Source organism: Atractosteus spatula, chromosome 15 (assembly GCF_055471065.1).
Source record: "Atractosteus spatula isolate fAtrSpa1 chromosome 15, fAtrSpa1.hap1, whole genome shotgun sequence".
In the NCBI taxonomy this organism is placed as follows: domain Eukaryota; kingdom Metazoa; phylum Chordata; class Actinopteri; order Semionotiformes; family Lepisosteidae; genus Atractosteus; species Atractosteus spatula.
In genome coordinates this window covers 6,757,816-7,001,608 of record NC_142720.1, presented here as the reverse complement: position 1 = coordinate 7,001,608, position 243,793 = coordinate 6,757,816, and the positions used below count along the sequence as shown (strand labels likewise).

General features: G+C 39.1%; 1 protein-coding gene and 1 non-coding gene across 4 annotated transcripts; one reads left to right on the top strand and one right to left on the bottom strand.

Moving 5' to 3' along the window:
• Positions 1-632: 632 nt before the first annotated feature.
• LOC148819939 (sodium/calcium exchanger 1-like) lies at positions 633-171,060 on the bottom strand. Of its 3 annotated transcripts, none has more exons than XM_088934379.1 (11): positions 170,948-171,060; positions 155,774-157,621; positions 38,399-38,505; positions 35,013-35,033; positions 33,912-33,929; positions 33,795-33,809; positions 31,805-31,873; positions 26,401-26,531; positions 23,835-23,934; positions 9,753-10,028; positions 633-5,084 (listed from the first exon to the last, which is right to left on the bottom strand). In XM_088934379.1, the coding sequence occupies exons 2-11, from the start codon at positions 157,579-157,581 to the stop codon at positions 4,708-4,710; spliced, it is 2,922 nt and encodes a 973-aa protein (XP_088790505.1). In that variant the 5' UTR covers positions 157,582-157,621; positions 170,948-171,060; the 3' UTR covers positions 633-4,707. The 3 variants fall into 3 exon arrangements, with proteins under 3 accessions (XP_088790505.1, XP_088790504.1, XP_088790507.1); XM_088934378.1 differs by lacking the exon at positions 170,948-171,060 and adding an exon at positions 159,249-159,708; XM_088934381.1 differs by lacking the exons at positions 31,805-31,873; positions 33,795-33,809; positions 33,912-33,929; ... (1 more) ...; positions 38,399-38,505; positions 170,948-171,060 and adding exons at positions 37,779-37,882; positions 159,249-159,708.
• LOC148819940 (small nucleolar RNA SNORD36) lies at positions 103,658-103,721 on the top strand. Its single transcript, XR_016094225.1, has one exon. It is a non-coding gene; the product is annotated as a small nucleolar RNA SNORD36 (small nucleolar RNA).
• Positions 171,061-243,793: the final 72,733 nt, after the last annotated feature.

The following is a 243,793-nucleotide window of genomic DNA, read 5'->3' as shown; positions in this document are numbered from 1 at the left end:
AACAAAAAAATGCAGTTGCTAGCATAGGTACTGATACCCTATGTCATGAATTAACTTACTTAACCTTCCCTGATGAGGAGTCATAGATTCACTTAGAAAAAACCTTTTGTGACATCTGAACTGGGACTTATCAGTTCAGTGAATAATTATTTAATAATCTTGTTTTAGAAATAAATAAACAGGCTTAGCTAGGAAAACCCTTTGAGGTAGATATTCCCTACCTTTAAATTTTCCAAAATGTATACAGTATATGAGGTGAAACAAGAACGATGTGGAACAGAAAAGCTGAGCCCTGAAGGTGTGCTGTTAGGGGGTTTCTAAATGTGGATTTATTTCCAATCTGTCCCCATTTGAAGGTGGTTTCGAAACAGGATTCATCTGATTATTACCTTGTTAGAACAAGAACATTTTTTTTTCTTCACATTTTAAAATGGTATTTCAAAATCAAAATACATATTGTAGGCCAATGGAAATGCTTTCTTACTACAAGGTACCTGCCTATTTAGTGATGTGGAAAATTAACACTTTTTGCTGAATGAAAGCAAAGCTCCTTAGTCAGAAACAAATAAGTATTAAAAACACAGGTAGCCTCAGCCCTTATCACATTGGTGTAAATATTAATATTCTACTCATTGGTCTTTGAAACAGGGTATCCCAAACTTTATTTTCTGTGTCAAGAAGTGTACCATGTATAGCAATCACAGTTAGTGTACTTTCTTCCTATTTTCTGTGTGCAACACAAAGTAAAAATAGTCTTCAAAGACAGAACAAAATAAAAGAACTCAAGATATTCATATTTTAAAAATAAAAGAAAGAGAAAAACAGCCCCAACCAAACCCTGAAAGGATAAAAAAAACACACACATTGTAGCCCTGAACAACTTAAAAAAATCAATACATCTGAGCAGCTGTAAATAGTGCTGATAAAAAAAACCAAGGATATGTCTTCACATGAACCTAGATCTTTCAAATAAATCTACCAGAGAAGATGGCACGCTATACAGCTACCTTTTCACCTGATTGACAGCAGAATATATATTATTTATGTGTATTATAGCCCACATAAGGCTGAATAAAAGAAGAAGAAAATGTAAATACCCAAGAAAATGTAAGAAATCTGAACAATTCTAGTTTTAAATTACAGACATAAATGAAGCAAAAAAAAGCTTCATTTAGATCTCTATTTTATTCCACATGTGTAATAATTTACTTTTCATTCTAACCCCCTTTGATTTTATAATCGTTCTACTCTAATACAGTGGGGTGTGTGTGTGTGTATTAAAGATTAATGGAAGGGGTTCTGTTAAACACATTGCGAAATTAATCGATCTGTATCGACGGGCATCTCCAATTTTTCCGTTGCCCTGATATCTCCAGAGAGCGTACACTTGAAACAATTCTTAAACAAACAAAAAAAACAAATGCACAAAAATTGACATTTAAATATTGAAGATGTACACTGCTCAGCACAAAGGAAAAGAAAGCTAAACAAGCTTTGAGCAACCCGGTTGTCTAAAAGGCAATATTTGTGGTCTTGCATTTCTGGCAGATCTCAAAATAAATATGGTGATTCTGTATTTGTAATATCGAGGCTTAAAACCACACTCTGTCAGCACTGTACACTATATACAGAAGAATTGTTCAATGATAAAATATCCTTTGTTGTACTCAGTTCACTTTTAACCCGTCAAATATTACATTTAATTCCTCAAGCAGGCAATTTTTCATGTACAAATTTATCCATGCAACCCCTCCCTCCCCTTAAATACACTCACTGAATCTGCCCCCAATATACAAGAGCAGCAGATATTGCCTTTTCAAAAATTCAATGTGCAAGTTACCAAAGAGAGACTACCTCTTCAAAATAATAAAAAAAACAAACAGGTGCAATATAAACACAAAACCCAACTCTTTACAGTATCATCTGACCCTCCCTGGACATTAATGAATGGGATACTGCTTACTATATACAGACATGTTTTTTTTCCATGCACAGTGTTAACAAGTACCACATTAACATTCCCAAATATGGGCATGGCAGATGAGGAACGTGGGTAATACACAGAGGAGCTGCACAGATGCCACACAGGCACACAACACCATTTTAAAATGAGACTGAGCAGAAAAAGTCCTTTAAATACCTTCACTGCACAGGACACAGAACGTATGGCTGTACTTCATGTTGGTCTTTTGTCGATTAAACGGATAAAAAGGTGGAGGTCGAGTCCTTTTTGTCTGCTATGGTCGAAAAGCTAACAGTCAAAATATGTGGGAAACATTACACCTTCTCGGTCTTCCTTCAATTTGCTGGAGACGTCACCAGTGGAATTTCTATAAGCAGTTACTAGTGCAATGTTTTCCTTCGTTTACGCCAAAAAATCTGGCTTGAATGTGCACTCCAGAGAAAGTACGTCTGTCCAGGCCAGGGCATAGACTTGCCCTGATCAGAAAAAAACTTGAACGCAGAAAAACAAATAAAAATGAAATCTAAATGGCGAAACCAGAAATCCTGCTGCAAAAGTCTTTCAGACTGAAGCTACTACTACAAACCCTCAGACACCATTAATCACCCTAAAAATCCTAAACAGCTGTTTAAAGACATTCTGTTAAGAAGTCTGAATTCATAACTGAAAGGGAATGACCTCCAATTCATTTTCAATAGTTTTGAGTATATACAGAATATAATTAAAGACACTTACGTGGGTTATTTATTTATTTTTTACCAGTAGATTAATCGGAAACTGTTTCATGTAAAGGAAAAAAGTCATTTGGCATCATTAAAAATAAAATTTACTTCTAAAAATGTTATTCAGGTTGGGCACCTAGACTTTTAACTTTTCGAATGACTGCGTGTGTGAGCGAGTGCAGAGCATCTCTTTGGCAAAATGTCACAAACGCATGGAAATGTCCTGTTCAGAATCTACAGTGTAGGTCCTGCCACTCCTTCACTAAAGGTCTGTCACTCAAAAGGAGATCACAGAGTAATAGGACAAGTGTAAAAAAGTAGACCCTGAAGTTACTCCAGGATGTATTTTATACATATTGTGTACTGGTCAGATGACAAATGCTGGAAATCTCTTCCAATGAGAAATGCAATTGTACATAACACCTCGAACTGTATATAGTTAGTGTCTAAAAAGAGTTCAATTCATATGCAAATATGATGTGGCCTTCCAAGTTAGTGCTGTGGTAAACCACTATTCAATTATTTAGCCCTACAATTAATTCCCACCATCCTGTTCATAATTTTGTTCCATGAACATTCAGTTTAGAACAGAAAGCTTCAGAATTCTGAGCAGAAGTTATCCTACAGTAATTCACTCTGTACCAGTTCTGATTTGGACACACATTCTTCTGCAAGTGAAAACCTGTTGACGTCAATGAGCCCAAACTAATTCATTTCACCGGAGGCTCATCGTGTGGTCTTGTTTTTGATCTTGCAGCATGGGGCTCGTGTAGCCAGAGGAACTGACCGGTAACCTGGATTTCCGTACAGCAGGCAATGAGGACCTCCTTTATTGGCCATGCAGTGTGTTTATTGTCACATGCCACTCTATGGATTGCGAGGAAAAAACAAACAAACTTTTTAATCACAGTTTTGCCATTTGTCTATTAATATTAAGCATCAAACACCCCTCTACCACCGGAGTGTTCACAACTTAGGTCCCCATCTCTTTTGAATTGATTTACAGCTCGAAAAGTCCTTGACTGCACAGTGGGAGCTGAGAAGTAGGATGTGTTTTTGCCTGGAGTGAAGAGGACAGAGGCAAACACTGAAACACAGTCCTCACAGTTCTCCCAAACATCACTAGTGACTGTGACACTCTGGGGGGATGGGTTGTAGTTTTCCAGAACATTTTTAAAGCATTCTGTGCATTGTATGCGCAGTTCTGGACACATTTAGTTGTATTTAGCGATTATTACATTTTTTTCCTGTGACTATTTCTTTGGACTGTGGTATGCGTGTTCCAAACTTTTTAAATGTGCTTTCCCAAGAAATAAAGGGGGATATTTCACTTTTGTACCGAAATTATAATAATTCATGTCCCTGTTAATGTTCTAAATACATGTACAGTATGTATTTAAATAAACACATACAGTATGTGTGTATAATAGTTTAGTCTAATGTGAAGTCTGTGTGTTTGGGACAGTCACATCCAAAGAACTAATAGCAAACATTACGTCTAAGGGTTATTAGCAGCAACTTTAGTCCTAAATTATTTCCCTCCCAGTTAATACATTAAGCACCAACATTCACCTTTGCAGGAACCCTAAAGTGCCAAAGCCCATAGAAAGGTAGTGCTTAACTTAGCAACTCCGAATTTAAATAACGGCTGCCTGCCATTCATTCTTTTGTACGTCACACTCTGGGCAGGGAATCAAACAACTGTCGAGGCCTTTTCTTCATTCTGACTGGACTTGGGAAGCGGGCTGCGCGTTTCCCCTGGAACTAGAGGAAGGGACAAGAACCATCTCCGTTCTTGGCAGCGCAGCCGTCTCTCTCCAGCGCTACGTTTCTCGTTTGATCCTCTGCCCAGGAGGCCCCCCCCCAGCCCGGTCCAGAGAACGCTCCACTGATGTTAAAAAAAAAAAAGTTGCGTCCCCCTCAGCAGGTGAAATTGGGTGAATGAACAAAGACAAAAAAGAAAAAAAGAAACGGAAGGAAAACAAAAAACCATTTTGCTGCGGCTGCTGTTCAAGATACTCCTTAGAAGCCTTTCACGTGGCAGTAAGCCTCCAAAGACGAGAAGAGAATGTACAACAGCCACAGGCTGACGAACAACATGGTGGTCAGGATCTTCGGAGTCCGGGGTCCCCCCAGTTCCCCCCCAATCTCCGGTCTCCTCCGGTACAGCAGCACCCCGACGCAAATGAAGGCGAAGATGGTGAAGAGCGTGACGGAGAAGGCCAGCGTGCCGGGGTCGACCCTGAACGCCCTGCCCTGGGCCTGGTGGTAGACGGCCGCGATGGACCAGGCCACGCCGATGCCCAGGAACACGTTGACCGCGTTGCTGCCCGTCACGTTCCCGATGGAGGCGTCGGCGTACTGGTCTTGGATGGCGGCCACTTTGCTGGCGAACGTGTCTAGGGAGAAAAAAAATGGCGTGGTGAAAGAAAAAGGAGAACTGTGCCCTTACGTCCCCTTCGAAATACCACGCGCTTTGACGAAATCATCACAAGATAATTTTTCATTGGACATTTTCACTTTCATGTTGAACCAGATCGTCAGAACCGCCACTTTTATAACCTGTTCAAGTACCTCATTGTGAGTCTGATATTTACCTAGAAAGGAACTCGCAAGTTGAAGTGTATTTTTAGTAGGTTCAGACAAACCCCTTTGTTAACTCAGTGGAACTGGAAGCCCTGATTTGAAGCCACTGGGCTGAAGAAGTGACACCAGACCATATGAATCAGATGCCACTCCAGTAAGCGCCGAGCAGGAGTAAATAACTATTTATAGTGATGTGATGACCGGTATCGACAGAAAAGAGGGGTCTTGTCTTCCTTCTGAACTTTAGTTGTGCACAATTATTAAAAATAATTAAAAAATAGAATAGTTTAATTTAGAATCATTCAAATTATTCTAAAGGCGATCAAAAAATGCAACCAAATGACAGTAAATTTATTTGGGTAGAACCGATGCATTTGTCATGATGGAAAACGGCACACGATGGTGAAAAACGCATACAAGAAAACAAACTTGTCTTATTGTAAAACAATATTGGTTAAACTGTGGTTCAGTGGTCTTCTATAGGTTCTAAGGTACATCATCTGCGTCCCATGTACAGTATCAGCAGCACCAGCCTCATATTCAGAAGGTCAATGTGATGTCCCCAAAGCCCTGGAGTGTCTATAAGAGCTTAAATCCTTCATTTTGGATGAGAGTCACTGCATCCTTCTTCTCCAGTTCCTTCTTATAAAGCTATAGGGCAGCATTGTTAAGGCTCAGGCTGACAGTGCTAGCCTGTGCCAGCACTAAGCACCCTACAGTACCACTTGTAGTTCTTTGATAGCAGTGTAGTTCTGTTCCTTAAAAAGCTGCTCATTCATGTCTCCAGTGACTCTCATGGGCGATGACGGATTCATAAAGCCTGTGGCCTCTGCAGCAAGCTAACAAATAACATGTTTCATTAAAACAAACCTAGGAACCTCTCATTGCTTGTGATACAGTTGTTAGTTGTTAATGTTTTTTGTTAGCAGAATTTTTACAGGCTCTATATTGCTTGATAAGGAAGTTTTACAAACAAAATAATTTGGTTATTTGAAATGACCAAAAAAAAAAGAATATTTAAATTCCCCAAACAGCTCTCACAGAATTCACGCCTACACATCTTTAACCAATCAGTCAGCGGCATACAAAAATGAATTTGGAGAAGGAGAGGATCAAACTGGTCGCCAACCAATATAAAAATTAGCAGCTGCGAGAACAGAAAATGTCTTGAACTGGAATAAAGATTTAAAATAAGACTAATATTCATAATTAGACACTATCAGCCTGTGGCAGATAATGCTGTATCTGCCTCTTAACAAAATCACTTCTCCCAAAACACCTTCAACCAATCAGATGTGTGCCAGATAGTTTCAAACCACTTTAAAGAAAACACTCTACAAAATAAGATCTGCATTTCCATTTAATCTGTGCTCCTGTGTTTCACTTCTGTTCTGTGGCACCAAGACTGTGGTGAAGCCGAAGTGGGAAACCCAGTTAAGTACTTTTTAATTTTGAATTTGTGATTTTAGATTCATACAGTAACCTCAGCACAGGAGGAGTTTCCTGAAGAACTGCGTATTTTGCTCTAACTAGTATCTATATTAATACATTTATATGAGAATTACTTAATTCATTTCTGTTCAATTACCTCAGATGACAAATGTTTGTTTCACAGTGATATAAAAGGGCAATAACTTATACTATAGCACTTATATTTGTTCAGCCTTTTCTTCTCATGTTTGTGCAGATTACTTTCTATTTATAATTACTTGTATTTACTTTCAGACTGACTTCATCTAGCACTGAAGTGCAGTGATTATCATCCAGTAGCCTCACTAACATAGCAGCTCAGGTGGAGGTGTAGGAATGGTCTTCTTAATTGAATTAAGGGGAGGGGGGGGGGCGGGACTGTGGATTAGATTGCACAAGCCGAGAAGAGAATTTATCCAAGACACCAGACAACAGATAACTGTTAAATTACAAAACCTTAATCTAAAACGAAGAATCATACCAACAACAATATCTCCTACAGCAAAGTGTGCCTGGACCCCTCACTAAGTTTGGAAATTCTGCTCCAGATGAAGAATGCCACCTACTGGTCCACCAATATCACTTACAACAGCAGCCTGGTTCCCAGTACTGACCAGGCCCAGCTCTTGAACAAGGGCTGTCTAACAAAAGCAATACCGTACTGCTATGCCTTTCAAGCAGTGTTGAAACGTCCCACTTTCATTAACAAAGCTGCTACAGCTTTATGCATTCCATTTATCCAATATAATACCAGTATAAATTTAGTGCAACAGAAAAGAAAAAGTAACAATTAAAAATCAACAATTATCCAATCATCATCTTAGCGAGATTCACTAATGCAGGAGGAACATCCTACTGTACGTCACACCAGAAAAATCTTCTTGATTTAGGAATGAAAGCTTGTTTGTGTGCTTGGAGAATCACTTCTTCACACAGGAAGAACACTGTTCACACTGTTAATTATGCTGGCTGTACCTTTTAAACATCTGACCATTTCCAGTGCTCAGGTCTGAAAAGCCCTAGAGACTCTGAGCTTTGAAAGCTTTGAGAACGGAGCCCTAATTTGTTTAACACAGGCTGATGAGACACAGGGGCTCAATGAAGAGAAGCGAAGAAAGAAACCACAGAACGAAATGTGCTGCACTTTGCAACAAGCATTAACCCCCTTCCAACGATGTTTCATTTACCTCAAGTACAAATGATGTAGAAACATTTTTTGAAAGTCAATATTTTTAATCCAAACTTGAATGCTCAAACAGAACACTTTCATCAGTGAAATAAATTAAATGCCAGGAAAATGTGTGAAGAAAAATATAACGCCAAAATAAGTTGATTGCCTTAGTATTCACTCCCCCGAGTCAGTACTTAGGAGAAGCAATTACAGCTGTGAGCTTGTCTGGAATATCTACCAAGTCCGCACACTTCCATGGTGCAATCTTCTCCCATTATTGTCTTGCGGATCTGCTCAAGAACTAGCCCATGTGTTGGAACATGCAGTTGAGACCCCATTGCTTCCACTCATGCAACAAATCATTCTCTGCAGAAGAAAATCCTCTTTCAATCCCAGGAGAGCCGGCAGTAAAATGATCACACACAGCCTAGGTCTGTATTTAAAGGTGGTTGCTAATGAGGTAAAAAGGGTGAAACCTTGTTTGAAGGATTTCAAGGAATTGTATTTCTACATTCATCTCTTTACTTTTTATATCTATCGCTGAGATGTAAATATAGATTTTGCAAGGCAATGGCATTGCTGAGTATGTTTGCTTCTTATTTAAAGAAAAATAAAATGGAAGGATTTTTATCCATTAAGGATTATTTTACACACATACTGTTGACTGTTGATGAGACTCTGCAAGTGCTAAATGGAACCAACAAAAGTGCTGAATTTATCCTATATTTAGCATTCCTGTTCTACACCACTAACACCACATGCACATTTTATACTGTCACTTCAACTACTGTATGTATATTTCATACATACATAGAGAGATGTATGAAAAATATGACAGCAATTCTCTGTTTGAAAATGGAAACTTTATCATTATGATGTATTACTGTATGTGCATTCAGCTGCAGTTTTTTAGAAAAAAGTCTGAATGTGATAAGTGGACAAATCCAAGCCTTTTAACTGAACGAGTTAAATAAGAACTGGTCATGGATAGCTGTGTGTCCTTCTCTTGCAACAAAATGGGGGTTTACTATCACTTCTAGAGAACAGAGTTCTATACTGTGTATCTTCCTACAGGATTCCACAGGATTTATGAAAAAGATTATTAGCTGAATATTTACACATAACACAAAGTGTAAAAAGAAACTTAGTTCACTTTCATTACCGACTCAAAAGAACAACAAATTAGTCTAATCTGAGCCTGCCTGATGCACCAGAGAGACAGGACTGACATGTTTGGAATTATTAGCCCATGAGGTGTGAGCAAAAGGGATACAATCCATCAAGCAAATGTACTGTCTGTCATCTAACTATAAAAATCAATGCCACGCTTCTGTGCCACAGAAAGGATCATTATCATAAAACTGTAATCTGAAAATGAAAAAATGAAAATGAAATTACACCTGATCTAAATAAAATCTGGAAATGAGCTTAAGTGCTCTCAAAGTAGAAGGGTAGTACTGTGTAGCAGCAGAAAAACAAGAACATATATCTCAGGTTATGTGGAACTGGGCCACTTGCACGGAATTGAAATACCTAATTCAGCAACTTGTTGTTATTTAAGAACAAACTGAGACATATTCAGGTTGACCTCTCTTGGGACAAACCCAGCATTCACAGGTATTAGTTTTTGCTAATTTCTTACCAGTACTCTTCGAAAGTCTCGAAATCACTCAGCCCGACGTGCAAAGTAAATGGTTAGAACGTCTGCCAAGTTTCAAGATTTCAAATACTGAACGGCAGCAGTTCACGACCCACACTGCTCGCTGTAAGCAGCCTGGCTCGACACGCCTGGGAAAAGGTACGGCTGCCCGTCCGCGAGGAAGGAGGGAAAGCGCTGTACCTGGGACGGATGTGCCCAACGCCACAAAAACGACGGCCGTCACGGAGTCCTTCAGGCCGATGGTGCAGCCGAAGTGGGATGCCAGGTCGCCGATGAAGGCGGTCAGGAGCCCGATCATGCAGATGGACACGATGAAGCAGGCCCAGCCGTTCCAGTACTCCGTCGGCGGGACGAAGGCGAACAGCACCTTCCAGAACACGGTGAGGAAGTGCATGACGTAATCGAAGCAGGAGGGCAGCTTCTCTTCGCCACATTCGTCGTCATCGTCATCCTCGCCTGCACACCCATCGAAGGACAGGACAGAACGGGGGGGGGGGGCATCAGTTAAGCACAATATAACTTACATGTTTTTTATTACATGAAAAACATACATATGTTTCATATGTATATTTAAACAACATACTGTGTATCATATATTTTACTATTTTCATACACTATATGAAATATAACATATAAACGACTATATATAAAATAAAGTATATTTTTAGTATAGTATATATACAACATATACTAACATATATTTGCATATACAATGTACTGTATATATTATTTTCAGGACTTAGCCTTCAGTTTCTGAACCGTGAAGATACTTCTGTCAGGTGCAGGGGATAAAGTGTCCTAGCAATCAATTAAGAAGCGTAAAACTGAAATATTCTAGGAAATGAAGAATTTAATTTAAAATGGGTTCTGCTGCAACTTTCATTTTGCCCTCAGGTGAATTTATCAGGCCATTGGTGGTTTTTGCCTGCATGCAATCAAGGAGCAATATTTGCATTTAAAAACCCCTCATTTCTACTCGATTCAGGCGTTCTTCTCTCATACTTTTCCTTTCCTCTTTGGGAAACTGGACACTGTAACCTTATAATTAATTGGAATGGAAAAGGAACGGCATTCAGTTAATTGGATGTGCTGAGTCGTATGTTGTATCAGAGCTCTGCTCTAAGACTCCTGATGAAAGTAAGGCAATAGGGAACTTTAAGATTGTGATGGTCAAGATTTGATCCAGAACTGCATGCCAGAAACAATTACTGCAAGCTGGCGGAAAAGTATTCTGAAACTCGCTGTTTGATTAAATTTGTATTGTAGTAATGATGGGCAGATAACTTTTCACAGTGGCAGAGGGGTATATGGAGAACGTCACTGAACACATTACTGAATACATCTGGTATTATAATAATGTTACCTATTTAACATATACTGTACATCTCATCTAGCATTTGATAATATGGGTTGAACTACAGACCTTATATTTCCTGGTGCAACTTCAAAAAACAAACAAATACCAAACCAGTTCAAGCTTAGAAGCCAGGGTTGTAGCTGAATAAACAACAAAAATCAATTTACACAGCATTCTATATCAACAAGTGTAAAAAGATCTGTAGAGAGTTGCATGGTCACCTTTATCCAGCTTCCCCATTTACTGGCTAGCGACACGTAACACATGTCAGCATCAATGAAGAAGAAAGTCTATAAACCTACACCTATTATTTATTACCCGCAAGGTTATAAGTTGTGTGAGAACAGCAGATCACACCTCATGTTTACAATTGAAAGCAACAAGAATGCACATTAAAGCTTAAGAATGAATAACTTCACACATATCAGCTATGCAAAAGAATCTTACAGCATAAAAGTGGCATCTATTATTTGAACTATCTCATGCATGCAATGAAGGTGAAAAAATGTACCATAATGCACTAGGAATAAATTTACAGGCTTTACATATACTGGCTGCCAAGAAGTTGACAAATAATCCAATTTTCACAGTAATCACTACTGCCATATGAAAGCAGTCATTCCCATTTTTTGTTTTATGGTTTAATATCAAACAAATTATTCACAATTGCTGTAGGAAACCACAAAACCTGACAGCAAAAAAACAAGGAGATTAGGTCCACTCCTGTATTGCAGTTTCCTCTTTTTTCTCTAAACAGTTTTTTGAACTAGGCTGCTTTAGAAATGCTCCATTTAGGCACAGCAGAACTTATTTCGAAGACAGCAACTATTATTTTTAGAAAATTGTGTGGTGGGAGACTGTTAAAGCTGTTTATCAAGGATTAGCAAAATTATTAAAAAAAAGTGAAAGATACAGTACTTTTCAGAAAGAAATGAATTTGAATATATTTATCACTGGAGTTTTATGCTAATAAGACTCTAATTTGTTCACTGCACTTCTATTTTGAAATGAATGGAATGTTTGGATGTCACGTCACAGCATGTTACTGCTGACCAGGGTGTGATGCAAAGAATACATTACTATCTTTACATTGTATGTCACTGCAGTTCTTATTAAGGAATTTATGCTTAAAACATGTATAAACGATATTTTGAGATGCTTTGCATAACAGCAAAGGAAAATGAAGACTAATAATTATCCAGTAGCACTGAAGAAGAGAGGACTGAAAAGAGGAGTGCTGCTGGCTTGTATTTTCTGTGTGGCTCTGATGGTTGAAAGCAAACCCACAACCTCTTTCCAGATTGTGGATTCCATCAGGAAACAACTGGCAGCAATTAGATCAGTATATTGGACAAAAACGGCAGGAGCTATACCTCTCAGTCACTAGCTGAACACCAGAAAAATTTCTTAATAAAAAATAAAAATAGTTGCAATTTTTTAATTCTTTTTTTTTTATGAAGAATTAGAAAATGCTGTTGGATACTCACACCCAGCACAAACTGCAAGATCCCCAAAAGCAATCTATTGTTAGGCCTGTTTAACCCAATGCCTTTCACAAAGGCATCTCATGCAGTACATTACTCTGTGTGTTTTGTTTCAAGCTCAGTTTAATGTACAGCGTTTTTCCAAAACATCTGCAACAGCCATTGTGACATGGGAGGTTTTGATGACATTTGGCTCCTTTAATTAAGGGGGTCGGTGTTGGAGTTATTGATTATGTTTGACTTGCCAGGCAGGGGCGGGTAAATTTCATTCATTCTTTCCACTACAGGACCTGGTTCATTCTGGACTCTCCCGGCTGTTCCTAGGATATTCTCAAGCTCTGGTATAAGAATTTTCCTTCTTGGAAGGCTGTGGAACAGATCTGCTAACATATCTCAAGCTACTGTATGCCAGACTTTGTGAGATTGACTTGATCCAGCCCCTTATGTAATAAAATTACTACAGATGAAAGCAATAAAAATGAAGAAATTACTGAAAGGTGGAAAAGGTCTCGGTTGATTTGGTAGCGCCTTTCTTTAGCGCATTGGCCTTACAGCTCATTTTTGAGCATGTGTCACATCCAGCCTACAGCTGCAGGTAATAATGAAGCAGACTGCAGTCCATCTAGAGTTTGAAGTCAAAGTTGCCCCATTAAGATCTGGAGTGTACAAGGAAGGCTCAAAGTCTCAAAATAGTTCACAAATAGTTGCTAAACTTTCAAAAAAAACTTAATGGTGGACCCATCATTTTCTCCAAGATAAACTGCATCATATGTCTGACCCATTGAACAAATATGGGGGGCAGTCTACCTCCAATTCAAGAGGATCAGGTGACCTATGGTCAGTTTTAACTAAAAGCACGTTCTTGGCTGAGTGGGCAACTGCTCCCTTTCTCCAGCCAGGAGGAAGTGGTGTGGAGACACAGCCTGGCTGTGTATCATTTCCAAGACAGAATCCAATACAGAACCGTAGCTGATAGAGCTGTTTCTGGTAATCAGCCTCTTTTGGAGGTTTTCTTATCTCAAGTTTCTTTTCCCCGCCAGCCAGGAGCATCTCTTTCAGAATTCACGAAAGAGTGCCGTACTTAATGAAGCACAATAAAATACTGATAATTAGCCTGGAAACCACTCCCCCCCTCGCTGTTAAATGGCCAGTGGTAGCCCAAGACCAGCAAAATTCACTTGGCAGCCAGAGAAGAGCTCGTTACAAAATCTTTGATTAATTAAGTTTAAAGGCCGACAGTGGCCTCATGTTCAGTGTTTCAAGAGAAGACCTGCTCACTCTCTCTGACTCCTCCTGGTTTTGAATTTTGTTTTAGAACACACATGCTAGTCAAATTGTCAAATTGCACCTTGCTCACCTGTACATTGAGTGTGTGTGGTCAGGGAATGAAGACTAATAAAGACTGTTAGTATTTTGTGCAGGATAATGATGCTACTAGGTGTCTTCCAGTACCCATATCTCAAAACAATGTTCACATTTAGAGTCATTCTAAGAAGATTGGGCAGGATGTATCCATTGATTAAGTACTGCAAAGTCTACCTATTGCAGATGTGAAATAGAGCTACACAGAAAGGCTTTAGTCACAAAGCTGTGCAAAACGACTCACACAGCACTGCACAACAAAGGAGATCCCTGAGCAATTTTATTATTAAAGCCCGTAACCACAGAAACACAACAGGCAAAATTTATAAGGCCACTTATTTCCAAAATGTGACAAGAGTAATATTTCATTTTTCCCCCCAACAGGTGAAGAGCATTTCAGAACTTTCAGAATTGTAATGAAAAAATTGCAGACTTGAACTGAAGGACTATTGTATTTCCACATGGATGTCGCTTGGATTCATCATCATCATACAGATCATTTGTTCATTTGTTGTTTTTCTGGAATTGTGATGGTAAGGGTTTGTGAATTTCTTATACTGATTCACTCAGTCTGTTTTGTTTTTAAATAGTTTCCTAGGGACCATGTGGAGGTGAAAAGGAGATTTGATGTTTAAAAGCCAACATATGAGAAGCTGTGAAGTCATCATTTCAGACACCTCCAACCGGATTTAAGCAAGACCCTAAGTCATGAAAGAAGATACTGTACTTCTTCATAAAGAAGTTTTCTTATGATCTGATGTGATTTTACCATTGCCTAAAATGTATATAGTCTCAATGAAAAATATATTAAATGCCAAATGGACACATGGACTTGGTGACTTAATATTTGTGGTTTTTGCTAAATTTGGTTTTAATGCACAATGTATGATTAGACTCCCCACATTAAGCTGAAGGCTGAAACACATCTCAAAGAATACACAGAAAATTCACACTGAACAAAAATAAAATGAACTGGCTTCCCTGTTGATAATTCATGCACAGGCCAGTAGATTCGTATTGCACAATGAATTATATATGCAATAAACAGAAGGAAATTCCATTTCAGGGTGGTGATGGCTTGTAACAGAATGGGCTTTAAGAGTTCAAACTCAATGATCTCGTCATACAGATTGAACATTGGCTTAGCAGACATTTTTCCTTTTTCTGACACTGTAAATAAAAGTCAAGCTTAATGCATTAACAATGTAAAAAAGGGTATTTAAAAGCGTGCCTTTGCAAACGGGCTGTGGTTTCCACTTTAGGTAGAAAATATTTTGTGTTTTAAACATTTATTCATGTTTTGTCATATTTAAGTATAAATTGTTATGATTTGGCAATTTATTCTGACACATGCATTAACATGCGATGTCTTGAATATAAAAGCTACCAAAAACAACATTCTTTCCTCTTGTGTAATTGTAGATTTTCTTAAACACAGAAAATCCCCTTCTGGCACTAAAGCACTTGTCATAGGAATGCTAATATGTTCTATGTCCTCATACCTATCTTAATTATCAGAGAGAGATGAGAGAAGAGTAGAAAAAGCTGTATAAAAGAATTCATACTGTGAATCTCCCCCTTATTGGAAGGATATGTAACTCTACAGGAAGCATTTAGAATGATTTAACAGGAACTCCACTCAGTCTCAAACCAATATTCAACCTGGTAAGCCAACTGACAACAAGTTGGAATGAAATATCTTGCTCAAGGACACAACAGCAGTGTCATGCTTGGGATTTGAACTCACAACCTTCCCATTATGTGTCTAGGACCCCAACCACTGCACCACACGCCTTTGATTAAAACAGGTTTTAAAATAATCAGGTAACAACCAAATATGTTTCCAAGGGACATGATGAGACCAAAAACGCATACAACAACCTGAACCTCATTGAGCAGTACTCCAGGGCCTTAGTGCGCTAAAGTCTGTGTTCTGCACGATAGATGACCTGTTCAAAGGAAGGCCAAGTTTTCTGGCAAGCAGAGGGATTCTGAACATTCCGAGGGACTGAGCCAGTGAATAAATAACATGATGGCTGGAAAGTCAAATGGGCCAATTTGAATTTTTTTTTCTTAAGGCAGCTCTTTCACTGAAACGTAGAACTGCTCTAAACAGTGGGCAACCTGGGATTCCGCAATTTTAGGTCACAGCAGGAGAATGCATGCGAACGGGCCTTTCAGCATGCCCCATCTATTGTGTCCACGCTGAAGGTATCACATTGCTCACTGTGGGTTATTCATTAAACAAACAGGCTGGCTGGACTTGATTCCTGGGGGGATTAATCATGCTGTCCTTAATAAACAAGTACTTTCTGAAAACGTTCACTCTGAAGATTGCCTTATAAATCTAGTATCTAAAGTGGCTGCTTCTTTTTCACCCACAGACAGAACATGTTGGTCTAGAAGAGAATGAGGACGGTAAATCAAGTGGTGTGGAAAGGAAGTAGGATTGTAAATCAGGTGGTCTAGAAGAAAATGAGCATTGTTAGCGAGGTGGTCTAGAAGAGTATTGGAAGCATCAAGGTGGAGCGTGCCACACTGATTAGACCAGGAACGCTGATACAAGTTATCACCACAGGTAGGAAAAGTAAGGGAGTTCCTTCTTATTTATCACTTTATTTTTTAGCTTCCTTTATCTATTGCCTTCCCCCACTTTGTTCCCAGATGACTTGTGTAATATGAATTTCCTCATCAGACAAAAAGAATCGCTTATCAGATCAAGTCCCGGCAGAGAGTGATGTTCCTGCTAATTGGTGCCTCTGTAAAATTAATTAACAAATCTAATGTGCAGGCTGAAAATAGCTAGCGCATGAATACATTTTCATGAGACTTGTGGTAGAGGCAGGGGTTGATTCGTGGATGGTTTGGTGCTAGTGTATTTGGAAATCCCAGTAAGCATTCCTTCCACATGCCGTAGAGGCATGAAACAGTGCTGAGACAACTGAAGTCAGCATGCAGAAGGAAAACAGCGTGGGAATTCAACAGGCAGCTTGAGTCATGTTCTGAGTCTTGCAAGCGACGTTTCTTTCCGGTAACGTAAAAGCCAATAAGAAAAATATCAACCCATCTGCATAAGTGATCCCTGTAATTTCTGACAAACCTGTATACAATTGCTCAGCTTTATTAATGTAATTTATTTGCTTTGCAGATGCTCTTAACCAGGGCGACTCACAGAAACCGAAAGCTGTGAATGTAGGTTGTAAATTTGTCACACAGGCCCTTAACTACTTTCCATTCAGCGCTGAAGAATGGCTGCTTGAGTTTACGTGACGTGCTCTGTGACTGCTCTGAGCTAGCCTGAGCCATCAACGCCTGGATCCGTCCACTGAGCTTCAGAGAAAGACTCTTGAGAGCCACTGGCGCGACGCAAGGACAAACGGGCTCTTTTGTCGTTTTAGACTTTCAACTCTCGATGGTTAAGACAAATTAACTGGCATTACTCCGCACACAGTAAAAAAGTGCCACTTAAACTTGCTATGGAAAATGCACAAGAAAGTTTGGTGTCATTTATTAAAAATACATTTGCTTTTATTTTAAAATGCAGAACAGTTACCACTTGTTTTATAAAGTAACCAGAGTGCCTTTAATATTGTCACAGAAAAAGCATAAACCATTGATTGTTAGTATTATTAGCACTATTATTGGTGATAGGGATTGTAATAAGGTTGGTTATAATTAATATTCATGTCACAAATTCACATCAACCAGAAGTGAAAGTCTCTTCCTCTGTCAATATTTTCTAATACTGTATAAGTTCTAAATGAATCAGATTAGAATATAACAGTGCCTGAATATTACAGCCTCATTCCCTTCTGAGTCCTAAAATAGAACAAACAAGATTATTCTAGGGGCAGGGGATCTACCATAACCATTTCGGGAGAAACGAACCATCAGCACACGAACAGAATGGGAGGGAGGGAGGTTTAACCTAATTCCCTTCTGTCTTGAGAATCTGAAAAAACCACCAGGAGACACAGCATGAATACACATTAAAGTGGAAAGTCATCAAGTTATCTGTGTTACTATAGCAAAACATTATTCCCCTGGGTAATGTTTATTACCCTACCATATTAAAAGCAAAAGAGATTCAGATCTCAGCTTTAGGAACCATACACGGCCTGACACAGACGCCCATGCAAAAAAAAAGAGAAGAAGTTGAGACTTGTTTTGTTATACTACTACTTCTAATTACCACTGGTAAGCACCTTGTGCTTACCCAAGGTTTATTGACCATTATTGCCACCACCCTGTTACTTTTTTATTGCTTGACCTGAGAGGAGAGCTTCTTAAGCTGCCTGGCTATGGGTAGCTGACTGTACAGCAGGACTAGGGTGTAACACCACAGCAGCCTGTGTAACAGGCTTGAGCTGTTACAATCCCAGGCTCAATTTCTCCTTAACCTCTGCAGGTCACACCTTAGATATTGTTTTGAACAGCCACCTACAGGAGGAAATTATGACCTGTGAATATATTTTATTTTTACTTATTAAATTGAATTGCATAGTATTTTCTACTTGCACAGTTTGAAAGTGCCAGTCACCAATCCACTGGTCTTACCAACACGACCCACGTGTCAATGCAGGAGGGAGGAAGACCATGTATTTCTCAACCACTGGGCTTCTTGTTCTCTTTGAGTCCACACTGGGGTAACAGATAAAGACACAGACAAGCGAAAATGCAGAACTTTGGGGTCGAGTTTTCAGTCACAAGCACGAATGCACTAGATCACCTTAAATCTCAAATGAATGTGGGTGAGGGGGGATATTAGAAAAAATGCATAATGACATTGTTAACGACACAGACAAGGCTCTGAATGGCAGGACTGGATCCCTTAAAGCACATAACAAGGACCACCACTTTTCTGGCTTAGCCACTCAGAAACGAAGATTTTAACTGCCAGACTGTACGTAACACAATTAATTTTAGATGAATGAATTATTTTTTTCTTCTTTTAAATCAAGAGATTGACTTGTTGCTATAATAATGGGGCAAGGCAGCAAAGAGCACCAGAGTTTTCATTTGTTTTGTTTTGGGTACATCTACAAGGGCCCACATAGCTGCCTATCGCTTTGTGCTGCACGATTGAGGACATGACTCAGAAAAACCCTGCAGGACAAAGAAATCCATTAATTCTCACGTTTGCTTAGCACATGTACCACCAACCAATACAACTTTATTTTATAAAGCTGCTTTCAAAAAAAGCCTCCATAAAGCACTCTACATTAAAAAAAGACAATTTCAATAAATTATCAGCATGGGGAGAGTGGACCAGAATCACACTCTTATTTACCTCCTGCAGGAATTCACACCGACATTAAGGCAACTCTTCCTCCCCACTGACACACACCTCTACCACAAACGAAAAGAGCAAAAAGGTGCCGACAAGCACGAGGAATCTGTGACCCTTAAATTTTCTCATTATTTTACCGAGGAACAACGCAGACTGAAAAAAAGGCTGACTCCTTATAGGGCCTATTTGTCAAAATGACAAGAAATAATTTCTATGGGAAGTTGGAAAGAAAAGAAACTCACAATGCAGACACACCCCAGCCAGTCACTGCACATACTGAAGCTCAATTTAATAAAAACAAATACATAGAAGTAGAACAAAGTATCATTTGGAAGCATAAAATGTGTTACACATCCACACAACTTCTCTTAAGGTAATGTCAGCCTTTGCAAAGCTAAGATAATTAGATGTTGGAAATTTACAGCCATCCGTACCGCATATCCTGCCTGAGCCGAAGGCAGTAAAAACCCAACATAAATCTCACTGAAGCCAATTCCCTGGAGGCATTAGGTTAGCCAGCAACACGTTTAACTCATCCATGTTTTATAGGACACAGCTCCAGAATAATAATTTCAAAATATGCTTTCAAAGGAATATTAAGTTGAAAAACAAGAGCTCTTTACACTAGATATTACTGGTATTATACTACTTATTACTCCAGTATGACATCTATTACAGATTTTACACTAGATACTACACCAGTATTACAGGTATTACACCGGTATTACAATTATTATAGCACTCGTCCTTGTTAGCTTCTGGTAAAGATCAAACTGAACCTCAGGCTCAGAATTGTATAGATATAAGTCTCAGCTAAGCAACCAAATCCTTTTAAACAAAGTTAAAAGCACCCAAAGGATGCTGTGAGTGCCTTGGAATCCTGAGACTAGATAACGAAAGACCAGGAAAGAACCATGCAGACCAAAGAGAAAGACAAACGATGTTGCTGATCACCGATGTGCTGGAATGGTGCAACACTCTGAGCAGAAGGTCACAGTGGCTGTAAGGTAATAAGTGGGTGGAGCACTGCTTTCAAATTTTACTATTAAGTCCCACTGTGCTGGCGTTTCATTTGAGTGTTAGAGTATCCCTCAGGCTGCATGACCTGAGGCAAAGAAAAACAGGTGGGTAGTTTAAGCTCCAGCAACGTGGTCACACTGACCTCCTGCTTCAGTTTATCCTGCTACATAACGCCTCCAGGAGTACCAAAGGATTTTTACTTAAGTCACTGCAATAACTTTAAAAACAAATAACAGGAAAGCTCAGCTTGTCCAATCGCTCAATTCCTATCCCTCCCGCCATCACAGTTCGCTTCTGAGCAAGGACGATTAACGACTGAACTGATACCTCACCTCTAAAGGCATCATCCTACCAGATCCTCTTTTCTCTCCCAACAGACAACCTAATCAGTCGGTGTTACTGAGCCTCTGAGTCAAAACAGGTCGAAGCAGAGCAGCTGGCGAACTTGCTGCCTCACCTCACAGAGAGCTTGATCAGTATGGCAAAACGACGACCGGTCCAACAGCAAATGAGGATCACAATAAGACTGTCATGTGACTCCCAGCCCACCCCTAACATTAGCGTTTTTTTAAACTTTAGTTCACTCTACAGCGGAGTATCTTTGAGGTTTTCTTTACATACAAAGACAATTCAGAACTATACTGCTGTCTGAACATGCAGAGGGTAATTCCAAGCTGAGGGGCAGAAAGAAAGAAAAAACACGTATTTTGGCTAAAGACACCTCTTTACATCCTCACACCTAAGAGGAACTTTTTTGGCCCTTTGTAAGAAGAGTCAGCCTCTGTTTGTTTCTGTGCAGCCTGCAGCCGACACAAGCCTGTGTATTGCACTATTGGGAATTTCTGCTAGTTGGTCCATCTGGTCTTTGTTCATTTACAAATCCAAGATGTGGCAGAAAATACTGTTTATGGGTTTGACCTGCTAAAGGTTGTGCTGTCGAAACCAAAGCATTCTCACTCACCCAGGTCTGCAGCACCATTTAAAGACTACTTGTGTTTGGAGAAGCAAATGCTTATTTTGTCTCTTTACAGAACAGAACAAAAAAATAAAACAGTGTGTGAGTGTGAGTGCTTTCACAGTACAACACTTTATTGATGTCACCTAATATAACTAATAAGGAATTTATTAGCAATTGCTATTGGTCCTTTAAATCAATGACTTTTTGTACATGACACAGAGAAGATTAATTAAGAAAAACAGGCTTAAGTGAACAAGCATGTCGAAATGTCTTTGATGTTTTGCTACTTTTAAGTAACTCCACTATATATTGCACATCATAATTCTTAATTATTCAGAATGACTTCCAATGTCTTAAGGACTTTTAATTGAATCACTGGAGTGCATTATCCATGGTAATTATTTTTAAAATCAAGTATGTATGGTGCCTGTTAGAAAACAAAGACATTTTTACTTCCATTATCTGAACTGCTGTCTGAAAAGAATGTGACCAATTATTCATGACTTAATATTCCGTTTGCATCTGAAGTAAGCACGCATCCAGTCATGGAGTTAAGAGGTCTCCGGTAAAACAGCTTAGCTCTTTGGATGTGCCAAAAAACCAATAGGAGAATAAGTTCGACAGCAGAAGGCTTAACACTCCGCTACAGTCTAAAAACAACTCGCTCTCGCTCTGATGTACAGTAAGAGACAAAACCACGATCACCGAACTTTCACAGCCTCTACATGTGACACCTGCTTCCTTCCTACAGGAGAAGGAAACGTAGCTATCAGGAATCACATATTATATCAAGGAGGATGTTAATCTCAGTCACAGCAGGTGTTTCACTTGCTTATTTCTGGTTTCATAGCACCAGCAGTTGGCTTTTCCTTTTGCTAAAAAGGGGAATAAAATTAGCCTGCTGATGAAATGCTTCATAAATAAGATCCCCGGGGAGAACACAAGATTTCACACCTGGCTACATGAGTAAGCAGTTTTTGTGGGTCACTCTGAACATCCTGCCTGTCGGATTCACACTTTCAGAAGAGCGTCGTGAGATCTGGGAAGTCAAAGCTCTCTGAGGCTTCCTCATCGGAAGAGGGATGATTCTTCGAAAACCCTTTCCTCGCCTCTAGCCCAGGAAGGAAGATTAGAAGCTGCTTCTCTGCAGTTTTCCAAGAGAATGGGTTACTCCTCCAGCAGAACACAGTCACTCTTGGCAGTTTTAATATGATTTTAAGTGTCAGCGGAGTTATCAACTGGAGTAACTGCTTCATTCTAGGCAAGGTTTTTTTTCCCTCGTTGACAATAAAACGGTAACGAGAGATGTGTCCCTTTTCTCAGGCTCAAGTGTGGGGGCTGTTTTTCTCCCTGCAATCGGCACTGGAAGGCACTGCAGCATTTTATTCATGCTTCCGAGTGGGGGACAGAAGGCTAAATGATGCAGAGACGCCTTCATTAACAAGGCCCGATGATGGGAAATGGATGATTTTAATCACCAGAAATGAAACCGAAGCACTCTGGGCCTCATCTGCGGTGTGGAGAAAATTTGAATCAAATTCAAAACGCTGCACTGCGTGTCATAAACAAAGCAGGGATATTCCCTCTGTAGATAAGGCTTAAAGCCTAGCTAAAATTCTATTATAGTGATTTATTTTTTGTTCAAGAACAAGATCGCAGTTGTGTCTCTCCTGCTTTTTAGATATATCACATTTTAGATATAACCACATCTTGAGAAAGTTGAATATAGTAAGTACATTGGTACATTCATTTGCAGATTTTCCAATTGCCTAACAAGGTACAAAGTATTCGTTATGGTTTCACAGATTTTGTCCTGCATGAACAATCAATCTACAATTTTTATGTTGCTTTGCTGCATGCTACTGTGTTTTTACCACAGCAACTATTTTATAAGGGAAAGCAGTACAAGTCACTCTCCTTTGGTGTCTGCTTTGCTTCAGTGCTTCCTCGGTCATTAGAGCATACAGACTAAACTGCTGGAAATGTCCGATATTCAATCTAACTGACCGGAAATTGTTTTTAAAAAAAATATTTTTACATGCTGTCATGAAATCAAGAGATTGTTACTTATTGCTAACTCCAGGGCAGGCAACTAGGGCTGCCGGACAACATGAACGGGTGGCATTAAGGTCTATCAAGGATTCGATTGTTTAATTTTGTCTAACAAAAACCAGCAGGCAAAGGATTGGAAAAGCTTCGTTTAACTGAACACCATGGCAAATGGAAGTACATACACAAAATCACCTCTGCCATGAAACCAGGGCATGAAAACTAACAGCACTTTTAACAGAAGCCAGACTACCACCTCTAAGCAGCACAGACCACATCGTGTGTCTGAATTCTGTGTCCTTCGTGTTCAGTTCAAACACTACCTTCTATGGCAACTTGAAGACAAGCACACCTGAAGCTTTTTCTAAAAAAAGGTTAGGATTCAATTATTATTGTACAGAGTAGTCCTGCTCACATTCTAATATGATAAAAGTTGTTATACACAACCATCCAGAGACATAACTACAGTATGTGGAGAACAAAGCATTTGGGAGGATTTAACCTGAAGTAATACAGGCTGTGGCCACTGGAGGGAGATAAAATGACTTGGAGTCCAACGCTATTACATACTGTGACATACCTGAAGTTAAGAAGTTAAGTTTAGAGCAACAATGCACATTTACAAACTCCCAATTCTTGTAGTTAGCAAATGTCCAGGAACAGCGTAATCTGCTGTGATGCCTTTAGACCTGCTACCACCAAACAGACACCACTGCGGTGATCTCGGGCCGCCTGTACTTACCAGCACTGACTGTGATGGCTTCGATAAACTGGTCTCTCCAGCTGTTTGTTCCAACCAGCAGGGCAAGGTTCGTCTTTTTGATGAGTTTATCCACTGTGCTCTGTGGAGAGACAAACCAGCAACACTGAGTTCCTGGGAGCCAACCTGCACTACACTATAGCACGCTAACTACACTTCCCAGCAGAAAAGGAGGAAAAGCAAAGGTTGTTTTTTTATTTTTTGAAGGAGCTGCTTTATCATAAAGTCACTGAATTACATTCGCTCTGAAGTAATACATAAAAGTCATACAAGGCAGCTGTTCACTGGAGCTTAAAGACTCCACAGCAACACAGGATCTTGAAGAACATGTGGTGCATGCTAATCCACATGGCTGGAGAGCGCTGCAATCTTTTTAGTTCAAAGGCACATTTTTATTAAGGCAATTTCTAAACTTGGTAACATCAGACAGAAGTACTATGGCCCACAGTGAGGTAAAATAAGGAATTCCACCTGGGAATTGCTGGTTTTCACAATGGTATGATAAGCTATGCATTACAATAAAAACTGGATATTTATTCTCTGATTTGAACCAATAATGTCTAGGATTGGTGTTCTCTAAAGCAATCATAAAGCATTGCTCTTTAAGGTTACCGGCACAAAGTACGAAATTTACAGTTAAAGAACAGTGTTTGTCTAATAATGATATCTTTACAACACACTAGTCATCGGAGACACAACGCTCCAATCACGATCATTAGACTGTCATGAACAAACATTACGAAGGGCAGACCAGTGGTAGTTTTGCACTGGTATTATGATGTTAATATATATTCATGAAACAGTGTTACGCCACCAATCGCTGTGAAAAAGCTGACTTTATATTCTTCTAGGAAAGCTAAGGCAAGAGATGAAGAGCCAGTGTCCAGCACAAGCACAGCCTATCTTTTTTTGTGCTGAAAATAAAATCAACTTTCCTCCTGCTTGAATACTTGACAGCAGAATTACCATAGAGCAAGGGGCATATGGTTATGCTTAGTTTTTTTCTAAATGAATTTTCATCCACATGTAGATGCACGCTATAATACATTTCGATTAAAATACAAAAAATTAGTTGGGAATGACCAATTGTTTCTCCGGTGGCAACTGTGGTTTTCCAAGTAACTTTGGAATATTAGCTAATCTCTTTAAGCCTAGAATTCTCCTGGTTTTGAGTATATGGATGCACCATTATTAACATGTGCACATGTTAATGGGTTATTTTGGGTTCATTGTCATAGTTTCAAGATAAAATGCCAAAATGCCTAAAACTTGTTTTTCTAAAGATACACAATCCATGAAGTACATCTGTACTGAAGATCCATGAAGATCCCCAATGAAAACTGAAAGATCTCTGGCAATGCAGTTCACAGTTACTTCATTGTGTGTAATGCTCAGTTTTGTCAAATAATCTTTTAATGGTACCAAAGAACAAAGAACGTACACTAATAATTGCATGATGTTTTTCAGCCTTAGATCTTTTCTATCAGTTAGGAACCCCAATTTTAATATAAAATCAAAACTGAAGACCATATTGAATACTATCAATACTTCCATTAATTATAAAAACCTAAAATTACAACTGCAAGTTCACAGCTCCACTGTGCTTAGTGTAAGTACTGATTTCACACACCACTAGACTTGGTATGTTGATCTCTGGACCCTAGGTTGAAAGTTGACCTGTTGCAGATATGGGTTAAGACCGCACTCCCTTCTAAGAGCTACTCATCCTAACAAGAGGAATAAAAATATTGCAGAAATTCTCATTTACAAATTGCTTGCTTGACATAGCCAGCACTATGCAGAGATCAGAAATACTAGAGCTACGTGTAGGCAGAAATTCATGATGCAAATTGATCTGCCCTGTGAAAAGTATGGATTCTCAGGAAGGAAACTGAAAACCCTCTAGTGACTCTGACATGCAATATCGATGAAGAATCTATTAACTACCCACGGGATGCTCAAGACTCAATTCTCTATCCCACCACCATTCCCCTTCCCTCCCCATCTCCCCAATAAACAAGTAAGCAAAAAAAAAAGCAAAACGAGAAAGACTCTTCCCTGCTATTTCACACTTCTGGAGGCACTGGATTATAAACACATCATTATCAGGTTACGCTCTTCATAGTAGACTGATCCAATTCAAAAGCCTCATCTCTTTTGTTCTTAATAGGATTTGCCCACATAACCGAGTCCCAGGACATCATCTCAAAAGTGATAAGATGGCTAGAGATCTGACAGCTACCAGCAAAGCTGCTGGGGTTTTGGGTCTGCAAGCCTCTCTGCATAGTAGCTCTGACAGGCTCTGCTTTTCTCTCTGCAAGTTAGGTTGGTTGAGGCCTGTAATGAGGTTGCCTCTGTTGTCAGCTTTGAAAGGTCAGATTCGTTTGAAGGTGGAACCCCTGTAGAGGCTTCTGCCGCACAAAACTAGATGCCGCCCTTCCGGCACAATCACTTGGTCAAGAACAGCGAAGGAGACCTGTCCACCTACAGCACGTGAAGCTCAAGGAGGAAGGACATGTATAAAATGCAGCCATCCCTGATCCAGTACCTTGAATTCGTATGACTCCTCAATGGTCACTTCAAGTTTCATGTGTTCTCCAAGCATGGGCCTGCCCATCTCGGCGATGCGGCGCTCCTCCTCATCTTTGCCAGTCAGAGGCTCCGTTTCATCCCCTTCCTCTGCAAAAGAGAACAGCTTGGAAGTTTAGCCAGATTAGTGAAGCTTTTCCCGCCTGTTCCTGAAAAGCTTATCTGGAGGATCAAGAAGCTGGAATGTTGTGTCTTACTAGGAGCTACGCTGTCCACTGCAGAGTCTTGCTGAATGTAAGCCATTCCACATCAAAACTAAGCTTAGTCAGACATGCTTCAGGCAGGGCAATCTTTCAGGAATTTTGTCAATAAATGGCATAGAATTCATCAGTTCCTCCAACGAATTTTTCCATGTTTCAGTGTAATCCAATTTCAGTTTCCTCTCGCAGTGTGTAAGAAAATAATGAAAGGCATGTGCTTTTCTACCAATACATTATTTAAGTAACCTTACATTTTAATTACAAGCAATGGAATGGTCCTGTAAATGCCGTATTGTGAGATTAAATGGTCTAACTGAAGAAAATGACAAATCTTAAACGGTGTTTGTTTCTAAACAGTAATTAAATGTAACACAAAATGAGATTGTATTACAAAAGCCCATGTTTTGGCTGGACTGGAAAATGTATACAGTAGGTGGACCCATGAAATTCCATCTAACAAGACCAGAAAGCTTCTGCACACACAAATAAAAAAGCCCTACAGAGGAAAAGGGAAAGTAAATGCATACATGTCTAATGTGACTCACGTGGCAGCAACGGGTCACCAGAAATTTATTCATGACTCATACCAGGTTTGCTACTCTATGTTTTCTGAAAAAAAGAAATGGCTTTGCAGTGGAAAAGCAGGCTGGAATCCAGCTATTTTGTTAACAAAAAAACAAGATTAACGGGCCTTAGACGTATAAAATGCACTGTAGGTCTATAACAAGAATAACTGTATAGGTGATGATGGTCTTGCAGAGGAAGACAGAACCTGCCAACATATCAGGCTGTAACTGCAACAGCTATCTGATCCACTGCAAGACTTCTGCAGTCTTTAGCCACAAGGGCTCATAGCCAATAGAGTTTTCATATAATATGATGTTTTTCACGTGTCTATGTAAGGGGTGTGGTTCAAATTAATTATATAAGAAGAAGTAAAAACATTCTTGTGTTCTCCTTTAAAGGGGGACATGGGTGACTAACACAGTGTAATAGGGGTCTTTACAACCCAAACCCATTCTGTCTATGCTGTTTAAACTGGGCATCTACCCAATATATTCCTCTAATGTGGCCCTGGTTGTACTGCTGGCATTTACCAATCTACTGCAAGGGGAATTAGTTTTAAAAGTATTGTGGATGTGTACCATTTCTCTTCATGCTTCCTGAGTTCCTTACTTTCTAGATTGTTTCTCCCTTTTGTTTCTGATAGAATTCTGACACTCTTGTATAGTAGTTGTATAGTACCCTGGTCTGGTCATTGTCTCGGGTTTACTGTCACAAAAATAAACTGGCAGTAGATCTGCTCAGCGGTGAAATCTTCACCACAATATATAGTGCCCTCCGAGATGGTTGGACCACAGTAGGTGCAGTGAAATGAATTACTGGGCAGTATACCATCAAAAAGAACTGTGTGTTTTCATGAAATAATTCTTCTGCTGGATTTATGATGGGTATTTGCTCTTAAGGTTATTTATTAGGAACATTTAAGTTCACATACCATCTAGTTTGTCTTTAATCCACATGTCAGATCACAAAGGAATGTTGAAAATGTTATCTGGAGACTCTCGGATACAAAAGAGTATCTTTGAGTTCATTAAAAACTCAGGGCCTAACTGCGTTCAAATGTAATTTAAATAAATATGATCCTAGCCAGCATTTAAAATAAAGGCGGTCCTATTTACAAAGCTGCGACCCATGACTTATTAAAACATTTTTTATTTAGATTTTAATGAATAAATTACAATTTAAAATCCTGTGACTTATTTTAAGAGTTAATTATTCATGTATTCCTTCAGATGTGGCCTTGACTAACCCTGTCTTACCAGTACAATTTGCCTGGGCAATACATGGTATGCAGAAAACTGAAATCCAGACTAAACACTTCTCTTTAGAACTACAGTTTAAAACACAAGCCAAATCTCTATGTAGCACTGGAATATGATTATTAATGACCAGAAATGCTTGTACTATATCAATTTTTTTATTTTGTGGCGAGAGCCCACATTTATTTAAGTTATGCATGTGATTTAAATAATGGAGCGCATAATGTAAAAGTACAGTACCAGTTGACCTTGGAGGAATTTATCCAATTGCCATAATACTTGAAATGGCAAAAACATCAAGGTTTTTTGCATTACTAAACAGCTTTTCTATCTTCTGGATTGCTTTAAATACCAAACAGACTGCCAATAAATGGGTAATAAATGTATTAGGTTGAAACTTCTACTGTATACGTAAAACTTCTGAAGTGGCAGACATGACCAAAAACAGAAGTTAATGTTTTTCAAAGATTCAGAAGTATCTGGGAAAGCTGCACAGAAATTCGGATATGGAGAAGCCTGTCAATCGGTCAATTAAATGCACCGGTCAATGGGACAAGATGGTGAGATTTTATTCTCCCAATCTGTGCTGGTTTCTGGAAACTGACAAAAACACTCCACTTTTAAATTCTTGGACTATATATAGCTGTGGCTTTTCTGAGTACCATGCCAAATTAGCTGGGAAAATATTTTCTGAGTATGGGGCTGAAAAAAAAAAATCTTCTTTAAAAAAAAAAGAAAAAAAGGGCAACTTCCAGGTTGTCTGCAGCAGCCTGTTTTGATAGAACGTGACGGAGTAAGGGACTTATACAGAAAGCCCCTGTCACTGCCAGTACAAGGAGCTTAATTTCAGAGTTACCTTTGATTAACGCAATCTTTTTAAGGTGCTCAATTTGGCATGAGGGGACTGCTGTGAACCCCAGTTCACCCACTAGCATGTAACATAGCGTAAAGGGGTCACACACTGGGGCTTTCACGCCAGCTGCGAGGACACTAGTGCTTTTATAGAGCCAAGCAGAATGAGAAAGAAGGTTGTACAATATATTCACGAAAAGGGTGTTTGCTTTTTAAAACTCCTAAAACAGGTATTTAGTAAAGTACCCTGCGCTCAACATTTGTGATCATTTTGCAAAGAGGACAATGAAGAAGGGCGAAATCTCGCTTGATCTTGATTTTCAGAATGAACACAGACTGTGAAGGCAACACCTTCTCTTCTTTTGGGATTTTAAACAGTAGATGTGAGAAAAGTGAATGTGGGGATCACTGGCTTGTGGCTTGAATGGCGGCTCTTCCTGTCATTGCAAGGCAGAATTCACCAAGCGCTGTGTTGCTTATTCACTAACCAGGAACGTGAGCTGGGTTGAGAAAGCTGTGGGCTGGTTGGTCTGCCCTGCCGATGATGTGTTGTTGCACCAGTGATCCTGCTCAGTATGAGATTAACCGCAGGTTTGGATATTGGGTGTCTGTGCGTGGCTGAGGAGTCGATGGTGCGAAGCAGAATTTGTGGAGTAATTACTGAACGCCTCTTAAGTTACGCCCTGAAAGGTCACGCTCAGTAAATCATCTCGAGCTGCGGCAGAACCAATTCTCTGATTCTGTATTTGTTTAAAGCCATGGCATAGAGGGGACGTTCAGTGCTTTATTTTAAGAGAACTACATTCATTCTATATAATTAATTCTGAAGGATGTGAAAGAGGTCTCATACCCTTAGTGGTCAACATTGTAAGTCCTCCCATAACGGATTGTGAAAATAAAACATAGTGGACTTCTCCCAAGATTTGCCACATTTTTGCTTGATAGCGAAAAGCAGACGTTACTACACAGAGGTATGAGGTCTCCAAAGTCTCCTTCTACTCATTTACAAAATTGCTAAGCTTTCAAGAAGCATCTCTCTAACCCTTTCTGACAGTATAAATCTATACAATATTTCAAGCAGAATAACTTGAAGAACAATTCTTACCGGACAGAGGGTACGATACGGTCAGTGATGTTAAAGTGATGTTTGATTTGTGCCTCACTGGTCAATTTTGAATTTGTCGTGTAATTAATCCAATTAAGTAACAGTCAACTCGTGTGAGATGAAACCCAGAAAGCCCTGCTGTCAGAGGAGGACCCTCCTGCTGGAGGGAAGAATCTGTACCATGAAGAATATTGATGTTTGTCAGAACGCCGAGGCTCAAAGCAACAGGACTGCGGCCCTAATTTCACCGAGCTCGCTCTGTGTACTGTGGCCTCTGCCTCCCAATCCCCCAGGGAAACTGCAGGGCAGCACGGAGTCTGTCTATTTCTGTTCCTTCTAAACAACCAATTAGATATGCCTGACTAGAAAACTGTTTTAAGCTCCCTATTCTATAAGAATTTAGAGCACTTTAAGTATTCTGCCGCTCTTTCAATAATACTACTTCGGGCATACTTCCGCCATTTATAGGAACAGTATTTAAGAAAACAATTATTTGCCAATGAGTACAAACATATCCATTTCCCTCTTAAAAGTTTTCCTTTTTAGCTTCCTTTTGAGCTCCTTTTATCTCCCGGCAGAACGCCATCTGCCTTTTGCTTAAGAAATGCAGATGGCTTATGGTTGTCATGTGATTGGATTTGTTTTTATTTCAATAAACTGTAGTGCTTCTTTTAAATGTAAACGTCTAAGTGCTACAGTCTGTACTGCACTGTAGTAATCTTTGCGGTACTACATTTCCTTCAGAATTCTCCTCTTATACATTCATTTCACAGCCTCATAGAGGTTGAATGAATGAAGTTAAATGCTTCAAACACTGATGGTAGCACCACTACTTTACCTCCTAAATGACACATGGCTATGACTTGGGGATCCCGAGAGAGAACGATGGAGACCCCAAAATTCTGAAGCTCCTAGAATTTTGTAACTGGAATTTCTCAGATGCTATTAGCCAATGCTGTGACTGAGGTAGAGGCTGGACTTTCCAAATCAAAGCAAAAGCAGAACGATCAATAGCTCGAAACAGAATCTCAGGGGTGGAACGCCGGCGATCATACTGCTGGTGTGACATGCTTTGGGACAGCGTGTTACACAGCATGCCAGACAATTCAACACTGAACGTTTCAAAACACTGGAAGAGGCAGCCAAGCCTGGTCGAGATCAAGGGGCTGACTTGAAAGGAAGACAGCTTCATTCAGGCTGGTAATGTTAGAATCGTGGGTTCTCCTTTTTTATCTTTAAGGTGAATAAAACCTCGACTCGAAACAACTGAGTGCAAAATATTAGTGGGCACAGAGGTGTCAAAGAAAAGCAGACGCTGTGAAATTATTTGTTGAACGGCAATTAAAATGCAGTCAAAGGAGTGACACAAAGAAGAAAAAGTACCTGCGAAGCAGACGACAGAAGAAGGAACTGGATTGTCCCTACTTTGAACTTTTCTGTAGACATTCTGGCCTAATGGAGTGATGATCAGAAGACAAATTTATTTACACAGTTCCAAAAGGGGAAGGGGAAAGAGAGGAATGGATTATTTTGTTTTAGTAGTGGTGTTTGTGTTTAATGCGTGGTCACAGATGCACAACAGTTCTTTAAAGGTAAGCAAGCTGTGTAGAAAGCTCATTTACACCAGGCCTTTCAGAATAAGAAAGGGGAGGAATTACCCCTTGGACCAACCTAGTCCAAGACTTATTTTGCTGAAAGTGATGCATGCTCATGTGGACTAGACAGTAGAGCTGAATTCTTGAGGCTGGCCTTGTTTAGGTGCCCCAAGATCTAGCTTGAGACAATCTACTGTTTCTACATCCCAGGTCTGAACAGAAGTGTTTTCCAAAACCAATAAACAACAGCAGTATTCAAAAATGAATAAACGACAGCAGTGTCGGTGTCTAAATTTCTTTAAGTGCTAGGTTCAGGATTTTAATTTCAAAACTGGCCGAAACAAAAAAAAAATCATGTTTACAGTAAATTCCGTTTTACACAAGAAAATGACCTGGAAAGTAAATTATTGTGTTTTAAAAGCCTGTGCTATGCGGCAAACACTACCTGAGGTTTGAACACGTACAGTATCAGTGAGTCAGATCTGCAAAACGTGTTGAAGCTAATGGTGTTAGGGTTAGTTCTGTCATATCATTCTCTCATTTATGCAGAGGTTACAAGCAAAAACAAATTAAAAAAAGACCACCAGATCAGTGTTTAATTCCAGGGTTTGCTTGAAAATTTCAAAATATTATCCATAATTTGTAGCAGACATTACCAGGATACATCACTGTTTAGCTGATAAAGATTAAAAGGTTCACAATTCACAGAAAAGGTAATTAAATATCATCATAAGCGTTATCATCTCTAATGGCCACATGACAATCTGTAAGAGATGTCACAAAAAATACTGCAAATTGCTCATTGTGCATTAAGTCCATGCTTCTTGAAACTTAATAGGATAAAGTTTAACTTTGTGCATGGCTTTGACGACTCATCTAAAAAGCTGGTCCAAAATTTGTGGTTTTACCATTGCAGAAATCAGGTGCCATTCACAATCAAGGTTCAATTCCTTATTTAAATGTTTAAAGATCATTAATTCCAATTATCTTCATAAGTGAGAATCTTCAGCAGTGTTCTTTAAGGACAAGTCTTGACTGAAAAAGCTGTGAGCTGCTTGGCTTTGAATTCATTAGCTTCAGCACCCTTCCCGCTACGTGACTGTAATATCTAAACGAAACAAGGGAGAGCATCAATGATATAAAAAGGCTAAGGGTATCTTAAATTGATATGAAACAGACTGGCCACTGACCGAGACAGTGGATGTCAGAACTGAACACAATGGCTACAAAAACCCAGGAGATGCTGATCCATGCGTTCTTGGGAGAGGAAAGTATGTTAACGGACTGCAACCAGAACCTGAAAAGTCCTTTTGGCTTCACTTCTGAAAAATTTTGAAACAAGCACTGTACAATGAAATAGTGAAAAATCTAATTATTTTGTCAGATAATCGAGATGTGTTCCAATAATCCACCTCACAGGATTACCATCAAAAATAAACCCTTCAGTTTGCGAAATATGAAGGGGACTGCTTGGCCTTCAGAACACTAGAAATACTGAATTTTCTCAGAAATGTAACAGCAACATTTCTTATTTTTTAGTAGAGAGTAGGAAGATGTTGGTGATGTAGAACACATGCAAATTTAGATTATTCCTATTTTATGCCAAACTATTGTACGATAAGATGCACAAATGAATGACATTTTATTAAAAAAACGATGGAAGGTGACAACATGCCAAATTTCACATTGCGAAATGGATGCCAAAAGGACTTCAGTTTATTTTTTCTTGTCGGAAATTTAGCATCTGTTGTGATGAAGTTATGAAAATAGGCTCTTACCATACAGAACCCGCCCTTTTAAACAAAAATGAAGTCACTTATTAATAAAAAAAACATCTGACAATTGGTTAAATTAAAATTTTATGATTTGAGAGATTTTGTAACAGAAATCCGTACCTGTCTTCACGAATCCACCTAAAATGTAACACACAAAGGAACACTTTGAAAACAATCCTTTTCAGAGTTTCATTGAATGAAAATGTACCTAGTTTGTTTGTGGCTAGTAAGCACAAGCCAGCAAAAAGTGTTTCAGTCATTAAGAAATAAATTATCATTCTGTTCTTTTATGAATAAAATAATCATCAATAATCAATCATAAGCACTCAAAAATAGCACAGTTTTATTTTAAGAGAATTGACTGTTTCTGTGTCTACATTAATCACTTGTCTAAAATCTGAATTTAAGACCAGCCTGAGAATATAATTAAAAAGGGTTTAGTCATCTTTCAAAGCAATTTGAAAACAAAACTTAACATTCTTATAGAATCTTTTTGTGAATTAGATTTTCTAAAGCTGTTTTTTCAATAATGAAGCCTTGCACAGCTCTATCATGAGCTTTTTCCTTCGGAGAACAGAAAAGTCCTTAAATTAAAAATCCAGTACCAGATGGATATAAGTTACGAGTTAAACTGAGATTGAATGTTGCATTTATGTACAGGATTATGAATGATAACCCTGATCGTTTGAACCACTCAGGGATTATATGGGATAATTCTCACTAAAAATCCTGCATTTTCCTTCCTTAAAACAAGTTATCCTTGAATACAAGGACAAAGATTTTTTAAATGTAGAACCTTTTAAAATACAGTCTCTAAAACACTTTATTCTATAAACAGATTGGGAGAAAATATTTTTTTTATTTCAATATGAACGTTTTTTAAGGAACAATTAAAAACTGAAAAAGCTGTGGCACATTGCTGTAAAATGTCACTTATCCCTTTTGACTCTATCTGTACTTATATATTTCTATGAAATCATCTATCATCATTCCAAGTCTGTGAGTGAAACTGAGCGCTTTAATGTGGTTCTATAAGCATTGGACTTATGTAGTAGCACAAAACATGCAGTGACAATGTATTTTCAAACACTTGCACTTCTAATTAAGGAATTAAAAAAAGAGGAAAAAGGAGGTGGAAGGAAGGTATGAAAATGAAACACTAAACAGCATTTCCTGTATGAAAGAGACAAAAGGTAAAATAAAAGATAAAGGACAGCTTACCATACTCATGCAGCAACAGGGCTGACAAGATGCCAAACGCGCACACAGAAAAAAAAGAGCAAGACAATGAAAACATAAGGAAAAAAAAAGAACATAGTTAGAACAAACAGCACACAAGCCACTGTCGAAATACATAACTCATATGCCAGATGATGCAGACATGAAGAGGACTCTGTTTGAAGAACAGTGCTTTCTGGAGGAACGACTGCTGGAGCCTACTGTATTTGTCCTTCAGACATGTGAACATGACATTCTGTGTCAAACACTTAGCACAGTGGGGAAACCTTTTTCCTATGCAGCATTAGGCCAGTAATATATTTATGCTGTAATAATAATTAAATTATTACATTTATCCATCGCATACAAGTGTCAAAAAAAAACTAGAACCGAAGGCTTGCAGACAAAGGACTGCAAATGCCAGGGCCAGTATTTCTAGATCGACATAAAACGTGAAAGTTAAAATAAATTGGGAATGAAGTGTGTTTAAAAAAAGCGTGTATCTGCATCTGTTACAATTTGTTTGGAAATAAAGGTGCATGGAGTGTAAGAAAAGCTTGAGATAAAAATATAAAATTGACATTATGGCATTACCAGAAAGTTTTCATATTTTTAGTATTCCTTTATTTTGGGCAAAGTAGCTTCAGCTTAAATTAGAGTACATAGTTTCAATTCAGAATGTATTGAAGTGATTATTGCCGTTTACATTTTTTTTTTGCTGCTGGTTTTTCAAACATAAAAATCTAACACATTGTCATAATAATCGGGCAGAGCGGTGGCTCTGTGGCTCAGGATCTGCGCCTGTGGCTGGAAGGTTGCCGGTTCAAATCACGCAGCTGGCAGAGGAATCCTACTCCGTTGGGCTCCTGAGCAAGGCCCTTAACCCCCAACTGCTCCAGGGGCGCTGTACAATGGCAGACCCTGCACACTGACCCCAAGCTTCTCTCCCTGTCTGTGTCTCATGGAGAGCAAGCTGGGGTATGTGAAAAGACAATTCCTAATGCAAGAAATTGTAAAGGGTTAATAAAGTGATGTTATTATGTTATTATTATTAATAGACCGTTCTTGGACTTATCCAGACAGACATGAAATAACTGGGATTGTGTTTGGGGGGTTAATTAGTGTGTGCTTGTTCTATTCAGTCATTCATTGCAGACTGTTTGTGATCTTTTCCTCTAGAGTCCTTTAGTAATTTATCAAGTCCATCTGTGGCCCTGCAAGCAGATATAAATCCAGTGTGTTGCATCTTAGGGAGCAGGAACAGTTTGTTTTTGCTCTCTCTTTCCCCAGTGAAGTATATTTTAAACTTGCTGACTGCAGAATTAGGATTGCTCCAACTCAGCCCAGTGATTCCACATGCATCAAACAAAAGACTACATAGAAATTCTCTTGTAAAATGTTATAACAGAATAATTAGTCTAGAGAATACACTGCAATTATGTTCTGCAAGGCCATTTATTTTCTATCCAGCCCTCAGTAACTGTTGAGACTAAACACAAAAAAATATTGAATGCCACAGTATTTGCAATCATTTGAAATACTGATGCTCTTGGATGGAGGCCATGTTCATTCACAGACTGAGTTCTGCTAAGAGACAAGCCAGTACAGGGTACCGAAAAAAGAAGCAAACTTGTAGTTAGATTTGAACTCAGGTGGCTTACAGTACTTCACTAATAAAGCTATTGCTGTCTTAGGGCTGTACCTAGACAAGAGGCCAGGCCTCTCTTACAGAATGGGAATTTATATTTGGACTTGGAATCACAAAATAATACACAGGGATCAAATTTAAATCGCTGCACTAAATGTCAGAACTAACAGATGAACACTGCTTCTAAAGCCAATGGCTTGTGAGGCTTGGAGCCAGACAAATATTTGCTGTAGAACGGTGTCTTCTTGAAGACTGACATTAATGTATGTGGGAGGTTAGATTATAAAGACATGAACTTATTTCTTCAAACAAACCTCACTGCAGTGTAAACACAACTGGCGGTACGGTGGTTTTTTTTTCCCCCCGGAAAAAAAGGTTTGTGGTGATTAACTGCTGCACGGCAAAGCTGAATTCGTTGGAGTGTGGATTTCAGTTCCCAAAAAAAAACGGAGCTGAGTTTTTGCATTCCATCTTTTTTGTTCTTTAGCCTTTTTTTCCCCGACAAAACCGATCTGTAGCTCTCACCTGAGAACCTAGCCACCCAAAGAACTCCAACCGTTAAGTGTGATTCATTTATTTAAAACAATTAGGATAATATCTTAAATCTACTGTAACTGTAAGGGGGTGGATTAAGAGAGTTTAACCAAGTATGGTACATTTACACTAAGAAATTACAATGTTATAAATTGGGATGAACTACTGTCTTACCATACCTGCTACTGTGTTGTCATTGGAGTGACACAGGATTATACCAAAAATGATGGATGCTTAGCAGATGTCAGGAGAAGGGGCAAAAGCGGTTTGTGTGTGTAAGCATGCTCTCATTGTTCTCAGTGAACCATAAGAAAATAATTATTCTAAGCAGAGCTCAGCGGAATCAATTAGGGTGTGCCGATATGAGCAAAAGCTAATTTTGGGAATACTAGCCGCATTGTAATAATGCACTGTTCAATTAAGTCTTATGTTTTTTTACTTTTTCTTTGGAAACTGAGCAAAAGCTTGGGCGCAACAAGCCACAGGAGACAGAAAAAGTGTGAGAGTAGAGAGACAGACAAATGGCAGAAGACAGAGGAAAAAGGCTTTGGAGGTTCTGATTTATCTGCTCTGTTGTACTCTCACACCTGCCCATCCTCGCCTTTTCCATATTGGCTCCTGCAGCTCTACGTAGAAATAGGACTGTTTATCATACTCCTCGCGGTCAAGAATTTTAATGGTAATGGTCTTCCTGTGGGGACACAAGACAGATTCAAACAATGGGGGGAGGCTGGAATGACACACACACACACACACATTTCCAAACTCCTTGGCATCGCACTCAACCCTGTGGTCAGGTGGTTAGTGAGATGTCATGACAGGAGACAGTCTGCGCACATTCACGTCATTTTAGAGTGCAAACAAGGCGGGACAAAGGGCAGCCTCAGAAGGTTGTGATTGTAAAAGGACTGTGGTTCTTTTTGATTGCATGCTATTAAAGCTTCATGTAATACCCCTTCGCTGCTTTACTTAATTTAACTATGTGTAGTACAGTATATAACTATGCCTTATGCCAAAACTGTAGAACCAGCTTTGCCCAGATTGTGAGGTTCCGCCTCCTTTTGCGCTGCCCCCTAGTGGTGTGAATGTGCGCAGTGCTACAGTGAACCAGCCTGGCTGCAGAGGAGGCCCCGCAGTCCCAGACCGGAGAGGGGTGGGGGAGACAGGTCAGGCAGGGAAGCCCTGGCCCACAGAGCAGGTCCCCCACCTTTCTTCTCACTCATCTCCACCAGGCGGGGCTCTCCAATCTCAACGAAGAAGTTCTTGTTTTTCTCATACTCCTCGTCATCAATTACTTTGACCTTTATAGTTTTGCTGAAACAGAGAAAGAATACAGAATTGCAGGAAAAAGGAAGTAAGGAAACAAGACAGGAAGTAAAGACAAGAAAGGCTGCAGCCAAGCTTATAAGGACACACACACAAAAAAAAGATGGAGGTGATCGGGGAAGAAGAGAACTTGGATAAAATCATGCTTTGTAATGAACAGAGTTTTTGAAATCGAGCAAAAACAACAGAAAACAAACTGGTGACATATTTCAAACAACTTGTAGTGGAATACATTCTGCAGACAGATCTTTCCACAGTAATTCTTATTAATTTAAATTCTTCTTCTTCAGCACACTAACAGCTTTAATGTTCCACATTATTGCATAAGGCAGAGGTGAACAATACTGTAAAAATTAGCTATCCAAGGTATGTACTCAGTAGCAATTTAAATTTCTTTCGCCCATGGCTGCCTTTTACAATGCACTTCACAATCTTAGCGATTCCTTTTTGAAACACAACCATAGAACATTGCCTTTAATGCTCCTATTTGCAAGGCTAACAAATCGATTCCGAATAATTGACCATCAACTAAAGTTTGGGAAAGTGGATCAATAACGTCCTCTGTCAAGCCCATTAGAATCACAAGCTGATTTCTCCACATAACAAAAAGACTATTTTTAGAAGCTTTAATTTCTCCAGGCAGACAGAATAAATTAACATGAATTATTATCATGACTTTTTTAACTACTAGCTTAGAGGGCAAAACAACATTAGAATAAAAAAGTGTCAACATGACTTAAATTAAGCCTGTCGTTTTCTTTCCACAGGTTGTGAGGAAACAGAAGATGAGCTCACATGTGAGGGCTACGATTTGAAAGGCAAAAAGTGCTTTTATTACCCTGTGCTCCTCTTTTTTACTGGGATACAGTTGCTTTTTTTCCCCTCTGGTGACCGTTTTTTGACCTGATAAAATTCAGAATAGGCATTTATTTTCAATCTTCTATGCCTTGCTTCCAAATGTCTATAGCACAGCAATTTGAGACAGTCCTGATAGTCCTAATCTTGCTGCTTACTGAAACATGGTATAGGACAGTCCCTCAAACTATTTGGAGGAGGAGGTCCCACAGGTGCTGTGCAGTCCCGCAGGAGCCCACCCAATTCGACCGGCTGCAGTCTGAATGGTTCTGGACCAAATGTGCACTGCCACTGTGGATTCCTGACCAGAGCAGGCAAGTGACATCATCTGGCTTCCTAGCACAGGCAGGGCAAATTGTGAACTTCAGAGAGAGAGGCTGCTTCCAGTCTAGCTGCTCAGGACTGCGTCTGTCCTTCTTGCATTTGAAGCCTCCTAGATCTAGTTAGGTCAACGGAGAAATGTCTATAAAGTGGGTGTAGTTTAAAGAAGTGTGGAACATTTTTAATGTCCTCCAAAAAATGTGACTGGGTTAACACTGCGTTAATGATTGCCAACCCCAGTCCTGCAGTAACACGGTCTATTCTAGTTTTTGCTCCAGCTGAGTTGTTAATCACAGGCTAATTGATTTTGAGTTTTTTGATTGTGGTCTTAAAAGGTCAAATTAAATGATGTCAATTGATGTATATTTATCTTTGATGACTTAATAGTTAGATTGAGTTGACTCAGTCTAGGAGGGCTCCTCTGGTCTGTGACTCAATCTATGAAGGGCTTCTATTGCATTGAGATTAGCATTGAAGATGTTTCATCAAAGTTCTTGCACACGGATGTAAAAAGCTTGAAACATCCTAATCAATGAAGCATTTATCTCCCTCCCAAATCAAAATGGAAAAAAATCATATCTAAACACACCAAAATTCAGAATTTCCCTCCTTCATGTAGTGGTTTCATATCTTCTGAAGAGAATAAGAACACCTTGAGAAAGCCATACAGTAGCTTGTTTCAGATCTGAGATTTGATTTGCTAAAAATCTATCATTTAATTATCATTAAATCAATAACAGACATACATCAAAGAAATACAAAATTAAAACTTTTATTTCGTGATTCTCCCATTTATCATACTTTATCCCTGAACTTGCATGGGTATTTTTTAAAATAAAAAAAACGAGTGTACAATTTCCTCAATCCTGCTCTTACTGAAGTCCGGAGCTCTTCTGTAGTCGAGGCACGAAATGGAAGAGCTCCCAGCACAAATGTCGGGGACAGCACTTTTGTGCTGTTATTTCAGATCCAGAAGAAAGGAGGAGAGACGAAATAGATTATTCACACTCTGACCTACAGTATGAATCCCCCTGGAGCTCTCACACATTTCAGAAATGTGTTTATTGAGCCCTTTCCCTTTGGACACAGACCAATAGGATTTCTGTTAACCTGCTGAGTAAGTCCATATCTCAAACTCACACTTTGGCCCGTTAATTATTTTAAAATCTCCAATAGAGGCTCCATTGATTACAGAATGACAACCCAGAGCCCAGCTTTTCCAGTGCAGCCAAGTGTACCACAAGACAATATTGTACAATTCACTCAGAGAAATGAACTTAAATCTGAACAGACTGGATAGGAAGAAGTTTCAGTCCTTTCCTGCTTCTTTCCATTGTCATAGTTTAACATTGGAACGAAACATGTTTTGATTACATAGGGGAAACTTTTCTTCACATGTCACAGCTGATTTCATACTCTGGTGCTTGAATTAATCATTCCTTCTCTCCTGGTAGCAATGCCCAGAATTTCACTGGCAGGCCAAGTTCTGATAAAAGCTGAAAAGTGCATTTGACAGCAGGGAAGCCTTTAACCACATTCGGATCAACACAACAAGCATTCATTGCATTTTGACTGGACAGAACATACAAAGTTAAAAATATATCTTCTATTGTGTCAGGAAAAAAAAAACATCATTTTGTTAATGCACACTGGTTCCCTGCTACAATATTATAGAATTTGTATTGTATCTCACACTATGTATTCATGTCATGAGACTAAAAGGAAGTTACTGTAGGAGACTCTGGTTGTTCATTATGATGAAGTAGGTGATGCACATTCGACAGAATTATTCACCCCCAGGCACAATGAAAAGGCCTTCCCTCCAACTCTGCAGTTAATATTCAGCTTGCTGGCTTCTTTCTTGACCTTCTTTTTTCCCATTATAAAACAGCATTAACACCTAAACCCCTCAGTGCCCAACTCTCAGCTAGAGCGATAACTCAGAAAATGACACTTGCCATTGCCTGCATCTACTGCACTGTCTGCCAATACGACAAATTAGTCATTCTGGGTTCTGGTCTCTCAGGCATTAGGCTTCTCCCTGAATTGGATTATTGTCTATAATGGTACCAGTTCACTCAATGTTACACACTGTGCTCTGGCTGGGAAGAAATAAAAAAGGCTACTGCTTCTCTGTGTTGCCTACAGGGTTAAAGGTCAGTGTTTGCAGATGGCTGCTGTGATAAAGGGTGATGTGCCGACAAGGGGCTGGTTCTCCAGGGGAGAGAGAATCATGCTTGAAGACGGCCTGCAGTCATGTGCAATTTAGTTTCAATGTGCTGCCTAGACATGTTGCCGTCACGCCCACCTAAACGGTCCCCTCTTGTCACACAAGCCCCTGCCTTCTCTGAGGAAGACTACTCCGAGTCAGATGAGTCACCGACGCTCAGCCACGTACCGAGTCTTTCACACAGTTAATTAATTCATTCATTCTCCACGGGGCTCGTCTTCCTCCAAGTCGGTTCTGTCTTTTCCTAGAGCCAGTCCTGAGCCCCAAGGTAGACATTGTAACAGTGCTAATCAGTAATGCTACACTGCAGCTATGGTTGATGATCCATCTTCCTTTAGGCAGATAACACTCTAAACGGTTAGCTGAAACCCCTAGGTTTATCTCCTGGGACTATCTTGATCATCTCCAGTATGTGAAGTATAAGAGAGCACCCCAGTTCTCATATACAGTACAATAACATATCAGAGGTCTGATGTCCCGGAGCTCGACAGACCTCGTTGGCAGATTTATTGGTACTCGCACAACAGCGTGGATTCTGATCAAGGCTGCGGATTCATCATCATATGGTCTGGTATGCAAGACAACTTGAGGTAAACTTCAGAACAATGACATACTGTTTGAGGGTTTGGGTAAATTGTATGAAGGGGCTAGCTAACCTTTAGAAAACGTTATTCACTTTTATTCGTTATCTTAAAGGGGAAAGAATAAGAAATGGCAGGGGATTCCGAGTCCAATTTTTTGCCTCCTGGCCTCCAAACACAGAGGCCTCAGTAACGAATGGGGACCCAAAACACAGCACTCCATGGAGAGGGTATTCACAATGTTCTCTATGTCACTCATTTGCTCAACAGCAAGCAAAGCCTGTGAGACAAGATTGTCCTCGCTGTGATGTCACGAGCCTGGGTGCCCTTTCACTAGATGTGCTTCTGGGTCTTAACCGGCAGAGCTGTCTGGCTTGTGCATTTTCAGGCAAAGCACTGGAAATGAGCTTTACAGACTGCAACAGCCACAGAAGCTGATGTATAGAAAGTAGAAAGTAACCTATGGTGAATTAACCTTAATGTTTAGGAGAATGACTAAATGAGGCTTCACTGGCTGTTATTAACACTTGCATGTGTACCGAAGTTCAAGTACCGTTTAAGACATTGTTTTAAGTTGCACTGGGATAAACACAACAACACCCTGTCTGCTGTTTGGTTTGTTCAGTTTAACTAGACACAAAGCTGCACATTCCAGTATACATTTTCATACTATTTAAGTGCATTTTTCTTTCATCTTCACTGCACAACTCCGTAATTCCCTGTCTAGTTACAGGACTACCATACATGTACATAAATCATGCATGTTGTTTACCTGGAAATCTTGTGATTACATAATCTTGCTGATGTTGAGGGCACAGCTTTGGCTGGCTGGAAAGCAACTTAAAATGTTTAACAGATAACACTTGGTTTATCAGATTAAGCAGCTATTTGCATTGGGCAAGTCATTTGCCAATTTAATTAGACATTAAGAGTCCAGGGTGAATAGAATCCACAGAGCAGGACCAGAAGGGAGATTCATGAAAGTAGACCATGTCACTAAAGATGGAGTGCATCATTTTCTCTTGAATGGCACTAGAGTTCTGCTCACTGTTCACTTACATTCACTATGTTCCAAGGGTAGTACTACTTGTAATTGAACATATGGAAATGACAAACACCTGGAAGAAAGGAATCCAGCAATGTTATGACCTGACAAAATTTGATGATCTGTTAACTTGTTTTTGTGGTACGCTGAACTCATGGACCAAGGGGCACAATTCACTGATGTTGTAACCACTATTAATAAACCTGCTGATACCACCCAAAGTGCCTTAATATTCAACACTGTCCAGATGCAGCCTGTGAAGCCTGAAATGCAACACTTTCCTAACAAAGTGCACTTACATCATCTTCAGGCCAACATACTGATGCCTGCTGCACACTGTTAGCTGTCGGGGCTGGCTGGCACTTTCCAGAAGTCATGGATTGGAAAACAGAGCTGTTGAAGGAAACAATTTGCCCTTTCCCATTTGGGCAAAGAGGAGTTTAAACCCTGGGGTCACAAGCTTTAAATAAAAGGAGTTTTAAAGCTCACAGAGAAACAAGTGTGTGCACCTTTACACAAAGCCAAACATGTTAAATGGATCAAATGAAGTCCTCTTGTTTATAAACTTGCCTATATTAATATGTTTTAAAAATATAATGCCATTTTTTGTAGAATTATTGGCTGGTAGGTCTGGACTAACATACGTTTTTTTCTAATTAATAATATTATAACAGATTTGACATTTGTAGTCCATGTGGCTACAGGATCTTTTAAAATTACATTTCCTGCAGAATTTTAAAGTAGTAATTTTCAAGGGTGACTAAATCCTTATGCAACTGCACAGTAAGTAAGTCAATACAAGAGAACACACTTATTGTTCTTAAATGACATGTGACTTGATCTGCACTCAAACTCCTGAGAGGAATAAAACATTAATGAGTTCACTCTGTTCTGCACATAATCCCTTTTACAGGGAAGAATATAGCATGAAAGTGCAGTTTACACAGAATTAAAATCAATGAACCTGTAAAAACAAGACTTTGGATGCATTGTAATTTTAAAACAAAGAAAAGGTGAAGAACTAGAGGCTCCATGTCAGAACCTCAAAAACAACAGCAATCCAAACCAAGCTTCAGCCTCTGAAGTCATAATTGCCGAAATTCTAAGTCCAATACCTCCATTCAAATAGTCTTTATTTAGGAGATCAATCAAGCATAAAATAAGCTTACTAGAAAACTATGAGATTGGAACTGTAGACTGAATATGCTTAGAGTTGTCCGTTTATTTTTTTTATCACTTTATTGGCCATATACAATTTCTTGCATTAGGAATTTGTCTTTTCACATACACCAGCTTGCTCTCCATGAGAGACACAGACAGGGAGAGACGCCTGGGCTCAGAGTGCAGGGTCAGCCATTTATATGGCATCCCTGGAGCAGTTGGGGTTAAGGGCCTTGCTTAGGGGCTCAGGGATTCCTCTGCCGGCCGCGGGATACGAACCGGCAACCTTCCAGCCACAGGCGCAGATCCTTAGCCACCGCACTGTTTATATATAAGGTTACATAAATTGAAATACTTAATTTCATGCTGTGCACAGACCTAAACCCAAAGTGTGTTGATAACACCCATTTTGATATGTGGTATAGATAGATAGATAATACTTTATTAATCCCGTAGGGAAACTGATGATTGAAATTGATGTATACTGTTGCATCTTTACGAATCTAGAAATAATGGTAAACACCTGGCTAGGGTAAACATTTGAAGTTCAAAGAAAGGAAAAAAAAAGAACTATGGTGTTTAGATAGTTGTGCTGGATGTAAGACACTGATCAAAGGAATCCTCTGGTTTACCCTAGTTAGTTAAGTTCTGCGTGAATGATTAAGTGTCAATCAACAGTCCAGAAACACAGCATAAAACAGACAGGAACAGAGGGGAGAGAAGGGACAGGAGAACAGAGACAGAGACAAAAAGAAAAGAGAGAAAGGCAGAAGGCAAGAGCTCCTTGTCCAGATCATCCATACAGACCAGAAAAGATTTACTGTAAGTATTTGAACCTTGTTAAGAGAGCTTGCCAATAGAAACTCTGATTTCCTATATAGAGAATCCCTTGGTTAAAAATGGTTATACTGGTTGTGCATGCAGTTTTAGAATAGGAGGATAGGTTTCCCATTCACTTTGCAGCATCCCGATTTATAAATAGAGAGAGATTAAACTGTAGGTCATATTCTATTGCTTTAGAAAGCAGCTTTATCTCTTCTGGCCTTTGCAAGTGTTATACAGGATCTGAATGCTTGGTAGCAGTCTGGGGTTTTTCTGGGTGGTCAGGCTGAAGGTCTCTGGGATGCCTCATTTGTACATTTGTACATAGTGTAACTATGTTGAACTGTATATTAGTGTGGTGTGTTGTTAAGTGTGTCATTGGCATGTCATATTAATACATATTTGTTTAACCCAGTGTGTCTGAATTATTGTTCTTTTCACCAAAGCTGGGCCAGAGAACAAATAACCCAGGTGTCTCTAATTATACCATCCACTCGGGTACAGTATATTCTTGGCAAAATCATTTACAAGTGGGGGGGTTATGATTATTTAATTTAATTTTTGGCTCATCCACTTGGCCTATTTCCGGTATTCTTTATTATCATAACCCCTATTTGTAACAATATACAGGAGCTTATTTCCAGATCCTAGCACTGTGGTTTTGGGGTGGCATTATCTTCCAAACAGACCACAGCACAAAAGAAATGGTGTGTGAAAAATGAATGTGGTTTAGCTACTTATTGTAATACTTGTTACAGCTATTACTCTTCTGCATTAATAAAAGCTCTAGAGATCATGAAGATCAGTACTGCCCATTAATTATTAAAATTTGGCTTGCAACCTTTGATTTGTAGTAGGGCAAGGTTATATTGCTGTGCACACACCCTAATCTGAAATATTAAAACATGCTCTTAAGCTATTTAAATAATAATGATAAATATTACACATATCTGATTCTCTCTATTTTTAAGCTGAACATATTAGATGGAAATAACTGTTACAACAGGAACTAAAATGAAAAATAAAGAAGCAAGATAACTGCATTAACTAAAAAGTTCACTTCATCCCTTTAACGTCAGACCTTCCAATCAAACTACAATGATATGGATGCAAAACTCACTAACGCAGTGCACAGCAGAAGCATAAAAATCATTTTCTTTCTGCGATGCATGACCTTTATCTTTGAAACCAATTTTTATTTTAGATGTAATTCTGCAGACCAGGGTGACAAGTGGAATATTAAAAAAATAAGCATCCGCACAATTTTCTCATCAAAAATGTTATCTAAAAGGGGCTTGGAGTCTGTTCTTCAGGACTTCTGCACATAAGGCTGGCCCACATTCTCATCAACAATGACTTGTGTCACATGCATATTCACGCAGCACACACAGCCAATCCCTATAGAACACAATACAGCACTTATGTACAGGAGGGGGAGCTATCCCTGCAGTGGTAATCGAAACCACTTTCTGAACACATTTGACCAAAGCTCTGCTCCTTTTCTCAACTTTACTGCCTACGCTATGGAAGTTGTCTGTATTGAAATAGTTTTGCATCTAATCAGCGTTTTCAGACGTTTCTGATCAGAGCATTGTGATTAAATCTACAGTATAACTGGGAGGATTACAGCCCAAGTTGAAGTTCAGTACTCAGAAACGGTCCTTGCAGCTGTGGGAAAGCATTTCAAAATATTGTCCATTTTTCAAGAGTGGACAATTGAAATGCCATTTAGGTTTATGAGAGCACCACTGCTTACATTCCAAGCCAGAACTGATTCATATTCGTGCCTCTGTTTTCCACAATGTTAGTTCATTTTGACCTCTTTAGCCATTGACAACCCCCTCCTGACTGCCTCTCTGATGCTGCCTCTCTATTCTATTAACCTTTTTTTCTACTTCTGAGCAAGAAGGGCTCAACATAGAGGCAACCACCAGTAGGATTCTGTGTTCTTCCGATTTAAGCTTGTACTTCTTAAGTGATCCAGGCAAAGCCTTTGTCTCATCAAGATGGCTTAGCTTCATCTTCAAATCGAAAGCCAGGCCTTTGAAGTGCTTACTTTGCTTTTTTTCAAATTTATTCCAGCCAATTCCTGTTAACTTCCCTCTCTCTCGTGATTTATGCGCCGTAGCTCCAGTCAATTTCTGTAGCTGCCTCTCCCTGTCATCTGTCACTTTCTGTTACTGTCTGTGCATTGTTCTCCACCTGTCTTTCAGTCACTGAAAATGGCTCCATGTCTCAAACAAGCATTACATTTATTTCTGCTGGCAAGAACAAAAAGGACAAAGACAAATGGTGATCACAAACAGTCTTAAGGAATCTGTTTCTTGCAAACATTATTTTCTTTATTTCTCCTTTGAGTTAGCACCCACATTTTGATCCGTCCTCTCAAATCGAAAGAGCAGGGCACAGTTTTTGTTTTTGCTTCTATAGGAAAAAACAATTCCAACACTTAAAAGGATTTGCATTAGCAAGGCTATTACTAATTTATTCACAACAGATTTGTCTGACACCTTAATCCACAGCAAAGAACCCATTTATACAGCTAGGCACACTGCTGGAACAATTTGGTTGAAGGACCTTGCTCAAGGGTACAACAGCAGTCTCTCACCTCTGATCTGAGTCCACAACCTTCTGGTTAGGAGTCCAGCCCCTGCCCACCACTCTACACTGCTGCTGCCACTGTACTGGACATGGGGCTCAATGCAGGATGTGGTTATGTCATCTTAATTTTCCCAAATTAAGGCACTAGGTGTTACCTAATACATTATATTATACCTAATATATTACCTAAGGCATAACCAGTATATTCACCCCTTTCCTCTATACTGTTGTGTGCCAATAGAATCAGCATCTAAAAGAAATCTCAAGAGTGAACTCCTTTAAGGATTACTTTAAATCCTGAAAAATACTAAGAAAGCCAGATCAGACAGTGCTTCAGGACCAACAGTGAGGCTAGGATACACATGGAATCTGAGAAGGATTTAGGTCCGAAATCACAAAGTGTTTCTTTACCCAAACAGCTATGGGATAACAATGAGTAATTATTGATAATACTTTTAATCAATAGTTAACTTTAATGAACACAATTAATTAAAATCAAATTTATTTAATTATTAAATTTATTGATTATAACAATTCATTTTAAGTAATACTTAAAGGGGGACTAACTGCCCACCCAAGCTGTTGAAGTTTAATTCGTAGGATACTCAGTTGTGACCTTTCTCATGTTCTTCTAACGCATGTGTGTGATTATGGGGACGTGAAGAAAGGAAGAGGTCACACAATATTCTGAAGCGTGATGCTGAACCACTATTCTTCCCCACCTCACCACCTGCCTCTTATTCAGTCATGGAAGAAACTGGAAGCAGCTACAAGACTGGGAGACTCTGCTGAACCAGTGATAAGGAAAAAACTAAGAAGTAGTAGTAGGAGTAGTAGTGGGGAGTGGGGAGGAGAGCAGAGTGATGAAGCCAGTTCATAGATGGGGATTATTAGGAGGCCATGATTGGTAAAGGCCAATGGGAAATTTGGCCAGGACGCTGGGGTAACACCCCTAATACATGGCACATATGGAATCCGAAACAAAATCAAAACCAGTTGCTATAAACTGCAGCAGCGATATTAACTTTTGAAGCTCCCCAAATGGAAAAAGTCAAAGTACATGAAGTATAGTGCCTGTCACAACCTAGAATATCAAGATGCTATTATTGTGTATAAGGAAAAGATATGTTTATACTGTACTGATTTCATTACTGCACCGTAAAAAAAGCTGTATAAGAGTGATAAAATATTTTTAAAACAGTGCTGCCCTTGAGCTCTTTCATCTGACATTAAGAAAGGCCACTGGGGACCAGCACACGGGGCTCAGTTCATACAGATTTCGGGGAATGCAGTGAAGAGCAGCAGAGTCGTATCTGTAACACACCATCACATGAGACATCTCAAGACAAACAGTCCATGTAACCATAGCAACTGCTGTTCTTCACCTTGCTAAAAATCCAAAAGTCAGTTTTGTTTTAACTTGAAAGTGGATCAGAGTTCACTCCCTCAAAGCACTTCAAAAGCGTAACCAGCTAATCAGATGAAAAACCGGACTCAAAAAACTAAGGTTAAAAGAGACCAGACAGCTCAAACATGCACATGCGTGCAGAGAACATGTAGAGGTCCGAGCTGCAGCGGCAGGTACTGTAGCAGCTCCAGTCCTGTTGATTAAAGTACTTTTACAGCCCAACAGGTCAGCGACAGCGAAAGAACACCCAGATTATTGCCAACTACAGTGACTGTCTTCCACCAGAGGTTATGTCTATCAGGCAATACAAATATTAAACAGTCTGAAAACAAACTTTATTAAACACAAAGGACTGGTTTTCTATTCGAGACAATAAGACCCTTACATATTTGCACCACACATCCTATTAAATTTACTGACAACTTAATGAATAAGGACCAATGAGCACTGAAGGACCGCTGGTGTAAAACCACACAATGACACATCAGAAATGAAACGGCTGGGTTCAACTGCAATAATTTTGACAAAGACTGCAGCCAGCTTGCTGGGACTACAACTTCCAGGACAACAAAGGTCCAACCATTAAAAGAGAATGATTCATTCATGACAAGTGGACTTGCACCACTTTGCAAATCAATATTTGTTTTGAAGAGGAAGGTTGTTTGTGAGCAAACTATTTGTGGGTGAGTGTGTGGGTAGATTTTAGATGCAGACAAGATTTAAAAATGTACGTTTTAAATCTTGTTTCTAGAACAAGTCAAAAGTGATCAAATGACTGAACAGTAGGCCTACAGCATTATGTAATATATTAGTGCAATGCTCAATGCACAGCAAAACTCACATATATTTCTATACCTCAGAGAAGAAGGTACTGAAACAACAGAAAACTAAAGCCAGTTAAAGAGAACTTAAACTACATACTGTACATTAACTAATCATATACAGTTTCTTTAAACTGTGAATCATTTCAATATCCTGAGGCACAGAGATCAAATGTTTTATTCTCCTGTCACAATGCAATGCTGTTCTCATCATTGTTGTTATTGTTAAATGTCCACACATTATTTTTTAATTACTGAACCTTTTAGTTACGATTGTGGTGAGCAGGAGTCTAACCTGGCAGACAATGAGCACAAGGCAGGAAGCAACTCAGATTGGACAAACTGTCTAGCATTTATTCAAATGTAATACGTGAGAACACTAACAATTAAAACTGGCATTATGGGATTTGACCTATTTATTTATTTTTTTTTACCAGAGTTCAGGTGCTGTAATTTAACCTATGTTTTCACAAGAATGTTTGAACACAACTACAAAGGAAAATCATTCAGGTTTTTCAAACCACAGGTGTTTCGCCAATTCCACTTGAAAACAAATGAAGACAAAAGAACACTTCTCAAAATAAAATGAAGGGATTTCTTGGAAAAATAATGCAACTAGATGTTTTTTTCAGAAAGCTGAAACAGTGTAATAAGAAATGGTCTTGGAATAGGGGTAAAAAGAAGCTTTCATTAGTAGCTTTCATTTTTGCATTAGTAGGAGCTGCAGAACAGATGGGTTAAATGCATTTTGCACCCGTTTGTGGTACCAGAACTGGTACCAGAAAGAACATTTTTGGACTTCGAGAAATGAGGATAACTTGATAAAACCTCATTTTACTCTCATTCACTCAGTGGAAATACTTCTTGAAATCAAAGTAATCTGTCTGCTGTGGTCTGCCTGTCAAGAACAGAGTAAGACTCATCTTTGAACCTAGAATGAAAACAATCCATCTTTTTTATTGAAAGTCCCATTTAGAAATGGAATTAATCTAATTGAAATGTCCTAACTTATGCAAAGCGTACTAATGAACTGGTTCCATTTTTATCACCTCTAGTGCTTCATCATTTCTTTTTGGCACATCTTCCGTCATTGTAGGGACTTAAGACAATTAGATTAAAAAACTTTTTGAGTCGAACAGTCACTATAATTAGCCAGAGGTAAATCATAGGTTAAAAAAATTGACTTAACTTATGGGCCCCCCCAAAAATATGCTTTAGTTCTAGAACTAAAAAAACTTAAGCCCCATCATAGACATACTCTACCTCTTAAAATGTGTCAGTGTACCACAAGTAACTTGTTCCTGTTTTTGATCATCTCCAATGAGCTGTAATTTACCAAGGAAGTAACGTATTTATTTGTAAGAATGGATTACCTTGCACACTAAACTCGATTGCACTTCTCTTTGCTTTTCATTTTATCCCACGACTTATGCACGCACTAGGTAGCTGCAATTATTATTTTTTTCTCTGTTGCACACTTGCCCAAATATGGAGCTTCAGCAAGTCCTTCTGAAGGCCGAATGCCGCCTTGTGCAGGGGAAGCATTTTTGTGGCACATTACTAACTGCACAGCCCTGGGGGGGGGGCATTGGTCTGTGTATTAAATTCTTTACAGAATCTTAATTCTTTGACATTTTCTTCAAAGGAATGTCATACCAGATATATCACAATGATTAACAGCGTGCCAGCTTTCTTTCTAACACAGAGGTTGCTAATGGTTATGCAAAATCCGCACATCTTGCTGAGAAGCTTATTTTCTCTTTGTTCTGCTGCAAACCAGGGTTGAACAACCACCAAAACAACTTCACCTCCCCATCCTGAATGTCAGCGTCACTTCATCTTACCTCTGACGCTAAAACCCATCGCTTGATTGCTGCCTGTCCTCACCCCCCTCCCTGGGATTAATCAGAAGCAGAGGCAGGAGAGACAATAAGCAGTCAAGGATGTAGAACCAGTTGAGATACAAACCAAAACACTGGAAACGTGCTTAATTGGATGCCCTAATTAACAACCGTTAATTTTTGTAGCATTTTTGGTGCTGACACATTTGGAAAAACAGTTAACTATGTTAATTCCAAAAATAAATTCTCACTAGACGACAAAATTCATGTTACTGCACAGTACATTCACCAGAATTGCTGTTCGTAAGTACCGGTATGAAGAATCATTACTGCAAGGGCTTGGGAAAACTGCTCTGGGCCCATTCAAATCCCTAATCACTTCATTACATAACAATTTACAATCCTGCTGTAAGCCTCATCTTTCGCCGAGAACTTGAAAAGCGCTAAAAAAAAAGTAGCCAGTGAATTTTTCTTCATGCAGGAACAGAAGGGCGAATCACTTGAAATTGAACTCCTATGACAATCCACATAAAACAGCAACATGCCCTATGAGTGCACTAGGTTTCGCCATTTGCCAAGCCAGGAAGAAAGATTTTTTTCATTGAACACAAAGCCAGACTTTTTATTGCCAGTGTTTGCAGCAACAAAAATGTAGCCTGTACAGCTAAAAATCAGCTCTTTGACCGCATCCCTGGAAGCAGATCACCAAAACATTGTCAATGATATCCTGCAAAAGCAATCCCCTAAATAAATAGGACATAAAACTGAACACAGGTACAGGACTGCCATTATACTCTACTGACCATTATCATAAATCCACTTGTCATGGAAAAGACTGAGGCCAGTCAGAGCCCATCCCATAAGCATTGGGCTGGACCAGGAATATACATCTGCTCCTCTGCCTGGACAGGATATCCACTAGTCCATATCGAGGCCAAATAACCTGGGAGGAGGGGAGAAAGCTAAAGCACCTGGGAAAGACTGGGAAACTGGGAAAATTCCAGAGAGAGGCATGTCTGAAGCTGGGACTGAACCCAGGACTCTGGAGCTTCGAGGCTAACCCTCTCACCACTGCTCCACCCTGCAGAATTGCAGTCAGCTTTAACCTTTAAGTTCATCCTTCCCTCAAACTGCTCCATTAATTCCTCATGTGTAATGTGGGGATAACTTATCTTCTACCTAGTGTCTAGCACATACAGGGCACTCTTTTGTCGGGTGTCATGAGTGCACCCTGGACTAAGTCGCAGTCTCACTCTGAAGTACAAAGAAAAAACCACTTCTACTCTCTATCGATAAAACTTCCACCACCTGTAATTTTCGCAGATAAAAACATCGCTTTGAAACCTCTTTTGGAATTAACGAGCAGAAAGCCGAAAGGTGCTGACATGATAACTTGCGTCAGCAGTGGCCATACATCGCTTTGTCTGGCAGACGATTCAAGGCTGTATTTCCATTGATGTACTGTAAACAAAGCTGATGTCTCATCTTTGGACATCATTACAACTGTATTATGAAACTGAGTGTTGAGTTTCAGAACTTGCAAGTCTTTCATCCACAGGGTGGTTGTTCATAAAGCAACTGTTTTATTTTGGGCCAGACATTGGATTAATCACGACACTGCAGTTGGCCAGGAAAGCACTGTGGAATAACAAATTCAAAAAATTAAGTTCCTACTAGTGCTTCAGACACTTGGTCATGACACCTTCAAAAGCAATTTGATTTGTCTTACCAAAACAGAAAATCACGTAGACCCCAGCTCCCAAAAAAATTAACAATTAAGACATTAAATAGCAAAAGTGTCACCTCTTCTTTTAAATAGCAATTTGAAACATACAGTACAAAGCTATTTCTTTGTTTGTGCTTCAAGGGTACTTCATCTTCTCCAGCTCCTTTGGGATATACTCATTCTTTGCTTCAATCTCGTTTAAACTCTCTCTTCTCCTCCAGTTACCCCAGTTAAACTCCTGTGCTGTCTCCATGTCACACCAAATTAATTTGGACTGCAAATCCCTCTCAGAATAGGAAGAGTATTGATTGGATAGACACACTCTGGTTGCTTTTTGAAACTCTTCTGAAATCTCTTCATTGTGAGACAGGATGAAAGACAGCATTTAGTGTAATATACTTTTGGATGGGGAATGATTCTCTTAGGAAGTGCCACTTGCAGACTGTTATTGAAAAGCTAATGGAAGATTAAGGATCAACATAAAACTGTTGTGGCAATGGTCAGGCATTATTGATCAATATCATATAGTAAAATATTGAAACGACTGAAAACAAGCAAGTTGGCAGCTAAGAATGAAGTATTTTAAATGTCTTCATTTACCTATTGCCTTTGGTGTATAATAAGGCCCTTCCATACCCACTAACACACTTATAATAACAATTCAAATTTTATTGTAATATGTAAATACAATTAGGTAAAAATATAAGTGTTCAAAAATGCTTCAAATTTATATTTCCAATAATTATTTTCTATGACCAATTTGTGATGGTGTTAAATAGCACTAAAACAATTACTGATCGCTTGAAATGCAAGATCATTCTGAGGTATGCCATGTCCACTAGTCTTTCCCATCAAATGACTTTGCCTCCCACACACTTATTTCCCTGAAATTGTCCTGTGTGCGTGCATCTATCAACAATGGAACAAAATCTGACAAAAAAAAACAACAAAACACCACCAAACTTCATACAGGAACACTAAATCCTGAAGATTGATGCATATTTGCAAAGTGAAAGTATAAAACGGGATGCGTAAATAATAACAGTATCTGAATGAAAGTTAATGTAAGCTTTTTTTAAACTCTAAGCACGGTCAGCTGAATCTAGTAACTCCTCTGTAGAAAAAAAAGAGGGCAGATTCTGTAGGCTATGTGGTCAATGAAGAGACACATTCATAAATTAAAAAGAACGCTTGCTGCTTAGGAAAGTCACCATTCAATGATTTATTTTTAAATCACAACTCAGTTTTCTAACCAGAAGGAGCAGGTTATTGTTAGTAATTTATTAAAAAGCATGTTACAACATACCGTTGATGCGGTTTTTAAAAGCAATGGTTTGGCATCTGCCATTGACTCTCTGGAGCTGCTGACCCCGCTCTGTGAAGACAGCTGTTATCTTTCTGATTTCTTCAGACTAAAACTAAAGCTCACACTCATCCAGCCCTTTACGTATAGGGTACAGAACAAAATGCACGAAAAAATGGCAAAATCCTCAAGGTGACTTCAAATGTTCCAAAAGATGTTTTTATTTAAAAGCCCAGAGGTCGTCTCCTGCCATTCTGTCTTCCATTCTCCAGCACAAAAAAGCCTTTGAAAGGACTTGGATGAGTTTTTAAAGGATTCAATAGGAAATGTGCCTTCAATTAAGACTCCCGCTGAAAGTGGTGGATGAAATTATCAGGTCTACTTGGCACAGAGTACAGCCCCCTCTGCCCAAAATATATATCTGTTGGATTAAACAGGACTGCCACTGAGATCTCATAGTCTATAGCCTTTAGCTATTACTGGAGCTGGACATACTGTACTGTAACAAGTAAGGGATTTCAAACATGGTAGAATTGTACCATAAGTTAAGACTCCACCAATTCTGTCACCCCACTTTGACCTGTCACCCCTTAAGCAGTGATATACCGTAATACTGTATATTTTCCTGTGTTGTTTCTCATTTTTAATCATACATTATTATTTTAGTCTACTGCTTTTAAACTACTGGCAAAAACAATTTTTGAGAACAACTATTCATACTGCGTGTCATTAGGACATGGATGGAGCAACAGTAAGAAGTGAATTCAATAATAATTTTCCTAGATAGAGTTTCAAAGATTGCTATCCAGTTTTATTACAGGTATTGATTTTTTTTTGCTGTATCAAATTAGAATCTGACAAGAAAAAAACTGGTTATGAGGACAGTACTGTACTCCAAACCAAAATCCAAAACACTGGTAAAGAAAGAGAACAGTGAAGAAGGAGCCATTACCTTTTAATTTAGTGACTACAGTAAAACAATAAGAGAATTCAGAATAAAAAAGTCTTATAAACGTCAAAAGTATATTGTTGTGTGCAGAAATACTATTTATGGGTTAAGGCCGCATAAGCCCCTGCAGGTGTGTGTATGTTTTATTTCAATTCATTCTTCAGAAAGGAAACCCACAGTTTCCAGTTTTAAACAGTCTGTTCGAGAATCCTAATAATAGCAACTCCTATTTCGATCGGAAGAAATTCCCCTTCAGCTGACTTGGATTTATTTTCTGCGTAATACGGAGAAACCTGTTTCTTGTCACAACTGGACTTGGCCTGCTCTCGTCCTTGAAGTGCCGACTGCTTCTGTTCACACATGATCCTGACCTGCACTGCAGAGCACGAAGCCACAGCTGGGAAGCAGATGCTGCAGAGTTAGAGGATGGCGGCCTGTGCAGGGCATGGCAGTCACAGCTGGACAGTGAGCGGAGCTGGCCTCAGCTGACTGCGGGTCCCGTCCAGTCTGGGGAAGCAGTTACCCAGCTGTGGGCGGCCCCTGGGGGACCTTGACCATAGTCAATAAATACCAAAGCCCTGACTGGGAAACTAGGACATCGAGGCGGAGAGACGCGCTCTGCCCTTCCATTTCTCACAGAAATGCCACTTCAAGAGCTGCCTGGGCATCGCCTTTGAAAATGCCTGCTTCTGCGCATCTGCAAATTGAGCTCCTAAAGTTTCTGTACAATTACTTCAAAACATGGCATAATTACGGCTTCATTTTCTGCCAACACTCTTCCCAGTTTTGTGACCATCTGCGCCTCAGTAGAATACGCTGCGTTTCCTTCCCATTGACAAAGCGTCTAATTGTTTTTTTGTGATGTAAAGGCCAAATCAAAGCCTTTCAAGAACATCAAAGGGAAGCTGTTAATCTGCACTTGTGGCCCTGCATGCCTTTGAGACACTTAGGGTCAGAACCATAAGGCATTTTAATATGCTGCCTTGTGCTTTAATTTTCCATTGTTTTTTTCTTTCCTCTGGAAACTAAGGAGAAGTGCACCAAAGTCTGGCATGCAGTACAGTATGTGTAGGCCTTGTCTGTTAAATCAACAAGGGGACTACTTTACACTTGTGAAAAACGTCAATGCACCAAAACTGCAACAAGCCAGGCACCTGTGTTTTATTGACTCACAGTACAGCTTATCTGAAAAGAGTCTTACTGTAGTTAACTTAAAAAAGCTGATGCTGAGAACTACACGTTTGCTATTAAAAAGACACCTTTAAATGGGTAAAAAAGCAATACATGAAAAGATATACGGTAAGACCCAGCTAAAATGCACCAGATTTTGTTTGTAAGTTCATGGCTTGTTCACTGTTGCTAACCAATCACATGTATTAACACTTAGAAGTAAATGGCAATTTAAAAAAATGAGGATGAATCAAAAATTATTTTAAGTTCTGTATTTTATATTGCTTTTCTTCATTAATATTATCACCTAAAATATAAAACCTCTCACTATTAGAATTAAGCAGTATTATGACTCTAGTATGGTGACTGCATAGCCACAACATTTTGTTGTTGTGAGGTTTTGGTAATTACATTCCATTTCTGAATTATGCCTTCATTGAGCTGAATTAATTCAAGCAGTTAACGTCAAAATAAAGACTGCCCCACTACAAGAATTAGATTATTATCTTATTTTAGATCTGAATTTTCTAAAAGACTTCATGATGAGAAGACCTGCACGCAAAAAAAAAAACAATCTTTAAATTTCAAAGCCAGTCAAAACAAAATGTGAAGGATGAGTAATTTCCAGTACTATATACTGCTGCATTATTGTTCTACATTTTGAAATCCAGATCAATAAAGGTAACTTTCATATACAACAGGGAAATGGTTCTGCTAATACATTATTTACATTGCTACCAAATCTCCTATTGAAATTATTAGCTTCCAGCAAAGTTGTCATAAATACAGTAAGTAGGCAGTGGTATTGAAAGGTTATTATGACAGAATCCATACATTAGAACTGAAAATGTGAGAGACAGACATATTAAATAAGGCCATTGATTTAAATAAAAACTGTTTAGCGGATCAATCATGTAGGAAGAGAACAGAGAGGAATGAAAATCATTCATGCTGCAAAAATGGCATCAATCACACTGCATGAAGAGATGTTCCTCTGCAAGGCCTGCAGCCCCTTTGACTATCGGATACACTTCACGGGTTCAAAAGCCGACGTGAGAAGTAATCAGGATCACGTCGTTCACTTGAACCTTCCCGATTACATGCACAAAAACAAACCTCATGGAGCTGCAGAATTTAGCTGGTTGCAAATTCCCAAGCTTGTCCCAGTAGAGGGGGTTATACGTATCCTCAACCTCTTTAATGTCCTTTACTGTTCTGTCCTAGAGGTCCTCAGCACCTCTTATACTGTAGCAGGAGTTGTAGTTCCCCCTTGGGTCCTCAGAGGTTTCCTCACTGTGGCTTCTCTTCCAGTTTGCTCTCAGCAAACCTTCACCTGAGCACAAGTAAATTACGCACAGCTGGCTGTATAGGGTCTTCGCTGATATAGCGACTTGAACATATGGGCGTTCAGCTGCGTGGGTGTGCAGGTGCAGATTTGCTTTATCGCAGATTCATAGAAAGCCAAAGCCTCCCTTACCTGACAGTAATTACCAGATTCAAATTCAACAATTACCAGCTGGCCTACTTCAAGCAGCATCCTGATGGTCTAGTCTCACACTGAAATTCAAAAGCATTGCTGTCATATTGCTACCTCCTCTAATTTGAGGTTTGAATCGCACCAAGCCAGAGCTGTCTCCCAAGCCTACAGCACTTATAAGTTAAAAGGCTGAAGGCCAAGTTAGAATTTTGGAAATGAGCTGCTTCTTTCCCAGTTGCTATTCAATTGTTTATAAAATAAAAGTAAACATCCTGTTTAGATTCAAAAGACATTATGGTGTTTTCACACACAGCTTAATCATTAGCACTGCTATTAATTATTAATTGCCGACAGTACAGTGAAAATGAATTTAATCATTTAAATAAATATTAAAGCCTTTGCGTGTCAGTCTGTTACCCTTCACTCTGAAACCACAGGTCATAGACCCTCAATCAGCAATAACTTGGCACGCAATCTTTCCTCTCCACAGACAACAGAACGGCTGAAAGTGCACCACTTCAAGGCCTAGGCTGGAATGATTACCAATTTATGTCATTTTAGCAGCTTGTCTGCCAAAAGAACACACATTCATGGCTTCTTGCCCTGCCTGCTTAAGCTTAATACTTTTTATCACGTCTTGCGTGGCAGGAACTGGTAACAATAAGATTTAAAAAATCGTCAGGCACTGCCAGGTAAATAGGCTCTTTATATGAACAAAATCATCTGTCGATTTGTTATAATAATAACTGTGAAAGAAAAAAACTGTTATGAAAACAGCTTTTGATGTTCAAACCCAAGAGGTGGAGAAAATTGAGAGTAGAGGTGTTAATTTTTTGTGTCTTGGCTAAATTCTACCCAGGACTTGCACAATATGGCCTCCCTAATTAAATTTCACACTTCGTTGAAAAGGTGAAATGATTTCACAGGTCTCTACCTGATCTGCAGTGTAGTGGGGCCATTGACACAAAATAGCTCTCCTCAGCAAAGGATGCACTGGGGATAAAGTGAGCTACAGTATATAAATGTAATTATATACTGTATCTATATATTTAAGGTACTGTGCGTGTGGGGTAGGATCTCATGAGACCATAAAGCCACAGGCCTAGTTTGTAAGGAGACTCATCACCTTGGGGGAATGTGTGGGAGGGTATGGGCCTTGGACAATGAGGTTAGATGGGAAAATGTAAAACCTCCCCTAAGAAACCTGCTCAATATGGCATCCAGCTTTTTAAATCAGGCAAGCCAAACTGGAAACCAAAATACAGATATCCCAGGCTTTTCATCATGCAGAATAAAAGCAGAGGTGTAAACAGGTGTAGTGGAAAAGTGGTATTTTTGAAACACTTTCTTTGCCTCAAATTTGAGCAGACCGTGGTTAAGAAAACCCCAGTTTGCCATTTCAGATATTCTAGCAGGGAACTAAAAACTTCTCTTTATTAAAAGAAATGCACAGGAGTGGAGTAATTACAAGCTCTCATTTCTTCCCTTTCTTTTTTTCTCTCTATTTTGGCGTGCTTTCTGAAAGGAAAAATGCGGTATCAAGTACCTCGGGGTTGATGAGATCAGTCTGTGCAGTAAGTGGGAAAAGGAGTTTTGTCAGGAGCATGGTTCATCATACCAGATGAAGATGTGACTGTGTTTCTGAAGGGTCAGTATGAAACAGAAACTGATCATCTTGGCAACCAGGTTGTTGGGTTTACAGTACATTTCTAAGCTAAATGCAGTGCAATTGGGGAATTTTTGTGTGTTACCAGTTTCTGAAAATATTTCCCAGTGTCTTCTTGGTTTGGCTACAGATCTGTATCCAATGCTTCTCTGGGTAGAAACGTTTGTGAAACCTGCTTTTGGTGACATACTGTAGGCGGTGGTCTTCAAAAGAGTTTAGAACCAACAGCCAACAGAAATTCAAAAGGCATTGGTAATGTATTAATTTTTTGGCACATATTAATGTCTGGGACCCAAACCCAAGCCCCAATTTTCTTCTTTTTCACATTAGTAAGTTTAATATTTAATGTTTCAGAAATTCTCAAATTCCAGCTCTCTTGCCTTAAAGTCAGGGTAGCCTTGTCCAGGAATGACATCACTTCCTCGGGGCTCCAGCGGCATTTCAACCAGAAAACCTCACACAAAGTCATAGTTTTAGGAAGGGGGGCACAAACTGTCACAGCTATGGCTATTTACCAAAATCCTGTGTCAGCTAATACATTTGCTTCCTGTCCTGCCCCACCGACCAGGAACAAATATGGCTCATTGAAGTAACATCATAACAGCCATGTTTTTCTTTTTTTCAGTCATATCATCAGGGGTGTTTTGAAATGTAAAAATTAGAATGAAGTAGAAAAGCAGGAATTACTACAAATCCGACAAAAAAAGGGAACTGTCCCCTTCCACACTAGGAGCTTTCATTTTCTAAAGCATTTTCTAAAGCTTCTTGCGAATGTGTCACCCAGTTCATTACAGAAAGAATGGCACTTCCAACAGACATAATCGAGACTGTGCTCAGTTTACTAAGCCCATTGAAGGTATTGATTAGTGCGAAGTCCAAGCTGCCTTCAGATGATACAAGATTACTTTCAAAAGTGGGGAGACGGCGCTGTACTTTGTATTTGCAATGCTTGTGCCTTCAATATTTTAATCACTGTTTGATTTGTTTCATGTCCCTTTTATGCCACTGAGTATATTCTACAGTTTAAATAGTGTTTTTAAAGCACTATCTAAATGTTAGTTATTCCAAAAACCTGCAGAATTATATCAGCTTCTATGTTTTGTCCTTGAAATTTAGAACAAGGTAGTTTAGGCCTGTAATAGGCTAAGAACCTTAGTGCTCCCCGTTATTGACAGCCATGTTTCTGTAACGTTTCTGCTGCCAGCATCATGCAAAGGTCAAGTTCTGCTCTCCTATAATGACAGATGCTGTGAAAGGACATAATGTAGTATTCTCCACTCTTGTCTCTTTAAAAGAGCAGTCTTACTGAATGCTTTCTGAAGCATAGCCTCGTAGGACCAAACATACCCTGGACAGCTCAGTCTTTTTTCAGAGTCTCATTCACAATATTCCTAGTCACGGGGATTAGCCTTGTCACTCTTCTCTGGCACAGCAGGCTCTGACTTGAGTATTATTCAGATTGGGCATCGGAGCACAGCTGTCTTGGCTGGAGCTGTCTGGATGATGATTTTGAAGAGCTCTTACAATGTTTCCGATCGTGACAAATGCTGTCTTTAACACCTGGAGGTCAGCTGTACTTTTAATGACACCACCCCTCTCCAAGTCTGTTTTCTGCATTTAAGAACAATTTGCAATAACAGGCAATCAGGATGTGAAATACTTGGAATAAACTATTTGAAAATGTGTCTGTTTCAGATGTCAGACCTTAATCTAATAGCCTGCTTTGAACAACTCAAGGACAAAACAAAATTAATTCAAAACCTCTCATCACTCAAACCAAGAGCACCTCATCAATAGAAGCGAGTCAGATGCACTCTTGTCTTGCAATTTTTGTTTCTGAAAGAAAGGTTTTAAGATAAATATAGCAGGTTTTCGCATGCACCTAATATTACATTATGGCCTTGAAAAATCATGCTAAGATTGTGATCCCCACCTTTGAGAGGCAATGGTATTGATTTTCTAACTTACAGGCTACTTGACCTGAACATCCTTCACCTTTGTACGATTGCCTTCAATAATTCTAGCTTGACCTCTTCATCTGCATGACCCTGTCGCTCACAGCAGGCCCACAGCTAGCAGTCTGTAGATCAATTCTTCAAATATTACAAATAAACACTGGCTTTCCCCCACATCAATTCCTTCATTTTTGTCCGCTCTATCAAAATTGGTTTTCCCTGCAGTGGAGGAAAGAGAGGGAGGGAGGGTTCTTGTAATCGGAGCTGATGGAGTTCCTTTAAGCATTCTTCAGCGGCTATCGGATAGTGAACACTCTTTGCCAAGCAATCTGCCTCCAATAAGGATTACCACGGGGACAGAGTCTGTATGGGGACAATGCTGCATCTACAGTTGATTTACTAACAAGGAAAAGTCACAGTGAATTGCTCTGCAGGTTTCCAACACCTACTGCCTGCAATGACAGTTTTGAGACCCATCCACCTTGGTCACCCCTATTAGGTCTGAACATAATTTTCGTTGTCCCGACACCTCTCAAGTCAAAATTTACAGTCGCTCTCTTGCACCTAACCAGGCAGTTTTTTCTAATCTCCATCCATCCCAATTCCTTTTTATTCACCTGTCCCAAGATAACCTATGAGAACTGAGACGACCCCTGTCAAAGTCACAGCGAGTTTAGCAAGTTGCACAAAGAACAAAAAAAGGCTGGCCGACTTACAGTAAATTTTAACCCCAAGGAGTAGTGGTTAAAGTGAAGCTGATTTCTGATTCAGGATCCTGTAGAAAATCACGTACAGATTCCAGAAATTGATTTAATCTTTAAATCATGCTATATAACTCTTGCAGAGTTTATAATGTTGCTTACAAAAAATAAATAAATGAATGCTAAGACCCCTGCTGAAAAAAGAATTGGATCTACTGTACCATGTGCAGTGTCCTTGTTCTCTATTAGGCTTCTTTGCTTCTCTGGCAGTAGTCTCTTTCTTCTAACTTACTTTCCTTAAAATGGGGCCAAATGTGCACAGATTGCAGGATACATGCTGGCTGATACTGATGCTGGTTACATTTTCCACATCTCTACAGCGCCAAGATCCGAACACCGACAGCTTTATACAGTATTAACACCAGCGAGTCCAGCAGAACGGCTGAGCTTCTGATGGCCAGGCACTACATTTCCTCTGCCTTCACGTCAAGTTCAACTTCCACACTTTACTGCCATAACATCAAGCTGCGTGGAATTGGGAATTTGTTCAATAAAGCAAGACTTCGGAAGACAGCCAAAAATGTTCAACAATAGTCACAAACAACAGTGTATTTCCAAGGCATGTTGCTCACTTTTTTAAAAAAGTCACGGGACTGTGATGAGGACTATGGAAGATTTGCACGGAAACGTGCAGCTGTCGGAGCCATCTGCTGTTTTTCACACCCCAGGTCCCACGGTATCCGTAAGAGGATTGCCATCTCGTGAACAGGCTATCCAGCTCTGGTTGACTAAACCACAGATTACTAGGAGCCAGGCAAAGCCCCAAGGATCACTGCTGCTTGCCTGATAAGAATGGCCTGTCCAACTCAAGTACGCTCCACCCCTGATGGTGCAAATTCCCAGTGCAAGGGGAATCCCAGTCAGAGTTTAAAGCATGCACCCAGACTTGAGGCAGCAATGTCTTGATGACAGGAGTTCGTGGAGGGCCCAAATCAGAAACTCAACTGGTTGAACCACTCAGAAGCTGCTTTCGATACAAGACGAAGACAGGCATACTTTAGCGCTGTATGAGGAGAAGCATCGCAGCACTGGAGGTGTAAAGCGTTCACTGCATGTTTTCCATCTGGATCTACAAGACAGAAAAAATGCCTTGATTCTCCCTGATTTCCATATGGCAGCAGTGAATTGAGAGAACTGCAAGGCTGCAGAAGCTGGCACCTCGACTTTTTTGATGCACAAGCTACAGATGCAAAAAACCTCCGTTCAAACTAATCTCATGGGGCAGGGGCTTTGTTCAGTGTGGAAATCTGCACAGTTCAGAAGTTCACTTCTTTTTCAAGCGAACTTGTCCCACATTTTGGTCAATGTACTATTTCACTGATAGCTGCCAGGGAAAATAGCACAGGAAAAGGGCCTCGGCAGCAGATCACACCTTTAAACATTAATCACAAAGATATTTCAGGAAAGTCGGTCTAAAACCCTTTACACCAGGCACTTTGCATGAGCAGCAAGCCAGCGCTGGACCTCAAATGTCTTTGTGCTGCTCCCATGTGTTTGAAAGGGGAAACAGAGGACACCGTCGAACAGAACGCGCCACACTGTCACAATTTCTGAACAGCACGCTTAACAGCTTGGCCTATTTCTCAGCCAAGAGATGTTTGTGAACACCCTCAGGGAGTAAGTGGGACTTTATGAATTTCTGAAAGTCTGTCATACTGCCATTCAGCTGTTAGCTGGCCCTCAGAAACTGATAAATGCCTTCAGTATCTTACAGCTTGTAGCGGTGATGTCTTTCTTGATGCCAGAGGTCATACCTTATTGGTGCTGAGTCCTGGTAGCAAGTAAAACATTTCTCACTGACAAACATTTTCCACATGGAGAAACGTAATGAGAGTTTCCTGCATACATGCTGTCTGTCTGTTCTCAGGCACGTAAACAGTTTTTTTAAAAATTAATACATGTCTGCTTTTGCAAGTCATGACAACACTGCACTCTGTACACCTCAGGTTTCCTGCGAAAAGAGAGAAGAATCCTTTTCCCTTTAAAAAGTGGAGGTGAGAAGAACAGAAGCTTGTTAACCTTCACAATAAGACAGAAGAGGAACATTTATTCTCATTATGGCTTTTCTTCCCTTTCTCATTATTCTCAGCCGCCTTCCTAATGAACCCTTTCTACCTGGCTGTGTGGTTTATGGAAGTGTGCGCCAACCTGACTAATGATCCCATCTCCTGCCACTCGAGCAAAAACACACCTACAATACCACAGAGAAGAAAAATATATTGAACTTCGATGAATACTCAAATGATAAATTACGGAATTATTTTTCTTCTGTTCTGTGTAAATTATTCACTTGTGCAATGCAGAACAATTAAACACTTGAGTTAAAAAATCTTCCAGTGTAACATGAGCATTATCCTTTTTTTCCTTAATAAAAAGCTGAAGCAGTATCTTATGTAAAAGTCTGTATGCCTAAACTGGGGTATGAGCATCCCTCCATTTTATAATTGCTTTTCCCATTCCAGGTCATAGGGGGAGCTGGAGCTCATCCCGACAAGCAATGGGCGCGAAGCAGGGTACACCCTGGGCAGGACACCAGTCCATCGCAGACACACAAAGACACACACACACTCACACCAGGGCCAGTTTTCTGAAAAGATAATTAACCTACCAGTATGTTGTTGGACTGTGGACTTATCAACATTTAAGCTATAATTGTGTTTTAAGTAGTGACATTTTATTGCAATGCTGAGGGAATGTTCCCACTAATGAATTGAAGTCTCCCGAAACAATTTTTTATACATTTTAAAAATAAGATAAGGATGTCTCAGCAGGAAGGATTCTCCAGAAAAAAGCAGCCTACAAGAAATGAAATGTCTAATTTACATCGCTGTTTATTTAACTAAATTAAAAAAATTACAAAACTCTATGACCCACAAGGCTAAGTGGAGCTTTAATGCAAAAGCCTTGACTGTTGTTTTATGACCATGCTAGGTTTGTCAGTTTTATAACCAAATCTCACAACAGTAGTATATGTAGCACATACTAAAAAAAAAAAACAAACGTAACCAGACAGGTGGCTCACGCAAAGCACATTGTACGTGTTTGTCCTTTGTTTTTTCTCCTCTAACACAAAACCCTTGATGTCACCTCTCGCATAGAACTGAATTCATAGAAGCTGTAGTTGCTATCCGAATGACCTAGATTTTGTCATTGTACAGAAGTGCGCAGAGATACAGAACAGCAACTTTTTCAGCTCAGCTGAGAGTCCTAGTCGGCTCGTGACGAGCTGTGCTAAAAGACTCCCCTCCACCCCAGTCCCTGCTGTCCCCCTCTTACCAGTCCAAGCATACAGTATTCCAGACCTCTCTGCGAGACCCCACAGAAACACTGCAGAGGAGGAGCTGAGAATGCAACAGCAGAATCACAATACCTCCAAAAAAAGCATCCGTCACTTTGGCTGTCACTCGACTGTCAAAATTACATTTTGTTTTCTGTGCTTATCAGCAAGACATGTTAAAATGATTTAACTGACAATTCCTACCAGCAGTCACTGCTTTCTGCTCTCTAAATGTTTTTTTTTTGTTTGTTGCTATTTCTGTGTGTGCATTCTGGATTCAATGCCAGGGAGGCAGCTGTTGTAAGACTTGGGGGAGCTCAATTTCCCCCATTTCCTTGAAGCCCACCAAAATCCACTCACCAGCAGGAGACAAGTGGCACCTCAGCTTCTACAGGTCTAGACTTTAAAAATACCCAACACAAAATAACTAACTAGCACAATATCCATGGCCCTCTTTGTCTTTGTCGGCAATCAGTATGCTGTTTGTGTGGGGTCTGTATTATTCACATCTGTGTCGAAGAGGGTCAAATTAAACAACAGGCCCCAATCCTGCTGCAGGAAGGCCGGCTTTTTCAGCTGGTGAAAGGATCACTGAAATTACTTTTGGCAGGAGAAGACAAAGCCATTGGCTTCAGAAGCAAGCGTCCTTCATTTCTGATCTTTCAGCTGAGAACTACAGTATAAAACACACAATCTAAAGTTTGAAAAGGTCACTTCTTAAACCTGCTCTGGTAACTTTCCTTCTGGGGCTCACTTGGGCGGATTTGTTAGATGGCAAACTTATGTTAAGTTACAGCGATTTATAATGCGCAATTAAAACATGATAAATTGCAGACATGTAAGGTAACTAAACACTACTGTGTTTATTTTCTTACGTACAGCTCTTACTAAATACAAATGTGATTAGTAAAAAATAGAGGTTCTGGGTAGCGCATGCTGCATAATTATAAAAAAAATATTCTTGATTAAAGTCTACTTTCATGTGCGTTATAATTCTTGGGCTTCACTGCACTTCTCTGGCCTCCTGACAGCATTCTAGAATCTTTCAATAAATCATGTCTGCTTTCTGTTCTTATCTAGAAAACTAAATTCTGTTTCTTCACGTAGCAGTTGTATTTTCTCATTGCAACTGAGAAACTGCAGTGTTATGAGGGCAAAAAAAATCAGAAAAGTCCAATCTTTCCAGCCCCCCAAATTCCTCCCCTGCGGAGTTAAGGAAACTCTGTGTGACAAGGATGTGTCTCGGCATGATCATTACAGTGCCTCATGTTTAACCTTCCAATTGCATAATTAATTGTGTTAAACATGAAGAAAGGATGAAAGGAGGAGAAAATGAAATGCTTAATAGGTTGCGAAATTGACCCATTTTGCAGACTGGGTCACAGTTTAATGTGTTATTCATGTAGTAATGTCAAGCGTAATTATGTGCTGGCCTTACCAGTGACTAATTACTTGTCCCTCATGGAAGCAGAAATTCAGGTGGTTTGTGATCTTTGAAAACATTAAAAAAATAACTGGAAATGGATCTTCTGCCAAATCCCAGTAGCCTGTAATCAGCATTTAATAAAGTTATCAACTCCTGCATGTTTTAGTAGTTAGATCATTCTTGCTGGTATAATAGAAGTGGCTTTTCTCAACTGCAAGGGATCTAATTATCTACTGTACTAGCTCTTGGCCTTAAAGTTGTGTTTAACTGCGTGTGATTTCAGGCAGTGTAGATTTCTTATTGATGCTATAAAGTGATTAAATAAGACAGACAAGTGTAACAGAGCACAGGCTGACCAGATGGCAAGCAAAGATATATAAATTGTATATTTACTTTATAGTGTCATAAGTCTGGCAACATGACACTTGAATTCCTGGATAGGATAGGATTTACATTAAGAATAAGGTCTTTACTTTTGCTGCCATACCTACTGTGGGATGTGTGCATTGCAAGATAAACGTCAGATTTTCAAGGAGGGCAAAGTTCTTTTATGCTATACACTGGCTATGAACGGAAAGCTGAACTGCTCACAAGAGCCATCACTTGGCGTGCGCTCTGATAAATATTCTGAGAATGGTTAGACATGGACGTTATAAAGCAATCAAAGCCATATTCCTGAAAGTGTGCTAATCGTATTTTGACAGTCCCCTGTTGGTAAGCATTACAACTATTCAGGAGATTGCTTTAACCTTTGAGTCCTGTGTTCCTCTAGCAACAGCAACACTTTCATTTATCACATGACAAGGGAGAAGTCCTTTTCGACAGTCAGTTTACATTTGTAGCCTGACACTGCATCCAAACAGAAGAGAGCTGCAGCCGACGCAACAACCAGGAGAGAGGATTTTCGGATGGCAGGATTAAAAATAGCTTCACAGAAAAGCTCCTAAATGGGAAACTTGTGATGTAGGATGATATAAACACTTCCACGTCAAAATATTTTCAGTGGACTCCATTTAGGAAGTGAGGAAAAAAAAAGATTTCATGGGAGTTTACAAACCTGAAGCTTCTGAAAGAGCTGAGCCTTTTTTTGGATTCTAAGAACACCCCCATATACTGTACATATCAGAACTGATATTCCTAAATATAGGAAATGGAGAGGCAGGGGTATGTGTAGAGCACACTGACTGCAGAGCTGCAGCTGGAACTCACCCCATTTGAAGTGTTCATACATCAGGCGGCCTCCGCACTGAACTGGTCATTTAGTGGGAGTTTAATCAAAGGCTGGAAGTAAATCTTCAGCCACAATGTGGGAGATAAGAAAGCAGACAAGTTCTAAAATTGTACAGCGCGTATTCCCTGCCTGCATTCATGTGCTGGCTGTAAATCCAAACCAGCAGCAGCCAAACATGGGAATAACATTTTAGGTCCCTCTTCCACCCGTATTCCATCCTGCTATATATGGGTAATACATTTAAAATGTGACCTGCTAACCCTGCCATCCACTTCAGATACAATATACATACTGTACAGTTGACATAGCAACGCCTAACCAGCAGTGAAAACAAAGCTGCTGTACTGGAAGTGAAGCCTCTTCTGTAACACAAAGGCATGTAAATCATGAGAATGGCAACTTTAGAGCAACAATAACAGGAAAAAAGCCCAAATGCATTGTAAATCGAGAGAAGACAATGGTGCAGGGAAAATGTGAAAATGACAGACGCGTGGGAGAACCTCAGAGAAACAGCGTCACTGTTTTAATAAGACCTGGTATCAGAAAAGGTGTGTGTGTTTATTAATGCCAATGCTTAAACAAAAAAAGAGTGGCAACAGGGATACACCTGTGACCTAACCTGTGACACTGAAGACCATGTTATGTTCACACCAGGCAACGTAAACTATTTATGACCTGAACTTTGGTTTCGCAAAAAAAATGGAGAAGTATTCATATAGTGTACGAATGCTTCCTTTGATAGGAAAAATATCTCAGAAATGGTTTCCTTGTTGTACAATGACATACAGACAGCAGGGTTCCAGACAGGTCTCTGCAACTCTGCTGCATGTGTCCATGTTGAATATTCTGATGTTATTAGGTTGTTTTATGATTAATGATTGTTTTATATTAGCTGTGCATATACTGTACTGCTTTATTAGATATTTAATTGTATATATCTTTACTTTGCAAAGTGGGCCCCATGAATGTGACCAAGATTCAGTTTTTGTAGGGGCACACAGTTCACGTCTGGCTCTTTAAGAGATGAGATCTGGCCAGTATCAACCGTAGTTCTAGAGTCTCATGTCTTTGGACTTGGCTCTGCAGTCCTGCCAGGACTGAAGCCCAGATTCTGATTTTTCTACAGGTAAGAGTCTCTAGTCCTCACAGGCCATAGAGGTTTAAGGGCTTCATTTCTGTTTTTTACCAAGCAATTCAATTGGCCCTGCTGGGAAAGTTCTCCTATAAACATTAAAATATATACAATCACTTTCCCCTTTCTGGTATTTAATACATTAATCATGAGTAGCAAGTGAAAACCATCTCTCTTCTCCCTTGTGTGGCACTAAACCTCACATTCCATTATATTCAGGTAAGGAGATTTAAGCCCTGAATTTCCAGGCACTTGGTCAGGCTTTAATTCTGCATTTGTCAGACTGCACTGATTGATGAATAAAACAAAGAAAGCGCTTTGCCTGTGAAACAAATAAATGAAAGAACTAGAATATTGCAAAATCACACACACAACCTGAAAGAAAGGGGAAGCAGCGATGATTCTTTATTCTCTACCTGACCCCCATGAGCCCTCATGTTCAAATTCCAGAAGGAAACCCACATGATGAGACCTGCCCAAGACAATCTGGCCCAGATATGCAGCATATCAAAGCTTTGAGTGGATACTAAGAAGCAAAGGAGTTCTCTTTAAAATACAGTATGTGCCATCAAAACTCTAATGAGGTATTTGTGTAGAAACAAATGAGGTCGTCACACTGCACAGATCTAATTATATTTCAGCAAGAGGAGCAGTTAAGGACTGTATCTGCATTTTGTTTCCTGCTCTCATCCTCGACACAGAAACAGAAGAAAAGGCACAGAATAATGATAATCGCTTTCAGCTTCTTGTTTCTAAAAGCCAAACCAGTAGGATAGTTTCCCTTCACAGCTCCACTACAGGAGGTCAAAAGGTGAGCTGCAATTTCCTCACCCATCCAATTGCTCTTCATTCAAAATTCCCTTCCTATTGAAGGCCAAAGACAAAACAGAACCTTCTCCAGAATTCAGGAAAAGGCATCCCCAGTGAGCCCCCCCCCCTTAAAACTTATTTAAAGTTGGCTTTACCATTTCCCAACACAAGGTTCAAACTGCACCGTCTGAAATACTGTATTAAATACTACCAAGGAAGAACGTTAAAAGAGTGGGAGTCCTTCATCAGTGTTCATCAAATATTAAATGAGCAGAGCATTGCTGGCTTTTCCCTAACAACTGAAAAGTAAGTATAGGCCTACCATAAGCAGAGACACATCTGACAAGCCTCATTACCTTCATCAAAGAGGTGCAATGTCTATGGCAAAGGCTGAGTTATACACCAGGGCAGAATCTTTTAGGAAGTAAAAACAGGAGCTACAGTTGTAGACTGTGAATCGGGGTCCTCAACTGCCATGCCGCGATCCCTCTGTGTCACGATTGTAGTCCCTCCCCCTTAAGGTTGCTCCGGCTCTTTCACTTCTGAGCTGATTTTGTGCACCTGCCCCCTGTTCCTGCCTCCTATCCAGCCCACCTTAAAAGCCAGACGCTCACTCTGTTCCGGGCTCTGCATTGGTTCCCGTACCAAGCGAGTGCGGGATCTGGAGCGCCTGGTCCCATTGCCCCCTTGTTCCCCCCAACCCTCCACCGGATCCTGCTCTGGTTTTTAATCCTGTTTGTCCTTGTCTCGGATGGACTGCCCGGCTTTGGACTTTTGCCTTATCTTGGATTTCCCTTTGGACTCTGTTTTGGACAGTTTGCCGCGGCCACACCTCCCCCGAACACCAGCGCACCATGGACACACCCCCTGTTTTCATTCCTGACCCCTGCATGCTTTTTCCCCCGTGTTTTCCTCAATCATCCCCAGATTGTGTCGTCTGCATAGGGTCCCAAAAGAACGCTTTCGTTACACTTTGACTGAAAGTAATGATGTGCTATCAAGAGCGTGGCCCCTGGCTGTCCTTCACTTAAGTGCCGGCTGCAGCAGGGAGACATTTCAGAAGGAGCCAAATTAAACAGGGTCCTTTTGCCACCCAACTGAGAGCCCCAGCCAAGGCATGAACACTGGCAGGCCGGTGTCACCAGGGACCCGGTGGTTAGACCTGCCCCTTCTCTCTGCGCTTGAAATGGATATGGCTCACCTGGGGACAGCACGCGCAGCACAGGGGAACGCTGGCTCGAGCACTGTGGGAGTGGCCTGCCACCGCACTGCAGGATACCCGAGACCAGGGCTGCAGGACACTTGTGCGCAATAAGGGATACCTGCAGTCTTGGATCAAGACCAAACATTTTCTTCGGAAAACACCAACTCCCCTCTCACACTCTAGTTTGCCTTACAAATCAAACATGTCTCGAGGGCCCCCACCTCTGAAATCAAAATCCTATTGCCATACTATTTGCTGTTAGTTTAGAGAGAAAGCACAATGGCTTCCTTAGCAATAACTTGTTGATTTCCTCCGTGTAGATCTAAGACAATCACAGGAAATAATGTGAAAAAGCAGTGTGTTTTTGCCAATTATTTTTCATTATATTCCCACCCAATCTGGAATCACCAATTGTTTGAGACTTGGCTAAGATTCTCGCGTGATAAGGAGGAAAATCTGCTCCTCCTACACCCCTACCTGTCTGAGCCATTTATCTTTTGACACATGGCCAACTCTAGCGCCACCAACTGGAGGAATGGAGAACCTCTCACTGACACAACTGCAGGCCTGCAGGCATATGACATGTCTCAGGAGCTTCTGTTTTGTTGAAAACTGAAAGCACTGACTGACTAATGCCTCCACTACCCCCCACGGCACACGGACAATTAAGTGCCACTGTCTGAGGAATCCTGGTAATAGTTAACTCATGACAATTCAGCCTCGAACCCATACTCTCTGGGGCAGAGGGCACATTTACTGGTTAAGCCTTTCTTTTAAACTAAATACATTTAGTAGCTAGTAGAATTAGACCACCGTTTATTACTGTGGGATTATATAAAAAAAAGAAATGTGAATGCATCTTAAGGAAAACATTTGCTGTGCACTTTACAATTAAATGCAAAATACAGATTCCAAAGCAGCTTTCGGCTTGATAAAATATAATACATTCTTATAAAAGGGAAACAGGAGTGTACTACTGAAGGACAGAAAAAGTATCATGCTAGAAATTATACATGAAGGACCCATTTCTTGAGGAAAAAAGGGGAATTGGAAGAGAGTATCAGAGAGACATTCAGTGCTCGATTCTTGCATATATTATGAACAGTGATCCATAAATCAAGACTGTACAGGTGCCAAGACTTTCTGGAAAGATTTATCATCACGGTCTTTCCTCACTAATATCTACTAAGGACTAATGATTAAAAAGGAAGTGGTTTAATCTGGAGTTAATAGCACAAATTAAATAAAATTTAATAGCTAATTTGCCTTGTGCACGTTTGTAAACACATCCTGGTTTAAGAAAGGCAGTTTCATTAAGGAAGTTACTGATCTCAGCAGGGCTTTGCTGGTACAAGAAAAGCCCACTCCTGTTAGGTTTGTTCAGTGCAGGGTAGTTTCAAGTTCGCCGTAATTCAAAGCTTTCTGTGGAGGCTATCAGAGCACTGCAGTAAAGGTTACTCCATCAGACCAGCCACAGTGAACAGACCCACATTGCTCTGTTACTTTGTTTTGGATGATGCTGCAGCTGCTTTCTCGCCAGATCAGGACTTGCTATCTGAGAGGGATTAAGATTGTTCCGGTAGCTGCTCCACATGTGAAACGGATATGCTGCTTGTGCCACTCTGGGTAAAGGTCTTCTTGTGGCAAGAGGAGGCAACGGATGTCATTTATGTGGTGTGTATTTATTTTTATAAATATTATGCTGCAGACAGGTCTAATTTTAACCCTCGGTGACTGTTGCTAAACAACTGATAATAAGCGCTCTGTTATAATGGCCCTCAATTGGTAACAGAGAAAGTACAGGTAGGCTCCTGAGAAGGCAGAGGTTATTTTGTATATTGATTTTTAAGAAATCGTAAACCTTTGTACAGTAGTTAGACAAGGATGCTGCTGCAAAAACAAAAAAACCTGGAAAAAGGTAACTTTTCAGTATTTTGTTAAACATGAGCCATGAGCTTATTCTTGTTCTAAGATTATTCACCTCAGCAACACCTATTAAAGGAACAAGTAATAAGTTTATTCCATGCTGAAAAAAAGAAGAAAGAGAACACAACGTTTCAGCCGTGGAGTATCTTCAGCATGGAATAAACCTATTACTTGTTCCTTTGCAGCCTACGCATGCTGACGCAGCTACCCCCTGAACTACTAACACCTATTAAATGCTTTATGCAAGCCAAGTATCACTTAGGCAAGCAAGATATCTACAGCTGTATCTCTTACAGCACAAGGATGCATAACAGTTTTAATGATCAAACCATTATGAGACCAAAAGCACTGTACTGTATGTTCCTTGGCTGTTGAATTCCTTTCCCAGAAGGCCAGTGTCTCTAAGTTTTCCTAGGTCTGTTTAAAGCAGCTGCACCCAAAGAGCAGGGAAAACTGTAAAATTTGTCCAATTAAAGCAGTAACTACATGTATGTGATTTAGTTCATTAAGGGCTGAGAAGTTTCAAGTTTCAATGCAAATACACTAATCCCTCTGGGACCAGGACTGGACAGCTATGGTCCATACACAGAGAATAAATTGTATTTTTTCCTTCTATAGACTGGCTTTTCTGATCATTGCCATATTTCTAACTCAATAAATATATCCTAAAGTGACACACATAAGCACCAACAGTTTTCACCGAAATAGAATGTGAAGTACTTTCTCCCTTGGTATCCCATCTGGAAAATGGTTCCCCTGGAAAATGGAGCCTTCAGAGAAGCATTATGTGCTCTGGAGAGACTAAGAGTCAATGGCTGACTGCACACGTGCAGAGGGTACAGGATATCAGAATTGCTACAAGGGCTTCCTTCTCCCGAATTATACTTTCCTAGAGCAGCTGACCTTTTTGAACACAGACACCCTGCAAACAATGTGCACCATGACATTTGTAAAAGCTGTAATCGGAGCCGACCACAGAAAGGAACAGGAAAAAAAGACTTGTGGAGTTGCTCTGAAAGGGTAGAAAGTACCAGAGGATTAGACTTTCCTCATAAGGAATGTCAGACATGCGTAATTACCTGAAAAAGAAAACACGGATCCTCTTGCAAACACCTTATTGGAAAAAGCACAGTCTGTGCACTCGACGCAGTGCTAGTTTACTGCAGCTGAGAAAGATGAATCCCATCTGTTATTCCACATACGAGCCGAGCATGAGAAAACAAGTGCACGTGACTTTAAAACCCGCTAAACGCTCACAAGTTAAAAGTCATTCCGAACAAACTGTCAGAGACCAGCTACTATGCCAGTAACAGCCAAGTGTGACCCCCTTCATGAACTAGTTCAGCTCTCTTGTCAATCAGCGGTTCTACTTACTGTTCTTGTGTTATGGGAAAGGGAGGGCCTGCATTTACATTCCTACACCTACATTTAAGAGTCATATTTCTTAATTGACAAAAAAATTCAGTGTATCTCCTACGTATCAAAAACGACATTCCAGTGAAAGCACAGCTGTGCATGCTGAACTGTCTCTGCGTAAAAACTTACTGTATTATATAGCTTACACATTTTGGCACTGAGCTTTGACAGGACAGAATGTCAGCCCCTGTGGGAAATTTACAGTAGGTTTCTAAGAATATGAAAAGTGGTCAGAAAAATGCAGCATTGCGCCAGTTTTCAATTAAGGAAAATCCAAAGTGAATACAGTAGAGTTAGGTTTGTCAAAATGATTCCTAAGTTATTTTTTTCTTATTAATGGCATGTTAACTGTGCCCGAATAACTGAAATACAAACTAAACCAATATTTTCATGCACCATGCAAGTCAGAAACTGGGGAAAAGAGAAATAGTATTGTGTTATAAATAACCATCAGTAAGCCTGTTATACTAGAATCAATTTACTGTACACCTTAACCCTGGAGAATGCATTCTAAGGAACTAATGTAGATCATCACACAAATTTGTCATTGAGCTTCATGTTACTGTTATTTCCAAAAGTGCTGTTCAGCACTGATTCTGCAGTCTCTGCCACTGTTGCTCAATCCTCCCAGGCAAATATGGTAAAAATGTGTTCTTTGCCAAAACACCACTCTGTATACAAGGGCACAGGCAGAGTTTAATCCCACGCTGAAAAATGAAAAGAAAGAAGGAAAATGCAGTATTGCACTTGTGGAGCCTTCCTCAGTCCGGTGTCTCCTTTAGCATGTGTGTTGTTCTGTGAAAAGTGTACCTTCAGCTATAACACATTTAAAAAGTGCAAGGGAGCTTTCTACATTTCCCAATAGGGTGAGGAGACGACGAACAAACTGGAGAGTTCCCCCATTTGAAATGGCATCATATCCTCTTGCATTCAAAACAGAAAAGTGCCCAAACCAATCCTTCACAAAGATTAACATTCCACCTATCCAACAAAATGAGAAGGTTGCACACTCTTAACCGTTCAAACACACATGGCAAGTTAAAAATTCTGAAAATGTGTGGATGACAACTGTGTTAAAACTGGCTGTGAGCAATCATTAAAATCCGATTCAGACAGGCTCCTAACATCAACAGGTTATATAAGACGGCGCATATAAGTGTAATTTATCATCATCAAGTCACATAAGACTAACAGGATCAATCAAAAACAACATTCCTAAGTGCCAATGAGCAAATGTACATAATTTCCACAGAGGAGATTCCCTGAAAAAGATCTAGTCACGACTAGTGCTGAAAAAACAGCACATTAGGTAAAGACGGAAAGTTTCATTTTGCAACTAAGTTGTTCATACAGATCTGTTATAAACTGGAAAATATTCAACAATCCTCCTAATACAACTTAAGGTACCTCCTGTTATTAAACCACAGCACCTATACTAGCACCCATCTTGCTGTGTTGCCACCCACCCAGTAGGGGGCAGTCAGTGGGAGCCAGGGAGCCAGTCCATCGCCTTGGAGACTTTTTAAAAAATAAATGAGACAAAATGTCACATGGAATTACACTAGTGCATCCCAAACACGGAAAATAATTTTCGTGCAAAAAGTGTTTTAGGAATCAGTATATCACGTTTCCCAAAACACTTTTTTTTGCCCTACAGCACCTTCTGCAATTGTTTTCTTTGCTGAAAAATGAGAGATGAAATCCTAACGGGGTCCATATGTAGAACCCACTGAAGTGTACAAATATTTTGGAGACATGGGACACAGCTGCAAAAGCCACATCTTGAAAATCTTTCAAGATCAAGATTAAAGCTAAAATTGGATGTTTATTTTAGACAGAACGTTTGCTTTGCATTTGCAGCAAAGAAAGGGCTTCACTGACATACTTTCATTTCAATAATTGAACATGGCGAAATTGTGAATTGTAGGTGCTACCATGACACCCTGGGGGATAATGGACACTATCATATAGCACTGACATTTAGAACAAACTCAAAACTGAGATTACATACATCACTGCATATTATATAAGCAAATAGGGAGGACAAATTCATCAGCGAATCAAATCATCAAATATTCATTTGTATATAAATTGGACTTTACTAACTACAAGTTAACTTTACTAACTACAACTTTACTAACTAACCAGATACAACTGATATCAATTAAGACCTCGGTCCATATTACAGTGTACAGTTCAAAAGGTGCCGATTTTGTTTATGTTGCTTTCTGGTCCTAGAAAAAAAATGTTGTCTGACCATAAAAGGCTGTAAAGACATGTTTTGTGATTTTACGGTCACAAAATACACATTTTGTTTTTTAATTAAAATACAGTATTATTGTTTTAATGTTGGCCAATATGGAGTGATTGTACTCTTGCTGCCTTCTTGACCAGATCTATCTTGGCTGGTTAAATAAACGTTTAATTAAATTTGGTAAAACATTAACGTATACCGCATACAGCCCTAGACAGATACATACCATAACCATTACAAGGAGAAATGTTTAACTCAAGGGGTGCAAAGTCAAGTCACAACTGGAAACATCTCTGGTAGCAAAGGAAGAGAGATGGAGGCAAACAGGCGACTGAAGCCCATTATCTGACCTTCTGCAACACCTGGCACTTCGTCCAGTGTTCATCTCCACCTTCACAAGCTCTAATCCCCGGTAACTTCTGCATTATTTGCTGGCTGTAATTGAAACCGAGGGCTTGCACCGATTGTACTCAGGGCTGAAGCACCAAATAAGCCGCAATAAAGCCTCCAAGCAACAGAGAGCACCACTGGGAAATAGGGAAGAGCTTGAAAATGGTTATTAGGAACAATTGTGCTCACAGAGCTTTTGAAGCATGGACAGCTCAGACTATTTTCAAATCAATGTTGTATCTGTATTGTATTTGTTTTTCCTTTTAGCAGCGAGGGATATACAGTGAAACTCCATCGATCGTTTGAGCAGCCAGATGAGCAACATCACTTCGCATGAACTCCTGGCATACGGTGGCAAAAGGGAGTAAAATGGTATTTCCATTAAATAGGATTTACAGTCTCAAGATTATTTGGTCTGCTGAGAGATTTCCTTGCCAGCTGTCGAACTTAAACCATTGTGTGCGATTTCAATTATGAAGTCATGAAAATCTATCTTCAAAGAAAAAGAAAGAACTAGTTTGACTGAGATGACCCATCACCCCTACTCTGGTGGAAAGTATTATGCGACACTGGAATTTATTGTACACAATGGTTTCCATCTGCATCTACATTATTTTTCAAACATGAACAACTTGAACCTGCCGGCTGTCAGCTGGTTAATAATTTCAAAATCGACCAGTAGCTATAAGGACTGCCCATGTAACATCTTATCCCTAAAACCTCGACTGCAATTTACCTTATTTAAACACCGCAAAAAGTATGGTTCCTTTCTGTCTTATCTTATTGTCACACACTAGATAAACAAGTTGGTAAAAAAAAGTAATACAAGTACACGTTGTACAGTATTTAAACCTCTGTGATGCTAACTATTCAACAGAGTATGGAAAGTTGTTCATTCAAATAATCCATTAATGGAGTTTTAAACTGAGGTTCAGGAGGAGGTCAAACCCTGATCTCACCCAATTCCGCTTCCCTGCTTTTCAATATTAGCCTTCTTGCTCACTTGTTCGTTCTGTTCTGGCACTCCTCCCTCCTCCCCACCTCAGCCAGCAGCCACATCATCCTGCTGGAGCTCAGCGGGTGTGAGCCTGGTCAGTACCTGGATGGGAGACCTCCTGGGAAAAACTACTGGAAGAGGTATTAGTGGGGCCATTAGGGGGTTCTCAGCTTGTGGTCTATGGGGGTCCTAATTCCCTCAGTATAGTGAAGGGGAAACTGTACTGTAAAAAGGCGCCGTCCTTCGGATGAGACGCAAAACTGGGGTCCTACAGTAACTCTGTGTGGTCATTAAAAATCCCAGGATGTTTCTTGAGAAGAGTAGGGGTGTTACCCTGGCATCCTGGCTAAATTTCCCATTGGCCTTTACAAATTATGACCTCCTAATAATCTCCATCTATGAATCCCTCATTAATGAGGGCTCCAGCACCCCCATCCTTACAGAAAGGTTGTCGTTTTCCTCAGTCATGTGACTCACCCCGATAAAGCTCAATATTCCAATTGTTCCTCTTCTCTGCTTTAGCTACGGTTGGACAGACCTACTGAATTGTACAGACAATTACACTATCTTTTAGAAGATACATACTCTTATGTCCACTGCCACAGTATCACACAAACACATTTAGATAAATAAAGACACTTAGAGGAAATTTACAAAAAAAAACATTTTATATGAATACTTTCAGCACGAGTTAATCCTGATCACGAAACTTTCCAGAAACAAACGTATGTGCGTCTCTTCTTGAGCCAAGCAACTGAGCACCACATGCTCTGTAAAATTGAAATTTTCTATACAGTATATTCAGATAATTAAGAAACAGTTCCTATAAAGCTGTTTTCACCTTCATCATCATGACGGATGAACGGTGAGTCTCTTTCCTTCACGGGGGACTGGAAACCACAAGACAATTTTAATTAAGGTCAGGTTATTGACTTTTTCAGGGTCAGGGGACGTTTTGAAAAAACAACATCCTTAATATTTTATCCCATATACTTGCATCAACAAGACATGACCCACTTAACAATATGACAAGGGGAAAGATGGAATGAGGGATGAACTACATGCTTAACATCTTCACCTCCCGTACAAGCAACAAATGCATTAATTTGGCTGCTTTCAACAACTAGTGTAAGAACATAAAAAGGCATATACATATAAGAGGAAGCCATTCAACCCATCCAGCTTTTTTGGCTGATATGTGCTATTTAATCTGAGGATCCAATCTCATTTCTCTACAGAAGACAGGGTAATAGTTTTGACAACATGGTTGTGTATTTTATTCCTGTCACCCAAAACCTTTAGTGCAAAACTGCTGTTCTCAGTGTTAAATACATATAGTTTCTACTCACGTCAATTGGTGCCTTGCTTTTCAATACTGATTTGAAAAAAAGTCTACGGATTGACCTTGTCAGCGCCTTTGAGGATTTTGAATACTTGAATCAGGTCCCCTTCTCTGTTCATGACTCAAGAGATTCAGTTCCTTCAGCCTCTTAGTGCAGGACATTCTTTTCTCTGGACTAACTCCAGAGCAGCCAAATCCTAACTGAAACATGCATCTTGCCACACTTCTGAGTCGGAGTCTGTGCTTAGCTGGAGAACACTGATGTGCAATTGTGTGATGAGTGCTAAAAAAACATTGAAGGAGCACTATTTTCTTCATTTTCTTCATGCTCCATCCCCCAAAACCAATGCTCTGGGGATCACTTGTCCCCATGGGATTTTCCTTTGGAAAGACTATTTGTTTTTGCAAAACATTACTGCTTAGAACAGTACCGACACCTTGTTAAAAGGCATAGCTGTGTCAAGCAGTATTAGGTAATTGGTAATCCTATCTGGCCTGAAATAAAAAGGAATTCTAATAGACATTTTATGTGGACTTCAATTTCTATGTTGTTCCAAGCACAATGCCAACAAAACAGGCACAATGCTGATTAGTGAAGTGTATAACTAGGGAACACCTTCAGACAGTATTCATTAAATGTAGTAATGGTATTTTATTGCTATCATTCATAAACTTATAAACAACGACAGAAATGTTGAACAATAACCTTTTTTAACTTCTGGGTTCAACAGCAAGCCTGAATTTTCTTAAAATATTTCAGAATATGATTGGCAACACTTTGAAAACAAGTTCAACATGTAAAAACAAAAGGTATTCCAGCTAAAAACAGACCGACACGTGAATTTATGACAGGCATGTACTGTATATTGTGCATTTTCTGTACTTAAAATGAAATGTCTAGCTTTTATAGATATATGCTTACTGGCAAAGGATTCCTTGAAAGAAAAAGAACCTTGCAAGGAAAAAAAAAGGTAATTGCAAAGAAAACACACAGGGCACATCATTAAGAAACACTGAGATCTGAAAATGATTTGGACCGATTCTTGAGTTGACACATCTGCAGCCAAACCTGCTTTTCAGATGATATAAAAATGACAACCTCTATTTTCCATGGGCACTTCATTGCTATAGAAACATCACAAGCAGCACCAAATAAAACAACACTCAAAGACAAAAAATGGCTGGCCAGCGAATTATGTGGAAAACCTCTTGAGTGTATTTTGTTCTTTAGCAGATGTATGAGTTACACAATGAAAAAGAAAGACAGATTATGTCTCCCTTTGCCCACAGATGTCTTATGCTTTGCAAAAGAGGACTATATTAATGCAGGTAGAGAGGGCTGCTAATTTAAGTAACATAATGACTTAAGTGACATTTAAAACCCATTGAGAAGTATTGTATGTACTGACAATGAATGGCAACAGTTTGGACTGGACGGCTACAGGGGTCACCAGGTTAGTAATACAAAATTGATTTGTTTGACCCTTCCTGCTTGTGCAAGCTATCAAATAGAGGTCAAGTTATGTTAAGAACCAATAACATAGCCCAGAACAAAAGAAAACTAAAAGGAGATTACAAAACCACTAGCATTTTCCTTCTGTTGCTAAACTGACCTTTTGCTGTACTCTACTGTGCAGGATTGTAACACTTGTGTAATATCACAAATGGTTAACTATAACTTATCAATTTCAGCCAGAACTGAACTCATGTATTTCATCTCAATTCCTTTGACATTTACTTGGAAAAGAGCAGGCAACAGAGCTTGAGCTAAGGTGTGGACTAAGATTTTCAATGACACTGTTCCTGGCTTTCTGTTGACACACTCTCACATCTAGTAAAGAAATACTGGCATGCCAAAATGTCCCTGTTGACTCGCTAAATTTCAGTGTCTATCTGGAAAATTTAAATTGCATCTCATTGCTGTTCCTTGGAATATATGAAATAATTGTTCCCCATCAGATAGTTGTGCAAAATCTTTAATGTTTTTTTACCCATCAATCATTTAAGAGATTCCAGGTAAGAGTCTTGGAAGTGTCTTTTCAGCAGGAATATTTAGCTGGAAGCACTTTTGTGTTCATTTAGATTCTACATGATCAATCTTTCTTGTTACTTTACCTCATAAAGCAAGGGACACTGAATGAGACATCCTGAAGTCAACATCCTGAAGGACTGAAGAGCTTGCCATGAATAGAGACAACACACTCAACAAATACAGTATGACTTATACCTATAGCTCCCTGAAGAATATAGCCTGTCTCCAAAAACCACTTCTTATGGCTATTTATGTTCTAAAACATTACTTTAAAATACACCCCACAATTACATTTGAAATTGAATGTTCAGTTAAAAAATGTTCAGCTGCAATAAATATTGAGAAGGAATGATCTTGACAGAAAGGCACCCTTTAATCCTACTTAAGGCAAAGGGTCACTGCTCCAAAGTTGGAGAAACAGCAACAGCTTTTCAATCACTCCATGTACAGAATCATGACATAAAGTCAATATTCAGCATTAAGATGCCAGTCTTTGGGGGAACCAATGAGGATCTGGATGCACAGCTGACAGCTGTGATCCGAGATGTCATTTGATAAGGAAACATTACCATCAGCCTTGTGATGCTGCCTCTACAGACAGTAGATTTTTCTTTACAACTCTGTTCATTTAGGAAACCTGGATTAGTCCTAAAATAACTCAATTTGTCTGCAGAAAACACATCTTACTACTACTCTCTGATCTCTCTGCTTCCACAACATACAGTAGGCTCAAAGGCTAACTTGTATTTATTTTAAATGTTGCTATTTTAAAGTGGGTTTATTCTGCAAATAATATGAAATTGGCTTGGTTATATTTGATAAGAAAATCCTTTGGGAGTGCACTTCACAGTTCTAAACGTGTTGGAAAGATGACCTGCAGATCAGTAGCTCAGCTCATCAGACAGGATGGCCAGCAGAATGGTTACATTCCACCGCAGAGATCTGTCATGGCAGACAAGCAGAAAACAGCCTCATTGTGCACAGGGTGCTGTAGAATGCCATAACAGGCCTCCCATTATACTGCCTTAGTTGGGGAAAAGCACATGTACAGTAAAGTTTTGGCTTGCTTATTAGAATATTCCAAATTCATATACTGTAAGGATTCTGGAATACCATCATATTCCATATTTTAGTTGAACAAATTAATTTTGAGAAACAGAAAAATAGACTGGTCAAACACATTTGATGGCTTCATATACAACGTTAGTGGAACTCTGCCTTGTCAAACAAATGACTTGGCAGACAACCCGCAACATCCAAGCCTGTCCCAATGTCCCCTTCACCATTATGTTCTGCAGAGACAGCTATCACATAGAAGCGCCTGTAGTCTTTCCAGCCAAATTCTGTTCTGAGTGCAACCTCCAGCCTGGACCTGGGGTTCCAGACAGTCTGGTCCCGGAGAAGGCCGATGTTTAAGTGCCTGATGTGTTGGACACCGCAGGGAACCGGGTCCGATCTCCTTTGCGAGCTTGCTCGGCTTGGAACGGCTTTGCACCGAGACATGCGTACAAAGCATACGCTCTGCAGGTGACAAAAAGCGGAGCATCGTAAAAAAAAAAAAAAGAAGAAAAAAAACACAGCTGAAGCCAGCAAAACACAGGACAGCATCAACTCATGTTGTCCCGTTTCCCTGTGAGATATGTCCAATTAGCTTTTGCTGTTCTTTTATAACAGCTCCTTTGGGGTTCTGTTTTTGAACGCGTGTGAAGCACAGCTGTAAGTGCTGCCCATGAGTTGGCAGTGTAAGATGATTTAAAATTACACTGTAGGGAGAAGAGCACAGCAATCCCACATGGCCCACCCGACTTCTCTCTGCGTGCAGTGCATGTGTTTTTGTAACGCGTGTGCCTTCTGTAAACAAACCGAGTGACAGGGTGCTGAAGAGAGGAGAGGTGGGCATTCCGAGACAGGAGCTGCCTCGGTTTAATCCTAATCAAGTTGACTGTGCTTGTCTGCTCGTGGCTCGGGAGAAGCTGTGGTATTTTCCCCAACAACTAGGAAACCCCTGTCTATCTGAGTTAGTAAAACATTCAGGGCGCCGAATGTAAGGAAAAAAACATTTTTCCACCTGCTGCAGCTGCCGTGAGCGCGGTGTTTTCTTGGTGAGGCTGAGCTGTGGTGTGGGAATTTCAGACCAGACAGCTGTGACCTCGGCTCCTTCCACAACTTCACAACACACTACACCTCTCCATACTTGTCTGGGAGGAATTTCTATTCTCCTTACAACACAGCCTCCCATACCGCCTTTTCATTGCAGGAAAGACATCTATAAACGTACAATGAAATCTCAGGATTTTATCATCATCGTTCCCTTATGAAAATAACCAAAAGGTTTCTTTCTATTGTCCCCATTCTCCACTGAAACCCCTAGGTTATCTGTTTTTTTACTGTCGCCAGGAATCTTGATACTGTTTAATTTCCTCCGCAGAATAACAATGCCATCATCTGAAGTGAAATTTCAAGCCTAGCTAAGCCTTTACTTCTAGAGATCGCATATCGGCCAACTTCAGTGATGCAAAGAATTGCCTTTGTTGCAAAGAGACCACCAACTACTTTAATTATTATACACATTTTTTCACGTTTGTACACTGTGCCTATGTTGTCTGTTTAGTATAGGACTCACGGAAACAAAATACTTTTTGACATAACCCCCTCATTTAAAATATTTTTCCCATATAAATTGCAATCTATCGTCTAAGATGCAGTTTGTAGAAATGTTCTGGATTTGTTAGATACTGAGCTCCTTCTCCTTTTGATTTCCCTAAATCAATGCTGTTGCTCTAACCTTTTCCATTTCAGGTTCTTCAGATTGTTTGTCTTTTGCGTTCCTTTACTGCTGACATTGCTGTTTATAAATCCATTTCCATCTCTTAACTACAGTAAATACACACCACGTTCAGATTGAAACTGTAATTGAAAAACGTTCTTCAAATTGACACCAATTTTCTCTACATTGTTATGTAGTCCAGGAAATTGTATCCAGAGGTGAGAAACTGCCAGGATTTATGCCTCTTAAGGAAAGCTTAAAACAGAAATCCATTTTATGCTCAATATCAATTGGCATTTCTATTTAATTTGTATTTTCTTAAAAGACAACTTTCCTGAGAGCCTTAAGTGAATTGTGTGACTGGAACAGACTGGCTTTGGTGAAGCCTCTGGTTACCGAGGAGACCTAATCGAAACCCGAGCTTTCATAAAGAACAGAGCCGTGTGTCCAGAAGGGAGAAAACAAAAAGAGAGGAGAAGGATATCCACCAGAAAGCATGACATCTTTAAATGACTCGAGACAAAAGAGACACCAAAGAAAATGCCATTTCTTATGACTTGTATCTTCACCTGTTTCAGCTGTTTCTACTCACCCTTAGCAACTGCAACAAAATCAGGAGGCTTGATAACCTTCCGACACACTTAACACTTTCCCACTCAGACATACAGTACTGATTTCAGCAACTCCTGCCCTGAGCCTGTCAAATCTATCAATAATTACACTGCAGGTCCATGAAATGACAGACCTAAAAATCAATTCTGTAAAAAGATATAAAGAACATGCCCAGAAATGTACGTTCTTAGTTATTGGCAGGGAGTGTTCTTAGTCATTGATGGTACACTGTTTTCGTATTCTCCCCCGAAAAAGGGCACACACCCTAGCTAATTCAAGAACATTTCCTGAGATACGGCAGCACCTTTTCTCAGAAATATTCATGAGATATTAGTCAAAGAAAAGTGCAAACTGTTTTCACACGATCATACAATTAGTGAGGGAAATACTGTACAGTAAAGCATTACTGTACTGTAAAGTGTTCTGAGTGCTTTATTTTCATTTTTGTAATCAAAATAAGGCTGCACAGTAACAGTCAACTTTATTCCCTTAATTTCCAAATGTGTGGTGAGCCATTTCTGAATGCACAGAATATGCTGCAAGTTTGAAATGGCTACTTAGGCAGCCCTCTAAATCATTTTATTTTCTGGGTGCAGGGCTTCACAATTCCAGTTACTCGTGTGCTTGAAGGGTTTTATAAAATTTTACTACTGGAAGCTCAAAATGAATAATTTTGTTCAACTGCATCAAACTGCATCCCAAGCAACTGATGACATTCAGAAGATATTTGGGATTGACGCTGTAAATTGCTAATGTTTTGCTCCATTTGTCTACTTAAAGACACTTGGCATGCATATATATTGCTTATAGTCTTGCAGAAAGGTTCAGACAGTACATTTGAATTTATAACTGCACTCAGATTAAAATAGTGGCAATTTTCCTTAAATATAACTAATAGATTTCACATGTGGGATATTGCTGGCCAGGTACAGTATGTCTTCAAGCCTTATACTTGGAAACATTCTGCTCTTGATTGTGATGACAATGTGGTAAGGTGCTTAAGGAATGTACTATATTTATAGCTGCTAAATCAATTGCTCTGTGTTTATTAAAGATGTTTTGATTTTCTGGAAATGTCGAAGAACTAAAGTCAAGGGAGACTCCAACCACATTATGACTAAAACTAAGTCAGCACCTTGAAAAGTGATGGAGCTCTGGAAAGAACCCACAGAAGACAGACTACAATAACATCACACAGAAAATGATATTTTTTTAGCTTTTTATAGAAGAGGCCTTTGGGACATATGGCAGTATTCATATGAAATATATAATCTTCTTAGAGTACTATTAAGAAGATACTAGCAGACATACAGTACCAATAAAAGGGGAGTGAACTTGCTACATGTATTCATGTTCTAAGCAATGCAATTTGTTTATCATTTAAAAAAGCACAAACCAGTTGCTGTTAAATAACATTGATACTCTCTTGCTGTCAACTGATCAACTGCATTGAGGGAATGAAAAGAGTAGAACAAGCTGAAAATGCAGCACTGACCTTATTACAAATGCCCTACAGAGCGTTGAGCATTTGCATGTATCTGATCTGGGAAAGACGTTTTCAAGTGTTAGGTCAGAGTCTGCTGTGATTTTAGACTGATGTATGTAAAATGCATTTGCATCTCTTAGAACAACAACGTGGATGACAAATTCTCATGGCACAGCCTTCTGAGACACTGTCCTTATGCCAATAAAAACGTCATCACTTCTAGGTAACATTTGAAACACTACTGCTTCGTGTTTAGTACCTGCTATTACTACATGAAGGGCACAGCTTATAAGCCCAGCGCTATTTTACCTGGCAAAAACAAATGTCTTCTTGAAAGGGGGTTATTAACAGGGGACGACTCTCAAAATCCACTACGGCTCTCTGCATGTCTTTAATTTGTGTCCAGTATGAAAGCGCAATTTGATGTAAATTAGATGTCAGACTTAACCCAAATGTTTTTCAACCAGAGCAGAGTTTTCTGCATGAATGGGATCCAAAACACTTTCAAGTCAGTGCCCTGTCTGAAGCCTCTCCTCTTTGAGAAAGGCTTTACCATGCAGCTTCAATCCACCTGTCTTCAGATTCCGAAGTGTTGGAGAGCATTGGAATTTTTGGCTGTCTGTCAATCTTCTAGATGCAATGTGCATCACTAAGGCGTTGTTCTTATCTAAGGAATATTAAAATCCTTCCCTGACAAAAAAAAAGGAGAAATAAGAGGAGGACACTAAACATTTAAAAATCACCCTGTTTACAGCTCATTTTAAATGCTGATAATATTTCAGCTTAGCCTTTGAAAATCATCACAGAGTCTGGAAAATGTTACCAGAAGATAAATAAGATTTATAAACACAGCCACTGTTGAACTGATATACATTCCTTAAGCCTTGAATGCAGAATATCCAACGTTATAATGTCCTAGTTTAAGTAAATCTAACATAATCCTATTAAAAGTGTCTATCGCAAAAAACAGGATTTTACATTCAGTGCTACAGTGTCTCCTGGGTAAAAAGGAAGTCTGCTCCTCTTTTGTCTGAGGTTAAGCCGATGTTGCCAATTCGCCCTGAAGTTGTACATCTGGGAAGCGGAAGGACAGGAGCCAGAGGTCAATATAGCTCTGTAGCTCAGAGGGTCACCTGCAAATTTTGTTCTCCATTACCTCCATATCACCGTTGAAAAATAAGCTCAAGAAAACTCACAAAAGAAAACAGAGTCCCCGATTGTGCTTTACAAAGCTCCAGTGTCTTGAACATCGTGGGAGATTTTTTTAGAAGATCACGGCCTCAGATATGAAAGCAATGTACATTTATTTTCAAGACAGTTAATACATATGGACAGGTTTGTTTTTTTTCCTGTCAAGTACAGTATATACTGAGAGATATCTCAGCAGACACAGAAGAAAAAACTGAGTAAATTCACGTGGTTTAGCAAGGTACAGACCTAGGAAATTCACAATCTTGCTGGGGATAACAATGGCTGCCTGACCCGGTTTTAGCGGAGCTGAAGTAAAAAAAAAATAACACTGGGAGATAGATGTTTTTAATATTTGCCAACCCTGTTTCCCATGTCAACCGCTTGCTCATGTGCCATTTAACAAATTCGGCCAGAAAGAAGGAGCTGATAAGCACTGTGTGTAAAATACAGAGAGGTGGGTGGGTCAGCGACAAAAATGCAATTTAAACCTCAGTAATGCATCAGCAATGAAGAATGAACTTACCAGAGCTGACCATTTCCCCATGCTGCTCTACCTCTTGTGTAAACGGCACAAGAGAAATGAGCTGATGCTCAGCTGAGCTTTTGCCTCCCAAGCAAATAGGAAGAACTGTCAGCTAACCACCCACTTCTGAGGAAAGAAAGAAAATACAGCTGCCGCCCAAGAATCGCTCCCTTGACTTGTGTGGGGTAACACTGGTATCCGTGACATTTCCCCATAACAAAACATGGAGACCTTTCTGCAGAGCCCGGCCATGGATTAAAAATAAATGCAGTGAAGATAAGACTCAGTACATTTCTGTCTCAAGCCATTGTTGCATAATTATCTAGCTAAAAGCCTGGTTACGCTTGCCATTAAGGTTTTCAGTGAGATAGAGACTTTTTCACACTTCCATTACCTTTCATATCAATACCATTGCTTCGGGTGGGCTACAGAATAAGCTTCACTGATATACAATTTCATCTTTTGTGCTCCTCTTCTACGTCTGGAAAGGATATAAATGACCCCTAATTCTACTTAAGTCCATTTTTTGTTTTCATTCCGCCTTTTCCTTTGAGGGAGTTTAGCCTTACACATAAGCCTTAAGCTGGCACAACCTCAGACAGAAGGTGTGATGGCTTATCCAAGGGTACAGAGACATTTTCAACAACATGTTAACCGTTAATACAGGAAACTCTGCTCCCAAACTTCTCCTGCCAGAAAACAGGGAAGCGGACCTATCTTGTCATGACAAACGCATATATTCCTTTGTACACTGTTCATGTATAAAAAAACCCAACTTCCAATCGATACCCATTAAACTCAAGCAGCTTTTTGACATCACACTCAATGCACATCATTAACTGCGTTGACACTGACTCCACACTTAAGAGGTAGGGAGTAGGTGTGAAACTTTCATTTGACAGCAACAAAAGAGCTGCACTCTCAAACAAAGAGACCAATTAATTTTTTTTAACGTCACTTTGAGTTAAGGAAGCGGATGGAACTCTGATTAAAAGAGGATGTTACATTTTTCAATCCAGTCAAGATGATATAATCTCATGCATTCTGACAGCCTGGAAGAATTAAATTGCACAAAGAAATGGTCACAGAGGATCTATATAGAATTGAACTTTTCTTTGATGGTAAATTAACTTCAATAAAAAAACATCACTTAGACAATTAACTGTACTGAAAACAGAGGCTTAGACTCAAGACAAAAGAATACTTCAGCTACTGGTGTTATACAGAACCATGACTTCTCAATTCAAGTTGATTAAATTACCATTTTTTCCAGCTTCCATTTATCCTCAAACCCAAAAACATTAAAATCAATTATATAAGAACAGGTACAAATGGGATCCCGTTTAGCCTATTCTAGCTTATACTGTAAATAACAAATTCACCATTGTCAGCTTCACGAAAATGAGATGGGTAGCTTACTGCAGGCACCCCATTCTTTCTGTGTAGATCTCTCTGTGCTCACAGTTCTTATTTGCATTTCCAGGTAGTCTGCAGTTGTGTCCTCTGGTCCGTGTTTTGCTGTTCATTCGGACCAGGGTTAACTCGGTCCCTGCCTTTCAGCTTTCTTAATACTTGGATTAGGTCCCCTTACTTTTCTCTGTTCAAAACGAAAAACTCTTCTTACTGTACCTGTCAATGAAAGACATTAGTTTCATCCAGGAATATAACTGGAGGGTATTCTCTGGCTACACTCCAAGGTAATTTTTGTATCTCGGTGACCGAACTTGTACACACTCTTCTCAATCAGGTTTTACAAGAAAACAATAAAATATCCACTCACAAATTTGCAAACGTGCTTTACGGTACATTAGCCACTCTGAACATGTGGCAGTGAGAATGATTGACAGTTGTCACAATATCCTTTGCCTGGGGGAGGTTTGTGAGAATGGAACTTAAGGCATTCACATGCATCTCAGTGGGACAAAGCTAAATTGAAGAAGATGATGAAGAAAAAGTAGCACATTGCTCCAGAAAGGAATCTCAGTTAAGGTTGGTTTTTAATATATGTCATAAGACTTTACCTCAGCAGTAGCAGCGTGTGGGCAGACCAGATGGAGTGGCCATGCCTCTGCAGCTTTGTTTGTGTGTACTGTTAATATTTCCCCTTAAAGGATGCTAGCTTCTCCCTGCTGACATCTATTTGCACAAGCAAGTGTAACCTGATTTAAAAAAAAAACAAACTCGTTGCATAATAACAATAACTGCACTGACCTGTTAGAACAATAATTGGTACAAGCTTCAACCTGAATCCATCTTTATAGTGTAATTAGCAGATACATACAAAACGATTGTATCTGGTACTGCTCTAATGGGAGGCACGTTTAAATTTGTTCACTCTTTTATTACAACAGATTACCATGAAACACCAAGTGTAACCTGTCTGAAATACCAAACAAAACGATGTGACTTTTCAGGCGGGGAGACAGAAGGGAGTCCTAATTGAGGCAAACTGAGATCAAAGTGATTACAGTACGTTATGTTTCATCAGTGAAAAACATTCTCTTTATTTCTCCAAATAGAAATAGAAATATGACGCTCACATCTATGCTGCGCAAAATTTTTTAAAAAGTATTCTGTACTAGACACAGTTACATAAACGCTTTCTCTGTACTGTTCAGGAAGACTGACAAGCTTGTAAGCAGCTGACCTTTTGTAAGTAATTTTTCCGTAACTGAAAACGCTTGATATGAATCACAAGAACAACTGATTATATTTGGAGCTCTGAGAATCCCAACACAATGATTATATTCAAGACTGATATGCCATCCTTATCAACCGAGATCAGTTGTATGAGGTAATAACTACCCCTGAGGTGTAAGTTATTATATTAAAATTAAAATTATTAAAATTAAATCTGAGATAACAGTCCACTCATGAGCAGTGACCACAACCGTGCTCTGAAAGCCCATGAAGGCCATCACTTCCCGAAAGCGACTTCTCGTTTTCACACTGTGTTGGTCAGGACGTTCTTGTTGTCATTGCCGGTCTAAATGTCAGTTTTCACTTGAGAAAAAAGAAATGATGAAGCAATTTCCCTCCCTGTTTGTACCTCAAAGGCAAAAGAACTTCATTGAAGCTCATTACTGAAACATTCTGCTCTAATGTACCTTTGATCTGAAGGTCTTCAGTCTCCTTTGTTATTTCTTTATTTCAGGGGGGCTAAGCAGCCGATATAAGGAGAAACAATGGCTGGAATCTTGTAAATGAACTGGAGAACAGACTCATAGTGATGGTTCCCCACCCTTGTGAGTTCAACATGTATGAGGGTCGCTATTCCAAAAAAAGGTGAAGTCAGTGAAAGTGAGGGCAAAACCAGATACTGCCCCAAACAGAGTTAATTAATGGATTATACGGGTGATGAACAAGCAGTCCTAATGATGGAACTGCCAATAAACCAGATTGACCAGTTTAAATTCAGTGTGATTGACCATTTTAAGACCCGTACAGCAACCCTGAATAGTATCACTGAATCAAGAGGTCTATAGAGACTAATAGATCTGCATTAGTCCACTCAGCATCCTAAGCGTGCTGTGAGGGTAGATCATTAGCCTGGCACAGCAAACACGCACTACTTGACCCCGAGTCTTCACATTCTGACTTCATAAGAGCAGTGCTGTTCCATTGTAGTCTAGCAGCAGAAACTGGCATTCATGAGGTTAAACAGAGAAAAACATGAATGATATTCATGCTAGAAAGCAACCGCTCTGCTTTAACTGCCTCCTAGTTCTGCTTCTGCGTACAGGAGATGCTCAGCTTTTCACCTTGACAAGAAAGGTGACATTGTGTGTCGGACAAGTAGCCCCGGCCTGCTGCCACCTTTCAATTCCCTCCCTTCTCTCCAGGCGAAAGAGCTGCATACTGACAGGCACAGTATTATTTTAATATGACCTCAGCCTACTGTTCACGGGAGCCCCCACAGACAATGAGGAAGCACCCATTCCTCAACCCACCAGGATCCTCTAAAAGCACCACAGACTATCCCAGCCTCTGCTCACCACCTACTGCCAGCTTAGTGTTGCACCATTACAGGTCCAAATGCCAAATGTTAACACCTGATACAAGTATTACCTACCTGGGGGAAACTTGTGCTTAACAGTCTCCAACTGATTCTCCTTCATCAAAGACATCCCAAGCATAACACACATCGTAACATAACATCATTCATGATTCACTGACAGCCATATCGTAGATAATTTTAAAAAATAAAACTATTAACCATATCTTTTTTTTTTGCTGAATTCCCAGAAGTTAAAACCTCCAGATCAGTTCCTTGGAAAATCATCATGCATACTGTATTTAGGACACACAAACCGATCATATTTTTCTATAAAGTGAGAACATGACAGAAGGCGACCAATATCTTCAGCCCTTGCTTTTCTGGAAGGAGCAAAAATGTAAAAAAAAATTGCAGTCTAATGAAGTATCTGCATGAAATGTTTATGTTAAAAAATAAATTCTGCATGGCTGTAAAATAGATTAGACTGAGGGATATACAGTATACATGCACAGCTATATACATACATAGCATTACTTTTGCACACTTATCTGCTAAATCCTCATAATGAGATCTTAGACCGCTGACAGTCGATAGCTGCAGGAGGTGATTGTGCAGTAAGTGAAAGGAATTAAAACTGTTTATCTTGTCATAATTGCTTTTGTAGCATTTCACAGAGTGGCACATGGCAGAGACTGTGGGGTGATCACTGTATATTGCATGCATAGCCTTTACTTGTGCCTTGTGCCCTGGATGAGGTATCTTGCTGTGTTTTCTTTGCTAGAAAAAATATCACTGTTCAGACTCAGGTACAATTCTGAACATTTGCCTCAACTTTGAATGTTTTTAATGAAATTCCAAATGGAAGCTAGATTATCTAAACAAGGGCATATTTTGCAAGCTCTGCTAGACCTTCTAAAAAAGATGCATGTAAATAAAAGTCACATGGAGCAGCTGTGCCTTAAATTAGCTGGTGACACCATGTTAAGTACAAGACCCTGTTTTGATTCCGGTAATGCCAGTCCAAGACCAACACATCCTCTGATCTTGAACACTGTGTTTATTGACATTAATTAAGCTGTAATGGGAACATTACCAAATACTTGTAACCAGCTACTGCAAACACATCTGGAATCTTACAGATGAAGAAAAAAAAATCTATATAAAAATACTATATTAAATATTATATTAAATACTGTTACTAATAATCACTTACCCTTTCAAAATTGAAGTGGGGCCTGGGAATACACAGTACCTTTACTCCTTTATTAGTAACATTATATTATGTACAAATACAAAGAATGTTCTATACAATTTTATTTATCATGTTACAGAGAAGATATTGCTGATCAGGAATCAATCCAGAGAAGAGCAACCAGATACTTTCAGGGACTTAAGGGAATGTCCTACACTGAGGGCCTAAAGGGACTTATCCTAATTTCTCTTAAACAGAGGAAATTACAAGGAACCCCAACACAAGCATGGAGAACCCTCAAAGGCACGTACGAAGGTCACTCTTCAGAATGAGCAGTGAAACATAAACCAGAGGACAAAAATTGGAAACAACATTTAAACTTGTAACAAGAGGCAATTCTTTACCCCAGACTACTCCACAATGTTGTAGAAGCTGATACCCTGGCATCTTACAAGAACTGACTTTGTGAGATCCCTGAATTAATTAGCTACTACCTACCAAAACACTAAATAGGCCGAAGGGCCTCCCCTTGTTGGGAACCTTTCCTATGTTCTTAGGATGGGTGCCTTCTCAACTCTTAATCTGCCTTTAACTACTGCACCTCGTCATAACGATCTTTAATATGAGTCCCTCAAATAGGTTGTGTCAGTTTTTCCACATCTAGGAAGATTAGACCATTTACTCCTATGTATTTATAAAATCCTTGCACACTGTAGTTAAAAGTTCACAGATGATGGATTCACCTTTTCACCTGATATTAAAAGCTGCAAAAAGAGACACAGTGACGTGATTAACAGCCAGGATGACTGCTCGTTTGCTCACGGCCGCTGGTGCTTTGTTCCACCTCTTGCTGAAAAGGGGACAGCATCTGTCAATGTTGACCCGGTCTGGTTAAATTAAACTGTCACGCTGCAATCTAAAACAAACACCCAGCTCTTTATCTGACCGGCTGGAAACACTTGAGACCGAAGGCGCGATTAACGTGACTGGCTACTTTTTCCACTGCTTCGGCTGCAGACCGGGCCCGCACAGAAACCGCGCGGAAGGCGCTGCCCGCTGGCTCTTCGGGTCCAGCCCGCGCCCTCTTGGCACCCTCCGGCGGGCTGAAGCGCCGTGGCTTCTGATGATAGCTGGCACCTTTCCCAGATGAAAGGCGGACTAGAGTTTCAATCCCCCTGATTACACTGCAAATCCAATTAAACAAGGCACTGCACTTAAGCTGAAGATTTATAAATCAACCAGACATCAGCTGGAAGATTAAAAGCAGAGCCCACAGGTACTTGCCGCTGCACTTTGCTTGGATTAAATTCAATCTGGGACACATCTACATAAAAGGCTAAGCCTAAGACTACTGAAGGCACCAGGTAAAGTACAACCTTTCTTGGCCTTTCACAATTATTTATAAATGTATGCACATTGGTAAACAGAACCATGTATCTGAGAGAGTGGATGTCTAAACAAGCTACAAGAAATACAGTTCATAACACTCCTGGAGCCTGTGTGTAAAACAGAAATTTGAACTTTGCAGCTCTTGCGATCTGTTCTTGCATTTTAATTCATTTATACTTTGTGCTTGAAAGGGGTGTGAGTCAATTCACTGGTCTTGGTTTCCCACATCCATGTCCACAAAAATCTGTATTTCAAATTGATTTATAATTGCTTCTTCATGGAATTAACCTCCAACCCCCCCCCCCAAATCAATGGAGTTGAAATTGTAGGTCAGTGAGTGCCATCTGCATTCCTGCTGAATGATGGAGCCTTAATTTCAGCTCTCAACCACTCCTACACACACACACAAAACAAAGGCCTGCTGTTGGTGCACGACAGACATTTCCAACACTTTCACAGCTGCACCTGACTCACCTTGAACCCATCCCAATGTATTTGGCATATACATTGTCTGTGCATGAAATATAAGACCCATTCAATAAACATTTATCGTGAAGCTGCTAGCTAAGTATGTCTCAGGGTAAACAGTTTTGTAAATGTCCCTCCAAAAGGTGGCACTGAAAATGATTAAACAATTAAATTGCAAGAATGGGGTGATTTTGCTAGGAACAGAAGTATTCCATTAAAGTTCCCAACAAACCTCTTAGTACTGACCTCTGTGGGATTAATTACTTCAAAGGTCTGGTTGCATACGAAAGTGTTTTAATTGTGCCTGAGGGACCAGACCACTCCTAATGTCATGTCATGGCTATTCAAGCGCAGATTGGAAAACTCAATAGACATTTATATTTACACAAGGCTTCAAAAATATTAGACTTAAAGTTCAGTGGTCTCTTACTTTTTCCCCCACATTGTATATTTACTGTAGGTAAGCTGTCCCCACCACTAGCTGTGCTTTTTCAATGTAGTATATACTGAGTATCAAAAGCAACTCAACAGCTGATTTACAGTTTGCACGTATGTTTTTAGAAAAACAAAGTAGAAATATTTTCAATGTTGATTATGTGCATTTGGCATCATTTTGATTAATTGATCGTTAATAACTAATGACTGATATATCACGCCTATCAAGGAAGCAACATTCACCATCTGCAACAGGTTCAGTACTGAATATACCCTTCCATGGTGCCAAACAACTTCACTATTGATCATCTCCACACAAAATTCAATTCAATTTGATCGAGCACATACAGTACACAATTACACCGCCGGGTTTATCCCATTTAATACAGGAAGCTTAAGACTGCCTAAGATTTTCATGTTCTGGTTTTCAAACTTAAAATTTGTTTGGAAATTTGCGAACAATGTAGTGACCTTTTTTTATGCAGAGTATTTCATAGAATGACAAATGCTTCTGCTATCCTACAAAGCACTGTGGCAATTGGTTTTGGCATGTGGACTGGATACAGTATGTAGGTTATCCAAGGAATTTAATTTACCTCACAGGTAGTACCCAAGACTCAAGGTGCTTAACCCTCAACAGTGGTGTTAGCCTGATCTGACCAACTCAGAACTGACAGATGGCTTTATCCAGGACCAGGTTATTTTCATAATCCTCGATTTCATGTGATTTTCAAGGACACCTAATCTCAGTTGGGAGCAGCTTACAGAAGCCTACAAACGGTCCTCCTGAAGGCAACAGGGGAGCTAACACTCTCAGAAATACCTCTGTTTCTGCAAACACACAAGGTAGCCATTTGTGACAAAATACATATCTTGCTTTTTGGAATATCAAGTTCCAGAATTAAGCAAAAAATAAGAATAAAAACCAATTATCTCCAACTGGTGCGGAGATGAAGAACAACTACATGAAGAGCTACTGAACTTCTTTATCCATAAAATCAGGGTTTTGGATGGTAAGCTGTCACATCTAACACACACTGTACAGTACCAGAACATTTTGTGCAGCTTTTTAAAAATTTACCTCAGGTAGAAAACACTGCAAAAGAAATACAAATTGCCCATGAACTAGTGTAGAATTCAAAATTTAGTTTCATGTAATTGTTTTTAAAGGACCCCATTTCAAATAAACAGAGTATATGATATCAGAAACGCGAGACATTTGCTGAAGTGCCCAAGTTCATATTGCTGGTGGTATCGCTCCGCTAATCTGTGTATTCCATCAGGACCAGTCTTAAATCATAGCTTTTATAGACACTTTGCTCTTCTACCTTCTGCTGAATGAATGTTTAAACTCATTTGTCATCACTCCAGAGTGAATTAATAATTAACTAAGAAATATGACCGGAGGGAATTAGCATCAATTACAGACAGCTTTATATGACGGAAAGTCAGTTTTTAGCAAGGGATGATGGACTTGCATTAGTTTATTGAGGCTCTCAAACAATTTCTATACAAATTAGACTGACTTACAATATAAGGATTTTACGATAAAATATTGTTTGCTACAGAGGGCATCACATCTGATTTGTAAAACACACAAAAAAAACAAGAATAACCCAAGTCTGTGGTTCTCTGGACTTTTAGAAGACATGTCGCCCACATTCAAGGTCAACTACAAAGCATCTGCACAAATTGCAACCAGTTGTATGCATTAGTGCGAGGCTAGCCATCTCTAGCATTGTTCCTCTAATATGTTCTCAGAATTTCTTATATTACTTGTTTATTTTATCATTCATTAGCAAAGTTTCCCCTGTATTTTTTTTCTTTTTAATCCATCTCAAGCAGTGCTGGAGAGGGCCAAAAGTTTATTTCAGAAAGAAATTCAATTTACAAATTGCTTTTGCGAGAGATTACTTTTTAAAATGAAGACTCTGGGGGGAATTTTAAGTGGCAATGTACTACTTTCCTTTGGAACTGTACTGTACAGCACATTGTAAGCGATTAGTTTATACATTATCGGCCCCCAGATTCTTGAATACACTAATACAGTATGTGGCATCAGCCCATAGGGGTGGGATTCTTACATACATACCTTACAGATGTTGAGGTATCATTCTCTTCAACCACAAAAACCTTATTTTAACCCAAATCTTCGTTTCCTTATCCTCACAAGTCTCACTTGTTTTTCTGTCTGCATTGCAGTGCCTTGGTAGCAGTGCGCTTGCACTTTGCACAAAAATTGAAAGTGTAAAGACATTTTTGTTCCCACTGATGTGGTGGAAAACAACTAAACAAAATCTACAGTACATATAAAATCCAAACAGTATGTGACTACACCTTCATTGAGGCCTTCATTTTGTCAGTGGCTTTACAGATTACAGCAATTGTTCTCACAGCAAAATCCCTGCCCAGCTCACCTGAGAGCTGGCCTTAGCTGCAATGGTTAATGTGGAACTGGAGGGGTGTTTGAGAGATAGTAAGGAGTGCAGATATTAAGCTATATAAGGAGTGCAGAGGAAAGAGCCAGTGACATAATGTTATCTAGTGAATTGAAGCCAGAGCTGCATTGTATTATAACCAGACAAGCAGTGTAGTGAGGTCACATTACATTTTTTAAAATGCACAGTGCATTACTTCTAGAAATATGATGTGTTTGAGGGTTGGTGGACTTGCTTATTATCCACAGTAGGGCCAGATGTCCTGCTGTTTTCAAAGAATACTGCCCTTTAAAAAAGCAAGAGTCATGTTTTGCATTACCAACCAAATGCTTCCTGATACAGACATCACTTGCAGAGGAAAGCAGATCTCTCCTCACGGCTAAAATACACGCTAAATGCTTACCTCTGTTGTGATGGAAGAGGTGAAATTCTGTTAAATGGTGAGAGTGCAGGGATTTACTAATTCAGTCAGGAGCACACATACTGAAAGCACTAGACTGTCCATTCAAAAGCAAAGAAATTTCACAAAGGGTTTGGGCAAAAAACTAAAATACAGGTTAACTCTAAAATGCATCTCTGATCAGTGAGATTTCAATCTAGACATATGGATGTGTTGATGTATAGGAATACACATATACAAGATGTACTGTATATAGATGTATATAGAAATACAACAACGTTACAAGGACATGTGCAGTTTAGCTTCAGATATTTAATTTAATTTCCATTAAAAAGCTCATTTAGTTAGTGATGCATGAAGGAGCTTATGATATTGATAATATACTTGGTGGATGTTGCTGAAAATAAAATTGTCTGTTACAGTTTTATAATAAATCCTATCAATGATTTCACAGAGCATAGTAATGAAACCTTAGTGCTACCACACGTTTGAAATGAGTTTAATCACAGGTAATATAATTTCATCTATTCAGTTTAGTAATTAACTTGAGCTGAATTATGAATTCTAATGTTGTGAAACAGGATTCAATTTTAATTAAGAAAATAAAAATCAATACAACTGCCTAAAAAAAAAGTCAGACCTTGTCACTTATTCATTTCATCAACATGATTGCAGCTACTGGAGCACACAAACCAGGCGGTAATCACTTTGAAAGTCAGCAGTTTATTTTCCTTCTGTGACATTTGTGACATAAATGCAGCTTGTTAAGCTATGACTATTTTATAAATCTTAAATTGTTTAAGCGACGGCTTTGATATCCCACTGCTGACACAACTGGAAGAAAATTTACATCTACTGTAGGTGGAGATACCAATGCAGTAAATGCAGACAGGCTGGATGAATTACATCATTGACACCAGAGGAGGTCAACACTGGCCACTGAACTCCTGGTCATTACAGGATACCTTCAAATAGGTGAAGTACTGTATTGATCCTGTATCTTTACCCACAGGAATGTAGGCGTATGGAACAAGCTGTGCAACCACATTGTTCCTTGGCTTCTTTCAAGAAAAAGCTGGATGACAGTCTCAGATCAATTAATTACTCAAATATGCAAGATGGGCCAAAATGGAATCCTCTTGTTTGTAACCTGTCTTCTGTTTTTATGATGTTTCCTCAGTATGATCTCAAATATAAACATGGTTTTGGGAAAAAAAAACTTAGTCTGTGAGAACAGTTAAATGTGAAGGATATCATAATGTTATCTGGCCTAAAATACTTTAGGCAGACTTTAGGAAAACAGCTTTCCTTCATGTTGCACATTAAAAGTATCCCCTCTAGTAGCATTAATATTTACAGGAAAAAAAGGCTTCCACAAATAGAGTACAGGAACGCAAATTAAGCTTTTTTCCCCATTGTGGAATTTGTGATATATCTATAAATACTGGAGGACCTCACAAAACGAGCAGCCGTAGTCTACTGGGATTAAGAAAAACACGTTATCTCCAACTATCCCACAAGTATGAGCAGCTGTAAATTTTTCTGATAAGATCTTGGAGTTTGTAACCGTTTGGTGGGTAAAGTAAAGAGTAATGTACTGTATAAAAACCAGGTCTTCTCTTAAACTAATACAGGAAATATCGGCCTGCGATTTGTTTAAGACGAAAATTCTAAAACAAAATCACAGTTATTACTATGCTAAACGCATAAGCTGGCAATTGTGAAACACTTGACAATTTTGCCATCTTCCTGAAACTAGGGGGAGGGAGTGCATACACACGGCAAAATAAAGACCTTCTAGCTGCTCAGAACAACCAAGTTCCTCAAAATGTGTTGTGTCAAGTATTCGATAATAAATTAGTGCCACTTTTTCCCCCCCTTAGGTCAATGATGCAATCCCTTCTCAATGCACTTGTATGAATTGTGGTTAGGAAACACCCTCTTGTTCTCGGGAGCTTATAACTATCACTGAAAGAGATCTGGCTTGTGCTGCAAATCTGGCCTAGAGCCAGCATGCAGCAGCACTGCTGTTTTCTCAAACTGCCGTGTGAGCGCTGCCAGATTTTAGTCTTTACACTGGCTACAGAGGACTGGGTTGAACATGAATATAGCACAGCCCGTTCTGGGCCATGGAGTTACTTATTGGATATAATGGATAATAATACCACTAAACGCTCACACCTAGTATACAATACAGAAAAATACCATAGACCTCTCGTGATCTTTAATCTATTCGTTCAGCTCATCGTCCTCTGCTGAAGCCCAGGCACCAGACAGTGGGCAACAGAGCCTCTCACATGGAGCTCACTGCCCAAAACTGGTAAGAGACACTGCGACTACAGGCATTTTTGAATCTCGCTTTAAAACTCATCCTGCACTGAAGCTTGTCATGTATAGGCTCTACTAAGTTCTTGTACTTATACGAGTTCAAATCCTGGCTTGACTAGGCCAGTTTGCTGGGCTTTGCCCCCAGTTTCTTTTTCTTTCTATTGTGTCTGTGCTAATTGTACAGCATGGTGAACTCCTTTTAAAAGATCTCACAAAAATAACTCATTATTCTTAACGCAAGATTTGCAGCAGTGATCCAAATCAGTGTAGTACAGTTTTGTAGCCAAAGAATCGAGACCGTCACCAGATTCCACTTTAACTCCACTTAATCCATAACATAGTTTATTACAAGGAGCCATCAACATACCTTTTCAAAAAAAGTTATTCGGACTTTCCTTAGATATGTGCAGTGGCAGGTATGAATAAAATAGCTACACACATTGTTTTTTGTTTGTGGCTTTGCATAATTGCCTTTAGCTCATGAACAGATTTCAAGGATACCAACCATGTTTTTCAGGAATGAAGGAGAATGACAAGCACTACAGATCTGCTAATTGTCAGTCTGGGCCATTTGCAATCTGTGCGGGCGTTGTAGAAATATTATAACTATGCAGAGAAAACGATTCTAATAGCACTATAAGCCTTTTCGGTTCTCTCTACAGAGACCCAGAGAGACTCAGCTCCATAGACAGCATTCAGACAGAAAAGCCATTTGCTACACCAGAGGAAAGCAGGAATCCTTCACTTTGATAACTGGGGCACTGGAAAGATAAATAAAAAATACACCTGCAACAGGATTTTCATGAGCTTTAATCTTTCAGCTCAATTAAAAGGAGCTGAGGTTATGATGTCCTTAAAGTGTGTTATATTTCTTTTACCCCAGACTTGTTTCTGAATTTGATTTCCACTTGCAGAACTAAAGATTCAATTATGTCCCTGCCTGCTAGTGACCGAACTATAGCTTTGATTTGATGTAAAGGACTGCTACAGCCCCAGACATGTTCAGACACTAATGACAGGAGTCCCCTATCCATTATCAGACACTGCTGCTGAAAACCCTGCCTACCTTCAGCAGTTAATAAGCAGAAGCAGTCCTGCCACTTCCACTGCCGTCTCAGGAAGCTTCCTGAAGATGACACTACAGACGGCTGTCTCTCTTCATTTCTCGAACAGATTGTTCCCTCATCACAATATTCTCCCGTTCCAAGAGAATGCATAGAGCATTTTTTTAATTGGGCTTTCACAAAAAGATTGCTGTTTTCAAAGAACGCATTAACACACTCTTTTACAAAACTGAACTACCCTTTTTTCCCCGATGTACCGTACACTGTATATACAGTAGGTGTCCTGCCACTCAGAATGATCTGTGTTAAAATGCAGGGAGCAGCTACTTTAACTCTGACAGAGAAGCCCTCTGGCAGGGGTATGTAGAAACATTTTGCTTCCATCTTCACAAGACCGTGCATTTATATGTAAAAAAAAAACATACAGTACTGTACAACTGCACTCAGAGGCAATGGTCATACTTAAGTCATTTGAGTAAGATCATCAGTCAGATCGTGCCAACAATGTGCAAACTTTCCCTTCTCTGCAACAACACGTTTTCAAGCCCACACACTATCAGGCAAGGTGTCACACAGCAGCAGAATTTTAAAGCATTTTGGTGCACTTAGCTTCAGGCTGCTGAACTCAGATTCTCCCAAAAATTCTGCCCCAAATTTCAATGAACCTTGCTTAATCAGGCAGAAAGAAAACAATGTACAAAAAAAAAATGCAAAGCTTCATTGTAATGATGGTACAAATGTTTTCTTTTGAAATTCAGTTGTGGCTTAATTAGCACTGAACAATTGCAGCAGAGGTACTTTGAGTGTGAAAAGCTTTGAATAAGAGACATTACCAAAAGCATTTGTTTGTTTATGAAGCCCTACAGAAAACATCAGTGTGGGGCAGACATGCACTCTGGTTGTTTCCTGTTGGTGCCTACCGTCCTGCTCTTCCTCAGGGGCATCATGTTTTTCACATACAGTATCTATAATTTAGTATACGTTGGAGTAGCACATGTGATCACAGCAACAAAATAGCATTAGGAAAATGATGATTACCCAGGTGTCGAGAGGGGCAAAGAATTTCTAAGATTGCTTTCCATCGGTTATACACAGTGTCTCTAGATCAGCATTGTGAATGTGTCACTGTTCTCCTACAGTATAATTACAAAGAAAGCTGCTGTCCTTTAAATAACATTATTTCTTTGTATTAAGAAGGCTTTGTGATTGTTTAGAAGGTTCCGGAGTGTGAAATTACTAAAACTATGTCAAAAGGAGTCAAAACAGTCCCTAGAGTTTCTTTACTGCTTAGACAACTTGCTCAATGCTTGTTCTCGATCTAAACACTTTGCCACATTGAAACTGTCTAACAACATTCTCACACCCCCGTCATGGGCGCAGCATAGCTTTTCACTTTTAAAATGTACATTTCGAGTTTTATCCGCCTGCTCTCCAATTGTTTTCTCCTTCCCTCCTACTTTGCGCTTACAGGTTACGAACCCAGATTTCAAAAGATGTAGTGCATAATGACTAACAGCACACCATTTTAATTATATCTGTGCTGCTCAATCCTCCAGAAAGATTTAATTTTTTTTTAAAAAGGAATGCCAATTATATGCTTCCCTTAGCACGTAGAAATGGACTGAAAATGTGCAGTAATGGAAAAAAAATATCAGAAACCTCAATGCCGTCTTGAACCGTTCTTTTTAAGGCCATATGAAATTCAGAATAAATTTTCACTGGCTGCTCCCCTTGAACATTCTTATGAGTCCAACGAACCCAATAAATTATGCACTGTTAAACTCCAAAGAGAATGATTTAGGTACATTTTCTGAACCTGAGAGTGGTTCTCCAAAGAATATCAAAGCACAGAATACACACACAGGAACTTTTTGTGTGAATTTGTTTTTATTAGTTATAAATCTTCACTCGAGAACAAAATAACAAAACAGTGGAACGCAATAACACTCACCGCCCCCAGCTCTACAGGTATATCCAAAGAACCCTGAGACCAGACCTAGCCACCTACAACAGGGAAACTTAGAAGGACTTATGGAAACTACAGTGTAGCACTGAAAAGCCTTCAAGTGTCCAGTACAGGCTGTGATTTGAGTTCAGATTCAATAGAACTGCTAACAGAAAGCACGAAAAATATCCCTGTGTACAAGAGGGGACAGAGAAGAAACCCGTTGTTTCCAGAACATAACCACATCTGGATATTCCGAAAACATGTAAGGTACCCAAAATAAGTGGAAAAAGTTGTTGCCAAATTGCACACAAGAGATTAGGTACTGGCTTAATAATGATAGCATCTACACAAGATCAGGTCCAGAATGCTTTCACTAGATCTGATGTATACCAGCAATCGATTTCCTCTGTTTTTCAGGTTTCTGGTGGGTAAGGTTAAGTGAGGTACGGGTTGGTAGTTCAGGTATAAACGCAGGGGGGGGGGGGTAGTTATGGCGCACATCTGCCAATCTGGAAGCACACAAATTTCTAGGAAGGGGAAAGTGGAAGTCACAATTGATAAAGCCTTTCTTAAAACCAAAATTCATCGTATTCGTTTCTATACCCCTATTATACCGCATATGAACTTTAACTGATTCCTAAAAATTTGCCAAAAGGCATGCGATATTAAACAGCTCTGTAAAATACAATCTATGCAAGTTTTTACTTAATTACTATGACTGCCAGAGAAAGATAAGGAGCTTTTTGAACCTCATTGAATACTGGGGGAACGGTTTACCAGAAATAAAACAACCTGTTAGCAAGTCTAACACAGCAATATTTTTATTTTCTTTGATAATAAAACTTTTGCATATCCGTGTCGGTGACGGGACCTCAATAAAGGACCTTACATTTCCTGATTGACCATCACAGGTGTGGGAGCGTGTAAATTTATATGAGAAGTCTGCCCCACAAACCCGTTGAGTGTCATCACTTCCTATCACATTTCATAATAAATTGCATCTGGAAGACTGGAAAGGTTATGGAAAACCAAGAACTACAGTATATAGCAAGAACATTCAGTAGTGTGTATATATTAATTACACATGTCTCCAAAGTCAACAACAAGAATGATTATATGAAAATAGTAGCCCAGTTCGGCAAGAATAAACTCACATGTGAAAGAAACATTAAGGAAACATTAACAAAGGGACAGACTACTTACTTTCAAGGAAACACCATTTATACTAGACCTACTTAAAAGATACTTACATCATAATGCTAACATTAGCAGTCCTGAAAGAAATTATATGTCCCGGAGGAAGGACACAAGTGGTAATTTAGATGAACCACTCATTTTAAAATATACTTTCCTATCCCCTGGATCCTCTGTACAAAACTACGAGAGCATTTACAGTATTTAATTTACACCTAAAAGCATTCAAGTGTTGAACAGCGAAAAGATTGCTGCATTGAGTTCTGGCTGAGCAATGTTGTTAAATGTGGTATTGTATCATGGTATTTTATAGTTGCTGTATTGTATTATTGTCATATATGTCATAAGCCAGGAGCTCTTGATGTGTAAGACAATTCCCTTAGGGGCGATAAAGGTTAATTCAATCCAACTATGTGTAAGTACATTCAAAACCGAGGCCCTTTTTCTATCCAAAGGATTGTGGGAGTATGGAAGAAGCTAAGCAGTCATATTGTTAAAGGCGATATTCCTTCAAGAAAAGTGTGGTTGAGATCCTTAGACCAATTAACTGCAAACCAACAAACTGGCTTGAGGGCCTTCTCTCGTCTGCAACCTCTTCTCTGTTCTTAAACATGCGGATTATGACCTGGTGAGAGTTCTAATATTTAGCTGGCATTTTTCATTTTAAGATTATCCTTTAATCAGATTAAAGGTATATCAGAGGTTTTGGAAACCGGTTTGCAGCCCTGATCAAACTCAAACAGGCATGTCTCTGAAAAATGCTGCTGGAATGCCTTGCTCCAGAATTTTCCCTCTTTTTCCATGCCCTTCAGAGGATGTGTCTTACACGGCTCCCAGAGTCCTGGTCGCTAAGCGAAGCAAAGCAGCACACGGGCCCTTCGAGTCTGAAGTAATGGAAAATATGCTGGAGTTTATGCTGCTTTTCAAAACAAGGAGCAGTGCCAACTCACGAGCGAGAGGGAAGGAGGGAGGGTGAGAGAGTACAGCAGGAACGAATGGAAACTTGAGCCAGGGAGGCCTTTTTTTTCTTTCATTCTCAAACTGGATGGTTATTTCCATGGCTCAAAAACAAACAAGTGGAAGGTAAAAAAAAAAGTTTACCTTAGTCAGCACACAGTCTGTTACTCTTAAAAGCTGTAGGCGGCACAAGAATCTATGTGAAATATAGGCAGAGGGTTTGGATCAGGTCTTTTTTCTCAGTATATTGATAAGCTGTAAAGCATGTCAGCTTCGTTCTAACACAGACTTGCTATCGATTGATTTTTTAAGACAACAACCGGGATCAACCAAGCCAAGGACACTGTTTCTCAGCACTGAATCCACACTGTCCTTGGCTTGCTTATCTACTGCAGCCCTTTCGAATTACATGGGATAGACCAAATCAGGGAAATAGATTGATCCGGAGCCCTGATGGCAAGTATAACCGCTTCGCAAGATTTCTTTCCATAGACATCTGCTTGACATCTTAACTCAAGAATCATCTGTATACAGCTGCGCACAGGAAGATTATACCAAACCCCTTGTGCATTGCAAATTCTAGATATCAAATCTAGATATTTCCAAAACACTAACACCTCATAATAAGGATCTCAACCATGTCCTCCAAAGTGTCTGCAGCTGTATTCTTCAAGGAAAAATACCCAGAAATAACACAACCTTATGGTATAGTGTGCCACCACATGTTGCTAACAGTGTATACGTACTGTATTATTAGGTAAGACTGTGTATTATTAGTGCTCTATTCATCTGAAAGCAATAATAATGACTCAAGATGCCTTACGGAAGCCAAGGTTTGAGGCTACTGTATAATTTTTTCTCTCCATTTTCCAGGAATTGAATTCCTGAAGTCCGAATTCCTGGAACATCTGAGTGGGCATCTACTTTTTGGTTGGGATTAAAACTTGCTCATCTAATAAAAACAAAGATTCCAGTAACTTTATTGAAACAACCCTACAACTCCTAGACTGGGGAGAAGAAGAGAAAAACAAATCTTTTAGAAGCCATAATAATTGCTCTGTGAAACTCAAGACATTCATCACGATAAATGCCAAAACTGAACTTTGAAATATGAAAGAAATGTAAATAAACATCTCAAACTATTTGAATTTCTTACTCTTGAAAGGAATGTGCCACTTAATCCACTGTGTATTAATGTTCCTGGAGTCAGCAGGTCTTCCACACTCACAAATGTCACAATACCGTCAAAAGCAAGAAACCACAGGGTTGATGTCACATACCCTAAAGAAAAAGTCATGTTTTTTTCCAGGACCTCTGAGGCCATGGCCTTGACAGCACTAACTAAAATAAATCGGGTTCATTTTTTTAAATTATTTTTATTCCAAAGCAAAACGGCAAGCCGGAGGGCTACAGCTTCCACCAGGGAGTTCTGGAGGCCTCACACAGTCTGACCTGAACTCAGCAAGGAGGCTTAATCCACACTGTAAATCAGGTTTTCTTGAGCCGGGACATGCCTGAGAAGTTTTCATAAAGGATTTGCATACAATGAAAAAAAAGTGCTCCCACCACAGACTGCCGGGTCTTCGAAATGAACATTTCTAAACAGTGGTAATGTTATAAAGAGGGCAGACTGAAGTGGTCCAACCATGTCTATAATTATAGTACAGCAGGAAGCTGGTTTCTTTAAGTGCAGATATGACACAGAATCATGATATTCAGAATGCTGACAGGTGTCTGAGGCCTTGATTAAAATGGGGCTTTTATTCGGGAACCGCCAGCGACCTATTGAGTCAGTGACTCATTCCTTTAGATTCATCAGATTTTGCCACAGCAGAAACTCTTTCCTGACCACTCACATCCCTCCTCGCTGTTTAAGAATGCACTGCTCTGCTTTTTCTCTTATCTGCTCTATCTCCTGGTGTCTTGTGGAAAATTCGCTTCCTTCCCAAGTACCCTGATAAATCAAAAACACTGAGTCTGCAAAGAGGACGGATAATGGCTCAAAATACATTTTTCTAATGAACAGCAAATTATGCAAATTATGATTATAAAAATCAAACTTTTGAATCACATTTCTCCCAAGTACGTTTTATTCGTGCCTTTCGAGGGACCACATACCGGCCCTCTTTAGACTGAACACAGCATGTGCGTTTTTGTTCAGCAGGGCTTCACCTATATCTACAGAAAATTGCATTTGTCAGCTGTGCCAATACATTCTGTACATTTCAAAGTAGTACTTTTCTACATTTCAAAGTAGTATTAATCTTATATTTCAGGGCAGGGATATAAATACGCTTATAAGGCAACATGAACCTAACCAGTTAGGTTCAAGTTGATTCATGTCCACTTTTTCATTCTGCAAACATACATGTTTTTTTTCTCTATTGTTAAAACAACTCTGAAACCCATTCATATTGGTCAGAAAAAAAAGATGTTTTACTTCTTTCTTTAAAGATTGCTAAAAAGCTATTTCAGCTGTGCTTAAATTCTTTGATATGATTGGTTATTCTTGAACACTGTAAAAATAAAACATTCCTATCACTATTTCCTTTGTCTGCCTGCTTAAAACTAACCTGTATTGAACTGACCAGTCGTCTGCCTGTCCAGCTGCGTTATGATAATCCACACAAGTAGCCCGTACTCCCGGGACACGCACAAATTTAAATCCAGCTTTCCTCCAGTGGAACCTCCTGGGTAGGAAATTTAATATATTTGATGACAAAGCCTCAGGAGTCCCCACTACTGCATGAAACAAAAATCAAATAACTTCATTGAGGTAATATTGGAAACCCTGCTGGAAAAAAAAATCCCATCATTTCTGTACAATAAAATCATTGTCTGCGAGATGTCCTCACACAAGCCATATGACAAGTGGTAGAAGGGGCATTATTTTCTACTCTATTGCAATACGTCCACAAATCAGATCTAGGCTTACTGTAACAGCCACCCATCACTCAGATCCCTGTGTCGGATATTGCTTTGCTTTCACAGTGGGGGGGGGGGACACTGTATGCAATAGCAGGAGCATGTTTTACCAGGCACCTTAGATAGTTTTTAAAGTACGGATGTTATACCTTACTTCCATACACAAATCTCTCCATTTCATGAGACTTTAAAGCTAGAGACAACATTAAAACAACACAGAAAGTTCCTCATTTGAGGTATACAAAAGTGGTCGCAGAGGAGAGTGGCTTTCACACAGTTAACACTGTACATACACAATTCTCTTGACTCCCGGCAGTGGACTCTTCCATCTTTATCATCGTCTCTGAGCCTCACCATTTACAAAGGGTGATCGTGCCTTTTATTATTCATCAGCGGCTTCGTATTTTTGCCATCGGTCTGCGAGGTCCTGGAACTTGGCGCTCTGCTTGCTAGCCCTTTCAGCTCTCCATTGCAGCTGCAGCGGCAGGTCGTGAGGCCCCGTGTCGCCCCCCTCCATCTCCCCCTGGGACGCGGCACGATTGCTCGCCGTGCACCTCGGCGCTGCGTGTCACTGGCTGTCACCCCCGCGACTGCCTCACCTGACATCTGAGCCACCCGTCGAGACAGCGAGGGCCGCAAATTGACAACACCAGTATATAAAACTTGCGTGACGGGCATGTGAACACGACCGAAAGCCCTTACCTTCCGCTTGTATATGTCAGTGCTCATATCTGTCGCGTAACCTACCCAACCCATGTCTGGGGATCTAGTATAGGAGCTGCTGCGGCCAAGAAAATGAATGTGTGCAAGGTCACCCAAAGAACAACAGAGCAGGCTACTCCAGATCTTGCACATCTCACTATCAGCCAATTAAAAATAAAACTCCATAAGGATGAAAATATTGTTAAAAACCTTTAGGCATAGGTTTTCCTTAGGCATTGCAATTGTCATATAATGCTCCTCTATTTCTTCTCATTCTGTTGAAAGATTCTCCGAACAGAGTAAAGAGATTGGACTATGCCTTTGCACAAGTAGGACTATACCTTGTGCACAGGTGCGCAAGGAGACCTTAAGCCAATAAAAATGCTGTCGTTTTGGTTGGTGTATGTTGGCAGATATGGATTCCATCACCTTCATGCTCCTCCTTGACATGCTTACTTTTTAACGCCCCGGTCAATATGCGTGTTTCAATATTTAACAAGATCAGCAGGTTTCTAGTTTTGCAAGTTTCTCTACTGTAAGTGCAACAAAGGAACAACTGGCAAGTAAAGGGATCCATTTAATGTTTATTGATGGCAAAATGAATAACATACCCATACACAAGTATGGGAAAGGTATAAGATGCTTGTTAAAACCTGGACACACAATTCTATAGCAGTACCCATAAATGTTTGTTATGGCTTTACTAAGTCACTTCAGGTGAAATGTGCAAGAGTGTTGTCAATACTTGCATCCAAATCCCACTCTGAAGCAATCTGAAAATTATTTTTTACATAATTAGATTAATTTAGCATAAATCAACTGTGTTTAAGCTATACATAAAAGAAAATGACTTTATGTGCGCTTCCATAGGGAAGAACTATTTTTGCATTATTTCTCACTGATGCTAACCAGAAAAGAGAACACAGACATGGGAAGATTAATGCCCTTCTTAAAGTAAGTTCTAGCTTCTTAAAATCCACTTAATAATCAGAACTTGGCCAAAAAACGAATCGGTGGTAATTCATTTATGATCTGACAAATAATACAGCAGAGCGACTTAGCTACACAACCTGGTTGTGAAGCACAGCAGTGATTTGGAAAACGTTCAGTTTTTCAAAGAGAATAGCTTTAGCTCAGTTATACCAAGAACATGGCCATGGCAGCTACACCTTAGCCTGAAATTGTTTAAGAGGATATGACCACGGTACGTTTCAAAATCTGAATAACAAAGCACAGCATTCGTGTTCAACCTGTATCTTCGATTTACTTGGATGCTATGAACAGGATTTCACATTCTAATTAAAATGGTAATCAGTTCCAGTGTTTTCCCCCCAAAGCGTTTTCATATTCTTAAAAAACATATTCAGCAAGAATCTGCTAATTCTCTGTCATCGACGTGTGCAGCTAATACCGTTGACAATCTCCGTGGCTTGCAGATGGGATGTTAGACTGCAGTAGATTCAACAAAACATGAAACTTTGCAGGCATACAGACAAGGCTGTCAAAATCATTTCTATGTTCTTTTTATGTACCGCAATAATACGTTATGCCAAGAATTTAATTTGCCAGAAAAGGTTTTGGAAATGAGGGATATTAACATACACCCAGATTTTTATCTCAATTATGAGACAACCAGAAAAACTCATACTGTACATGACAATGTAACTAGGATTCCCACAAAAGTTTTTTTTTCTGAAACCTCTTTGACATCCACTCGGATGTCGACAGACTTGGTTTCACTGGCTGGCTACGATGTGGCAGAATGCCTTGCTGGCTTCCTGCTGCATTGAAGATATGTTTTTTTTGACACAAAAGCGAGTTGAAAAAGCCTCTGCACACTATACAAATGATTTCTCCAAAAACAAAAAGCCAAGATGTAAGAAGGAAGTCTAAGACACGTTTAAACCCTGATCAATCAATCTTCTTGTGCTCCCTGACATTGATATATGTTTCCCCGCTTGACCAAAAGACAGCCTTCAACTGGGTCAGCCAGCTCTTATCATTACTCCTGACCAGCCTGCGAGCTTTCGGATTGCTTACTGAGCTGTGTGGTATTGGCTCTAATCCTCATAAATAAGAGTGGCACATAAAAACCTGCACAAAAAGGAATGTGTTCTATCTCATTCAATCATAAGGGGCACTTTCCAATACACCATCCAATCCAATCACAAGAAGATATTAAACTGCGTATTTAATAATTTACAGCCAGTAAACATTACTAAATTACAGAAAAAGCCTCCCACGGCGAAATTATACTTAAGTAGCATATAACTCCCATGTCAAGTTATTAATCTCTCCACTCACATTTTATTTGACTTTCTGAAACGAAATAAAATGACAGCTAGCCATCATAAAAAGAGCGAGGGAGAATGAAATCAATTCCCCTCCACAGCTGCAGTCTCTTTTAAAGCTCAGCGTCTCCAACCTATTGAGTGCCTCCTCAGAGCTGTCAAATAGTTCCCGAATGATGGCTCTCCAGCCAAGACAACAATTCGACAAGCTCCATCAACAGGAAAGAATCCCCATCCCACCCGAGTATCTTCTAAGACTAATTCTCAGAGCATACTGCAATTACTCAGTTACTGTGGGGGGGGGAGGTTGAAACTTAATTGATTCTAATCGTTGAATTGGAAACGTGGTGTCAACTCCTGCCCTGTCAATTAACTATAATAATAATTAAATCTAAAGGATAATCACTAAATATACTAAGCAGGCTGAAGTTCAAGTTATAACAGTCAAGCAATTTCTGCCAGGAAAAGTAATTTAGTCGGCTATCATACAGCCAATAAAAGTCCCAAGATAAATAGTATACATAAATAATGAATTGTAAGTCAACAGTTAGTTAAAGACATACAGTACACCACTTCTGAACTGCTGGTCAAACAACCTCTTGGACACTAAAGAAACCAGCTTGATTACCTACAGCATTTCACTCCAGGCTCAACAAAAGCTGAGTACTGTGCTTCAGACTCGCTCATAATAATTGCCATGATCTTTCTTCTCACAGTTACTAATATATCAATCTTCATGCATAAAGACAAGAGCCTGAAGAAAAGAAATCAAAATGTGTTGAATACGTCCAATTCCTACAAATACAATACTTTGGGAATATGGTCAAAGCATTAATAAGTATTAGTCCAGTTTTGCACAAAGACTTAAACCAAGGGTGAGAATCAAAAATTCCACTACGATTTTCATTACTGAACATTTCATTCTGATCTTTCTGTGTTGCTGACAGGTTGCAACAAATTTGGACTTTCAAAGTGCTGGCTGCTATGCAGGGGGATTCTGCTTTTCTCTGGCAGATGACATGTGAAGGGTTTACACAGGTTCAGGTGACATTTTAAATGCCAAGATCAAGCTTGGACACCATCAACTGCAGTGATTTATCTAGGACTCAACTAAACAGGGTGTTAGTGTGATCCCAGTGATTTAAACCCATCACTACGCTCACTCCTGCATGTTGACTTGTGGGAAATCTACAGCTTCGGCACTAATCCTTTCCTGCTCGGGAATCAGCAGGACATTCTCCTTAACCAGATTCTTCAGAAACCTCATACTGTACATACGCAATGCACACAATAAGATTTATGCAGCCCGGTCATTAATTAATTATTCGGTAACAGCAGAAAACAGCTCAGAAATGGTTGTATGCCTTGGTTACCCAGCTGGGAAGCTTAAAAAATTACACATCAAAGCACAAAAACTACAAACTACAAAAAAGATGTTGCAGCTCCATTGCTTAATTGGGGACATTTCAGCATGAGCAGATCTTGGCTTTAATGGAAAATGTAAACATATGACATGATGCTCAAAGGAAGAAAAAAGACAGTTCCCATTCCAGTACAACGACTGATCTATACCATACCATGCAAATGTATTTAGACCATTGCACAGTTTTCACTTTTTGTTGCTTTAAAGTTTGCAGTTACTGTATGACACTTTGAAGTGGCCATTAATATTTATTATGTACAAAACCTTCTTTACACATTCAAAACAAAAAAACTCAAATTAATTATTTACTTATTTTAAAGAAAAAAAAAGAAATTCTAACTTCTTGCTGTAGCAAACCTAAATCCGTTCGTGGGGACAAGAATATCTTTACAAATGACCCCAAAATAGTTGAGTGGCCTCTGTCAGTGCACAGGAATGGTGGCTCACAAAATGGACACAATAAATACCCCTATCTCTGACAGATCCCTCAGTCAGGTAGTGAAATTCAAGTGGAGACTCAACCATGAAAACCAAGGAGCTGTCAAAACAACTCCGGGATAAAGTATAAAGGCACAGATCAGGGAAAAGAGATAAAAACATTTCAAAATCCCTTCATATGTCCACCATTTTGTAATTTCACAAAATGAGAAACTACAGGAAAGGTCTGAATACTTTTGCAAGGAATTGAGCACATAGAGATACAGGGACTGATTGCTGAAGCAAACCTGGTTATCTCTTTAAATATTTATTGGAAAGATAAATAACTCTTTGAAGAGACTCTTCTAGCTCAAACACCTGCAGGAGTCTGCTATTTGCTCAAGTATTCTAAGGCAGACCAAAGGATTTTAGCATGCAGGAAGGACTGTTAAAAAAATGAAAAGAAAAAAAATCCATTTGACTGCTACTGGCTAGGGATATTTCACATTTGGAAAATGTCTTTCAAGGGCTGAAAACAGTTTTTCTACGGCAAAACCGTCTTCCAGTGAGCCCGCTCAGCAGAGACCCGTTTTGCAACAGATTGGTTTGAGATAAATGCTGTCTTGGAATGTTTAGTCAATGAAGAATGCAGCTTTAATGATTAACTCAATGAGGATGAGAATGTGACAAAATTGTTATTTTTAACAGGAAGAAACCAGTAGCAAGGGTAGCACAGCCTTTATTAAGTCTGTAACAAATAACTAATAATATTTTTAATTTTACTAATAAGGCCTGTAATGACCATACTGTATATTGGCCATTTTTGTAGCACTCTGTTTCAGTAATAAAGTAGTAATACTTTGTTTACAGGAGACCCCCAAACAGGCAATACCCAGTTTTTCTACTGGGTATTTATATTGATGTTGTCATGAAGGTCCCAAAGGGAAAACAGAGAGAGAGGCAATAGTTTAATTTAACAACCTCTGAGACTGTGTCGGTGTTCATGGCCTGTGGTAAGAATGTGCAGGGAAGGTCTCAGAGCTTCAGTGCTGCTTCCACATCCTGAGCAGAACCTCCCCAATCCAAGCAATGCCCCTACACCTTTGAATGGACGTCCACGCAGAAACAAAAGCACTGTATTACTCATTGCTATTTTGGATTAGAAGGCCTTGTTCTGGGCCTTTCTACAAATCCAGTCCAAAATCATGGTTTTCAGAAACATCTGTTCAATAGAAACCATTTTCTTCTGCACAGCTCTGTTGCAGAATTCCAATCTTTCAGGACTACAGTCTCAATGGTTTCCTCAGGCTCCTTAAAATACCAGGAGCTTTAAAACGTAGAAAAAAGGGTTAATGTGATCCAATTAAGAAACCAATTAGTCCCGGGGGGTAAGGATTGCTTGGATCAAAAAGCGGAAGCGCCTGTGGTCCTGTGTGCACACCTGCCGCACAGAAATCTTTCCACCACCCATTACAGTCTCCACAAAGTGCATCGCAGCTGGGCCTGCCCACAGCATGAGGTACGAGACCGTTATCAGCCCTGCAGAGCAAATGGAACTTTGTTTTAAAATAACTGCATATTGTAAAAGAGAAAAGGTTTCAAGCAATTCTGACAAGCCCAAAGGTAGCCTGTTTTTGATGGGTCAGTGGTTCTGCGCACATGCTGGGCCAGCCAACGAAGAAAAACACCGTGAGCAGACCCAACCTCCGGATGGCTGTGGAAAACTCAACAGAAACATGAGCTATCCCCATACTTCTAATACATTTCATTTGCCGATTTGTTTATCAAAACCAACATTCAAAAAATGTAATTCTTTGTTCCGTTAAAACCTTGGAACCTATGTACATGTATAGAACTGGGTCTGTTGGAGAAGTCGAAGTAAAGTGCCGTGATACACTGTATGGCACCCTGGTTCCCTCTACGTGAACTTACAGCCAGCAGCCCAGAGCCCTCACCACTACCCCACACCGAGGTCATTCTATTTACATGGTCATTAAAAATCCCAGGACATTTCTCGAAAAGAGTAGGGGTGTAACCCCGGCATCCTGGCCAAACTTCCCATTGGCCCTCACCAATCATGGCCTCTTAATAATCCCCATCTATGAATTGACGTCATCACTCTGCTCTCCTCCCCACTGAGAGCTGGTGTGTGGGGAGCGTTCTGGCACATGATGGCCGCCGTCGCATCACCCAGGTGGGGCTGCGCACTGGTGGTGATAAAGGGGAGTCCCCATTACCTGTAAAGCGCTTTGAGTGGAGTGTCCAGAAAAGCGCTATATAAGTGTAAACAATTATTATTATTATTATTATTTACTGTCTGTGTCCTATTACCCTGATGTTTCATGGATTAGAAACTTGCCTCCAGTCAGCAGCTGGAAGTGTAGGTTCTCATTGGAGGAGCTGCAGGGGGTTACTACAACATATGTGCGGCCCCAAGCTAAGCTGATGTACTCTACAGCATCTTCGGGATGCACACTGAACAAGCCAGGATCAGAAAGCATCGTTTCTATATTAACCCTCTACAGTGCAGCAGTAATGTATTCACTGCATGGCAGTGAGCAACATGGCCCCCATCACCCTGAGCTCCTGTTTTAGGCTGGTAATCTGTATTTCAATATACCTTTTCTCACCAAGCAGAAAAGCAATTTCTACAACTTAGCAGCTTTTATTAAATCACTATTATTTTATTTTTTATTAAATGTTTACAAGGGTCACTTCCAGCACCCAGTATCAGTGACCTCACTGTTGCGTATGTCTTGCTTACATATGACCCAGACCCATTCCGTCATTAAGCTCCTGAACCAAGCTGACTCTTCTATGTGGGTGTCCCAGACAGACCATCCCACTGACTCAGCATGCCCCTTCCAGCTGTGACTTTAGGGACACAAAGGCGTAAATGCTATGGTCTGCTACAACTACAAATATAAACTGACATTTTAATTAATAAATATGAACAACAACGTTTCAGGCCGATGCTGTGGAGGTCTCAGGTGTGGAATGATGTCTTAAGACATAGAACATAAGAAAGGTTGCACATGAAAGAGACCATCCACCCGTTTAGTAGTTACTAGTTGACTGATCCAGGGCTCTCATCTGGCAGTTTCTTGAAAGAAACCAGGGTATCAGCTTCAACAAAATGTCTTTGAAGCTTATTCTACCCTCCCTTGACCCTCTGGGTAAAGAAGTGCATCCTTTTCGCGGTTTCACATGGACTCGTACGTAGTCTCCACTTGTGTCCTCTGGTTCATGTTTCACTGTTTACTCTTTCCTTGAGAGGGAACGGGGTGGTGCAGAAGAGAGCTAGTCAGCCAACAATCCACAGAGCACTCAACGTGGGAAGGCTCTTCTCGTTCTTGGGGAAAAAGGCTCTCGTGTTCAAAGGCGAAGACTGGATGTCAGAGAAAGTGACGGCTCCCCAGAGGGGCTGACGTGACAGCCACACACTCCCGGCTTGCCTCGGTTGTGAGGAGGCAAACAGACCACTTGTGCCCCTCTGTCTGCACTTCAATCAGTCAGGAAGAAAGGAACATTCCAACTACCTGAATACACCCGGACTGTGACCTTACACTGGCTTGTGTTTTGGTAAAGACATGAACAAGAACAAACCCCAAGAAGCACTGCAGACTTGAAAGGATGAGAAGCTGAGGCTCTATCTTTCAAAAAAGAACAAACAAAACAATATATAACCAGACCATGTGCGTCACAGCTGGACTCTTAAAATGCAGAAGAGCCCAAGTTCTAGACTATGAGGTCAGACCCCAGATTTAAACCACTGTCTCCGGCGCATCTCTGAGTGTGTGAGTTAAACTGCCTAAACAAACGTCAAACTTGCCAGACTGAATGTCTGGTCACCTGAAGTGGACAATTTGAATGTACTTGAGAGTCAAGAGTGTGATGTCACTGTATCTCTGTGCACGATGAGCCCTGTAGCGAGAGCATTACACCAAGTGCCTACATTTGCCAAAACCCCCGACAACATGATGAATCACCCGATCTTGTTTTGTATCAGATTAATTTATAAACCAAGCCTTTCCGTGTTACATAAAGAAGTGATCACAATCTTGCCTAAAGCTACAGATCACTCATCTTTTTAATTAAATTACTTACTGTGAGGGTGACCTTTATTATAAGGGAAACACATTATTGGTTGCTGGGTACAGGCAATCACTCTAATAAATAGAGCTGATTCTTTGCCAAATAAAATGGTGTCAGTTCATTCTGGCCCCAGACCTGAACTAATCAGCAAGGTGTTTTGCAGTCATGTCTAAATCTCGGATGGAGTGTATCTGCACTGTATGCCGCAATTCCTCTAGAGCAAACAAGTAAGACTATTAAACAGACCGGCCAGTATTAAGAGTGGTTCACACAACATCCCTTTTGCCAAATTTCAAATAGATTAGGCAAATGTGGACACATCTGACAGACAGAACAACCTGCATCACTATGAAAAATACTATGGTATAGGGACCAACTATATGTGATTCAGAAGTAACTGACAAAATGGCTTCATGTAATCAGGGGACATCCACAGAACGGCATACAGACTTAAAGTCTGAATGCAGCTGGGCCAACCTACATTTGTTTCTCAAGGACAATCCAAAGATGCTTTGTTATGTTAAAAGTCATTCATTGCTTTCTTGTATCCATATTATATGGGGTTTTATTCCATTCTATTTATTTTTATGTAACATTTCTGGCTTGTGCTGGCCTTATTGACATTTTATTAATTTATTCTTCTCGTTCACCTAGAAAAAAAAAACTCTTATCTGTATATGCCAAGTCATTCTGGTTAAGGGTGCCCGCTAAGCAAATAATAATGCAATTAAAAGTAAAACTTTTGCTTTTAAAATAATGGCTTTTAATAAATATAAGCTACTGCTATATCCAGTATGTAATTGCTCCTCTGTTACTTGTTTACATGGGCGGCACAGTGCCACAGTGGTCAGCACTGCTAACTCACAGAGCTGAAGCCCTGGGGACATCCCGGTCCCGGGGTGCTATCTGTGTGGAGTTTGCATGTTCTCCCTGCGTTTTCCGGGCGCTTCAGTTTCCTCCCACAGCCCAAGGATATACCGGTAGGTTAACTGGCTCTGTCCAAGGTCTTTTCTGCCTACGCCACTTGCTGGTTGGGATAGACTCTGGCTCCACTACAACCCTGTACTGGATAAAGCAGGATGGATAGGTTTTACATGGTAATTGAATTTTGTACCTCTGGTTGTAATATATTACGACGACCTACAATCCTCGTCTGAAACCTGCACACAAACGAGGCAGGATATAGGAATGAAACTCTGCAGGAGCAGTTATATGACATTCAATGGCTTTCAATGTTTCGAGAGCTGAAGGAAGACCAGTGACTCGCAATGGCACAGAAGCGCAACAAGGCTGAAATGGCTGGGACTGAGGACAAATTGAGAGAGCAGCTACATAGCTGGCTGCAAAGCCTTAAAAATGTAAAGTATAAGCTTTATAGTACACTGTGAGGGAGAAGACAGCAACTGGAGCAACTACACAAGATACACAAAACCTATCTTTTTGTAGCTTTCGATACCATGCCAGTCCTTTTCTGCCCTGGATGTGTCTGTTTTTATATTTTAAAAGTAATGCTTGGCAAGACACCTTCAGAACTGGCTCTCTGCTCAGAAGGAGCCCCTTAAGCCAATCTACTGGGTCCAGTGTTTTGAGATCCAGGCCTGCAGCAGAGGATTGAAAACCAAGGTGCCTTAAGCATTCATCTGCTCTCAATGTCCCCTGTCTCTCCGGCACACAACCCCCTCCAGACTGATATGGAAATGTTTAAACACAATGTGACAGGAAGCACACACTATTGATTAGACCAGTTGTCCACCCTCCTTCCCCTTTTTTTCCATTTCACAAAAGGCAATGGAGGTGCTGTACTGCCACAGGTATAACAGCCCACTCTGCTCCTGACAGGTACTGGAACTGGCCAGCAATTGCAAGCTTTATCCCCTGACAGCATATAACAGAATTGCATGACAGAAGAAGGTTGTTCCTTTAATATGTGTAGGAAATCAAGCTAAACTACAAGTAAATTGATAGCATGTTTCTGTTGTGCCTATTTAAGCAGATTAACTCATCATTACTTTTAACTCATACACCCTCTGATTAAACACATCATTTTAGCAGCCATTTTAATCTTTAATGCATAGAGCCACATACTGTACAATCATGAGCTACAATATACAATGCCCCTAAAACAGATCTGCATTCAACTGAATAGTGTCATGAAAACAATCCCTGTTTCACATGACATACAGAGGAAGAAGTTCAAGTGCTCTAGGGGGAAACTGTATGAGCGGTATGCAAGCACGGTTAAGCTCGGACTCAAATCCTACCACAGTGCAACAGAAACTGAAAGGAAACCCATTTCTGGACTTAATATTCCCCTTGTCCTGATTTTTAAAAATCAATTTTGATAATTAAGAAGATTAGAAGAATGAAGTCCGCTGGTGTGGATTAACAAGGTTAGGCCATGACTGCCTGAATGATGAAATACAACAGCAAAGAATGATGAATTAAGATCCAAATTGCAGTCCTGAACTAGAATTATAACCACAGCCTACATCCTCTCCATTTCACTTCACTCACCGCTGATATCAATGATTAGCCAACCTGTAGCAAAACAGAAGCTGCATGTAATAAGGTTGATAAGGACACCAAAAATTGGAGTGTACCAACACGATTGCAAAAATAACAGCATGTGTAATCCACGGACCAAAGTAATAAATTTAGATAGGAAATTTATATTCGAGAACAACAAATACCGTATCTTCGCATTATACAAGAAGATGACCATGCCGTCGCTGAAAATTACATGATATTAACTGATAACGACTTAATTTTTATAAGCCTCTCCTCCATCTCCTCCACAGGTCTACAACACACAGTGCCCCACTGGTGCCTGATTAACCTTCATGATTAAATTTGAAAAATTTTAAACAATCTGATGGCAGATCAGAGGACTGACTTTTCCTAAAAGGACAGACAATCGATAGCAGAACCTTCCCATCACGGGATTTATATTATGAAACAAAACCTTAAATCAGTTGGCCATTTTCTGTTGTGACAACTGAATCTTGCCATTACTGGCCTTGCTCAAAGCCTACCACAAATCCCGTGGCATGATTGGAGTGACACGACCGCCTCAATCTGGCTCTGATGCTCTGACTTTTGTTTTTCCCTGAGACCCCTTACAGTCCATCCGCCCCAGATTGCAGGCTAAAAATCAAATCGTGCTGACAGCTTTCTCAAACAAACCCCCGAAGGAGAAATTTACCATTCGGAACATGTGCAGCATCACTGTTGACTACAGGCTAGCCCTGAAATATTTGTCACAGTTTCATAGCATAAGATAATTAGACTGAAATACTGCCATTTATGAAAAAAAGCAGGACCTTATAAACATCAAGAGATCTAAAGTGCAGTTTGGCACAGACAATAACGGCACCAGTAAAATCCTAAAAACAAGAGTCTTGAGAGACAGCTGGCCTAAGCATTGTAACCATCCAACTATCAACTCAATGACCCCAACCATTTCTGGCTTGGTATAATCTCAATTTTGAAAGGAATTATCAGTTTTGCTAGCCTGTTGCTTATTTCCTTTTCTGCATCTGCAGATAAATGTGCAGATTGCACGTCTCCCAATTCAGCTCCAAAGCAAGACATGATATTCTTGTGGTACAATTTGGATTTTTTTTATTGCTGCTACATCTCCTTGCAAACCCATCCTGACTGTACGAGAGTTTCTGCGAATATACTGAAGCATTCACGCCAAGGCTGACAATGCACAGATGGAGAAAGGCTTCAGATCATGATGGTCGCCTGTCCAGACGTCTCAATTGCTAGGCATCTTGGGATCATTTAACCGATACATTTTGTGTTTTAAAATGTTCCAAAAGACTTAAGTACCAGTCATTTAGCCACGGCCACAATTGAACTTTGGCAGACTCAGCACATTTTGTCTAGTAAACTCAGGACATCTCAAAACAATAATCCTGCCATCTCTCAAAATACACTCTTCATAAGCACTGTAAATTACATTTATCTGCTAATTATAATGGCACACAACATGGGAAAAAAACAATGACAAGTTATTAAAATAGCTTTCCATGTTTATGCATAAACAAATGGCATTTGTAATCATTCTGCAGTTACAGCTTGCGAGGGAAATATTCTAGACTGACGTTTTATTCAATTTTTCATATTGAATAAAAGTGAGCCAAGAAAGCTCATTGCCTCTGATGTTTTAATAGTGTGTCTCAGACTGCCCTGGATTTGTGCACAGGGTAAAATATATAAAAGCACAAATTATATTAAAAAAACCTTCAACTAAAGGAAATTACGTGAAATATTGTAATGCTAAGACTTAAGTAAGACCAGAATTTGCCAAGTTAAAATAAAAAGATAAAACAAACAATACTTCTTAATCTTTGCATACAATATGCCTTTAACTAAAGAGACAAACATGATCCAATCCTGCATCCATCACATGTGTCACATGACCAGGACAAAAACCTTCAAGCCATATTCTGTTAGCTAATGGGAAAGGGGCCACGTAGAGTGGCCAATCAAACCCAACCTGTGTTTCTTTGGGCAGTGGGAGGAAACTCTTGCACGTGCAGACTCCACATAGATGGCGCTGCAGTCCAGAACTATATACAGGGCCCCAAGAGTTGTGAGGCAGCAGTGTTAAACATCACGTCACTGTCAGCCCCTCCATCAAATGTACTGTAATAGTGTCAACACAACCTGTACATGAAAGCAAACCCAAATTGTTGACAACAGCTGATCATTATCCCAAATGAGCTGTCTGGAAGAAAAACATACAGTACCCAGCTCTTGGACAGAAATAATTAACAACCTTTGCAATAACTAAACCTGTCATCTTCAAAGCAGCACTATAATTAAGATGTGCCATAATAAAGCATGCAGGTGAAAAATGAGTGTCGATCCCAAGCAATGTAATTTTTGTGTCTGGTCAAAAAATGCTAATGCTACACACAAGGTAAATGTTAGATTTGCATTGAAGAGCATAACTGGAGATGAATTGCAGAGTGGTAATGAAGACAGTCTTCTTGATTTTTATTGACACAGTAAATCTGCCAGAGCAGGTATTTTGTTAATGAGGTGCTATGAAGCCAAGTATTTGCAATTTATTTCCACCACGCCATTTGAAAAGCAGAAAGCTCTTTCTCTATGCTGGCTTAAAAGAAGTACAGCATGAGTCACATTTGGCATCATCTTATTTAATACAATGCTTCATCTTAACTCTTTTTCTAAGAGATACTTGTTCCCACATTGAATCAAAAGTAAACGAGCTCCTTTACATGTACTATAGTTACGTTTTCCTTTAACAAGTTGTGTTGTAAATAAATTTACTTAACACTTAAAGAATAGAGCATACAAATCCACTGTTATCATATTTACCCCTTTATTACTTGAAATAAAAATGTACTGTATGGGCTGTTTCTTGTCCTGATGGAAAAACACTGCTATATATAGTTTCTGAAACATCACACGATTCCCATGGATTTTCTGGGACATTTAATTTGTCGTCTTGCACACAAAATACATAATGCATCCATTGTAACTCAGTGGATCCATAAACACAAATGATTTAAAGCAAATCTAAAAAACGCCTGTGCCAATTCACAAAATTTGTTGCAGTTTTCTATGACAGGCATTTCCTATTAAACGGTGAATCGAACTCAAACAGAGCCCACTTTCAAATTTTAAGGTGAGCCAAATGAGATCATAAAAATATAACTTATCCAGAAAAGACTCCGGGAAGGTTAACCTCAAATGAAATCCCTATATCAAACTTTAAGCTTGCATATCAAAGTGACAGCTTTAGTGAATGGCCGCTGAAGTGAAAAATATTTAACCTTCTATACCTGCTCTGTCAGTGAATAAAATACACCACTTAATAGCAGTAAAGGCTATGTTCAGGAGCTGCTAAGACACAGTTGCACTCAGATACATTTCAGAAGAATAACTCTTTCCAACCTGCTATTGTTAAAAATGAAAAAGGCCACGTTGTTTAAGATGATACCATGTCTGGATGAGATCCTCCGGTCAATGAACTACTAACTATCAAACAGGCTAGACGAGGCTGAGTGGCCACCTCTTGCTTGTAGCTATTGCTATGTAGGTTTAAACATTGACACGAAGAGTTGTACGGGTATTGAACAATCTACCCAGACATGCTGTCAAATCCAATACACTGGCTTCTTTTAAGAAACAGCTGGATAAGATCTGTGGATCAATCCACTGTTAACTACCAAATGGGATAGATGAGCCAATTAGCCTCCTCTCATTTGGAGAATGTGATATCACAGAATATAAAGCCAAACATAATGGTATCACAGAATTGTAAAGCTTTGTCTGCAAGAGGAGAAGAGCCTCTTCCAAGCGTTTGACACTGGGGCTGGTGTTCCATTCAGATGTCATGGGCCAAACAAAGGCAGTTCTTAGGAAATGTCTTGCTATAAACTTCAGTCTGTGTCCTTGCTGTTCTGCCTGCATAGGGAAAAAAGTGCTTTGTTCATTTTGCTAGGAAATTGTTTTGTTTTTTTCTGAGACCCAGATTTTTAAAAATAGTTTATGCGAAGCCATGCATAGTCACACAATGGAAGGACAGGTGGCTCGACCATGTGTTTAAAACTCCCATGGCCTTTTGCAAAATGGCTGAGAGCTGCACTAATCCATCAATAGCCAGGTAGCAGAGTCAGCAGCCAAGCACCATTACAGATTAATAACTCCCTCTGTATGAATGTCATCTAGTTCCTGCTACACATGGCAAGAGTCCAGAAATGATGGCCGCGTTTCTCAGTTTCAATCCATTGCAGACGGCAAACTGCTACTATAGGACTCCAGCACTGCAGCACAGAGAGACATTAAAGGGGTTGCTACAGTGGACAACAGAGCATTAAGAGCATTATACTGTAGTTACAGATCCAATCAATTAAACTCTGTCTTTGTTGGCCATCTCTTCGAACTGATTATGTTGTGTGATGCTGATGAACAGATTTCATAAGAGGTTTTTGGATCAGCCCTAGAGCTCTTGTCACGTGCTGTGACCCACTATCAGCTGCATTTCCCTTGCAAAGGTGCCAGGATCAGGTTAATAAAACTACACAAAAGCAAAAGAAGATGAAGTTGAAATGCAAACACAACTGGTGTGACTGCACGCTACTTTTGCATCAGATGAATTTGTTCTTCAGCAGATTTTGTTTTAATAAGGTGGGTTGCATCTTCCGAAGGCCATACTGGCCATCATACAAGTATATTTAAGTTGGCTTGTGAGCAGCATAGTGAACACAATAGTATTTAGGCGATATCAAAGCCGTGGTCATTGACAATACAGGGGTTTTGAATGTTTATTGTGCTTGGAAAAGGTGATCCTTTTTTACTTTTTCATTGGAAGATTTTTTTTTTAGTTTGTCTGAAAAATATTTCACAATGTTCCATTCCTCAGTGGAGATGAAAGAAATCTAGCTGTCTCCTCACTCAGTACCTAGAGAAACTCTTGTGATGTACTGTATATTTGAGTCATGAAGCATGAGACACAGATGTACTGTAAGTGACGCACAGAAAAGCGCAATCAACCGTCCATCTGAATCTACCATGCTTTTGGGGGAGAGGGGATCCCAAGAAAATTAAACTGGAACAAATAATTTCATGACGCTTAAACTGACTACTGATAAATGCTAATTCTCCTGCATACAGAATACATTATAAAAGATGACTTGCTCATGATTACCTTTATAATGCCAAAGAAATTTGCTTTAAGGAAGCAAAGGTACCGCATCTTCCATTTTGTTGTGCTGCATTGAAAATCGAGGGAATGAAAGAATGAGGCTCAAAGCAACTTGCTGTAAAGTTCAAACAAGCACTGCACAGAGACCCATGGGCTTGTATTTAGGACAACTATAGTACCTATTGTATAGAGGTATTTATAATTGCCTTGAACAAGTACAAATGATTTCCTCTAACATTTCATTTTTATGTGCATATTCTGCTGTTTTTTAAAATATTCCACAGGGTGCCCCTATATCTGAATCATTAAGAAACATTTGTTTCGAGGCCCAAGAGCTAGTTCTTTTCCAGTACGGCAATTTAGAACTTACTGTCGGCCAGTGGAGCTCCCCATTTCCCCAAGGCCACAAAAAAGATCAATATCACAGTTATGAAATCGTTTTACAGTTCTTATAAACTGATACATTTAATTGTATTGGCAGAAAAGCAAGCAATGTTTACTCATTCATGTGCAAAAATAGCAAATTAAAGTACCTCTCTGTGAACGTGTCGTGAAGGGCTTTCTCAAAAAGGTGATACAAGAGGTTATCGAACATGTAAAATGAAATAAACTGTGAAGAAACTTGAAGAATTTTTATTAGGCTTCTGCACATTTATTACAGGACAATAACTGCAGATGTATCAGCCTGCAGTTCATCACACCCCAGACCCTCTGACCAGGTCATGACCAGGTCATAGCAGTGAAAACTGTGGGTGTCTGTGTCGGCAAGACTGACTGTGCCCGCTGCTTCAAACTCATTTCAGAAATTGTTTCCACTGCACTTCGAAAACAATAAAAACCTGGTCTCACTAAGTGAATTTCAAATATGAGTCGATTTGCTTGGCTGGCTTTGGAGGTGTTTTTCTCTCACTAGGTTAGGTCTGCCTTATGAGATTACAATGACTCACGTTCTATACCTCATGTCACTCTAACAGCAGTCCCGTGGTCCTCCTCGCGAAACTGAAGCTTTAAACTGCCCTAGTTGTATGGTTATACAAGGCCCTCTCAGTTGAGCAATATTGTAAAAAGGAAAAAAAAACAGTTTTAAATTCCCTTAATGCCCCAGGGATATTAAGATTCCCCACAGCCACAGAACTCCCCTGTTTCTTAAATGCAAGAAACCACCCTCACCATACAAGCCCGTGCCCTGCCTATATATGGTATTAAACCTCCAGCACAGCAACCAACAAGATTTATACAGCATACATCAAAGAGATCTGTAAGGCTAGTAAAATTTGAGGATGTTATATCATTAATCATTTTAAACAAGCACACAAAATGTTTTCCATATTAAGTTGTCCCACATCTCCAAGGACAAACACTGTTTATCTTAGAATAAATTATTATTTTATTTGCTAAAAGTCCAGCCCCTTCAAACACAACAATTTTAATTGTACTTTACTCGTTGATAACTGACTTAGAGAGGCCTAAACCCAGTAAAAGTAGTTCTCAATCTGGAGGTGTGACACTGTTATAACAAAAATTGCCCCTGTACTTCAAAAAGAATAAGGGATAAGGGGAAGGTTTCCTGATATATTGCTTAGTATCTGAATTTAAAACCTTCACTGAAACTTCCCCCACCTATTTCATTGCCCAATTCCTACCATCTGCCTTCCAGAACTTTTTTTCCTTGGAGAGATAAAACAGGCAGTCTGAGACTCCACTGCCTATCCAATTTGGTATGAGAGTGTAAAATCCTGCGATCCACCTACACATCTTTATCGACATGATTCTCACTCTGTTTTCTGACGCTGCCTGTGAGCTCTGCAGCTTGGCAGTACTTGCTAGAGCACTCAGTGACCTCATTACTCCCAACTGCAGACGGGCCTGAAAGAAGAAGACAGCCACGGTGATACTGCACTCAAGCCACCAAGAGGTGGTTTCTTAAAGAGGTCAGTGTCAAACCGGCGTTTTTTAGCTGCGATAACCATGATGCTGTAAAACGTCTAACTGACGAGGCAAAATGTCAGGCCACGTATAAACACAAACCCACAAGCCAACCAAAGACTACGAGCTTTGGTTAACTTATTTTCAATTCATTTCCAAACAAGTAATTCAGTGGAACGGTGCCCTATTCCAATTTTTATGAAATGATGTTTTACGCTAAAAAACAGAATTCATATTTAATATACTGTAAAATTAAAAAACAAGAAAGGGTACAAATAAGAGAAGGCCATATACAGTATTTAGCACCTTTTCACTCCTTCACGCTATTAATTAACTTGATTACAGATCAATCAGGTTCACTAGAAAACAATCTGCAATATGGGACTATAAATGAGCAACTAAAATATAAGGAAAAACTATAAAAATACTGTTTCCTGTATCAAGATAAAATCATATAACACTAGAGCCATAATCAATAATACTGTAGTTTAAAAGCTACACAACAGTGCAGAAGCTGGCAGACAAGTGCAGACAGAAATAACACAGTTGATGCCACACAATCGGGAAGGTATTGTGTTTTTTTTTTCCCCAAGTGAAAGGAAAGCACTGCTGTAGGGCCCCTATGGGCCATCTCAGGCTGAAAAGACTTGAGATTTCTCTTGGGGGGGAGGGGAAGTAACTGGTGAAATTTCATAAAGATAATCCTTGAGAAGGTTTCTGTTCTTGCTTTGTGGAATTTCTCAGGTGTTGTGAAATTTAACAGAGCCTAAAAGTCAGCAAGTTTGGTAAACACTGCTATAAAGTACATTTTGTCATCACAAAACCATTAGAAACATTGTAAAATACTCTTCCTCAGTCCTAGTTTCCATTTTTCTGCCTCCAGCTCTGGAAAAAAAGATTTCTGAACTGCTGTGCTTGGTGCTTGGATTTGATGGATTCTGCTGTCCTCAAGACAATGACTCACACTCTCTTCCGTGAAGTGAACAGGAACGTTCTTCCATTGTGCCGCCTGAATCACTTGCAGTCATTGTTTGAACATCTGAATCTTCCGTCCACCTCCTCGGTCTGGAAAGATCACCTTCTAGGACAACTGCATTGCTTAATGAGATTTTCTACATGTGCTTCAATCTGTACAGCTGTTATTTCCTTGTTGCCAAAAGAAGAAAAAATAAAACCCTTAAAACTCAAGGTTGCCAATAATAATTTGCCCGAAACCCCAACAGGCCCTTTTTTGGGTAAAGTTGCAGAAATCAATGCTTACATCCCATAACGCATTCAGGCCAGTATGTCAAATCAAGGTCTAAACAGGACTCTTTCTGGTAATAACTGCAAACACAGAGAACATGTAAGCATCCCTGTATTAAACTTTTAGTATATCAGCAGGCAGTGATGAAACCAGAGACTCCAGAGTCACCAAGGGAAAACCCTTCCACCCCTTAAAGGTATAAGGTATACAATCTCTTAAAAGAAAGATACCGTATATGGCAATATTGAAGAAAGCAAAGAAGCTATTATTTGATCTGTATACAATATATCAAACCAATAAAAACTTTGCTATACATGCTGATTACTTTCACAAGGCTTTGTAACAGGTTTGATTACCAGCAAGGAAGCAATCTGGTACGTATCGAGCTTCTGCCTACAGCCTGTTATCTCACAAGGCCTCCAAGTGTGAGATGGGGGGACATTTGCCATCATTTCCAAAGCCACATGCAGTGCAAATCATGCTCCAATGAGTGTCTGCCCAAGAATTTTGTTTCACTGCACGTTCCAGGCTCACTAGAAAAAATTTGGTTCCTTTTTCTTACCATTATATTTGACATCATACAAATGCTTATGAGTGTAAAAAAGGCTGTCAAGGCTCATTAGCTACCCTGTAGTGCAGGTCACACACACACCAGTGTGCAGTCTATTCCAGGTGGTTTAAAACATGTTGCTAAAATATATGAATAGACAGGGAGAGTAAAATAAGTTGTGTTATAAACAGCAATACACCGAGCTGCATCTTAAATGTCATTCACAACCTGGACTCCTGCACCTCTGAATCGATTAAAATGATTCAAACCTTGAATTTTCTCATAGTGTTTGAAACCCAAAAACTGCGACACTTTTCTGTGAAGCACTGATCTCACTCAGGCTACCCTGAGCTAAGAATAAGAATGCTTGACTTCAACACTGCAGTAGACCTGCACACATACAGTACAGTATTTAACATGTATGACATGACAAACACTTCCAGAGCAGTCAATGCGATAGATGTTAACACTCTGTGGTGACAGTTTATTTCAAAGACACAAAACTCTCTTCTCTGGTTCTCTGGGGATTCTGCCACATACAGCCCTTTTAACTTGTGGATATCTGTGAAGATGTGAGGTTCCTTCCAAGACATGGTACAGTCATTTATTAATATTGATCATCCAATGCCCGCTGTAAGAACTTGTGCTCACCAGGTGTACAAACAGTTGCGGCATTCATGTTTCCATTTGATTTAGAAGTAATACAATTTTAAATTTCTTCAATTATACAGTGCTTTGGAATTCTGTAGTCTTTCATCTATTCCCCAGGTCCTCTTCACAGAGGCTCAAAAAAGTATTTGCACTTCTCCTGTATAAATAATTACCTGGGAATAAAAACATCGGATAGAAAGCACAGATCATTTCCTGCCTCGGGGCCACGAAGCACACTCTCCTTCCACAGCAAAATGGTTTGCCCCAGATAACTGCATTCTCTTTTGTTTTAACACAGAGAGCAAAATCAAAATAACAAAGGATGGTTATTTTGCTTTCTGCAGAGTGCTGGTGAAGTGTTGAAGCCCACATCAGTGTTGAGCATAATGGGAGAAGAATAGAATTGACAATACTGAATCCTATAAGTGAAGCTTATCTGAAGGAACACATTGGAATCTATGGCACACTCTATGCATACAAACGTATTATATACATAACACAAAACTACATACTGAATATACAGTACGTATCCATGCATATTAATAGTACGTTCAGGACAACTTTACTGACAGAAAGCCGATGATGTTTTTTGGTTAACACTTCTGAGGTTCCTCAGCTTCTGAGTTTGGGAATTTTCCTGAATGCTGCAAAGGAAATTACCAATGGAAACAAGTATTGCCAAGCACAGCAAAGTAACAGCAAGCAGGCCTTAATAGCCACGTTTGAACACCGATTTCACAGAGACCTTTTCTTTCGGTTATGGCAGATTAGCAGGAATTCAATAACAGGCTAATCCCGTGCCACAGTTTTGTAATGTGCTTCTGGTGGAGATGGAACTCTGGAAATGTTTTACAGGGCTAGCCAGTTCTGACTCTGCACTTTTTAGACCCTGTTTCAAACTGTGACAGAAGAAGACAGAGATACTGTCGCAGCGTATCTTCATCTTACTAATTTCCTCGTTTTTTGGCCTTGTTCGTATTTTTTGTAGCGAGACTCTCTCACATTCGGCTAACGCACCAGGGAAACACTGAAGCAGATTTGCCAAAAGAAATGACAAAGGCGGGTACGTTTGAGTGGTTTCTAGGCAGAATGGTGAAAGATTTTCTGTAGGTGGAGTGGAAAAGACTGAACAGTGCAAGATTCTCAATTCTTTTCCTTTTCAGAAGAAAAAAGAAGGTTCTTTTGGAATAGGTGCACAACCAAGCTTGTTATGTGAAACTCTCCCAAACAACAGCTAAGGTAGAGGCTACAAGCTGGCTGCAGCAATAAAAGAAAAATATGGAGGATGGATATGCACAGTTGTACTGAGGTTCACTGTATCTTTAATTTTAAATTATTAGACACTCTAGCCCCCTTTTAAATCCTTACTTATAAAAAGCTAATGTTCCAGTTGTATCATAGCAATTTTAGTAAGACCCCTCGATTGGATTCAAAACCAGACACTAATTAGAGACAAAGATGCTGCTCCATATTAACACTAAACACAGCCTGATGGTCCATACGCCATAGTGTAGGTGGTTTTCCAGGATGTCTGGCTCAAAGGAAAGGCATAATGAAAAGGCATTGCCTAATTAGTGAAAGAGTTCGAAGCAACTGTCAGTCTCAGTACATCTATCAGTTGTACTATATCTCAGTGTTCCAAAAGGGATGATGTTACGACAATTAAAAAAAAACCATACCAACCACTTTATGGAATAGAGACAATTTGACAGTGCTCACAGGTTGTCTGGTTTATATACACTGTCAAAAGAATGGAAGTCTACTTCCCTGTGCAGACCAAAAGCTTTTTTGCTTGACATTGCTTGTGCATTATAAGCCTCTTTTTTGGTTGTTCAGTCTCATTTTTATGTGAGACCTCTATATAATCTGGAGGTCTGTGAAGCTCAGGTGCTTCACATTGATGCAATAAAGGTGCCTACATGTACAGTACTCCACAAGTACAGAGTTTGCTAGACCTTCAATGACATACTGTACTGTACATAGATTAAGACCCCATGAACTACCCTCTGAACTGTGGTTCCTCAGATAAAACCCCTAAGAACTGAATTACTATCCAGAACTGCATAGACTCACAAAACAGTCTGAAGAACTGCCTGAAGAACGGTAGTATTGGGACTTTGAACACCTAGGGATTTATTTTCTCCCATTAGAAGTTTTTGTTTCTCTCTCCTCTGTGCCCCATGGTCTGCTGTACCAGCACAGAAAACATATTTGTACAAACCATTCTGTGTCAAACTCTTGGAAAGGATACTGTAACAGGGGCTGACTGATGGACTATACTGGACTTTTTTGTTGAACAGCTCCAGGGAGAGCTTATTCTGTGTGGACTATAACTGAAAAATAACTTTACATTAGTTAGACATGTCTACAAGCCATGCTAAGCTGAAAGAAAAGCCAAGCCATCGACCTCAGTGAGCATGGTAAATCTCCTGTCAGGAAAATGTTTCCTTGCAGAAGAAGTGGAATCATTCAGACTGGAGTTTTTCTAACCTGGACAAGCCAACTGCCACTGCACATGGTTAGGTTTTAAATTTCTCATCTTGCCATGGGTTTTCTCGGAAAATGGCCAATCAATACTTGAAAAATGAGCCCCCCAAATTGATCATACGTCTCCTGTAATATTGTATACAGTACATAGTAACGTCAATAATCCTTCAGGAATTTCATTATGTACAGCAAAAAAAGGAGAATCCTTTCTTTGGTGGCTTGGCCTGCTCTATTTCAGCCTCTTTTAATGGATTAGTAGGACAGTGATCTTTTCTGATTTTAGCCTTTCATTTTTCACAGGGTCTAAGCCACATACAGTAGACATAAGGACGCCAGAGATGAACGAGCAGCAACACACAGTTGTGCCCGACATGGATGAATAATGCAAGGAGCTGTTCTGCCACCATTCTGTGGACATTCAATTAAAAACAAAAGAAGACTAATGTGTTCGTCCAAGAACTGCCTATATGCAAGTGCATTTTCAGCTTTGTACAGTATACTGAGCCAAAACACACTTTCCATGCTTAATTCACTTGCTACTGTAGGTACAGTATAGCAAAGCACTTAATGTCAGTTAGGAAAGGCCATAAATTCTGTATTCCAGATCTACCGAGAAAAATATGTAAAATTGCATGAGATAGCACACATGTTCCCTGCCTACTGAATGACATTTCCTTACTTTTTGCTGTCTTCTCAAAAATCTCAACCGTTATGCCTGTAGTTGAAATCAGGCCCACTTCAATGTTTTTTTACTGATTATGCCACCAGGTTTGGCTACTGTCAGCGGTTCAGCTAGTTCAGTGCAACTCATCCGGTTTGAGTCAAAAACTAGTGAGATCTTTGTTCCTTATCCCTATTCCAGTCTAATCAGTAGCTCTTGCAATGGGAACTCTCAGCTCTGACCAATCACTAACCTCATGCACAATTATCCTTTTAAAAGCTTGCTTGGATCACTTGAAGACAGCAGCTGTAGTCTGAATAAGAGTTGAATTCTTTCTCAAATGTTTATGGAACAAAATGCTGGCCATAAAATACAGAACAGAAATCTGCTTTTACTTTTCCAGTAGATTGGATTACTCCAAACGGCCAAGCTAATAATCAGTACTGGAAGTTAAATGAATCGCATTTATTAATTGGACTCTCCCTCCAGACTTGATAAGATAACTGATTAATATTTCTTGAGTTTAACCAGAGTACTGTTTGCATCTACATGTGTTGGGACTAAAACAAGGATATATGAATATGAAATGAGTCATGCGGTTTCTCTCAGAGGGGAAATACACCCTCATAATAAGCCACTAATGATGTAACAGGCAGTGTATTGTTTCCCAGTAATTATCTAATGGGCCAAGTTCAATAAAATAAATTGGAATAAATTATTTTACAAACATATAATCTCACTTAACATTATGCATTCTCAAGTCTTTCTTCACAAAAACAGAAAACAGTGATTATGTCCTTCCCAGAGTGATATTGCCGAGTACATGTCTGATGGCTGCTATATGCAAGTGTGCACACAGTCCTACTTCACTCCCTGTAAGAAAATAATACAGCATTAGATCTAGCTGCACAAACCCATACACTCCCAAGAGCACAAGGATAAAGTGCAAGTATAAGCCACACTGCCACAAGCTGCCTCAATGCATGGTGCAAAATAGCACTTTTGTAGAGAAATTTAGATCCAACCTAGTGATCAATATTCCGACATACTGTACATTGGACATCAATAACTAAATCATTAGAATACCTACCCCTTCCAAGCAGGAACTGACTTCTGTAATCAACCAGGTCAAATAATCATTTTTGACACTCTGTAAAGCGACAGCCTTTATTCTGTGATCTGTGCATCATGTGGCAGAAATACCACTGTCCAAGTTCAACACAGACATCACTCAGCACCTGTTCCTCATGATCCTCGGTGCACAGAAGCACAAATTTATTTTTCCATTATCATGCCATATGGAAAACTGCAGAGATGGGCTTTGAACGCACTGTTGAATTTCCAAATCGCAGCTCTAATTCCAGCCAAATTAACCTGAGATTCTCTATGTTTGACTCCAGACGACTGACATGGCATGTGTTCTGAGAAGGATAGCCGAGTCCCTTTTCCTTAAGATAAAGTACTCTGTTTTGCAATACTGTGAGTATAACTGGCCTTTGCAAGACCTCTGTTAACAGGTTTCTACTATGAGCTCCAGTAGGTGTGCACACACGTCTTAGGTTTTCAGTGTTGTACCAATGCCCAGGTTTGTATGAATGTGTGCCTGTTAGTGTGTAGTAGGAATCCTGAAGCCCGTAGATCTACTGATCACAAAGTCATAAACTTCAGGTAAAGTCAGTCAACTCTTTGGAGTACCAATACTATTGACAGCAGATTGAAACACAAGTGAAGTTAGCAGCTAGAGTATATTGGATTCAAAACTCGGTTAAGAGCTTGCAAAAAATAAAATCTGAGAAATCGGGTCTAATTTTTTCCAGTATTCCAGAGATGTTTTTAAAATCTGTCTGTGTCAAACTTATCAAAATGTTCTCTGCTGGCATCCTGATCCCAAGTCAAGCACCGAAAATTGGATCTTTATCGAACAGCTTTAGGAGTTAAGGGGCCTCCACACGATCAGTGAGACGCAGAAAGCTGACAGCCACAGTACCTCAGTCTCTACAACATAACCGACTTTAAACAAGCTGAGGAGTCATAGTACGCAAAGTGCCAAACATTGTAAAAGTGATATTGGCTGCAGCTCACATTCCACAATCCTGCCCTCGCCCCTTGTTTATGTAACACTTCAACAGAAATGTTGTTTAACTCCAAACTCTTTAGACACAAAGCAGACTGAAATACAGATTTTAATTATAACATAAGACAGTTAAGTTTAAGTATAGAAACAACTTTCATTCCTAACTTTTTAAACACTGGTTTGCCTTTCAACAAAAGGGAAAATCATGTCCAAGAATTAATTCTTAAGATGTATGTTGCTACTGAGTGGTGGTTCATGATGGACAGGATCAGTTGTTCTACCATTTCCTCCATTGCGTCTTTTTTACCCACTCCAAACAAATTCTCCCTCACACTATTACCCAAAGTCCACCAGAGAGAGCTCTTCACAAGGACACCACCCATGCCCACATCCTCCACCATATGTGGCACACCCAGGAGCAGGGTGCCTTAACAGTGACCTTTTTAACAGTGGTCTTTGTAAGGGTGAGGTTAAAAAAAAAAGCATTAGCCATTTTTTCAGCTGTGAATAAACTTTTTCTTCAATTACCTCCCGGTAAATAATCAGGCAGTTCAGTTGCTAAGCAGCACCAAAACCTTAAACACAAAACTCTCAGATCAAAAGAACATTTTGCAAAAACTCGCAATATGGGCCTGTATTCATGGGCCCTTTCATTTTGTCACTTCCTGGGACACTCTTCCCTTTGCCGCTAAAACTATTCTGCATCAGCACAATACTCCCATCCTCTGTAAATTGCACTGGCTTCCAGTTAAAGTTCGGCTGTACTATAACATTCTCTTGCTCATATATGAGGTACTGAATAGTCTAGCTCCCTATTAGGTGGTGGTGGAGGGGAGTCCCCATCACCTGTAAAGCGCTTTGAGTGGAGTGTCCAGAAAAGCGCTATATAAGTGTAAGGATTATTATTAATTATAATTATTAGTGTAACGTTACTCAGCTGACTCAGGCCTTCCTTATTCTGTAAAGACAAAGCTGCACACAATGGCTCATCTTAGGTTGAACTTGAACTTGAACTTTATTGCCATATGTAACCGGTACTGGTACAATGGAATTCTTACTTACAGAAAGTCTCTTGATTGTAAAACAAGTGTAAAAAACAAGAAAGTGCAAACAGTGCATCAAGACAATGTACAAACAAACAATAGACAATGTGCAAGTAAACATGTAGACAGTTTGAATGTAAACAATACAGACGTGTAAACAATGACTGGAGATGTGCAATAGATAAGAAATCATAAAGAGGTAGATGGTGATGGTGTAGGTGTGGTCCGAGGGGGATGGCTAAATGTGTTCGCCAGTCTCACTGCTTGTGGATAGAAGCTATTGAAGAATCTAGTGGTAAGTGTCCGTATGCTCTTATATCTCTTGCCTGAGGGCAGTGGGGTGAAGAGCTCATGCCCGGGGTGGTGACTGTCCTCTGTGATGGCCAGAATTCTACCACGGCAGCGGTCCTCATAGAGCTGTTTAATCTCGGTGAGACCGCAGCCGATGATCTTCTGGGCCACATTGACCATTCTCTGCAGTGCCTTTCTTTCTCGCGAAGAGGTGTTGCCATACCACACGGTGATCCCGTTAGTGAGGACGCTCTCGATGGTGCAGCGGTAGAAGTTCACCAACACATGTATTGGCATCCCCCATCGCTTGAGGCACCTCAAGAAATAAAGGCGCTGCTGAGCCTTCTTCATGATAGAGTCAGTGTTCACAGTCCAGGTTAGATCTTTAGAGATGTGAATTCCCAAAAACCTAAAGATGGTGACTGTTTCCACTTCCGTTCCAACAATACTGAGTGGGCTGTGAGTGTATGGCCTGTGTCTCCGAAAGTCCACTATTAGCTCTTTCGTTTTCTTTATGTTCAAGTCCAGGTTATTGCTATGACACCACCTAAGCAGCTGTACAACTTCAACCATGTAAGTGGACTCGTCATCATCACTGATCAGTCCTATTATAGTGGTGTCATCGGCAAACTTAATGATGCGGTTGTTGCTGTGTCTTGCTGTGCAGTCGTGAGTAAATAGGGAGTACAACCTTGGACTCAGACAGCAGCCTTGTGGGGTTCCAGTGCTCAGGGTGAGTGGTGTTGATGTTTTATTGCCTATCCGCACCACCTGTGGTCTCTCGATAAGAAAGTCCAGCAGCCAGTTGCAGACAGAGTTGCACAGACCTAATCCCCTGAGCTTTGTCACCAGTTGACTGGGTATGATGGAATTGAATGCTGAACTGTAGTCCACAAACAGGTTGTGTCCCAATATCCACACTTGCGGTCTCCTGCCCTTCATATGTGTGTTCCACTTGGGTCTGCAAGGGCTTAGGGTGTGCCCTTTCTAAATTGTGTTTCACAGAAGTGCTCACGACTGCCCCCAATAAGGCCTTTATGTGCCCTTCTTGTAAGGCCGCATCAGACCAGACTTCACTGAATGGTACTACCCAAAATTCCTTGCAGAACTGAAACATTTCATCAAAGTGGAGTGAAGAGGCCATGGAGAGGCAGATAATCACGTGGTAGCAAACTTGAACTTTTTTGTGTTTTAAAAGTTGCATGCCTTAAATCCACACCGGCTCTACATCACAGACTGGGGACATGGCCGTACTGTGCCACAGACCAGGCAATGAAACCTTCAGCAGTGCAGCTCCCTATCTATGGCAGTAACTAAAGCTCTTAATGTGTAGTTTTGTTTTACTGTTGGTATTGCTAAGTGGGTTTACAGGCTATCGCACTAAGCTCTGAGGCTTTCCTCCTGGCCCAGGTGTGGATACCAGGTGTGAGAGCCTTTGAGGTGTACTGTTATAATAAAGGTAAAGGGATACACTCGTATGGCTTTTCCCCCACATTTTCATTTGCTTCCATTCTGAACCACTGCATAATTCTTTGAGTTTCCTGAAAAGTGCTCGTAAACATCAATAAAATTGTAGACTGGAATTAAAAACTACAATGGATCTGGCTTTGTCCTCAACAATGTTCCAGCATAAGATTAAAAAAATATAAATATATAAAAACCCTTTGCTTCCCTGTGTAAACAAGGCATTACAAAGTCTACAAAATATAAATGCGTTTTTTTCCAAAGAGAAGAAACAGTTAAGGACATGCATTTTGTTAAAAAAAGAAAAGCTCTGTTCGAAATTCTGTGTAAAAAAGCAAGTGAAACATTAATATTTCATTTAACCCATATACCTGTTCTGTATTTATAGCTATCCTCTCTAAAATGCTCAGGATAATGGGATATAATGGATTTCTTGATTTTTTTTTTTTACTGTATAACTTGGTATTTTGCCCATGTTCCCAGCACTATACATCCAGCAATAACATGAAGTACTGTATCTGGCTTACATGTCACCTAATAAATAGTCTACTAAAATCCTTAGTCTTCACTGTTATGTTCTATAAATCATAATGCCAGCACTGTGTTAGTGAGCACAAAGGTTTAGAAACCAAAACTAAACAGTACAAATTCTTTTGAACATATTTTAACCTGTTTCATAACATTACCAAATCAGAAACTGCATTTCCTGGGCCACCAAGCAGAATTCAGAGAATGCATCCAAAAGACTATTACCAAAGTGTCATGTATGAAAACAGAAGAAGGAAAATATCTCGCGCGTGGAGACTGAGGAAGGCATCCGCATTTGTAAAAGACAAAATTAAGTGGGCCCACACGCAAGTGTCTTTTGAATTCACATACAAGAAATATTTTAAAATAAAAAAAACAGCCGTCTACAAAGAACATAACTCATTTGTTTATTAAACAAATTACTGCAGCTTTGGATAGTTGTCATTAATGAGGTTTCAAATAATCATTCCAGTTTGCCCCAGAGGAATACAATTCAAAACAATCCTTGGCTTCAGATGTATCTCTCTCTCTGAGATATTACACAATCCACATGCAACCCATTAATGCATGATAATTGCTGGAAATTACCTCCCCTCCCCATCTAAAATTAAAGCTTATAAATTACACTGCTTTGTGCTGTATAATTTGCATTACATGTACAAACCATTCAAATACAGTACATGAAAATCGTCCATTTTCTCTTTTGAACTGAATTTTACAGTATGTAAATACAAATCTAAAAATCAAACCTTGAACACCCTGGTCATAATTATGTCAATAAATCTTGTATTATAGGAGGATCTTATCGGAGGAGGTTGGTTACATAGAATGTAGTGCATGTTATTGATTATACATAATCATGTTTGTGAATTATGGGAAATAAAGATTTCAATTGCAACACTTAAAGCTAAGTGTTAAGAAAACAACATTCACTGCTTTATGAGTACACTTCATGAAAGCAAAGGGAAATAAAATCAGTCAATGTTTAATTAAGATCTAAAACTCCTCCTGAAACCCCTTTAGTCCATCACTGCTGGGTTTTCTTGCAGCTAAACGCAGCATCTTATTACAGCACTTCTTATTACAGCATATTAGTATTTTCCTAGTATGTATCGAAAGCTTTAATAGCATAAACTCATAGCCACTTGTTTATATAAGGGCATTTCGCAGTACCTAGTCTGAGTGGTATGTGTTCTAAATTCAAGCAGGCTGCTTCTGGAAAAATTAACATTTAAACATCCCTGAGAATGCCTATGCCTAGGGACAGAAAGAGAAAGAAAGGCATACAGTTGTTAGTGTTTAATAATACCGAACACAAAAGGTCCTCTGAATGGATATAAATGAGTCCTGTAAACAAGTTACTGGAGTACAGCCCCAACTCAAAAGCATAATGAAATTGCCTGGGGAAATAATTCATAAGTACAGAAAAATAATAAAACGCACAACCTGTGATTAGTTAACACGAAACACTAGACCAAGCTTGAGAGATACAACGGTGCATAAGCCTATAGCTCACATACCAATAATCTCTTTCACTTAACACTACAAGATTCAAGGCCAACCACAAGCTGGCGAAAGGGCCACACCATTGCTCCACAGCTTCTGTTCTAATCTTTAATTTCAAGACAAAAGTTCTCCCTTCCCCAGTGCAGATGTGAAGAGCAGTGAAAGTAAATTCTACAGTTCAAGTGAAATGCTGTCTTTGTGTTTTTCTTGCCACTTTTTGTGTCAGAGAAGGCCTGCCCCCCACAGAAGCTCTGATGTTCTTTTGAAGCATTTAGTCAGGATCGAACAGTCAAGAAATGTCCTTTTTGAAGACACTCGCTTTTGAATCGACTACGCAATTTGTAATTTCAATATCTCGTTTCCGGCAATTATGACAATTACAACATCCAGGACAAAACAGTGGGGCCCAGAAATTAAGAATAAATGCTTAAGTAAAACTAACTCACTGTGCGAGGTTAAGGTCTTTACAGGTTGTACAGTACAGCATATAAGCAACATTGTGTTATCTAAACAAAAACATAATCCTGAAATTAAGTGTCAGGCCTTGCGGTACTTTTTTGCAACCTAAGTGCTCATGTGAACTGGTGTGCGGTTTTGCAAGTAAAATTCTTAAAGATAAATAATTGAAAATCTGATCAATCCTTCAGGAGGAGAAGGGACAGCAATAGTGTAATTGGACCTCCGTCCCTAATAAGTTTGAATGTATAACCACTGCCACTGCCTGACAACACAAACTGCACATCGGAGGACAGCTAGCACCTGGATGATCAAAGGTTACATTTCAGAAAGATCTGGGCCAACGTGCAAGATGGAATTGTTTCAGTACAGTGGTGAATACTCTATGTGTTGTACTGATCACTGGGGAGCTGATGTTTACGGAAGTTTTGAAGCACATCTTTACAAAACAAGGCAAAATATTAATTTCATTATCAGAGAAAGATTGGATTATTTCTTAAAAACCTCTTATCATCAAAAAAACAACAACTCATTTACATCGTATTATAACTTCTACTTTACTATTGATTCAGAGTACACATATTCAGCAATTTCCTTAAACACAGTTGCCAAAATCAGCCCATAAACATTTTAATGTAAAAACAGCAGCTGTACAAACACCATGACTTTCCCCGATCCGATATAACAAAACAGTTTGCCAGTCAAATCCCAACTGTTACACGTGGTAATGGGATGTTGGAAAAAAACGTACTGTACTATAAACTGTTGTTACCTCTTGACATTTTTTCTCTGAAAGGCAAGGTTCCAAGGAATTTCAGAAGACATTTTTACTGATAAGTTGCATTTCATCAAGTATATCCCATAAGTAGGTGGTGGAAGAATTGCTTTAATCAATGTTGTAACTATGGCTAGAACCCATTTAACAGTAAGTATAACATTTTAGGCAGGAAACTAGATTAAGATATTTGTCGTAAAGGATTACTGTGAATAACTTTCCTGAAAGATGTGGTGCTGGCAGGCCATGACTGACATTTGACCACAATGAAAAGGGATTTGGAGAAGAACCAAAGAATGTGAATGTCCTTTTATGTCTGATTAGGAGAAAATCGAAACTGCTTATCTGGAAAAGTACTACATATGTAATCAGTAAAGAGAGACATCTCACCACATTCACACAACAGAGGGAAAACTGTGGCATCGCTGCTCAGAATGTGTTGTTTTTGTACATTAATTCGTTCACAGAATAACTGAAACGGGCACACAGTCACGTTTTCACAGTGAAATCCCAGCACATAATACATAGTTATATAAATACAACCTATAATAAAGAAATTGGGAATGGATGGGCACAGAATATGTGATTTATTCTTATCCTCTAAAACAGACTTTCATTCCATGGTCACAAAAATTGAGCGTGGAAAAAGGGACAACGCTTTAATCACAGCACTTCATAAACCCTGTACACGACGGTCATTTACAACCCGTTGTGCAAATGACATTACAGGCACACCATTATGCCTGAGGGTTCATAACAGGACAGTGTCAGTTGAGAGCAGAGCTCCAGGTAGAGAGAAGTCAAGTGAAAATGATGGAAGATGCCATTAAGAACCTGAAAGCTGTCAGGGACTTCCTGTAGACGTAGCTAAGTACTGTAACAGTGGTCCTGGTATGCTTGTGTAAAATATTATTTTGCTATTATGGGTTTGTGCCTGTTGTTTTATTGTGTTGTGTAGTCTTCCTGAAGGAATTATGATGGTGTTTTTTAGCCTCATTCCCAATAAGTGTTACCAAAATACAATTTTATGGCTCCCCTGCTGTCCTTGGACTGAGGACAGATAAAGGCCTTTCAAGTGCAAACTATTCTGTCTGGTTAACATCATATCTAGAATTAGAAAATAAAATAAAACAAGGCATGGGTAAAGATTTTAATTAACTTTGGATGCCTCGAGTCCCAAGAGAAAAAAAAAGAATGGGCAATATTCAGGTCATTTCTTGTTGCTCACTAATTTCTTCAGAACACACAGCCTCTGCTGCCACAGAACAGGTTCCACACAGTACAGCAACAGCTGCTGCTGCACACAAGCAAGTCATCGCTGGCTTATTAGCTCACAGCTTCCTGCAATCACCTGTAGGGATTCCATGTTTGAATTAAGCCTTGGCTTTAAGGTGGAAGCTCAATAACAACGTGCTGTCCACTGCCCAGCTAAAAGAACAGGCCAACAAATTTACTGAGAAGGATGGGACCTAACAGGGCGGCTGCTGTTATCGTATTGTTATTGTTATGGCTTAATGTGTGCCATTATGGTACAGTATGGTCCTTATTTTCGTCACAGCAGCAGAATGATTTAAATAAAACAAGAGGAAACACACAGGGGGAGTTCATCACCCTTTACTTATTTCCTCTTTCTGGAAATAAAGAAATCTGTGGATTTTTTATACTTATTGCAAAAAAAAAGAATTTATTATAGTTATTAAGAAGGCAAATCAACACATTTCTATTGTATACTACAAACTTAGAATTCAGACTGAGCCTTCTTGGTAAAGACTTAAAGATGAAAAGAGCACACATGCCAGGTGACTCAATCTGTTCTGATCTGGATCACATTCAGCAAGTGTGGAAATGTTTTTGCTTAGCTCTGCCTTGGCTGTTCGGTTTATGCAATCAAAGGAAAGCTGGAGTAATTTGAAAGAGGAATACTTGTTTTTCAAAATAAGGTGCCCTCCAATAGCAAAAGACACATCATCACTTCCAGTCTCTCTCCTTCCCCCCTTGTCTTGCACATACAGAGCCCTAATGACCGCTGATATACTGTACACTCATTACAAACTAATGCATTCAGAATGAGACGAAATGACTGACAGGACCCAACCACGTCTGCAATAAATTGTTCAGTTTAAATTGGCAGTCAAAAATGAACATACTATGAAAATTAACCGGTCACAAGTGTTCAATAAGTGGAAGCAGAGAGGATAAGGTTTTCTGTAACACGAGGTCTCGCACTCCAAGCAACAGCAATTAAAGAAAAATACAGTATTTGTTTCACTTGCTTATTCTTATCACCGGGTTCTTACTGTTTCAACAGAAACATCAAATGCCAAATCCATCTCATTCTGGAGGCAGGGTTGGGAGAAAGTGAACAGATTTCTTATAGAAACAATTATTCTCAGACCTTTGTACCCCAAATGCAAGTCGTGTACAGTAGTAGTAGAAAGGCATGGGGAGATACGAGCTCACGACGGAAAAGATGCTCTCTCAGCGGCCCAGTGGTGAGCACAGCACTTAACTAGCCAGCTCCTCAAGTTCACAGGAATACAACTAAAGTAATTAAAGATCATTTCTGCTGAAGCCTGATGAGAAATGTGGGGTGTGGGTTGATTTTTTCCTGGATGCATTTTCGTCTCAGAAGAAAATCGAGATCAAGAGCTCTAAGGCGGCCGAAGCATTCTTTATGTTCTGAGCTCTGGAGTTAAACATCTGAACAGTCGGTGGAACTCACAGTGATACTATTAATATTGAAGTAATTTAAGTTTTAAAAATGTAAATTAAAATTAAATTTTAAATTAAAATTTGAGATTTAAATGATAAAACAGAGATTGTGGCCCACAATGTGATACTCCTAATTAATCTAAACAGCGTCTTCAAGTACAGAGTGAACTATAGTACATAAACTCAAGCTCCTTGAAAGACCTGCACTTTCCTATTCTCTGCATTTCCTTTGAACACAAATAGCAGGCTTTGTGTACTAAAAGAGATACAAAATATGTTCAAACTGTCTTTACAAGGAAGCAAAGACGTAATTTTCAAACTGACTTCACACGATATTTACAAACAGTTAAGACTAAAGCAGAGGACTCAAATGGAAACTACAGAATAAGGTATTGCAAACCCCAACTGATGGCTTAAAACAGAGAACAGGAAGCACTCATTTACACAAAGGGTTGTGGGAGCATGGACGAAACTACACAGCCATGTTGTTTAAGTCTGCTTTCAGGGAAATATCTTCATGAAATCTTCGAATGAAAGAGCTACTAACTACCAGATACTCAAGATGGGCTAAATGGCTTTCTCTCGTTTTTAACTGTTCCCATGTTAAGTGTACAGCCAAAGGAGTCATTATGGCATATGCTTTTTTCACTTCCTATTATGTGTGTTCTGGCTCATTTTCTATGGTAGTTTGTTAATTGCTAAACTTTGTATAGCATTCTAGAAAAAAAAAATTAAAACACCTTAACAAAGGCTGGTCAGTCCGCCTGAAAACTCTATTAAAAGACTTCTATAAAAAGTTATAGAAGTTATAGTCCCCTATAAAGGAGAAAATAACCAAACATTCAGTGATGAAACTGCAGCATATGAGTCATAAGAGGAGTAAAAACCAGGAAGCCATAAAAAGACAAAAAAATATTCAGAAACCGTAAACCTGAAATGGTACTGCACAAAAGCTTCTTTGCCAGCGTTTTCACAAAATATTCTTTTACACACTTGCAGATCTTGTAAATTCATTTTCTCATCATTTGAAATACACTTTCCCCAGGTTTTAAAAGAGTTACTCAAGTATTCCCTGATACACTAATACTGCTGACAGCAGTTAGAGACCCAAGAAAAGAAAAGTGTTTCCAAAATTATCCTCAAATGGGTGAGCTGCAGCCTGCCCCAAACTCCAACGCACATTCCCAAAATCATAATCCATCCCATCTCTTGTTCTGCAACGCTTTAGTTTCCTCGATCTAAATTATTAATCTCAACAGTAAAATCTCCTGCTCTGCTTATACTTGTTCAAAGCACAAACTGGGGTTCAGCGAAGGCATGTCAGTGGTACCATTTTTTACATTCTGAAAGCCACAAACTGAAATCAGTTTCAAGGAGTAAAAACCTCAGATATTGTTCTTGACATTCTCCAAGCAATTCACATTGTCTGGGTCTGTATATACAAATTTGTTTGTCAGGGTCAGGTCATGCTGGTGAATTTATCACGCATGGAACATGCCCACTGATGCAGAAGGAGGAAACCTACAGTGATTCAGATGCTTGGAGGAAACGGTGTCTAAAAACAATTACCGTACGCTTGCTTGTGTGAACAATATGCTCAGCAGCCTTTTTCTGGAATATTTTCATTCTGAATGCTTAGGTATTCCAAAAGTGGTATGTACTGTACAGTATGTACATGTATGTCCACCGGTTTTAATTTGTCCAAAGACATACTGTAGGGACTATCCCTATTTTCCAATTTTAAAGGAACTCTCCCATCATTAAAAACATGTACGGATTCCTGAGTGCTATAAATTCTGTGAAATTTCATTTCTCAGTTTCTGGCTGGTCAAATACAAAGAAACACTTCTGCTTTTTTATTTCTCCCACAGAAAAATAACAATGAATCCACATTGTGCTAAAAGTAGATTAGTTTGATTTTTTCAGTATTTGATTGATGATACAACATGCAGTTTTCTCTTTCTCATTTCAAGTGTTTTTTTTCCTGCCCGCTTTACAAACGACCCACAGATTTGCTGATGCTCGACTCCAACCACACTAATTAGGATAAATACTGAGGCCCTCCGAACAGTAATATCATAATACACTGTGACTGTTGTCACTTCAGAAGAGAAACAGAGCATTACTCAGGCTCCTAACACAATTTGTACAAGCAAATTAACTATGCAAGCTGAATTTTAAAGTGCTAATATTATTAAAGACCTTCGGGCTGTTTTGCAAAATCTGTCTGCACATGCAGCATCCTAAAAGTTCAGTGTTGTAGAGTGGTGGAAAATGCATACTAAAGCTTAATCCATGAAAATTAAATAAAATTTCGACACACTGGGAAATGATTTGCTAAAAACATTAAAGTGTACAGACGCCAGAACAATCAAAATTAATTAGAAATCAATTTTCCTAGTGGTTGGTACCTGGGGCCACATTTGGTGCAGTGCAGTTGCCTGTTTTTATTGTTCCCACAAAATACTTAGTACACTCTTTTTTTAGTTTCTGCAGTTTGCCCTGGAAGTAACCTAGCGTATTTGCATTTTAATAGTGTAAAATATTTGCAGAAAATTGCTTCTCTTTCTTAAGCTAAATAGCTACTAGGAATCTCGACATTGTCTGCTAGTAAAAGAAACACTGATCTTAAGTTCTTGTGCTGTAAACTGCTTTTATTGTAGGCTGATTAAATATAGTTGCACATTGCACACATCTGATAATAACTATGTGCTATATGTTGTCACAGCCAGAATGCAGCTTCTGATCCTGCACATGCTTTTGAGAACGATTTGACATTACATCATTTACAGCTAGCAAGATAACCAGTTCTCACCTTAAACTTGACAGTTTTTGTACATTAAATAGCCTTTTTAACACACTGATCAAATATGCTATTAGGTAAATATTCAGCTGAGGTTCAAACAACCTTAGTGCCTACCTCAACCCATACACATCTTTTTAATTGTAAAAAAAAATTCACTCTACCTTCTTTCAGCCACTGCTATAATTATCCTGTCTCTCACTTCCATCAGCCTAATAATTTAATGCGAGCTCTCCTTCTCTCCCATGTAAACCTGTTAAGCTGATAATATTTCAACACTGTTGTCTACTCCAGCTCTTCGGCCATGTGCTTTAATCCAGTTGGCCAATAAAAATTATCAACACTTAAGGTACAGTATAACAGAGGTTAAAAGAAGGTCGTGAAAGAAACTAGAAGGCTAACTATAAGCATAATTTAAGTATGTTGCCAGTAAAGCAAGTGTATATCTTTAAAAAAAAAAATAAAGACACACAATAAGACAGCTGTAACACGAGACATTCTTAACATTAATATATTCTGAAAGTCTGCACAGAACATAATACAGGGTACTGCACAAATGTGAACTTGGCCTATTGTGTTAAGACAGTGGTGATTTGTTTGTTTACAGTATGTGCTGACTGGTAGGCTATTGGTATGACGGTTTTAGCTTGTAAAGATGAAAAACACAATTGGTCTAAGTCCTCTCCGTTGCGCTCTACGGACCAGTTGGGCTTTATAAATACAGTAGGAGTTCTCCGTTGACTTCAGGGGTGCCTTGCTGGCCTGAAACAGAAGCCCTTTGCTTTATTTCTCAGGCGTCACAAAAAAACAAACCGTGACTGTTTGTTTAATATACATCTGCGTTCACTGCATTTATTCTTCTCAGTTCCAGGGGTATGAATTTCTTCTTTCAGCAGGCTGTCAGTGCTGGTTTCTACGCTTTAATCAGGGAGCTGACTGATTTTTTTTCCAGCTTTAAAAGACGGCTATTTTGCAACAGCCTTGCTGTTGTTGACGCTGCCGTTCCACAGCGCGGGACGAAGGCAGGCTCACAGCGCACAGATCTATGCTGAGGGCTGGAGTGGAGTGGGAACACGGAGACAAGCCTTTTAACTTCAGTGACGTTCTGAGTGAAGCAGGAGTATATCTGCCAGACTAGGAATGAGAAAGAAAACAAGCAGTCTTGAAAGTCTCTCTTTTGAAACAGCTCGAAGGGGAGAAACCTGATTTACAGATATTGAAGTCAGATGAGGAACTCATAACAGGTTTCTGTATTGTGCCAAGACAAAATGCTGTACATATTGTACTAAGACACCTCTGTACATGAATCGACATATTTCTGCTGCAGTCCTCATCAGTGAATGCATGACTTTGAAATCATGCATGAGAACGACTTTCAAACTACTCTGTCTCACTGCTCGGCCTTCTCTCCAGATTTTACTTCCAAAAAACACAGAAATTAAGAGCTTACACCCCCTTACATGTACAGTAGGGCCTACCTGCAGGCTGCTCTGTTCTTTCCATTGCATCTGTGGCTGAGTGATGGCATTTTCTGTTTTAAACAGCTGCTTTTGTTTAAGTTTTGATTTAGCTGGCCCTGGTGATCTCTATCTTCGAACCGACCTTTGCTGTTTTAAATGTCTTATGGAAAAAGAACAGTACAAAAGTTACTTCCTGACTTCTCACTGCTGTTAAGAAAAAGGAAAAGCATCTTCGGATGAGGTTTGAAACTCTAGTCGCTGAATTAGAATAGAAGGGCTGTTCTGCTAAAATCCAGACAAGCTTGGTGCAGGTAAGTGCTATTTCATATTACTATAGAGGGGTATAAAGGATTACCTAGCTCTATATTTTTCACTCAGCTCACCCATGTTCTCTGTCTGGTGTAATAAGGTACCAGATTTGGCGAGGGTACTGTATACAGTATAATTGCCCAGGGCAGAGGAGGGTTGCCACAAGCTGGGGCACCAAACAGCAGCTGTTTCGGGACATTCCTCTGGAACCATTCTGCTGCACCTGATGGGCCAAGTCAAGCAGGGCCTGGGCTGAGTGATGTCATTATTGGCTGAAGGGGAGCTGGAGGACAAAAACAAGGAGTAAAAGGAAAAAGCAGTGACCTCATGTCTGGAGTCATTATCATGGCCAACGGGGAAAGACAAACCTGTACGTCCCACCTTACAAAAAACAGCCAAGGGTAAAAGGAGAAGAATCCTTCTGCTGGGCCAAAAGACATTATGTGCAAAGAAGCTACAAAGGATGAAGGCTCCCGTGGAAGTAAAGAGCATTTATTCTCTGTTACACAGTACATACAGTAGCATGTTTTTGGCAGGAAAACCTCCCACCTGTTGTTACTGTTACAAAGAAGGGCTGTAAAAAACAGTTAAGCACATTTTTCTGCACCTCCAATGGTTAAATGGAGAATTATGGAACAAGAATAAGTTACAGGGAGGGAATATGGAATGGCAGAAAAAAGTATCGCACCATACTGTACTGTATATTTTGTTGTGTGAATAGAAAATTCACAGATTCCATCACAGATACAATTATTGGAAAATACCTCAGTGTGTACCTGTTTAAGGTCATGCTACACAGCAGCATCAACACTGCCAGACAACTGTAACATGGCTCAGAGAGTGGTGAATTTCCCCCACAAGAGGAGACCTTGTCTTTTTTAACAGTGGAATTCTCTGCTGTCGATGGGGGTGGGTCTGTGTGGCTCTGAAGTCAGAGTCACATCTCAAGCGTTCTCCCAAAATCAACGCATTGCCATGATTGGCCGTTACTGTTTTTAATGGTACACCTCAAAGAAAACAGCAGCAAACCACAGAACGGCTAACAAGGGCAACAGTTAAAATAGAAATCGTCTCATTTCCCTGACATCATAATTCTCTCAACTAATTCATCAGGGGCCATTTTGAAGCCAAAGTACCTTAAGGACAGCTACTGGCATTTTTGCAGTTCAATAACCCTAAACTGTAGACTGCTATGCATCCTTTTCCCGAAGAAATTAAGAAGCACATTATCCAGTGTATTCACTCCTATCCCTTTTGGTTGCTGTCTATAACATTACATGGTTCCTTATAATTATATAAAGTACTACTGCTTTATTTCAGTGTAAGTAATTGAAAAGGATTGGATCTCTGACCTAGATGCTATATGTCACTTATTTTAACTTAATAAACTCTGCACTGCCCTTGTCAGCAGTCTGTTTCTGCTTTAATGGAGCTGTTGTGCTGATTTGCCCCCTAGCTGCCATCACAAAGCCTATGTACTGTACATGCATTAAGGCTTTGAATTGTTTTTATTAATTAAGTAAGTAGCACATGTTTAGGAAAATGCCAAAAGCAATCCTAAGCGATCTTGCATCCCTTAAATTCTGTTTATCAGATCTGTGGCTGCAAAAATAGCATGGTCACACTAATGTCTGTTTTTACATAATATTTAATTTTTAACTAAGTTTTAAAAATGCTTTTCAATCTACAGTAAAGGCTTACAATGCTCATACAAGTACTGTACTTCTTAAAATTCAATATGGCAGTTTTTAGTCATTACTCCTTTGGAATTGCTTTTCAAACTTATTTGAACGTTATTACACTAAATAAATATGAACAATTATCGGCACGTGCATTTCTCTCCAGATGCAATTTCCTTCAGGACACTCTGCACAATTCTTAACATCCTGTGGCATTTTATTCAGTCTGAACTGATCTCGCCATTATTTGCTACAGTACAACGGACCTGACCTGCAAATTTCTCCAGGTTTCCAACCAGAGAGACGTTATCTTTGAAGCAAAGGAATACTTTCAACAGCACATTAAGTTAGCAGCATGGCATCACTTGTAAGGCTAGGGCAAGAAAAAACACTCACAGCTGCACCCTGCATGCATTTCTGAAGGGAGATACTGCCAATTTAACCTGGGTACTCCTGGCCAAGTGAAAGGATTCATTTGTCAGTGCAATTTTTTTGTTGTAATGCTTACTTGGTTTCTGTTGTACCCATGCACATTGCATATCTCGTATATTTGTGGGAATTTGGTCATTTCTATCCAGTTGTTGTTGACAGGTAATTTGGAACTCTATCAGCTAAGACTGCAACTTCACTTTGACCTTGAAAATTTAATGGCTTTTCTTAAGACCTAATCCATGTCCTCCTCCTGGGACTCTGGTGCAAATCATACAAATTTCACAGGATTTAAAAAGATGATGAAATGACCACCTCCTCTTAAATTGATTATCAGTATTTTATCTTCTCTTTCCTTTGGGAGTTTACTGTATGCGATTTACACTGCAAATACTAATGCAAATTGTTACATAGCTTATAAAATAAAAATCAGCTACACATCATTCAGTACATTTGTGCAGCTCTGCAGTCAAAGGCCCTGCATCACTTTCAAATATTCACAAACATCACACTTGGCAGTTTTCTACGATGCCACATTAATCTAAAAGAAATGCTGCCACAATTACAGAAAAAAAAGAGATTCAACACAACTGCTTAATTTATTCATTATATAAAGATAACAAGAGTGCTTGGGGTGTCGAAAACAAAACTGGGTTCACAGAGCTTGTGACACGAATGGAGGATGATGCCAATCTATTTAAGGCACTTGAGAACAAGTTGTTTGCTACACGCGGGCCTTCGTTTCTTAAAATATAAACCACACTGCATCGAAACCACAGTGCTCATATTGTTTACCTCCTCCAGAACAAAAAGGGAGCAAAGACACACCGTCAGAGCTCTGTTTAAAAAGGGTACTGGGTGACCAGTTTTTTAACTGCAGTGGTCTTTCTGCAGCACGTGTGTGTCCAACTTAATAAGCTATTGATGAAACCATCCATGTTCTAACCTCTTCATCCAATACAGGCTCACGGGGGAGCCAGAGCCTATTCCAGCGAGCAACGGGCACAAATCAGGGTACACCCTGGATGGGATGCCAGTACTTCACAATTAAGCCAGACACAAACACAGACGCACACGCTCTCACACCAGGGCTAATTTTCCCAGAAGCCAATTAATTGTCCAGCATGATCTGCAGACAGGAACCAGGGCACCTGGAGAAGGCCCATGCAAACACAGGTAGAGCATACAAACTCCACACAGACAGCATCCCAGGTCCAAACCTGAAGCTTCTGTTAGATTATTTTTGTTTCCAATTTGGAAAGAGGAAGCCCGATGATATACAATTCAGCAAACCAGAACAGCAAGCCTACTTTGGCCTAACACCCTATTGTTCAAGAAAAGAGGGGGAAAGCATCGTTGCAGGCTTTCCCTACTAAACACATTGAGTTTTCACTTCCTGTATTGCTGCTTTCCCCTCAATATGATACTCTTCTGACACAATCCCACTGTGGCAGAATCTCTGAAGACGGCTGTTCTTGCATAATCACTGAATGCATAAGAAGAGCACACAACTGAATAGAAATAACCACGCTGCCCACACAACAAAATAAACCACACTTTAAATGGCAACTTTTTAAATTGGTTCAGACACAGCAGAAGGCAATCCATGTCTTGTTGCTGAATTTCACAAAATGCATGGAACTATACTGCATGCAATCTCGCTGTCGGTATGATATTGTTCCAGAGCCAAGAGACGCTTCTTTAATTTAGTGGTGCGGATGGCGCTGTCGTCTTTTTATTCGCAAAAGAGCAAAACAAACCTGTCTCTGCTCCCATTTTAATTTCTTTCTTTTCTGGACTCCAGAGGTATCATTATACTCACAGCTAACTTCAGCACTTCAGGAAACAACTCCAGGAATTTGTTATTTAGAGCCATTAATTACAATAATCGCATGCTGTACAGTGGGGAAGTTATTTTCATCAAAAGATTACTGTTTATTAAGGGGTACACAGTTGCACAGATGCACACACTGTGCTTGAGTGTTCAATAACTTATTTAAAAAACCTACACTTAGGCTGCCAGAAAACTCCCAAAACATCCAAAACGTTCAAAGCTTATCTGGAGGGTGCTATAAAACTGCATATCCGTGGGTTAAGAACTTAAAGACTTTTCTGTTAGCAACAGACATTTCAAACAGACTTTACTGTTTGCAGATATTCTACTCAGTAAAATATTTGCAATGTTATATACAGAATGGCATAGTACTACAAATGTAGTGTCTAAAAAATATATATTACCGTAATACAGTATCAGGCCAAAAAAATCAATATTCTTGAGTGCTTTGTGACAATTTCTAGCACAGAACAACAACACATTTGTTGTGAGTGCTCCTAATTGCATTGCATACATGACCAAATTTGATTTCCTACAAATGTTTACTTGTGACAAATTCCATAGGCAATTATATTATTTTTCCTATTATAAATAACAGATAGTCAGATATTGCAAAGCGTTCATTAAAAATCAGGTTTATAGTGCTTTGTGATTAATCCCTGGTAATAAGATCTGCACAGCATAATAGATTTAGCAAAAGGATATAAAAATTGATTAACCCATCCTCCTCCGAGACAGTTGTAAGTGTTGACTGCCAGCTTTACACTGTTTCCTCTGAAATACTACTACATCAGTTCATTCACGCAAGTGCTATTAAAATCTATTTAATTACAGAATGGGCACTGCACTATGGAAATACATAAGTGGTGGAAAGATTGAAAGTTTATAGTGTCTTTTAATCTTTTGGAAACCGAGACCGTGCTTTAATTATTGAATCTCAAAAATGTAAAAAAGCAACACTCTAGAGCCTAGAATTTATAAGTCACATTCACCCAACAAAATCAGCCTTTAGCACTGCAAATACCTGAAATTGTGTTTACTGTAAAGTTAAAGACCAACTGTATCCCAAACTAGAATCGGAATGTCAACCCCCATGTGCGTGGATCACAATTTCTAAGTAATTAATGAGTTTGATCACATCACACAACACCAAAACAAAAATGTACCTGATTCCACACTACTGACACCACTAAAACCTTTACAGATCACTGGGGACAGGAATTCACTTCCCAAATGAAGTATTAGAGAATAGATTAATTAAAAAATCAGATAAATCAATCACCCTGCTGTGTTATCATTTATTGGATTAGAATTTGGAATCGGGACGCAGCTGAGAAAGCTTATGTCATTAAACAATTTGATTTCCCTTCTGCTACGCCTCACAATGCACTTTGGGAAACAGCTAAATTCACACACAGGCTTGTTCCACAATGTTACCGGCACCAATACTTCCAATACGAAAAAAAAACTTCCGCAATTTAATAACTTATGTAATTACAAACTGGAGGATTAAATTCAATGCCTGAAGGCAACTTCTTATTTTGGAGGTATTACCAAGACCTCATCTCATTAGAAAAAAAAATGCTACGGTAGTCTTTCAGATGAAAAAGCCTTGTGGTTCCATACCTAATAGTTCCTATCATGCAATAATTAAGAATCCACTGGCACAATTTATTCTCCCAAAGCACAGTAAATTTAGGTCACGTCTAACTGTTAAACATTTAATGGCTAATATTTAATGGTTTGATCATTCCTGTTCTAAATTATGATCAAGCCAAATACACACCATTCGATAGCTCAGAGCTGCACGAGAGCTACAGTAGTCACAATAGAGGTCAGAGGTATGAGAATGAAATGCTTAAGTGTTTCTAAAAAATTACACAGCAAGTTCTGTTGCTTCTGCAAAGCCAAATCAAAAAGCAATGACAGGAAACAAGACAGAAAGCAGAGAGGAGAAAAGAGTTAAACATTTTGACAAATGATTCGTTGTCTCTTCACAGGCACCAGTGCCTCTGTTTGATCCAATCCCTTATAAACAAATCTGTACAAAAATAAGATATGGACATACATTTTTTTTTGCAATGAGATGAACACTGATAGCACACTGTAGAGCTTCATTTTGGAGGAAAGACCAGATCAGTCACATTGTTTTACAGTTAGTACTTTTGCTACCTTTTTTTGGTACAGGTCTACTTTCTCTTCCACAGTAACAGAAACACCCTCCCCCTAATGCCCCACACCAATGCAGCTCACAGTGAGATATCAGCTTAGAAACCACATGACAGAAATCTAGAAACATGCATAACATGTACTTACAAAGTTTCATCATTCCGGAACTCAAGCACTCCATGGGTATCTTCAAAATCCTCTCCTCCTCCTTTGGCTGTACCTTCCACGGTTCTGTAGGGGACAACAACCATCCCGCGTGCCCCAGAGGTACGGAGAACCTTCACCTCCATTGTGCCTATGCTCTCACTCACATGCGTCACTGGCTCTTCAAAGGTAAAGATGCCTGCATGGTCATCATCAAAGATGGTCACAGTTGCAGTGGAAGGTAAACCCAAGCACGCCAGGGTCTCCACATGGTTTGCCTCAGGGTTGTCTTCGGCGCTCTCAGAGTACACCTTGACATTGCTTAGGTGGATCAAGAAGTTTTCATCCTCCTCGAAAATGTCGTCATCGATGATGCCCACTTTGATTTCTTTCTGCGTCTCGCCCGGCTTGAAGACCAATGTCCCCTCCGTGAATTCGTAATCGGACCCTGCGTTGGCCGTGCCATCTTCTGTTCGGAACTCCACGGACACAGTGTTGGTCAAGTCTCCACCCCGCCGGACGACGTTCACAGTCACAGTTCCACAGTTTTCAAGACACTGGTATGACCCTGGTTCGAAAAAGATTTTAGTGACGGGGTCGTTTTCTGCTACTTCCGTTCTGACCTCATGCATGCTGACAGCTTTTCGGGCCTGGTCGGCAGCGTGCTTCTTCAGGATATTCCCAGCGCCCGTCATGAGTCTTGTGGCTTGAATCCGATAAAAGGCACGGCTTTTTTGCTGTTGGCTCAAGACTTGGTAATTGGCTAATTCTATCAGCTGCTCAACTTCCTTGTCTGGATGCTTCTGCTTGAGTTCCTTCAGGATTTTTGCCATATCTCTCCTGGTTTCCTCTTCATCCAGGTCTTTATCATCTACATCGAGGGCTAGGGTTCCATCGAGGAACTCAACGGCATGGGAGTTAAGCATCTTGCCATCCATCTCAATGTCCGCCTTGGAGGGTAGCGGCCTGTCGCCTTCCGTTTCGATAATCATCCCCCGCTGCTTCCCTGTTCTGTAGCGCTTGTACACGTACTTGTAGAACAACAGCCTCCGGTCAGCCACCCAGGCAAACAACACACAAATGGGGAAGAAAAACAATGTGAGCAGCCCTTCCCAGACTTGGACAACACCTGGAGAAATGACCGCCAGGATTAGGTATAGCCAGGTGTAGGCAAATATGCTCCACGCTGCTGTGACAAAAAACACCCTCAGGTGCTTCACTTTCCTATTCTCTCCATCCGGCACGACGTAGACGCAGATGCCAATGATGACGAACATATTGAACGCGGCGCTGCCCACAATGGTGCTTGGCCCAAGATCGCCGGCTTCGAAGCCGTGGCCACACACTTCAATCACGGACAGCAGGATTTCCGGAGCTGAGGAGCCCAGGGCCATCAGGGTTAAGTTGGATACGGTCTCATTCCATATGCGCACCGTAGTTGTCGTCGTCTCGCCATTGGGCTTCTTGATGGTGATCTCCTTTTCTTGAGACGTGATGACCTCGATGGAGGCCATGAAGCGGTCCGCGATGATGGAAACCCCCAGGAACATGTACACCATGGCCACAAAGTACACTGTGGCCCGCGCCACCTTGTCCCCGAAGGACGGATTCTGAGGTTCCCACACGGGCAAGATGACACCTTCTTTACACTCATAAGTTCCTGTGCACGACCGGGCCGTGGCGTTGGGAGGCTTGTCTTCGTCGTCGGGGCTTTCCGCGCCGACGAGCTGAATCTTGAGAACCAAGACCGCCACCAGTATGCCCAGCTGAAGACTGAGGGAGAAGAAAGACGAAAGCCCCGAACGCTGCATGGCGCCAGCGAGATGTCAGTTTGCCGATCTTCCTAAGCCTCTGCAAGAGCAAGGGAAAAAAAATTGATAAAATGGTAGCAATGTATGACATCACCATTCTGGCATAACCAAGACCACTTTAAAGAATGTCATTTCTGGTATTCTGCACTGTTCAAAGCACGACCGGCTGTAGAAAACATCAAATCTTAGAAGCTCCTCTTCTGGTATGTTTCTGTTTGGATCAGTACTCAGGATTTTCACTTGGTGTTAGGATGAGACCTGTACAGTACATCAGTTATTGCTTATATAAGAAGATCTGCCTACACACTGGCTTTGGAATTGAACAATAAAATGTTATTCTTTGTTATTCGCACAAGCTCCAGTAGCAGCGTGTCCTTATTTGCTTTCGAACACGACTGGAGTATCTTTGCAATATGTTTTTGTATCTGGTATCCAGCTAACATGTATCAAAGGATTACTTCAGCATTCCAGGAACTGGATAATTGCAGTAACACAACCAAAGTTAATAAGATGTTGTATTAGCAGATAACGAGAAATTAATGCGTGCATCGAAAAACACAAAGCGTTATAAACAACGACAGCCGAGAGAGATTGGGTTTTAATATAAAATAATGAAACATTCCGTGCGTGCAGATGCCCATTGTCTTCCTTAAAATTTAACCTGTTCTTTCTTCTTCGACACACGGTAAGAAGATAAGTTAGAGAGCATAAAAGCTACTATGCGCTTTGCTGTTCAGCGTGTAGCTCAATGAATCGACAGGACAGCGACCTCAGCGTCAAGATAGCTGCGGTATCTACAGTACTGTACTTCTCCTTAGCGCAACTCGCCAGAAGATACAGCCCCGTTAGAGGAAAGCTTCAGTCATGAAATGTGGAAGTTAAGGAATTAAAAATAAAGGTTGCTATGCACGGGCTGTGATAAAAGCGAAACCATAATCCGTAAAACCAGGCTCTTTTTAAACCATCTTGAAAGATCTATGTATGCGACATGTCCGATTTGAGAAAATAATTTTGAGTAAGCGGAGTTCAAAGGTGTTTTTAAAATTAAGTCAAATGCCACAACACCTTATCACAAATTTAGAAGTCAGCTGCATCACAAATAAAACAAATGCCATGAGCTCTTGTAAGAAATGCCTTGGCAACCTAGTCATTTAAGATATTACAAGTCCCGCAGAACAACCCACACTTCACCTGACCGTTACGGTCTTGTCAAGTCTGCATGACAAACAAGAAAGCTTATTTTTCAATGCAACTTGTGTCATGTCGCCGTTTTAACGATCGGTTGATCGTGTCTCTGAGATTTTAGGAACGTTTTCATCATATGTCGAAAATCCAAATTTATTAGGCTTGACTTAATTCCTCGACACAATATTCTGTAATATTAATTCGCGCACTACGAATGAAAACCATTCAGGAAAAGTAGCTTGAAAAGATACATTTAAAATAATCTCTTCGCGTTGCCTATAAATGAGATCTCCCTCTGATTTTTCGTTAGAAAATTAGGCTTTAACTTCAGAAAACAAAACAGAAACAACGCGCAGGTTATTCGTTTCACAAAGTCAAGCAGTTCCACGGGGCATGCACTTCGGCTGGAGCTAACTACTGAGCACAGCACGGTCACGTCTGAGAAGACACAGGCACCTTGAAACGAGAAAACATCAGCATACCTTTGGCTCCGAAATGCTAGACAGTTAGGGCTGAAACCAGTAGTAGTTGTGGAAGGAGCAGATGGACTATCAGCGCTCGCATTCGGTGGGGCTTTTTATATGTAGAGATCAGGAAAAATTGTCCTCTGCAAAGTAAAAACCAAGAGCCTTCAAGATTCCCATGCAGATTAGCGTTTCCACCAGCATGAGCTAAAACTGATGCTATCAGTGAACGTGCAGCTCTGAGGTCAATAAGGTCCACGGATAATTCTTCCTCATTCTCCCCCCCCCCGAGTCTCTTACAACTGTTCAGTGCAGGAGAGCGACTGGGAGCAGGGTAGCGACCTGAGCGCGGCTGTGCGCCTTAAGACGGAGTTGTTACCCAGCTCCTCTCTCTCTCTCAGCTGTCTGCTGCCAGAATATTTTCCGATTTCCGATGCTTTCGCAGGCTCTGAGACAGGGAGAGAGACTAGACTTGCAATGCATCATGGCTCCCTGCCAACCCCTTCTTATCAGGAACAAGACCCTCCCACTGATCTCCCTGAAAGACTGAAACTTTCGGTTCTCCGCGATTTGTTCCGAATGTAACGCCTTTGAAACCTTGCTGATTAAAAAAAAACTGTTCGTGATACGTTCTTGCACTTAAAACCCAACGACAACGTGTAGCTGTCGCTGATCCTGAACATCTTCTAGCTGCTGTTAAAAGTGTCTTTCTAGTTTAGATTGGCTTCAAGTGCCCCAAGTAGTGCTGTGTGCTGATGTGATCAATTGTAACAGTTCACTTGTTACAATGAAAGTTGTTACCAAAACTATTCTCCCAAACTCTGAAATATCTATTCGTACAATTATGACGTCTAAAATATTTTAAAACATAAAAATACATGCGAAAACAATTTTATGCGCATGGTATAATTATACAGTAAAGCTGGATGTTATGCTGGCTGCGCTTTTGCAAAAAGCAGTAGTTTTTTATATCGAGTCTTGTCTTAAATTGAATATAGGAGTTTGTGTTCAAAGTTGTAAAATTAGTAGGCTACTGTGTTACTGGACTGTAATAAAGTTGTAGTACAAGCGTCGTACCCAGTCACTGGGAAACCGCAAAGTAACGGTTCTGATTTCTCTCGCAGTACGTACTGTACGTTAAGCAACGTGTAGAGTTTCAAAAATCACAAAGACCCTTTTTACCACAACTTTACTCAATTTCAAAAGCTGCTTTGCAGTTCCTGAAATCCTTTCAAAAGATGTAAACTATACGTTGACCAAAATAATCTTTTACAGAACGTTTAGGGCCGTAAATTAGAATTTGATCTCATTGTCTTGCCTGGCACAATAAAGGGATAAATCTAAAAGGTATGAGGCAATACACCGAGTGCTTCTAGGTCCTTCCAAATTCTATAATCTCTTACTAACTCTAATTGCAGACATAGAAAACGTCTTGGTACTAAATTAAGACCCCCCCCCCCCCCCGACACACACACACACACACACACACACGTCTTCAATTCATCCCATGTAAACATTGCGAGACCTAATTACCAGATGAGCAACCACCTACAGTAGTTGTCTGACAGATCAAAGGGCAGTCCATCAAGATATCTGCAGTGTGCTTTGATTGGGTATTTTCTTGGCAACAGGCATCACCATTTAAATTAATTGTTATGTAATCTTGTTTAATCTGCATAAGCCTTAATTCATTATAATATATCATGGTTTTCCTTTAATTGTTTTTCACAAGACAAACACATTATCATGATAATTACAATACAATATAGGCATATGGATATGACACATTAAGTCACTCCAAATGTTTCATCACTTGTAATGTAACCCAGAACTTCATTAACATTTAATGTACCCTTATGCAGTATGTTCGCATCTAATCTTATCTCTTTAGTTTACTGTACTACATATTTTATTTGGTATTCTGACAAAAGAAATATCCCAGTTTTTGCTATTTCAGCTTTAAAGGGCGGAAACATTTTTGTCACAAAAAGTGAATATTCCTACTTAATTTCTTACTACAAACAGTAAAGTGCTGTCATTCAAATTTTCTGCTGTGCATTGGAAATATTCACAGATGTAAAATAGGGCAAAGCTAAACAGCAGTACTCTCCAATGTTGCAATGTAATGGAAATATTTGTACAACTTGCAGTTCAGAAGGAAATTTTCCATCAAAAGATCAACTCATGATTTCTACCTGCTCATAAACAATTAAAAACAAAAAAGTAAACAAGTCACATTCCAGAGTTTCAGAGAACCAGGCTTTGCTCATTTAAAGTCTGTAGCAGTAAAAGTGTGAATTTAATTGGCAATATCCATATACAGTGTATGTTAATACAACTACTTTAAAACAATTGTAATAATCAGAACTGAAATGTAGCCCTTTTCTCATTTAACTCAATTGATGCTCTGGAACATTGGTTGTCATCCTAATTGGGCTTAATGATCATTTACGTTGCTTGCTTTGTTTTTCATAAACTTATGAAAGAAAACAGCTGTGACGATTTGACAAATATTTTAATTGATATTTATTTCTGTCTATAGCGGTTGTTCAGGCAATGTACTGTAGATGACAGCAGAAAGTCAGAGGAAATGATTAGTGGTCGGCCTATAGCTCCTGTTGTACTGGAAGTCTGGAAGGCAGAAAGGTGGAATATAACCTTTATCAACGGGAAGTGTAAACTGGTTAGTCTCACCTGCTGTAAATCCTTAGTAGTTTTTATTGCTAAAAATCTATTTTTATTGCTCAATTTCACATAGATTTCTTATTGTGCATTTAACACATCTCAAAAGTATATGTTTTGCAGCACAAATATGAGCCCCTTAACCATTGGGGTGTACAGAGAGGAAAAATGTCAATGATGAGGACCACCTGACAATGAGTCGATTAAATCTGATCGGGAAATGTGATGGTTTGGAAATCAAAGCACTTCAGAATTTCTGTGCATGTATAGTATACCTAGACTTGTTGTGATTACGTTTTTAAAGTTTGCGATCAATGTTATATAAATATGGCAAAATAACAAGCTTGTTTTCTTCTCACTCAGACTAAACTGTATTAATAACAGTCAACATTGGCTATAACAGTAGAAAACATTATTTGAGGCTTTGAGTAAATTGTTGATGTTCATAATGTACTGTATATAGTAACTCCTGTTTGTATCAAAGCTGTCTAAGATGATGCACAGTATTTATAGTTAAATACCTACATACTTTAGGTCTAAATTATATCTACTGTATATACTGTATTAAGATTTCTAAAATAGTAACATGTCTTTTAATATCTTTGTGCCAGTTTTCCATTGCACTTTCCAGGTGAATAAAAAACTTTACTAACCTTTTGATACATCAACAATGAGAAAAATAAACCGAAGTTGGTTAAGGAAGGCAGCATATTGTATCAAAAAGATACTGTACATAGCAAAAGATGGTACTGGATAATGTGCTCTCAAGACCTTGGCAGAACATTGTTGACCAATGAAGTCAGTCACCTGTTTCTTTTTAAAATATTCAAGTGGCTAGTTGATACTCTGTGCACAGCAAGGGTGTAATCTATTTTCCACACGAATACCAACATACCAAAACAAACTGAACAGAAAAGGCTGCTGCTCAATAGATTTATAACAATCACACACTTATAATACAGGTACCGATAACCAGGAGTAGTTTAGGGAGACCTCAAGACAGAACAGCTTCATGGCTGCATGTACAGGTACAGTATATGCTGACCACATTATCACAGACTTCTAATCAATGATATGCTTTAAAGCTGCAATGCAGTGCCATTATTCAGCAGCTCTGTTCCAATGAGCCTAAATTGCAAACAATCCATCAGCCTGGCCAGCAGGCAAGATGTAGATTTCTATAAAGTCACACTTCAGTGATGGGGGACAGAACATGGTCACCTGTTAAAGCTCCCACCAGAAAACGGCCCATGAAATTTAGAGGTAAGGGTTGCATTATTAATGTAAGAGCTTAAGTAACAATTTAATGCCAATATTAATTATGCTATGGTGTTTTTTTTTAATGGTGGACTATGAGTATACATGTATTCCTGTATTCTTTTCTGTTTGAGGTGTCTCATGCCTTACTGACCACTCCACAAATATGGTTCATTAGCGAAGATCTTAAATCCACCTACTGGACATTTGATGAATTGCTCCATTGAGGAAAACGTTAAAACACTGCATACTCTGTAGGTTTAGCCGTCACGTACTGTAAATGCATTTGAGTACAGCACTAATGTATTTCCCCTTGTGACTTTTTCTCAATGAGCTTTGAGATATGTTTTTTGGACTATTTGATTTGCAGCAAAAGAGTGTGTGCCCAATGGAAAAGACTTGATTTGAAAACAGCCTTGAGAACAGAAAATGTATTTTTCCTCTTCTTCATCATTTGATTACATGTTTGGTGTTGTACAATGAGTTAATAACCCCCATTTGGCATGCTCAGTCTGTCCTTTGCTGATTAGATTAACATCCCTCAGTCAATTCCTAGCCACTAGCTACACAGTACTTCCTGTCATAGGGCAACTGAAGGCTATCAGGGTCTCTAGGGTCAACCTTGAAGAACAGACTATGCCTTGCCGTACACCCACACAAATTTAGGTTCAGGAGAACCGCTGTCGTTTCAATGGTACTGATTCTGTCTCACAAAGTTCTTGCGAATGACCAGTGAGACTGCTCAAGTAGAGTTTTAGCTGAATCTGTGAAAATAACAACCGTTAGCCTTCAGTTGGGAGTTGAGAGTGAGTTGCTGGTCAACAGAAAATGGGTCTCTTGCTACTTTTTAAAAAAATTATTGCTACTGTAACTCGCCATGGCATGTGAATGTCAGTCACCCGACCACCTGATCAGTCTGCTGATCACACACTTTGTTAGATGTGACGTGGTCAGAGCGAAACCTGCAGCAGGAGGACTTTCCAATGGAAATGATGAATCGTCAATTCTCGCCTAAGGACAGAGGAAACAGACACTTGTCGCACTGTGCTAATTATTTGGAGGCCATTTTGGATTAGTAGTTGGTTAACTGTACTGGGAAGTTGCCTTTCTGCTTGGGGAAAAACATTCTCCTTCAGAACAACAAAAAAAATAATAATGAAAAGGTGTATTGGTACAGTACAATTATGTCAGTATTACAAATCACCTTACTGTACAATAATCCATACCTTTCATCTGCACTGCATAAACCTATACACTCTATTGCCAGAACATATTTCTGAATGAAAACATAGCATTCCTTTTAAATCACAATCAAAACGCAGCTACTAATTAAGGACCGTAATAACATGCAGTAAAAGGAGAACAGCAAAAATAATAAAGAAACAATTTACCACAAACAAGTCTTTTAACCTCTGTTAACATCACTGTTAAGATATCTTGTGTGATATCTAGACACCCATTTATCTAATAACCATGCTGTAGTTGATAGGACAGGACCTGTAATTCATAGAAGTGGAATTTTCCACAGGCTATATTTATACATATAGGAGTATTTGGATAACTCCACATCCAATGGAACACATTTTACTACTGTTTCGCTGCCACTGGGTCACAGATACTAGAGGTAGAGTAGATTTTGCCTATGGGCAATTATTGTGTCTCCAGCAGGTATAAAATAAGACAAATAAATACTACCTGTCCTATGAATTGAAATTTTAATATTCAGTATTCCTCTGTTACAACATCTCTTCTACAATTTGCAATCTCCAGTGCAGTGTAATACATAATAAAGTTACTGTGCATCCATGAGGAGTATTAATCAGGAGCAGTTTAATTACACTGCTTCCTTTAATGTCAAAATACACTCCAGGTTTCTTTTTAAAGATACTTTTGAAATGTTCGTGCTTATGTGTTTGTTTATTTATGATAAATCTGGGAAGAACCTTTTATTCAAGAAGAAATGACATGGGGAATTGTACTGGTGATGCACAATGCATAGTGTTTCATGGATTTTGAAGGCATTGTGCAGCATTAATTTGCTTTGGCTGTACAGTTCCAAGCTGTCAGGTTGTGGACATATTGTAGAATAATGATCTTAGATAACCCAAAGTATTGAACTGCATAGTGCACACATTAGTATATGGAAATGAGAGCGAGCTATAGGTAGAGAACACAGTATTAAAGAAAGCAAACATGAAATCTATATGCATAACTCCATGTTTCACTTCAAATATAAGATTCCTTGCTTTTTATTAAAAACAGAAAACTAAAAGATTATTGTGATGGTGATGGAAACATGAAGCTAATTGCACTGCACGTATCTGGAAATAATACAATTATCAACTATCATTAAAAGAATATGAAATAAGTCACTCTCCTAATTGAATACAGAGATACAGTATAAGACTAATTCACCATACAACTGTGGGATTTCATGTTGTATCACAACAAACAAACTTAGTTATATGCCACCTTATTATGCCAGTAAGAGTCAGGTCCCCATAGAGTGACAGCAAGCTAGACAGACTACCAACCACAGAAGTGCATCATGTTAGAAGCTCAAGTGAACATTCTTTGAATAATGCTCAAAAAGACAAAGATGAAGGGTTCAGCTCTCATTCCAATACATTTTGACTCAAGGTGGATTCAGAGACATCTATTGATGCAGGTCCAGTTTTAGAAGGGCAAGAGTATGATCCTGAATTTGTCAGATCTTCAAAATAGAATACAGTACAAATACAGTAACAGCATTGGCCATATCTAAGCCTATTCTTTCTACTACCCAATCCATAAAACAAAGTCATTTGACGTCTTCTTAATGAAGGAACTCACAAAAGGTTCTGTGTGTTCAGTCTGAAAAAAAATGTGTCTTTATTAAAACTCTGCTTTTCTTCTTGAGATGAAAAACATGACACTAGGCCCCAGCAGTCATGTTGAGTCACCACAGTGCAGTGCAGGCGACGTTCACCTCAAATAACTTCACAGTGGTTTTTAAGTTGATTACGGACAAGAGGCCGGACAGCCACTGAAGTTAACCTTTTCCTTTAGTCAGTGGCGTTTTTCACTATCAATTAAGATAGCTCATGGTGTGTAGAAATCACACTTCCTAAAAAAGAAAATTAATGGAAAAGAGTAAAAATATTTGACCTGTTGTTGTCAAAAATAAAGAGGTGACTTGAATCATAAAAAGACCAGAGGGTCACGTTCATTATTGCATTATTGAGCCATGTTCTGCATTTCAAATGTATGAAAGCTGTAGATTGGAAATAAAACAACCTTTATAGCTAAAATGGGCATCAAAATTAAGAGCAGCTTTTAAAAAAGTATATATTGGCTCCTTAAACTTTCAGATCAGACCTAACTTCAACCTAATGAGTCCTCAGATAGTACAGTGTTTTATCAGTATGTCCCATCAGAGGCCTCTCTGAATCAAAATCAGCACGGTAATATTACTGTTTCTGTATGACTGTGGTAGCCTAGTGCATGTCCCCTGAACAAAACACTAGTTTGTTTTAATTTAACTTGTGGGTACAGAACATCATTAACACAAAGTATTAGGAGGACCCTCACACATGCAACATGTGCATAATAATGTCTATGTAAATCGCAGAACGTAACAAAATAAAAAAAATCCAGGGCAAAAATTTTTAAACTTCAAATTATTCCAGACAATAAATGAGGTTCAGAAAAGGTTCAAATCCTAAGTGAGACACTGCAGTTGCAGTTGCATCTTTGAGCAAGATACTTCAACCAAATTGCTCCAGTAAAATATCATGCTGTACAAATGGAGCAAATGGAAGTAGCTTTGGTTAAAAGCACCAGCCAAATAAAATTAGTAATTCATTCTATTTTTAGGTTACGAAAATACTGGCAAATGCACTTTGGGTGTTTTTAACTGTTGGAGGGGGGCTTCTTTATTACTATTACTTTAGAAAGCACACCACTACGATGTCAGACAATCACAGTGGGTTAGCAGGCACACGTCACCACTGGTTTTGCAATCTGTTTTGCAATCATTACGAAACATGACCCCCAAAATAGCTCCAGCTGAAGACTTTCTGCTGTTACTGAAGTTCATCTGTAAGAGAGCCACGAAAAAGGATAAAAGCCATATGAGGTCAATCATCTCTGATACTGGCGTTCTTGGAATTGCTAAGATTGTACAGTCCACTGCACAGTATTAGGAACAGCATAATTACTGCGTCTGCAGAGCAACAGATTAACTCGGTACCTAATTAAAGATGTATAGAAGGAGGCATGCCTAGAGCTTGATGTAAGTTTTTAAATGAATGTATGGGGGTCAGGACTGTCAAACTGTGGAGGTGAAGAGAAGACGCAAGCAAGGAAAGCTTTATACACGTTCCAAATTCAAGCACTGGTCATGTCTTAAAAAAGGAACTACTTCACTAATGTTATTGGAAATAACATAATATTCCAGCACTGTGCGTAACATAGGGATAATGTTTATTTTCTAATATTTATTGAGCGGGTATTGAGCAAAGTAGAACACTGAATGTTGCAAGAAGGGAGATTGTTAGAATTTGTACCTTTAACGCTCACAAGGTTATGTAAGTATCACGGCATTGAGTTAGAAAGGCTTTGAATCATATCTTATAGCTACCCCTCCAATTTCTAAACTGAGAATCGTGTCCCAGGGTGAAACAGCTGCCATTCTGAGCCCGTGTTCAAATTGTGATTAAAGTTGTGCAATTTGTGAGTCTTCAGGATGTGATTTTAAGTTTATCCTGCTGTACAATATACTCAATTAATAGAGGAAGTATTGTATGAAGATAAGAAGGAGAGCAAAGTCACTATTCACATTCGTACTAATATACCTGTAGAGGTAGGATACCAGCCCACTAATACAGAGAAGGTAGATAATCCTCAGGTACAGATACCTCAGTCAAGCAATTCTTCAGCCCCCTTCTACTGTAAAGAAATACAAAATTTCCCTCCTTTTGGCTTTTACAGACATTCCCATATTGAGCAGTTACAATATCTGCAACCTCGGCAGGCTGTTTCAAGCCAAGATGCACATGACCAGTGGGTACCAAGTTAGAGCTGAAGATTTTGGGAGCTGAGTAGCCATTAATAGCTAAAATATAATTTAATTTGAAGTTGTTTCCCCTCTGCGTAGATAAAGAATGTAAGTTTAAATCTGTATGTCTTGCTAATACTAAGCTTTTTAGTAATACAAAAGCAAAATTATTCAATGGCCAAGGTTTGCCTCAGAAATCTAAAGCTACTGCACAGAAAAACAAAGCGTTCCTTTGAAAACTCAGCATCGAAATGTCAGGCAGCGAGCACTTTGCTTCTGTGAAATCTTATTTAGGCAGGCGTTTTTTGGTCAGAATATACTGCATATACTGTAGGGAGAGAGCTTATTTATAACAGTTGCTTACAATCCGCAGCTATTGGCAGAATTTTGGCACAGTAAAAATTAGCATTATGAAGTATTACATAAACTAGTATTGCTTTAAGCCATTACAGTCAATCTATTGATGAGAGAAACAGGGTGCTGTAGAGTTTGTGTTGTGAAAACTCCACAGTGTCTTAGTATTTTTTCTGCTGAATGAGCATTGCAGTGGCTAATGTCAGCGCACAACTAGAAGACATTCAGCAGGGGGAGCACACTGCTGTCTCTGAGCTTTGCCAAGGACCTTGAAAACACAGAATGACCTTCATATTTCTCAGGCATCATTATCCGCTGAAACAGCTTTTATAATCCATTTACACTCAGTGTCAAGAAATGAATTTGTTATTATTCCCCTCCTTGGAAAAAAACCTCTTTATTCATACTATAGATAGCTGATCTAGCGGTATGTTTTTTTTCTCCTTTTTTTTTTAAACACGCAGTTTGTAGTATGCTTTACGTGTTAACACCTACAGTATGCTTGTAAAACATACATCTGTGACCTACTGTTATTACTCTCCTTGCAGAATTTGAGAGGGCTTGAGAAGAAAAATTTGTGATGGGAATACAGAACTCAGGATATGTCTACAGGACAGTGGCCAAAAAACCCAACATTTTCACCGTTCGTTGCTTTCAACACCTGATTAAAATTTTGTTTAATGTCACAAATGTGTTCCTTCAAAGCTATGAAATAATTAACACTCCATCGTGCCCGGATGAGCTTTTCCTAAGAGCAAGACAGTGCAGCCGTATCGCAGGCAGGTGCACCCAGATGAAGGGGTGGGACTCAGTGTGGCTTCCGCTAGGTTGCAGAGACCACCCTTTTGAAAACAACCCACAGTATAAATGACCTACAGGTGATAATATAAATTATGTAAAGTCTGTGTTATTTTCAAAAAGGAACACACAAGAAAGTTAGGCAAGACAGGACACTGAATACTTAGTGACTGTTACAGTAGTCTTTCTAAACAAAATACCTTAGGGAACAAGCAATTCGGCTCATGAGCTCTTGGGTATACAGTATCTACATTTCCACGTGCATATCTGAAATAAAGATTGCTGAATAGTTGTTTGCGTTTACATTTCATACAATTCTATTTATACTGGGATTAAACAGCTACTGCAGATGCCATGAAATATTGATTGTTTCACAGCTTTGCAAATGTTTTAACATTTTCCGCTTCTCCCCACTCACCTTGCAGCAGAATGATACAAATGATATTCAGGCAACAGTGCGATATTTTACACCATTTAGATAATATGGACTTCAGAGGAGGAAACAATACCAAAACAATGATAGGGTATTTCCAGTGTCCCTTCTTGCGTTTATATGGACTAGATGAGAAAGTGCTTAGATTCATATACTGTACACACACGTCTACAATATGAGTATATACAAAACTCTGCGCTGTTAAAAGCCCTTTAAATTTGGAAGCCGTTACCACTTACTCTATGTACTGCCCTTGAAATAGTCCTTGGCAGCAATAGCCTGGCAATTTTTTGATCACCATCCATACATTGTGTGTAATGCACAGTACCCGAGGAACAAAATATTTTAAAACGGAAGTGAATAATAAGCTATAAAAATATTTCAGGAGACAAGTTAAACAGGGACCGCTGCTTTTTAACTAATCGATATATTGTGCATTAGCTAAATTATGCATTAGTATATTTATATTCCTTCAGTCTTCATATACAGTACTTTCCATTTAATAATACGGATATAAATATAACTGTATTTGACCTTACAATAATGCATCCAAAGGAGCAATTAGGATTCCCAGCTTCAAAGAAAGGTGCAGTATTAGCTGCTTCTACAGTATTAAACATTTACAAAGCAGGAAGAGGAACAGCAACTAACTCCTTCCTAAGTGTACTTGAAATGAAGCTGTACTGTACATGCTTGATGCAGGGTCTCCAGAATATTTAGAAATAAGACTGTGAAGGTGATATACTGTACAATGCCACAAAATATTGACAACGCTACAGTAACGTTTAAAAAAATATTTAAACTTTGTTACTCATTTATACATTTTCATGCACATGTTCTGAGGCAACAAAGATTAGGGCTGTAGCCCTTTTGCTAACTTTCTGGGATTACGGTGGTCAGAAAATATAAAGCATAAAGACGAAAGTACTAAAAAGTAATTTAATCTTGTGACTTAAAAAGGGATGTATGCTATTAATCAAAAATCAAAACGTATGAAGTTTACTGGGTTCATAGCAGTTGTCCAAACCATAATGACCAGATTCATTGAAGAGAACAAATTCATCTTTGGGACAGCTTCATTCTGCTTTTTAAATTTCAGTGCTACCTGTATGTAGCTGGTTTCCCACAAAAAGTGCAAAACAAGCTGCTACTCACCTCTGTGTAGTCCCTGCAGGTCTGTGAAACTGGGTAGGAAAAGGAACCTCATATAGTAACTTCACTACATTTAACAGAAAGACATGATTTGAGGTGCTTGTCCTACAAGTGTCTCTAAACATGGTTTGCATAGCTGGTCAGAGCTTATCTCCCCCTTTCTCAGTCTGCTTCCATACATGGACCTGTTCCTAAGAGTTACTCCAGGCTGTGGAAATGTTGCTATCTGGCAGCTTCTGGCCAAACCAGCACATGAAAGATAACCTCCTCTCTCTGGCTGGTACTTTGTCGACAACAGAAGCGCCAGTTTCCCAGCAGGATACTCCACATGTGCCACAGTTATTTTCCCTTACACCCACAACCTGCAGGAGACACTTATGGCTATTAGCGATCTCCCTAGAGCTACAAATTGTGTCTTTTATTTGTGCCATTGAGAACCATTTTATTCCTTTATGCTCAGGAAGCAATGGCCTGGGAAAGGACATTATTATCCAGAGTCAGGGTACTGGACATCAGGTGTCCAACACCATTTAATCTCTTCACTTAAGCTCCCTATGCATTTTGTTAACCATGTCTTCTCCCCTTCCAATGAGTTCCTCTTAATGCATGTCCTGAAGGGCTCTGTTTGACCGCTCCAGCTCCTATTCAGGGCCCTTTTCCAGTGTTGCAAAGTGGCAACCGTGTAAAAGTGACATTTCAGCCAATCACAAACTGCTGCTCCACGGGGCCTGAAGGCTTCGAGGTCATTGCTAATGGCACTGATGCATGAAGGGGTGTATTCAGCACCGTGGCAAGCAGTTATGATTTCTCCCAGTTTTTGTGTGTGTGCATATGTGAAGGGTGAAAAAGAATATTACAGTGGCAAACTGATAGAGGAGAATTATAAAATGCCTCTGTCATGGCTCCCAGGTCTTCTGCAGAGCAGAAAAGCAGATTCTGAGCCCTGCAAAGGCACCCTGTAGCAATCTTGACACCTTTAAGGTCAGCTAATATCCAGCAGGTTAGTTTAATTACTAAGCCCTTGGTTTTATTCCTTTTGTGAAGCATTAAGAAGTCTAAAGTTAAAGAAACTTTGAGTAAGATACTGAACTGGCCCCATCAAGCTTTCCTTTTTTATATCACACCTTGAAACTGCTGACAAACATAACAGTCAGGAGTTTAAATCTGCAATTACAAAGAATTATACTCTAGAATACAGCTACAAATACCACAGAGGACTGCTAAAACCTTCTCTTTTTCGAAACATACAGTGGTATCTCAAAAGATCATGCACAAGTAACCATGAAACAATACAACAGCTATCTGTTAGCAGTTCACAATGCAACCAAAAGTACAAAATAGTCAAATTATGTTTATAACAAAAGTACAGAGTTTAATCCCAATACTTCATTTGGAAACATTGCTTTCTTGCTCCCACAGAAGTCATGATGTGGTGCTCTGTACTGTAGGACTATTCATATAAAACGATCATGTACTGTACATTTGATAGCAGAATGAAACTTTAATTTCATTGAACAAATGAGGACTAGAGCTGTTTTGAAACAATAGTTCATTTCAGTTCTATAGAACATTTGTATTGAGCAAGGTATCTAACAAAAGCAGAGATTTGTTCTGCAATTGGGCAAGAATAACATTATCTTTATATCATAATAAAACTATACATTTAAGACTTGACAGCCCTGATCAGAAGTTATTTTAGCTGGAGGACTGTACTAATACAAGGCTGAAATATGATGTTCATTACTTTTCAATAGTATACCATCCTATTAACTATTGCAAATGGGCTTTAACATTTGGAGGGTTACGCTTGGATTATATTTCTTTTGTCGAAATGCAAGGTCCATCTATTTCTTCCTCAGAAAAGCGGTTTCTCCTTTGGGGCAATCATTATGTTGTCTTGTTCTTCTAAAAGGAACGATAACTTTAACAGATGAAAAGGAAGGCCTGTCAGTTCTCAAACTTAATGTCAGGCTTAATATCTTTTCTCTAAGAAGGCTTGCAAGCTAACTGCTTCATAAAGGAGAGGTATTGATTTTTATCAGCATTGTACACACTTCAGACCTCCTCAGTTAGTTCCAATATTCAGCAGCTAGAATAGAGGTCGAAGCCATTTAAGTCCTCAAAGATGGGCTGCCATGTTCGTTTTGTTTGCAGGTGCACAGTGCCAGGGCAAAGGCAGGAGCAGTTGGCCAGCTCAGCAAACTCACATCAGAACATGACAGGAGGGCACAAGTTTCCCGGGGACTGGGAGTCTTGTCATACAACAGACAGCACTTGCAAGATATGTCCAGTCTCCAGAGAGCAAAACAGTGCCTGTAAAGTTTGTCTCCAAAGCACATGTCATTCTGTGAAACTTTAAAAAAATATATTTTATTAGATCATTGTTTACAGCATGCATTGCTAAGTAAAAAAAACAACTGCGTTTTTCCTCCATCCCTCAGTCCCCCTGAAAGCATCGGCATTCATGCATGCTTCTGACTCAGGGAACAGTCTCCCTTATCGTTCAGCTGGAGAGCTGTTTGAAAACAAAAACTGGAAGAACAAGCAAGCCCTAGAAAAAACATTAACTGCCGATTTGGAAAAATCGATAGCAGGAAACAAAAATGGAGTTTTTGCTATTAAAAGCAATTAGGAGGGTCATTTTAAAAAGGACCCTCTTCCTCAATGGCAAAATATCCTTTCACTACAAATCAAACAACAGATTCGTTATTTCCTCCAATTGGAGTTTCGTTAATGATCCCAGTAAGCGACACAATCTGCTGAACAGAAATCAAACGGTTACATAAATTCACACAGTTGGGATAGAAAAAATGGGCTTTTGTAATATTTCAAAATGCTTTCAGGCATGGTGCAACTAATTAGAAAATAAATAAACTGTGATCACTAGGGAACGTTGCAACCAAAGTATGGCTCTCCTTTGCACAAGAAGGCTGTTCTCATGCATCTGTTGAAGATATATAGAAGTGTAGAGCGTTCAGAGCATTAATGAAATCTAACAGGAATTTTCTTCCATGTGCAGGCGAAAGACATTTTCTAAAATAATAATAATTAAAAGGTTGAATCTAAAGTACTGGAGCTCCAGGCTTCCACATATTCAAACCAATCTGTACAATCTGCTTTCAACTTGATTTCTTTATATCACTGGTTTCCTTAGTGCTGTGGTTTTTATGCAAATACTTCATGCAGGTTAATAGGGTCAGTGGGATATTCAAAATTATAGGGCTGTCAAAAGTGCATTTCAGCTGAACACAACTAGGCATTACTCGGGCTTTCATCAAGAAAAAAGAAAACTGCAGCATACTTCAGAATTCTGGAATAAGACCTGTTAACCAATTGTGAACCTTATACAATTCTGTTTTCTTAAAATATGAAGACAGAAAAATGTGGCATGAAAATCTGGGTAACTGTTTTTGGACATTAGAGGAAAAATACAATAAAGAGTGTCTCACATTTGCCGAGTCTTTAGGACAAGGTCAAATTACACCTACCTGTAAGTGGTAAAACATTGCTAATATTTAGAAATGTATATTCTTTGTTAAATATCATTTGATTTGGAAAATTAAAAAAGGAAACCCAATCCCTGTGTTTTTTTCCGTTTCACTTTAAAGTTTTTATAAATATATGTTTATATGTAATGATACTTTTATTTTATGAAGAGCATTTTCTGTGAACAAGAGCCACTTATCTACGCAAAGGGCTGTGGATGTCTAAAAGAAGTGGTCCAACCATGTTGTTGAAGCTGATACACTGCCTTCCTTCAGCTGATTGAGAACCTTGGATCAATTATTTACTAATAAGCTACTAACTGTCAATCTACATGTTCTAAATGGTCACTTCTCATTTTTAACTTTTCTTATATTCTTGTATTTATTCATAAACAGCAGTGTTTTGAAATCAAAATCAGATTCTAAAATAGTTTGACACCAATGCACCCTACTGTTACAGTTCTTCCTTAAAGGCTTAATTTACACATTGTTTTATTATTATCCCTGCTAATTAATTGTCCAGCAAAATATCTGCAAAAAGCCTTTCAAAACAAATGTTCCTCACCTTCAGCATTGAGAAGGCTTATTACAATTTCTTTTTGTCTGAATAACAAAAAAAAAGTAAAATAATCATACAGCAATTGTGTCAAGTAATTTAAACAGCAAGAAGACAATGCCAGAGAACACAAAACAGGAAATGCTACACAAATATATTTATGACCAGAAATCTGTTCTGGGCTCTGCAAAGGTTGGACAATTGTTTCTAAGGCCTGAAATGTATCCTTCTGTAACTAGACAGTTGGAGATGCATTGTGGTGTAAATACCTAAACTGTATCTCTAGACCTGGATAGACAGTGATCTGAACAGTTTTCATTTAACCTTTACTCCATCCCTTTCCTATGCAAGCTTTAGGTATAAAATGTAATGAAGATGAACCCAAACAAGAGGTCAGTGAACAGTTTGGTTCACCTGTTACATTTAGCAGTGGGTGCCTTTGTGATGTGAAAAACTGGAAAATAGGACACAATGCACATAGTCGTGCACTCACACAGAATGCCTGAGTCTCCAGCATTGTCTGAGATTCACCTGGAATTTAATATTATCTCTCCTATCTCTTGTCACAAGCACCTTGTATGATTTAGGATTTCTAAAACTGGATTTTCCCCTCTTGCTCTCATTACTCTTCTGAGTCACAGTAGAGATATTTGGAGAAAGACTGAGGAAAAAAAAAGTAGCGGGGATGTGATATGTCAATGCATTTACGCATGGGAATTCCAGCTTCGTATCAGACTGTTTCAGCTCATTATGACATAAGACCATGGGGATTGCCATCTCAACCTGAAACCTAAAACAACTACTAACAGTCGAGTTACAATTAGGTGGAGAATGTGTACATGATCAGCATTACTCTTCCGGACATTCAAAAATACCGCACACCAGCTACCAGGATTGCATATTTCCAAAGTATCTCTTGATGCAGTTCTTCATGAGGAGAATCAGTACAACACGGAAATAATTGGACTCTGATATTTTGCCAACGAGAGATTGAGCAGATTATATCAGTAAACCAGGGATCAATCGCTGCTTTAAACGACATTGGATTGTTAGCACCGCATCCTAAAAAAGGTAATGAATACCTTAATGCAATTTGCATTTTAACTACAATAACTGAATTTCTGTTATAAACAACTAAAACAAATGTGTTTCTTGACACACCTTAGAGTTAAATAAGTAAAGCACAACAGTATTGTGTTTTTAAGTGATGGTTTTCACACAACAATTGTATTATCCTGGGGAAAACGTTTGTTTCCAACATCTTTTTCTTGAAAAGTAGAACTGATGGGAGAACTCGCTTTAAGTCCTTATTCTCTGCTATTGGCAAACCGTGGACAAACCACCCACTCACAGCACAGAACTGGCTCAGTTTGCTTAAAATATTACAGCAAGGCCCCAAGTGCTGGGGAGACAGGTGTGACAGACGTGTTCAGTTTTATTAGAATAATTTCATAGCAGCTTGACTCAATAGACGTTCAGTTGTAGAAAACGACTCAGGTGATAAGGTTACAAACAAAAGGATTTACAGTATTTCATCTGCTGTAGCTCGTTTGCTAGTTAACTTAGTGGTATGAATATCTCATCTAGCAGTTATGTAAAACATACTGTACCAGGGTATCTACTTCAACAACATGGTGGGATAGTTTGTTCCATTCTCCAACAGCCCTTCTGTATGTGTAAATATGTGCCTCCCGTCCTCGGCTTTAACTGTTCGCTGAACAGAGTAAAATATTTACATTTTCTTTATCCTAACATTATAGGTGATATATGTGATTGGAGGACAGCTCCTAGAGACACATAAACACCTCACATCTCAGATATTTACACGCTTTGTGTAAATAAAAGTCTCTCTTGATTACTGCAGGCATTGACGCAGAGATTGCAGATAAACGCAAGAGGAAAGATTGGTATTTACAGAGGAGCCTAAGGCACAGTGACATTTAGACACTCTCCAGATTACCAGATGGTGAAAGTGTGGTTGGTGCTACAGAGGACTGGCTTAGAAAACACCCTCTGTCCAATAAACCATGGCAGACAGGGGATTGAGCACATCAAAACACATCAAGTTACCTTGAGCAGACGGACAGATCAAGTAGAGAGCAGAGCCACAGTGAAATAAACCACTGGGTACGACTTCAGATCATGCTTGTTGTGTCACATTCCAAGAAGTGATTGTGAATGAGCCTGTTCAGAAAGCTCAGCTATTGTTAAAGCAAATTCAGATCAGCCCTGCAACCAGTCATCTAATGAGTATGGTGATACAGACATGAGTTTTCCAGTTGAAACAATTGTTTTGCTTCTGGATACTATAGCACCCTTCTTTTGGATATCTATGAAATTAAACAAATCTACATGTCTATGTATTTAATTTCTATGTCATTATGTATCTCAAGCTGAGAAACATGCCCCTCTGCAGGTTTAATTGTGGAAGCTGTCAGCTGCTGCAGTATTTTACATTGAGAATCATGTGTACTGAATCAGCAGGCTTACCTCTGATGTCATACAGACATCTCAGCACTTGTACAATCATACTACTACCGCCTTCTGACATACAAAACCTTTGTCTTTCCCTTGAAGGTGCTAAAAATCTCCATCACGCTCTTCTGTCTTCCTGCCTGTTCTACTGCAATGTTGAACTCCCATCACACTCCATCAAAAAGCTCCAGCTGGTGAAGAAATACAGCAGCCAGAATCCTAACTCATACTGCACAGCATGAATGTGTTACTCCCCACTTGGCAACACAAAGCTGCCCTCTCATCTGGTTTTGAATCTTATCCAAGATTCTTCTCTTAACTCACTGAGCTCCCTGTAACATCTGTCCTGACCAACAACAGAAATTAAAGGATGTTTCAAAGGCACTGGTACCTAAGTTCTGTGGGCATCCTGTGACCTTGAGTAAGAGAACATTTCATCCCCAAAATGGCAAGTTCCTCAGGCTGCTGATGAAATGATTTTTGTTGGCCGCAGGCTCCTTCTGGTCACTCAGCAGAATTCCTCCAACGACTATCGAGTTTGGAATTTGCAAATGAGACGTGGGCAAAAACTCCGACATAACATGATTTATCCCCAGTTAGACTGACTTAAACTTTAATGAGACTTTTTTTAGAAGTTTTTTGCATTCGGTCCACAGCCTTTCAGGAAATTCTGTTGCAGACAGCTGCCAAGGAATGAGGCAAACATATCTACTTAATCTGTCTTTACCTTGTTTAATAAACCTCCAGTGTAACTATTTAAACATGTAGCTCTTACAGGTGACCAATTAGTGATTTCTAAAATGCAGTTGGGATTTACACTGTCTCTGTCACTACCATAATAAGCTGTTCTAATTAACTGCTTTAATTGGGCTGTTTGGGGGCCAAATTGCTTGAAGTCCAGACACCAGGTCATTGAAAAAAAATCTAAATGAGGAGGACTCTAAACCCAGCAGGGATAAATGATCATTTCTAACCTTATCCTACTCTTTAAAAGCTGAAAACCATAATTAAGTAAATAGTTTAATTAAGGACTCAATTATCCTATGTAATTATGAGTTCAGGGGGAATGAAAACCTAAAGAAACAGGATTGGTAAACATATTCAGGTACTTTAAAGTACTTATACTTATACTTTAAATGTGGAATTTGTATTAACAGCCGTGAATATATTTCTAAAAGTCAGAGATTATCTTCCGTAGTTTAGCACAAATCAATGCCTCAACAGTTTGGGGAGTCCTCCATCGGATGTTCACCATTAACTGTTGTTTCCTGTACAAAAATAGTTTTTTTCACACAATTTTGAAATCCTTTCTTGTGAGAAGTGTTGGGTTACCCAAGCAGCGCAAAGACAGACTCATTTAAGTCAACCTGGAAGGCAAACTAGTTTATGCAAGAGTCAAATAAAAGTAAAACTGGATCCATTTAATTGGTTTTTAAATTCCAGTACTGTAAGTATATGTTACACCATACGCAGGGAGTGAAGTCATAAATTACACTGAATATTCTAAAGGGATTAATTAGTGCAATTGATTGCTATCATATACATCGTGGATATGCATGTAGCACTTATATGAGGTCTTCAGGGTACCAAGTATGATCTTCAGGGTACCAAGCACTGAGAGGACAACTTGTAATTAATAATTTATAAGACTGCTGAGGTGAGTGATTACAATCAAATAATTGGAGACCGACACCTAAGAACAAAGGTCGAATGTGATTTATCATTTTTCAAAGAAATTATTTCTTGCATAACAATGGAAAGAGCAGAGGCTTACATGGCTTACATGGCCTTCAATGATAATGTACATCAAACACCTTCCAAACAACAGTAAATTTAGCAAATTTGTCAGCACAGTTACAAATGAGAGGAGGACATTTGGCCCATCTAGCCTGTTAGTAGGTGATTGATCCAAGGATCTTTTCCAGTTGTTTCTTGGGATTTAGAGCTGGGCTGTTTGATCCATGCTCCAACAAACCTTAGGGTAAAGAGCAGCCTCCTCTTCTCAGTTTTGAACACAACATAGCTTAGACATAATTTCCTTTTCTATGCTTTTATCATCTAGATCTAATTGGGAATCAGCACATGTTTTAAAACTCTGATTTCCAGGAATAACTCCAATAACAATACAAAACATGTCAGCTGTTTAGCCATTTCACATGTAATCAGTAACGATTGCAGGAGATGTGAATTTTCTCACCAAGTTCACCACTAGTCTTCAAAAGAGATGACTCCCCTCTCAGTAGTGTTCAGGGACTTGTGTCCACAAAGCTAGTGACATCTTCCACTAGTGCTGTCTGGGCCACAGAACTCAAGTTGTGCTCTGAGCAAGTCCCTGTACGGGAGTCCCTTAGGATTCCTTCCAAGCGATCTTTTGGGAAAGGGTCAATTCTGAACGGGGAATTAATTTAACTAGGTGGTAGTCACAATTGCAATCTCAAAAAGCTCACAGCATTGGAGAGCTGTGTTCAGAAAAATTACAAATTAATTTCCCCCCATTGCTTTTGCACTGTATCCCAAAGCCTTATTGTTATCGTGCTGCAAATTGCTTTGGAAAGCCTCTTTTAAAGGCACTGTATAATGTAAAGTATATACATTTTTTTATCATAAATCTGACCCACAGAATTGGCTGAATAAGTGAAATAAGGACCATGAAGCACATTGAAATGGACAACAAGAGAAGGTCCACTTAGGTTCTAAGGTGATTGGTAGTACTTCATTGCACAAATAATTATAAGCACCTAGAATATTCAAGTTAAAATGCTTACTTCCAACTTCTGCTGGAAGGTTGTTAGAAGGTATATGTGATAATTTGACTGCAAGAAGTCATTCAAATCTTGCCATTATGGTTGGCCCTAAAATACCACATTAGTAAGTGTGCAATTTATTCCCGGTTGATTACAGTTGAATATGAGCAGTTTAAGGTTTATGATGGCTATGAATTATGTCTATTCACTCTGTTGCTTTAGTCGCCTCAATTCCTCAACAATCTGCTTTGGCAGACCTTTTTATTTTTCCCCCCACTTACAGCAGGAACCCTTGGCGTTTGGCCAAACCCATTCCCTTTACCCGATAGTGGACTGACCAAAGCCACTGTCAGAATATGAAAATGCCTTGTGAGTATCATCAAACACAATCATTATATTGCAATGATTTGAAAAACTCAGTATCTCTGAAAATGGGCAAACAGTTGTCACAGGCTGTACAAAGTCCATTGGAGTGCTATCCTGAGATTGCAGAGCAGACCCATATCAGAGACAGAACTAAAAACAGAAAAATAAAACTAAAATACATGACTGCAGTACATACAGTGCCTTGATAAAGCATTCACAGTCTTCCAATAATGTTCCATTTAATTGAATTACAGATAATACTGTATATACACATTTTTAAACTGAATATTTTTAAGCAAAATGTGAATGTCAAAACCTTTATTGGTGTTCTGTAAAAGTCTCTACCAACTTTATTTAACAAGTGAGACATAATTGAAAAGGTGTTAATACTTTGGCAAGGAACAGTACAGTATATCATTTTTGATCAAGTGTTTATTTTGAACAAAGTAGAGGTTCACAAATGCCAAAAACAGTCGAATCATCACCTCTCCCTCTACATACCAACCCACCTCAAAGGATCTCAGATAAGGAAGAAGATCTGAGTCTACAGTTCAAGTTACAGTAGGTGGACATAACTGTGAGCAAATATAGTTTTTCACATGATCCACAGCAGAACTCCAAAACTCAACAGTACCCTCCTTAGTGTTATGGCTCATATAAATAGAACCAGGCGAGGGAAAGTTTCCAGTTTGCCACAGACAGCTATACAGTTACTGCCATCATTCTGCAATAATTCTTTTGTCTGCTGTTTTAGCTCTCAGTGTGTGCTGCAGTGAGAGGTCATGAGATGGGTAATCATTCTCGAAAAAAAATCAAAGGAGAGCAAAAGTGTGAATCGAGAGGCTCCCAAGTATGTCAACCTAAAGTGAAGGTTAGGCTCTATGCTCACGGGTCCAAGTCTGGATTTCCCAAGTGGCAGAACACAATCGCCCATAGGTAGGGTGGGAATAGGTGGCCAGGGATCAACTTGACCCCGGCGACCCCTATGGGGGTCCAGGAGCTTGCAGGCATGCAGTGCTTTCAGTGCAACATGCTTCTCCTCCACACCGTGCTGACCCTCTGATACAGGAGCGAGCTGCCTGGGATGTGATTGTCAAACGATTTGAAGGTGGGCGGGTCACACTTTCTCATTCTCCCCCTTGTGCGGTTGTGGGGTTTGTAGCTGCAAGCTCAAAGACACGATTCGCTATTCCATTTCAGGGGGTATAGCAAAATAATTGGCAGCTGACAATTTTTTAAAAAGTGTGGATGAAGCTGAATTAACACTTTCACAAGAAGCACACGCATCACATTCTACAGACAGCTCTTGATAAATCCTCTTTGATCGAGATAGACGATCTAACTCATAAAGGTTTTGAGCCAACATTAACATACTGATTGGAAAGTTTTATAGCCATAAATGCCAAAGACAAACAGATATATTTGGCACCTGATCTGTGCATTAACCTAGAATACTTGCAGGCCAAAAAATTGACTTATCAGATTTCTGTAATTTGCACAAAATCTGTTCTATTTAGAAACTGGATGTAAGCAATTCCTACAAAATACCTGGAGGTCAGTATGATATGGGAGATTGAAACAGCTGTACTACTGTAGGTATTCCTTCAGTAACAAGGGTTATTGCTAGAGTAAATGCAGCAAGTTTACATGACCCTTATATTCCTGCCTTAAATGAGAAGAGACTACAAACAAAGGGATTGGCACTTTTGACCCCTCCTTAAGACCAAACAGTCAAAAGTGTAGTGTCCATTTCTGTCCTCTAAATCTGTAGCTTTGAATTGATCATGGATTTCTGATCATCGACCATTTTTTGTGTTTTCTCACCAGTAGTCATTGTTTTTTAGTTTCAAGGACCCTTAAATCATTTGCATCAGTCGGGAACTCCATCCGTAAAGGATCTGCCTTGGATTTTGTATCCTAAGTAATTTCATTCGATTTCTGGTCAAAATGGATCCACAGATTTTCCCCGCAGACCTCAGTGATTTCTTTGAATCTTTCCCCCTTTTGCCTTGTTTTAGTCCCTTTTGCTCAGTGATGAGGTTTGTGAAGTGAGTCTTTCTGGATGTCTGACTATCCTATAGTGTACTGCAAACAACCAGAGCAAAACTGGTCAAATCTAATGCATTTAAACTAAATAAATGTGTTGGGAAAGATAACAAAGAGAAAAATCTAACCCAGCATCACTCCAACAGGTCATGAGATTAACGCACAAGTAGCAGCTCATCATTAAACGTATGCAGTGCTGGTTTTAAAATGTAATTAAGATTTAACTAAGCTGAACAAAGTGCAGAAAAGCCTTTAAAAAGTAGCTGGCAGACAGTAGATATTAAAGAAACCCTCAAGGGAGAGAATTGTTCAAATTAATTTACTTAAAGTGATGTGCTAGGCTTTAATCTTTAATCAGACCTGTAAACATCTTTTATGTTTAATGAACAAGCCTACATTTTTTTTACTTCAGGGCCTTCTATACATTTTATTGAGGTGGAAGTGACAGTATTAAGGATTTTCTTCATCTAAAACTGTTGTGACACATTCACAAATGTATATATATTAAAAATTGAGGTGAAATATCAATGAGCTATGGATTCTCATTTTAAATAATTCATTACAAAAGCAATAAAAAACAGTCTGCCTGGCTATCTGTCTGTCCATGCAGAGTATAAAAGAAAATTGACAATAGATTATAAATAATTGTATTCCACTTTAATATCTTATTGTAAGTGAGTAAATGGACACAGACGAGAAGCAGCAGAGAAACCTGCACGCTGAATACAAATAAATGGATCTCAGTCTGCTTTGCTAATCAGCGGAGACACAGGCCTGATATAGGCTTGATTCCGGCAATTAGCTTGTTTTCTCACACTAACAGAAATTTGAGCTCACGAGAGGCAAGTGCGCACTGCGTATCATGAAAGCTTCCTATTTTTTTAATAAGCTAGATGGAGGCCTGTGAATTTTTTTAAAATGTGAAAACAACTCCATAATTCAGAAATGTCCAAGCAACAAGTACAGCCCCCCCATTGGCAATTTACCATGGCTCAGCAGCACCAGAAATCAGCTACTTTATGGTAGAAGTCCAGGGTAATTGTCACGGCATTTTGGCAGTCTAAAAGGAGCAGTGAACCTCAGAAGAGGTGCATCAGGGTGCTAAACCCATTATTGAAGGTAGGAACTGACAATCCAAGCGGTGATGCAGTTCAGAAGCTTACATGCTGTCTACTTAGCTTATCAGCATAGACAGGCATGACTCTGCCTGCAGCTCAAGTCAGCCTTCGCTGAGTTCATCACATACTGTACTTTCCTTATTTCAACTCATCCTCCAGCACAAAGTCGCTGCAGCTCTGTTTGCTTATCCCTGGTTTAGGGAGTCGAAGTGTGTAGTTTGCTGTCCCTTACGTTCTCTGCTCCCCCGTGGTGGAGCACATTCAGAGAAGAACACGTGTAAATAGCCAGTTACTGTGCTGTAGACTTAAAGAACATGGAGGACACAGGGGAATATAGTGGTATTCCTCAGCCATGATTTTCTGATGCAGTTTTGTGGAAGTTCTGGAGAGCCGCACGCCCATTACTTTCTGATACGATTTGTTGAACTAATATCAATCAAATTTGTAAAGTGCTACTCTATGCCTTTCATCTTAAGGTTCTTTACAAAAATATACTGTATGAAAAATAAAAAGCACCTTAAAAATAAAAGAAAAGATGAAGAGATGCTATACTTCGTTAAAAGATTGGGCACGAAGTCAAGGGAAGAGTGGAAATTATTTACACACACCATGTTTATGGACCCAACCACAGAATTCCACAGCTTAGATGTAGAACTAGAAAAAGGTTGTCCAACCTTGAATTTTCAACCAGGTCTGTAGCACAAACAGCAGACCGGTATCTTCTGGTAGTAAGGCATGAAAACAGGAAGTAAAAAGATCCCTCAAATACAGTGGAGCAAGGTAGTGTAAAGGTTTGTACAGTATGTTAACAGTAAGTTGTTAAAATCCACTCTGTGACCAGTGCAATGACTGTTGCAGAGGCATGACATAAGAACCTGATTCAGGTTTTGTGAGGACACTGTTTAAACAGCACAGTTTTGCCCGAGGTATTTTTAATCGAGCTATTTATCATAGATGTCAGTCCTAGAAAGCCCAAGGCATAGATGAGTTTGTCAGCACCAGACATGCTGTAGATTAGCAGGATCTGATTTTAAGAGTATTTTGTAAATGAAAAAGGATCTTTCAAACGGCACTCAGAATATAAGGTGTAAAGCTTAGTAGAGAAGTCAAAAAAGCACAAAGTTTTCAGACAAGAAAATTTTGAGGAAATTCTAAATGATTTAGTGACAACCTAAGACGTAAAATTAACATTCTAACATTAACATTATGTCTTATGCATTATTGGTCCCATTTTATCTATATTAAGTAATTTTCTACATATACAATCTGTACGTGTTTTTATTACCTGTTATTAGATTTAAGCAATGACACTGCCATTTGAATATCTGAGTCAGAAGTAAATCTGAGCTTCATCAGCATAGAAGTTACATCAAATTCCATTTTAATGAAGGAATTGAGGCACACCAGTACATCAGTGGTGGCACAGATATAATGGCCAAGTAATACACACTGTCCACTATTGTATTAAGACTTAAACTAGCAGTGAACAGTGTTAGTAATGGCAATTGAATCTTTAAGCCAGAATTTAATTGCAGACCAACAGACAAAAAAAGACAAAGAAAACGGGACACACACTTAACAGATCAGTCGCAGCTCTATCTAAAGATGTTTCTGCACTGTGCTTTGGAAATAAAATACTGATTGAATAGTTTAATATACCTCAGTTCTTGCTAGATGGCTTTGTAACTTGAATGACATCAACAAGCTCCAGAATCTTTGCTATAGAAGGGAAATTAGAAAAATGGTCTACAGCTAGTGAGGCCCTTTTTTAATCTATAGGAGGCTTTTTAATAATGTACAGTACTTCCGACAGCCTGCTTTAAGGCTGGAGGAAACACACCAGTGTGCAGAAAGTACAGTATAAATTACCTGAGACATGAAAGAAGTGACAGCTATTAAATATTCCACCTTACATAGAGATGGTTAGTGAAAACCAGAAAATTAAAAGTCCTAAAAAAAGAGAAATTTAACTGCCTTCAAATACTTTAAAAGCCTTCAATTTCCAGAGCAGAAATATTTGACCTGAAGTCATTACACATTTCAGTTGTTTCATTAGAAGCATGAACAGAAACAGAAAGGAGGCCGAATAAAAGCTATTCATGGTCATAGAAAGATGTATTAGATTATCATGTTCCCTACCAATCAATCTGGAGTAGCATGCATTTCTGCCATTCCATAAAGACGCCCAGACTTCATAGAACACAGTTGATCCAATCAATTTCCATTTGCATTCAAGAAGGCGACTTGTAGACTTCAAGGACTGCAGATCATCATTCTAGTGTGCCTTGCAAAAGTATTCACCCCAGTTCCCCAAATTCCAATGATGTCACATTGTTCAATTACAAAGGATCTATACACATCTTTTAAAGTGATTATTTTTAATCAAAACTTCAATTTTCAAACTATACATCTTTACATGTGAAAGACATTAAATGTTAGGAAAGATAAAAAAATAAAAGGCACTGTATCATAGAGAACCTTGAAATAAAGATACCCAGTGCATTTACAGGGGAGCAACACAATTTTGAGTTGCTGACAATGTAATGTTATACAACTCAGTCAAATTACCCAGTAATAATGGATCATGATTGCAAAGATGAGATTGTAAAATTGCCTCAGAAATCCCCTAGAAATTCATTAATTTTATGTTTCTGAATGTGATCCGATGTCTAGGTTTAACAAAGCATAACAGAAAAATGACACTGAACAACACAAAAAGGATTGTATCAAATTTGACTCGACCAATTGAATCATCTCAGATGTAATAACCCAATCTGCCTTTGTGAATTGCATGGAAAATCAACATGCTGTGTACAGCCAGGAGTCTAAAGTTTCCAGAATTCATTGCCCTTCAAACAGACAACAGAATCTACATGAATAGTAGACTCACCCCAGAATAAATTCCTTAAATACGCCTTAAGCCTGGTCTTAAATATAGTAGGTCACAAAAATGAAAACAGCTCAACAAAACACTGAGATAAACAAATTGTGTGATAGTGGTGGTCGGAAAGTAAGTGCCTAAATATAATGCATATGATAAAGAAAATGCAAGACTATCAAAAGATGGGAATGGAGAGAATCATTTCACATAATAGTGCTTAGTTAAGAACATTCAAAAACAGTTAATCTGCCTCAGTGTCCTATAGTGCAAGAGTCTTTACAAAAATAGCCAGAAGAAACAGTTTGATTCACCAAGTCTTCTTATCTAGAGGATAAATAAGCATGAGATCTAGATTAACAGCTTTGCTTGGTAAATGAACAGCAGTTTAGAAACAGTGTGCCTAACAAGAGATTGTACAAAGCACTTGCATCTGAAATGTTATGAAGGCCATAGCTTATACCCAGTCTAACGTTGTGATGGATTTATGCAAGCCATTATTTCTATACAGTATGCACTCATTTATTTAAGGTAATGAGACATATTACCCAATTACAGTATATTTTACTGAAATATAGAGGAAGAAGAAAGAACAGTCTCGTTTAAACTGCATGAAATTATTTGAACATATTCCCATTCTTTAAAAAGGAAAGAAAGGGAGTTTGAGAATTTTAGCTCGGGATTGTAATCATTTTCTTACCAAGAGTGTTGCCTCTACAACTGTTCTTCTGGGAAGAGTATGTAATGTATCAACGAGTTGTGCAGAGTAACAGATAACTACATCAGTGTTGCACCTTTCTGAAGAATGCCAGCCCACTGACCACTACATATTGGTGGTGCTGCATTAAGTCAGTTAACTTCTTCATTTTCTATATGCATTATGTCATATTTTGTTGCTTTTCACCTCACAAGACTGCTAAATGTAATACTCTGGCACGTAACAGGTAAGCTGCTGTAAATAGCTCACTCTTTTCTCCTTCAGGGATTCTTTTCCTAGAAGTTCAGGTTACAAAATACTTCCATCCAGTAGGATATATAGCAGAAGTTACATGAAGAGTCTTCAGATAAATTACTATGCAAGTCTAGAGATGCTTCTTTTACTTTATCAATCAGGTCATTACACCACAGTGTATTTCAACTGTGTGGTCTTTTACAGAACTGTCCAACCTTTGTAATGACCAGAAGTGCAGGCAGCTCTGTTCTTTTAGTTATTGGAGTCAGTCAGGGGAAATGATTTATTCTGTTGTCTTCAACAGGAAAGACATTCAAACACTTTCAGAAGATATTTTACACGGACAGTTAATTAACAGGCAGAAAAGCCTTTCCACAAGGAAGAAGTAATACAGCAGTATAAATTGGTTGCAAACCAGTTTAAAGGATCTTAAGTGATTTTCATTCTAAAATTCGGCTGTGCATGTTGCGTTATCAACAAATGTAAGAACATACAAAAGGTTACAAATGAGAAGAGAGCCCATCTAGCCTGTTTGATAATTGGTTACTTGATGACTTATTATTCGAAGGATCTCATCCAACTCTTTTGAGAAGCAAGGTATCAGATTCAACAACATGGCTGGGTAACTTGTTTCATGCTCCCAGACCCTTTTGTATTAAAAAGCGCCTCCTGTTATCAATATTCAATGTAGGTCTGTAGTTTCCATCTGTGTACTTGTCTAACAAGATACTAATATACATATTTGGCAATATTGTGGCTGATAATATACTGCAATTATTATTTTTAAACACAATATTTTTGGATTTATTTTTTGAGTGTTTCCTACTACTCTCGGAATATATTTTGTATTTCTATTCTAAAGATCAATCATCGGTGACAACTGTATGCCAAGGATTTTGAATTATGAAACACAAAGAACAGAAAGTGGTATTTTAAGACAGGAAAGTAATACATATTGTGAGCTAAAATGGAACATGAAATGGATTACCAGTCTAAAATTAACTGCACAGCATGAAACCGCTCATTGTGACTGTGAGCAATGTTAGTCTCAGATGAAATCATTTTCAGGGTAACAGCCTGTGTAGGGTGTCTGTTTTGGCAAGTGGGTTTCTAGATATTTACTCCTTTAAGTATCAATTTTTTCCCATTTCAGATACAGAATAAATATTTTACGGAAAGCTAGATTTTTATGAAGTGTCACAAGGGAATTTGGGTGATCTCTGACATGATGTGAACTTTTAAACGTTTTCCATTTTCTAAAACTAGGAATAAACTAGTGATAAAATGACTATGACACTTGCCAGGCATGGGCAAAATACAAGGTTTTCTCTGAATCAAAAAATATATTGCCACCCATGCTTATTGACTACAGCTGAAAGCAGCCAAATCAGCTGATTACAGATGCTTACAGAGTTGCTTTAATGTAATATCTCTTTTAAAAGACAAATCTCATTCCATCTAAGAGTTAAACTTTAATTCTGTTGGTTTAGAAAACATCTTAGTAGTATCATAGCCTTAATAATTAGGCTTATTGCCTTGTCTTTCTCACACCTGAAAAAGGCTCCACGGCCGAAACATTGCGTTTTCTTTCTTCTACTGATAAAAACTGTTGGGAGTATTGATTGATGACTGCAACAAGGGCATTGTATTAAAAAAAACTTTAAAAAGGAATACATGTACAGTATGGTGTATTTGTTTCCATCTGCAGGTGCTTGGGCATGCTTAAAGAACAATGGCAATTTCTATTAAAGTACATCCTTGGGTCAGACCTTCTTAATCACAGGCTATCAGTCAATTTTCTTTTATTAAATAACTAAATGAGATTTGTAGTTGTTATGAAACCCTGTGTTAATTAGTGAATTTCAGAACTGATCTCACTCAGGTGTGCCACCTGAAATATAACTAATTGGACTCAGGAGAAGGAAAACCCTGACCTGAATAGGGTAATTTTTTTTTTTAATTCAAGAACTGAGTGCAGAAAGAAAAGGAAGCAGATCAGAAATACAGGAATGTACAGGTATAGGTACAGGAAGCAGTGAGCACCTGTAATTACAAGCCCATCTGGAACAAAACCAAGCAAACACAGAGGAACTCTAGACCAAGGCCCAGGATTGAGAACATCGTTCTAGATTTAATTGCTTCATAAAGAATGAATTACATGTACCATGTTGGTTTTATTTTACTCCAGACATGTAGCTTGAGCTCAAAGCAATCCTGTCTTGCTGCATTTCCATTTCATGGATACCAGTTAATTTTTTTCCCCAATAAGAGCCTCCTTCCACCTGAAGCTGTGTGATGATGATTTGTAATTTAGCCATGTGTGGAGTTTTGCACTATTTTTGCCTAAGTTTAGGGAAACTAGTTCCAGGAACAGGTAAGTGAGTGACGCTGTTTGAAAGACAGTGTTAGGTGCTGTAAAGCTGTAGATTTATAAATCTCTCACACCTGATCATTTAAAAGAGTGGGCAGGTACAGATTGTCTTTTAAATTCCATTAATTCGAATAATGCACCATTTTAATTTGATTAGCTTTTGAATGAAAGAACGAATATACTGAGCATCAAAAGAAACGTACTATTCTATAGTATTTATGTGGGAATGCTTTTCGAAAACTAAAGAAAACAGATTTCAAGTATCGATAGAAAGCTTTGATTAGCTTTGACTAAGAGTCTCTGCCCTTATAGTCTCTTAGTGACTGCTATTGTTGCCACAGTGCTGTCAATGAGCAAAAGCAATTATTTATATAGCTGTTTTCTTCTACATAAATCTTTACAAAGGAGGGAGCAAATTCAGAACTAGTCTAACTATCGTCTTTCATTGAGCATCTTCTCATGTTCATTTTTCTTAAGTGAAAACTGTTGTTTCAATATCTGGCAATCTTGTTTCTTTCCAATCACAGAATTGACCTCAGCAGGATGAGCCCGTGTCTGCTGAAAATGCAGCGTACTGCATGTGTTTGTTATGTGTTATATTGTATTTATGTACTGTAATGTTAATTGTACAGTAGCTTTTTAAAATACTTTCAGCTGAACTGCTAGAATTATTTTTTATGTTAAAGTCCCACAAATTGAGCCATTGATTGAAATAACTATTACTTTTTATGCCAGATCATTTCATGTCCTTTATCAAAGCCTTAGAGTCTCACAGGCATCACTGCACAAAGTGGTGACTAACAGGTTAACACAATTTTGCAAATTATTGAATACATCAAACATGATGCAAATAGATCCTTATCATCTGCAAAATTGAAGGCTTTGACTCCATTGCAGAAACCTGACAGTAAACTGACATTCTTATACAGAGGGAGTGCTAGTGGAGGTTTCTACACCATACCATCTTGAAATCTGAACTGCCATGTCTTTGCACAGACACTAAGGTGAGTACCTCTTTCTATCATTTTATTTGTATCTCTTGGAGTTGCTCACTGTTAACATGCTTTTCATCTAGGAAGAACTGCTTGTCTGTATCAAAAATCAAAATGTTTACAAAATACTGAAAAATGGATATTAGTAAAACCATATTAAATTGATTAAGGGGGGGGATCAGGGGGGTCAATTTCATAAATAACCATGCAATCTAAACTGTTCTATCCCTACCGAGGAGGAATGATAGAAAACTCCTAAAGCTAATGTAAAAATCTAAACAAAAATAAGTAAAAAGAACGGAAAGCTTTCGGTTTCAATCAGTGAGTCATCTCACAAGCTGGTACAGAACTGGCTCCTCAGCATGTTCTCCATTTTCTAAGAAACCAACTGAACTATGAATCCACACATGGTCATGAAAAATACAATCACAGGTAATCTGTCTACCTCTTGCCAGGCATATAAGCATACAAGATTTCACTGGGTGGGAAATTAAAACAATTCTACTCAGTGCTTCCAAAATCTACATACTACCTACCTGTATTGAGTTACAAGGTTTGTTTTTTCAATTCCCACCATTTTGAACTGGGATGATAATGGACCTCTGAACATGACCCTGCATTCCTTTAGCTACATTGTATGCAGTGTGGGAGACAGTCCAGATGCAAATGTTCATTGGGGATTAGCATAAATATTAATAATGTGGCGTGCCAAATATATTTGATAGTGTCTTGTAAGGGCACAGGGGTATGTATTTAAAATCTACATGGTATCTACAGGAATCCTTGTGATTTCTCTGGCTTGATGGGATGCAGAGTTGGAGAGGCAGCTGCAACCCCAAGTACAAAACAGATCACAGAACGCCTAGCTACAAGCTCGATTATGAGAACAGAGTGTCCTTTTCCTGGGGTGTCAGATGTCTTGTCAGGAAAGCAAAACATGAGCTTGCCCCCCCTCTACTTGTGCTGCCAACATCCCTGCTGGCTGCTGATTAGGAGAAGGGACAAGTGTACCAGCGTATGACAGCCAGTGGCTTTGCCCCCATGCCTCTGTGGAAGGAGTTCACTGTGGATTCATGCGAGGAAAGTCAGAACACAGAGGGCATGACTCCCTCATGAAACAGAACGACATTCTTGTGTACTGTTCTGCTGTGGAATTCAATTCGTACTGATTGCTTTCCCTGACTAACCTCATCCAAGACTTGCTTAACAATATGGATTAAGCTGCACAAATGTCCTTCTTAAATCACAACAGTGCATTTTTATCTTCATACCCTTCATGTGTTTTAGCGCTACTGGGGGCATGAAAAGACACACATACTGTACTATGATTGGTAATCTGATAGAATAGTGTGTAGCACTGCAGACCTCCACAGGATTAGCATTTAGGCTTTTCTATGAAATTGTAATTCTGGTAGGAAACGATATGAGAATTCTTAAAGTAATACGAATATGCTACAAAAACCTATATAACAACAGTTGCCCTTCTGAAGAAATAATTGCTTTGGTGTGATATATCCAACAGTGTCTTTTGTATGATTTTATATTACTAATTTAACTTTGTCTGCTTATTTAGCAGTAACACCCTAGTACAATAATCTATTCTCATCATTAGCTACTGTACAGCAGGATGGGATAAATGCCCAAGATTCCTGTAATTAAGTCATCCAGATGTTTAAAACACTACAAAATAAAACTATTGCTGTGGAAGAACAATGTTGAATTATTAACTATAAAAAAATAGGGGTGTTTGATTTCAGTTTAAAACAAGTTACCACTTCCAGAATTAATTTATGCACTAACACAGTCACAGTAAATGCAAACAGGACTTCTTAAAGAATATTAACATGAAACAATTTTCTAGTAGGTTAATCATGGAAATATATATTTTTTTACTTCTGGAAAACAAAATCACAGATATATCAATTTAATCCTCCTTGGTTAAGACCCCATGAAAATGCAGCAAACTGCAGATCTGAAATCCTCAAGCCATGCAGAGCATAGCAGAGACAATTCCCTGAAAATAAAATGTGCATCAGCCGTGTGAGAGCTTGCAAATGAGAGGAGGCCATTCAGCTCACATTGCTCATTAGGTGCTCGTAGGTGTAATTAAAATTACATCCATTCACATCTTGAAGGAACCCAGAGACTGGGTCTCAACCACCTGGCTGGGATGCCTCTTGTATCAGAAACATACAACTCTTTGTGTGAAGATGCGTTTCCTATTCTCGATCCTCAATGGGTTCCCTTCGTGTTTCCATTTCTCTACTGAGTCTGAAGCAATCCTGTGGGTTGACTCGGTCTACATCTTTTAGGGTTTTAAAGACTTGCATTCAATTTTCCTGACCATACCATTTGCACTAGACTGAAGAGCTTTAGTTCCATTAACCTGCCTGTCTGTGACAGTTCCCTGCTCATTCTAGTTTCTTTATTTTGAGGTTTGTCTAAGGCTATTATACCCCATTCATGGTATGGCAACCAAAAGACAGCCTACTTTTGATGCGTCAACATGTAGTTCAGATTATCCTATATGATATTGTTACAAATAGGAGGTTATGAAAATGGAGAATGTCGGAAAGAAGCCTAGGGAATTAATCAATAATTGAAATAATCATAAACCCCAACTTGTAAAGATTTTGTCAAGAATGTACCCAAGTGGGTAATATAGAGTCACATGAATTCTTTGTTCTCTGGCACAGCTTTGGAGAAAATAATGATTCAGGCACACTGGATTAAACACAATACAGTACATGCCCCACACGCACACACATTTCAGCAAACATCCCCTTGCTTTAAAGCTGAAAATGTTGACACTAGCCAGGTGTTACCTATTGTATCTAGATTCACTTCATAACTATATATAGTATACTGTATGCTCCTATGTCCTATTGTACATGGAACACTTTCCACTTAGCAATGTTGAATTTTGTTTGCTAAATGTCTTCTTGTATTTCTCTTGCTGCTGTTCTGATTTCCATTCTCCCTGTCTTTGTATGATCTGTGTTTGCCACTAGTTTAATAACTATGCCATGATCTTAGTTGCTGATATAGGTCATGAAGAGCAGTGAACCTAAATCAGATCCATGTGGTACACCATTACTTGCATTGGTCAATAAATGTTTTTCTGTTCATTAGCCAGCTCTTGATCCTTATTAACACATTATTAATTTTGTAATTCAATCTTGAATTTAATTTGATTAACCTTTTATAAATGATCTTATCAAAAGCTTTCTAAAAATCTTATAGAAAGTGTACTTGCACAGAATCGATAGTTATCAACCTACTTTCTCTTCCTACTGTATATTCATTTTGGCAGCCTCATAAACAAATAACATTGTTTTACAAGTAATCTAGTTAATGACAGATGAGTTATAACAATTTATAGCAGCTAAGACAGTCCATAGTTTCCTGGTTCAGTTTGGTCTTTTATATATTGTTACCTATGCAATTCTCTAGTCTGTGGGTTCAGATGCTTCTGCTCAGAAAATCTTTTTACTGAAGATTTAAACATGAACAGCATCCTTCATTTAATTATGTATGTGACTGAGAAGATAAATTCAAAAGAAACCTCATGTATAACATATTAAGACAAGACAAAGGTAAGTTTGTTCAGTAACATGTTTAATAATTTAATAGCAGTCTGATATTGCTGTCATGTATGTAATCAATGGGCTCAATCAACAGAGGGTTTCATTTTTTCCGATTCCTTCATTTTGATCAGGACTGATCAAATCAAAATTTTGATTTTGATCAGTTTTGATTCCACAGGTCATGTCTTATCAAAATCCTCATCTGTGCCCAATCATATCTCTCACTGGTCACAAAAGTGAGATAATTACACAACACAACACTAAAAGGTACCTGAATGTACAGTGATCAGTCATAAATGATAGATCAAAATGCCAAATCATTTCATTCATTTTTAATATTAATCCTGATTCACCTGGAAATCTATTTGTTTCAAAATTTAGTTATTTTACTCTAACTCTTGGCCAGTGATGGACTGGGGTCCAGTCCACAGTATCCCACTTGCTCCTCTTTGCTTGCAGAGATAGGTGCCTGTTCCCATGAGAATTAGATAAAGCAGTTAGGAAATGGATGTAAGGATTTTAGTGTAAATGCTACTCCAGAATATTTAATAAACACAATCAGCAAAGTAGCATACTGTATGTTTCTGGCTTTCATGAAACCACAAGCACATGTACCTTAAGGAAATAAAGAAATAAATGTCATTGTTGTATGCAGACAAAAAGATGCATACATCAGGATGAAGTTGGCCATGTTAATATTAAGTTAAAGAGTCATTGAGTATCTAATTTGTGCTCTTGTCACAGAATGTGGGCAAAGCTGAAATTTTCAAACTGAATAAAAACAAAGAATTGCACATTTTTCCCCAAAAGAAGTAACATTTTCCAGCTCAAATCTCTAGATACAGTACCTTACACTATATCAAATTGTGCATTAAACACAGAAGTAACCTTTATCTTTTAATGAATGGTATGAATTACAATTAGGATTCCTTTTGCCATTTTACATTCCTCAGCCTTGCACTATCCTCACACCGTAGCTCCTCATCTACAGCTGGGTCAAATCATTTGCTTTATCTTTTGTCAGCAGTTTCTCTTCAGAACTACTAAAGAGTTTAAATAAGACAATGTCATGAGCAGACAAGGCCAATACATTATTCTGCTATTATTAACTATCTATTATCGGTTGTTATTATTTTTAAACAGTATTATTTCACCAAATATTATTATTAAATAGTAGTATTTCACCTGGGCCTGCATTCCCCATCTATTTAATTTTATATAACATTGCACAATCAGTTTTATTGTACATGTATTTTCCCCATCACAGAAACTCTGGATCATCAATGTCTCATGCCCAAAAAGCAATTATTGATGGTCCCTGGTCTTAATTTTATTTCAAATCTGAGAAGCATTTTTATAATTATTTAAGGAATGGACATGTTACTTCTAGGTAAGACATTCTTCACATTTCATAGTAATATCAAGCATTTCACAATTTCCTAGAAATACAGGCATTTCCTCAATGCTTGTTTTAGTTTCAAAACAGATACTATACATTGAGCTATATGAACACCATGAGCACTCAAGTTTTTCAGGTCTTTAAATTCCTTTTAGTACCCCCACAAGAAAATAGGCAGCATCTTCCTTCCTCAGTTTCATTTATTTTAATTCCATTATAAATAGATGTATGTCATTGAAATCTCCTCTTTTTTTCTGCAGAATGCTTTAAATACCTGATGTCCTGCAGCTATTTACATTATTAATAAGGGTCAATGAATGACTAGCAGTAATGTTACTCAGAACCTTAGAGTCAAGTAAAAATGACCAGACTATGGGCTCAGCTTCGCTTCAAACCACTTGTTTTGTCAGAAGAACATCTAGGAAGGTATCTCATTACTAATGCATCAGGTGGGGAAGTCAGATTGGAATAGAACTTAACAAGCTCTAAGCGGGCTTGCTTTAGTCCAGTGTAAATCAGACTGGGCCAGTTTCCTAGCACTGGGAGGGACAAGGCACACACGGTCTCTATCTCACGCTGTGACTTTAGGCGACCAAGGAATCATATTGAACAGGGACATGGCTTTTTCACCAGTCTGAGAGTCTGACTTTTCAAGAAGTCCTGCCTGCAAGCCCTGAGCTTGCCACACGGTGACTGCAACTGCCAGTCAGAAACCAAAAGGACAGACAAGTCAAGAATCACATGATATTCTAGCAAACAAAAAAAGTAAGTCATTGAAGAATAAACTCTTGCATGCTGGGGTTCCATGGGTAAAAACTAGCTTTAATTAAACATTGATATCCAGATTTTTTTTTTTACAGTATATAACTCCAATTCATGTAAATCTCTATATGCTTGATTTCAGGTGTCATTTAGAAAACTGAAAACACTGAACTTTGAAATCCAGGATACATAATAACCATGGGAAAATCTAGTCCTTTTGCTTTTTTTTTTGCATTTGCATCTGCAATTTAAGTTTAATCTTTACATCTTGAAACTAAAAAATGTTGAAAGGTGTTGTTTTTCAGAATGAATCTTTGCTGAGCCCACTGCATCTTTGGGTTGGGTGACATAGGCAAATATGTCCCGCCCATTTAGAGACTGGCACCAGTATTAAACCAGGGTTGAGGGGGAAAGGTTTAAGCCTCAGCTGAGAGGTCTCCATGACTTAACTGTTGCCTGTCTTGGAGGTCTGATTTCAGCAGAGAAACAGCAAGAGACTAGCACAACTGTGTACTGTATATGCTGAAGAACAATAGCTAAAAAAGGTGTTAAAGGGTTCTACCTTAGGAAAACCTGTTATAAGCATATACTGTACATAGAAATACAAATGTATCACAACACAGATACAGTATAATAGGCTGTTATTTGTCTCAGTTCATGCCATCATTTATCTGTAACTTGCACCTTACCGTTAGAAAACAGTATGTGACTAGGATTTCTTATTTTGAGGGCAAAATGTAATTTAGTCCAATATTACAGCTCTGAGAAAAAAGGGAAATGGAAATTGTGAAACATAGCAGTATTCCTTACACAAGGCATGTACACATTCCACATGTACTGTTTTCTTGTTTGACATTAGAATTTGCTTTCAATTGCCCCCAAATACCATTGTCACCATCAATCTGGCTATACATTTGACTGCAATAGTTTATCTTGTGTCTTCATGTATTTTTTCAGCATCAATGTGAGCTCAAGCAGATAGCAAAAGCCCGGGTACTGATTTTCAGCTGCAGCAGGGTCATGGATTATGCCTGTATTGATTTCTGTCGAGTTTACTGTTTTTGCAACTCAAGAAAAGAGTAACCATCACATAACTCTTTCCCACTCTATGTGAAACGGACAGATTTAGCTCTTGGCTCCTACAGGGCTATTGTGTTAATTGGCAAATGTTAAGATTATTTGATGCCCAGTAAATAATGTGAGGATTATACAGTGTACTTCTGTGATGTTACTTACTGTATTAAACAATGCTACAAAACATACATTGGTTCTCAGTAAAGAGTTCAAAGAAGAGCAAACAGAATAATGCAATTAACATTCAGTATATGAACAAGATGTGTTGAACAGTCTTCTGTCATTTGTGGCTTTTCTGATAAGCATAAGATTTTCTTATGTAAATCATTATCCCCATACTGCAGTATATACTATAGAAACTACCACCTGACAACTAAAAAAAAGAAACTGGATTTATAAACAAAAATACCCAAGGCTGGGATGTGTTATTGGGTTGTAAAATAAAACATGGATTTCACTATTGATTTTAATGATTCCTAGTTAGTCTAGGACATGGACATGACAGATAAGGGTATCCATTGTCAGCTTTTTTTAAAAAAAATGTTTGTTTTGTTTTTTATTGTGGCTTACCGTTAGTAGGAACTGACAAGTGCTGTGCAGAAAAAATGAAATCCAAGTGCTGTACAACAGTTAGAAAATCAGGGAAGACACATGTGAGTAATGACCCCAATTCAATTCTCTTCAATTTGTCCAATGGAGAATTGGGCTCAGCTGAAAACCCTGGCAAGTTACGTCACTTGTATCCTAATACAACACTGCACCTGGACCATTCAAATAGACTGTGTATGGTAATTTTCTAATCTACAACACTGTACTGCACATAGTATTTTCCAGCGTAGAAGATGTATGCAAAAATTGTAATTGCATGCTTTTTAAATAACTGTGCTTCAGAACAAAGCATTCTTAAAACTAAAACCCCAGTGTTTTCAAAGGCATCTTTTAAAAGAAAGAGAAGCAAAGCCTTAGTATAACACATAAGTAAGGATGTGACCTCAGATTCAGTCTTTAAAATTAAGCACTTGGTGCACACTTGTTTTGCATTTTAATTTCAATGATAAAAAATCGGATATACTGTATACTAGTGCATACTGTCCTTTACTTTAAGACACCTGCTTAAAGTACGCAGAGGAGCCCAACCAACCTGTGTTAGTGAGGTCCAGAAAAATGAACTGGATTATACAGTATGAGAAACAAAATATGAAAAGCTTCAACTCCATGTGATTTTCCCTCACTAAAAAGAAATATACACATAAGTATGCCCTTGCCCTAGGTGTATACAGTATATACTGTATTTGTAAACAGGGGTCAAGAAACAAATACAATATTTTTTTTCCAAGAAACTTATGTTATTGATGTCCCAATTTTGCTGGCTAGACAGTTTGCCATTTTTGATTTTTATTGATCACTACTGTTGTTTTTAAACAATTATTTAATGTGCATCATTTACCAAACTATTGTCTCATGTTAGTTCAATCAGTGCATTGCATTATCTTTCTTATCATTGCATAACTAGAGTTTTTTCAAGCTTCTGAACCTTTTCTGCATTTTTATGTACAATGATGTACACATACTGTTACGTCTACAAACGGAAGGCTAAGTCAAATTGACAAAACAGTTACAAAAGAACAATGAAAATATTGAATAGTGTTAGACTTCTGGGCCCTTTAGAGGATACAGTCCTTAGTCATTATGGCGGTTAGCAAGCACTATCATCTTTCAATGAGTGGATGAATGTGAAAAGAAGACCATACCACTGAACTACAAAGCTACTCCTGATAATCCTGATAAGTAAGTAGTTCCTTTCCTTCAAGACCAATGCCAAGTTAAGCCTAAATGTAGCGTGTTAAAATCAGTTCAGAAAACAGATTTCTTTGCTTCACTGTAGATTTCATAGTTGTGTTTCATTTTCATCTGATGAATGAATGGCTAGCGTCTCTCATTGCTCACTGCCGGTGCCTTCCCTACTTAAGCTTGCTAAAGCAGTCATTTGTTAAGCCACATCATTTACCAAAAAACCAATTAAAATTATTCATCAATCTTGCAAATCTTTTCAAGGTTCGTGGCAAACTGAGATCCCCGATTTCCAAATGAAACATGTTACATTCATTTTATTAATTAAAGTAATCCATAAATGTTATACCCTGCCATAACAGAACCCTAGATTATAACTTAACCAACTACACCCCCCCACCTATTAAAAATACTTATCTACTCTTTAACACAATCTGATTCTAAGAAAGACAACTAACTTCCTCATGTCTTTCTTGTTAACTGTATTAAAATAAACTGTTCTGTTACATACAGTATTATAACGCCTTTTTAGTGTAAGCACAGAAGTGATGGCACACCTTATCTTTAAAAGCACAGTAGGCTGTACCTTTTAGACCTTTGTGAATGATGTAATGGTTTCCTTAGGTGCCATATTCAAAATGGAATTTTAAGGAGGGGAATTGGTCTATTACTATTTATTTATGAGGCCCTTATTTTGAAGCAAAAAGCATGAAAGAGATAATCAGATAAAATTGGATGGAAAAAGTTACTTTCATCAATTTTCCATTGATATTAGCCAGTGCTCTTGTGTGACTCTGCCTGTTTTGCTTAGAAACTTGGCAGGAACAGAGGAGCAGTAAGTGGGGCCTTTTATGAGAAAAATTGCATTATCAAAGTTGCTTTAACTAAAGCTGGTGATCAAAGCTCCTTTTTTCTTTTTGCCTGGAGTGTTGGGAAAAGTAATACAATCCCACTTGTTGGCTTTTTGACTATGTTTTCCTCACAAAGCATGCTGCTTGAATGTTTCTGATGTTGTTACAAAAGCAGAATTTCTAACCATTGTGAGGTGTAAAATGTAATGACTTGCATAGTAATGAGAAAAGAATCTATTAACAAAAAATAGTTTACAGTTCTACAGGATTAATGGTTCAAATAACTGTATTGTGATGGACTGGCATCCTATCCAGGGTGTATCCTGCCTTGCGCCCGTTGCTTTCTGGGATAGACTCTGGCTGCCTCTTGACCCTGGATTGGACAAAGTGGTTGGAACATGGATGGATAACTATTGTCAAAACTGAACACCCTAGAGCAGGGGTTCTTGGGACCCAAACCATGTTACTCTACATTTTGTCTTAGATTGAACCCTTAATTAACCCTAATAATAGGACTGACCTCTTCAATTGTTTTCAGTTTCTACTGTAAATACAGGTACAGAATGCTAGAAGTTGCCTTTTAACTATTCAACTATTCATAAGAAACTGAAGATATCCAGCTTTCCAATTAAACATGCAAAGGTTCCAGTCAAGCACACAGTTAGTACAATTAAGTAAAGATCATAATTGCTAAAACAAGAATCAGCAAGCATGGAGCAGTGACATTTGGTATACATGGGCAGCAAAGGGGACCACAGAGAGCACTTTTCCATTGGCAATGTCAGTAAACACCAGAGGGTGCTATTAGAGTCCAAGGGAATGTCTTGCTTTCCATGGGCTTCACCCATTTGCTCATGTTTACCAGAGGTCATTGCTTCGTGGTTTAATCTCTGTCCTTACATAAGTATTTCTTACACTTCACTACTTCCATTTCTAACACTGACATTTCTTCATATGCTATGCTGCTACATTATACTAATAAAGTGTCCGCTATTATATAATGTGCAATTATTAAAACTAAAACTATAGAATAATATATTTTTGAATTACTTCAAATAAATTTTATCTGAAACAATACATGCTGTAGCTTTCTGTTCCCTGCATTAAACTATAATCATTTCTTTCTATAGCTAAGAACTTCTCAATGGCCAGTTTTCTATACTGTAACTCCCATCGGGTGCTAAACCACCTGCTGAGCCTTTTTCCCATGACCGTGCCTGACACTCCCAGAGGGCATGTGTTTGTTTTTTTTCCTCAGGAACCTTACTCATCAATTTCAGGCACCTTCAGAAAACAAGTAACTCAACTCCTGCTCACCGGAAATTATGCAATTCAGCTGTGTTTCTTCAATGGAGACTTAGCAGGTCCCCACATCACAAGCCTTACCTTCTATATTCTGTTCAATGTTTTCTGAAATATGGTAGAAAAAAGGCAGCATTGATAGGCATTTCCTATTACCTAAGAAAAGGTCTTTGCTTGGTTGCATCCAATCTTGTAGGCCAAATGATGCAGTATGTGATGGAGTTACTGTACTTGGGAAATCAGTATAGCATTGTGCTTACAGGTCCATGACAGCTAACAAAGAAATCACATATACTGGAGATACAATAAATCAAACATTTCCTGCAGAGTAGATACTGACACCTTAATAGATTCACATGGCTGCTGGACAGCCTACAATGCTGTTTAAAGAAGACGACTCTGTTTGAATGCAGGGGTATTGTGGTGTTAACATAACTACTGTATATTGTAAATCGCAAATATATTCTAAATTCAAAATGCTGAATACATTACATGAATTATTTAAACCCAGATGAAGCACAATTTCTCAAAAAAGGCAATTGGATATCTTACAAAACACGCTGAACTTGTCAGCAAGGTTTTTGTCAGAGTTTTGAAATTTCTTTTCATTTACTTATTAGTTTGTGGAGTCACTGAAAAATGGAAAGCTCTACAGTTAAAGAGGCAATACTCAAACTATTCAGTCCCCACATAAATGTGTTTAGTATGTGTTTCTGACAAAATATACTGTATAGGCAATAACTTACTTTACTTTAGGAAAGCACACAAGATCTACCCAATACAAACTCTCCTGGTCTCATATTCAGGGCTAGGTTTAATAATGGCTTCCCAACCACACTGACCCAAGATGATCATCTACAGTATGCCACACAGAACTACACTTAGCATATTTGTCCAACATAATGTCAATCCCCTGTTAAGTGTGGGTCTTTTTTTCCCCAAGACAATTTTCAGATGACTAACTAACAACTAGATCATGGGTTAGTGTGAACACAGGATGTTCCCTATAATGTTCAAAAAGTTGCTGAAACTTATCTTCAGATTAAAAAATCCTTCTTCCAACATCACAATGGTGACCATTTAAATACAGTTATATTTCTCATTTCCAAAAGAAATCCTTAAGAACATGTTAAATAAAAAACCCCACTAAAATCTCCTTTTTATTCATAATGGAATTCTTGTGGTTCCTTAATAAACATTATTGGATATATAAAGTAAAAATAAACTAGACTGTTAGAAGACGATTTGCCATTATGATCATTTGTAAATAAGAAGAATATACAGTATGTGCTAAAATTTAATTTACCTGTTTACTTACAATCTTATGTGATGTTATGAGACAGTGGTTGGGGGTGCTGGTATGTCTTGGAATTCAGCTTTTACCAAAAGTAATCTCCTTCTGAATATCTTCTACTTCCTCCTGTTATAATTTTATGCACTGCAAAATATTACATTTTAAACTTAATCATTACATTTTTAAAGTGCTCCTTCTGAGCCTTGAGACATGAAAGGAACAGATGCCGAATTCCTTCCAATCTCTGACTTTAAAAACCTCATTCATGTTCATTTTATCTGGGCAATTATGGTGACCTTCATGGAGTGAAAGCCTCAGAAAAAGTTACCAGCAATTCCTCACATTTTTCACTGCCAGTATGCTTTTGAGAGTGTGATTTGTACGAATTGAGATGAAATAAGAAATAAATCCAGCACTGTCCCAGCAGGTCCCTCAAATGTTATTGTCATGCAACAAGAGGCATTCAAGCTCAAGAAATTGAGAAACACCAGACCAGGTAAAAGCTGCTGAAAATGACAAAATGCTTTAGTGGGTATTCTGACAGCTTGCTCCAGCGGCTGAATGCCACTGCTGAATGAAAAGGTGCAATCCTCAAAAGGAAAAAATAACCATTTGGGCCAGTTGTCAGACCTTAGCAGCTCCAGAGTGCTTAGTCAAATTGCACCAGCTAATTCTTTATAAAGAGTCCTGAGCTTTCAGATACAGTTCAATTCAAATGTTTTGTCAGCCCAGTTTAATGTATATTTAATAGACATTCATTTTGAAATAATAAAATTTCAAACTTGGGTGGCTGGTGGTTCAGTGGTCAACATTGCTGCCTCACAGCATGGGTGCTCTGGGTTCAGTTCCTACCCTGGGGTGCTATCTGTGGGGAGTTTGCATGTTCCACTTACGTTAGCATGAGTTTCCTCCGGGTGCTCCGGTTTCGTCCCACAGTCCAAAAATAAACTCTTAATTGGCCTCTGAGAAAACTGGCCCTGGTATGAGTGTGTGTGTCTGCCCCCGAGACGGACTATTGTTGCATTACGGGTGCAGGGCAGGAAACACCCTTTGCTTGCAGAAAGTCCCTGGCTCCCCATGAACCTGAATTGAATGGAGCAGTTAGAAATTAGATGGATAGATGTCAGTATTGTTTAGAAACCATGATAAGAAACCAAAACTGCGTGTTTCTAACCAAGAGGCTGGAGGTGGTACAGTCTGATTGAATAAATGAAATGGCAAATCGGACACTGGGAGGTTTATTTTTTTTTACCTGGTGTGTTGCATTAAATATGCAGGAAATAAACCAATATTATTTATGTTCCACACCCAGGCCTCTGTAGGATTTTAAGTTACGATAAGGAACTTTGTTAATGCAGTCCCTACTCTGTGGTGCTGGTTGGGGTTCAGCATATTCATTTACAAACGGAGAACTTTGTGTTTCATAGGAATGAAATGATAGGAAAAATGCTGTTATGAAAACTGAATATTCCATGAGTACTTTCTGTTTTCATTTGGAAGACTTTAAAACAATAATGGCAGATTTGTCACAAGTTGGGTGTTTGGGTTTTGTAATGTTGTCTTTGCACAGTAAATGTAGTAACTGCAAGTATTTTATAACACTTCAAGAGTTTGCCAGTTTCAGTTTAGAAATAGTTTTACATTTTATTTTACAAGAGAGAAAATAGCTCCTTTTAATTCTTTATTTTTACTTCTAAGTAATCCAGATTTTCTGTTTTGTTTTAATGAAAAGCATTATGAAACTTTCTGATCTCTAGAAAAGACAACTATACTGTATGTTTCCAAATCCCTTGTTGTTCCACAAAGAATGAGCTGTACTTAGATGAACACTCTTCCGACTGCATGGGCCAGTTAAATTCATTCTTACTAAGATCAAAGAGAAACAAAAACAAATTGGCTAAACTTCAATTGATTTGACCCCCGGGCCTCAGATTGAAGCTGACAGTGAAACACTCAGCTTCTCCAGGGTCAAGTTTTAGTGTTGCTCATGACTGAAAACTTGCCTTGAGGTTGTTCCGGATTTCTGAACATCACCTATATCATTTTTGTGCTTATGTTTTGTTTAAACATCACAGGCCACATTAAATGTACCACCATTTATTGTGATTATAAATTTCCACCTTTGCCTGTTTCTCCAGATGGATTTAAGAAAACTCTCACTAGTGTGAGGCTCTGTTCATGCTTCCAGTATTTTATTTTCTCTGTTTTTTCTTCTCAACATAACTCAGAATTCAATAATGCATTTCAGAAGGTGCATTTGTGAGAACCTTCAAAGAGAGGATAACATTTGACTCATCAAGCTCATCTGCTTCTACTTCAGTACAGTCTCACAACCCGTACTGATTGTACTAAGAACAACCCCACCACATGTATGAAATACACTAGACAGAGAAAGTTTGCGATGATCAGCCCTTACTTCACTCATTTTTCTGTAGGCAGAAGGAAAAAAGTGCCTGGTGAAAATGCATGCAAGTATAGTACAGAGAGGTCATGCATGGCCTCTACAGATCCCAAGCCTGGAATCCTCAGCCATAGAGCTGTATTGTAGCATTGCTAAACATGGTACCACTGTGCTATACATACTAAGCACACTTCGTAAGCCCTACTGGTCTAGCTGAGCTCTCTGAGCTCATGAAATCTTTCCTGAAACATTCTTCTTAATTATCAACCATACATACTGATCATCAAAAGAAAGTCACTCTATGCACGTACGGTGTGTTTTTAGAAAAAGGAAGTGTATGTATTTCAGATATTTATTGATTGTTTTTGTCGATTGATTAATCGATCATTCCTGACCCACCGTGGTGCACTTGAGTGTACAAAATCACCTGATGAGTGAGAGACCTGCCTGGGCACAGGTGATACTGTATACAGTTTGTATTGCTTACAGTAGTGGCGAGACCTCAACATTTACAACAGTCCACTGCTGATGACAAATGTTAATCAGCCTAATGAATTTAGTTTGTTACACCTCTTCAACACTCTACTATGAACATATTTTGCCATTTTCCTATAACACTGCAGGTCTAGTGAGGTTCCTTTTAATCACTCAGCATATATTAGTTTGGCTGAGGCCTTTGCGTAATAAAGGTTATGAACTTTACATTAAACTACTTATGCTTCTAAAATGCTGAATTTGTATTTTCCAAACTGTCTGATCATGTTCTTGACCGCTAAACAATTACTAGTGGAAAATAGACTCAGTAGGAAAATTGAAGGCAGTTACAGTATGCTGAAATAAGAAATTCAGCTAGCTGGAAGATTTCTTTCCAGATTCATTATGTACTAAAGATCTTAGATTTCCACAGTACAACCACATTCTTTGGGGGGAGTTTTTGGAAATTACAAATTTTCCATATAAAGTTGTAATTCATTAACTTTTTAGAAATGACTGGGGTACATGTCTCGCACATTGTGGTAGACTGCAGACCACACAGTAAGTCAAACACTGACAATTTAAACGCAGATGAGCAGATTCTGTCTTAAGGTTTTGAAGTGGTCATTTAAACTGAGGTTTACTTCCAGAACATAACACCATTTCAGCCATAATTCAAGTAAAAAAGAATCAAATGTAATGCAAGTTCTTTTTCTCTCCTAAAAAAAAAGTTTCCCCAGTTAGAAATACTCAGCAATACTTCATTGTTTTCAGAAGCATTATTTAAAATCAAAAGCAAGTGAATGTCAGACAAGCTGCAGTACTATAATAACCTCAAGAAGATAGTAATAGGTTTATGCATCTCTAAAATATTGGAAAACTCTCTCCTGTTTTTCATTGCAGGAAAACACTGGGCAAATAGCCCATTAATTAATTTACTATGGAGTGGGCAGTTAGCCCTCGGTTTATCCACAGGGAGAATAACTCTGTCTTGTCTGGCACATATAGCTCCAGACCCTTGAACAGTTAAATGAGTAAAAAAGCAACATGTTATTCACATCACATTCAATCACATGGTTGTGACAGTTATCACTGCAGCCTCATAGTGCCTACTGTGAAGACCTTGCATGTTCTCCCTGTCTTTAGATGTTCCAATGTCTTCCCACCACCCAAAGATATGGTTTGATATTCTATTTATACAGTAGGTCTGGTTTGCTAATCAAAATCATCACCAGATGGCTTACTCTCTGATCCCCGTTAGCTGACCAAACATCATGATACATTTCCTATTAGTCATGCATGGCCTGCAAAAGGACAAGATGCTTATGAGCCCTTTACAATAATGACATGCTGAAGCTAGGAGTTCTGTTATTGTGCATTTGAGTGCCATCAAGGAATGTCAAACAAATCACAAAGGCAATCAACAATGCTTTAAAGTCATACTAAATCTCATATGCCTCATATTTATTTTATTAATATATCCTTCAGTAAACATTACTGTGAAGGTACAGTAGAAACTAAAAACAAAATGCAACTTTCAATGACGTTTTCACCCAAGAAGAAAGTAGCATCATAAGAATATGAACTTTAAAAACTGTAGACCACTTATTTTATATTATGTAGAATGAAAGAGAAAATCAACATTTACTTAATTTGAAATTACACATGAATATGTTTTGTTTAGGTACATGCAAGTTAAATTTATTAAAAGGTTTTGACAGGCAAGTTACATGTTGCAGGTTTTCCTGTATATATAAAACCTTAATTCATCCACGTCCATAATTCCCTGTAACATCTGGAAATCAAAACCTGGCTCTAGCTGTTGAATGTATACAAGTTTTCTCCTTATTTTTATGCTATTCAATACGACTTTAAGGTTATATACGGTATGCAAAAAACAAAAAAATGGAATCTGCATGTACTGTACATTAATGTGATGTTTTACTGTACTTTAAGCCTTATCTAACAGAGAACGTTTAAGACAAGTCACGTGAAAGGCAGGCAAACTCTACACTGCATTAAACAAATACATCTCTGTGTAGTTGGCCTAGTTCTTTGACAGCATGTGTGCAGCGTTGTACAGTAAGTACATACACAGAAAGACAAGGGCTAAAAAATGTTTCAGGCTTACAACACAGAATACATCAGGAACCACTGCTGTCGCAGCTATTTGTTTTCCAAAGTGAGCATTCCACGTTATCCAAGTTACTGTATGATACTTTGGCGTGCTTTGTTTCTTACCCATTTTGATCCAAGACTTCAAAAACCTCAAGGGCATCCCAGCAGGCTTCTTCAGAATCAATTGTGAGACAAGAAGTAGAAGTGCATTGAAAACTAAGAACAAGAGTCACTTCTACATGCCTTTCAGTCATGTGTTGAAACCTGGCTTGTTTCAAGAAAAGTCTGGATATCTTTGGTTCATTGAAACTTAATGATTGGTCCAGGTGTCCCGCACACCTGCTGGGGTTCATTCCATCCCACCTTCATCAGATAAATGAAGCCTTATTTGATGTAAGAAGTTGCTTCAGTTGAAGATTTGCATTTTGTTTCTCGTCACAAGTCAGGGATTTTATTTCACTTACAAAATACAAATAGAGCTCCAACATATTTAAGAGCCGGGAACAAACAGTTCACGTTAATCATATTAAAGTCAATTGAGGGTTTGATTGTGTAACTGAGGGCTTGGCTGGAACAGAAATCAACAGGTGTGTTGCTCACCAGGATCAGGACTGGGAAAACACTGATTTACCTACTAACTAATAAATGGGCTAGCTGGACAGACTGGCATCCTCTTGTTTCAAACTGCTCTTAAGCACCTCAAGGTCAACATATGGACATACTTCTACAAGGATGATGGTGTGTACTGTGACCGTACGCTGGATAAATGCGATTCCCGATTCATTTAGTACTGTACATCCATTATTTCCCCCGAGGCAGCCTATAGCTGTGCCCATCCATAAGAGCCCCCTTTGAAGTGAGAAGTGTCAGGAGAACAAGCAGTGGCACAAACCTTTCAACTGCAACAGGAGAAAAATCTGAACAGCCACTTTGAAAGCAGGCCTGGTCATATTGTGAAGCAGTAACGGATTTCAAATGTAGCTGTATTGAGTTATACTGTGGTGCGTGATCTAAAACTACCATTAATAGTACACCGTACTTAGTTCAGAATCTACCATTCCAAGCGCATACAAGGAGCAGCTGGAGCTGATCCTGCAACACTTTGATTTAAAATGGGCATCCTATACTCTGCCATCACACAAGACACTTACTGAAGAAGCATTGTTTGCAGAACACAACAGTACACAAAATGCTCCTGCAACAGATGTGTTTTTACATTTCCAGCGTTGGCATTCAATCAATTGAGAGCTTTTAGCAGCAGACAGATTAATTTACCCTGTCAGCAATCGATAAATTAGAGGTAGAATCCTTTCAAGAACTGGAGAAGTTCCCTAGGAATTCATCGCACGGGGTCTAGGCAAAAACAGCGAGTGCTGATGTATTACAACAGTGTGGAGCACTGCAGTATTCACATTCCCAATCCCAAGTGCATATGAGTCCTCAATATAAATAAGTTATGCAGTGACTATATTAAAGTTGTATTGAAATGCGTGCACAGTAATGCTCAGAAGACTAATTTGGAAGTAATATTAGCAGATATACGAGACCCACAGCACCAATTAATGTTTTTAATATTTCATTCCTTTATTTCCCCATAATGCCTCTGAAAAAGTATATTTTTTTAAATAAGATTGGAACACATCTAAGACTTGCTGAATAATAGAGACATGTGTCTATGTGCTTGAACTGTATATGTATATATTTTACACCAATCACAAATTCAAGTTATTTTACTAAAATACAAGTACATTTCTACCCATCTAATATACAGTATACTTCCTGTCCTTCAATTCATCTTGCTTCTTTCTAGTCTTCCTGGCTAACGTAGTCATACACTATATTGACAACAGGGAAATTAACTTGCTTGATATGCCTTTACTGCTAAATCTTTGAAAGGAAAATGCAGCCTTTAAAATGTACTTTTCTTTAGAAGACTTAGTGTCTCTGCGTCTCCCTACAATTAAAGTGCCTCAGAGAACTATTCCACTTCTCCTGTGGTGTCAAAAAGAAATTACTTTCATTCCTGTCTTAAAGGTCATAAAGTCCTGAAGTCTTTTTGAGGAACAGGATACTGACTGTGGTGAAGAAACTTCTAGCTCTCTTATTCAAGGTCAGGGGGGAGCGGGAGACTATCTGGGCAACCAAGGGGGCGCATTGCAGGGTGCACCCTGGATGAGTTGCCAGTTCAAAGGGCAAATACAGATATCACAAACACACAAATTTACATCAGGGTCAATTATCCTAGAACTCAATTAACCTACCAGAATGATCTTGGACTGAGAGAGGAAACCGGAGCCCCTGCAGGAAACCCTTGTGAACACGAGGAGAACATACAAACTCCACACAGACAGCACAGCAGCTCTGGAATTGAACCCAGGGCCCCAGCGCTCCGAGGCAGCAATGTTAACCACTGCGCCACCCCTTCTCACACTTATTCTATTCTACACTTATTCTACTACATGACAGAAAAACAGTACCCGTTTCTTAAAATACCTTATGAAACATGGAACCACCACCCTTTCATTAAAAAAAATAGTGGATGGTATTTTCAATAAATAACCTCATAGCATTACTATAGTAATCAGTGTTAGTGGCCTGGAGGGGACTCATTTGTACAGCACGTCATTAATGATATTTAAAATTTCAAAGAAACCTAAAGGGTTGTGAGACAATTATGATCAAGAAGCAGAATCAAGAAAATAAATACATTCAGGAAAAGTAACGTTCACGAACTGTGAAAATAAAAAGGCAATTCCTGTGAACAAAAGGCCTTTTTATTAAAATCACCAGGACTATTTTATACTGTAAGTTGTTAAATAATGATTGACATTCTTGAAATAACATGGACATCTCCAGGCATATTAATTGTTTCCTCAGACTAAGGCTTCAGATTGTTACGGAGGTACATATTAATACGGACTTTTTGCAGAAGGGGTCATTCACACCACATTGATCTTTTGGTTTTGTTGTAGTAGCTAATTGCTGCAAAGGTCTCAATCAGTTCGAGGAAGGAGGGCATCAGCTTCAACAGCATGGCTGGGCAATGAATAATTCTGGATTTTATAATAATAGTGGTAACGTTCAATAAGCACGCTTTGATTAATTAAGTTACAGATAACCTACAGCAACTATAACAATTATAATAATCAAAACTATTTATATAGTGCTTTTAAAAGTGTATTCTCAAAGTGCTCAATGTTAAAAGAAAAATGGCAAAACAGATAGGAGAGAAAAAAATAGCACAAGGAAACAGGAGGGTTTAGGATGCAGTAGAAGATACAAAGGAGCAGACAGATCAATAAAATAAAAACCATTGTGAATCTGGATTGTTTTGAAAGTGCTCAGGGAAGGTGTCAGACACATACTTGGGGAGAGAATTTCAGAGCTTAGCCTTGTCTCTTATAGAATGTAGACAATGGTAATATTAACATTTATAAATTCTGGCCAAGAGGAAAAAGTACCAACCACTTATCCACAAACACCACTTACCTGGTCTTCATTGGAGGTCTTGTATCAGCTCAGCTTTTGAGGTGGCAATGCCTATGTCAATGTGACCCTCAGTATGGTATTTAAACATGAACAAAATATGTCCATGTCTGTGAGGCATACAGTGTATCTGCCATTATCTAAAGAAAAAACTGCATACAGATTACATATGGTATAAAAGGAATTATGGTACATACAGTCCTTAGAAATTGGTCTGCAATAAAGCCCTTATCTTTTAATAGAATCAGATGCTGGAACAACCCCCTTTGTCTGAAGTGCTAGAGATGTGAGATCAAGTGGCTTAATTAGATACTAAACCAAGCATTATAATATTCCATTCCCTAGGCATGTGGTTAGAATGCTTAGTTTGCCACACTGCTTGACTGTGTTAGTTAATAAAATCTTCAACTGAAAGGCTGGTGTTGTCTCACACTTTCAACATGAATATTAATTCCAAAGCATTTCAGTGAATTTAAGGTGTCCCCGACTCTGCCTATGATCATTTAACATGCAGCTAACCCTGCCATTAAAAAAAACCCTTCTGATCATCCCATCTTTTTGGTGTTGATTGTCAAATCTCTATTCTCTATTTTAATCTCCATTTTAATTTAAATTGAAAAGGTCACATTTTGAACTCAAAGGCTGCAGTGTAATGTTAAACTATGTAATAAAACAAGTTTAAGAATATTCTTCAAAAATGTTTTTAGCTTATTTTTACCCTTTATCTCCTACGTACCGTAGCTTACTGAATAATTCCCTTGAGTGCAGTTATATTTCTCTCTGTCTAGGGTCAGAAGACTCGGAAGGGTTTCCACTGTACGTCTCTCCTGACTGTGTATAAACAAAAGCCTCAAGATAGTGGCTGCCCAGTGGAAATACCCCCCCCCCCCCCCCTTCAGGGTTTAAAGTCACCTTCACTCAGCATGTTGCACTCTGAATTTTATTTAAATTTCCCATTTTTTCCATGTTAGCATTTAATGCCCTCATCCAGTACCAAAGCACTAATATCATAGGTAAGTGATAGAACTCAAAGGCTGTCTTAAGGTTAGAAATAAGCTCTGCTGGGACAGCAGATTCAATGCAGCGATACTGCTGCAGTGCTTCCAACCTGTCACAATGAAAAAGCACCATCTTTGGTTTGCTGCCCAGAGTGTATTAAGACTGCTCAAAGAGCATCATTGATAGTGGTTTGGAACGATTTGTGTTATCCCTGCCACTTGGCACCCATCATCTCTGCAGCACTTCAAGATGGAAGCTGGAGCTGAATACTGAATGAATCCTCTTGCATGTGTTCCCTCCATTAAAGCACCCCATGGTTCTGCATTGGCTTATGGGTAGGTTCAGGGTCAATTAACTTGAACGTACAATCTTTATAACACCCTCTCAGTCAAGCACAACATTGATCGCAGCAGTGCTGTCCGCCTCCTTGTAAAATGAGAACCTGCATGGTCGTCAAAATTAATGGATTTTTCCACTTCCCAGGTTTGAACTGAAATGATGCCCAATCTCTTCAGGAGAAAGGTCAGTCTCAATAAACCTCTTACTCATCAGTGAATTCATCCTAATAGAGACATTACTAGGTCTAGGAGCCACGTAAAGGAATCTGCTGCTCTGTATTAACAAAAGAAATGAAACAAGCAAATTGGGTTCATTCAATGGAACATGTACAACATTTTCTTATTAAACTCCACTGTCAGGCAGCAGGGAGATGTGAGGCCGCGGTGCTAACTACAACATCTCGTTAGCCGGGGTTTGTTTCTGGAATGGGGTGCCTTTTTGCCTGGAATTTGAACTCTACTCTGTATTCATGTGGATTCGTGCCAAGTTCTCCCCATCTTCTAAAGACGTGCTGACTAGGTTGTAACAGGTGTCTCTAGATTGTTCCCAATTGCAGGAGTGTGTATGTGCTTTCTTGTGAAAGACTGGTATCCCATGTAGAGTGCAGACCTGCCTTTGCCTGTGTTTTTGGGATGGGCCACACTCACTCCTTGGAATAAGAGGATTTCTGATCAGGGATGGATGATTAATCAACCGTGCTGAAAATATTGTACTGGGGTTTAGAAACAGCATGATCTGCAGATTCATTTTAATTAAACAAATTCTTCATAGTAATTAAACTGATATGCAGCATGTGCCAATTCCTGAGGTTTATGGTACTGGTACTTATAGACCGCTTGTATTTCAATGTCATACTCTATTGGTCTTTTAACAGCATGAAACAAAACCGGTAGGGAGATATATTTTTTTTTTAAAAAATCTTATCGTCATTGGAATTGACACTTGGGCTCTGAGCTGATTAATACACAAAATATCGTCTGAAAAGAATGATTTCTCAGTTCAGATGTTAAGAATAAAATAGCTTGGAAACCTTGTTAAGACTGTCAAGCAAATACACGACAAGTAACAACCTTACATCCATAGTTCAGTAAGCTTGTAGCTTAAATTATCTCTGCTTTTACGCTATAGCCTTTGCTACAGTATCTTGGGGAATGTTCTGGAACACGTTCAAAATACTGCTTATAAAGTTTGTCACACCATGGCAGGAATTTGTTTCTGCTGTCAACAGCTGCAGAAACACTTTTCCTCTCCTACTGTTTATCTGACATCACAAGTTAGCATTCCCTCACACCCTGATAAAACTCACACATCTAGGGTATTATAGGCATCTTGCAGGACGGGTCAGCACAGATGAACAGTGGGTTACTTACACACTCTTGGTTCCCCGATAGAAAAATGCAGTTCTGTTTCTGTGAGAGAAGGGATGTCTCCTCACCCAACAGCCCCACAAGCACCTCTACTCCACTGCGTGGGGAGCCCTAGAAAGAGTGCAGTCCTCAATTTGAGATGGGTGGTTGAGTTGGGGCGTGAGGCTGTGGACTGTGTACTGGTACTCCTCTATGTGTTCCTTGCCCATACGGTACTGACGATGGATACTTAACACCCCATCCACATGCACAGTGCCATCCAAAAAACATTTCTATCAAAGGAAACTGTAACCTGTATCTTGCTTATGCCAGTACAGAGAGGCTTTGCTTGCCAAACCCCAGACAGAAACTTATTAGGAGCGTATTTTGGCTTTGTAGGAGAAATTCTGCTTGTGTTGGGCCCCCCAAACCTTATAACATTTAGGCTAACACACGTGAGGAAATCAAGTGCTTAGAGAGGTGAGAAACAAATATAACACAACCTGCTAGTTTACCATATGGTTTTCTTCATGTATATTCAACGCCAAGTCAGTTATTAATAATACCTGGCAACACCACTATCAAGTTAGTGCTTGTGGCTGCATGTTATTTATTGTTGACTGGGAACTCTGGATGTGGCAAGGTATTTTTAGAAAAGAGATTAAAACATACAACCTGCTATTTAATTACAAGGATTTCTTTAAAATTGTCAGGCAGTTGACTCTCTTACTGTCTCTTTCACAAGCAGGCCTACCAAACTGTAAACATTTCACTGGGAATAACATCCCAGAATTAAGTGTTTTGAAAGGTTTACTGAGTTTTAGTCACAATGAAATGTGGCTTAGCCTTGTTACCTGAGGTTTAACCTCCTAGGCCGAGGAGAAGGAGGGCAGGAGCCCTTCCTGGATTGTGGGATGACCATGGTAACTGCAAAGGTGGAGATGGGATGCAAAAAGACAAGCATGGGAGAGAAGGGGCTTATGGTCAGTGTTTATCACGTTTAGATGTGGAAATGTTGGATGTGATTACAGATTACCGACAGCTAAGATGCCATCCCTCCCAAACTTCTATTATGAACTCCATTAATTTATATGACGAAAAGAATAGCAGGTTTTATAGCTTTCTTTCAATCTTTAGCTTCTTAAGAACAAGGAAAGGCTTCAATTTATCCGATGAAATCATGAGTTAAATTAAGTACTTAAGGGTTCAGGTGGACAACTTAAACAAGGGTGTCAGCCCAAAGTACTGTATATTAAGACAGTTGTGCTCTTCAATTATGGGAAAGTGAGAAATAACTAACATTTATTCCCGTAATTCTCAGCAATGCCTTGAAATAGAGAACATGTTTTTCACCTTTTATATTCTTGATAAGCTTTCTGTTCTCAGGAGGAGATCAACAGTACCAACAGTACAAATGAAATACAGAGCCTGAAGCAGTATCTTTTCATTCCTGTTGTTTATAATGGTTATGGCGATGGAATTTTTCATCGCAATTCATTCAATGAAATAAAAGTGACACCTTAAAATCAGTATACAGCAGGGTGCTTTTAAGCTAAATGATCTTTAGCCAGCAGCTACAAAAAAGGATAAGCTGAGGTGTAAATAAAGGTCTTTGTAGTTTTCAACTAAACTGCCTCCAATCATAATCAGCACAGACAACTGCAGACAGTAGCTCACACGATATACAGTAATAACACCAATGAATTACATGCATTTGAGGATGTTTGAGTGTTTAGGTATAGTGACACATAACTTAACTTGCTTCAGCAAGAAGATGTCTTCATGGTGAGAGAGTTAAGGCACAGTAAGTAGTTCATTGAGGATATAGAGTGAGGAGTGCAGAAGAACCTGCCTTTGAAGGTAACTGAATATCTCTGAAAAGACAGCAAATTGGACAAACTCTTTGATATAAAAAGGTACACAGGCCAATATACTTAAACTTTTCTGAGCTTAGCTTACTTTGAAATACGTTTCTTCACTGGAAACTAGTCTTCCCAATATCTGCAGCATCAGTTTGTAACATTATGTTTTGTCGAGTTCAGAGGAAATGTAAATACCATAATGACATCTATTTTTATCTCAGATTATGAAGCTTGCTTTTTGATGAAGAGTTATTTGTATCATTAATGCTTTTGGGGAAGCAAAATTCAAAGCGAGATTAGCATGCCACTTTTGAAGTGGGTTCCTGCTGTGCAGGGCCACATTTAAAGGGACTTTATACCATTTTTTCCCCCTAATTGTTGGAAGAATGTTATAATTAAGACAATGTCAAATATAAAAAGGTTCCATGCCCCTTCTATTGAGAATTCAAAAGCTTTTCAAAGCACTCCAGATGATTCATGAATGCAATCATCCGTCACTGCTGTTTAGTAAATGTTGTGGACTTTTAAGAGCATCATCAGCTTCCTTTATCAGCATTTTTTTATTTTTGTAGTGTGAATGTAAAAGCAGCTGCTAATTCTCCCTTTCCTCAAAAATACCAGAACTGAAAACAGCTCAGGGTTTATATGCACAAACGTGTAAATATCTTCCAATATTTTACTGGTCTGTTTTGGGGAGAACATCATCCAATTTACAAGAACTAGCACCTACTGTAAGAACTAAATGTTGAAAAGCAATTATTGAGTATACTGGAGCTCCCTGCAGAGTGAGGAGTGAAACAGGGGCAGTGTAAGGGCTGGGAGGGGTTGTGAGATGACATCAGGAATGATTACAAGTTGGGGCAGCCGATGTGAAATTGAACTTCCAAGGTGAACTGAACCGTCTTGAAGTCCGAAGACCTTCAATGACATGTAAGTCCTTGGAAAAAATCGTTTTTTCCCCTATAATGGAAAAAAAAGTGCAAAACATAATAGCAAACCAAAGTTTTCAGAAATCATGAGTAAAAACAGCTCAAGCTGAGAATTGCCAGAAAAGGACAGACTATTAATATGCAGATATGATCTTGGCTCACTGAAAAAAAAAAATCAGTAGAGCACCAAAAAATTTAAAGTTCCTGGATTCTACCTTAAATTTAGGGATTAATTGAGTGTCAGAGATTATGGTTCACAAAAACTGTACGGTACATGATCTTCAAAACATCAGAAACATTGTGGAGTATGTGGGTGTGGGGATCAAATGCTGGATAACTGCAAGGTTCTTGAGAGTTTCAGTCTTGTATAACACCGAATAACTACTCAAAACTGCATTGAACGCTTGAGAAAAAAAAATGCCTAGAACTAGGTTTTGGAAATCAATTCCAGGTAGACCTTCACAATGTGTACTTTGAGATAGTGTTCATTTTATGGATCTCAGGAACAAGACCGTGATAAAAGAAAAGCCTTGAACACAAAGGGACGGCTGGCGCTGCTCAGGTGCTCTCAAGCGTCCAAGGCGTTCTTAAGAATGAAAAACAAACTCAGTCACAGTCTCCAGCTGCCATGTAATAACATGAAAGCAAGCTCACTTTGGAGAGGACTGCAGGCAGGAGATACCATAAAAGCCGTCTCCCCGTCTGACAAAGAAATGGGGGGGGGAAAGCAAAGCATTTTCTTACAGGTGAGGATAGTGTGAAGTTTGTTGAATGCCTTCAATAAACTTCCATTTCCTGCAATACATTTTTTAATAAATTGCACATTAGGTGAACACAGTTGGAGATTATCTAATCTCACAGAAATGGTCATAATCTAATTAATATTCTAATTTGATAGTGTCTGATAGCAACACCACTGTTGGTAGGGGGTGGCAGTTACAGTCTAATAAAACACTGTAATAGGATTAATGAAATTAGTTTTAATGTGCAAAAGGAAGCAGTAAAACGCTCAACTGAGACTAATTTGCTTGAATAAAGTACTGTTTTACTGATTGGGTGATAAATGGTCTTCATTTTTTAACCTTTCAACATTATGGTTGCCTCAAGGTGCAGAGGTCATTCCTCTCTTAATATGGATCACAATCAGCTCTTGTGAGTCAGTTTATTTTAACACATTGCTTCAATACAACAGAAAACAATCAGAAATGTTACTAAGTTAGATGGCTACCTCCTGTTGCACACAGATGGATATTGAAATCAATATCCTTGCAACATGGCGCATATAGTTTTTGTCCTGAAATAACTGAAGGAACCTTAACCAAATGTTATTCAACTCATTAAATAATGCATTGTCTACAATCAGATGTTATCTTAATAGGTTAGAGCCTAGTGTATTGGAGCCTACAGTACATAGTTCAGATTGGATATGATTTTCTGAAAACTGCATGGTTAGTCTGGACTGGGAACAGGTGCTCAGGACAGCCATTTAAAAAGGCTGCCATGTAACCAAACAATGAGGTGCGTTAATGCTAGCACACCATCACAACGATAATCCCTAGATCACCTAGTGTAAAACATTCTGACTCCCTTCCAGAATTCTAGCTCTTACTTATTGATCCTCTTTGGAAGTCTGTAAAAGACATTCTTGCCGTTACTGTAAGTTCTTTACTTGACTGAAGTCACAATCTCCCTAGCAGCTCCTCACTATTTTGATCGTAGCACATGCTCATTACATTAAGCAGATCTCATCTGTTCAAGAGCTTTGTGGAGTGGAGTAGTGTGGGGAGAACCACCTGCAATCAAACGTAGCAAAGACGAAGGAGCTGGTGATAGATTTCAGGGTCCAACCTACTCCTGTCAGCATCCATGGGGATTGGCGTGGAGATAGTGGACTCATACAAGTACCTGGGAGTGCACATCAATGATAGACTGGAATGGTATAAAAACACTGAGGGCATCTACAAGAAGGGCCAGAGCCAACTTTACTTCTTGGGAGGCTCAGGTCCTTCAATGTGTGTAGTAAGATGCTCCATATGTTCTATCAGTTGGTTGTAGCAAGTGCCATTTTCTACACGGTGGTGCGCTGGGATTAGAGCATGGGATGCTAACAGGCTGAACAAGCTCATCAAAAGAGCAAGTTCGTCATTGGGTCTGACCTGGACCCCTTGGAGGTAGTGGCCAAGAGGAGAATGATGTCCAAATTAATGGCCATCATGGACAACATCTTCTATCCCCTCTATGACATGCTTGTGAGAATGAAGAGCACATTCAGCAATAGGCTGATCCAACCACAGTCCCATCTGTGATGAGAAGAAAGGCAATGCTCCACTCCTCCAGGTACTGGAGTGAAATATCCACTGCTCAAGGGCAGGGAACTAAAGCAGTAGTATGTGCATCACAAAATAAATCCAGATCTCTCCCTCTGCAACTCTTCAACCCCATTGAGTCTGGCAAATTAAATACCACATAGCTCACCCGTCCAGCAACTGTGGTGCCCCTCGATACTGCCAGAGCCATATTTTCTCAACTATCCCTCACTGAATCCCACAGGCCTGGAGACCAACCTACAGTAGACTATTACTGGGAAGAATTCCTTCCCCCAACAAGATCTTAAATACTGTCTGTTAGTAGACTACATTTTTTATTCCTCCTAGTTGTACTTATAGGCCTCTTAATTAGCCCAGAGGTGTGACCAGTCCTACACACAGCCTCTGTTTTCCCTCATGTGGAATTCCTCAGTCTCTGTGTGCCAATTATTCAATCAACCCAGGTGTCCCTTATTTATACAGGATTTTTTCCAATCAATACAGTAGGTGGTTTTCTCTCTAAGCCACCTCTTGTTGCCTTTAAGTTTTAGTTTTTAAATGTAGTCAAAAAACGTTTTGCTCTAACATAACAGAAAAAAAACTTTTTGAAATTAGTCTTGTTGGAGTACTAAAACTAACAAGCATCTTTGAAAGCTGCCTAGAACATTTAGTTTCCAGCAATTGTTAATTATAGTTTCTTTATGGGCTGTTAAACATAATATCAGGAAAGTTTAAAATGCTTAAGTTTTTAAAAAGATACATTATTGACTGATAACAGTGATTAGGAATACTCATTGATTGCATCTTTTATATTCTTAACATGCCTGACATTTTCTAGTTAATTGTAATGCATAATGCTTAAGGGTTTTTAATAATCACAATTTAATGAATATGGGACTTAGGAAATGAAGAATACTGATACTGAAAGATTATATGTGTTTTGGAGAATGGAAAGATACTGTGTATTATGAAATTAATGGACAGAAAGCTGCTAGCTTAAAAATGAAAATACCAGAGAGTCTTTCAACACTTACATTTGTTGTATTTTAATAATGCTCTATTAAAGCTGACAATGAAACACTAGCACAAAATAAAGACTCATAGAAAGGTCCTTTTCCAAATTGACAATATAACCAAAATCACACCTAAGAGACAATACAGAAGCAACAGGATTCATCCTGTTTTTTACATTTTTAATTTTTTATATTTTTGTGGTGTGAAGGAACTTTCACCAACACCTCTGAAACACACATTATAAAATATTTCATGTGAATTTATTCCTACAATTAACAATTTGTTAAAGGCAAAAGGATGGTAGCTTTCTGAAAATACCATTATTCGTACATTTCCTATATCTTTTTTTTTCCATTATATCCACAGATACACCATTTTGTTTTTAATACCCTCAGAACCAGTCACTTCTGTCCAAAACAGGTGCACACAACAATGGAACATTTGAGAGGTGTTTCCTGCTGTGTATGATCAGATTAGTACACTTACCTTGAGTCTCCTCAATACTTATCTTTACTCCTCAAGCCACACAAGCAGACATTGAAAGTTCCTGGAGGACATCTCATAATTCTGAAGCTGCAAAGAGGAACAGTACATTACAAGAATTAGTCTTAAATCAGAGAAATGTATATTTATAGACTAGTGTATAATTTACCAAGTAGGGAATGATGATTAGAATTCATCTCTTTCATGATAAATGAGACCACCAGGCATAAGTAACGACAGCTTTACTATTTGTGTGCATACCTTTCATATATATATGAACATTCATTTATCTGGAATTCTGTTTTCTCATGTGCATCACCTAACATTTGTAACATCAATATTGAAAAACAGCCTTGTGAAAGCATACTGTAGTAAACAGTGAAGTTTAACTGCACACCGATAAGTAGAGAGAAGAACACATCACTTAGGTTTTTCTCCACAGCCAAAACGCTGTGCTGCCTTTCTTCTTTCCTCTTCTACAACTTCATACCGTCATGTAATACAGAAAAAGCAAGCCAAAGCCTTCTCCCTATATTTGTAGAAATCAGAAACATCAAGAAAACACACGTACTGTACCACTGCAATGAGTAGTCTAGGTCAAATAATCTGAAATGGCTGTGGGTTCTTCACACTCTGAACTAGGGCAGATGTGTATTCCCCTAGTATAGGTAATAGCATTGTCCTGCTGACCATATCGGATTAAAGAAGGGCTCACACACCTCAAGGGAAGCTGTCTGAAGCACAAAATATCACCCTATGAGGTCCAACGTTTCAATCGCAATCGGGGTGTAAATTTCCCATTGGCCCCTACCAATCACGGCCTCCTGATAATCCCCATCTATGAATTGGCTTCATTACACTGCTCTCCTGCCCACTGAGAGCTGGTGTGTGGTGAGTGTTCTGGCGCACTATGGCTGCTGTCGCATCATCCAGGTGGGGGTAAGCAATTATGATTATAATAGGGACATACCCAGCATAGACCAAGAATCCATCTCCATAATATTGCACAATGTGAAGAGCAGATTTCAGACACGCTGCTAGCTGTGTACTGTTGTGCAATCCGTCCCTTCCGATCCGGTTTTATAATGTATGGCTACAGGAGGCCGCCAGCGACAGTGTGATCTTGTTTATTTGTTTAGGTTTTGGCTCGTGGGAGATCAAAAGGAACAAAAGAATGGCCTGAAAGATGATGTCACCATCTTCAGAGGAGGAGCTCCCAATCCACATCTGGAATTGCCAAATGACAGGCTTAACATCATGCTTTCCAGCACCGAGGGGCAAAGCTCAGCAGATGCAAACACGATTTTTTGCAGCAGCTAAAAAAAATCTAATATGAAAATTTGGCACATTGTCACAGCTGTCCCAGCATCTGGCTGCTTTATTAAGTGAAGGGCAGTGTAGCATGTCATGGCAGGGGTAGAACAAACATGACGAACTCTGCATTTGTGCTTCATTAAGTCCTGTAAAGAGAAGAGAGTGGGTTAAGGTGTCCATTAGTGAGTGGAAGATGAGGTGGCCAATGGCACTAAAACAGTTACTTGCCTTGTATCACAGCCGGTGAAAAAAACACACAGAGAACAAGACTTAAACACACAAGGTTTTTACATTAGATACTGCAGATACTGACACTGTTTCAGTTTGATAACAGGTGCCCTAATCTTACCATCTGCCTCTGACTCAATTATAAAGACTACAGCAGTTCATGCTCAATTGCTGGAGGCATCAAGTTGTACATCTTGTTGAAATAAATGCCATCTTAATGCAGGATCATTTCATTTCATATCACAGCCTCTTTTTATTTGGTCACACTGCATTTAAACCTCATTTACAATATTGTGTACAATTTTGGTCAGCATGTTATAACAAATATATATTGCTGCTCTGGGATCAGTCCAGAGAACAGCAGAACTATTACTGCTGAGCTCAATGAAACGTTCTACTCATGACAGGCTAAAAGATTTTTAGTGCTTTGACTGAGAAGACTATGAAGTGTCCACAATGTACTCACAACCTTCAGAGGCACTGACAAACCCTGAAGAAGACAGAATTCTTCAGACTTGCCAGTGAAATACAAACTGGGGCACTGAACTGAAATACAACCAGTAGAAACTAAGAGGAAGTGTACAGTATTTAATATAGAATAAAATGTTCTCCAATTACAAAGGATCATTGGAGTATAGAACAAGCTACCCAGCTGTGTTGCTGAAGCCAATACCCTGGCATCTTTTAAGAAACATCTAGACAACATTCCTTAGCCATTCAACATGCTTGATAATGGAGCTCTGACATTTGGAACCTCACAACGAGGACAATATTTGGATTTATCAGAAAACTGCATTAGAACATTTTTAAATATTAAGGTAGTGTACCAAAAGGTATTCATTCCAAGTATTTTGTTCCCATAAACCACTTTTTCAAATCTGAAATATAAAAAGCAGCTGTAAGGAAAACCTGATGGATGTCCACATTAGATACAAATTTGTATAGACTTAAGCTGGGTTTCACGCTGTATTTGTCTAACAGCAAACTGTGGTGCAGCTGTGGGGATTTCATTTTAGTTACTAATGTGTAAAATCCTAGAAACGAATGACAAAGTTAACAAGACAACGTCAATTTTAAAGGGCTGATGTTGAGCTCTTTAGAGCAAAATGCAAAACACGCAAACAGTTTTAGCTTGCAAACCACTGCTTCAAGTGACTCAGCAGATGTTTTAGATGCGAGAAGGGCTGAAGAGGAGGAGGTGGAGAAGTGCAGACAGGGCGTCAGTCTGAGACTTGATATAACGCAGGCAATCCCACTAAGTGCAGCCTGTAATTCCATTTCTGGAATTAAATGAAGCGCTATAGATAGGCTAATCATGATGACATGACCTGTGTTCAGGAAGCTAATTTATACTCTGGATCCTGTGCACTGCATATATTACCCCTGGGGAACTGTGGGTTTGCTCTCCTTTCACTGAAGCGCGTGCAATTAAAGTGTATCACATTGGCCATGTTTTCCATGCACCGGAGGTTTAGCGTGCAGATAAACTCTAACAAGATATGTATATAGACATAGGCTCAGCTTGGATTTTATCGGTGCTTATGGGGTCACTTAGCATAGAAGCCACTGCTACGTATCCATTTGCTTTCAAGTATATTTAGACTCTCCCATCCTAAACTTAACAGTACAGCTGCTCTAAAAGTCCCCGGTTATGAAGCTGTGGTTCGTGTCCTGGCTACAATGCTGTGACCTTGATCGCCAAAGCATAGTTCTTCCATTCCCCCAGTTAAGTTTCTCTTGCTCTAAGAGCCTAAGTGACTAGAGCTGTGGAGGTGCCACTAGAAGAAAAGCATCAAAACGGGCAGGTTAGATGTACCCATCATTGTATTAAAGAGCTTCTCCGTTATATTACGGACGTTGGATGGTCTTTTGCTTGTTCCTCACCACATGCTTTTAGAGTGTGCTCCCCTATACTCAGTGAAAGCCAACGTGATGCAAAGATTATCTGCCTTATTTTTTTAAAGAAGAGGTGCGTATTTTCACAATTATGAGTCTTGGTCTGATGAGGTCATTATTTTTGTGCCAACATGTTGGCGGCCATGATTGAAAGAATCATAGTGGAGTTAAGAGTGTGTGCTGAAATGAAGTAATGGATAGTGCATTTCATTTGGAGACACAGAGAGCACAAGACTCCACCCCAGATGGGACACAAGTCCATCACAGGGTCTAACCCCAGCAATCCCTTCTATACACCTGGGTGGGCTAGAGAAACTTGAGTAAAGTACCTCACTAAAGGTACAGGGGCCATGTCTGCAGTGAGGACTTGAACCTATAACCCACTAGTTATAAGTCCAAAGACTTACCATCCACACTACACTACCCCCGACGTTAAGCTGTAGTTGGTCTTTTTGCTTGATCTCTCTTTCACACTTGAAGAACTATCCCAAGTTTGTTAGGAATGATGGAGACATTATATTACCAATTCGCCCAGAGGATCAACCCTTGTTTTTCATCCAAGATATTTATCTACAGTAACCTAAGATGTTACATCTCTCTGCAAATCTGAAATGATCAATATCTAAATGTAAAACTTAAACCTGATGGTGTATCCATCATTCAGATTGCCTTTGATTCTCACTTTCAAATGCAATCTGAATCGTTCAGTGGGTCTCAGTTCCCCATTGTATTTAATTTTTTATTCATGAGAAAAGGTCGGACTGATCCAATTCTAAAGAACATTTTTCAGTTAAATGAAAATGCGACATTCATGATGGAATTAAAAAATGCAGAAAATATATGTCTGTGGTCATGTACTTCAGCTATATAATATTTTAAGTATTCATACAAAATAAATTAATTATACAAATTGCAAGCTCGTTGAACATGATTAAAAATTCATTCAATGTTTTAGTTGAAATGTTCAATTAATTTCGAAGTTCAATTAATTTCGAAGTTGTGTTTTTATTAAAAAATGTTCTTTATAATTTGATTAGTCTAACTTTTGCTCATGAGAATGCAGTTTAATAAATACCCCCTATTCATTAAACTGTATTGCATTGTATTGGAAACAATACAATGCAAGAAGAGAGGTGTTGAGGTTCGCCTGCAACAGTACATCTGTATGACCTTTTTGTAACAGAAGGGTAAGCATTCCCCCGTTAGACTTTATGGGACTGTGTTGTGGCGAGACAGGTGTATCTCAGTGAGTCGGCTGGGCAAAGGAAGGAAAAGTATACCGAGCTGGAGTGGTGTTCCTTCCACTGTGTATCCTGCCTTGCGCCCTGTGCTTAGGTTCTGGCTCCGGACTAGATAAAACGATTAGAAAATGGATGGATGGAAAGAATGGGGGATGAGTAGGAGGGCTGCTTCTTTTTTCCATAAACAGAATAGACTGAGCACAAGAACTACAATCTGTGCTGAGCAATGCATGTAGCAGTGATGGTGTGGCTTCACTAGATAGTTAATAAAGTTAGAACTATGTGGAAGCTGTGGCTCTCACAAGGTTCGGAAAGTGAAGGACATATCAGTAGAGCTGTATACAGGTGCTCATGATAATGATTATCTCATATTATTACTATTGCTACTCTATCTTAAGGGAATTAATTGCTGTTTCTTTGTTGATGTACTGTATATTGTTGATAATCAATGTGCATACAAAATGATCATGGTAATTACATACAAGGTAAGTACAAACTTAAACAATTTTAAGTTACAACATGGCATGGTCTCTGCTCCTTTTTCTTTCTCTTTCTGTGCAACCCACAGCCACAGATGCATGTGAATGCAGAGCTCCTCTGTTGCAATATCTGTTCTCCCTCAATCTTTTTCCTCAGTAGTTCGGTCAAATTCTAATTACAACGACATTAGAAGCTGATGAATATGAAGGAGTATAATGCTTTACATTTTAGTGTTACAGTAACTTGCCTGGCAGAGGAAATTACAGCTCTGCCCATTAAGGTCAGAGCTGCCACAATCCCCCTCACCTGAAAGGAATGAACCAGGGAGACAGCTGCAAGGGTGATGTTGGGATGGAGGCAACGGAGCTACAGTAGCAAAGATCCTTGCGCAGCTGTGGGCAGCCAGTGAGTATATGTACAGTAGGAGAGCAGACATGTGAGATTAGAATTGGATCACCTCCCGTACTTTGTTTTAACATCACCGTCTCAGTAGTTCAGTCAATTTTTTCTTACAACTCTTATGACAGATGTGTCTCACAGGCAGGCAGAGTGCTCAGTGTTTTCCAGAAGCTGGCAGAGTTTGAAGACAGAAAAATTCAGACAGGATCAGGAGTCAGGGCTGGAACAGGCAGTGAAAAACACTGCGGGAAAGGTGTCAGCAGGACAGGATTCAGGAGGGTTCTTGGTCTTTGGATCAGAAAGTCTCAGGGACAGGGGTTTCTATGAAATCAGGTTCGCTCGTAGGATGTCTGAAGTCAGGGCTGAGTGGAGCAGGAGCTCAATAGCTCAAAGGACAGAGCACCTTTCTTGTGGCATTTCAAACTTTAAATATGGAAACCAAATTCATTTAATTAGAAGACTGGGTGCCAGCCTGGTAGGGGGAAGTTGAACCGGAAGGTGGCCCGAGTGTGTTTGAATCGGCTCCCCAGGAGATTCTATGCGCTTGCTTGTGGGAATTCTGCAGTCCCCCATGGCAGTCATGGGCTGCCAGCCACCTCCAGCCTGGGCGTGACAACAACAAAATGAGCCAACACATACAGTATAAACGGATAGTGGACTTAACACTTAAGATCTTGGAGATAACTCACCTGACTGAGGAAAAAAGACAGCTGGAAAAAGTATTTATTTATAGGCAAGCAGAAGTGTAAGATTACAGTTTGACCTCCTCCTAACCTCTTTTTAAAACCATTTGCATTAATAAAGAAAGAAGAGATGATCCAGCCATCGTGTCAATGTTAATCGGTCAAACACAATGCACGGTGCACGTTACATACTGTTCACACAAAGCATGTCACAACAAAAAAAAGCCCTTTATGGTTTGCAGAATTAAATATCAAAAAAGAAACATCTGTTTCCTTTGCACTACGGGAGCCTGCATTCTTAATTAGTGTGTTCATTTAAACTTTAAGCTGTGATTTCACAGAAAGTAGTGTATTCAAAACACCATCCTTCAACATAATTAGAAATATAATGAGCTGAAATAGAAATCATGATTCATGATCTCCAGCAAATGGAGGTCTTGGCCTGAAAGTGCCCAGTCTTGTCACCTTGAACTAAACAAGGTATTTGTCAAATCCTTTGCTACAGCATGGTGCAAAATAATAACAGCCAGGCAGTCAGATCCTTTGAATGTTAAAGGCACAGCCTGTTCAATTTAAATATGGCTGGGGGCAAAAGCTGCATGCATTCATTTGATTAGTCTCATTGCCAAAAAGCTTCATTCATAAAAAGAGGCAGGCCTATATATAGCAGAAGGGTTCTTTATTATTTAAATATGAACATTATGTAAGTGACAAATCAAACATAAATTATTTTGATTATAATTAGGCAAAGTTAAATGAGAGATAAGAAATATACCCTCTTTTAGACTACCAGTTAAAGCGTTATACAGGTCAAACCAAAACCTGTTATTATTCTTTAGATCTACTATACAGTATGTTTTGTGAAATTTAAAGTTAGTTAATTTTGTCATATCAATACTGCTGTTTTAATCATGCTGAAAAGCAAAGGAATGTCCCGGCACTTTACCAAGCAAAGTAAACTTTGCAACCACATTGTCGATATATCTAATGTAGTCCTCCCTGTATGCAGTTTTGATCAACACAAAAATAAAAGTAAAGTGTTTTTTTTGTGAGCACCTTTTTGGCAATTATAAGTTGTTCGTAATCAAAGAAATCAGACACATATTTCACATTCTGAAAAAAATGGTTATTTTTTATTTCATTTCTCTCAGAACCGTGAAGAAGAAACATTCAAAAGCCTTGATTTGACATTTACATTGATTATTCATAGTTTTCCACTCAATTAGACTGATTTGTTGATCTGCCACATCCTGGGTTATGAAAGGTCTATTGCACAAAGTATGACCTTAAATCCTAATGATCTGTATTGTTAAACACTTTAACTGATGTTAGGGTGTCTTTGCATACAGTATGTCATGCAGCTAGGTTGTATGACAGGTTTGTTTTTTGCTTTTGTACATTTCAATATTTGACTGGAAATGGTGCTTCTTTGAGTGTCAGGAGTTCACAAAAGTGCTCATTCTGCTTCAAACTCATTTAAGCTTGAATCTCTGCCTTTCTACATGCACTGAGTCGAAGCTAAAATAATTCACTCTGAGCAGTATTTTTAGATACAATTGGTACCTGTACTGACAAATCATGAACTGAGAAAAGCCCACTTAATTTTAAAGAGCATTCAATCAATCTTTACTCATTAGCTTGCACATTCATAAATATTTATTGAATCTTTGTTGTTCATACTCCTGCCTCTGAAAAAGGAATGAAGAATTCTTAATGTTCTCTGCACCTTTTTTTTTCTGGCATATATGGCTCTATATGCTGCATTGCCCTAAATGGGGATGTTGTCTAAACCACCGAAAAGCAAAAGCTTGAAAAAAAGTGGTTAAACGTCTTAATCTCTTGCATTTGGCATTGAATGCACCAGCATTTTAACAGTTGTAGCTACAATTTATTGGGTTTTCCTGACTCTTAACCTACAGTATATTAGGTGTTATAGGGTTAAGAGTCAGTAAACCCAATAAATTGTAGCTACAACTGTTAAAATGCTGTTGCATTCAATGCCAAATGCAAGAGATTAAGACGTTTAACCACTTTCTTTCAAGCTTTTGCTTTTCGGTGGTTCAGACAACATCCCCATTTAGGGCAATGCAGTATATAGAGCCATATATGCAAGAAAAAAAGAGGTGCAGAGAACATTAAAATATCACATTTCCTAAATTTCACTTCTGTCCTAAAACACAGCCATGCCATCAAACATCCTCTATGTTTTCTAATAATACTAACCCTAACCCTAGCTAAGGGTTTGGGTAGTTAGGGTTAGGGGTCAGCTTTTCTTTAATGCAACCTATCAAGCATTTAAGCAGAAAATATATCTCAGGGCATCAAAATATTAGTCTGAAACGACTTAGCATCCATGCCACACCAAGCAAAATGTATCAACTGGGGTATAAGTTCATTTTTGACAAGAATTCTGTTATTCGAAAATTTGTAGTGGAATTGTACTCTCCATGAGCATGGTATCAGCGTTCAATAGTTTAAGAGACAGTAAACCCAATAAATTGTAGCTACAACTGTTAAAATGCCAGTGCATTCAATGCCAAATGCAAGAGATTAAGACGTTTAACCACTTTCTTTCAAGCTTTTGCTTTTCGGGGATTTAGACGACATCCCCATTCAGGGCAATGCAGCATATAGAGCCATATATGCAAGAAAAAAAAGCTGCAGAGAACATTAAAATATCACTTTTCCTAAATTTCACATCTGTCCTAAAACACAGCCACGCCATCAAACATCCTCAATGTTTTCTAATAATACTAACCCTAACCCTAGCTAAGGGTTTGGGTAGTTAGGGTTAGGGGTCAGATTTTCTTCAATGCACCCTAACACACATTTAGGCAGAAAATATAACTCAGGGCATCAAAATATTAGTTTAAAACGACTTATCAGCCTTGCCACACCAAGCAAAATGTATCAACTGGGGTACAATTCCCTTTTTGACAAGAATTTTGTTATTGGAAATTTTGTATTGGATTGGTACTCTCCATGAGCATAGTATCAGCGTTAAATAGGTTAAGAGTCAGTAAACCCAATCAATTGTAGCTACAACTGTTAAAATGCTGTTGCATTCAATGCCAAATGCAAGAGATTAAGACGTTTAACCACTTTCTTTCAAGCTTTTACTTTTCGGGGATTTAGACGACATCCCCATTTAGGGCAATGCAGCATATAGAGCCATATATGCCAGAAAAAAAAAGGTGCAGAGAACATTAAAATATCACTTTTCCTAAATTTCGCTTCTATCCTAAAACACAGCCATGCCGTCAAACATCCTCTATGTTTTCTAATAATACTAACCCTAACCCTAGCTAAGGGTTTGGGTAGTTAGGGTTAGGGGTCAGATTTTCTTCAATGCACCCTAACACACATTTAGGCAGAAAATATAACTCAGGGCATCAAAATATTAGTCTGAAACGACTTATCAGCCTTGCCACACCAAGCAAAATGTAACAACTGGGGTACAATATCCTTTTTGACAAGAATTTTGTTATTGGAAATTTTGTATTGGATTGGTACTCTCCATGAGCATGGTATCAGCGTTAAATAGGTTAAGAGTCAGTAAACCCAATAAATTGTAGCTACAACTGTTAAAATGCTGTTGCATTCAATGCCAAATGCAAGAGATTAAGACGTTTAACCACTTTCTTTCAAGCTTTTGCTTTTCGGTGGTTTGGACAACATCCCTATTTAGGGCAATGCAGCATACAGTATAGAGCCATATATGCAAGAAAAAAAAAGTTGCAGAGAACATTAAAATATCAACTTTCCTAAATTTCACTTCTGTCCTAAAACACAGCCACGCCATCAAACATCCTCTAGGTTTTCTAATAATACTAACCCTAACCCTAGCTAAGGGTTTGGGTAGTTAGGGTTAGGGGTCAGATTTTCTTCAATGCAACCTAACACACATTTATGAAGAAAATATATCTCAGGGCATCAAAATATTAGTCTGTAACGACTTAGCATCCATGCCACACCAAGCAAAATGTATCAACTGGGGTATAATTTCATTTTTGACAAGAATTCTGGTATTCGATAATTTGTAGTGGAATTGTACTCTCCATGAGCATGGTATCAGCGTTAAATAGGTTAAGAGTCAGTAAACCCAATCAATTGGAGCTACAACTGTTAAAATGCTGTTGCATTCCATGCCAAATGCAAGGGATCAAGACGTTTAACCACCTTCTTTCAAGCTTTTGCTTTTCGGGGATTTAGACGACATCCCCATTTAGGGCAATGCAGCATATAGAGCCATATGTGCCAGAAGAAAAAAGGTGCAGAGAACATTAAAATATCACTTTTCCTTAATTTCACTTCTGTCCTAAAACACAGCCATGCCATCAAACATCCTCTATGTTTTCTAATAATACTAACCCTAAACCTAGCTAAGGGTTTGGGTAGTTAGGGTTAAGGGTCAGATTTTCTTCAATGCACCCTAACACGCATTTAAGCAGAACATATAACTCAGGGCATCAAAATATTAGTCTGAAACGACTTATCAGCCTTGCCACACCAAGCAAAATATATCAACTGGGGTACAATTCCCTTTTTGACATGAATTCTGGTATTCGAAAATTTGTAGTGGAATTGTACTCTCTATGAGCATGGTATCAGCGTTAAATAGGTTAAGAGTCAGTAAACCCAATCAATTGTAGCTACAACTGTTAAAATGCTGTTGCATTCAATGCCAAATGCAAGAGATTAAGACGTTTAACCACTTTCTTTCAAGCTTTTGCTTTTCGGGGATTTAGAAGACATCCCCATTTAGGGCAATGTAGCATATAGAGCCATATATGCCAGAAAAAAAAGCTGCAGAGAACATTAAAATATCACTTTTCCTAAATTTCACTTCTGTCCTAAAACACAGCCATGCCGTCAAACATCCTCTATGTTTTCTAATAATACTAACCCTAACCCTAGCTAAGGGTTTGGGTAGTTAGGGTTAGGGGTCAGATTTTCTTCAATGCACCCTAACAAGCATATAAGCAGAAAATATGTCTCAGGGCATCAAAATATTAGTCTGAAACGACTTAGCATCCATGCCACACCAAGCAAAATCTATCAATTGGGGTACAATTTCTTTTTTGACAAGAATTATGTTATTGAACTTTTGAGTGGAACGGTACTCTTCATGAGCATGGTATCAGCGTTAAATAGGTTAAGAGTCAGTAAACCCAATAAATTGTAGCTACAACTGTTAAAATGCCAGTGCATTCAATGCCAAATGCAAGAGATCAAGACGTTTAACCACCTTCTTTCAAGCTTTTGCTTTTCGGGGATTTAGACGACATCCCCATTTAGGGTAATGCAGCATATAGAGCCATATATGCCAGAAGAAAAAAGGTGCAGAGAACATTAAAATATCACTTTTCCTAAATTTCAATTCTGTCCTAAAACATAGCCATGCCGTCAAACATCCTCTATGTTTTCTAATAATACTAACCCTAACCCTAGCTAAGGGTTTGGGTAGTTAGGGTTAGGGGTCAGATTTTCTTCAATGCACCCTAACACGCATTTAAGCAGAAAATATAACTCAGAGTATCAAAATATTAGTCTGAAACAACTTAGCAGCCTTGCCACTCAAAGGAAAATGTATCAACTGTGGTATAATTTCTTTTTTGACAAGAATTCTGTTATTGGAAAATTTGTAGTGGAATGGTACTCTCCATGAGCATGGTATCAGCGTTCAATAGTTTAAGAGTCAGTAAACCCAATAAATTGTAGCTATAACTGTTAAAATGCCAGTGCATTCAATGCCAAATGCAAGAGATTAAGACGTTTAACCACTTTCTTTCAAGCTTTTGCTTTTCGGTGGTTTAGACAACATCCCCTTTTAGGGCAATGCAGTATATAGACTCATACAGTAGAAATTTGTGATCCAGTACTTAGAGAAACACATGTACTTTCAACAGACATTTCATGGGTTCTGGTTTTTTCTGATTTAGATAAGGGAACTTCCCAGCTGATACAATGCATTACAATGATGTTGTACTGTTACAATAAATAATTAAAATAATAAAATTATATAATGATTAAGATTGCAATTTTATGATAAAAATCCAGAAATTCATTGTTCAACCTTTGCATACAGTAAGGCGATAGTGACTTTTTTTCATTAGTTTTACAATAGTTAATGCAGAAGAGAAATATGTCTGGCCACCCCACAGTCTTTTTATTATTTTTGCAGTGCTTAGGAGACTGCTGAATTAATTAGGAGAGGAAACTATTGTTGCCTGCTAAGCTAATGTTTCGTGTCCAGCAGAAAACCCGCTGACAATTCTTTGCCCTTAACTACCATGTCTGCAAAGGTCTGAGGGCTGTTGTGTCTACATCTCAACAGAGATGCCCGGCTCTCTGTCATGGTGATAGCAAGTGCTCCTGACAGCCAGGCTGGGCAGCACTGATAAACTTTATGGCCACCATTATTGTCTTTCACAATTACAGAGGCTAAAGACAGGTCTTTTTTCCAACACCAGCGTCAAGCTCAATGTTTGTTATTCCTGACATCTGCTGACAAATAAAGAAACCCTCAGCCTCACTTATTGCTAGCACCCAACAGCAGCAAAAGAGATTTGATTGACTGTATGCCACATGGAAACCAATGAAGAAATGACATTTCTGACCTGCTCCTAAGTTGATTGCTTGCAAATTTGGTCGTCATTGGAGAAATATCTACTGTCTTCATATCAGTCAACAACAGTAGGAGGCAGACATTTGAAACGTACAGGAAGCAGTAAATATGTTGATTGGGATATAAAAGTAATAGATTCTTCAGATTTGCTTTCAGTTTTTAGCCACTTTTCAAGACAACTCTATAGGTATTTGGTTAACATCATCCTACGTCACACAAGTCAAAATGTATTCAGTGAATCAAAATTTTCAAACTACTTACATTTTTCTTAATCGTAAACTAGAAAAATGCAAGCAGCTTTAAAGGCTCCCAAGAAAGCCCTTACCCATTTACCTTAACAGGGTGTCAGTACTGCAAGCACATTTAGAATCTCGAATATTCCTGAGAGGAATCTAGAATGATGTCTCTGAGGATTGGAGTTATTTGGACCAACAGCTTTTGAAGAACAGTAATGCCATCACTTGGGAATTATGTGATGACTCAAGGTGGGCATTACATTATCCCCTGTAACCTAGAACATGAAAAAGAAGGTCTGAGTGTGATGAAAACTGACAAGTTTCTAGTCAGAAATGTCAATGTCGGACTGGAAATGGTGCTTCTTCAAGTGTCAGGAGTTCACTGAAGTGCTCATTTTGTTCCAAACCCACTTAAGTTTGAATAGCTCTGTCTTTCTGCTTGCGTTGCGTCAAAGATAAAATCATTTACCCTGAGGAGTACTTTTAGACAATTGTGATTACCTCTGCTGACAGATCATGAGACGAGAATAAGCCAACTTGTTTTTTTAAGAGTGTTCAATTAATCCTTTCTCTTTAACTTGCACTTTCAGAAGTGTTTTTTGAATCTTGGTCGTTAATACTGCTTCCTTTGAATGACAAAAGAATGAAGATTTCTAGCCCTCTAACACCTAACACCTTCTAACCACCTTCTCTAACATGAAGAAGAATTCCTGACAGGTAGTGGGGACTCTCCTCCACCACCACCAATGTGGAGCCCCACCAGGATGACGTGATGGTGGCCAGAGTGTGCCAGTCACATCACACATCAGCTCTCAGTGGGGAGGAGAACAGTGTGATGAAGCCAGTTCATACAGTAGATGGGGATTATTAGGAGGCCATGATTTTTAAAGACCAGGGAGAAATTTGCCCAAGACACCGCGGTTACACCCTTATTCTTTTCAAGAAACGTCCAAGGATTTCTAATGACCAGAAAGAGTCAAGACCTCGGTTTTAAGTTGTTCTCTGTATCATCAAGGAGCCCCATTTCATTGTATGTTAACCGCATCATCACTAGAGTGATATCAACCAAGCCTGGAGTGAAGTGCATTAACTAGCTCATGAAAAGAGTAGCAAGCATAATGGACAAGTTTCGCCAAAATGGTGATGACCTTAAATGGTTAGAAAAAGTTTCATTGCGACAAATTCTGAAGCAAATCTTGTCTGGCACAATGAAAGTCAACAATCAGACTGCCACTGCATCCAATGTTATTTGTACGGTATGCTTTTGACCAAAGGCACTAGCACTGTGGGTGCTGTGTGTGTTCGTGTACCACCAATAGCTTTGATCAAATAGTTGTTAAACATCGGTGAATGCATTTTTACTTTGTGCGTGACTTTGGATAAGCTTCTATAGTGTACCTTGTCCTGTACTACATAGTCAATGTATTTTACTGTTAGTTAATTAAGATTCAGATGATCTATCATTTCATGCTTTAACAGGGAATCACGCATAATTAAACTAACAGGTGGTATATATTTCATAAATGGATAAAATAATAATTTGGAAAACCAGTCATCCAAAAATCTCACAAACCCCAATATCATAACAGAAAACAATCTTTCAACAAGCTTAATGGAGGCAACATTGAAAAGCATACCTCTTCCAGTAAACCTGGTAAATGCTGCTTTGCTACCCAGTCTCCCGACATGAGAAGTTTCAAAGGTGGAAAGAAAAAGAATTCTTACAAAGGCTTCAACTACTTATAAGCCTAATTATTGCTTTCCAATTGCAGCAGACTGCTGCATACAGTATGCCCTATTGAGTTATTAAAAAGCAATCAGTGAGGTCTAGGATTTAGAAAATTATTTTCCATATAAGTGCCTTGCATGATGTGCATTATTTAATATGCATTAAACTATTACCTGTTGTCATGAGACCCTATATTCCACCTGCTTACAAATGAAATGGCACACCATCATCACCCAGTGTAGACTAAGATGGCAGAATGAAATATATTCATGGCAGACTAAAATGTTGGCCTGCACACGGTCTCCAGATAATTCTACAGTTTTAGAGTTGATTGATGTGGGAAAATATAGGAAATTACACAGTCTACAGTCACTGTACTGAGAGGCATAAGAAGTACTGAAGAAATGGGAACAATAGAGAGTGACAAGGTTCAGAATAGCACAAATCAAGACACAGCAGAAATGCCATTTTCATTTTTAAAAAATCAGCCTGACAATTTGGCAGAGTGATTTTTTTGTTCTGACTCAAACATTTGGTGTACTGTACACAATTCTGTAATGTTCCCTGCTTTGCAGGTCCTTGCCTTTTTTAGTAGTTCTACTTTGTCTTTAGGATATTTTCTCTCTGTCAAGCTGCAATGTTAATTCTGCGTGGAAATAAATAGACAAAAAAACGACAGCAAAGTGGAAAATGGATCAGATCCAAACATTCAAAAGGGCTCCACACTTGAATGTGTAAGCTTTAATTCTTTCAAAGCATTAAGCAGTGAAAGTCCATTCTGTCACAGTCTCGTGTCCCTCTGCAGTCCTTTGCATAGTTCGAGAGCTCATGGGTTAGTAGCTATTCTCTGAACTCGGAGGCCATGCTGCACAGTTGATGGTTTTACTGTCTTTGTCATGAAGGGCAGAGAGACAGGACAAGCAAGTAATAGGAAAAATTGCTTTGCGAAAGTGATTTCTACACCTACATATAAGTTTTTATCCCCTTCCCTCACTATATACACCTACACACCTCCAACAGCTTAGTTTCTCTTTTAACACAAAGGCTTATTACTCACTTTAAGCTTAAATGACAGCTCACCTAAGTAAGTCCTCTTGCCCATTAGGATTGGAAGTCTATACTCCTTTTGAAAACATATAGACTTGGAATAGCAACTGGTAGCCTATCTACAGTTTTATTCCTGTCTCGTATTGAGGTGTGTATGAAAACCACAGTGGGGGCACATCCCTCAGTACAGCTCTCTAGCATATGCTAGAGATATGCTGGGGTTTTTGCCAAGACTGGTATTGTGACCTACGTTCATGTGTAAAGCAAAAATCTTACATGTTGCCCTCTCACTGCCCACTGCAGCTGCAGGGGAAAAGAGAATTTAAACAAACATGTCTAAGCTACTGACAGACTGATTTAAATTACAGTACATCGACCTAGGCTCAAGACAGGGTCTGCAGAAATCATAGTGAAAATAAAAGTAAATAAAAGTGCTTCCCTCATTCTACCATATTAAAAGCTCTGAAGTAGAAATCTGTTTTTTTTTCTCTAGTAGTGTAGCAGCCACCTCGTCACACATGAGGTGTTCCGGCTGATTCTGGATGTAACTTAAAAAAGAAAGGAATAGAGAGGTCTGCAAAATATTCACGTTAGTGTCTTCCTTCATGTTTGCTGTTTTCTTTTTGAATCTCTGCATCTATGCACTGTGTGCTGTCATGTAACAAGGTATAATAATTTTACTTTTTACTTTATTTTGATCCTTAAGGTGGGCTAAGAACATGGTTACATTTCCTGGTATTTTTCCGGTTGTTTTGAAAGCTGCTTTGCTGTGGTTCAGTTTTGGGCTGATTGAATTTCTTCACCCCTGCATCACTCATCTCTCGATGTTGGGCCTAGGTGGTTGTTCAGCCCAATATACAGTAGATCCCAGGATGGCACATTAGACTCATGATAGCAGTTAAGACATTAATGAACTCTACCACCCTACACACAAAATAATAAAGACAAAATGCTCCCGAGAATTAAATGCAGATAGGTGTAAAAAAGCAAAATGACAGGTCCCTTAAAAGTGACCTTTAGAGCACGAGGTGTTATGGATATTGCTGTGTAATTGGAATTTAGCACGCACACAATTTCCCTTTGGAAAAGAGCTGTCAGTGTTGTTTCCACAGATCTTCCTTCTGATATTTATAGACCTTTGCACTTATTATCCGTCTATTGGAAAAAAAACAAAAGCGATCCTTCTGTGATTTTAACACATATACAGCATGTAAGCTCAGGGACAGCTGCTGAAGAATTGAGACTTGAGGCTGGTCACCACTGTAGATCTTGTGACTTGTCATCCTGCACTGCCCTGGTAAATTGCGCTTAATGATGTACCTCTGTGTGTCATTCGGCTGTCCTACATTCTGTCAGGTATTTCCTGCTCAGTTTTCTCACACTTTCCTCCTGACTAGCATGATCATCAGAGTATGTCTCCTTTCAAAGGTTTAGACATTTGAACTTAGTCTTTACAGTAGATATGTCAGGTTATATAGGGCAAGACAAACCAGATTGATCTTGTCATTAAATAAGAAGGACCCGTGCCCTCCACTGCATTTCTTAGGTTTATGCTTCAGCTTCAGTAAAAAGCCAAGAGACGCTGAAAGGTTCTGCTTCCTGACTCTGTTGCCTATGTAACGAAGGGAGAAGACCTTATCTTAATGCATTGGTATTATTACAGCACAAAAAAAGAATAAAGCAACAACTCAATATCCAAAAATTGAATCCTGAAGAATGAAGGCAACTTGCACTGTGTTTAAAATGAAGACACACATGGAACAGATTCCTGTTTAGTAATGCAGTTTAATATCAGTAGACAAAATAGCCCAGGTCACAGTCTGAAATACTGACAGCAGATGAATTATCCATACAAGTTGTTAAAGGCATGGCATTTTTTCCTCGTTTCTTGGCGCAGAGGCCAGTGTACAGAATTTAAATGAATGAGCCTAAGTAAACTGTAGTGACAGTTATTTTCAGCAATTTAAATCGCCCTCCTCTGTCACGCCTTGCTCTATTTCCCATTCTTTATGGAAGCTCAGTTAAGCCTTCATGGTCATATAGCTCAAAGCAGATTTGTTTGAAAAAGTTCCAATTTAGGATGCTAGGGAAATTTTCTGAGGATAGTTAAAAGGGGATTATTTGCTTAAGCGCTCCATTTGAGAGCTGCAACAACAATCCAGCGGTTACTGTACCTGTTGGTGTTTAGGAGGGTGATCACATTCCAGTAGTGTAAAATGTATCACAAATTTTTTAAACCTTCAGTCTCACCTGGGCCAACAGGAAGTATGTCCAGCTATTCTACAGTACTTCCATCTGCCTTCAGACAATATGAACTGTGTCCTATATTATGCCATAAGTAGAGTATCACAGTCTTCTGCCTCTAATCTGTACTGGTTTCACTAACTCCTTACACTAATCTGTAAAGGTCATTCACTGATTTTCCACTTGGTAAAATAAAAACTGACATCTGAAAGCTGATGCTGAACAGCGTCAACTGCATATGATATACAGTACAGTAAAATAATTAAAATACGACAACGAAGGGCACAATGAGTAATTAAAAACACAAGTAAGCTGTTCAGCTTCAAATGTAAAATTTCAAAATGGCCAATGTATCACATACTGTAGTATCATAGTTTGAGTGCTACTGTATAATTCCTCTCTTTCCTTATTCAGAAAATGTCTGCACAGTAGAAAGCCTTCCACACTCCACCCCATACTTCTGGTCGAATGCATACAGCTTATCAACATACAAGTGCATGGTCTCTTCAGCATTTTCAGGCATCAGAATGTATTTTTTGCACGTGATTTCTCAACACGCTCACACATATTACTCACACATGATTATTTTTTTTGTTTTCATGGACATTGCCTCGTGTGTGCTCCCAGCCATGATCACGGTATTCAGCTTCAGATAATTGCAAGAAGTGCAGAAACTACAGGTGGTCATTAAGTCCTAATTCAAGCAATCAGTTAGAAGAAGAAATGGAACAGCTGCGTTGTTCTAGTTTAAAGGTTAAGAAAATCCAGACCACGAAATGTCAATTTTGTTTACGCAAATACAAAAACCTAACGTCGGATTTAATTTTTTTTAAACTGCACGCACTGCGTACTGTATGTAATGCATGATTAGCACAATTTCGGGTCATGCAGCGCTGATTTGTGGTGCATGACCTATGCTGTTATGATTACAGATCAATGGAATTCACATTTGGTAGTTCCTCTTTGGCCTCAATGAATAAAGCAGAACTAGAGGTGAAAGGTTGCTAAGAACAATTTGTGTTTCATTTCGTCTTTGTGAAAACTGTAATAGTATACAGTATGCAGTAGCTGAATAGGCAGTTTCTGCTGGTGTGTCTGTATGTGGAGATAAGGGAAAGAGGAAGGAAAGGGGAAATGAAATCACAAGCCATCATCTCATTATATGTGACATCATTTAAATTTAAAGGTCACATAGCAATAACTGTAGGTGTGTTGCATATTGACACTCTCATCGTGAAATCATTAGAACCCTCTGATACAGTATGCAATATATAAATACACAAGCAATAATTAAAAAAAGCATGAAATAAACAGAAACATAAAAAAGCAAAAAGGACTGACAAGAAGTCTGACAGTTAAATGAATATCTCAAACATCTAATACTGTATGTAAGAAAATGTCCAATCTGTTTCCATATCACACACTGAAACAGATCCTTTAAGTGCTGATTTATTATAATACTCTGTGGTACTGTACCCCAGCGTCTACCTTCAGTACTCGTATTACCTGATCAAAGAGCTAATTGATGGAATTGACCACTCTGTTTTAATGAGGAACAAGTAAAGGTTTATTCCGTGCTGAAAGGAGAAGAAAAGAAACACAATGTTTCGGTTTGTGGAGCCTTCTTCGGGTGTTGGGCCTTCTTCCACACCCGAAGAAGGCTCCACAGTCGAAACGTTGTGTTTCTTAACTTGTCTTTTCAGCAGGGAATAAACCTGGACTTGTTCCTTTGCAGCCTACACGTGCTGACGCAGCTCCCTACTTGAACTAATTCTGTTTTAATGTACAGTATTGTATTGAAAAACAAGTTGGGTTGTCCTGTGTATTGTCCTGGTCTCACTCCTGTTTCTCAAATAGGTTTCGATTTTCTACAGATAATGAGGGTATCTCCTTTGAATCAGAAGTCACTCAAGGTATTCCACAGGGATCCACTCTTGGCCCAATTCTGTTTTCATTTAACTGTTACTCTAGAGGGACAATGATTAAACAGAAATGAATCTATAAGAGACATGAGATTTTGTATTTTTCCAGCTAACTGGTAGTTTGAGATGAGAAAATTTGATTTTACCTTTGATCAAGATTCTGCCTTTGCATAACAAATACTAAATATCAGACGTATTCTCATTTTTTAACACAATACAGTACTACATAAAGAATGAAGTCGTAATAACTCAGTTTTATGATATCTATCAAACACCAATAAAAGAAATGTTTTCATGTGGCTATAGAATTGTGGCGTCCGTTCGTGGTAACAGTACTGTTCAGCTTGGGAAGATGTTGAACTAAGCATGCTTAAGCTTATCAAAGGTCTGGCTGACTGGTAATGGTTTTTCTCCAGAAGACTCAGAAAATCACCTCATGATTTATAAAATGCATTACCCTCACATTAGGAGGCATTTAAATAATCCAGCTTGTGCTTTGTCAGGAAAAAAAGATTGAGAAAATACAAAAAAACATTAAAAACACAAACATATGCCTCCTGTCTTTTTTGTATAAGTGAGAAAGCAAGTAAATCATTTTATTCCAGAAACTACAGCTCATTTGTCACCTCAGGTAAGTAAATGTATACATGTAATATCTAAATATCTTCCATAAATTGACTCAAGAAGTATGCTTTTATGGTATAATAGAGCTATTGCATTCCAATAAAATTTGTACAACATTTTTGAAAATAGCATAAATAAATCACTCAATTCAGAATAGTTACTTTGTGCTTTCAGTGTAATCACTAATGTTTTGGGCCAGATGGTATATGCCTGGGAAGAGTTATAAATGGTTATTGTTTTATTAACTGGAAAATCTTGCATGCCCAAATTCGTTGTGCACTTTGAATATATGCAACCACATTGCATTTTCCACCATCATTATGAAACCCGCTTAGAGCATTCCCTGTGTCTGCCATTTTAACAAAATCGGTTTTATTCCACGTGATCCTCAATAACTCTCCTGGTCTAAGGGCATTTTGTTTTATTCAGTGTTCCACAAACACTCTTAGGGAGTGTTTTTCTATACTCCTGTCCCCTCTCAATTAGATGAGTGATTACTGTCAAAAGTACAAAGTGGTTGAGAACGCACCAGATCATACCCCAGATGTCAATCATTTTCACTGCTGGCAGCCTGTGCACAGGAAGTAGGAAGTGTAAGACGCAGTGATAAGGCTCACAGCATTGCTGTGGGTTGATAATTGTGAAGCCAAAGTACTTCTTTTAAAAAGCAATTTCCATCTGCTGGGCAATGTTCAAAATCAGAAAGATTTGATATACCACAGCAGTCTGAGAATAATCAGTACATTAAGCAGAAAAATCAAGTTTATTTTTTCCAGTCTGTTCTCATCTCTGAAAGACCCTAATCGTAACAGCTTATATAATGTTACAACATTTAGATATGAGTAAAAAGACTTTTTCCCACTCTGCAAAATGTGATGAAAAGCTGAACTCTTAATTAAGCTTTAAGTGGGTTTAATTTATAAAGATGAATATTTAAAAATTTGCTCCTGGAACCTACAGTATACTGTTACATAACCACAACAAACAATACCCACTTGCTTAAGATTTGATATCGTTTTTAATTATTATAACCATTATTATTAATTTAATTAAGAGTAGCAGCAATCAAAAATAGATTAAGAATAAGAATACATGCAGAAGGTGGCTGCAATGTGTTTGTAATGGGTTGTTTTTTCTATATAGCAGGGGTAAAGAAGAACCTCAGTTTTAAAAAATATTTAAACAAAATGCAATACACAAGAGCTTTACATACAGTACATCACTCATTGGTACCATCCGAGATGAAAACAGTTATAAACAGGAAACGGGGAACTGGGAACATGGAAGGCTAAAACCATGATGGGGCTAGGCGCTCCGAGCCCCGGACTCAGAGGTCAGGACGACTGTGATGAAGCCTGTGCCCTCGAGCCACTCCTGAGCCCGGGGACAGCTGGGCTTTGGGGCGTCCGTCTTCCAGAGCTGGGCCCGGAACTGCGCAGACGCTGGGCTTAAATAAGACAAAGGGGATGAGACACAGGTGAAGAATACAGAAAAAGGTAGGAGCGCCCTCTAGAGGAGGGATGACGAGCGTGACACCTATACTGTATGTCCCATCCAAGGTGTATCCTGTCTTGCACTTGTTGTTTACCAGGATAGGCTCCAGCTCCCCCAACTCTGAACTGAATAAAGCAAGTAGAAAATTGATGGCTGGATGGTTACAGAGGACAGAGAGCTCAATACACTTTTAGTTTATAATACATTCCCTCTGTTACCGACTTTGTCACAGCAATAACAGCTAGAGAATATATCATCACTGTCACGCCCAGGCTGGGAGTGGCAAGGAAGAGATCGGGCTGCTTCTGTGCCTGTCTAGCTCCCTATCAATGAGGCAGCCAAGCTTCTAATCAAGCAGCCAATTCACCATCACAACAAAGGCTTGATTCACCGCTTGACCTGTCCTCTGATGTTGAGCTATTGTGAGGCATCAGGTGGTCTGGTCTGAGCTCCATAACCTCTTTCACAGCAATCAAAGACTGTCTCTCGTTCCAGCATAGGCCAGCAGTGGAACCTGTCTGCTTGTTTCCTGAGCTGTCTTCTACCTGTCAGCCCGTCTGCCTGTTTCCTGCGTAATCCTCTACCTGTCAGCCTGTCTGCCCGTTTCCTGCGCAGTCCTCTACCTATCAACCCGTCTGCCCGTTTCCTGCGCAGTCCTCTACCTATCAACCTGTCTGCCCATTTCCTGCGCAGTCCTCTACCTATCAACCTGTCTGCCCGTTTCCTGCGCAGTCCTCTACCTATCAACCTGTCTGCCCGTTTCCTGCGCTGTTCTCTACCTGTCAGCCTGTTTCCTGTGCTGTCCTCTACCTGTCAGCCTGTCTTCCTGTTTCCTGAGCTGTCCTCTACCTGTCAGCCTGTCTGCTTGTTTCCTGTGCTGTCCT

Coding starts and splice junctions, on each gene's coding strand:
- LOC148819939 (XM_088934379.1), bottom strand. CDS start 157,581: ATGCAGCGTTCGGGGCTTTCGTCTTTCTTCTCCCTCAGTCTTCAGCTG. Junction 35,034..38,398: donor GGAGATGAGTGAGAAGAAAG/GTGGGGGACCTG, acceptor GCATCTTGTCAG/CCCTGTTGCTGCATGAGTAT. Junction 5,085..9,752: donor GTTGGGCACATCCGTCCCAG/GTACAGCGCTTT, acceptor TTTTCTCCCTAG/ACACGTTCGCCAGCAAAGTG.